Raw genomic sequence first — 266,829 nt, 5'->3', positions numbered from 1 at the left:
CCTGCTGGAGCCGAGGCCGAGAGGTTCATTTTTTACCATAAACATGTCTCCTCCCGACCACCACCGGGCCCCTCCCTCCCGGCATTCCAGAGCAGCGGTCGGGGGGTGCCGGGCGGCAGGAGCCCAGGGCCGAACCCGGGAGAAAAACCGCAAGCGGCGGCCCGGAGTCTGCGGTGCACCTGCGCTGGGCCTGGGAGCAGGTGCGAGCGGGGGTGGGGGTGTCCCTGGGGGCTGGCTGGCCCCCAGGCACACTCTCACTCACACTCACACACACTCACACATACACACACTCACACGGCCTTCCGCCCCTCCTTGCCTCGGGTCCCCGAGAGAGGTCCAGGTAAGTGGGCTCAGCCAGGTTGCTGGATGTGACAGGTGAGTGGGGAGGAGGGTTCCCCGCTAGACACAGACTCATCTCTGGGGTGGGGACGCCCGGGGCTCCCCGCTGGGCCCTGCCTGGCTGTCACGGAGGAGCCACTGAGCCAGGCACCCAGGAGGAGGGAGGAGGGCAGGCCCGGGCGTGGACTCCGCCGTGGTTCCCTGTGGCGGTGTGACCGCAGGCAAGTCGCTCCACCTCTCCAGCTGGCGAAGGGCAGGGGGCACAACCTCCTTCTCCGGGTACCTGCGGGAGAGCCGGAACGGGCAGGGCCAGGGGCTCAGCCCACCTGCAGCGGCACCTGAAGCACCTTCTTTGGGGTCTGCGGGCCGAGCCCCTGACCCAGAGCAGGCAGGACCCACCAGGGCCTCCAGGCCCTGGAGACTCGGGCGCCTGGGCTCGGGGCAGCACGGGAGCGCACGCTGGCACACTCACACGCGTGCACACTCACCACCGTCCCCGTCACGGGTGCACACCCAGCTCTCACTCGCAAGCACACCCTTCCCACGCTCTCCCAGGGCAAGGGCCCGTGAACCGTGGCGGTTGGGGAGGGTCCTTGTGGGGGGCCCCCTGTCCATCGTAGCAGAGGCCAGGACGCCCCTGGGCCTCAGGCCCTGGGTAGGGTCAGCCGTGCCTTGTCCCGAGGCAGGGAGGGCGGGCTGGGCTGGGGCACCCTTCCTCACTCGCAGGGAACCCTGCTTTCGTGCTGAGGTCCTGGGGGCCTGCTGTCCTCAGTGGCTCTGCAGGGACCTCTGACCCCGGTGCCAGGGACGGGGAACCCAGCCGGCATCAGAGCTGGTTGCTGCCCCTCTGCCCCGTGCCCCATGGTGGGTGCGTGGGTGGGCAGGGGCCCAGCGGGGCCCAGGGGCAGGGTGCTGGCCCAACGGGGCATCATCCGCTGGCTGGCGACCGTCCTGAGGGCGGGGAAGGAGGCCATTGTCCAGTCCCCACACCCGAGGTCTCTGGCCATGGGCCCTGGCAGTCACTCAGCACCTGCAGTGGCCGGTTTTTCCTCCCCCGGCCACCACGCCCCTGGTGGAGAGGCTGGAACCCTGGGCCTCAGCAATCCCACCCCCCGATGCGCACCCAAAGGAGCTCCGACGGCCTCACACTGGCACCGACAAGAGCCATACAGAAACGTCCCCCAGGCCCAGGCATTAATACACAAATTAAAAACTCCGTGCATCCACACTGTGGTTGCCACGGCCACGGACGGAGTTGTGTGCCCATGCACCGACAGCATGGACACACCGGCAGCCTGAGCAGGCCGCCAGGAGGAAGAAGCCGGCTGCAGACACCACCGAGAATGCCTCCCTTATTTAGGTGAATCGCCCAGATGCGGCCGACCTGCGGAGGTGGGTGGGGAGGGGCTGCCCGCGGCCTCAGGGCGTCTGCTGAGGTGAGGAAGATGCTTTAGGACCAGAGACGGGGGACCCTGGCGCCTGGTCCACGTGAACACGGTTCGCTCCACGGCAGGTGCGTCTTCACCTGCATTTTGGAAAGGGGGGGCACCGCTCACCCCTCCCCAGAAGGTCAGACAGGAAGTCGTGAGATGAAGGACAGCTTTGGGGGCCAGGGCCCCGGGCTGGGGGGACAACTCCCACTCAGTCCGGATGCTGCCCTCTCCCCAAGGTCCCTGGGGGCCACTCTGTGTGGGGCACACGGGGTCTGTCCAGCAGCTGGCCCTGGACCTGAGGGACAGGGTCCAGCGGCTGTGGCCCTAACCTGCCAGGGGTGGGGGCTGGTAGCAGAGGCCCCCTCCCCAACTGAGAACAGCTGGCCTGGTGTCCTCCCTGTGAGCCAGTGACAGGAATGGGTGCGACCAGAAAGGGCCGCCCCCCCCCCTCCGTGTCTGGACAGGGAGTCTGGGCTTGGGAGGCCCCGCCCAGGCCCCGCCCACCCGCGCAGCAGGGTGGGGCATTTCCAGTCCCGGACTGCTGGTCCCCCGCTAGACGCTCGTTTACAAAGTGACACTCTGTCCCGTCCCTCAGGCAAAAGCTCTACAGGACCCCCTGGCCATTGTCCCCAGGCCAGCCCACCCTTACCACCAGCCTTGTTTGACCTCCGGAAAGGTCAGAGGTCGAGGCCCCAGAGGTTCCCGGCTGACACGGTGACACACGCGCTCTCACAGGCACCGCCCACTCCCTTTCTTTGCTCGGGGAGCAGGGCTGGAGGCGGTCGGGGCTGCAGCCAGGGTCGGGCCAGCCGCCCAGAGACCGCACCACCGCCGAGCAGGGGGCGGGGCCTTCCTGGAGGACGGGGTGGGGGTGCGGGGTGGGGGTGCGGGGTGAGGGGCTGGGCGGGCAGGGCTCGGAGCTGCAGGGCTCGGCCCCTCCCGACGGCAGGCAGCGGGGAGGCGGGAGTGGGGCCGAGGGACCGGGAAGGACCGCAATCGGTGCTGTCTGTTCCCCAGAGAGGAGGCCGGTGTTGTCGGCTCGGGAGGAGGGACCCAGCCACGGGGCCCCCAGGTCCTGGCACCCAGGGGTGGGGTGGGGGCGTCCCTTAGCATCTCAGTCTCCTCAGGGCAGTGGCCCTGTAGTTCCCGGGGTACCCGGGGACCTAGGGCTGAGGGCCTCTGAGCCCTTCCGGAAGATTCCTTTTCGGCTGCCGGAGGCCTCTCTGTGGCTCTCCCTGGAGACCCAGCGGGGTGGGGCGTGGGGCGGCAGCTCCAGGCCCCTGACAAATGCTTTGTTCAGAGCTCCAGCTAATCTTTAGAATGACAAGGTTTAAAATTTAATTAGCAAGGCCTGTTATGCAAAGTCTGCTCATTAAACTAAGTGTCCCATTAGTTACAATGAGGTGGGGGCGGGCGGGGTGCCGAGGGCGGCTGCGGCCCAGACGCGGGTCCGCAGGAAGGTTTATGGCGGCCTTGGCTCCGCAGGCTGGGCCGTAACTCAGGGGGCGGAGCTGTCCCCCAGTCCTTCAGGTGACACCGGGCATGGGAGGAGGGAGGAGCCGGCCGGTGGCCGGGTGGCTGTCAGGGGCTGAAATATGCAGGCGCGGAACCCACCAGGCGGGGAGATGATGTCACCCCCAGGGCTGGGCGGGTGCCGGTGGGTGCTGCCTGCAGGTGTGCGAGGCCCCGGGTCCTCCTGCCCTGGGCACCCTCCCCCCGCCCCCACTCCCTGCCCATCCATTTCCCCCAGCCAATGGGCGTGGCTCATTTCTCGGTACAAAAGCATAGTATGCTCCTGGTGGGAAATTTGGAAAACGCAGACCCCCTCCTCACACGGGAAGGCCCCCATGGAAGCCTTCTGGGTGCCCGTAGTCGCGGGCCTCTGACCGGGGTGCAGGTGCATCGTGCACCCCGCTGCTCTGGGACCCTGTCGTTCACTTCAGTGTCACACTGGCCGTTTCCTGGGTTGCCACATGTCCCTCCCGAGATGCCTTAGCTGGGGTCTGGCTGGACAGTGCGCCCCTCCTATGGATTTTGTGGGCTCTGGGGGTGTCTGTGCCTGCTCCCAGCTTCAGGGGGGGCTGCTCCCTGGGCTGTCAGGACCACTGGGGCATCGCTTGCCCTGCCTCCCTGCCCCACCCCCCACGCTGGGCCCAGGGCCCTCCACCCTTTCCTGGGCCATCTCCCCAACCACAGGAAACATCAGGGGCTGCCCCCACCCCGCTCCCTGGAGCCTGTCCTACACCACGGCCACTCTTGTCCCCTCTCCATCCCCTCTGTCTCTGTGGGCTCTGAGCCCAGCGTGGGGGTCTGAGGTCACCTTTGTGGCCCCCACTCCACCCCTAGCGCCCTCCTCCCAGCTCTGGGGTCTCTCAAACTTTGACCACGGAGCTCCCGCTCAGCAAGGTGCCTGGCGTTCAGCGCTCATCTTTAAAATTGGGTGTTTTCCCTGGCTGGCGTAGCTCAGTGGATTGAGCGTGGGCTGCAAACCAAAGCGTCGCAGGTTCAATTCCCAGCCAGGGCACATGCCTGGGTTGCAGGCCACGGCCCCCAGCAACCGCACATTGATGTTTCTCTCTCTCTCTCTTTCTCCCTCCCTTCCCTCTCTAAAAATAAATAAATAAATCTTTAAAAAAAACACAAAAAAAATAAAGTTGGGTTTTTTTCGAGGTGGTGCACCTGGAGAGCTGGAGAGAAATGACGTCGGTGCTGTGGCTGGGGCCCCAGCAAGACCTGCAGGTCCGAGGCTCAAGGCTCGTGGGCCGGGGTTCCCAAGGCTGCCGAGGGGGCTTAGAAGGGGGCCACCCCGGCCAGGTGGCCCAGTTAACTGGAGCATCGCCCCGTAAATCAGGAGGTTATGAATTCCATCCCTGGCCAGGGCACACACCTGGGTCTCACGTGCGATCCCCGGACCTGATGCTCAGGGGAGGCAGCCAGTTGGTGTTTCTGTCTCGCTCCCCCTTCTTCTCTCTCTAAAGCCAACGAGCCCAGTGGCGTGTGAACATGAGGAAGACAGGACCCTCGACAGAGTCCTGGCTGTGAAGACGGACAGAGCCGGGGGAGAACCCCGCTTTCCTCTGCTGTGTGGTCCTCCTCCAGGCCCCGGGGCCCCCCAACTTCCACCACCCTCGTCCTGGGGGCCCGTGGCAGCCTTTTCCACTGTTGGTCTTGGTCGCTCCTCTGGCCCGGTGCGGTGTGGGGGCGTGCGTCCCCACCCCTGCATCTGGCCTTTCGGGGAGTCCATCTGGCCCTTTGTGCATGGGCCAAAGGGGCGGGTGCGAGGCGCTCCGAGAGGGTCTAGGAGGGCAGGGCCCCCCATCCCCAAGAGGCCTGGCCAGACCCGCCTCCTGTCACTGTCTTTTGACAAAACCTCTGAGGAATTTGTCAGCGAAACTGTCTCCTCCTGAGTGTCCCCCGTCACCAGCCATGAGAGGGGTTAATGGGCCCAGGTTCAGGGGGGCGGCTGTGGGGGGCGGTGCTGGAGCTGAGCCAGCCAGAGGGGGCCCTGCTGTCCCTTGCTTCCTGTTCCCATGGGGACAGCATGTCCCCAGCACCCGGGCAGCCACAGTAAAATTCTGACAGTCTGAGTCCTCCACCAGCCTGGGCCTGGTGTCGGGACCACTCTGAGGTCCGCCCAGCAGTCGGGGGGCCGGAGGGTAGGAGCAGGGGGACAGCAGTGACAGAGGGCAGGTCCAGCACAGAACTGCGGGAAGCCCCCTGCAGCGCCCCTCCCAGGCCCACTCGGACCGGGGCCTCGTGGCAGGAGGGGTGGGAGTGGGTCTGCGCCTCAGCTCTAAGGTTCGGGGCGCTCGCCGCGTTGGGGGGCCCCGTCTTCGTGAAAAGACTTGCGTGGTCGGTGCTCAGCCAGCGTGGGTTCCAGCAGCGCGGTGTTTAACTAGAGCAACGGAAGCTCTCGGGGCTCCCGGCCGCTTGGTGAAGCCACGGCCTGGAGACAAGGGGGGGGCTTCTGTGTCTGCCCGTGGGCGTCTCCCGCGCCCTCTGGGACGGAGAATGACACGCACACACCCGAGTGGGGCTTGTGGTTTCTCAGGCCCGAGGACGGGGCTGATGAAACAACACATGAAGGTTGTTAGTGGGGGTTCAGTATTTGACGAAACCTAATTCAGTTGTAAAAGGTCTCTAACGTTCTTTTTAGAATTTTCTGAGCTCCCTAACAGAATCGCATTTGCACATTAAACTTGACACTGAGCAAATGAGCGCTGGCCCGTGCGGCTGGTTAGGGTGGAGGGTCGTCCAGCCAAAACGCTGCGGGGGCGGACCCCCGTTGGGGTGTGTCCCGACCCGGTCAGTCCGCGGTTCTCCCTCACATTTGTGTCGATTTCTGTCTCTCCCTTCCTCTCTCTCTAAACCCAATGAAATAAGTCCTAAAAAAAAAACAACAACTAGAGATTTGAATTAATTGAGGAGCTGAGAAACCAAAGTAATTATGCTGAATAATCTTTCCTCTGAAAAAAAAATTTCAAGAGTACAGAATATTGATATTCATCAAATTAAATTTGCATGGTCCAATCTTTTTTAAAGATTTTATTCATTTATTTTTAGACAGAAGGGAAGGGAGGGAGGAAGAGGGAGAGAAACGTCAATGTGTGGTTGCCTCTCATGCACCCCCCCACTGGGACCTACCCCTGTAATCCAGGCGTGTGTCCTGACTGGGAATCGAACTAGCGACCCTTTGGTTTGCAGGCTGGTACTTAGTTCACTGAGCCACACCAGCCAGGGCTTGTTGTCTCCAAGTGTCCCCTGGGTATGAGACGACAGACCCCCTCCTACCCCACCCCTCCTTTCCTGTTGTGGGTGGAATTGTGTCCCCCAAAAGATGCTCAAGCCCTCACCCCCAGACCTGTGACTGGGGCCCTGTTTGGAAACAAGGCCTTTGCAGGTATAGTCAGTTAAGATGAGGCCAGACTGGGCCTGGGTGGGCCTGGCCCCACCACATACTGTCCTTATGGGAAGAAGGAAATTTGGACCCAGAGACCAGGGCAACACCGGGGGTGACAAAGGCTTCTGTGGCCTGGGCCACCAGGGACGGCAGCCTGGAACAGGTTTCCCCTGACACTAGCGCCACCAAAATCCTGACTCCCAGCTGTGGCCTCCAGAACCAGCAGACAGTGGGGGGCAGGGCCCCGGCACTAATCCCCCTGGGCGGGGGCGGGGGCGGGGGGGCGGAGTCTCAGCTTCCTCGCCCGAGGCCAGCCCACCAGCAGGCCCACCCAGGCCCTGGGCTTGGGCACTTGAGTCCTTGCTTTGTGCCAGTCCTGAATGAGCCAGCCCGCAGGCCTGAGGCAGCTGCAGGGGGACCGGTGCATCCTCCAGGGGACCCATGGGCCCTCGGCCCTCCTGGCTGTGATGCCCGCCTCGCCCACCCCAGCCGGCCTGGCCTTGTTACCAGGCTGTCCTGGGTAGCAGATTCCGCAGCTCCGGTCCCCCTGCCGCCCTGAGCACTCTACCCAGCCTGTCCCTGACTCTGCCACCAGGTTCTGTCGGCTGAGAGGTAGGAGCAAGCCTCCAGCCACCCCCTTCTGTCCCCGAAGGCCACGGCGACCCTGTCCCTGGCTCTCCCAAAGCCTCCAATATTAGAACGGATTTGTGTCCCCGATAAATAATGCAAAGTTAAATGACATCCGCTCGGGTTAAATGTTCATATTCCTACTCCTCGTCTCCACAGAGAAATTCTATTTACGTGGCTCTGCGCACGGCCCGGCCAGCTGCCAGACGCCCCTGAGGAGGTTGCTCCTCCAGGGGGGCCATCGGTGGGTGGGGGCGGCCCGCCCACCGGGGGGAAAAGGTAAAAGGCCGGAGTTCAAATTATTTATCTCCCTAATAACCTCACAGACACGTATGCATTAGTGGTCCAGGCGTCGTGCTGGGGCGAGCGGTGACATATGAGGGGGTGGGCGGGGGAGGCGTGGGGTCTTCCCGGTGGTGACCCCACCACAGGGGCCGAGCAAGGGCTCCTCGCCTTACAAATGTCTGCAGAGCTGGGGGCCCGCCGGCTCCAGGGAGGGGCGGGGTTCGCGTGACCCCTCGGGTGCAGCGAGCTGACCCCATACGCCCTTCACACAAACACAGGCATGTCCCCAGGGCCCGGGGCTGGCTTTGGCAGACTTTTCCGTGGCCTGGGCTGCAGTCGGCACTTAGAAACACTGGGTGCACCATATTGCCCAGCTGGGGGCCTCGCAGGGACGAGGGGTGTGGTCCTGGGCTGCTTCAGGGGTGCCGGGGTCCAGACGGAATGAGCTGGAATCCCAGTCAGGATGGGGAGGGCCCCAGGTGGGCGAGCTGGCCAAGGGGGACCCCTCGGGAGCACCCCTGGGCAAGAAGCGGTCAGACCCACCGCAAGACACCCTCAGAGGCCCCCAACCAGGACCAGGCGAGAGGCCCTGTCCTTTGACAACCTTACAAAGACAGCTGCGCCCCCGCCCCCCGCTGTGCCCTGCCTGCAGCTGCTTGCTGGGCCCCGCTGGCTCTGTGGACGGTGTCTCTGGGCCAGGGCCGTGATCTCAGCTGTTTTCTAGGCTCCCCAGCGCCCCCCACTTCCCGAGGGGTCAGGGAGGGGCAGAGGGTAGCAGCTTCCCCGCCCTGCATCTTGGCACCACACCCACTTATTCTCGAACCAGGTCCAGCACCTCGGGCGACCTCCCTGCTATGGGGGGGGGGGGGTGCCCCGGGGAGAGCTCCAGACCCTGGCTGGTCAGGCAGCGTGGCCCCCAGTCCCCTGCCTCCATCACCTCGTATTTATGGCCACTTAATCTGTGTGCGGCCGGCCTCCGATATATCTCCAAGTATTGATCAGCTTTAGGCTGATAGAAGTTCAAGCTCACGGGGTCCCGCTCTTTGACCCTCAAATAGGGCATGAATCTCAATCGAATAGACTGATATTCGCACGCGGCTCCTCCCGGGCCGCGGGCGCGGGGGGATCGATGCGGCGCACTAATGACACAGGATTTATAGAACACCTGCCATTTTAATATCAGGGTAGATGGTATATTGCCGAGGGGACGCAGGGGGTCCCGGGGAATATTTCTCAGAGAGCCTTTTCAGCTGGAAATGATGTGCGTGGGATTTTATGAAGTCAAATTTATAGACCTCATTTAGGCTTATAATTTAAAACTCCTTATGAGAAAGACATCGAGGAGAGTGCTCGGGGCCGTGAGGCAGGGCCGGACTAGTGGGTGGTCCTGAGCGGGAGGGAGAGAGGCCGCTGGTGTGGGGGGGGCGGGTTGAGGGGAGCCTGGGGAGGAGGGTGCGGAGCCCAGGGGGGCCAGTCTGCAGGGCCCGAGCAGCCAGCAGGCAGCCGGCGGAGCCAGGGCAGGGGCTCCCCCGTTGTCTCCACCCCGGGGGACGGAAGGGATACCCCCAGGAGGGGAGCCTTGGGGTACAGGTGTGGTGTGCTGGCACCTCCAGACCAGGCCAGGCTCCTGCGAGCATGCGCACTCACTCACTCGTGCCTGTGTGTGCACAGGAGCACACACCCACCTCACGGCTGCCTCCCCTTGACCTTGGGCTTCACGGTGACTCCTCTGGTCTCCCTGCTGAGGAAGGCTCTTTACCCTGCGCCCCCATCCTCGGGTGACTGGCGAAGGGCAAAGGGACCCCCTGAGGGTCGTCATAACACACGAACTCTCAAGGATATACTGCTGGGTGGGTGGGGGTGGGTGGGGTGACCCCCGGCTGGGTAGAAATGGGCTCGTCACGGGGTCTGAGTCCGAGGCAAGAGGAGCACGTCTCCCAGACGGACGGCAGACAGGAGCCAGGCTCCCAGGCCCTGGGGGGGCCCCGGGAGGGACCGGGGGGATGGGGGGCACGGGCCAGGAGGCCAGGCCCAGGGCCTCAGAGGGTCTCTGGGGGGACACTGGCAGGTCACCTCCACCGGTCTGGTCCGAGTGTCTGTTGGAGGGGCTGGCGCTGCCTGTGGTTGCTCGCCTGCCCCTGAGGTGGAGTGGACCCCTTCCCCTCGGGCCTCAGTTTCCCCAGATGTAACTGGAGAGGGTCCACGCCCGACCCCAGGAGACTCTTGGATTCCGGGCCCTGGCCTCTGTGCCTGGAGGCCTCCCCAGGGCTCAGATCCAGGTCTGACCTCACACGGTCCCTGCGGGGAGCCACGCCCCAACAAGCAAGGCCACGGCTGGCCCCGGGGGGGCGGTGCAGGCCCCCGGGGGGCCTGGCCTTGGGGAGCCGGCATTTCCTGAGGGGGGATTAAGGCCGGACGGGGCAGGATTAGCTTTTCTCCAAGGAGGTATTGTCTTCCCCAGACAGGAGGCCTTAGGAGGACCCACCGGTCTGGGCTTCCTCTCTGAGCTGGGGAGATCATTGTCGGGGTGAACCGGAGGGCAGCCCACAGGCATGAGGCTCGGGGAGCCCCGGCCCGTGTCCAGCCCAGCCCCCATCCGGGACCGCCTCCCCCCGCTGCCGAGGCTCACAAGCTGCGACCACCCAAATCCTGGCCTCCCTCGAGGATGGCCCGGGAGGCCTCCGGGGGCTGGAGGGCAGGCAGTCCCGCTCCCCACTCCCGGAGCTCCCTGCGCCGTGCCGCCCGCGGCAGGTGCAGGAGGGGCGTGGGCTACATTTTCAACTTTATTAAAGGAGGGAGTCGAGCGTGGGAATGCCGCCTTCTCTCCGTGGTCAGCCCCGCGCCCGCAGGCGGTAAATCTGCAGGCCTGTGATTTGTGACTCCGCACCGCCGATAAATTAAACCTTTCCTGATGAAAGGGCTGGTGCTCCCGGCTCTGCTCCAGGTCACTCTGCGGGTCCCGAGTGAGTGGCTGAGGAGGAGGCGTGGGCTGGGCTCCCGCCGCCTTTGCTTAGCCAGAGCCAAGTGGGCGGCCTGGGCTGGGGGTGCCGAGGGGCCGAGGGGCCTTGTTGTGGCAGAGCCTGGCCCGTGTGGTGTGGACATTGGCTCCAGCTTCTAGAACTCTGTTTATTTTTTATTGTATTTATTTATTCTTAGAGAGAGGGGAAAGGAGGGAGAAAGAGAGGGAGAGAAACATCAGTGTGTGGTTGTATCTTGCGTGCCCCCCGACTGGGGACCTGGCCCACAACCCAGGCAGGTGCCCTGACTGGGAATCGAACCTGCAACCCTTTGGTTCACAGCCCTGAGCTCAATCCACTGAGCCACACCAGCCAGGGCAGCTTGTAGAACGTTGAGCGCAGCGTGAGGCCTGCTTGGTTAGTAAACTGCGTCTCTGAGTCAGAGGACCGAGGTCTGCGTTTTGGAGGGACTTGCTCCCAGCCAGATGGCGGACCCACCCCCCCACTGGTTTCCACCACCCACAGACGCGCTGGCTCCTGGTCTAGAGTGTCTAGAAGTCTCTGCAGGAATGAAGAGCGAAGCCGGACGGCAGGGCCGGAGCCCCCGAAGGTGTGGTCGGGCGCTGACAGCGGCCCTGGGATCGTGGTGGGAAGTGACCTTCTGGGTGGCCTTTCCCTAGGGGCCGCCGGAGGGGTGGGGGAGCAGAGGCTTCTGGGCTCTGGGCCGGCTCCCCTCCCACGGCCTCTCTGGGGGCTCTGAGCCTTGGATCTGCCCCCGGAGTGAGGACACGGCCACCCATGGGGCAGGCACGGTGCCTCGGGCGTTGTGAGCGCTCAGCAGTGAACCCAGGGGGGTCCGTGGTGGTGCCTTGCAGCTGAGGTGCCATCGAGCGGGACGACATTGCCACACAAGCAGGTCACAGACCGTCCAGGCTTTTCCACCGGGCGCCAGGCCCCTCGCGCCGTCGGCTGCAGACGGCGGCACAGACCGGAAGGAGAGAGGCCCTGCGGCCTTGGTCAAGAGTGGATCCCAGCGGCGGGAGCCCTGGCCAAGCCCACAGAGCTGGGGCCCGTGTCCACAGAGCAGCCAGGCCAGCTGGGTGTCGGGTGTCCCCAGGCTGGCTGGGGCCACATTCCTGCCCCGCAGGGGCTTAGGCGCTGGCACCCGAGACAAAAGCGCTAACCCGGGCTCCTTGGACCTGAGTCCCAGCCATTATGCTGATGAATCCGGTGGCTGGGGAGGAAGCACTCAGGCCTTTTTGGCTGATTGCGTTTGGAGAGCGCTCCCCTCGCCCCCCGGAAGTCCCATCTATTTATTGTATTTACTTTTCCGCTGCTGCGGGGAGGTGGGGGGCCGTCCCTGCTCGGGGGGGCCGTGGGGGCGGTGAGGGGGAGGCCGCGGCCTTGCAGAACTGAGGCTGCTCTGAAAGCCCGGAATTCTCACGCGGTGTAAACAAGCCTGCCCGTGTCCCCCTGTCTGTGCTAGGCTCCCGGAGGGCACAGAGGCCGGAAGTGGCCTGGGCCAGGGTCAGGAGGCCCAGTAGGTTCCGAGTCCTGGGGATGCAGGGACCCCCTCCTGGGGCTGCCCCAGCAAGGGAGAGTCCGTCCTCAGGCCCCCGGACCCCAGGCCCCCGGGCGTGGCTGCCTCTCTGGAGAGACTGGGTGAGCCCGACCAGGGTGGGCAGGCTGGACTGCTGCGGCCCGGCTGCCCAGGGCAGGTTCCCGGACTCTAGGTGACCGGGAGCTCTCCCTGGCTTCTCTCAGCCTCTGCCGCCATCTGTCACCTCTCTCCCTGGGGCCCAGGGGCCTGCCACTCCGTGCCCACCCCGCCCCCGTCCGTCCACACCCATCCCCTGGGAATCAGCTCCTCTCTGAATCCCATGCCTCAGGGCCTTTGCACCTGCTGTGTCCTCTGCCTGGCACACGCTCCTCCGGCCACCCCACCGGATATCTGGGTACCCGTGCCACTCCCTGGACCCCTTCACCGGACTCAGCCCCTCGGAACCCCGGAAGCACAGCTCCTGGCGTCCTTGGCTGGCGCGGTCACACCCCTCCGGCCTCTGCTCCGTCTTCACATGGCTTCTCCTCAATGTCCGTGCCTCAAACCCCCCTCTGCCTTCTTCTACAAGGACACCAGTGGTGCCCGGGTTGAGGGCCGCCCTAGTCCAGGGTGGTCCCATCCGGAGACCCTTAGCTCACCACCTCTGTCTGCGGACACCCGCGGTCACCGGCCAGCAGCGTGCCCGAGCCAGCCTCCCTGCCTCCCGGGCCCCCAGGGGCCCCTCCGGGAGACCGGCCAGTCTCAGAGGGCTGTGAAGGGAGGGGGGTCCCAGGGGAAGCAGGCTCAGGGCTGGACTCAGAACGATGCCCCCCGGCAGCCAGGGGCCCCGGACTCGGGGGCCTCATCAAACTGACTCTCCAAGCCGACAGCAGGGTCTCCCTGTCCCGCCAAGGGCAGCATTTCAGTCTCAGTGAGACGTTGGCAGGTGCCCACAGGGGGCCCGTGCCCAGGGCCGGGGAGCCACCAGGTGAGGCGAACTCCCAAGCTACCTTCACACTCACCAGGCGTCGGGCCATGGGGAACGGCGGCTTTGCCCCATCGGGGATGAACCCAGCCAGCCCGGGCCTCCTGTCCGGGCCACTGTGGGGGGCACAGGCAGCCCTGTCTATGGCAGCAGCCCGGGGACCCCAGCTCTGGCCACCCCCCGGCAATCACGTGCCGGCCCCAGGCGAAGGAAGCTGCCATTCACCCCCCCACCTTGGGAGGGCGCCGCACGCGCAGGCAGGGCCACTCCTGACTTAGGCCCATCCCAGTTCCCACACTATGAGTGTGTGGTCCCTCAGGCCACCTGGTCACCGTGGAGCAGGGCTGCACGGTGCCCCTCGAGTAGATGTCCCCCGAGCTGGTGTCCAGGTAGGTGTCAGGGTCTTCCCTCCAGGGCTCCCAGCCATGTCCATGGTGTGGGGGGGTTCCCATCTCCACCCCGGGAACCCTCACTGTGCACACGGCTTCCTGCCTCTGATGCTGTCACCACCGCCACCAGTCGAGCTCATGACCCTGGACACCGCAGAGGGTCTGTGCAGCGGGGACATCAGCCCCGTTCCCAGAGGAGGGGACGGAGCCTCCGGGCAGTGAGGCGGCCTGCCCCGGCCCACAGACAGCTCTGGGAACTGATGGGGGCCAGGGGCGGGCAGGCCGGGGGCGGGCAGGCCCAAGGCCGAGTCCAGCCCGCATCAAGGTTCATCTCCCGCACCCACCGGCAGAGCGGAGACCCCAGGGTTGCCAGCTCCCCCCAGGCACCCCCCCCAGCCTCCCCAGAATGGGCTCGAGCTGGGGCAGAGCTCAGGCTCCAGGGCTGGGCCAGGGGACCCAATTCCAGAGTGTCCCCTGGGCACCACCAGGTACAGGACTAGGGAACCTGCCCATAGCCAGAGCTCACCCCCCGGCGACCCGGCCGCCCCTGGCACCCGCCCCACGCCTGCCCAGCCAGCACGGTAGGGGCAGGTGCGGGTGCTGGGTGGGGGCAGGAGGGCCATGCCCCGGCGGGTGTGGGTGACACTGCCAGGGGCCCCTGCTGCCAGCCCGAGGGGCCCGGAGGCCTCCTCGTCGGCCAGGGACGGAAGAAGGGCCCTTCTTCTGGCTCCCGAGCGGCGTTGGGTTTCACAGGACGGAAACCCGACTCCCGGAGGCCTCCACCTGAGAAGGGCACACGCTTTGTTTGCTCCTGGGGGGTGAATTCCAGCCTCGGCCTGGGCACCGCGCGGCTCTGTCGACTTCACTTGGCTTTTGTCTGGGTGGCCCCGAGAGGGGATTACCCCGGGGTACGGTTACCATTCCCAAGGCTCCTCCTGCTAATGAGTTCAGGGGCCGGTGCGAGGTGAGCGCCGGGCCTGTTCTCACGTCGTCCTGGTAACGCCCGAGCCTGCGGGGCTGCTCCGGGCTCCTGGAGCCTCCGGGCACCCGCCCTGAGCCAGGTGGGCCACAGGGGGGCGGTGGCCCTGTGCCTGCGGGGCGGACGGTCCAGCGGAGAGGAGGGGAGAGCCACACGCACCAGGAAGGTGTGACAAAGGCTTTAAGCAGAAGCGAGGAAGGAGCGGCGTCACCCACTGCAGACCCGGCGTGGGCCTGCGGGGCCGGGCCGGGGCACGAGGGAGGCGGGTGTCCCAGGGAGAGGACGGACAGTGAGCACTGAGGGTCCGAGGCGGGGGAACTGGCTGTGTCGCAGGAGCAGGAGGGGAGTTCGCACACATGGGGGGCCCCCAGGGAGCTGGGAGCCCCCGGGCGAGGCCAGAGACCGTGGTAACAAGATGGGCTCCTCGGAGGTGGGGGGACGGCAGGCCGGGTGGGCTCCACCTCACTGAAGAGGAGACGGAGGGTCAGGGAGGCCCAGAGCCAGGCCCCGGTGAGGGGCTGACGGGCTGACAGGGTCACACCCCGGCCTGGGGGTTTCAACCTGTTTTCCTGAGCAGGCAGGCCCCGCCCCCACAGCCCCCCCTCTCCTGGGGCGAGGAGGGGAGGGGGTCCCTGACCTGCAGGTGTCCCCATCACAGCTGGGCTCCCGGCCTCATACACACACCCTCCCAGAGGCAGGGAGTCCCCTGGGGCGCCGAGGGGCTCAGCCCAGCCACAGCAGCGCCCCCCAGGGCTGGGCGGCCCCTGCCGCCCCCTGGCCGCCACCCTGGCCGGGTGGCACCGGCCCCACCGCGTGTCACCTCAGGCTCCGCCGGGGGCCCAACCCGGGGATTTTGCAAACAGGTTCACCAAATTGTCAATTAAGTGAAAATTGATGCGGGGCCGTCCATCACGGGCCGCCGGGCCGCCGGGGCGGCCATCGATCGGGCCCCGGGGAGCGATTGAGGCCAAGTGCCGCCCGGGGGCCGCGGCGAGCGGGCGGCCTCGGCGATCCATCATCCCCACAGCCGCGGCGGCCACGGGGCCGAGCTGCCCGGGGGGCGCGGGGGTGGCACGGGGCCCTCGGCCCACCCTGGAGGCGCCCTGCTCCCAGCAGCCCCCACTGCCCGCCCCCACCTCCGACCCCTTCGTTGTCACCTTTCCAGCCCTCTCTCTCTGGCCACCCCTCCCCCACCGGCACCCTAACCACCACCCCGCCCTCGGCGTGGGGCTGGGACCCAGCTCCTCAGGTGCACCCAGCTGAGCTCCGGCCACCCCCCAGCCCCCACCCCCGGCTGCAGGGTAGGGGCAAAGTCCGGCGAGGCCCCCCCAGCAGGTGGGGCTTCCCCCGTGGGACACAGAGACCCCCACCCCCCCAGGGTTCCCTGCACACTCCGGGGAAGAGGGCAGACCCCCGGGACGCCTGGCTTTCTGGGATTCCTTTATAATGCAACGTTAGGTTGTCATTTTTAAATGATTTTTAGAAGATTTTTGTTTTATTAGCCCTTGCTGGCGTAGCTCAGTGGATTGAGCTCGGGCTGCGAACCAAAGTGTCGCAGGTTTGATTCCCAGTCAGAGCACATGCCTGGGTTGCAGGCCACGGCCCCCAGCAACCGCACATTGATGTTTCTCTCTCTCTCTCTCTCTCTATCTCCTTCCCTTCCCTTCCCTCTCTAAAAATAAATAAAATCTTTTAAAAAAAGATTTTTGTTTTATTTATTTTTTCGATGAGCAGGAGAGGGAGAGAAACACCGATCAGTTGCCCCTGGGGACCTGGCCAGCACCCCAGGCATGTGCCCTGACCGGGAATCGAACTCATGACCTGCTTGGCACAACAACGCTCAGCCCCCTGAGCCCCATGGGTCAGGGCCCAGTTGTCATCCTTACGTTAGGAGGAAGTGCACCCTCCCGTCCCGCCTGCAAACAGCCAGTCCCCAGGCCGCCGAGGGAGCCGCACCGCCCTGTCTGCCAGACCCTCCCAGCGGGACCTCGGGGGCGGAGCAGCCAGGGCTGGGACCCCCCGCCTGTCATCCGCACCTGGGCCTGCGCACCCTGCCCCAAAAGCCAGTGGTGCCCCCTGGTGGAGGGGCCCCTCTGTGCACCGAGTTGTCCCTGCTGGTCATTGGAGCACGGGATGGGGACAGCCCCCAACCCCTCATCCTGAGCTTCAGGGCGGGAACTGGCAGAGGCTGACCCCACCCAGAGCCCCCTCCTCTCCTTGCCGCCTGCCCCCCCCCCGCCCAGCTCGGGGCTTCCAGCTGCACATGAGGGACGTTCCGTGTGCACTTGGGACACAGCAAGCTGCGTGGGTCGAGGGACTTCCCAGTGTTGATCTCCACTGACCTCCGAGGTGTGCTTCTGGGGACCACTTCATAGCCAGGCAGCCCTGCCCCGCCACCGTGCCCCAGGAACTGCCACCCAGAGGCGGGCAGGGCAGCGCCCGGGCCCCACGGAGCTGAGGCCGCAGCCCAGCCTGAGCAGAAGCGTCTACACAAAGGCACGTGGCAGCGTGACTTATTCTCTTACTCATGTATTCACCTAGGAACACCTAGTGAGAGCCCTGGCCAGGCGGCTCCGTGGGCTGGGCGACACCCTGCAAAGCGAAAGGTCGCCGGTTCGATGCCTGCTCAGGGCACATGCCTGGGTCTCGGGTTCGGTCCCCAGTCAGGGCGTGCACAAGAGGCAGCTGGCCGACGGCTCTCTCGCACGCCGATGCACACGTATTCACACACTGTGCATCTGCCGTCTCCCCGCCTTTTTTGATGAGGAGTTAAGGCCTCGGAGCTGGGACCAGCGCGGGCCCAGGGCTGGCCCAGCTCGAGGCAGCCATTGGGGTCAGTCCCTGCTGACCCTGGCCGCCTGCCGCGGCTCCTCCCAAGCTGAACCCGACCCCGGCTGGGGGACTTCTCCCCCCGGCCCGCCGCCCCCTGCCACGGCCCCGTGTAAGGGCACTGAACAGGGCTCTGCCGCCCTCCGCGCGCCCACCCCGTGTCCCCAGAACAAACGAGCGTCTTCCTGGATTCCCCATAAATCTCCCGCTCCTGACAACCAGAGGAGGACAAGGGCCGGGGGAGGGGAGGGAGCGGGGTCCCCTGCTAATTCTTTCCAACTGCTGTTTATTGAAATGAGGCACCAGGGACAAACCCGCGCTGGATCGATAATGGCCTGTCTAATACAATCAGCGCCGGCCACCAGCCTCTCGCCCCGCCCGCTGGCCCCTCCGTTCAGGTGCCGGCCGGGCCCCGGGCCCGGGGACCTGCCCCACCCAGGAGGCAGCCAGTCCGTCGTCGGTGGACCCCAGTGTGGCTGCTCTCTCCCAGCGCCCGCCCTCCTCCTGGCTGCCAGGTCCCAGCCGGCCTGGGGCACGGAGCACACTGCTCCCCCCACCCCCGCTGCACCTGGCCCCCCGGGCTGAGGCCTCGTACCGGGTGGGCTGCAGTGTTTCCCGACCTGACCCCCGCCAGCATAGCCCACCCAGGCAGCCCCTGGCCCCTGCTGGCTCTGAGTAACTGCCCCCCACCCCCAGCCGCCGCCCAGGGCCTCTGTGACCTGTGTCTGGGGGTCTCTGACACGAGCCCCTCGGGCAGACCCTCGCTCCTGGAGGAGGGCTGGCAGGGGTCTCAGGCCATTGCTCGCAGTCGGCTCACCAGGAGATCTGCCCACGCTGGCGCCCTGGAGGCTGGCCACACTGGGAAGCCCCCCAGGGGAGCAGGCGGGCTGGGGGCCCCGCTCTGGGGGCGGGGGACACGGGATGGGGCTTCCGTCTCCACCAAGCAGACCTGACGGACACTCTGAGTGGCCCCAGGCGTCGACTGCCCGTCCCCCCCACCGCTCGCGTCCAGGCCACACGAGGCCTTAGCAGAGGGTCTAGCGAAGGACACAGTCACCCAGACCCGCCATGGCTTCGTGGGGTGGCGGCGTCTTCCCCCACATGGAGACCCAAGGAGCAACACGAGAGAGAGAGAGAGACCCCGGGGTCTCTCGGAAAGATCTGGGGGACGTGGAGCCAGCCAGGCGCAGACTGGAGCCCCCAGCGCCCCAGCCCCAGCCCCAGCCCACCCTCTCTCGGCGCCGCCCCGGGAGCACCGTGATGGATGGCTTCTGCGAAGCTGAGAATTAGTCTGGAGAGCGGCTCCCGGCTCCACCCCCCGCCCCCCAGGTGAGGAGTGTTAGGGTGGGGGAGGGGCGGAGTCACAGGGGCAGCAGCAAGGTGACAGACGGCCGAGAAGTTGCTCAGGAGGACTCTCCAACTGTCAGGAAAGAGGCCCCGGTGCCAGGCAGCCGGTGTCACCGACTAGAGACCGACCCCATCCCCGGGCGCTGGAGCCCCGGGCGAGGGTCCTCACCCTCCACAATGCTGCGCTGCCCCCGGTGCCGCTCCGTGTCTGACCCTCTGACGACCCCCCTCGGGCCTCAGTTTCCCCATCTGCAGCGGAGGGGGTGGGGCGGCCCCTGGGCCCTAGCGTGCCGAGACCAGCGGGCGGGTAGTGCGCCCCAGGAGGGGAAGCGTGTGCGGTTTCTGCTGGCCCTCCCTGGAGATGGAGTTGGGGTGTGGCCCTGGACTTTGCTTTGCTTTTGAAAGCCACCCCCCCACTCGGGACAAGCTGGCAGGGAAACATAAGGAGCGGGGCTGGCGGGGCCGCCGCGGGTGGCAGGCTGGGCGCCGGCCCTCTCCGCCGAGTGGGCCGCCAGACACAGTGCTTGAGCCTCCCGCAAACGGGGCACCTGGGTGGCACCCCTCGGCCCAGCATCGGGGGGCCTTTCCCGGGGCTCCAGAGCGGTGGGTGCGGGGGCGGCGCAGCAGAGATCGAGAGGAAACCAAAAGCAAATTATTTTCGGGATTATAGCTCCAGAGCCCTGGCAAGATAGTGCCCATTTTTCACAGCAGACAAAAGCATTTTCCCAGGGATCAATTTTGCCTGTAGAAGTCGCCTTCTTTCAACCCACAATCCATCATATTTCCCCATTTGCAATTTCTCGGTGTCTGAGTGTTTTAAGTTTCGTATGAATTATTTTACAAAGCTTCCTCTCCTCCTGCGGGAGGGCCGGATGACGACGTCGTCACGCCGCAGGCCGAGGGCTGGCGGTGTCAGCCCGAGGGGCCCCGAGGATGGGGTACAGGGGCCGCCCATCCTGGTCAGGGGGTCCCCGTCCTCCCTGCCCTTCCTGGTGAGCCCCTGACCCACGTGGCCGGCATCTGTCAGAGACCCGAGGTGGCCGTGGGCCTGGCCAGCCGGCGGGGAGCTGGTGGGCCCGGCCCGCGGGGCCGCCCGCCCCTGGGTGTGGGGGAGGCGGCTCGGGGAAAGTTTTGAAGAGATTTATTCTGATTTGCTGCTGAGGGAGGGTCATCCTTCAAGGAGCAGCGTGTGTGAAAATTTCCCGGCCTGTTGATTGGTCTGTCACAGTGATTTGTGGCTCTTTCCCCGGGTAACGGGGGGCACCCGGGCCCGTGAAAGGCGGCCGGACAGATTGCTACGCAGACCGGCGGGGGGTGGGCCGCGGCGGCCAGCAAGATTTATTGACCTCGGCCTGAGGAGGTCTCTCCAGCGCTTTTAATCTGGCCTCTCAGCCTGTCGCCCGCGCTGATTACGGCCGGACCCCGCGCCGGGGCCCCCGGGGACAGGGGCGTGGGGGCCCCCCGGCGGCATCTGGCCCGGTTCCCGGGGGCGTCCCTTCCCCAAGGACGACAAGAGGGCTCCATCCTCTGCTGCCCGACCTGCCGTCGGCCGGGGCTGCTGCTTTTGGGAAAGAAAACTTTATTGAGATACGATCCACACGCCAGAAAATTCACTCATTGCGAGTGCCGGATGCGGCCATCAGTGGGCTCGCGGGCACCGCAGGACCACACAGGCGGGCCCGGGGTGTCCTCCACCCCACGGAGACCCCGAGACCGGTGGTGGCTTCCCCCAGACCTGAAGGTACCCTTCCCTGTGGCCCAGCCATCGGGCACCTTGACATTGACACGAGGTGCTGCAAACTCACGCCCACGCCGACACCTGCACGCAGGTGCACGGCGGCAGCTGCTCCTCCTCGCCGGCCCTCGGAAGCACGGAGACGCCCGCCCTTCAGCGGCGCCGGAGGAAGGAGCCGTGGCCCACCGGACGGTGCAATGGGACTCGGCGCCAAGCAGACCGGAGCCGTCCAGCCGTGAGCAGACCGGGAGGGAGCTCCCGTGTTGCTAGTCCCTGAAGGGAGTCCGTCGGGAAGGGAAGGGCCGCGTGCGTGCAAAGGAGGGAGCACGGCAGGGAGCCCCTCACCTCACACCCTGAGCACGGCCTCCGTCAGAGGGCAGGAGCAGCAGGGGCTGGCGCGGGCGGGGCGCAGAGGGAGCCTGCCCCTCGTGCCCGGACAGCAGGGTGTAAACCGGCGCGGCCACGGTGGAGGCCAGGGTGGAGGGTCCTCAGAAAACCCAGGAGGGAGCTACCTCTGGCCCCACAGCCCCGCTTCCCGGCATTGATCTAGAGGAGATGAAATCAGGGTCCTGAGGCACCCCGAGCTCCCTGCGGCGTCTTTCTTGGTCGTCAGGACCCGCAGACGGCCCAAGCGACCGGCAGCGGGCGAGCGCCAGACCGGCCCACTCCGCCCGGCTCCCACCCCGGCCGGTGTCCGCAGCGGGACACCCTGCAGCCGCCGGGGACAGAAGGGGGTCTGCCGTCCGCAGCGGCGGCTGGGCCTCGGGGGGCTGTACGCTCAGGGAACTCGGTCGGGCGGGAACGGCAAATTCCACATGATCTCGCTTGCCTGCAGGGATCCAAAGAACGGGACCCGCAGAACCAGAGAACAGGTTGTCGGGGCGGGGGCTTGAGGGACGACATGGGCCGAGGGGGTCCAAGGGCACAGACCTCCGTTCCAGGACGGACAGGCCCGGGGGGGGGGGCGCGTGCCCTCAGTGACTGCAGTTCACGGTGCATTGGGAAGTTCAAGGGCACAGACTTCCGTTCCAGGACAGACAGGCACGGGACCGCAGTGTCCACAGTTCACGCGCATTGGGAAGCCGCTGAGAGAGCAGTAGGTCTTAAAGGCCTTCTGGTGAGAAGAAAAGAGGTGACCAGGAGGGTGAGGGACATCGCAGGAGTTCCCGTGGTGACCGTTCACCACACGTACCCACCTCCCGTCACCGTGTACGTCTTGGATGGGACAGCTGGAGTGCGGGTTGTACCTCCAAGGAGCCGGGTGAGGCCACAGGCTGTAGGGTCCCAACTGCAGGTGCTCCGGAAAGGGCCGACTGCGGGGACAGGGAGGGGTCCTGGGCGGCCGGGGCGCAGGGGCAGGGGGCAGGGGACGAGCAGGTGGGGCTCAGGGGGCTTCAGGGCAGTGACGCCGCTCGGTAGGGTGCTGTCGCAGGGGACACGGGACGGCGGTGTGTGTCCAGATCCATGGGACGCACAGCGCCACGGGTGATGATGATGACGGCATGACATCACCCCAGGTGGCGGACCGGCACGTGTCCGGTGGGTCCATCAGCTGGAGCGACCGGGCGGTTTCCACCCCCGGCCGTCGCTGGTTTGCTTTCTGTCTCCGGCTTGGCCTGTTCCGGACGGTCCACATCCGTGGGGTCGGCCGCTGTGTGGCCATTGGCGTGCGCTCGTTCCACGGACAGGACACTTCCGGGCCTGCCACACTGTGGCGCGTGTCCCCGTGCCGCCTCTGTGCGGGCCGTGGACGGACCAAGTAGTTCTCCCACCCTCCGCGGACGGGGACTCGGGCACGCGGGCACTCCCACCTCTGCCTGTCGTGAACGGTGCTGTCACTTGCGTCACCCACGTGTGGTGGCTGTGTTACTGCTCCCCGGGGACACTCAGGAGTGGAGGTCACGGCCACACGGCGGGTCCGAGTGTGATCGCGTGGGAACTGCCCGGTTGTTGGAGGCAGCAATTTAACTGTCCCCGACGCGCTCCTTGTCCCACATCCATCGTCAAGTGCAGAACCGTGTCCAGAAGCAGCACAGACACCCGGCCCGGCGCCCCCGGGCGCAGGCGGACCCGCGGGCTGGTGCGTCGCCTGCCCTTTGCCCGGGCCGTGTTCCTTGTTCGCCAGGACGGTCCACCTGCTCAGAGGGGTGCCCGCCTTTCTCCCAGGCTTCACCCTGAGCACAAGGGGCCCCGAATTGTCGGAACCCCCCCACATGTCATTTCACACGACCGGCTAACATTCCAGCGCGGGAGGCCCCCACCCCGAGCTCCGGAGACTCGGGGAGTGGCTTGCTGGGCACGTGAGCCGAGGCCCCCCGGGAGGCACTGTCCACTCCCGACAGCTGCCTGCCAGTCCCTTCTCGGGGCCAGGGTCCCGCCTTGGCCCTGGGTGGCTCAGGGGCCCAGTGGGGGAGACCAAGGCAGGCCCTCGGGGCCCGACATGTGACTCAAACGTGTCACCCCCCCAACCCCGTCCCTGTGAGCAACCTCGACCCCCAGGGCCCTCCTCCCTCTGGGGTTCTGTGGGGCCCTGGAGGGGTCCACAGGCACCATTGAGCCCCCAGCCACCCCCCACCCAGGCCTGGGGGGAAGGGCAGGAGGGAGGGGCCGCCGCAGCCTCCCCTATGGTCCAGCTTCTCGATCCGGCCCCGGCGCGGCCTCCACGGTGCCCCCCAAAGATGGAAGCTCAGGCTCCTGCCCCGGTGCGTGTGGGGTGTGGGCATGTGCCACAGCCCGGGCCACAGTGACCCACAGCCCTCCCCCGGCTCTCGTTCCGGCCCCTCCCCAGGTGAGCAAACTGCGGGCGAGTGGCTGAGTGACCTGCTCGGTCTCAGAGTTAGTTGGCAGGCGGCAGAGCTGGTACCGGCCTGGTGCCCCTTCCCTGCGGTGTCTCACGGCCGTCCCTCTGCCGGCTGCCGAGGGGCCCTTCAGAGAGGGCGTGCCGGTGGCCGTGGCCCGAGTCCTGTCACACCCTGAGCCCTGGTCCCCCGCAGACTGGGGCCTGGCCCTCATCACAGAGCCCCCGGCCCAGCCCGGGTGGAGCCCTGACCCCGCGGGAGGAAGGCACCGAGCGGGGTCCCGTCCTGACCAGAGGGCCCAGCGGGGCCACCCTCGGGGGAGGGGGCGGGGAAGGATGGCAGGGGTGTGTCGGCAGAGCCAGGTGTGACCCAGGGTGGTCAGAGTGGGTGCTCAGGGGCCCCCTGGGGTCGGCCCCGCCAGCCTGCCCTCAGGTGTGTGTGTGATCACGGCCCCTGTGCCGAGGCATCTCGGGGACAGGCCCCTGCACAGCCCCATCAGGGGCTCCGCTCAGGGCAGCTGCGGGGCGTGGGGTGCCTGCTGGCCGCGCCTCCCCTCGCCCAGGGTTTCTGGGCCCAAGCAGTGGGCTCGCCTGTGGCTTCGCTACGTCCAGGGGGCGGGTCTCCCCACCCCAGCTCCGGCCACGTGCCCCGGGGGCTTGGGCTGATTGCAGGATTTGGGGACCTTTGCACTGGGGTCTTGGGGAAACGGGGGAGCCACAGGACATCCCCCCCTGTCACCTTCATGAAGACTGAATTCCCCGTTCTCCAGAAGGCCGGGCAACAGCCTCTGGCGTTTAAAAACCAACCCGAACCCCAGCTCAGGCCAGCGGCCGGACAGAGACGCTGAAGGGAAGTGACACGGACCGAGGCTCCTTGTCCCCTGAAGGACACTTCCCGGGGCTCCGCGGCGTGAGGGGCAGCCTGCAATCCATTCTGAGCGCGACTTGGAAATTAAATTCCCCTCAGCCACGGAGAGCCTGGCTCCAATCAGCCCCGAGTGCGTCCCCCATCCCCCGTCCCCGCGGCCCCTCCCACCCGCCGCATCTTTTAAGCATGCAAATGGGGACGCCCCGCCGGCCGGCCCGCCAGCCGATTGATTCCACCGTTTCATCAGGGAAATGAAATGAAAATGGGGCCGCGGCCGCCGGGCTGCCCCGCTCAATTTGCCCTTCCACTGCTTGGGGATTCTCCGGACACAGCCCCCTGAGGCCCCGCCTGGCTCCTGACCCTGCTGCTGACCCACAGGTGTGGGGGGGGGGTTGTTGAGCCCGTCAGCAGATGGCCCTGACCTTGAGAACTTCCAGAGGGCGCACAGGCGGGGTTCGCCTGCCACAGAACCCCCAGATGGGTCGGATCCCACCGTGGTCCCTGGCGGGGAAGGGGGTCACTAAAGTGCGGGCCGTGGGCCCCCCGATCGGGCTGCCAGAGAGAACAAGAGGAATTCTGGTCTCAGGACACATGGAAGATGGGAATGGGGTGGGGATTGCTGGGGGCCCACCCTCCCCTCTCTCGGGGTTACCCACCCACGGGCCCACTCACTCATTCTGGACATGGCCAGGGTGCTGCCCTGACCCGGGCCTGGCGCTGGACCCTGAAGACAGAAGGTACCCCCAACCCCCTAAGCTGCTCAGATGACCGCTTCCCACGAAGGGCCCTTGGGAGAGGGGGGGGTCTTCAGGACCCACCGAGATGGCTCAGAGGTGGGGGGTTTCAGGCTGACGGGCCGGGGGTGAAGCACTTGCCAGCAAAGCCACGTGGGCCTCAGGCCTCGTGGCAGAGACAAGTGGGGACCGGTAGCCGTGTGTCCCGTGGGGTCATGGCCCCGCCTCTCCCTTCACGGACCCGCATTCCGGAGGCAGCTGCCCCGGTGGGTGGGTGGTGGTGACAGGGAATGCCGGGGTATGCCTGGGAGAAGGGTGTCGTGAGGCGACCCCAAGGGCCTCTGAAGACAAGGTCGGCCTTTCCAGAGCCACTCGGTGCCCTGTCCTCCCTCGGGCTGCCCGGGGCCTGCGCAGAGCCCCCCACGTGACCAGGGGCAGAGCGGGGAGGAGGGGAGGAGGTGCCCACCGGGAGGGAGGTCTCCTCAGCGCCCACGCGCACCCCGGCTTTGCGCCTGCCCCTCCCTCCCGGCACCCCCAGGGCCAGCTCCTCTGTGCCCCTCAGGGATCAGTGCCCGGGTCACCTCCGGCCCGGTGGCCAACGGGGTCTGCAGTGGCCTGCGCCTCTCCTGGCTGTGTGTCCACCTTGCCATCTGCCCCCCCCCCCCCCCCCCCCCCCCGGCGCCAGCTCCGCAGTGAGGGGCCCAGGTCTCCGCAGTGAGCGCGGCCGGCTCCCTGGCTCCGCCCCGGGCCGCCACCGGCCTCCGGGTGGGAACGTCCCCGACCCTCCCAACAGCCCCGGGGGCCTGGTTCCATCACCACCCTATGTTGGGGGCAGACCTGGACCCCCGCCCCGCTCGCCGCCCTGGGGACAGGTGGAGGCGTCCGCCCCCAGAAGGAAACCAGGGGCCTCCCGTGAGCGGGCGGGCAGCATCCTGGAGACCTGCTCTCGCTGGCCCGGCGTCCGGGGTCTCACGGGGGTCCCCCGTGTCCCCACACCAGCGCGGGACGCAGAGCTCTGATGTTAATTATGATGCGTGACTCTCGCCGTAATTAAACGGATGCATTCCCAACAACCAAGCCCACACCGCGTAATGTACTGGATCAGCCAGACTTCCCGTGCATGTTGGCGGGCGGAACTGGCAAGTTCTCGGTGTGATACACTTAATTCCGAAATAAATCATTGTTTGGAGAGACGCGGGCTCACCCCCCCTTCACCCAGGGGAGCAGGCACGCTGGGGGCAGGCCTGGAATCGGGCGGGGGGGCCGGGGGCCTGGCTGCAGTGGCCGGCTCTTCCGGGGAGCCCCTCCTTCCTGGGGTGGGGGGCGGCCGGTGCGCTGGGGCGGGGGCGGGGCGCTGGGTCGGGGCGGGGTCGGGGCGCTGGGCCAGGGCGGGGCCGGGGCGGGGGCGGGGCGGTGCTGGAGGCAGGCGTCTCCTCACACTGCGCCGCTCCCCCCACCCCCCACCGTGGGCCCTGGCCCCGGCCCCGGGGGCGAGGTGCTCGCTGCTGCCCCGGAAGGACCAGAAGGCACAGGGTCAGCCCTCAGCAGCCCCAGCTTCCCTTCCCGTGTCACGGGGACCCAGCATGTTCTCCCTGATGGCCTCGCTGTCATTCCCCTGGGACAGGCCCCCCTCACCCCCGGTGGCAGCCAGAGAGAGGTTCTCGAACTCTGGTGTCTCAGTGAAGAGCAGGTGTTCCTGGGGGCTGGGGGCGAGGGGGCACGCGGGGGCAGACAGCACCGGCTCCGGGGACAGCTGGGTGCGAGGTCCCCTGTCCCAGCCTCGTCTGGGCTGCGAGCCCCCTGCAGCAGCCCAGCCCTGGCGGCCCGGCGAGGCAGCTGCCTGGCCCAGGACACCCTGCCCTCCACATCTTTTGGGGTGCCCAGGTCCCCTCTGAGCTCCGAGAGGACGAGGCGCCCGCTGGACCCTGCACAGTGTCAGCGACAGGGGTGGAAGCTGGCGGTCCCCAGAGCCCAACGCTCCAGCCTCAGCCCTCACAGGGGGACCCTGGGACAGGAGGGCCCCTGCGTGGCCTCCCCTTGCCTGCCTGCCCGCCCACCCGGGGCTCTGGTTACCGTGGGCGCAGCCATCTGCCACCCGCGGGGCTGGGCCTCCTGCATAATTCAGGGGCCTTGGAGGGGCTCCAGCTCGCGGTGTGGGTGAGCTCTCGTGGCCCGATCGGGTGTCGCGGCATCGGACACAGGAGGAAGAGGACGCGTGTCCTTTTGCCCCGCCTGGGCTGAGGTGACCGGCCGGGCAGGGAGTGGTGTGGGTGGTCTCCTCCACGGCCAGGGGTCCTGTCCGCCCAAGCCGCAGTCATGTGGTCTGGCTGTTTGCAGGGCGGGGGTCTCGGATGCCAGCCCCCCCACCTGCCGTGCGGCCTTGATTCCGTCACCGCACCCTCGGCCCTCAGGCCAGCTTCCTCTCCAGCATCAAGGACCCAGGGCAGCGCCTGCTGCCCCAGGTTGGAGGGTCGTGAGGAGGAGGACCCCAGCAAGGGCTGTCCCCAGGGGCCAGCAGCCGGCGATCAGCTGGAGGCTGGAGTCCTGGAGGCCTGGGCTGGCCCCACGGCCCCACTTACCCCTCCCCCGGAGCTGTGCCCTCGCACTCGGGGAGGCTGGAGAGGCAGCTGTGCCTCTCACGTCTGATGCTGGGACAACGTCTCGGGCCCCGGTCCCAGCTCCCAGCACCCACAACCACCCCATGCGGCCACACAGCCCCCCAGTGGGACCCCTGCTGCAGCCAGGCCTGTGCCTCGGAGCCTGGGGGTCCTGGAAGCCCAGGCCGCAAGGGGATCAGGAAACACGAGAGCCTGGGGGCAGGGAGGGGCTCACCAAGGGCCCAGCGACCCTCCCAGGCCCCTGGGACTTTGACCTTGTCCTTCTGAGGGCCACAGGGGCCCCGCCCTCCAGGCACCTCTCCTGTCGAGTGGGCACCTGCAGGGCCGGTAACCCGAGCCGGCCCTCTACAGCTTTTTCAAGAAAAGGGGGATCTGCCCCTTGAATAATTGATGGCGGGCGTGAACAATGAGCCCGGGGAACATCTGGCAGGTGGCGGGCTCCCGCCCTGCTGGGCGGCGGCGGCGGCATCAGGTTAAGCCGACTCCCCGCTGTCGGGCGGGACTGCCGGGCCGGCTCCCAGCAGCTTGGACAGGCACACGCACCCGGGCAGAGTCACCGGTCCACGTGCGTGCTCCCGCACACGTGCGAGCCTGCACGGGCACCCCCACACCACACGTGCACGCACACACCACGCAAACTCCCTTCCCTGAGGTCCAACCTGATTCTCGGACCTCAGGGACCTCTTCCAGCCCTTCCTTGTCCCACCCTGGGGGTAGGGAAGGGACCGAAGGTGTGTCGGGGGCTGCGCCTCCTGCCCGAGCAGCGGCTGGCAGGTCTGGTGACCAGGCCCAGTGGGCAGACACTGTGAGAACGGGCCTGGTGACTGCAGGCTGCGTGCGGGGTGGCACCTCGGGGCGGTGGCGAGGGGCAGGGGAGGCAGCCAGACCCTGGGGGTTTCCGGAGGACTCCGCCCAGCCGTCGGAGCCCAACCTGGGGGCGCTGTGCTTCAGTGGCACACGGCAGGTCCCTTCACCCCCCGAAGGGTGCTCTCGGGACAGAATGAGCTGGACCCCTCCCCCTCCCCCCATTTCACGCTGCTCCGCCCTCACAGCTGGGCCTCATCCCCTCTTTATGGCTGAGGAGACAGAGGCTAGGAGGCGAGGCGCCTGCCCAGGCCCTCCCAGCTGCACCCCAGGGCCCCCTAGCTGCACCCCACCTCCCCACTCCTACCCTCTGCCATCCCCACCTGCGGCTGCCACATGCAGGGCAGAACTGCTGTCTCCACGCTCACCCTGCCGCCTAGACCCTCTGGGGGGTTCTTGCCAGCTCTGCCCAGCTTCCCACCGGGTGATGGTGTGGGCCGATGGGGAGGGGAATCCCTGGCTCCGGAACCTTCTGGGGCTCAGCACCAGCTCCAGGGGTGATGTCTGTGGAGAGGAAGTGGGAGAGGCCCCCAGCACCAGGCAGCACCCCGCTTTGAGTTGGAAGAGGGAGAGGGCCTGCCCCGCCAGCCCGGGGGGTGCCCTGACTAGGTGGCTGAGGAGTGGACGGGCCAGCCAGGCGGGGGCCTCGGGGGTCTCGGCCTCAGGACGCTGGAGTCCTGCCTAGAGCGGCGCCCCTGCCTTCCCTGTCAGGGGGTCTCACAGGGAGAGCGGAGCTGGACTCCCTGTCCAGGGCCCTGCCTCAGCCTCCCCCTCCTAACCTGGGCCGGTGGCCCTGCCGCCCCCGGGAGACCCTGGGGACACAGGAGTCCTCCAGACCAGGGTGGGGAGCAAGGCCAGGGCCCCCCAGCCCATCGGAGAGGAAGGCAGGACCCTCCCGGCGACTTGGGCAGAGGGTGCTGGTGCCTGAGTGTCTCCAGGAGGCCCCCCGTGTCCACACCCGCACGGGGAGGGGGGGGGCCCTGGGCAGCTGGGCAGCAGGTCCGACATAGGTGCCGACTGCCGCCCATTCCCCGGCCCACCCGAGGGCAGCTCCCCCGGGCCCTGCGTCCTGGGTGCGACAGCCCCGCCCCCAGCCCTGCCCAGTGGCCGAACCCAGCAGGAGCCCCTCCCCGCTGGCCGTCTCCACCCTTGGCGCCCCGGTCAGCCCCCGAGGTCACTGAGGGCAGAGGCCACCCGGGACGCGTGGGGACATGAATCCTGTTGGAGGTTTCTCGGTTTGACAGCCTGGAGACGGACTTGTAAATGGCCACAGCAGAGGCGAGAGGTGGGGTGTCACTTTATGAGGGACACCCTCCCGCCCTCTGGGGAGCCTCTGGCCGTGACCCGTGATGCCGGGCCGCCCGGGGGACGGTCCCTCCAGCTTCTGGAATAGTGATCCTGGCCCTCAGGCATTGATCTCCCCGAGTTTTTAAAGGAAATTTTATTTGTTTGGGGTTTCTAGTCATTAGGTTAAAACCGGTAAAATAGAGCAAAATCAATACCTGCGGGACGCAGCACACGCAGCCAGTCCGGGTTACGATGGAAGGCGGACGGAGTAAATTGCAGCCGGAATTCGGGCTGGGGGGAGGGCCGGGCCCCGGGCGGCCGGGGGGTGTCTGGGAGGAGGCTCCGACCCCAAGGGGAGCCTCGGAGCCCAGAGCCCTCAGGCCTCCCTATGCCCTGGGGCCGCCCTGAGCCCTGCAGCCCTCTGCTCGGTTGGGGCCTCCTCAACCCCAACACCAGGCACAGAGACCTCAGGGGGTACGGAGCCGGGTCAGCCGGGGGACTCTCAGGGCGTTCGAGCTTGGCCGGCCTCACAGACGGCGCCCACAGCACCAGCCTGGGTCCGCCTCTGCGAGTGGGCGGAGAGCCCGCGTTGGACGTCGGGAGAGGCCCTGCTCTGTGTCCGTCTCCCCGGCTTTCTTCTGGGCACCAGCCTGTGCCAGGGCTTTGACCCACTCGGTCACCCACCCTCCCACCCATGGGGGGCCCCGGCCGATGGGCTGCGAGCCCAGCGAGGTGGGCACTGAGCAGGGCTGCGTGGGCGCTGGACTGGGACGGGCGAGGGCGGGGTTGAGCTTCAGAGAGCACTGTGGCTGCAGGTTGCTGTCCCCAGAAAGCTCCAGAAACCTCCCCGTGCCGCAGCTGGGTGGGGGTGAGAGTTCTCGAACTGCCGGTGGCGTGGGAGCCAGAGACGGCAGCAAGGGGCTGTGTCAGGGCGGGGCAGGTCCCAGCAGGGAGGAGAGCCAGCTCAGTCATCTGCCCAGAAACTTTCTAGAAGCTTCTTGTCACCAGGAGCCAACATGAACTGGCCGAAACCCCGAACCTCTGGTTTCTAAGCTCAGCTCCTCAGGGTGCGGGCGGCGGCAGGCAGGCAGGCGGGCGGGCGGGCGCTGGGCACCTTGACAGTCACCCCCTCCCCCTCGGAGGGCTCAGGTCAGAGCTTTTAGGGTCCTCGCAGGGGGTGCAGCCGTCACCAAGACCATTTAAGCACGCTTCACCGCCTCCAAAGGGGCCCCGGGGACGCTGACGGGCTGCAACCTGGACGGGCCTGGAGGTCATGAAGCTCCGCGTCCTGGGGACCCCTGCCCCACCCACCGCCGTCCTGAACATTCGGGCTCGAGGGGACCCCAGGCTGTCACCGCTGCTGAGGGGTGCCATCCTGCGGCCGGTGAGTGAGGGCTTCCTCAGGCGGACACCTCCCCCCTCCAGGGGAGCCCCGCCAGGCACTCTGAGGTTGGGGGGGGTCCCAGCAGGGGCCGTTCAAAGCATTACAGGACTGTCCAGGCCACCCCCCTACCCTGCTACCAGCTCAGGACAGCTGGGCAGGGGGGAAGCGGGTTCCCTGTGCCCTCCCCCCGGCCCCCCACCCAGAGGCCCACTGCCCAGAACACCTGTCCCTGTGCGGCTGGGGCACTCACAGAGGCCTGAGCCCCAGCAGCAGCCTGTGGGGCCTCTAGAAACCGCTGCAGCGCCTGGCCAGGCCCATCTTCCCCAGGGAGAGAGCTGGCAGAGGGCAGCCCCGAGCTCAGTGGGAGCCGTGGGCGGATGAAACCTCAGTGCGCGGGGGCGTGGGACGGAGGGTGGGAGCGGAGGGAGCGTGGGGGGAGTGGGCAGAGGTGGGGGAACGGCAGCCATGGGGCCCCAGCCACCAGGGCAGGGGGAGCAACCCCCCCCCAGTCCCAGAAACTTGTGGTTTTTGAGCGTTTGTCTCCATCCCCCAGAATTTGGGAGTTCAGGCAACAGAGGTGCTTGGCCCTCCAGGTCCACAGAAAATTAAATCAATTACGGAGTCTAATGAAGAACCGCAGGTTTTAATTAAACTGGGCTTAATTAAAGGGTGAGCGCGGCTCTGTCGATGCCCTGATCAGGCCCTGGGGAGGCGGGGCATCCGAGGGGACCATGTCGTCTCTGGCGCAAGGGGATCGATGGGTCCCACACTTGAGGGCTGGTGGCAGGTGTGGGGTGTCCCTGGGCAGCGGGGCGCTGCATCCATGTTCCAGCCCCAAAGCCCGGGCCCCTCGGAGGGCCAACGACCTCCAGCCCAGCCGGGTGGGCCCTGCAGGCGGCCCAGCCACCTGACAGAGCGGCCCAGGGCCCAGGGCCGGGGACACAGCAGGCTGGGGCCAGGGCCTCCCTGCTTGCTTTCCTGGGGCGGCCGGGGGCCCTGCCCCCAGGGGTGTTATCGGCACCTGAGCCACAGCGGCAGCCTCTGAGTGCTCAGCGTGGCTCTGCATCCAGCCAGGTCCCCACCCAGAGCTCCCCGCAGAGCCCTGGCTGGAGAGGGAGGACCCTCCACCTGCTCACCTCCCCCCCCAATGCTGCCCGGGTTCCTCGAGCCCCCTCGCTCTGACCCCCGGTCTGAGTGGCTGGCGGGTGCACAGGCCTGGCCTCGTCCAGGCGGCAGTGTCTCTGCAGATGCCGTCTGTGGTGGACAGGCCCTCACTCCCCCGCTGCCCAGCCCTGGGCGCTCAGGGGAGTGGAGGGGTGTATGAAGGGGGCAGGATGGGGTGGCTGCCTGGCTTTCAGTGTGTCAGCAGACAGGCCTGCGGTGGCTTTGGGGGTGCCGAGAGCACAGGGGTGCATGAGGGAGGCTTTGTGTGGGAGCCTGGGGAGGCACCGGCGGGGCCTGACATGGGTGGTGGATGGACCGACCTGCGTGCAAGTCCACAGGACGTCACTTGTGGGAGCTTCTGCAAGGCTCAGGTAGACACAGTGGGACCCGGGGCTGGCCTGGGCACGGCGGGCCAGTTGCAAGGGCCCACGTTGGCAGCAAGGACAGCAGCTAGAATCGGCGGACACGGCCGGCGGGGCCCTCCCACACCCCCCTGCCCCGGCTCCTGAGCCAGGCTGAAACCCGAGGACAGCAGGACCCATGTGCTCTTTCCCACGAACTGCCACACGGCTCGGGCAGACCCAGCGGGAACGGTGGCCTCAGGGGGCCCCAGAGCAGCAAGCTGCCCCCGACCCCTGCACCCTGGGCTGGGCAAGACCACCCAGCAGGCTGGACCATCCCTACTCACTGAGTTTACTGCCCCAGCGGGAGCGCCCGAGAGGGGCCCGCCTCCCTCCCCAGCTGTGGGGATCCCTTCAGGAGCCGCCCTTGGGTCCCGCAAGCCTCGGTGACTCCTGCAGCTGGATCTCGCTACACCCCCCGCCCCGTTCTGAGGCTTACGGGTGACCCTTGCCCCCCGCCTAGGCCCCCAGGATAAGGAATGTGTGTCCAGGTGACGTCGTGCGCCGGAAGCGTCCTACCTGGGTGCCCAGAACCAAACTGCGTGATAAAAATACTTCGCTGCGATGGCCTGATCTATATTTACTTCATAACTGCAGAATTAATAAGACGCCGGCTTTAAGGGAACCATGACAACCACATGCAGAAAGGCTTGCCCCGGCAAACAGATGAATTCATCAACAGCCCTGAAGTGTTCGTATCAACAGTCGCGGGCAGGGCTGGCCACACCGCGTGCAGGCCAGGGCCCCCGCGGCACACCCAGCCCCCAGGGTGACAGGCCCCAGCTGTCACTGGGCCTAACATGAGGCGGGCGAGTGCCCTGGCGAGTCGAAAGGAGCCCTTGCGGACGGAGCTCAGTCCCCCCTGGGAACAGTGTCTACAGATAAATGGCCGTGGGGGTGGGAGGGGTTGCACGTGGGAGCCACCCTACATCCCTCCAGCTCTCATGCCATAGGGGGCGGGGGGGGGGGGGCGAAGGGGCTCTGGCCCTGCCTTCCAGGGCAGACGCTGTTCGTGGAAGGAGATGTTTCCTTGTTCATGCAATCGTCCTTCGTCCCCTGGATGTCCACTGGCCACCAAGAACGTGGGGTGCAGCAGCAAGTGAGGCAGCTGGGCAGGGGGTCCAGGGGAGCCTCCAGACCCATGAGCAGGTGACCCTGCCACACGCGCTCAGCAGTGGCTGACGGTGCCCCGCAGACTCCCCCTGAGCACCCAAGGGAGAGCCGGCCGGGTGCCCCCAACCCCGGGGCCTCCAGTGTTTGCCGCCCGGCCCTTCAGCCCACTGTGCCCAGGGCCCGAGCAGCCCGCCCACCAAGGGACCACCGCACCCCCCAGGTGTGTGCCTCCTGCATGGAGTCAGCTGCAGGGGCCGTGTGCGGAGGTGGCGGTCAGAGCTCTGCCTGGCTGTGGTCCTGAGGGTGCGGGTCCCGTGGCCCCCGAGCCTGCATCTCCTCCCCTAAAGGGTGTGGGGCAGCCCTGTGGCCAGATTCCCAAGAGCAAACCCAATGAACGGGTGCCCCCCAGGGGCTGGGAGGGGGAGGGAGGGAAGGACAGGCGGAGCTCGGGGGACTTCGGGGCAGCGACACTGCCCTGCAGGGTGCTGTGCTGGTGGGACATCAGACCTGTGTCCAAACCCACAGAACGTGCAGCACCAGGAGTGACCCTCGTGTCAGCTGCGGATGTGCCAACACTGGTGCACCGACTGTAATACACGGGCCCCACTGGTGGGGGACGTTGATGACGGGGGAGGTTATGGGGGGGAGGGGCTCAACGGGAACGCTCTGTTCCCGTCAGTCACCTGGGAGCTCCAGCTGCTCCAAAGGAGCGTGCGCGTGGGTTTAAGGCAAATCCTCCTCCTGCCATCGCTGCAAACAGACATTGCTTTCTTCACACCCTCTCCTCGGGAGAGGCCTCCCCCAGTCCCCGAGGGCCCGCCCCAGCCCTAATGGGGGAGTCAGTCTTTCCCAGGCCTCTCTGGTCTGCGGTGAGGCCCCTCACGCCTGGAAGAGTCCTTCACCATGTTCGTCTCAACCCCAGGGAGCTGGGTGGGCTGGCTGGGAACAAGGTGGGCAGAATGGGGGGTGCCTGGGGTGGGGCAGACCCCAAAACCCCTGGGGAGAGGACAGTGTGAGCCGCTCAACAGGGGGAAGACGCCTGTCGGTACCTGCCCCGATCGCCCACGGGGAGGCCCTGGGGCCCACAGTGGCCCGCAGTGGTGGGTGGTCTGGAGTCTCCATAATGGAGTGGGGGCACCCCTGCCGGGCTGACAGCGGGTCCTTAGGGCCCAGCAGCCCAGCCGGGCCGAGGGCTCCGTCAGCACCCAGCAGCCTGTGGGCCGGCGGTGCCCACCTCCCTTTACAGGCTGTCAATTAGCTGGCTCCCCGATGTGCCCACCCTGGCAAGGGAGGCCTCCATCAGTGTCTGCTGGCCCCCGACCCCACCCTGTGTCCTCAGCAGCTGCCCGTTGCCCGCCTTACCCACCCTAGGTCCCCGTCCACAAGCGGGTTCTCACTCAACTCGACCTCCCACGCTCTTACCTGCCAAGTGGGGCCTCCTACCTCTCCCTCTACCTGTCTCTGCTCTCCCTGTGTCTGTCTCTGATTCTCTATCTCTGTCTCTCTGCTGTTGATTGAAGGATGAACCTTATGCTGCCTGTGGTGGGGGGAGGGGGTCACACCTCCCCGCCAGGAGTTCCTGCAAGAAAACCTGCCGCCCCTCCGCACCCACCCGATGATACCCTGTCTCAGGAGGAAGGACGCGGGCGCCCCCTGCAGGCCGCCGGCGCGGGGTGGGGTGGGGTCTTAGCTGCGGAGGAGGTCCGGCCTCCCCCACCGCAGCCCCCTACCTCCCGGAGCGCTCTCCAGGGGCCCGAAGAGCCTGCGGGGAAAGGGCGCGGTCGCCCCCTGGCGCCGGCGGACGGAGCTGCTCGAGGCCCCGCCCCCGCCCCATGACACTCCTCCCACGCCCTGCGCACACTCGCCAGGGTGCCCAAACCCACGGGGGCAAGCAGACACGGGCCAGCAGGGACAGAGCCTGCACGGTGAGCTGCTGCGGGTGTCCGGGAGTGGGCCAGTGAGGGGATGCGCAGCCATCCCCGTGGTGTTGACCACGCCCCCCAATACCTCTGTGACCCCCACTTCTCAGCTCCGGGGGTCCCCGTGTACAAGGGAGTGCAAGTCCCTTTTGGACTCAGCGCTCTCCTCGCCCCTAATAACGGAGCACCCCAGGTGCTCCGAGGAAGGATTTGAACCTGTTGATTTGCTCCCGGAGCAGCTGCGTCGCGACCCGCAGCGGCGCACCCCCGAGTCTTGCCGACGTCCCTGGGCCTGGGTCCATTTCAGCTTAGCTGGCCCCAGGAGGAAACTGAGGCACAGAGAGACGAAGCGACCTGCCCGGGGGCCCCGGAGAGAGAGGGGAGCCCAGGCGCCCGGGTTGCTGAGCCGCCCCGCTCCACGCGGTCTCAGGGAGACGTTGCGGGCCCCAGGTCAGGGGGACCCCAGCTGCGGCGCGCATGCCGGCCCGGGGCGCCACCTGTCGGCAGCCGCGCACACAGTCAGGCCGGGCGGGGGCGCGGAGCCCAGGCGCCGCGCGGGACCCCTGCCGGTCCCCACGTGGAGCGTGGGTCTCGGCGGCCACCTCGGCCCTCAGCGGGATCCTCCTGTGTCGTGGCGCGGTCGCCCACGGCAGTGGTGTTCGGTTGGCGCCGGGGAGCGCTTCCGCCACCCTGCGCAGGCGCTGAGATAGGCACCTGCTCCCGTAAAATGCACACCTGTTGGTGCTGGGGAGCGGGAGGATGCAAGGCGGTATCTTTTGTCCTCCGCGGCATGTGAATGGATGACGGCCTGCGGTCCACGCGTCCTTTGGTCCATGGAGTGGGCGGCCGGGACTGAGCCGGAGGGCGGTGATGGTGAGAGGGCCCGCCTGAGGATGCGGCTCTGGGCGGCCTCCAGGGCAGGCTCCACCCAGCACCTGAGGCCTGGACCTGCAGACCCCGGAGCCCCCGAGAGCGCTAAAGAGCCCCTGAGAGCCACAGCGGGGCCGCTCAGGACCCCGGTCAGGGGGAGGAGTCCGTCCATCCTCCAGGATGTCATCACAGCATGTCCTGAGGGCTGTGTTCTGGGCGCCTCAGTGGCCAGAGCGTGCCCATGCGCACCCCTGAGGTCAGCATGATGCTGCACCTTTCAGCACGTGCAGCAGAAACCCAGCATTCTTTCTGGGCCACCGGCCCTGGGCACCACCCTGGTAAAGGGACACCCTTCAGATCTGTGGTGGCTTTTTTGATATGCACACCCTCGATGGCCTGGGCCATTTCACTGGTGATCTTAAAGTGAACACGAGGATTGGAACCTGTTGGTTTGCATGTTTTTTTGCAGGGGGGGTCTGGATCAAGTAAACAGCCATTTTTAGAGGTCCCCTCGGGCCGTTTCTAAGTGCACGGCTCAATGGTGTCAGGGACATTCACACTGCTGTGCAGGACCTTCCCCCTCCCGCACTGGGACCGTCCCCATTAAACCCTCACACCCGCCCCTCCCCCGGTCCTGGCCAGCACCAGCCCTGCCTCTGTCTCTGCGAGGCTGGCTCCCCCGGGGGCCTCCCGGGAGTGGGGCCCTGCAGGCCTGACGCTGTCCCGTCTGCTCTGTCTCCTGAGCATGATGCTCTCAGGTTCACGTCCTTCATTTCGTGTCGTTAACCTGGTGCCTCTGCACTAACACGCCGGGCTGTTCTTCCGCTGGGTGGGTGGCGGTGCACTTGCCGGCGGAGGCCGTGCTGCCCCCGAGCGTGAAGTCCCAGGAAGACCCCCCCCCCTCCGGCTGTCACGGACCGTCACCCTCTGCGTTCAGCGCCTGCCCAGGCAGTCTCGGGCCTTTCCTCCCAGAGACGCCCTGAGCCCCCAGAAGGAGCGTGACTCCACCACAGACGGCAGTGGGCGTCCATGCGGCCCACCCCTCGCCGGCGATGCGGGCCAGGGGGAGGGCTCCCCTCCCCCAAGGCCTGGGTGCTCTCTGTGGCTTGTTCCGGAGATGACAGGAGGCACGATTCTGAGGGCCGGCTCTCAGGAGACGGTGTCGGTCCCAGGGAAAGCAGGTGGGACCTGGGGTGGCAGACGCTCAGGAAGGGAGCCCCCAGCCCGCCACTGTGCCCCCAGCGACACAGAGCAGCCGGGAGCTTGCCGCATCCAGACTCAGGAGGCCGAAAAAGTAAGCCCATGTCACCCCCCCCATCCGGGGGGGCATGACCTGCGTACGCACACGGTGTGGTTTATAAGAGTGAACCCCCCCCCCCCACCGGCGTGGCTCAGTCAGTTGGGCGTCGTTCCGCAGAGCGAGGGGGTCCCGGTTTGATTTCCTGTTATGGCACCGGCTTGGGTTGCAGGCTGGGTCCCTGGTCGGGGCGCATATGAGAGACAACCAATCCATTTTCTCCTTCACATCAATGTTCTCTCCTTCTCTTCTTCCTTCCTTCCCTTCCCCTCTCTCTAAAACTAAATTAATAAAATCTTTAAGCGAAAACCGGCTTTAAAGCGAAAACTGGCACCAAGGCACGTGTCCAGTCGGAGAGGGAGGACGAGGGGGCAGAGCGCCGGTCGCCGGGTGGGCGGGGCCCTCCGCGGCAGGACGTGCGGAGGAGGTTTGCCGGCGGGGAAACGCGCATCCTGGGAGTCAGCGCGGATCCCGCGTGCAGCGTGGTGCCTGTCCGACGCACAGAACAAAGCACTTCCCCCCAGCTGCCTGGCCATTCAGAGTCCCAGGGCCGAGCTGGCCTGTCCTCCCGGGCCAGCTGCAGGACGCAGGGGACGCAAGAGAGGCTGACTGAGTGCTGACCGCTGCCAGGATGTGGGGACGCAGGGAAGAGGGGCCTGTAAACAGCAGGCCCTCGTGCGGGTCTCGGGGCACAGGTGACCCGCCCCAGTCTGGGGGGTCCCTGCGGACGGGCTGTCTTCAGCCGGTGTGCGGCGCGGGTCAGACAGGAAGCACGGTGTCCGGATCCCCACCTCGGGGACCTCCTGTCCCACGGGCCCAGGTGCTGGGTGTGGGTTCATCCCTGACCTGTCAGCCTGTCACGCCCATGCCCCCCCCCCAAAAAAAGACAAAATGCAGCTTAAGTCAAAACTCTTTTTTAAAGATTTATTTATTTATTTATTTTTAGAGAGGGAAGGAAGGGAAAAAGAGAGAGAAACATCAATGTGCGGTTGCTGGGGGCCATGGCCTGCAACCCAGGCCTGCAACCCAGGCATGTACCCTGACTGGAAATCGAACCTGCGACACTTTGGTTCCCAGCCCGAGCTCAATCCACTGAGCTACGCCAGCCAGGAGTCAAAACTCTCTTTTAATCAAGAATCCAAGGCAGGTGCCCCAGCTGCTGTGGCTCGGTGGGTTGAGCGTTGGCCCGCAAACCAAGGGGCGGCCGGTTCAGTCCCCGGGAGGGCACAGGCCTGGGTTGCGGACTGTGTCCCCGGTGGGGGGAGTGAAAGGGGCAACCACACACTGATGCGTCTCCCCCTCTCTCTATCCCTCCTTTCCCCTCTCTCTACAAGTGAATAAAATAAAATCTTACATTTGAAAAATAAAGAATCCCAGGTAGGACCTGGCGGGCTCAGAGGGGAGATGTCGGTGGCATTGGAAGGTCCCAGGCACGTTTCAGTTCTCGTTTTTCTGGAAAAGGTGGGGGGGGGGGCTGGAGCTGACGTGGGCCCCCTCTGGAGCCCGGCAGACTGCAGCGAGGTGTGTTCTGGACGGTGACTTCCGAGCTGGTTCATGCAGGCGACACCCCCGAGGGCCACCTTGTTCCCACGGGGGGGTCCGAGCTGCGGTCCTGGCTGATAGGGGCCACCTCCGTGAGAGGGGCGGGAAGCCTCGCCCACAGGAAAGACGTGGCCCCCGACCTCCGACCTCCAACCTCCAAGGTCCTGCCCCACGCTCGCCGGAGGAGGCGGGGCGGGGGTGGGGCACCCCAGCTCCCTGTGGGGTGCGCCCTCGTGGCCATCCATCACTCCCCGCCGGCAGATCATTCCGAGATGATTAAATTATCGGATGCAATCACGGTCTGAAGCAAGTTAATTGAGAGAATGTATTTGGGCCTGACAGTTTTATGCATGTATGATTAAGTATTACACGGCTGGTTTTTGATTTCGCATAATTTGACCCTAAATCCTGCTGCTGGGGGCCCATCAACCATCGACAAACCGAAATAAACCTCTTTTCAGCTGCATCGGTGTGTAGTGCGTCTCTGGGTGCAGTGTCTTCCGGATTTGTTTCTGGTGCTGTTGTCGAAGTGACAAGTACGTGTGTTAAAGTAACATCGTGAGCCGATGCGTTTACCCCTTAAATCTCCTGCGCGGTGAACAACATCATTAAAAGTTTTTACTGCTACACGCGGCCCATCCGTGCGTGTCTGTCTCCAAGCGCGCACGCGGTGAAAATACACCCGGCTGGCCGGGTTCCCAGGAGGCAGACGGGTCGCCCACGCCGTGGGATGATGGCTTGGCCAGGATCCTCCCTCCTGTCACCACAGCTCTGCTCAGTCACCGGGGGATGAATTGTGTCTTCTGTAGAAGTCGCACCCGGGGACACAGACATGGGCCGTGGAAGGGGCCGAACCCAGGTGAGTGGCAGCCCTGAACTCGAGTCTTTCATGGCCCGGTCAGGGCCTGGACCCGGCTTTAGGAGGGGCTGTGTCCATTAAACAGCAGGGCCTGCTGCCCGGGAGGAGGCCAGAGCCACCAAGAAGCTTGTCACTGAGCAGGGCTGGGGCCAGGTGTTGTCCAGCTCACAGAGAAGGCTGAAATGAGGGCAAGTCTATAAACTGTGAGCTTTGACCCAGCCACGTCCGACAGTCCCCGGCACCACTCACAAAGCCGGAAGGCGTGGGTCTGCTTCCCCCGCAGCCGCATCCTGCCCTGTGCCCAGGCCGCCCACCGGGGCACAGGCTGGGCCTCGCCGGGGTCACGCCATGGGTGTCACCGGCGATGCCAGGCTGAGGCCCCGTGGTCTCCAACGGCCTCCCTCCCTTTTCAAAGCCCAGTGCCAGGCAGGCCCTTCGGTCAACCCTCCCGTCCAGTAGCACTGAGCCCTGCTGGGGGCAGGGACCAGGGGCCAGGAGTCGTTTCAGACTCGGCTCCAGAAGGGTGGGGGGTGGGGGGCAGCGGGGCATCCTCCCTGCCCCGCAGGGCCTTGCTGGGAGACAGTGACAAGCTCCAGCCAGTCTCGGACTTGGTAAGATGGGGGAGAGCCAGTGGCTGGGGAGAGGTGGAGGGGAGAGAAGCGGGTGGGGTGGGAGGCCACCCTCCCTCGCTCTGCCGCCTCACAGGTGCAGCGGCCCAGGGAATGGAGGACCACGCCCCCGGCTCGAGAGGGGCGGGGCCAGAGCCAAACCAGGCAGGGGGTGGTTACGAGAATTTGAGACTGCATATTGTTCTGCTCAAACCATCTGGGCATGTAATGGCCACCCCGAATTCAGAATCAGGGTCCCTGGGGCGGGGACCCAGCAGGACAGGCAGTGCCTCGAGGCTCTGCCCTGTGGGGTGCTGGGGCTCTGCCTCTCGCAGGTCCGACTCTGGCCCCAACACCCACAGGGGGCTCCAGCTCCTGGCGCTCCCCACCACGGCCTGCCCCACCTGCCCTCCTACATGCCCCACATATCCCAACAGGGCCCCCAAATGCTCCCCACGCACCTTCCACGTGGCCCCCCGTGTGCCCAGCAGTGCCCCTCCATGGCCTCTTACTTGTGCCCCCCACGACCCCCACGTGCTCCCTAACTTCCTGCCACGTGACAACCCACTTGGTCCTTACCAGCCCCCCCTACTGACCCCACAGGGTTCCCCCTTCATATGCCCTTCGTGTGACACCTCACATGCCCCTCTCCTTCATGCCCTCCACACCCCCCCTTTCAGCACGGCGTGCACGCGCACATCGCCCTGCCGCGCAAGGCGACGGGTGCAGCGGAAGAGCGTCCGGGAGGCCGAGGTGGCTGCCACACAACTACCTGTGACCCCACCTGAGAGATTACAGGCGTCCCTGGGGCCTCAGTCCGTGACTAAAGCAAACCCAAAGCCAAAGGGAGTAACATTTCTGGACTTTCAGGTCACTGCAGGGCCATTTATAAGGCGGCGTCTCTGCGCCAGGGAGCAGAGGGATGGACGGGGGGCGGGGGGCGGGGCCGCTGGGCTCCGTGAGGATAAATGCCCCGTGAAGTCCGGTCAACAAACTCTCCCGAAAGGCCAGAGTCAAGGTTTCCGGATCTGCAGGCCATTGCGTGTCTGGGGGTGTCTCAGCTCAGCCACTGCAGCTTAAAAGCAGCCACCAGCAACTGGGAGCGCTGGGGTTTGGCCCAGGCACCCTAGTTTGCCCTGGACTCTACGCCACACTCCCTCCTCCTGGGGCACCCCACCGCCGCTGGCCCTGCCTGCACTGTCCCAGCAGGTTGGCGCCAGGCTGCTACCAGCTGCTCTGAGGCTCAGCAGGGGAGGCCCGGGCTGACCTGGGGGAGGGGACCTTCGGGACAACGGAGAGCAGAGGGGACCCCCCCCCCCCAACCAGCACCTGGGCAAGCCTGTGACCAAACACAGCATGTGTCCAGGGCTGCCACGGAGCTGGCCTGAGGACACAGCCTGTCCCCAGGTCTCCTGATGGACGTTGGTCAGCCGCAGGGGGGCGTCATCCAGCGCTTGGGCAGAGCATGCGGTCTGAAGTTATGTTTTGTGAAGCCTCCGGAGCTGTTTAAAACGTGCACACGTGGGCTGCATGACGAGGCGGAAGTGGCATCTTTGCGTGGGAAGAAGCCTGAGCTGGTGGCAGAGACGCCGGGTGAAGAAGGGCTTGCAGCTTCGGGGGTGGAGGAAGGGTAGGATGGAGCTGGAACCCTCCCAGCAGGGGTAGGAGGAGCCAGGGGCGGCCAGGGTGGCACCTGACTGGGGGCCACCTCCCAGAGATGGGGATACTGGACCCAGGTTTGAAGGTTAAGTAGGAGTTCGGCAGGTGGAGCAGCGACTGAGGACCAGCACAGGAGAGTCTGCAGGGCAAGTCACGGGCCGGAACAGCGGTTTCCAACCACTTGCATCTCGTGGAACACATAAACCATACCCTAAAATTCTGCAGCCCACCAAAATAAAAGAGTATCTTTTGCAGATCTAACCCAAAAGTAGGTACAATTTGATGCATTCACCTATGTTGGCTTTTTTGTTTCTTTTTACAATCTAAGGGAAAAGAGGTCAGTGCCCTTGACTAAATCGTCAGGTATTGCATGTTTAAAAATCCTTGCCATGCACGGCTCGAAAATCCCTGCGCTAGAGCAATGGGGCTTCTTCACAGAGCTGAGCGGGGAGCCTGCCTGTGACGTCCCAAGGGCAGAGGGCTGGGAAAGCCACCACAGCCAGGTGGCCGCGAGCGGGGGGCCAGTGCAGAGACCCCGCCTGCAGAGAAGATGCCTTTTAAGACACAGTTCTTAAAGATCCCCCTTCTCTCGCATCCTCTCCCATTACTGCTTCACAGCTGCTCTGGACACTTTGAAAAACTCCTCCGGCTTCAGGCTTTCCATCCCCGTCCATCTCCATCTGACCCCACCAGACCCTCCTCCCCAGCAGGGTGGGAGCTGCAGGGCCAGTTCCACATAGACCTTCCCCAGGGCAGGGACTGGGTGTGAGCGGGCTGGGGTCAGGGCTCAGCCAGGTGACATGCAGGCCCTTAGCCCCTGCGGTCGGGGACAGACAGCCGCTTGCACATGGGTGGAACTTGCACAATCTCGAACTTGACAGAATTTAGGCGAGTGGAACTTACTAGCTGCATGCAAGGGGAAGCGTCTCTCTATCCTGACACCTCTGTGGGACTAAAATATTTAAAGCCCTCTGCATAAAAATCATCATTCGGGAGGAGGGCACCCAGAGCTTGTGGGTGTCCGCCTGCCGCCCCCTCCAGACCACTCCCAGACTCCGGCCCTCTGCCCCCACCCCGACGCCCAGCAGCAGCGCTCCGAGGGGCAGTCTCGTGGGGCCGTGGTCTTGGGCCCGCCCCCTCCAGGTGTCAGCAAAGTAGCGTCACTTCCTCCTAGGACACCCGAGCGCGCGCCTGAGTACTGCCAACCGCTTCGAACGCAGCGGCGCGTGCGCGGAGGAGCTGCTCGGAATCCGCACGCGCAAACCGTCTATCTGCGCCCGCGCAGAACTGGCCTAGGCGCCTGGGGTGTACGATGGGCGGTGACGTTAATGTAAACGTCATAGAGCGAGCGCCGCGCACTCACGCACGCCGAAGGGAAACGTCGAGTTCCGGGTGTTCAGGTCGACCCCAAATTGGGGGAAGGGTGGTGCTCTCGGTATCGGAGTGGGCGGAGGGGCGTGAGGAAAGTCCTACGGTGGCCGCAGAGGACGGCGCTACGGCTCCCACGCTGGGCCAAACGCCGCCGGCCATCGGCCGCCAGAGCCCCTGGCCCTTCGGGGCAGGTGGGGACCGGTGAGGCACCGAGCTTCGTAGCCACCGCGCCGTCGGCACAATGCGGCTGCCCTACTCCTGGAGCCCCGAGGGACAGGGGGGCCGCAGGCCGGGACGCCGGCGCGGAGAGGGCACCCGGTGAGCTGGAGGGCGGGAGTTGCCCCGGGCGTCTGCAGGGCGGCGGGCGGGGGCTTCCCGGGGATCCCTGCGGGTGGGTTCTGCTCTTGTGGTCACCAGTTCCCCCAGAGGCAAGCGGGCAGAGCCGCCTTGTGCCAGGACGCATTGATCCGGGACTCGGTGCCACTTGCGCAGCCGAGCGCCTTGGTGACCTGGGGCCTGGGGCGGGCGGCGAGATGGAGCCTCCCTGGCTCGGGACCGCGCGTCTCGGCCTAGTCCACCTGCCCCGACCTCTGCGCTCGTGGCGCGGGTGCCTGGCGCCCCAGAAGGTGCTTGCCCCCGGGGCAGGTGGCGATCGGAGGTTGGCCGCGTCCCGCAGCGTGCAGGGAGTGAGGGGCAGCTGTCGAGCGACCCTCTGGCGAGGGCACCGACTGCCCGCATGCCATTGGATGAGACCAAGGTGAAGTCTGGATGGAGCAGCTCTGAGCTCAGGCAAGCTGCTCTCAGGCCGGATTATTGGCCAAACCTTGCGGGAAGGCTGGGCCTGGGGGCAGAGGAGAGGTGGACGTTTGGTCTCCCACTCCCCCGCCTCCGGCCGGATCAGCGCTTGGGAGGCCATTGCTCTCCCTGGCGGCCGGAGAGGGAGCTTGGAGAAAAGTCCCCCCTTCTGAAGGGAGGCAGACCCCGGGGCAGTGTTTCACGGTAACCCGCAGCCAACTTGGCGGCTTCCAGTGGACACGTCCTGGTCTAACGGCTCCGGGTTCTCTTCCACAGCCCTAGGCAAGCTTTCCACGGCAGTTACCCGGTAAAGCTAGAGCGCCCCTTGCTGCTTCTCCCCCCGCGGCCCAGTCTGCAGGCCCCTGTGCTCTTCCAGGACACGGGACACCCCCGCCTGCCAGGCATGGTGGATGTTTAGTAGTGGCGCCTGCCTCCCGCCGCACCCCTGAGAGGAGCGCTGCGGGCATCCCGTTTTGCAGAGCTGCCTAGTTCCTGGCACCTGGGTGTCTGGTTGCTGAAGTGCACTGCTCCGCATGCGCCCTTTGCCCCCCCCCCCCATCCTGGTCCCGCGGTGGGATGCCGCTGAGAGACTTCCGTTCACTCAGGAGAAGGGGCCTGAGGCGGCCAGGCAGGCTGGGGCACCCAGACCATCGACGGAGCCTGTGGGAGGGCGAGTTAGCCATGGCCCTGGTGGTCTGCCTGCTTTCCAGCACTGCCTGCCTCCGGGGGGACCCCCAACTGCCATCCTGGCCCTTCCTCCCCCCATCACGGACAGATTAGCTCTTTTGGGTTCCATGTGATTGTGGGTCCCTTTGGAGTTTGCGGCAGAACTGGCATCCCAGGCTTGGTTCCACTGCTGTGAGGGCTGGAGTGCCTGGGCGGGGACGTGCCAGGGATGCATCCTCGCCGCCCCTCAAGCTCACTCGCTTCTCTGTCGCTCTCCCGCAGGCCCACGCCTCCCCCGGGGCTCAGTGGCGGGCTCCCGGGCCTAGGTGCCATGACGCTGACTGCCCACGGACGCCGCCTCTGCCGCGAGGCTAGCGCCGCCGCCCAGGCCCCAATGCCGGTCATGCCCATCCCGCGGCGGGTGCGCTCCTTCCACGGCCCGCACACCACCTGCCTGCACGCGGCCTGCGGGCCCGCACGCACCTCCCGCCTGGCGCGCACCAAGTACAACAACTTCGACGTGTACGTGCGGGCGCGCTGGCTGTACGGCTTCATCCGCTTCCTGCTCTACTTCAGCTGCAGCCTCTTCACGGCGGCGCTGTGGGGCGCGCTGGCCGCCCTCTTCTGCCTGCAGTACGTGGGCGTGCGCGTCCTGCTGCGCTTCCAGCTCAAGCTGTCGGTGCTGCTGCTGCTGCTGGGCCGCCGGCGCGTGGACTTCCGCCTGCTCAACGAGCTGCTGGTCTACGGCATCCACGTGACCATGCTGCTGGTCGGGGGCCTGGGCTGGTGCTTCATGGTCTTCGTGGACATGTGAGCGCCCTGCGGCCTGCTCCGGGCTTGGTTCCCGGGGCCTGTGGGGTCGACGCCTGCGGCGGGGGTCTCTTCTTGAAGGGGGTCGGTCGGGGCCCTGTCCGCCACGCTTCATCCTGCAGACAGGTCTCTGCCCAGGCGAGGAGCAGGCTGAGACTTCTGTGAGGGGGGCGCCGCGCCCTCCCACCCACCCGGTTTCCCCCCTGCATCTGCTGTGTGCGCCCAGGTGCAGCGACATCCTGGCCACCTCCCTGTGCTTCCAGCCTGCACTTTTCCAGGCCGTGCTGTGTCCCTGGCCGTTCGCCAGGACACTGGCGCGGTGTGCGGCCCAGGGGCAGACCTGGAGGGGTCCTCCCTGCCGTGCGCCCCGTCCCCGCCCCCACCCCCGCCCCAGGGGAGCGGCAGGCTCCATTCGCCACACTGCCACCGAGCCGCTCACTCCGCCCTGGGCCGCCCTGGTCCTGGCACAGCCCACAGGCCCCCATCCGCCCGGCACCCCGAGACGTCAGGGGCTGTGAGTCCCAGGCCGGTCCTCAGGGTCACTTCGGTGTGTGCAGGCGCAGTCTGCCAGGCACCATGGCCTCTGTGGGTCCAGCCCAGGGCGGGCTGTCTTCCTCCTGGGCGGGGCTGAATGGGGGTTTCTGGGAAGGCAGCGCAGTGCTTCCTGGCTTTGGGGGTGCTTTTGGTCTCTGTTTCCTGGGAGGGACACCCAGAGGTCAAAGGTGGTGGCGGCGCTCTGAGCGTGCTCCACGAGACCTGGGCAGACCCTGCGTGTCAGAGCACCTCCCAGAGTCCAGGCTGCGGCCCGGGGCCGGGTTTCCAAGCTTGGGGCTCAGCTGCCCCGCTGCTCCGCCTTGGCAGCTGTTGGCGTGAAAAGCAGAATGAACGTGGCCAGGGAAGACGAGCAAAGGGCTGGTGGTCCAGGCCGGGGCGGGGGGGGGGGGGCGCCTTGGTCTCAGAGAACGCACTGCAGAGGCCCCGGCATCGTGTCCACACCCCTCGCTCTGGCCTTCTGCATTCAGGGGGACAGGGTGGCCGCGTGTTCTGGCGGCACTGTGGGCCTCCTTGGCAAGGGAGTGGCGCTCCGAGTAATGTGCTGGGACAGCAACAGACACGGGCCCAGGATGTAGGGACGAGGCTGCCACAACACGAGACACACCCATGCTCCCTGGGCGTGGGCGGTGGCCCCTTCAACCCTGCCGGGCCAGCCAGGCCAGTGGCCCCAGGGGACCTCCAGAACTGTTAGGTGCCGCTGGAAGAAAACCCAAATCAGGGAGAGAGAGCGGGAGCAGAAAACCCTCGGCTGTGACCGTGCCACAGTCCGGAGGAAGCTGTCGACGATGGTCGGCTCCTGGGGGCGGCCCGAGCTGCGTGCCCGAGACCAGGACGGTGGCGAGGGCCGGCCCGCGGGGACCCCGCTTCTCTGCGCTGCGGAGGGTCTTGCACTAGGCCGTGCTGGTTCCTGAAAGCTTTGTTTGTGTTCATGGGCTCACGCCGCTCAGATCCCACCGCAGCCCCCCCGGCCTGGGCGGGCGCATGTCCACGCCCCGGGGATGGCGGAGGGGTCTGGCCGTGCGCCCGCCCGAGTGTCTGCGGGGCAGTACCGGGGCTGACACGCCCGGCGTGCAGCTGCCGCGGGCCGAGTGCCTGTGAATTCTTTAGGAAATGAGCCACCTGCATTAAACTTATTTTTTTAACGCGTTGATGGCGTGATTTCTTGGAGCTCAATGGTGTATTCCTTTTTTTTTTCCTCCCCTAAAATATTAACAACCAAGACCAAGTAAAATTGGGCACATTTTGAAGCAGTTATCGCAATGCTGGGACAGAGGTGGGCTGCAGACGGGTTCCATGGTGGGAGCCTGCCCCGTGGGTGGGGGGGTCGCGAGGGCTGACTTCCAGCAACAGGTGGCATGTGGGGCCCCTGGGTAAGGGGTGGGGGCGCCCTCCCGGACTGGGGAGCGGAAAGGCCACAGCACCTGGACCAGGAGTGGGCAGCCCCCACTAGGGACAGTGCACGTGGGCCGGAAAGAGGCAGAGACCCGATGGAACAGGGGACACGTGAAGGGTTCCCTGCTCCTGGGCGGGGGACCCCGCGGGGATGGGGGACGGCCTCGGAGCAGCCCAGCGGCCAGGGAGCACCCTCAGGAGGGAGACGGCTGTTGCCAGCAGCCTGGCTGTTGTTGCCGCGCTCACGGGGAGCTGAACGTGTCAGAGGAAAACCCGGGCTGGTTTTGGGGCACAGCGTCCGATGGCAGAGTTGGCGACGTCCTCACCTCAGCATCCTTGGCACCTGAAGCAGCAGAGGCGGCGAGCAGAGCTCCAAGGGATGCTGCTTCCCAGGCCTGCCTCACCCAGGACCTGGGCGGGCGCAGGCCGTGCCCGAGCGACAGCCCTCGCCATGCCTGCTCCCCCTGGGGGTGGCGGGGGCCCGGCCACTGCCGTCCCGGCTTGGTCCTCTGGCTGCACCTTGGGCCTCCCACCCAGCTTTGCCTTGTTTTCAGGGGCTTGGGGCGGGAGTCACCAGGCCCACAGGGTCCCTGAGCTCGGGGCCCAGGCTGCTGTGGCCAAGCAGCTAAGGTCTGAGGGTGCGGCCACACGTGGCCCAAGGTCACCTTACTGGCTGGGACCTGGCAGCTGGATTATAACTGTTCTGTGTGTGGCAAGGCACTCTGTCCTGTTGGCTGACTTAACCTGAGGTCCCCTGTGCAACAGTCACCATTTTTAAAGATGACATGCAGAGTGGCCAATCGGGGAAGGCAGGACCTGTGCAGAACCCGGTCCTCCCCCCCCCCCCACAGTGCTCTAGGTACCGGTTAGGGATCCGCCCCGGGTGGGGCTGGGGCCCTTGGGGGGCCGCCCCAGCAGCCGCCGCAGCAGCACCTGGCATAGAGCTGGGCCTCTGCCCAGAGGGGGCGTCCCCGCACGGCTCCCTGGGACGTGGGCCTCAGCTGAAAATGCCGTGGAGCAGACTTGCTTCTCACTATGGAAATGACCTATGTGGCCAGAGGCTTCTGGAGGGCCCCCCTGCCCCTCCCCTGGGGCCAGGAGCTGAGCCAGGACAAACCGAAACCGGCCCGAGGAGTGGGAGACACTCGGCAAGGGCCAGGGGGGGCTCGGGCCGGTCTAGGAGACGGGGTTCGTCCCTGGGTGGGGGAGGGGGGGCCAGTCTGCCACTGAGGCAGAGAGGTGATCAGGAGAGCTGGCCCAGGTCCGGCCCAAGGGACGAGGGGGGGCGAGGAGGGCCGCCCCGCCCAGCGCACAGGGGGCGCACAGGTGGGTGAGGACAGACAGGCCCGGAAGCCAGGGGAGCACAGCTGGGAGAGGGAGGAGGGAGCATCCCGAGGTCCTGCAGTTGGCAGTGCCACCTGGCGGCAGTGGCTGCTGCTGATTTGGGGTCGGGACCTGGAGGGCGGAGGGTGGGCAGGCGTGGACCAAACTCTGCACAGGGACCTCGGAGGAGGACGCCGGCCACGGCTGCTCTCAGGAGGGTGGGCAGGGCAGCCACGGGCACCAGCTGCCAGCGCGGGGCCCGGAGGCCTGGGAAGGAGATGGTGGCACCCGGGGGAGGGCGGCCGCTGGGCAGGAGGACAGTGCCTGGAGGGCGGCGGTCTCCAGGAGGGGGCGTCAGGCCCCGGCTGGTGTGGCTCAGGGGTTGGGCGCTGGCCCACAGACCGGAGGGTCACAGGTTCGGTTCTCAGTTGGGGCGCTTGCCTGGACTGCAGCCCAGGTCCCCAGTGGGGGGCGCAAGAGATGCTGCCGATGGATGTTCTCTTGCGCACCGCTGTTTCTCCCCCTCTTTCTCCCTCCCCCCATCTCTGAAAGATAAGGAAAACTTTTTTTTTAAGAGAAATTTTTTAAGATTTTATTTATTTATTCTTAGAAAGGGAAGGGAGGAAGAGAGAGAGAGAGAGAGAGAGAGATCCATGTGCAGTTGCTGGGGGTTATGGCCTGCAACCCAGGCGTGTACCCTGACTGGGAATCGAGCCTGCGATGCTTTGGTTCGCAGCCTGAGCTCAACCCACTGAGCTATGCCAGCCAGGAGGAAAACCTTTAAAAAAAGAGGAAAAAAGGGGGGGGAGGTCGGTGGTCAGGGCCAAGGGCAGAGAAGGGGGGAGTGCTTCTCCCTGAACAAAGGTCAGAGGCGCTGAGTGGGGGCTGCCTGCGGACAGGTGTTGGGGCGCACCTGGCAGAAACCGCCAGACCCGGCGATGGAAACGAGCAGATGGGGGCAGTGGAGATGAGGGTTTGGAGTCTCTGGAAACCACAGGCTTATTTGAGAAAGTCTGGGTGCTGTCCAGGCTCCTGGCAGCCCCTGCGTCCCCCCACCTCCCTGCCCCCCTGGGTGGTGGCAGCTGGCTGCACAGCCCGAGGGAAGGGTACCACCCCCCACCCCGCAGGATGGTCGGGGCCAGAGTGTGACCCCGTGTTCCCGTGGAGGACAGGGCCGCCCGCTGGGCCCGCCTACGGGTATTGATGTTCCCTGACCTTGAAAGGTCCCTGTCGCTTGCAGCCTGGGATTGGACCAGGGGGAGTGGATGGCAGGCTGCTGATGCTGACGGGGCACTTTCTGGGGAGCAGGGAGGCGTGTGCTGCCTTCCCTCCGCAGAGGCCTCCTCTTGGTTTCTCCGTTGGGGGGGGTGTTCTGGAAGGCCCCCCACCCCAGCCCTCCCTACCCCCAGCCCCTCCAGGAAGGGGCTTCCCGGCGGACCCAGGAGCTGGCTATGCACCGGGCTCGGGCAGCAGCCGCTGTCCAGGCCCCCGGCGAGCTCCTGACGGCTCCCCAAGGGCGAGCCCGCCTCACCAGCATCCTTGCCTGGGAGGGGACAGGGACATGCAGGGACACACGGTGCCGCTGATTCAGCAGCTCCCGGCCGTGCCCCTCCCCCAGCCCCCGCCGGGCAGCGCGCCCGGGCAGGCTGGCAGCTGTGTCACCCGGGGCCTCTGGCAGGTTGCTGAGGCTCTCGGTGTGTGGCCCACACGGAGCCAGGGGGTGGCGGGCCGAGGCTGGGACGTGCTGCAGCGAGGCCCCACGGGAGGGTGTGTGTGTCCCCTGGAAGAACGAGTGTCCTACCTGCCCCCCCGACCACCACCACCACTGGGGCCCCAGTCTCCTAGAAGCCCAGGTCCCGGGCAGAGGTCCTCCACCCAGGCTCACCCAACCCTGGTTTTTGCTGCTCAGCAGGGACCAGCCAGCGGATGTGAGTGGCCCGGCTGGGGGGCGGGGCGGGGGGGCGGGGCATGAGCCAGAAGCCCTGGGGCCCAGGATGGGTTGAGTTGGCTCCTCACTGCAGTGGGAAGCTCGCCGTGAGAGGCAGCCCAGTGGGTGGACACAGGGCGGGAAGGGGCCGGAGCCCTCGTGAGTGGGAGCTGGGGCCCCTCCCCAGCGGCCCCCCTACAGAGGGGGCCACGGGCGCGGGACAGACACCTGGAGAAGGGGAGGGAAGTGCGGGCCCGGAGCCCAGGAGGGTGGGGTGAGGAGGGCAACGTGCACCCCACCCAACAGAGCATCCGTGGTCGCCTGGAGACGGCCCCGGCCAGGGGCCCTGGAGCCGCGCCCACAGCCGCATGCCCACTGGCTGCCCGCTGGCCGCACCCCTTCCCGCAGGCAGCACCCCACTCTGCTTTCCGGGCACATTAACTAGTCCTGGCCAAGATGCCGGAGGAATGTTTATACAGAAATCAGCCCAGCCTGGCAGTGATGTCACGGGGTCAGGAGGGGCCAGGTGGCTTTGGGGGAGGGGTGTCCCCTGTGTCATGAGGGGCTGGACTCCGCACTGGGTGAAGCAGGTGATGAAACCTGGGAGCCCAAAATAGGGGGCGGGCTGCAGGCCCCTCCTCCCAGGGGACCCAGAAGTGGGCTCTCCAGGGGGGGCCATCTGCTCACGCCAGCAGGGAGTGGTGACCTCTGCCCTCACTGGGGTCAGGGGATGAGACGGACAGCCTGGGCCCCACAGCCAGGCACAGCCAGGGGTGTGGGGTGGCATAGCCTGTCCTCCTGGGGAGCCCCCACATACAGCCTGGGGTTCAGTCACTACCCACCCCTTGTTTCTATGTCCCCACTGGTAGGAACTTTTTTTAAGATTTTATTTATTTTTAGAGAGAGGGGAAATGAGGGAAGGAGAGAGGGAGAGAAACATTAATGTGTGGTTGCCCCTCACACACCCACTCCTGGGGACCTGGCCCGCAGCCCAGGCGTGTGCCCCGACTGGGAATCGAACTGGCTGCCCTTCGGTTCGCAAGCCCATGCTCAATCCACGGAGCCACACCAGCCGGGGGTAGGAATGTTTTTGCCATTCCAACCACCCGATGCTTCAGAGGAGGGTCCAGGTGACAGAGCGTGTGGCCCTCCAGCTCCTTCCAGCGGCACCTGCGGGTGCCCTTGCTCCTCCCCTGCGTGGCAGCCTTGGCTTCCTGCACCGACCGCCCCCGCTCCGGCCCTGGGGCCCCAGGGCCCTGCACCGCCCTGCTCCTGTGCCTCCCACAAGACCCCGGGCTGGGGGCTCCTCTCAGACCTGGGACGCTGCCCGCTGTCCACCTGAGCTGTGTGCTTTTCAGAACTGAGGGGGCCCTGGCCAAGTAGCTCAGTTGGTTAGAGCACCCTCCGCGATCCACAGAGGCTGTGGGTTCAGCCCCAGGTCAGGGCACCTACAAGAATCGGCCAGCGAGTGCCTGAGTGAGTGGGGCAGCGAATAAATCGATGTTTCTCTCCCCTCCGTACCCAAGACCAATGCAAACCGAAAAGACCCTCGAGGTCTGCCGCACGCTGCCACCGCCCAGGGCGAGGGCAGCCCCGCCACGGCGTGAGGCTGGTGTGAGCGTGAGCTTCATTCTCTGCAGCAGCCCCGCGGCAGACGGAGCGGTGACGTGAATTATCTGCACGTTTTCACATCGCCCTGTGATACCCCGTTTTCCCGGCTCCCCCCAAGCGTAACAGGAACACTTTTCCTCCGAGACGTCACATCGGGGGCTGACTCCGCCCGAGCTGGCCGCCCACCTGCGTCCTACACAGGCGCCCCGGGGGCGCCGCCCCAGTGGGGGTGGCTCCACGGGACCCACCACCACCCCCTCTCGCCGTGCGCCTGGGGTGTGCACACGTGCGTGCATGTGTGTGCATGCCTGTGTGTGCACATGTCTTCCTCAGGTTCCAGTCCCAGCCTCAAGCACTTGGAGTCGGGAAGAGTAGGGTAGTGGGTCCTGGCTCCTCACCCTCGGGGCTCAGCGCTCCCTGGGGTGCTCTTGGCCAGAGCGGAGGGGCCGGATCGCCCCAGGTAAACAGCCTGTGGGCCAAGCAGAGAGGCAAGGGCCCCGCCCCCTTTTCCTCGCCTGCCTCTGGGTCAGCCTCTGAGTGGACTCACATGAAGAAGGGCCTTGTTCCAGCTGCCCTGCTGCGTGGGTGTCTGCTTCTCTCCACGCCTAGCCCTTCCTGTGAGATAAGGGAGAGGAAGTCGAGGGCCAGCTGGACTTGCAGCCCAGAGTGGACAGGGCTCTGGAGAGCTCCGCCCGAGGCCAGCGATCCCCCAGGTGGGGGTGGGAGGCCCGGGCTGAGGCTGCGTGCCCTGAGCCAGGGCAGAATGGCGCTCAGTGGCCCAAACCCACTCCCCAGTTTTGACCTCAGGGACACGTCCCGCAGGGCCAGCCTGTAGGAGGGGCCAGCCTTCCTCCCGGAGCACTGGGCGGGCGGGCAGTTGCAGAATGAATGGATGAGTAACCGGGGAGTGAATGCGTTTGCCTGGTCTCCATCCATCCTGGCTGAGCCCGGGGGCCTGGGGACAACAGACTCAGACTTCCAGTCTGGGGGCTGCGAGTCCAAGGTCCTGGTGCCCGCGGATCTGGTGTCTGGTGAGGGTGGCTTCTCGCTGTGTCCTCAGTGGGAGGTGGGAGGGGCCGGGGCTCTCTGGAGCCTCATGATAGGGTCACTGATCCCATTCACGGGGGCTCCACCGACACGACCTCCTCACCTCCCAAAGGCCCCACCTCCTCGCCCTTCACCGTGGGGGCCAGGACTTAGCACATGAATTTGGGGGATACACACTCAGACAGCAGCAGGTCCCTGGCGCCCCCGGGGCCTGTCACTCGGCCGGCCCTCTCTGTGCTCACTTTCTGAGTGGCCCTGGGAGCTGGGTCTCACGGGCAGGACCTCTCCCTCCGGAAGGGGCCCCGGCGGTGAGTTACCCGGGAAAGGTGGCCCCACCGTTGGGGACCTGGGCCACCGAAGTCCCTCCGCTTGTCTCGTCTGGCTGCCTCCAGCTGCTGTTGCTGGCACTGCTCGCGAGCCCTGTCCCATCTCGTCCCCGGGAAGCGTGTGCCCAGCTGTCACCCGCGTCCAGCAGAAGCACCAACTGCCCCCGAGCTGGGTGCCCACCCTGGCACGGCCCGGGGGGGCGGGGCGGGGTGCCGCTGCAGCCTCCCGACCCTCCGCCTCTGCGAGAGGCGGCGGCGGCAGCTGCTCGCACAGCTGCGCAGAGCGCGAGAGGGAAATTTAGGACAGAAAGGGGAGAGGGCTGGCAGCTCCGACTCGCACGGAAGAGGCGAGCGCACTGTCCTGATTCCCGCACTCGGACCAAAATACTCACCCAGTTTCCTTCTGCGCATGCGGGGTCCAAACTCGTCCGCCGGGCGCGCACAGCTGTCCCCCGGCCCCTGCGGCAGCCCCCCGCTGGCCCGGCGCACAGCCAACCCCTCGGGCCGCACTCACCCACGGGCCGGGCTGAGGCCGGGAAGGGTGGGAACGTGAAACACCTGTCGGGACAGGTACCCCCGCACCACGCGGGACCTCGGAGGTGGAGCCAGGCCCCAGCCTGCCCGGCGGATGCACCGGAGGAGGGTTTGGGGGCGGGCCGGGACCAGGTGAGCAAACCTCCGTCTCCAGGGCAGCCTTCAGCAACTCATACCCACTGGAGAGGGCTCTGCCCTCCGTGCGGCTGCTGGGTGGGGCCGGTCCGTGAGCCGGGGGTGGTGGGGGCTCTCCCCCAGCTGGAGCCAGCCCTGCGCCTCGGGCTCTCCTGCGGTGGAGGTGGGCCCAGTGCTGGAAGAGCTGAGTCCCTGTCTGCGCGCCGCTGCAGGTGACCTGGCGCCGACCTCTCTGGGGGGTGGAGGGGTCTCTGCTCTCTGAGCCCATGTGTGTCCCTAAGTCACAGCCCTGCGCAGAGGGGCCCAGGGGGAGTGCGCAGGGACACGGTCCTGCCCTGGCCCGTAGGGGGCAGTAATGAGAAGGGAACGTGCTCTCCCAGGGCTCTGGAGGCGAGGGGTGCAGTGGGGAGCAGTTGCACACCCAGCTGCCCGACCGTCCATCAGCGGTGAGTCAGAGGCCGGGGGAGCTCTCCCGTGGGGCCAGAAGAGGGGCAGCTCTGTGGGTGGGAAACAGAGGCCCCGCCCACCCTCGGGAGCCAGGTGCGCTTCCTAGGCAGGAGCAGCCTGGCAGGCTGGGGGTGTGGGGGGAGGAGGCGGGCTCCCCCATCGGCACAGGTGGCCCTGGGCCCTCAGCACCCCACCTCCATGTCCAGTCCAAGCCCTGCCACCCCCTCCCTGGACCCCCAGCGGGTCTAACAGGAACCTTCTTCTCCATCCAGCAACCGGGATCCCTGCTGCAGTCACCCAGGAAGTGGGCCGGGCCGGGCTGGGAGCAGCCGGGAGCTGCCGTTCCTGACGCATCGCTGAGGCGGAGCTGTCAGGCTGGGGACAGACTGGGTCTGGAGTGTGAGGGAGGCGGTGAGGAGAAGCCCGAGGCGGCTGGCCGGCTGCTGGGGGCAGGGAGCTTCCAGGACCAGCTGCCACCTGGTGCGGTGCAGAGGAGGTGGCAGGATGGGGCCCCGGTGCAGGGAAGGGGCTCTGTGTGGCCGTGTCGAGTTTGAAACGGCCATCAGCCACCCAGGTGGACGCACAGGTGGAGGCAGCAGCTGGCTAAGTGAGATCTGACAGGCCCGGCCCTTCTCCCCTTCTCTGGGATGAGCCTCGGAGGGGGAGGCGAGCCTCTCCCCAGAATGGACACCGGCCGCACGCAGACCCGGCCAACGGCATCCGGGCGAGGGTCCGTGCACCCCTGGGGTCAACACACAGAGCCCTGGCGACACAGCCACAGGGCGGGAACCTCTGAGCCACAGGGCACCCAGGAGGACGAGGGTGGAGCGGGCAGAGTTTGGGTGGGTGGCCGGGAGGGTCTCGGTAGACAGGTGTGGACCCTTTCTCCAGCCCCCTCCTCTGTGGAAGCCTTTCTCGGACAGGATGGGTGCCCACTGAGCACCCAGAGGACCACAGCAGCGGCCCCCGGCAAGGTCCCAAAGGTTTCTGCCATCCCGGGAAGGACAGACAGGCGACCAGGCCAAGGCGGAGCCCCCAGTGCACTGAGCCCCCACCCAGACACCCTGCCTTGGCGGCTCATGGACGTGCACACTTATCCCCTGTGACTTCCCCGTTCCCCCCCGCCAGACGCTCTCTGGATGAAGAGGGTAAATCAAGCCGCCTCGGGCCAAGAAAGCTCAGGGCCCTTGTTAGCAGCCGGGGCTGCAGTGCTATCAGACCCCCGTGGGGGCGCGGGCTGTGGCCAACGACAAGCATATCAGCCAGCAGCAGGCTGACGGTCACCGCGCCTAACCGGTCCCAGGTCGGAGGAAGGGAAGGAGGTTCCCGGCCCCACCCTTCCTGGGTTCAAGTCTTCCCCGCTGCACGCCCAGGAGCCCTGAGCGAGAGCCCAAGCTCGCTGCAGGTCCTCCCCCAGCTGCGTCCGTCCGTCTGTCCGTCCGTCCCGTTCCCGTAACAGGAATAAAAAGATCCCCGCGAAAACCGCGTTAGGGAACGCGCACGGAACACGCAGGAGAGGCCGGGAGCTGCGCGTCAGCGTGCGCAGGGGTGGCGCATGCGCACACGGCCCCCCAGAAGCTGCACCCACCCCATCGTCCTTTGGGGAACAGGTTTCTGGTTACCGGTGGTCTTCTCAGTACTTGAGTATTCTCCAAACGTCCTTCAGTAGGGAAGAAGGAATTTCATTCCGCTTCAGAAAATAAAAGTGAGGACAACCACCACCGTGTACGAGTACATGGGCCGGCTCCCCAAGTGCGCAGGCTCCCCCGCGGCCACCGTCCTGCCCCGCCCTGTCCTCGCCCGCCCCTCCGCACCTCCAGACCCTGCACAGGCCGCCTGCACAGTGGCCCGGCCCTGGCCGGGGGCCTCAGGGAGCGGACGGCTTCTTGTGGCCTGACCCGCAGTCTGGAAGCAGGGAGCCACACCTGTCCCTGCTCACACGTGCTGTCTGCAGAAGCTGACTTCCCAGGGGCGTGGGCACTGCCGAGGTGACAAACTGGACGAGAGAGCGTCCGGTGTCCTGGGCTGCTGAGCGGCCGGGCCCACGCGCGGCCCTCTCCCACCCGGCCCCAGGGCCTCCGCTGCCCCCCCCACCCCCCGCAGAGCGGGCCGAGGAGTGGATGGCCTGTCTGTCTCGCCTTGCACCTGCTTGGCCAGGAACACACACCAAGCTACCCGGTGGTGTCTCCAGCGAGAGACTGCCCGGAGGGCTTGGAAGTGGCCGTGGAAGCTGCGGCCATGTTTAGGTGGAAGTGGGGTTCCGGGAGCGTGCCCATAGAGTCCTTGAGCGGGTGGGGATCCATTTACGACCAAGGTCGAGGACCTAGGATGAGCCAGGGGACGGGAATACTTGGACCAAGCTTCTGACAATTGTCTTAGGAATGACCTTGGCTAGCTGTCCTGCAGGGCTTTAGCCTCTGGCCCCCACAGGGCACAGAATGCAGCCTGGGAGGGTGGGCGGGCCTCTTGCTCTTCGCTTAACCCCTCCCTTCCCAGCGACTCCATGCTGGGCATCACTGTCCCCGTGCCAACCCCATTTTCCTGCAAGTGTGGGGGTGAGGGAGCCCGCTGCCTCAGCCCCAGGGGACCACTGAAGCCAGTCCTGACCCCAGGCCCTAGGGTAGGGCGGAGGCGACTGAGCGGGAAGGAGGGGTGAGAGGGTGGCGTTTGTGGGCCCCTTCGGGGGTGCGGACGGTTTTATTTCTGCGCACTTGTTTCAAAATGGCCCGTCTGTTCAGTCATGAGCCAGTGCGGCCGGAGCACACCGGGCCTGAGAGCAGACCCCGCGGCGCCCCCGCAGTTCGCAGTTCTCTGCCCCGCGCAGGAGACGCCGGCGCCCGGTGGTTCGCCCGAGGGCGCTCCCGCATTCCCGTTTTCCTGGCCGCCCTGGTGTCAGCCTCGGCGGAGGCCGGGCACCCCTTCCGGCCGGCCGCCCCACTTGGCGGCGCATCCTGAAGGCCGCTCGGTGCAAACGCGGCCGCTGCAGGGAGGGGCGCTCCAGGGCCGGGAGTGGGGTGGGGGGGAGTGGCTCCGGGGCTTCCTGGGTCCGTGCGGGGGGTCGGATGGCCAGAGAGAGTGAGTAGGCGCTGCTGTCCTAATCTGCCCGGCTGCCCGGCCCTCTGCCCTTCCGCATCCGGCCCCGGCCCAGTGCCCGGCGCAGGGTCGGACGCCCGGAGCTCGAGAAGGCTGCGCGCAGAGGGCGGGGGTGGCGGGGAGCTGCCGCCTCTCACCGAGTCCGGGACCCCTGCGTCCGGAATCCCCCGGCTCAGCCTGCCCACCCCCTCTCCAGCATTTCCGTCTCCCTCCTCGGGACACCCCTCCCAGAAGGAGCCCACCTGGCGGTGAGTGCGCGCGCGCGCGCGCGCGGCCGGCGCGCTGTCCCTTTAACCGGCCCGCCGCGCCTCCCCCGCGCGCCCCGCCCCGCGGTGCGGCCGGTGCTGGGCGAGGCCGGAGAAAGTCCATGTGAGCGGAGCGCGCGGACGCCGGAACACTTCCTGCCGCCGGCCGCCGCTGCCGCAGGCTGGACCGGGCCGGGCGCCCGCAGGTACGCCCAACTTGGTGCAGCCGCCAGGGTCGCCGCCGCACTTCCCCAAACTCCGCGGCGCCGGCCGCGCGCGCTGCCGCAGTGCCCGCCGCCGGCCCGCAGCCCAAGTTCGCGCAGCGCGCCTGCCCGGCCGAGGTGGCCGCGGGGCCCGGGGCCTGGGGAGGCGCCCCGAGCCGAGCCGCACCCCCGTCCCGCTGATCGAGGACCACGGGCAGCGCGCTTCGGGCAAACCCCAGCCCTGGGCGTCTCCCGCCGGGGTGGTCGGGACACTGGTTCCCGCTTGCCCCCTCTCGCCTCCCCTCCCCCCCCCGCGACTAGGTGGACCGAGCCCATCCCCTGGGGGTCCCGAGGCCAGGACGCGTTTGGCCCCGGGCCAGGGCTGGGGGGATGCCCCCCCTCCCCCGCAGGGTCCGAGGCCGACCCCGGGGCTGCGCACCAGTCGGGTCTTGCGCCTCTCCTTCCGGGTCCTGTGGGCTCCTTCGCGGGTATCGCCGCCCCTGTTCACTCGTCGTGCGGACCCCAGTCTGGGCAGGGAAGATGTGGGGCTCCCCCCCAGCCTGCGGAGAACCTGGGCGCCGGCTGAGCTGCACCGGGAGGGGCTCGCACCTGCCATCCGCAGCTGGGTCGCTGCCTGAGGAGGTTTCGCGGCCAGGCCCCCTCTTCAGGAAGCTCTGCGGTGAGCTCAGAGCTTGCCGCTCGCACCTCGTGGCCAGGGCGCGGACCCTAAGCCGGCACACTGGTGTGGGACTCGTGAGGTCAGAGGTCACCTCCAGGTTCTGTTCTGAGCTGCTCGGAAGTTTTGTCTCGGGCTGGGGCTGACCAGCTCTCTCCTGCTGCCCTGCAAACCCGTGGCTTTGCAGTGGGTCAGTGCCCGGGAGCCGACCCTTCCCAGAGCCGCCAAGTCCTCCCCCCACCCTACCCGTTACCGTCTGCATCCTGGGGCGTGAGATCTGAAGTGTTTCTGCCCACATGGGCACTTGGCGCCTCTTTTCCAGTGGTATTTCTGGGACTCACTGGGACCCAGCCGTGCCTCCCCGGGTGCACTGTGGCTGAGTCCATCCTGTGTGCGGCTGGGAAGGGGGCGGGCCCCGGGGGGGCTGGGGCTGGCAGGGAGGCAGGGGCAGCATGCTTCCTGCCCTCCCCTGCCCCCATCCTGAGCACCCTGGAGCTCACCCTGTGCCCCACCCCTCGGCGTGCCCCCTTGGGCTTCCTGCGCCCGCCTCTCTGTCTGGTGTGCAGCGGTCTGCCGCCAGCCCTCCCTCCCCACCCCCTTCCGTTGGCCCAGAGGACCCCAGAGGGACTGTAGGGCCTGCGTGTGCGCCGGGCGCCGGTCAGAGTCACCGGGACTCACTCGGGAGAGGCCGCTTCCCACGTTGGCTCCATTTCGCAGATGAGGAAACGGGGGTTGGCAGCCCACACGCTCCCCTAGTCCAGCAGACCGCCTTCCCCCTTCCCGCGGCCCACCGAGCCGCTCTCGGGTGCCCCCTGGCCGGTTGGCGTTTCCCTGGGAGACGCTCCACTGTGGGTTGGCGCCTGAGCCGGGGCAGTAGAAGGTGAGGCCCGAGGGGCGGGCCCCTGCTGTCTCCTCGCGTCGGCTGGGAGGATCCTGGAAGGTGAACAAGGTGTCCCTGTCACCGTTCGGCGGCCAGAGATCTGTTGTCCGTGGTCACACCCAGGGAGGGCACGGCGCTGGACATGGTGGCCGGTGCCAAGCTGACCACCGTGCTGCTCCGTCCGCCCTGGCCCGGGGGCCGGCCGGTCAGTCTCCCGCAGGGTGTGTGGAGAGGGGCAGCACGCAGCGGTGGCTGGGGCTGAAACGCCGGTAGCGAGGCTGCCGTGGTGGCGCGGGGGCGGGGGGGGGACTTCGTACAGAATCCTTCGGACCTTTCCCTGTTCTTCAACCAAACCGCGAGCGAGCGTTGTTCACACGGGAGGGGCGAGACAACGGCCTCCGCAGCCTGGCCCCTCCGGGAGCTTTGCCTCTGGGGTCCTGCTCGCCGGGGCTGCGTCACGGGCCGGGGTGGGCCCAGGGCCCCTGCTGGGGCAGAGGCAAGCACTGTGGCGTCCACCCCTCCGAGGACATTCCCGGGCCTTCTCTGCACCTCCCCTGAGGCCCGTGCTCCCTGGAGTGCAGGGCGGGGGTGGGTGGGCGGGGGTGGGTGTTGTCTGGCGCCCAGCACTCAGCCCCTGCAGCCGGGCCTCCGCCACCCCTGCCCGCAAGTCCCGTGCAGTGTCCCAGCAGCCCCCCCGCTCCCCGAATACTGCCCCTTGGGCTGTGGGGGTCGGAAGAACAGCCCTGGAGGGGGGGCCGTCTGGGGAGGGTCAGCACAGCCCCCCAAACCCCTCAGATCAGGGCCCCTTGCCCGCACTCCCTGGCCCGTTTCTCGTGAGAACCAGGGGCTTTGCAGCGGCGATGGGCAGCGGCGGCAGCATTAGCTGGCCCGGCCCGGCTCGTTCCTGTGGCCAGTGTCCCCAGGGGCTGGCCTCCAGGCCTGGTCTTCGAGGGGGAGCAGAACCCCGTGATGCCGTTGTGTGTGTGTGTGTGTTGGGGGGCGTGTCTCAGGGCAGGAACAGGCCCCCCCCCCCACCAACCCAGAGCTGCTCCTGCTGGCCCGCCTTGTGGAGTCTGGCGGGCTGTGGGCCTGGTGGGGGTTGGTGAGGGGCCGCAGGACCCGGTCAGCGCTGGCCGGCTGGGGCCTCTCGCGCCCCGGCCTGGCTGTCCTCTCTCAGCACCTCGTTCCAGCGGGACACGCCTCTCTGGGCATCCCCTTGGACCTCCAGGAGGCGAGCAGTCTGGCCCTCGGCAGGTGTGCAGCCCCCACCCCCGCCCCACCTGGTTTTGTCTCCCCTTCCACGTTCCGGGGTCCTGGGGAGCCGTCGAGGGTGTGCCCGGAGGCTGTGCTGCCCCCGCTGGGGGAAGCCCCAGGCACTGCTCACCCCCGAGCAGGGGGCCCCTGTCCAGGGGGCCTGTGTCGCTGTCAGCCGGTCCTCGCTCTCCCCATCCTGGCCCTGGATGCGGTCACTCACAAACATGCTGGGGCCTGCCCCAGGTCCCCTCGCTGTCCCCTGTGGCTGGTGGCCCGCTGGGAGCTGAGCTTCCTTCTTGCAGGCCTAGCCTTCGTCTTTAATGTTCAGGCTTGGGAACTCAGTGGGAGCCCTGTGGGGGAGGGTCCCCGCATGGTGGGACGGGGTAGACGCACAGGGGTCTGCCTGGAAGTGTCTGGACATGACCCTCGGAGCATGGCTCCCTGGCGGCCCGCGGCTGGCATCCTCAGGTTGGAGGTGGCGCCCACGAGGGCAGGAAGAGTGGCCACCTGTCCCTCCATAGGACCGGGAGCACGCCAGGCAGAACCGACCGAGAGGGCATCTGGGCTCTCCAGGCACTGCCCCTCCCCCAGCCGCCGCTGGCTGGGCTCAGGTGGGGAGCTCAGCCATCTCTCCCAGGTCACAGCTGGCCCGAGGCTGTGTGAGCTTGGGTGGGTGACCGGCCCTCTCTGAGCCCTGCCCTGTGCGCCTTGATGCTGCTGGGTAGAGGGTGATGGGGAGCAGGCCTAGGCCGGGGCTTCTGTGTAGGATGGGTTTGGCCTGCGGGCCCCCTCCGGATGGCCCCTACCAGGAAGGGGGCAGGAGCCAGGGAGGGGCACAGGCACCTTTAAGGGGCGGCCGCTTCTCTGTGTCCGGGGAGGACGGAAGCATACTTTTCTCGGAGATGGCTTCTCTGGCCCCGTGGGTCTCTCTGAAGGAATCCTGCCCCTCCCCCGTGGCCCTGGGCCCTGGCATCCAGGAGGGCACATGGCCATGGATGGGCCGGGAGCTCCTGGGCCCCGCCCAGGCCTTTCCAGTGCCTGGAAAGCAGGCAGGGCTGGGGGCGGGGACCAAAGGGGCCTGAAAGTGTCCATATATAGTCACTGGGGTGAGCACTGAGCCTGGCTGTGTCCACGCCCAGCCACTGGGTCCCTCCGGGCAGCCTGGACCTGAGGGGGTGCCACTGGGGGAAGCTGGATCTGGGGTGAAGGGTCAGATAGCAGCAGGCATGGGCTTGGTGCTCCCAGAGTGTTTGTTGATTGAAAATAAAAATCTAGGCTCTTGGTAGTCGAGGCTGAGTGTACATCTGGAGTCAATGCCTTTGGGAGCTGGAGGCAGTCACACCGTCCAGAGCCGTCTGGGGCCCTCCTTGAGGGTGCCTGCCTGGCTACAGGCCCAGCCCTTGCCCCACAAAATGCCCCCCCCCCCATTATGGCGGCACCTCTAGATGTCGCCGGCCCACTCCTGCGGTTATGAGGGGCATTCCGCCCCATAGCTGGTGTTTTCTGGAATCTGCCAGGGGGGAGGAGGACGGGATGGGGGCACTGCTGGGTGTTTGGAGGAAGCCCCCGCCCCATGCCCCCACAAGAGCAGAAAAAGTGGTTCTGGGTGGTTCTTGCACCCTGGCCCTGGGCTGCGTCTGTGCCCAGTGGCGCCCTCATCTGTCCCTGTGCCAGGAGGGGAGAAGGGACGGCCTTTGCCTCACCGGACTTGGGTGCTGTTAGAACTTGGCCACGTTAACATGGTTTTGCTCATTTAACTCGCTTCCATGGTGCTGCGAAGGCCTTTGTTACATTCCGTAAGTTGATACTTTTTGTTGTTGTCAGCAGTTTCTTCTTCCTTTTTTTTTTTTTTGGATATAAAGCCATTAGGGTGAGAGAAGATTAAAAAGATACATTACAATTAAAATGTTAATGAAATCTGCATCATACAACTTTTGAAACCCTTCAGGCATTAATCTTGCCTGTGTCGTGTCCATTAACTTCGGCCGTTCTTATTCCACACTGACCCCTGCTGAGGGATCCGTGCTATAATTGGATTTTTTTTTTTTTAATAAAAAAGGAAAAAAAGCTTTTAAGAAAATAGAGGTTGAGTGGTGGCCCGGCTCCTAAACGTAGCGAAATGAGAGGGAAGCCCGTGGCTTTTTCTGCCCCAGCTCTGCTGCGGGCGGGGGGGGCAGGGGGCCCCAAGTCGTGGGCCCGCCCCTCCCAGCTCCTGCCGCCTCCTTGGCTTTCCCAGGGGCACCCGCGGCTCTGTCCACGTGGGCTCTGCCTGCCCCCCCCCCCGCCCCCGTGGTCCCTGGGTCATCTGCCAGGGGCATCTCTCAGGCTGTCGGAGGTGCCGCCGTCGGGATGAGCGGGCCTGTCCTTGGGAGAGGGTGCTGAGACGGGTGAGGGGTGACGGGACCCCCAGCTTGAAGACGGGTTCTCAGGACGCTGTGTTGCCCACGTGTCCCACGGGTGTCTGGCTCTGTGGGCACTGGGGTCTCCTGTGTGAGGCTGGGCTGGGGGGAGGGGGAGCCCCTCGCACCCACTGCCGGGGCCGCAGGGACCCCAGCACGGCGGGCAGTAGGTGCCCCGTGAACTTCTCCGCACAGACTCGCCCTTGGCGGCGGCCAGAGCCCTGGGTGGCCCTGAGCATCGCCCCTGCTGGGAAGGGTCCCCTGGCCCCGGCCCCGGGGAGGCTGGGGCAGGCCGTGGGGGGGGGGGGCACGGGGTGGCCTGGGGCGTTGGGCCCGGAGCTGCAGTCACAGCCCTGGCGCTGGGAACCTGGTCAGGTGGTTGGCAGCGGGGCTGCAACAGATTTCACGGCTGTGTGTTTTTGCAACACCTTTCTATAAAGGGAAACATAATTTAAAATATGATTACTTAGTGTTGTAACAGCCGCCTCAGCTCCACGCTAGGCTGAGATCATTATCAGGGGCTGATATTAACTCGCAGAGAATATTATGCAAATTGCCTGCTGGAAACCCTCTCCCAGGAAGCCAGGGGGGCGCAGGGCGGGCTGAGCTGCTGCTGCCGTGTTGCCGAGACCCGGGCCACCCAGCCAGCCGGCCGGCCCTGCAGGTGCTCAGCCCACACCCTCCCTGCACACCAGCCTCACCCCTTGCCTGAGGGGCTTCGGAGGGACTTGGGGGGGGCACGCGATGACGGAGAGGAGACCCCGGAGCAGGGGCAGAGCTGGGTGCTCCAGGTGCGCGTCCTCCGCGTGTCCTCTGGGCCCGCCACCGGGTCACGTTGCGTGTGGTACGGGGACCCGGCAGGTGCGTGTGGGCCTCGCCGGCCGCTCTAGCGGTAACGCTGGAGACTCGGGAGCTCCCGGCGCTTGCCCGGCAGCCCCTGAGGAAGACGCCGAGGTCACAGACTGGCTTCCACGTGCCTTCACACCCGGCTCTGCAGCATCCTGGGGCTGGGGCAGCTCCGGGGGCGGGGCCGGGGGCCGGGGGTGGGCTGCTGCTCCTCTCGTTGTTACCCAGAGCCGTGCACCCTGCACCCCCAGCTGGCTCTGATGGGGGGGGGTGCTGCAGCCCCCTCGCCCCCAGTCCCACCATCCCGAGGACGGGAGACAGCGAGTTTGGGGTGAAAGGTCCCCGGCCCCACAGCAGGGTTCGTGGCTCTCGGGGGCGGTGTCTGTCTGGCAGCCGCAGAAGCCAGGTGTGTCCTCAGGCCCGCCACACCCCAGTGCCGGCTGCTGGCATCCTCCGTGTCCCACACCCGCCCCTCCCGTTGAAGTTACTGGGACTGGCCAGGTTGGTGACCAGGGGCCTGGTTCCAGGTGCTGCCCCCGTCCTGGGCAGATGGAGGGGCCCTGCTTTTGGGGGCAGCGTGGACAGGAGGCGACCCGGCTCTGGGGCCTGCTGGGCCTGGACGGGACCTTGACCGTTCGCAGGGTCCCGTCGGGACTGGCCACACCGTCCCCCGGTGGGCGGCCGCGGCCTGCAGGGCCAGGGTGTGGAGTGAGTGCTGTCCTGAGATTTGAGCCCCTCCCTCACTGAGCTGCTGGGGGACGCCGGGCGAACACCACAGCCTCCGTGGGCCTCAGTTTCCCCGTGTGTGCAGTGGGGGAGCCCACGGGGAGCTCTGATGCAGAAGAAGTGGACACGGGGTGCATCCCAGGGTTGTCCCCAGGGGGCCCCTCCAGAAAGGTCACCTCGTGGGATCCATGTGAGCACGCAGCTGGAGGGCCAGGAGGGACCCACCTGCTCCTCCGCCGTGGCCCAGCCCCCTTCTCCCTTTCCTGCCGAGCTCACCCCCTTCCGTGTGTCCCCCGCTTTGCAACCACTGGTCCAGGGGCGGCTGTGGGGTCTGCCAGCCCCGGGAGGGCAGCGATGTGCCCCTCCCCGTGGGAGGGGACGGGGCCACTGAGCATGCTGTGGGGCAGGGTCCGGGCCGGGGCTGGAGAGGAGCGGAACCCTGGGGCCGCGGACGACAGGTGTCGCCCTCTCAGTACTGGAGGCCACGGGTCCGAAGCTGGGGTGTGGGCCAGGCTGGTTCCTGCTGGGGCTCTGGGGGGCGCCCCCTGGCCAGCAGACATGGTCACTCCCGGCTCTGCGTCCAGTGTCACAGGGCCATCCACATGCCCAGGGTCCCCTCTTCCTGTAAGAACAGCTGTCCCCAGAGGTGGGGTCCACCCTCCCCCCAGGGGGGTCTTGTTGTGGGGTCCCTAAATAACCACACCGGAAAGATGCTGTTTCCAGACAAGGTCACGGTCAGTGTTCCAGGTGGACTTGAGTGCTGGCGGGGCCTGTTCTGCCCAGCGTGGCCGGGGACACGGGGGATCCCCTGCATTCCTGGACGGGGGCTGTCCGGGAAGCGAGGGTCGGCCTCGCTGAGACGGCTGCGTGTCCGCCCTGCGCTGGCCGTCGAGGGCAGGCCGCCGGACACACGGCCGGACGGCGCCGGGCGGGGCGAGCAGGGCCGGCGGCCCAGAGGCCTGGGGGGGGGCTCTGCTTTCGGGAGCAGAGCTGGGGTGCAGGGCAGGAAACGGGGCCAGCGACGGAGGAGGCTCTCCCTGAGACGGTGTCTGCGGTTATGTAAGTTCGGGGACAGAATTCGTGTTAATCGTCGTAACCCAGTTTGGCCGGCCCGTCCGTGTCACGGGGTGGGGGGGTTCTGGGGGGGGGGAAGCCGCGGGGGGCGGGCGCCGTGGGGGCCCCGGGCCGGGCCTGGCTGCACGCTGACCCGGGCGGCACCGAGGACTCCCCGGCCACGGCCCTGGGGCCCCTCGACCTGCGACAGGTGACGTGGTGGGATGTGGGGAGCACGGCAAACCGGGCAGAGGGAGGAGGGAGCAGAGCGCCGTCCAGCGGGAAGACGGGGGTGCCCGGCGCGGGCCGCGGCGTCCGGGTAGCGGTGGGGGTGCGGGGAGCTGTGCCGTTCTCGGGGTCCAGACGAGCCCAGACCTGGGGGAGCCCTGGGTGTCGGGAGGCCGGGCAGGGGTGGGCTTCTCCCGAGGGGGAGCAGGGCCGGCTTCTGCTGCCTGGGCCCAGGGGCCCGTGGGGGGTCCCGGCCACGTTCACAGCCCGGCTTCTGAAGGTGCTGAGACGTCTGGCCCGGGTTGGGATGGACCCCGGGGCAGGTGTTCCCCGGGATGAGGCGCCCCTCCTTGGGGGGGGTCACGGTGATGGTCCCCTCCAGCCCCAAGTCCCCGCAGGCGGCCTCCTAGACAGGCGGGCTCAGCCGTTACTGTCTCTGGGGTTGGGCCCAACAGCCAGTCGGGCTCAGGTCTTATGTCTCTCACGCAGCTTCAGTCTGGAACATTCTGTGGGGCTTCCCCTGGCTCCTGTGACCTTGACCCCAGAGTCCAGGGCAGCTTTGTAGAAGGCCCCGGTGCGGTCTCTGGTTGTCCTGCTCAGATTCTGTGTGCGGTCGCTCCACGAGAGTTTTCGTCTGATGCTGTGTCTCCTAAACACCCCCCCCCACCAGTGGGCCCGTGGTCACGGCATGGGTGGGGGGTGGGGGGCGGGGAGAGAGCGGCGGGCCACCCGGGGCCTGGCGGGTGTGGAAGGGGTTGTTGGTCTCTGGCCTGGGAGCGGTGAGCGGTGAGTGACGAGGCACCTGAACAGTGGTGTGGGGTCGCTCAGAGCCACGGCTCCGGGAGAGGCGGGTCTTCTCCCGGCCGGTCCGCGGCCGCGCCCTCGGGGCCCGGAGCCCGGAAGCTCTGAGCCGGGTGCTGGGCTGCGCTGCCCTCGCCCCTCCTCCTGTGGGCTCTGGGGCCGTGTGCCGAGCATGAAGCCGGCGGTGAGGAGGTGACCCCCAGCCCGGTGTCCCCTCCTGCGGGTGATGAGTTGGAGGAGGGGGTGTCAGTGGACAGGTGGCCCTCCTGCTGGTTCCTCGTGCTCCTCCCCGGGCCCGGGGCTGCTCCGGGCCTCCTGGTTCTTGGTGGACGTTGTCCGGCTCTGAGCGGGTCCGTCCGGAGCCAGCAGGTGCTGTCCCACAGAGCCCCGGGTCAAGGTCGGGGGGCAGGGTGGGGGCTGTGTGTGTCCCGGGGCTGCTGGTGGCAGTGGGACAGTCCCAGTCCGGAAGGTCTGAAGGCAGAAGCCCGCACTCTGCTGGTGCTGCGGCCCCAGTCCCTGGTCAGGGTGTCCGGGCCCCGCTCCCTCCCTAGGCTCATGGGTTCGGTCCCTGCTGGCCCTCCTGGGCCTGGGCCTGGTCTCGGGCATTCCTAGGCTCGTGGTCACGTCGAGTCAGGGACAGGGCCTCCTCCTCTCAGCAGGACACCAGTTGTTGGATTTAGCAAAATCGAGTATGACCTCATGTTAATTTGCAGAGACCCCAGAGACCCCATCTGCAGAGACCCCAGTTTCACGTAAGGTCACCTTCTGAGGTGCCAGGTGGACATGACTTTTGGGGGGCCCCAGTCAACCCAGCACAGGAGTGGAGGACAGATCGCTCACCTGCCCTGCCCCGTCTTCTCCGCGTCCCCTTCTCCATCTCCCGCCCCCAGGCTTGGAAGGAATGGTGGCAGCCCCGTCTCACCAGGGAGACGTCCTGTCCCATGTCCCCCGACCTCCTGGCTGGGCCCCTTCCCCTTTGGGGGCCGGGGGAGGGTGTGAAGCTTCCAGCGCGGTGCCCCAGGGGCTGCTGCCCACTGGGGGTTCTCCGTCAGGGTGGGGACGCCAGTCTGACCCCGCGGGTTCGAGTCACCATGCGGGTCTGATGGAACAGGATCCGTGGCGACACCGAGCACACCGCCCCTCCCCTCGCTCGGGAGGGAGGAGGCCCCCCGCGGGGCTGAGATGAGCAAAGTCACCTCGGCGGCCGGTGGGCGAGGCCGTCTCGGAGGAGGAGGGAGGCAAACACTGGGGGGCAGGATCGCCGGGAGAGGGGGGCCCCGAGTGGGTGCTCGGGGTACAGAGAACAGGGCCATGGCAGGACCCTGGGTGCTGCGGGCAGCTCCACCCGCTGGCCTGGCCGTGGGGCCCGAGGGGCCGGGAGTGGGGCTGGGGGGCCGGCAGGGAAGGCGCTGCCTGGTGGCGGGCGGGGGCCTCGCCTGGGCTCCGTGGTCTGTTCTGTTCGGCGACTCTGAGGGCTGCACCTGGCGCTTGACAGGTCAGGGTGCCCCAAGGTCGAGTTGGCACTGGGCTGAGATTCCCCAGGGAGTCAGCCGGCCTCCTGGGCACCCGTGTCCGGGAGGACACCCTGCCACTGGCCGGAGGCTGCCCTCGCTCGTCAACCCCTGCAGCCCTTTGAAGAGGAGTCCCCAACCCCCTACCCCTGCTGGGCGGTCACAGTCTGGCTTCACGCTGAGCCAGGCCCCAGGGGCTCCAGGGAGTGTCTGCTGCCCCCCCTCCATGGGAGGGAGACAACCCAGAGGGGCTGGGTCGCAGAACAGGTGGCTTTGTTGGGGTTCCACGGTGCTGGCCCAGGTGGGCAAAGGCAGCCGTGGCTACCAGCTGCTCCCCTGGCACTGCCCGCTTACCTGGGCCAGGTGCATCCAGGTAGACAGAGCTCTGGGACCGGCAGGAAGGGCAGTGCCCCCGGGTCTCGGGGGAGGGGATGTGGGGGTGTGGGCAGCACAGCAGCCGGAGCAGCTGCCCCTCCTGGGGCCCCCAGGCATCCCTCGGGGTTTCGGTTCCCCCTCTCCGGGTCCTCGCTGCGCTTTCGTAATAATTACCACGGAACGGAGACGGCACGGAGCAGGCCTGCTGCACGCCCGGCAGCTGTGATTACAGCGCTGTCACTGACTTCCGAGAAGCCTCACGAGAGGGCTCGCTGGAGCCCGCAGCGGGGGCGGCAGCCCTGGGCCGCCTTCCGGACGGCCGGGACGCCGGGCTGGGGGAGCGGCACCACCGGAGCGCCCGGTGCAGTGCCGGTGGGCGGAGGTGCCGACGCTGGAGCCGGAGCTGGCCTCGGCCAGGGAGGAGTGAGCCATGCAGGTGGTTGGTTAACTAGGTCAAGTTCGCACGCTGACCCCTGTCCCTCTCCTCCTCCTCTGCTCGAGCCCCTGGGGAGTGGCGGCCTGTGTCCCTGCTTGTCCCTGCTCGGCCCTTTCCCTCCGGGTCTGCCGCCGAGGAGGCCCTGGCAGGCCCCACGGCGGCGGCCGCCTCAGTTCCAGGACCTGTCTGCCGTCCTCCCCGGGAACGCTTTCTGGTGTCCCTGGCCGGCTCCGGCGGGGGGGTTGTGACCACAGTGAGCACACCGTTTCTTCCCCCTGAAGTTATACTTGAGATCCCTGACCGGGGGCTGTGGCCTCGTAGCTCCACGCCCCTGCCACCTCCGTGCACCCGGGCAGTCGTGGAAGGGGGGGTCGCCGTCCCCACACCTCCTGGAGGGAACGTGGCGGGGGGTGCTGGCTCCCCCCCGCCCCGCTGCCCCCAGGCCTGCCCACCGCTCACACTGGTCCTGCAGTGTGAGGAGAGCTGAGGGCAACCTGGGGTGCGGCCCCTCCGCGTGCTGCCCCTGAGGTCGAGCCCGGACCGAGGGAGTGTCACCTGGCCAGAAGCCGGGGTGACGCCCGGGCAGACCCTGCGGGGCGCGGCCGCCCAGCAGCTGTGGGTCAGGGAGCGGGCAGCGGGCTTCCTGCTGTCGTTCCCCCCCCCCCCCCCCCCCCCCCCCCCCCCGTGCTCTGCGCCCCTGGCCCGGGACGGGCGCTCAGCCCCGCGTGTGTCGTTCCCAGGTGCCGTGCCCTGAACCCGGAGAGGGCGCGCTCTGCTTTAAAAAGCCGTGATCGAAGTCAAATTAACGTGTTTACCCTCTGTGTTCCCACGGGAGCCGTCAGGCCGTCGGAGAGGGGCCACGGTGACGGTGGCACCTGGCTCTCCGGGCTGCGGGGACCGGGGATCCTCAGCCGGGCTGGCCCCCAGCTGTCCCCACTTCCCTGCTGCTCCCAGGGCCTTGGGGGGTGGCGGGGTCTGGAGGGCCCCCCCACTCTGGCCCCAGGACTGGGACTGGCGGTCTCCCGCCCCTCCCCTGCCCGTGTGCCCGGGTCAGCGTGCGGCCCCCCAGCACTTTGCCGTGAGTCCTGCCTGCTGGGGACAAGGGGGCCTCGTGTCTACGGTCACCACCCGGGCGCCAGGCCCCGGGCCAGCCGGTGGGCCGGCCTCTCCCACCCCGAGCCCCACCCGGGGCCTGTGTTTCTCGGGTGGCGTTCCTCCCGGGCCCGGTTAGCCTTGGGGCAGACAGAATCAGTGCGGCAGAACTTGGGGGCTTCGGGCCATCGAAACGAGACCGGGGACTCTTTGGGGACCCCGCAGCGTGTGTCTGCTCTTCTTGTGGAAACCGTTCTGGGGCTCAGGGGACCGAGGTTTGGGGGCTGAGGGCAGCGAGGGTCCTGGGGCGCCCCGGCTGCTGCCTGCGAGTGGGGGGTGTGGCTGGGCCCCGGGCCTGCAGACGCCCCCCACCCCTTCCAGCACTGTCCTTGAGAACAAGTGGATGGGTTGCTGAGATGGGGTCCTGAACATGTCGTGATGAAAAGCTATCCATGGGGGGATGTTATTTACCTGACGAGCTCCTGGGAACCCCCCCCCCCCGCCGTGGGACGGAGTGCAGCCGGGGGTCTGACTCCGTCCCTTGGCTATCTGGTGGCCACCCCCCTGCCTTCGCTGCCGGGTGAGCGGGCATGTACCTCTCGTGCTCTCAGCCCGGCAGCCTGCAGGGAGGGGCACAGCCCCGGGCACGGGGCTCTGTCTGCTTGGATGCAGCCAGCACACCTGGGAGGCCAGGGTGAAGGTCAGGTCCAGGTCGAGGTGTGTCCCCCGCCCCAGGCCTCCCCGCTCCCCAGGGTGACTTCCAGTTGCTGGAAGTGGGTTGGTTGTTTTCGGATCCCGTGAGAACGGGTGGGGTGGGGCCCCCTTTGTTGGGTGCTGCGGCTGGCAGGTGCGCAGGTGCGTCCAGGGGCAGGTGTTGCTGTGGGAGGTCCCGGGGTGGGGGGGCGTTCCGTGGGGATGTGCCCACACTCTGTGGCGAATCTGTTGCGCCGGGCCCCGGGTCGTCTCTTCAGGGCTCTCCCGAGCACCCCGCACCGGGAAGGGTGGATGTGGGTGCTGGGTGTGCAGCCTCGGGGGAGCTGTGTGCCGTTGGCCGCCTGCAGGGCCTCCTGGGTGTCACTTGCGTCTCCCCAGCGACCCGTGTCCTGCCCGCCTTTCCTCGGGCTTGCGCCTCTGGGCAGTCCCCTCTGAGTGTTCCGTTTCCTGGCGGGCTGCTAGAATTCTCCATCCTTGCTGGCCACGCGTGCGTCCGTCTCGTTCCCGGGGCCTCGAGCGCTCCCGCCCTCAGCGCCCCTCCCCGTGAGCAGGGGACTCCCCAAGTCTCCGCATGACGGGACCGCCCCCTGGCAGCGGCTCCTCCTTGGCTGTGGTGCCGGTCCGCGCTGCCGGAGGATCTCCCGCCGAAGGTCACGTTTCTCTTCTGCTCTTGAAGCTGGACTCGTGTGCCCTTCACGCGTGGGTCTGGTAAAGTGTGACTTAGAGTGTACGCTGTGGTAGAACCCACCACGGGACACTGACCTTCCCCACCCCGTCTCAGGGCGCACACGGCTCGGCGGCAGCAGGGACAGTCCCGCTGCTGTGCAGCGGCCGCCACCACCGTCCTCTCCAGGACCGTCCCTCTTCCCACAGGGACACTGGGTCCCCATGGAACCCCACTCCCACCCCTGCCCCTCCCCCAGCCCCAGCCCCGCCCCTCCCCCAGCCCTGGCCCCACCGCAGGCTCCCTGTCTCTGTGGCTCCACCCCCCACAGGGACCGCGTGTGAGCGGGACCATGAATCCACATCCTCCTGTGCACGGCACCCTCGGGGCCTGTCCGGGTTGCACCAGGTGTCAGGGCTTTCCTCCCTGTCTCCCTGACCTCCCACCGAGGGGAGGGGACAGTGGTCAGAGCGTCTCAGGAACTGGGTGGAGGGTTTCAGTGCTTGAGGGAGGAGTGCGGGACTGGCCGTCCGTTGGCTGCGGCGTTGCCCAACTCCCACGGGGCAGGAAGCCGCGCCCTCGGGGCTGCCTTGGCTCCTGGGTGGCCGACGGCAGCATCTCTCTGGGGCCCCCGTCTGAGAGCTCACTGGTCCCCCACCCCCGTCTGAGACAGAGTCACACGGGACAGCAGATCAAACGGGGATGCGATGACCCTGGCGGCCTGCTGGACCGCGGCCACAGCGAGACGCAGGAGGGACACAGGCACCCCTTGCTGTGTTGGTGTGTGTCTGTTTTTTTTTTTATCCCGACCCGAGGACACTCTCTCATTGCTTTTAGAGGGAGAGGAAGGGGGAGAGAGAAACGTCGGTGTGAGAAGGAAGCACCGACGGGCCGCCCCCCCCCGCACGTGCCCAGACCCGGGGTGCAGCCCCCCACCCTGCGGAGACGGGGCGACGCTCCGGCCCACCGAGCCGCTCCGGCCAGGGCTGGGCAGGCTTCTGGTCGTTGTCCTTAGTGGGATCCTTCTCGGATCGTAAAGAGTCTCCAGAGGACGTTTTAAGAAGCAGGCTCCGTTGTGTGCTGTTTGATTCCCTGTCCCAGCCGGAGGGGCCCTGGGCTGTGGGCACAGGGGACGGGGGTGGGGGGGCCTCTCGAGGAAGCGCAGGTCGTTGTCAGCAGCCTCCACGGCCCCTGGGGTCGTGTCCAGGGGCCGCCACGCAGTGGGCCAGGCTCTCGGCTGCACGGCCCGCGGTCGGTGTTGGCGCAGAAGAGGCCAGGGTCCCATGGTCAGCTGCGCCCTGAGGGCCGGCGGAAGGCTCCGGGTGCTTGCCGAAGCTTGTCCACGTGGGCGGCTGGAGATGAACTGAGAAGGAAGCGGGAGGGCCCCCCCGGGTTCCAGGACCCGGCCCACAGTCAGGTCTTGCCGACCGGTGCTCCCCGTCGCTGCTGGCAGTGCGGACCTCGGCTGGCAGCCTGTGACCCCGTCCGTGGACCTCAAGGCCTCTGGAGACCTGGCCCCTTCTCTGGGGGGTGGCAGTTGTCCGAGGGCCGGGGCACGAGTCCCTCTGAGTGGATGGCCCCCTCTCTGCCCCCCAGGGAGCAGCAGCCCCCTGCCAGTGAGCGGATGGGTTTGGTTGTTTCGCACGGAAGCTGACAGGGCCAGTCCAGAGGGCTGCGTGGGTGTCACCCAGAACCGCTGTGGGAGGACATGATCGCCGTGTCCCCAGAGTGAGGACCGGCACTGGTCTGGGGCCCCCGCACAGGACCGTGTGACAGTTGAGGTCCCCTGAGTCACACCAGGTCCAGGCTCAACTGGGGGAGGCTGGCTCCGGGCTCCGGCCCGCCACGGAGTCAGAACTGAGGACGGGGGCAGGTGAGCGCTGCTGGAGATCACAGGCCGGGGAGGAGTGTCCGTGGGAGGGGGAGGGGGGACGGCAGGCCCTCCGAGAACCCCAGACAGCGGGCGGGGCAGTCCGGCCTCCTGGGCCGTCTGTCTGTCCTCGGTGCCGGGATCGGAGGAGATGTGGACGGCTGATAAGCAGGACAGTGAGTGGTTTTGGCCCAGCCGGCCGCTGCTCGGAGGGACAGCAGGGTATTTAAAGTAATCTTAGACGTCAGTGGTGCCCTTGTAGGGAGTTTAGCTGCTTCGGGCGTGAGGACCGTCAAGGAGAAGAAAAAGCCCAGGAGGTGACAGTCGGTGCAAAGCGGGACAGTCACTCAGGGAGACTTGGGGCCTGCGGTGGGGGGGCCCAGGGAACCTGTAGGACCCCACCCGCCTGCCTGCGGACCACCAGGCTGGCTGGGCGGGACAGACCCTAGACTCCAGTTCCAGAGAACCACCTTTTAAATTACCATATCAATAAGCCCATTAACACCGGGCTGATTGTAGGCCCCGGGTGGGTCCGTGGGATGGAGGGAGGGGCGTCCTTGATGGAGCAAGGTCACAGGTTCGGTCCCCGGTCAGGGATCACAGAAGAACCAACCCTGAACACACAGGCCAGCGGGGCAACACACGGGCATTGCTGCCTCCCTTCCGCGCTCTCTCCAGAATCAGTCGATAACCATTGTTTAGCAATCAAATTCCGCCCAGACGACAGCCGTCCGGGGCTTCTGTTCGGGCACTGGAAGCCGAGGGGAAAGAGGCCTCTCTCTGTGGCCCCTCCCCGCCAGCCCCCGGCTTCCGGTGCCGCCGCCACTCGGGGGTTTTCTGGCCCCTGTCGCCTGGAACGGCCACTTCCCACCGGGAAACAAAAGGCCTCTCTTCCCGTGGTCGCGGAGACACCCTCCTGTACACGCCGTTCGTTGGCCCTTGAACAGCCGGGGCAGGGGGCTCGGGGCGCTGACCCGTGTGCTGTCGAAAATTCACGTGCAGCCTGTGGGGTCCCCCAAACTCCACTCCCAACAGCCCACGGTTGACCGGAAGCCTTACCAACGGCGTAAACTGCCGATTAACCCGTGTTTTGTCCATCGTCTGGATTTCACCCTGTATTCTCGCCGTAAAGTGAGCTGGAGGAACGAGGGTTGCTAAGAAAAATCATGCCCTGGTGGGTGTGGCTCCGTGGAGTGAGCGCTGGCCAGTGGACCCAAAGGTCGCTGGTTCAGTTCCCGGTCAGGGCACGTGCCTGGGTGGCAGGCCGGGTCCCCAGCTGGGCGTGAGGCAACCGATCGCTTTATCTCTTGCACATCAGTGTCTGTCTCCCTCCTGTCCTCTCTCTAAAAGTAAAGAAATATTTAAAGAAAAAAGGAAAACGCAGCATTATATCTGCACATAATTAGTTTAAAACACCTGTGGGCAGGTGCCAGGCACCGTCCACACCCGTGCTGCTTCAGGGTCACGGCGCTATGGTCTGAAGTCACCCCACTCGGCCACCACCCACGGGACCTCGTGCGGCCCCTGCTTGGTCAGCCACGCCTCTCTAACTTGCGCGGCTGCCTTCTGTCCACCGGGGATCTGGGAGACCTGCTGGGCCCACGCAGACGTCTCAGCCCGCCGGGCAGACCCAGAGCGCAGCCGACAGGGTCCCTGCGTCCTGGGAGCCGCACCCAGATGCACCACAGGCCCCTGACCCTTCCGCAGAGCTGCAGGAGGGTGGTCACATGGCCCGTGATGGGCGCTGCTCAAAGCCAAAGAATTCGTTTTAAAGCTCTGCTCGTTGGTCAGTGGCTTTTTAAAAATATATTAGGATTTTCTCTTTTTTTAAAATATTTAATTATTTTAGAGAGGGAAGGGAGGGAGAGAGAGAGAGAGAGAAAAACATCAATGTGCGGTTGCTGGGGGCTGTGGCCTGCAACCCACACATGTGCCCTGACTGGGAATCGAACCTGCGATGCTTTGGTTCAACCTTAGCCCACGCTCAATCCACTGAGCTACGCCAGCCGGGTTGATCCGTGGTTTGATGCTTATACTTCAACTGGTCTAGTTATCTAAACATTCTCAACAAACTGACATAATTTAGCATTAGTGTGAGGAGTCACAGCAAACAGGGATTTGGGGCTTTTCAAGTTGACACACTGTAGAGCCACACGGTTGCTTTATGGTTTTTTATTTTTATTTTTTTGTACTTTTAAAAAGTTATATTTCTTTTGATTATGCTACTACAGTTGTACTGATTTCCCCCCCTTTACCCCCCTTCACCCAGTACCCCCACTCGCCTCAGGCAATGCCCCACCCACGTTCATTTCCGTGGGTCAGGTATAAATCCTGTGGCTGCTCCGTTAGTTCCCCAGCTGTTCTCCACGTCCCCAGGGCTTCCTAATCCCCTCACCTCTCACCCCGCCCCCTGCGACCCCTCCCATCTCTTTAATTTAACCTTTGGCATTTTAATTCTGATGTGTCTTGGAGGGGCCTCTTTACATCCATATTGTTTGGGACTCTGTGCTTCCCGGACTTGCACGTCATTTCCTTCAGCAAGTTAGGGAAGTTTTCTCTCATTATTTTTTCAGATAGATTTCCAATTTCTTGCTCTTTCTCTTCTCCTTCTGGGACCCTATGAAGCGAATTTTGGAACACTTAAAGCTGTCCCACAGACTGCTTATGCCACTGTCCTCAGTTTTGGGGATTCTTTTTTCTTCTTGTTCTGCGTGGTGGCTGTTTTTGCTTCCTTCTGTTCCAGTCATTGATTTGATTCTTGGCTTCACCGTCCACTGATGTTTCCCTGTAAATTGTTCTTTATTTCAGTTAGTGCGTCCTTCGTTTCTGACTGGATCGTTTTTATGCTGCTGAGGTCCTCACTGAGTTCCTTGAGCATCCTGATCACCAGGGTTTTGAACTCTGCATCTGATGGGTTGTTTATCTCCATTTCACTTAGCTCTTTTTCTGTAGCTTTGCTCTGTTCTGTCATTTGGGCCGTGTTTCTTTGTCTCCTTATTTTGCCAGCCTCCCTGTGTCTCTTTCTGTGCATTAGGTAAAGTTGCTGTGACTCCCTGTCTTGGTGGTGTGGCCTGATGCAGTGGGTGTCCTGTGGGGTCCAGTGGCACAGCCTCCCTGTCACCCAAGCTGGGTCCTCAAGGTGCACCCTTCGTGTGGCCTGAGCACACCCTCCTCCTGCAGTTGAGCCTTGGTTGCTGTTGGCAGGTCAGTGGGAGGGATGTACCCAGGCCAGTCAGCTGCAAGGACTAGCTGTGACCACTGACCACCACCCTCCGCCCTCCGGGGAGGACCAGCTGTGCAGGGCAGGTGGTGGAGCTCAGATGTGGTCTGTAGCTGTCCACTGGATGCACTGGCCCTGGGGTTTCCCAGGTGGTACCAGCCAAGATCAGCGCCCCCCACTACCACCCCGTGTTTGCCTGGGGCCCCCTGCCTGAGCTGTAAGGCAATCTGAGATGCCTGCTCCTTGTGCTGGGCTTGGAGATTCCCAGGGGAATCCAAGCTGTGAATCTGGGCTGCCTGCTGCCATGCTGGGCCTGGGGCTCAGTGAGGCCAGCTGTGCTGATTTTCGAGGATTTAGGAAGTCGTGTATCAGGAGCCAGGTCCATCCATTCATATGGAAAAATAGCTTGGGTGGGTCTGTGAGTTGGGTGGAGCCAGTCCCTGGGGATCTCCAAAGGCGGGTCACACAGTGTTATTTAGCCAGGTCGTTGGAAGCTTAGACACAGCACTGGTCTGCCAGCCAGCTCTGTGTGGGGAGCACTCAGGAAAGGGACAACGGCCTCTGCTGACCTTGATGCCAGGCACCTCGGCCTCCCCCCGCATGCCACGGGCGCCCCTCAAGCTGCCATCTCGGCGCTGGAGACCCGAGGAGGCAGTCTGTGTAGGTGAGTCCGTGTGTGGGTTCCTGAAGGGGAACTGCTTGGGGCTCCAGCAGCCTCCTCCACCGACTCAGTCCCTGCTGGTTTTGCAGCCAGAAGTTGTGGGGACTTCTCTTCTTGGCCCTGGAACCCGGGGCTGGGGGGCCTGGTGTGGGGCTGGGACTCCTTGCTCCCGAGACACCCCGCCTGAATTTCTATCCACCACACGTGGGTGTGGGACCAGCCGCTCTGCGTCTGCGGCCCTCCTAGGTATCTGCATGGGTGTGGGTTTCCCTAATTCCATAGTTGTCAGACTTCTGTTCAGCCCGATTTCTGGCGGATCTGACCGGTGGTGCTTCTACATTTTATTTTACTTTTATTTTTGTTTTCTAAGTAAAGGAAAGGAACTATATTTTAGCTGTGACTTTGCTCTGGTTGTGCAGAGAGGGGCCGGGCTGTGTCTGCGTCTGCTGCCATCTTGATTGGAAGTGAGCGCTTTATGGGTTTTTTTTTTTAAAGCATCATGTTTTAAAATGATTCTGGATTCACGCGAAGTTGTGAAGAGTGCAGAGCCAGGGAATCCAGTGGTGGATCCCTACGGGGAGTATTTTCTGACGGTAAAAGGGAGTGGTGCCTTTCAGGGTATCTGATATCTGACGTCAGGTCTCCTGGAAGGGGCAGTGAAAGACCCTAATCTTGAGGGTGTACCTAAGCCATTTACATTTAATGGGATTATTGCTCTGTCAGGACTGAAGTCCAGTTTGTGCTTTTTTATTCTGTTTGTTCTTTTGTTGCTGTTTACTTGTTTCTCTTTTCCTGCCTTCTTACGGGTCACTTGAACATTTTTCAAAATTTCCTTTTGAAGTGCTGTACTTGTTTTTAAGTAAAGGTTTTTTCGAGCGGTAACTCATACATTGTACAGCCCGCCTTTGCCGTGTGTAAGTCGGTGGTTTTCGGCTCCATAGAGTCCTGCAGCCCCCAGCCACCCCATCGGCCTCACCCCATTTCTCTACCCCCACCCCCACCCCCGCCCCAGGTAGCCCCGGGCCTACTTTGCATCTACAAATGGGCTGCTCTGGACACTTCGTATAAATGGATTCACGTAGCATGTGGCCTTCAGCGTCCGGCTTTTTCGCTTAGCGTGCTGTTTTATTTGAGGCTCGTCCGCGAGTGGCGAGATTCGGCACCTCATTCTTTTTGAAGTCTGAGCGACGGGGTGTGGATAGAGGGGGGTTTGCTTATCCGCCGACCGCTGGTGGACACGGTGGGCGTTTGGCGGTCTCCGCTTTCAGGCTCCTGTGAACAGTGCTGCTGTGGACATTCCGTGCGTGAGTTCCTGCGTGGACGGATGTCTGCGTTGGGTCTTGGGTACACGCGCCTAGGAGTGGAATTGCGCCGGGTCCCGTGGAAGGTCTGTGTTTAACCTGTTGAGGAACCGCCAGCCTGTTTTCTAAAAGCGGCTGCACCGCGCCGGCTCCCACACCTTCTTCATCCGCCGCTTCCAGGAGCGGGCGCGGGTGCGAAGGGCCCTTCCCTTGTGGTTTGGTTGGATTTGCACGGCCCTGCGGGTCGTTTGTGCATCTCTGTGGGGAAAATGTCCCTCCGGGCACCTCGGCCCTTGTAAAGCAGGTCGGTTGTCCGGCTGTGCAGCTGTGCAGCTGTGACGTCAGAGCTCGGGGCGTGCCCTGGACTCGGGTCCCTGGTCGGGAATGTGTTGGCGCGCAGGCGCTCCTCTCCATGCCCCGCCCTCCTCCTGCCGGGGGGCGGGGCCGTCTGCGCGCTGAGCGCTCCCACGAGGAGGGGGGGCTCCCCGGTCTCCCCGCTGTGGTCGCTTGGTCTCGTGTCGTTCAGCTGAGACTCCGTCACGGAACCCGAGGCCACGAAGACCTGCCCGACGTTTTCTGCGGAGTTCTGGCTCTCACACTGAAGTCTCGCGCGTACTTAAGTTGGGCGTCTGGTGTGACGTCGGGGTCCAGCTCGTCTTCGGCACGCGGGTGCTCCCTCGGCGCGGCGCCGCGTTTGGAGAAGAGCGCTCTGTTCCCATCGGATGGTTATGGGACCTGGTTGAAAATGAGCCGCCTGCAGACACGGGGTTCACTTCTGGGCCCCGCCCACCTCTGTGCCACCGACCCCGGTCTGGCCTGGTCCCCGGACCGCACTGTCCTGGCTTCCGCAGCGGACGAAATCGGGAGGGGAGTGAGTCTCCAACTCCGGCCTTTGTGCAGAGTTCGGGCTGCTCTGGGCCCCGGGCGAGCGTTCCCGCAGGAATTCTGGGGTCGGCGTGTCCGTTTCCGCCGAGATGTCAGCTGGGACTGTGATGAGGACTGAATTGCATCTGCGGGTGCATTTGGGGGTGTTCCCGTCCCGACCTGGGTGTCTCTCCGTTTACTGAGATCTTTAGTTTCTTTCAACGAAGTTTTGCCTATCCAAAGTATAAGTTTTACACGACTTTTGTTGAATGCGTTCCTAAGTATTTTCCATTTTTTGATTGGAAATTGTTTACTAGGTTTCACCTTCAGGTTGTCCATCGTGAGTGAATGGAAATACATTTGGTTTTGCTCTGTGGGCTTATGTCTTGAGAACTTGTTTATCCCTGGTGGTTTTTGGTCGATTCTGTAGGGTTTTCTTTATAAAGGTAGCAGTAAAGAGAGTTTTACTTCTTCCTTTTCGGTGACATGTCTTTTGTTCCATTTCCTTGCCCCGTTGCCCTGCCGGGACCCCGGGGGCAGGTTGAGCGTGCCTTGTGGCCGGCCTTGGCAGGGGGGAGTGCCCTCACCCAGTGGCTCGGAGGCGGAGGCCAGCTGTGGCCTCTCCCAGGTGCCCCGAGCCGGTGGCCGGGTTGGGGGTTCTCCCTGCACTTCGTCTGCTGAGCGTTTCTGTGTAGTTTACGTGCTACGCGCTCGTAGGTGGCAGGTGTTGGTTAGGATTACCTGACAGGGTTTAAAGCAGCGTGCTCGACGAGTGGAAGCCTAGCAAAGTTAATTTTTTTAATCTTCACCGGAGGACATGTTTGTTTATTTTTTGGGGGGGAGAAACAATGATGTGAGAGGGAAACATCAGTCGGTTGCCTCCCGCATGCTCCGGGACCCAGGGTCGAACCCACAACCCTTTGGTGTGTGGGACAGCGCTCCAACCCACTGGACCACCCAGCCGGGACTAACAGTTAATTTTGATGTCAGTGTGTCTGAGTTGTTCAATGTAGCGGACTGTGTCATTTTATAGTTTTCCCCGACCTCGGGCACCGTGGAGGAGAGAAGCGGGCTTCTCTGCCCGGCGAGCCGAGCAGAGCGAGGGATCGGGCGGCCTGTCATCCCGAGAAGAGCACGCCGATGCTGGGGACGGAGCCGGCCGGCTCGTGAGTTGGGGGAGACGCCAGGCTGTGTCTTTGACCCCAGTGATCGAGGCGGCCAGATGCGTCCCGGACACCCCCTCAACTGCGGGAATTTGGGGTGCCCTATGGAAAAGCCTTTCAAGCCAGCAGCACCCCCCCCCCCACAGATGCTCGCTTAAATTATTAGAAGTTCCACCTCTGTCCTGGGAATTCCGGAAATACTCGGTTTATAAAATGGCTTATTTTCTCTTGGCCTCTGAGGATGTGGCTCTTTGAGAACTTCCGTGAGTCCTGCAGCCCTTTAGGGGCAGGAACATGGAACCTGCCGCTGGCTGGGTGTGACGGCGGCCCAGGCGCGCCCTGATCCTGCGCTGTGGCCCCTGTGGGAAGTGAGCGCTCCCCTTTGGAAGTGAGCGTGGGGCAGCTCTCACCTCCTGGGCCTCTGAGAGGCACCCGCTTTGCAGGGGACGTGAGCTGTTTCTTTGACGCACCGATGACCCAGCTGGGGGTTGGGCTGCCCCTCCTCCACCCCACTCACCGGTTCCCAGGTCTCCGGGCTCCAGACCCAGCCCGGTGGTTCGGGTCCTCACCGCGGAGCCGAGACGTGGCCCAGCCACGAGTTCCACAGGACACAGAAGGACTGACGGACCGGGCTGACAGCCAGAAACAGACTCAGTCCTGGGGGGAAATCAACCACAAAAACAGAAAAAGGCGGTCTGCCGAGGGGAGGGCTGCGCCCCTCGGGCTCTTGGGGAGCGAGCCTTGGCGGGTGGGGGTGAGCCCTGAAGCCGGAGCTGCCTCTGGGAGGGCGTCTGCGGGCACCGGCGGTGCCGTGCGGACACGTTATAAGAAGCCCGACCCCGGATGAGTATAGAGTGAGCGTGTGTCAGGGGCGGACCGGAGGTGGGGCAGCAGCTGGGAGGACACACACCGAGGCCGGACCTAACCGGCCGCTGCCCACAGGGCAAACCCCGCCGTCTTTGGGGCTGTCCCTTCTACGAAGAGAGGTCTTTGCCTTCCTCCTGGACAGAAGGAGTGCGTTTGCAGGGAGCTGGACGGAGCGGGGGGTGTGAGTCGGGGCGGCCCTCCGGGCAGCGGCTGGCCCCAGCGATCCTGTGGGCGGCGGTCAGGCCATGCTTCCCCACGATGCTCAGGGGACAAGAGGGCACATTTGCTTCAGTCCCAGGCGTGCGGTGACTCTCTGACAGTCCCCCGCCACCTGTATCTCACGAGCCCACTCCCCCCCGTCCAGCCGCCCTCGTGTTCGGAGCCTGGCAGGGCAGCACCTCGGACCGGCCCTTGGCCGGCCTGGCGGTGCCGGGGCTGGCGTGGCCTGGGCTCGCCCTGACCCTCTGCTGCACCCATCGTGCTCACCCCCCACCCCCCACTCCCCGCTGTCTCCCTGCTGCTCTGCTGACCTCAGAGTGAGGGAAGGGGCTGGCCCGTGCCCTGGGTCCCTGGGCAGCGGACCCCTGGGCAGCGGACCCCTGGCCTGGGCAGCTGGCTGGTGGGAACGAGCAGGGGAGGGCTGGGCTCCCAGGGGCCCGAGGGCTGGCGAGGACGGTGCTGGGGCCTCTGAGGGTCTTCGGGGATCGGTGCCCACCCAGCTGGTCGCTGGTGCCTTTCATGCGGGAGCACCGTGGCTGTCCATCTGTCTGTCCTCTGTCCTGCCGACACCTGTGAGGCGTGGTGAGCACACATGGGCCTGGGCCAGATCCTTGGGGACCCACTGAAGGCCTTGCGCCCCCTCACCTCAGCCAGCCAGCTGGTGCTGGGGGTCCTGGTCCTTTCTAGCGAGGGTCCCGGGCGGACCTGCTGTGCCATCCCCTCCTTGGGCCTGGGTTTCCAGAGTCTGTGTCTGCAGCCCCTGCCTCTGGGCTTGGAGGGGAGCAGCGGCCAGGCTGCGCGCTGCAGCCTGGTGCCTCTGGCACCCCCCGCCCCCACTTCAGCGCCGGGGAGGCAGAGGCGTGGCCTCTGGGGGCAGAGAGGGGTCCCCCGCAGCTGTACCTGCCTGCCTTGTGGAGAGAACCGCCCCCGCCACGTGTGGCTGACACCCCAGGCCATAAAGTCGGGTGTGTGTCTCTGGTCTTTGTTTTTCGTATCAGTAATTGTCCTTTATGGCCTCTGGTCCCCAGCAAGCTCGGGACACCCTCCCTGCCTTGACGCAGGCGCCTCCGCCGCCCGGGCTGCGGGGAGACTGGTGTTGTGGCGAGGAGCCTCACGCTGCGGCGCGGGCACATTTGTGTGTAGCTTTTATCCGGCCCCCAGGATTCCTGCTGCATTATCCGTGTTTCCTTTAATTTGTGGGATTTCTAGTAAATGGGCTTAAAAATAGGTCTGGGCACGGTGCCAGGCAGATGCGGGCAGCCAGCAGGCTTCTCTGCGTCTCCCTGAGGCAGAGCGGTAACCCCGTGTCCCTCGGCCGGCTGGGCCTCCTGCGTCCCCGAGGCGGCCCCGCCCCTGCGCCCCAGGGGGAGCCGAGGGAGGTGGCGGCGTGCAGCCACGCTCTGACACCTGGGCCGGACGTCAGGCCGGTCCGGCCGGCGCTGGGGCCCAGGGTCAATTGGTGCCGGGTTTGGGGTCTGTGCTAGGGGCTGGGTGGTGCGGCTGTGAGGCCAGGTGAGTGGAGGGCGGGTCACTGGCTGTGGATCGCACTGCCCACCTGCCCCCCGGGGGTGGTGCACCGGGCGGTGCTCTGCCTCAGTGCCCCCCCCCACCCCTGCTGGTGTCCCAGCTCCAGCTGGGTCCACAGGGGCCCTGAGGTCTGTGTCAATGTCACCTTGGGGTCCCCGTGGGCAGGGAGATGGAGACAGTGCCTGCCCGGGGTTGACCCACACGCAGGATGGGGGCCCGGGAGCCGGCCCCTGTGTGGGGTGGGTGGCTGGGTATCCCAGATGGGGAAGGAGCCCCTTGGGAGAAGGCAAGATGGGGTGGCCGGCCCCAGGGGGAGGGGTGGCCATGTCCCTAAGGTGCTGAGGTTGTCCCTTCTGCCCCACACTTGACTCTTGCCGAGGGCCACCGTGGCGTGGCCTGGGACCCCACTGCCCCACAGCCACCTGGCCGAGCCCGGGGTGGGGGCCGGCGCGCTGCGGCCCCGTCTCGGCCTCCACGCCCCCGCCCCCCGGCTGATGTAGTGTTTGTGTGTCGGCCTGATTTACATTAGAGTTTTAAGCATAATTAGAAATGCAGGGGAGCTTTGTGTGTTACCTCGACTATTTATGGCAGGGTATGCAGATGAGGGGAGCGATGAATATTAACGAGGGAGTGTGTGCAGAGCGGCTGTCAATAACGAGCCGAGTGACCCAACAGGCCCCTGGCTCACCCCCCACCGCCCCTCCACCGGGGCCCTGGGGTGCGCTTCCGGGGCCCCCTCAGGCCCACCCCAGGGGAGGGGGGCCCCAAGGGGAGTCAGCTCCCTGTGGCCGGCTCGGCCTGGGCAGCCTCTGCTGACATCACCTGCACCCCCGGCGCACCCCCCGACGGAGCGTGGGGTTGAGGGGGACCCTGCCTCAGCGATAAAGGAGGCAGGGGGGGGGGGGGGGGGGCCCGTCTGCACGCAGAGCCGAGCCGGCTTTTTAAGTTATTAAACTGTGCCCCAGGGAGACACTCCTCAAGCTTTCGTTATTTAAATTACAAATAATACGGGTGAGGGATTGTCGGGCTCTGCTCAAAACACCGCCTCGGTCTCGGGAAACCTTCCGGAACCCTTCCGTGGCTCGTGCGTGGACTCGGTGGGTCTCAGGGCTGGAGGCAGGGACCCTGGGGGGTGGGGGGGCCCGGGCGGGGGGTGGGCTCTGGCTGGGCCTTCAGCCCCTCCCTGCGCCTTCTCCGAGCGACCACGCCACCCCCACCCACGCTCGAGTCAAAACATTTGAGAGTGGAGGGCGGCAGGTGGCTGTGCCCAGCGGGCAGCGTCTCCCTCCGGACACGGGCTCGGCCTGCCCACAGAGACCCCCAGACGGGACCCTCCCTGGTCAGAGCTCACGGCGGAGGCCGCGGGCTGTGGGACAGGGGCCTGCTGTCCCATCTGATGGGGCGCCCACCAGCTTGTGCCCAGCCCCGTGGTTCCGTGGCTGGGGGGTCAGATGGCGCCTGGCTGTTGGTGGCTTGCTGGCTGCCCCAGGCCCTCGGGGCTGAGGCTGGGGGTGTCCCATGGGGCTGTCTCCCCGGTGTCTCTGAGGAGCAGCCCTGGGGTGGCGGGGGCGGCGGGGGAGGCCCCGGGAAGCACATTTCTGAATCTGCAGACTTGGGCATGCTGCCTTCGCCGCCGGGGAGGAAAGCGTCCAGGCAAACACTCGTTGGGGCAGTCGACGCCGGCCCTCAGCTGGGAGGCCGTGCAGGCTGTGGTCTGGGCGGAGGCTGCCCAGGTGCCTGACCGGACGCCGGGGCCTCTCACCTCTGCCTCTCAGGCTGGGGCACGGTGAGCCAGGGCAGGGTCTCAGGGGTGGGGCCCCAGGCCAGGATGGGGGAGCCCCGAAGTTTCAGAGGCTGGTGCCCAGGGGACTCCGGAGCAGCCAAGTTCAGAGGCCGGGGCGGGATGCTTATCTCTCTGCAGCAGAGTCCTGGCGGCCGGGGCCGGTCCGGGCCTCTGTGGCCCTCGAGTCCCGCAGTGCCCGTCCTTGCTCTCTGCACGAGGCGGGAGCCTGTCCCGGACGCTGGGTGTCGAAGGCAGGGAGCCAGGGCGGGGGGTGATGGGTGCAGGCCTCGTCCCTGAGACCTCGGCAGGAAGCTGGGGGCCTCTCAGTGCCTCGGTCTCCTTGTCTGCACCCGCCTGCAGGGGTGGGTGGGCTTTTGGGAGACAGGCACAGAGCCGGTGGGGTCCCTGGTTGTTGAGGACCCGTGGGAAGGGGCTCCTGCCAGCCGCATCCCACTCCAGAGCGCTGCTCCTGCCCACCCGGCGCTCGCTGGGCGGCTGGCCGGCCGGCGGGCCCTCCATTAGCCATGAGGACGGTGGTGGCCCAGCTCTGCTTTGTGGTGCATGAAAAGTTTAATGCGAACCTGAGGCCCGAACCAGGTAGTGCCTCACCCGGCCCCCAGGGGCCTGGCACGCCTGAGCTGGGCAGGGGCAGCCTCTGTGCAAATGGGCACCGTGACGCCCGGAGGGTCCACCCCCCGCTGCCCCCCTCTGCCGTGCATTAGCGGGCGGGCGGGTGACGGGGTGCTCGCAAGCTTCCCTCCTGCAGGCTGTTAGCTGGAGCCTGTGCTGGGATGGAACAGCAAGGCAATTGCTCTGCAGGCCGCTGTCCAAAGTGAGTCCCCCGCCCTCCCCGCCACCGCCGCCAACAGTCTTCACGCAGCAGCCGCCGTGTGTCCGATGCCCGTGTGCTCACGTGTGTCCATGCTGACTCACAGGGTCGCTGCCGCCTCCCTGCTGGACGGACACCGTCCTGGGGGTGTGCCTACGGGGGCCTCGCCCCCCACCCTCGGGAGCTCCTTGGCTTCTGGGCGGCGTCCCTGCAGCCAGCCTGGCCTGTGCTGGGGCAGCAGGGCCTGGCCACCAGGCAGGGGCCGCCCCGGGGCCAGGGCACCTGACGGGGGGGGTGGGGGGTGGCAGGGGCGGTGGGTGGCGAGGGGCCCTCCGCTCTCTCCAGCCAGACCGCTCCCCGCTGCACCTGGCTCCCTCCTTCCCCTGCTGCGGGGGATTTTAACGGCCGTGCGCTCGCCCAGGTCCAGGCCTTTATTAGATTGGTCAAATTAAGTCCTGCAGAATCATTTTATTTGATTTAATTTATCCCGCCTCCCTTGCCCACGCCGGTGGTGATCCCACAGAAGTCGGACGCTGCGTTCCCGTGCCCTGCCGTGCCCTGCCGTGCCGCCGCCGCCACAGGAAGTGGTTGAGCATCAGGGGGCGCAGGGAGTGGGTGGGAGGCAGCAGCGGGCCGTCCGGCGGGGCTTCTGGGACTCTGGCCCCGGCTGACCTCTGGGCCCTGCGTGTCTGCGTGTCTGCTGCTCCTGGGGCTGGCGCCCTGTCCCCTTCCTGCAGGGGCTGGGGGGGCTCTGGCCGACCACCCCGGTGCCTGGGGACAGTTCAGGTGCCCGGCTGCTGCCCAGAGGGAAGGTCCTCGGGGAAGAGACCTCCTGGCCACCCGCATTTTCTCCTTCGGGGGTGGGGGTGGGGGTTCTTGGAGCACAGTTGGGGGTGCTGGACTCCGGCTTTGCGTTGTCCGCGGGGGGTCCCCTTCTGAAAGGGCCTTCCCAGGGGGTGGGCTCCAGGGTACAGGGGCTGTGAGGGCGGCCACGGGGGAGCAAGTCGGGGGCCCTGCCTGGCTCTTCCAGGCATGTCGGGGCTCATGCAAGAGGGACACAGAACGGGGTGTTGCTTGGGAAATGAAGTGGGGGGGACTCGGAGGCACAGGGGGACAAGGTGGCCCCGGGTGGGTGGGCGGGGCCCCCCCAGGCAGGGAAAGGTGAGGAGGTGCCCCCCTTCCTGTCAAGCGGCCCCAGCGCCCCCGCCCGCCCGGCCCCAGCCCCCTCTCCCCACTGGCTTCCGCACAAGGGTCGGCCCCTGGCACGGCCCGCTCTTGCGGGCCCCGGGCGCGTAAACCAAGCCTTTATTTTATTCTTTTCTCCTAAAGTTCAGCTTTGTTCCCGCCCCAGCCAGGGCTTCTAAGAAAGCAACCTAAAACCGCTCCCATGGGCCTGGCCGCGGGGCGCCAGCCTCGCCCGCGCAGGTGGCGTGAGGACACGGCGGCGACAGTGCCAGTTGTCCTCGCTCCCCAGGGGCCCGGGCGGCCTCGTCACCTTCCCGGGGAATAATGGTCCCTTCTCTGGGCGAGTGGTCTGGCCCCGGCCCCGGGGTGCGGGCCCCTGAAACGCAGGGCCCAGGCAGGCCCGTGTGTGTGTGTGTGTGTGTGTGTGTGTGTGTGGTGACAGAGACACCGGCCTGGACCCTTGCCCTCCTGTCCAGGTCAGGGCAGGTGACAGCTCACCAGGTGGGGCGTGTGCCTGCCCCAGCCTCGGGCTTTACCAGTGTCGTCTCCCTGGACACCCCCTGCCCCCCCATCTCCGCCCAAGGCTGCACCTGACCCCCGGCTGACAGATGAGCACCCCGGGCCCTGTGTCATTTACTTGGGGCCACGGGGCGTGGGTGTGACATGGCTGGGGCCGGGTCTGGCATGTAGGGGTGGCACCCAGTGGGACCCGATGTTGGAAGGAGCAGGTGCCCAGGGCTTTGTGCTGCCCCCACTCTGCATGTAGCACCCCACCACCCGGCCTGCCCAGCCCCGGGCCGCTGGGACCCCAGGGGAGCCAGCGCAGAGCGCACCTTTGCTGACCTCTGCACACCCCAGCCGGGCTGGGTGCCCCCTCCTCGTTATGACTCAAGACACCCCGGCCTGGCTCCGGTGACCCCGCTGCATTAGCTGGGAGGCCCCGGCCGTGAGCACTGTGGGTCTGAGGGGGCCATTTGGCGGCCCCTCCCCCCGGTGCTGGGAGTTGCGGGCAGCGCAGCTGCGTCCACTCACTCTCTGCAGCCCCACCCCGCATTAGGCTGACCGCTTGCTGGGCCTTGCGCAGACACCCAGTCTCGCTGAGCTCACGGGGGCCCTGGGGAGCCCCCAGGTGGTGCGCGTGCAGCCGGGGCCTAAAGGTTGGGGCTTCTGTGCCGGGGAGGGAGGGCTCCTGTGGGAGCTGGTCGGCTGGGTCCTGCCCCTGCCCTGTGAGTCCTGCCCTCAGGCCGGGATTGCCCCTGCTCCCCCATCCCTATCATAGGTCTGTCGTCCCTCAGTCTCGGGGTGTCCCTCTTGGGGTGTTTCCTGATGTGGCCCTGGCTGGCCGGCTGGGCCTGTGGGACAGCCCCCCAGTGCCCCGGTCTTTGTCTCGTGTGACCCGCCAGCTGTCAGGAGCCCCACGTAGGGGACTCAGAGCCACCCACCCCGCCGCCCACCCCCAGGAGCCTCTGCGGGCTGCTGCTTCTGAGATTCCCCTCACCTGGATTTCCCCCGCCCCATTCACCTGCCCTGTGTCTGAGCCTGCAGCGTGTGGATGGGGGGACACCAGGTGTGTGGGGGGGGGGTGGGAGGGGGGCTGCTCCCTGCCCCCTGGCTTCCTCCCTGCCCCAGCCACTGAGGTGAATGCTCGGGTGATGGCAGGGGTGTGTCACTGTGGGGGACCAGACCTCGGCCACCTCCAGGCTTGACCTTGTCCCTTCTTGCGGGCTGCATATGCTCTTCCTAGGGTCACAGCGGGTGGCAGGTGGGGAAACAGGCTGGGCGGGACAGTGGTTTGCCCCCGGGGCGGCACCATCCGGCAGTGGGAGCTGCAGCCTAGAAGGAGGCGCCCCTGCTCCCGGGCAACACGGCCCCGGCCACCACCACGCAGAGTGAGCGCCCCACCTCTCTGCAGGGAAAGGCTCAGGGAGGCCAGGCCCTGTGGGCCCTCAGGGCAGCCCCGCCCACTCTGTTCCCCCAGCGGGGGGGGGGGGGGAACATGGGGTCTTTGCTGCCGTCTCCACTGGGGCAGGTTCCTCGGGGGCTGGGCTGCTCCTCTGGCGGCTCATGGTTGACGCATGAAGTTGCTCTTCTTTAAACTCTGATCCGGCGGGGGTTGGGGCTCAGGGGGACCACCCTGGGCTGGTGGGCTGTGAGTGTGGGGCTTTGCTAGCTGGGCCTGCGGCTCGGGGACCCCAAGGAGAAGCAGAAATGGGAGTTGGGGCCCCTCGGGGTGCCAGCCTTGGCCTCTGCATCCACCTGGGCCCCCACTTCTGCAGTGCCCACCTCAGTCTCTTCTCCCCTTCTACCCCCCCCCACCCCCTCCTTGGCCCGGCGTCTGTCCCGTCCGCCCCACCCCTGGCCCCCCGGCCCCCTCGCCCGCCCGCCCGCGGCCCTGCCAGCTCCGCAGACTGTTTGGAATAGTTTAAATGCTTTGACACCCGGGCTGTGCTGGATGGCAGGCGGCAGTTTACTGGGCAATTCATATGCAAAACTGCACTATAAATTTCCAGGCTGGCTCGGCCGCCCGGCTCCGCGCGGAGCGGCTCTCCGCGTACAGTACAGTATTTCTGCCATCTTTGTTTGCATTGCAGTGAGTCATCAAAAGTCTGTCTTGTACCAACACCCGGAGCCGCGCATTCCTCTGGCACCGGCGCTCCGCTGTTTTCAGAGCCGGGGCCGGGAGCTGGCATTTGCCTCGGCTCCCGAATCAAAGGCAGCTATTCATCCGCGGGAGCTGCCTGCATGTCCGTCTGCATCCGGCCCCTTCATTTAGATGCTGCGCGCTGCCCGGGGGAGCCGCCGGGCCGGTGCAGCTGAGCCGCGGCCGCCCAGCCCAGCGCCGAGACTCGCTGCCCCCCTCCCCCTCCCCCTCCCGCTCCTCCTCCTCCTCCTCCTCCTGCTGCTCTCCGGGCTCCTCGCGCCCTCCCCGCCCCAAGGGCTCCCGCTCCGTTTGCTGCATTCCCGGAGCAGCTGGCGGCTGCGGGCGGCCGGCGAGCGGGCGAGCCTGCCCCTGCCAGGCTGAGCGGGCAGTGCGTGCGGGGCCACCGGCGGCGGCCGCCAAAGGTAGGTCTCCCCCTCTGGCCAGTGCCACCCCGCCGGGCTGGCAACTTCTCCGCAGCGGCAGCAGCAGCAGGGGCACTGCGGGCCCTCCCCCGGCGGCGCCCACCTGCCGAACTCCGGCGCGGTCCCCGGCGCTCCGCCCTCGCGCTGCCCCCCTCCGTGGGTCGCCTCGCGCCTCTGCGGCCGGCACTTTCCTCCCGCGGGACAGAGCGGCCCTTTGTGCGGCTCCCAGGGCTGTGCGGAGTTAAGCCGGCCCCCCTTCCCGGAATCGGGCACGGGATCAACAGTGCCAGAGCCCGTCCGCGGCCCCGGGGCGCCCGGCGGCGTCGCCAGCCCTGGCCGGTCCCTGCTCCCCGTCCCCCTGTAGTCACCTGAGCTCGGAAGGAGCCGGAGGGATCGGCCCGAGATGGGAGCTGGGGTGGGGTGGGGGGGGCTGCGCCAGGCTCCCTGCCGGCCCTGCAGCCGGGTCCCTAACAGCGGCCACTCGCTTGGGGAGCTCCGCTGGCCCTGGAGGTCCCCTCTGCAGGACAGGGAGGGGGGCAGAGGTGGTGGAGCCTGAGCCTCAAGAGTTCTCCCATTTCACTAACTCCTCGGGCACCCCCCTCTGCACTCCCCCCCACCCGCCGCACCGCCCGGACCCTGCACTGCTTCTCTGAGAAAACAAGAAGAAAAGCAAACTAGAAACCCGGAGCCTGGGAAAAGACCCCGTGCGGCACCCTGCGGGTGGGGCTGGCCAGCACCCTGGGGGTGCCATGCCCCTCACTCTGGGTCTCGGCCCCTCCCTGGGGAAAGGCAGCGAGGGGCTTCCCTGCTGCTGTGAACTTTTTCTGGGGAGAAGAGTTGTGGGAGCCGGCCTGAGCCTGCCCGCCCCCCTCCCCGCTGCTGGGGGTGGGTGGCCCCGTTCCCGTCCTCCTGTCCCCACTGCGGTGCAGGCCTCTCTCTCTCTCTGTCTCCTGCTGAGATCAGTGTCTCGGGCCGGCCTGAGGCTCCGGCTGCCCCCTGAGGGAGTGGGGTGCTCTGGGGGCTGCCCAGGGGTGGTGCTGGGCCTGTTCTGGCTGAGCGTGCGGCTCTGGGCTTCTGGTGTCTGGTCCAGCTCCGAGCGTCGGCTCTGCCTGGATCGTGTGTGAGCGAGGTCGCCCTGAGTCCCGGGGACCGTCCTGGCCGGTGGGGTCTGGGGGGCGCTGACAGGGATCGCGCCGGGGCGGAGCATGTTGTAGGAGGACGCACGGGCCTGGCCCTTCGGGGCGGAGGGGGGTGCGGGGTGTCCAGGAAGCTGACCGCGGTGTCCCCCGCCTTCTCTCCCCCCAGATGTGCCCGCTCGGGCCCCTCCCGCGCTGAGAGCCCGAGGCGCCACCCGCCCGCCCGCCATGTCTCAGATGCTGCACATTGAGATCCCCAACTTCGGGAACACCGTGCTGGGCTGCCTCAACGAGCAGCGCCTGCTGGGCCTCTATTGCGATGTGTCCATCGTGGTCAAGGGCCAGGCCTTCAAGGCCCACCGGGCCGTGCTGGCCGCCAGCAGCCTGTACTTCCGCGACCTGTTCAGCGGCAACAGCAAGAGCGCCTTCGAGCTGCCGGGCACCGTGCCGCCCGCCTGCTTCCAGCAGATCCTGTCCTTCTGCTACACGGGCCGGCTGACCATGGCGGCCAGCGAGCAGCTCGTGGTCATGTACACGGCCGGCTTCCTGCAGATCCAGCACATCGTGGAGCGCGGCACGGACCTCCTGTTCAAGGTGAGCTCGCCCCACTGTGACTCGCAGACGGCCGTGATGGAGGACGCCAGCTCCGAGCCCCAGAGCCCCTGCACCCAGCTGCAGCCGGCCGCGCCCGGGCCCCCCTACGTCGTGTCCCCGTCCGTGCCCATCCCGCTGCTGACCCGCGTGAAGCACGAAGCCGCCGAGCCGCCGCCGCCGGCCGCCGGCCCGGGCCTGGCGCCCAAGCGCCCGCTGGAGTCCGGGCCCCGGGATGGTGCCGCGGTGGCGGCGGGCACCGCTGCTGTGGCGTCCGGCGCGGCTCCTCTCAAGCTGCCCCGGGTCTCCTACTACGGGGTGCCCAGCCTGGCCACCCTCATCCCCAGCATCCAGCAGGTGCCCTACTCCCAGGGGGAGCGGACCAGCCCGGGGGCCAGCAGCCTGCCCACCACCGACAGCCCCACCTCCTACCACAACGAGGAAGACGATGACGACGAGGCCTACGACACCATGGTGGAGGAGCAGTACGGCCAGATGTACGTCAAGGCCACCGGCAGCTACGCAGGTAACGTGCTGCAGCCGCCCGCCCGCCAGCAGGTGTGGACGGTCTCCAGGCCCTGTGAAGGCACGAGACACGCCCGACCCCTTCCCGGTGGGGCTCCGAGCCTTGCTGGGACTTCAGGCGGATGGGGTCCAGGGCATCTCGGGAGGCTGCAGCAACAGAGGGCCCCCAACCCAGGCTGCACAAGCTAGGAGGAGCTGGGACCTGAGGCAGACCTGGTCCTAGGTCGGTCCTGCGGGGCCTCTGCTAAGGACTTTCAACTTGATCCTGGGTGAGAGGAGAGGCCAGGGGAAGGAGTGTAGCTGAGTAAAACCCGCTGGAAGCTAGCGTAGCACGGGGGAGTGGGTCCTGGCTCCCCTTGAACAGAGGGAGGGACGGAGGAAGGGACGGAGGGCCCCAGTGCACCAGGTACCTGCTGGAGGGGTCACAGGCTGTTGTGTGACCCACGCCGGTGTCACTCACCTGCCCAAGGCCTCGGCGTCCCCGTCTGAGGGGCCTGGCTCCGAAAGCACCCGGCAGACCTGCCGGCCTCTGCCCCTTTCCACCCACCCAGTAAGTCCAGAGATTGCCCTGCGCCCGTCCTGTTTGCTGCTGCCTCCCCGGACCCAGCACCAGGGGACAGGCCAGAGAGTGCCCACCGAAGCGAACGAGCTATCCGCAGGTTGAGGGGGGCTCCCTCGCTCGGGACTTGGAGACGGCTCGGGGGTTGCTGGGGAGAAGGTCCCGTAGTTGGGGCCCCGGATCAGGTGTCCCCCTGCCTTCCGTGTTCCCTGCAAACTGGCTGGGTGCCCGGGCCGGCTGCCTGCCCTGATTTGCACGCGGGACCCATGTCCGGTGGACTGGATCCGGACACATGTGCCAGCGGCGGGTGACGTCCCCGCGCTGGGGCCCCGAGGGGCAGCCGGGGACTCTCTGCTCCCCGTCCCCCACCAGGTGCTTGCGCCCCAGTGGGGCAGCTGCTGCCACCTCTGCTCCTGCTCCCTCGCCAGCACCTCGCCTTCCCGGCCGGGGCTCCTGCGTGAATCCCGGGAGGCGGAACAGAGGGAGCCAGGCCCTGGGGACGGCTGGGTCCCCAGGGGCTGCCCAGGACCGGAAGGCGGGCCTCCGTCCCCGGTGTGGCCAGCCCGGCTCCCTCTAAGGGGCTCTGGGGTGGCTTTTTCCTAGAAGGCGTTATTTCCTTTAAATGTGTCTTGTCAGATCTGCGGGAACCCTGGCCCTGGCTCCCCCGTTCAGCAGCAGAGGGCAGGAAGGCCCTGGTGGATCCACCGCTAGGGCACCTGCTAGGAGGCCCGTGGGGCTCAGGCTTGGCGGGGCCTCCCGGGGTCTGTGGTGTGTTGACAGCCACGGGGAGGCGGGGCGGGGCCCGTGGAGCCCCATCCTGGGCGGCCCCCCTTCCCTTGGGAGGCAGGCTGCACGGGCCCGGGGCAGACCCCCCAGTCCCTGAGGATTCCCTGTCCTCCTCGTGCTGCCAGGGGAGTGGGGCGGGGCTCTGTTGGGGAGTGAGGGCGGAACCTGTCAAGGGCCCAGGGCAGGGGCTGCTCACAGGTGGCCTGTGGCAGGGCACGTCTCCTGGGGTCCTCCCTGCACAGCGGCCAGTGTGGCCTTGGGCCGTCGTGTGTTCGGGGAAGTGAGAGACTCCGGGAGCTGGCGGCCCTGCCCCTCCGGCTGGATGAGCCTGGGCAGTGGTGGCCCACCTGTGCCCTAGGGGCTTCTGAGGCGCCAGTGGGGTGGTAGCCACAGAAGGGCCAGTGTGGGGGGGATTGGGAGGCCGAGGCACCCCCCAGCCTTGAGGCACCTTCTTGCCAGCACCCCCACCCTGGAACTCAGGCAGAGGTGTGAGTCCCACACGGCCGGGGGCGCGGGCCTAGTCCGAGGCTGCCTGCACACAGGGGCTTGCTCAGGTCTCGGGGGACAGGGGGCGGCCTAGGTCTCCCTGGGATGTTGGAGGGAGGACGGGGGTGGGGCTGGCCCGCCCCCAGCCGGCCCGGGATGCTCCGGCCTGGGCTTTCTCCTCAGCGAGCCCATAAGTGGGGCAGGGAGGGGGTGTGTGATTTCTTGGTTAAAATCTAGGTTATTGGCAGTGACGTTGCTGGCATCACTGGGCGCCGGGCATGCTGGGAATAGGGGGAGGGGCCGTGGGGGCGAGCGGGCAGGGAAGGGACTGTCCCCGAAGGCTGGCTGCCCCGCGGGGGCTGGCCCCGAATCCCAGGCTCCCTCTGGGCCTTGGGCCGGCCGGGCCCGGGACGCCCTTGCACCCGCCTCCGGTGGCCAGGCAGCCCGGGGCCCCTGACGGGGGTTGGGCAGGACTGTCTCTGGGCTGGTGGAATCTAGAACATTCTGAGGACACTCAGGAGTCCCTTCTCCTTTCTGGCCTCAGTTTCCCTCCCTGCCAAGAGCGAGGCTGGCCCGAGTGACCTTCAGGGGTCTCTGACCAGCACCGCTGCAGGAGGCATGGACGCCGTGACCCCTTCCGCACCCTCCCCCTCGTGGGGAGCAGTTGGCAGCGCCTTTGGGCCCGGCCGGCTGTTTTGAAGTCAAGGAATTCGGTGTCACAGATAACGAGGCTGGTCTTTGACCCCGCGGCCCAGACCTGTCTCCAGCCTGGGCCTGGCTGGGGTGTCTGCGCTGCCCCCTCGCCCCGCCCCCACGTCCCGGGCTGTCGTCGTCTGTCAGAGCAGACGCCACGGTGCTGTGCCCGGGCCCCACACAAGGACGGACAGTGGGTCGTCGCCGATCTGGCGGCGTCAGGCAGGATGTCAGGCCCTGACCGGGGTGGGGGTGTTGGTGGGGACTCCCCGCTCCATCTCACGGCATCCCCCCCACTCCGCGGGGCTCAGCTTGGGGCTCAGGGCAGCCGCTCTCCAGCCCCTGGGGGCGTGAGAGCTGCGGGTCAGGGCAGTGGGGTCCTGGGGGGCAGCGCTGGTTCTGCGGTGGGTGGGCACAGAGGGCGGGCACCCCGGTGCAATACGGGGTCTGTCCCTGCGGTCTCCGTGGTCCCCGGGCACGTCTGCAGCCACAGACTGCAGGTCGTGGTGGCCGAGGAGGGTGTGGCCCCTGCCTCACACCGGGGGGCCCTGGACAAGCATTTGACCGTGGCCGGGTGGCCCCCGTAACCCGAGCTGACCCTTGGCCCCTTGGAGGCGAGGCAGCAAGAGGGGAGGTGAGCCTGACAGTCACGGTGGGATGGATGCGGTGCCGACCCGGGTCCCCTCCCCTGCTCTGTGCGGGCGGTGGCGGGGGGGGTTTCCTATGTCTGACCCCCTTTCTCACCGCCCCCGCCCCCCGCCCTGAGCCAACCTTCCCTCCGTCCCTGGGCTGCAGTCGGGCCCCCCACCCCGGCTTGGCCGGGCAGATATTTGATCCGGAGGCCGATGCCACGCGCTGCGGAAGCCTGAGACCAACACGCGCCTCCCTCTGCAGGCGCGAGCACGCGCCGCCGCCTTAGCCCTTCCCCGGCGGGGTCCCCCGGGGTGCTGCGCTGTGCTGGCGCCAGGATGCTCCTGGGGGCCCGTGAGCTGGGGCCCTTGTGCGGTCTTGCTCCCTCGCAGGGGACAGTCAGCTCCCTGGGTCTGCCCCGTGTCCCCTGCGAGCCACTCTGCAGGCGGGGGGCTCAGGGGCGTGTCTGTCACTGAGCTCCGGGGTCAGCTCCATGGCATGGGCCTGGGGACGTGGGTGGTGCTGAGCCCTGGGGAACGTTTAGCCTCGGCCCGGCCGTCCCCGCGTCCTGACACAGGGCACAGTGACAGCACGGCTGTCCCTGGTCCGCCCCGGGCTCCTGGGCGCCGCTGCAGCAGCTGGCAAGGGCGTGTGTGAGCCCTGCCCGGGCCAGGCCCCGTGGGCCACCTCACAGGGCAGCGCCGCCACCGTCCCATCTGATGGCTTCAGCTGAGCCTCCGGGGCAGGGCCTGGCGCGCAGCCGTGGTCGCTCCAGCAGGGCCGCCTGCCTGCTCAGAACTCAGAGGGCTGTCCCTTGGGGTCCCACAGAGAAGGAATCAGAAGGTTTCGATCTCGAATCAGCCCCACCACCACCACCGCCCACACTGCCTCCTGGCCTGGGCCAGGGGGTTGCACTGCTAGAGCCCAGCCCGGCCTGGGGGGGGGCCCTGGAGCAGGGGCGTTGGTCCCTGTCCCGGTGTGGGTAGGACCCAAGTTGCGGGGGGGGGCGGCAGGATAGGGCCCAGGATGGGGATGTAGCTTCCCTTTTTTTTTAAAGATTCTATTTATTTATTTTTAGAGAGGGAAGGGAGGGAGAAACAGAGAGAGACACATCAATGTGCAGTTGCTGGGGGTCATGGCCTGCAACCCAGGCATGTGCCCTGACTGGGAATCGAACCTGTGACACTTTGGTTCGTAGCCCGCACTCAGTTCACTGGGCTGCGCCAGCCAGGGCGTAACTTCCTTTTTAGAACGACAGCCCAGCAGCACTGGTGGGCGAAGGAGGTGCCGGTCCCGGGGCAGCCAGTCCCAGGAGGCACCCCGAGGGCCGGCAGGGGTGGCCTCCCCAGGTCCCCGTCCTCTGCTGCTGCTGACACAGTGCGGGTGCCAGCAGAGCGCCTGTGCGGTGTCACGTTCCAGCCCCACGGGCCCCAGCACCCCGCGAGTTCGCACAGCAGGTTCCTGGGGCGCAGCCCCGACGAGAAGGGGGGTGTCAGCTGTGCCCGGTGCACCTTGGGGTGAGGCACCGTTGGCTCCGTCAGAGGGGGCCAGTTCCACAGCAACCCCCCCCCCGGGTGCCCGTGCCCCCAGCCCATCCCCCCTCCCGCCCAGGCAGCTGGGAGGTGGCAGACATGCAGGTGGCTTTGGTGGGGGGGGCTGTTGTCACTGCCCCCCAAGTGCCCCACGGTGTGGGACTGCCATGACCACCCGTGTGCAGGGGACGTGGTCACACGAGAGGTGTGTGTGTAACTCTTGGCGGCCACACGGGTCGCTAGCTCTCTGTCCTTTTTAGCCACGGAAGAGGCTTGAGTTTTACTAAGTGCCCCTTGCTCGTCCACGCCAGTGGTTCTGTGGGTCCCCTCCTGACCTTCACGCAGGTGGTGAATGGCGCCCGTGGGTGCTCGGCCCTTGAACCGCCCTTGTCTGCCCGGGCGCAGCCTGCTTGGCCACCGTGTACCATGTGCGGCTCTGCTGCGTTGCCGGGTTCGGCGCGTGGGTAACGTTTTCTGGAGGAGCCCTGCCTCCGAGCGCAGGACAGCAGATTACTGCGGTTTTCTTCAACCGCCTTCGTCTGGTTGTGGTGTCAGAACAGGGCTGAGCTTTACTTCTTTTTTTTAAAAATAACTTTTTAAAAGAGTTAATTTATTTTTTTATTTATTTATTTTTAGAGAGGGAAGGTGGGGAGAAAGAGAGAGAGAAACACCAATGTGCAGTTGCTGGGGGCTGTGCCTTCAGCCTGCAGAACTCAGAGCTCTCAGCCTGCAACCCAGGCATGTGCCCTGACTGGGAATCGAACCTGCGACACTTTGATGCGCAGCCCAAACTCAATCCACTGAGCTACACCAGCCAGGATCTTTGCACCATTTTGAGTCGCTTTTAAACCTGACGTGCAGGGAACTCGACTCTCTCGGCTGCCCTGTCTCCAAGTCCGTGGTCACCCGTGTGGACAGCTGTGCGGTCACCCCCCAGTCAAGACGCAGACGGTGTCCTCAGCTCGAACACCACCATCGGCCCCTCAGCAGCCGCTTCTTCCGCCTCCAGCTGCCTCCTGCCCTTCCCTGGCCTGGTTTCTGTCCCCTGAACGGAGTCACAGAGTGTGTGGCCTTTGGAGTCGGAAGGCATTGGAGACCCGTTCCTGTGGGCGGTGTGAGAATTCGTGGTTTGTCCTTCCTGTCACTGAGTAGAACCCCCCTGTAGGGCTGTGCCACTGCTTATGCGCCAGTTAGAGATTATTTGGGTTGTTTGTAGCTTTTCGGACCTACAGATTGATCGGCGGCCAGCACCTGACTGTGCGCAGGTTCGGCACGGGCTGCGGTTCTCATCCCCCGGGTGCGTTAACCTGGGAGTGAGATCACAGGCCATGGGGTGAGCGCATATTTAACCGCCTCAGAACCAGCCACGCACGAGTGTTCCAGTTGCCCCGAGTTCGTGCCGACACTTGGTTTTGTCTCTTTATTTTTAGGCCATTCCCCTGGCGATTCTGGCTTCCCGTCATATCGAATGACGGGCGTCTTCCGTGTGTGTGTGTGTACACGTGTGTGTGTGTGGCCACCGTGCACCTGCTCCGGTCGGTGGCCTCTTCCAGCCCTTGCCCTTCCTTACCGGGCGGTGTGAGTGATGCGTGTCCTCACCTGTCCTGGATTCTTCGTGCGTTCCAGGTCATGTGACTCGTAGACCTCTCCTCCCAGACCGGCGTTGTCTGCAGTCTCTTCACCGTGTCCTTTATGGGCATTTAAAGACTTTGAGGGCGTTAAATGACCGGTGGTTTCTCTTGCACGTCACACTTTGGTGTCGTATTCGGGTCCCACCTAACGGGGTGACGGGTGTTCCTGTCCTCTTCCAGGGGGTTTGTGGCTGAGGTCGCACTCGGTCTGCGGCTCATTCTGAGTTAGTTTTTGTGTGCGTTGTAAGGTGTGGGTCAGGGATCTGGTTTTGTTTTTTTTTTTAAGATTTTACTTATTTTTAGAGAGAAAGGAAGGGAGGGAGAAAGAGAGAGAGACACCCGTGTGTGGTTGCCTGTCTCACTTGCCCTGGCTGGTGTGACTCACCATCGGGTCATCGGGCGCCCGCCGCCCACACTGCCCGAGCTCTCATGGTGGCGTCACCTTGAACGTCCTTAACGAGCGATGACCTTGAGCGCCTCTTTGAGGTCATAGCGTTGGGACAGCTCCTTGCGAAGGGGCCATTTCAGTCTGTTGTTCCGCTTTTCCTAGGGACATGTCAGTCTTAACAACTTCTCTTTCTTTTTAAAAAAGATGCTATTTATTTATTTTTAGAAGGGGGGGAGGGAGGGAGAAAGAGAGAGAGAGAAACACCCACGTGCAAGAGACACATTGATGGGTTGCCTCTCTCTCGTGCCCAGCCAGGGACCCGGCCCACAACACCCAGGCGTGTGCCTGACTGGGAATCGAACCTGCGATGTCCCAGTTCACAGGCCGGCGCTCAGCCCACTGAGCCACACCAGCCAGGGCTTTGCTTACAACTTTCATGAGTTCTCCACTCTCTGATCAGGCCTCTCGTCAGATACCTGTCATCATTATCTCCCCCCACTCTGCAGCCCTCATTTTCCTAATGTAACTTTGATGTAGTCAAGTTTATTGATTTTTTTTTTCTCTTTATCCATAGCGATTTTTACATTTTGTTTAAGGAAATTGCTCTTTGCCTCAAGGTCATGGTGATGTTTCTCTGTATATTTTTTTAATTAAATTTATCAGGGTGACACTTCCTCTATGTATTCTTTTAAAAAAAGAAAAACACTTCGAGCCCCTGGCTGGTGTGGCTCAATGGATTGCACACCGCCAGTTTGATTCCCAGTCAGGGCACAGGCCTGGTTATGGGCCGGGTCCCCAGTAGAGGGCGCACGAGAGGCAAACACACATGGTTGTTCCTCTCCCACTTTCTCCTTCCCTTCCCTGCTCTCTCAAAATAAAGAAATAAGATCTTTTTAAACAGTTTATTTGAAAAATCATATTAAAAAACACTTTGACTTGCAATCCTTTGAGGTTTTTGGAAAAACTTTGCATTAAGTGCAGAGAATCCCGGGTGCCGCCCGCTCCCTCCCCGGCAGGAACTTGCCACGTTCACTTTATCACTTTATTGTTTCTTTCCTTTAATGTGTTTACGTTTTTCCTGAGCCGCTCCAGAGCGCGCTGAGTGCCCCTGTGCCCCAAGCACTGGGCGTTTCTCACGAGCAAGGACGCCGCCTTGCACGACCCCCCATGCGGAGTCCCTCACTCAGGGCGCCCGGGTTCAGCTCCGGGCCGCCCGCACAGCCCACTCTCACACCCTCCCCTCGCCGCCGCGGCGGTGTCCGCCATAGCAGTGTGTGCTTCAGGCCCAGTGTCGCCTCCGGAGTCCCTAGTTGCCCTCTGGGCCGTCCTCTCCGGTCCCTTTCTTCCAGAACAGCCTCCCTGCCTCCCTCCCGAGTGACGCCATTCTCCCTGTAGAGCACACGGCTCAGTGGTTCGGGAGGATGTCCCCCCCGTGTGTGTGGCCCGTCCGCGCCTGTCTCCCGCTCGGACGCAGGTGGTGCCTTCGGCCGGGAGCCCGCAGGCGCGACGCCGTGGGCCTCTCAGCGTCGGATCCGGAGGCACATGACACCCGCTTGGCTCCGCCTCGGCGGTGCTGCCTTTGATCCTTCGGGCGGGTGGCCGCCCGGCGGGCAGGGTTACTGGTTTCCCTTCGCGGGAGGAGGCTGCGCCACCCTCCCCGCCGGCTAGTACTGACCCGCGTGCCCCCATCCGTGTTGACTTGTTGGCAGTCTTCTTCTTCATCCTCACCTGAGGATCCATTTTTATGGATTTAACTTTATTTGTTCTTTTAAGATTTTATTTATTTGTTTTTAGAGAGGGAAGGGAGGGGGGGAGAGAGAGAGAGAGAAACATCAATGTGCGGTTGCTGGGGGCCGTGGCCTGCAACCCAGGCATGTACCCTGGCTGGGAATCGAACCTGCGACACTTTGGTTCGCAGCCCGAGCTCAATCCACTGAGCTACGCCAGCCAGGGCTGTTTTTTTGTTTTGTTTTTTTTTAAGATTTTATTTATTTATTTTTAGAAATGGGGAAGGGAAAGAGAAAGGGAAGGAAAGAAAGAAACATCCATGTGTGGCTACCTCTCTAGCACCACCCACTGGGGACAGCCCCCCCCCTCAGCCCAGGCATGTGCCCTGACTGGGAATCATAACAGGTGACCCTTGGGTTCGCAGGCCCGCGCTCAATCCACTGAGCCACACCAGCCAGGGTCTGATTGCATTTTATATTTTAATTTAAATTTAACTTAATTTTTAAATCAAAGGTTTAAAATTTTTTTATTTATGATTGGAGAGAGAGAGAGAGAAACTGAGTTGTTGTCCCTCTCGCTGACGCACTCATTGTTGCATCTCGAACGTGCCCTGACCGGGGATCGAACCCTCAATCTCGGCACATCAGGATGCCGCTCTAACCGAATGAGCTAGCCAGCCGGGGCCAATTTTATTTTATTTTTGATTCCAGAGAGAGAGGAAAGGGTGGGGTGTGGGGGAGAAAGAGAGAGAATGAGAGAGAGAAACATCAACATAAGAGAAACATCAGTTGGTTGCCCTCCAACTAGGGACCAAACCCACAACCCAAGCATGTGCCCTGACTGGGAATCAAACCCATGACTTTCTGGTTTACAGGACAATGCTCCAACCAACTGAGCCACCTGGCAGAGCTATTTGTTGGCAGTTCTCCGTGGGGTGACACCTCCCCACATCCCTTGCTTCTTTGTTTCACTCCTTCACGTAGCTCTGTTATTTACTTAGTGTCAGTGTAGGGGCTCCTATTCTAACATGCGTCCCCCGGCCCTGAGGTCAGCTGCTTTCCCTTCTCCTGGGGAGCGCTGCTCAGGAGCCAGGGTCCCGGCACGGCATTTGCTTACTGCTGCTGTGTCGTTGCTCGGCAGTCAGAGCTAAGAGTTCGTGTGTTCAGTGATTGTGAGCTCACGCCCTGACTGGCGTGGCTCAGGGAGCTGGGCATCCTCCCACAAAGCAAGAGGTCAATGTTTCGAGTCCCGGTCAGTGCATGTGCCTGGGTTGCAGGCTCAGTCCCCTGCTCTGCCTGGCGGGCTCTGGCCCCCCCAGCTGCCCAGCCTGGGTCACTGTCTGCATTTGCTTGCACAGGCCTCTCAGAACCGACTTGTGTCGGATGCCACACGGTCCTGCCAGGATCACGCCGCCGGGCACTTCCTCGCGAGTGGGCCTGGGCAGGGCTGGCATCTCGGCAAGAGTGGGCACGTCCCTCCTCCCTCCTCCCTTTGTTCAGGTCTTTCTCGGCTCTTCTGAGGAATGCTGTGCAGTTCTCTGCCCGTCCTTTGTGACGTTTATCTCTAAAAACTCATCTCTTCCTTTGATCTGCACGGTATTTACATTTCTTTTTTCATTAGATGATTAAGAAACAAATTGGATATATAAAAGAGAGACCTGGCCGCTAGATAAACTCCCTTACTTATGCTAATAGTTTGCCTGCGTGCTCTTGAGGACTGGCTCGGGAACAGTCTTGTCCTCCGGCGACAGTGACGATTTTTATTTATTTCTGGCATGAACGTCCTTCCTTTCCTGGCTGGCTGTGCGGAGGACCAGGCCCCGCCCACGGTTCCCGCGCCCAGCCTCGGGCGGGAGAGGTGCTCCCTGTTCCGGCCCCGAGCGGGGTGTGTGCTTGAGGCTTCTTTCGTGATGCACTTTATCGCATTAAGAAAATCCCCTTTGTGCCCTGGCTGGCGCAGCTCAGTGGATTGAGCGTGGGCTGTGAACCAAAGTGTCGCAGGTTCGGTTCCCAGTCAGGGCACATACCTGGGTTGCAGGCCACGGCCCCCAGCAACTGCACATTGATGTTTCTCTCTCTCTCTCTCCCCCCCCCTTCCCTCTCTAAAAATAAATAAATAAAATCTTTAAAAAAAAAAAAAAGGAAATTCCCTTTGTCCCCAGGTTAAGAGGTTTTTTTTTTTTCCCATATGTATGTAAGTGTTGAATTTTGGCAAAAATTTCTTCTCTAAATATTGAAATGGTCATAAAGTTTTCTTTTTCTACTTTTCTTTTTTTAAGCCCTCACCCGAGGATACACACGTACTGATTGTTAGAGAAAGAGGAATGGTTGAGGGGCGGGGGGAGAAACATCGGTGTGAGAAAGAAATGTTGATTGGGTGCCTCCGGTACACGCCCCGACGGGGATCGAACCTGTGACCTTTAGGTGCCAAGGAGGACGCTCCAACCAGTGGAGGCACCCGGCCAGGGTGGCCTTTTCTACTCTTAATGCTCTGAATGGCACTGATTGTTTTTCGAACCAAACCCCTTGCGTCCCTGGCGTAGGTTCAGGGTCAGCCGAGGGGCACTTGTCGTCTCCTTTTTAAGAGACCTCTGGATTCAACTTCCTCCTGTTTGTTTGTGTTTTCTTGCCCTTTTTCGGTGCCCGTCCTGAGGTGTGTAGCCCTCAGGGGGAGGGGCCTGGGCAGAAAAGGCAGGAGGAAGGTCAAGGGTCTGGCAGCAGCAGCGGCCAGACCCGGGTCGCCCCGAGCTCCAGCCTCAGTACCGGAAGCACCACACAGTACAGGTGCTGGGGGACTCCCCAAACCTGCCTCAGAGGATGCAGGAGCTCAGGCCCGGGCCCAGGGTGGCTGTGGGAGCCCGGTGTGTGAGAGCCCAGAGGCAGGGAGGGGCCCGGCCGCGTGGGAGGAGCCAGTCCCCTTGCATAGTCCTTAGGATTTTTGCCACCGTCTCAGCAGCGGTGGGTGCCCTCTGGTTTCCCTGTAAGGAAGTGTCTCCCGGTTGCTGTCCAGGCTCTCTGGCCTCGTCAAGTGAAGGGACACTTATTTCACTTTTTTGTTGGAGGGTCTGCAGGAGGCCCTTGGCCGGGCGGGTCAGTTGACCGGGGTGGGGGGAGTGACCAGTCCACACCTCTCTCTCGCATCGATGTCCCTCTCTTTCTCTGTCTCCCCTCTTCTCTCTGTAAAATCAATGAACACGTTTTAAAAATATACTCAGTGGATTGAGCGTGGGCTGGGAACCAAAGTGTCCCAGGTGCGATTCCCAGCCAGGGTACATGCCTGGGTTGCAGGCCATAACCCCCAGCAACCGCACATTGATGTTTCTCTCTCTCCCTCTATCTCTATCTCCCTCCCTTCCCTCTCTAAAAATAAATAAATAAATATTTAAAAAAATATAAAGAAATACAGGGTCTGGAGGAGTTTGTGTGAGACCATGCTGTTTCCTCCTTAAATGTGTGACGTGAGCCCAGGGGAGGTCCGCCCCTCTCGGCAGGCCCGGGTCCCGCGTCCTCCTCAGGTCGGTTTCGGCGCACAGTGGCTCTGCAGAAGCATCGGCTCCGTCTTGTTTTCCGGTTTATTGGCCTGAGTTTCTTCCCAGCATCCCTGGAGGGAGCGGGACACTGAGACGTGGGACGGGCAGCCCCGAGCTCAGCGTGCTGTTTGCATTTGTAAAGAGCTGGTTTAAAAAAAAAAAAAAAAAAAAAAGGCTAAACCAGCCCTGCCTGGTGTGGCTCAGTGGATTGAGTGCCGGCCTGCAAACTAAAGGGTCACCAGTTCGATTCCCAGTCAGGGCACACAACTAGGTTGTGGGCCAGGTCCCCAGTAGGGGGCGCATGAGAGGCAACCACTCACTGACGTTTCGCTCTCTTTCTCCCTTCCTTCCCCTCTCTCTAAAAATAAATAAATAAAATCTTTTAAAAATTTTTCTCTCCTAAAAAAAAAAAACCTGGCAAAACCAGACATGGACACACAACAGAAGCTGATGCGGCCCTCACGGCGGAAGAGCTGACCTGGGCAGACCCCGTCGTGTTCTTAGCATCGGGGGCTTGCGCCCTGTCCCCTTCTTTCTTCACTGAGACGTGCCTGAGATTTTCTGTTGTTGTAGTCTTTTCAGAGAAACTGACGCATGGGTTTTTTTCTTTCTTTTTTTAATCCTCACCTGAGGATATATTTATTGATTTTTTTTTTTTTTTAGGAGATGGGGGGCGCGGGGAGAGAGAGAGGGAGTGGGAAACATGGATGTGAGAAACATCCATTGGTGGCCTCCCATATGCCCTGGCTGGGGATCGAACTCACAACCTTCTGGTGTACGCGATGCTGCTCCAACCCCGCGAGCTGCCCGGCCGGGCCTGCTTTTCTCTGTATGTGTTTAATCTCACTTGACCTCTTCCTTTGAGTGTCACGGGCTCTTCTTTTCCTGGGCTTTGAGGCCTCTAGACCCTGGATCTCTTGGCCATTCACAGCGTCTGCGCAGGGGGGGCGGTCCGCTTCCCCTGCGGCGCAGCCCGTGCTGCCCGCGAGAGTCCGTGTGCGTCTGCTCTCGCTGTCGGTCGGCCCGCGGGACGTTCCCGAGTGGGAGTTTGTCCGTCCTCCTCAGTCTGCCACTGGTCCTGAGGTCCCCGCTGGGGGTGTGGTCCTTGCAGGCTGTTCCGTCTTCCGGAGGGGTCGGTCCCCTGGCCACCGCCGTGAGATGCCTGCCTGCGGGGACACCGGACAGCTCCGCGCCGCGGAGTCTGCGAGCTCTCCACCGGTGGGCCCCGCCCCCCGGGCGGGGACTGGGTGCGCCTCTTCCCGCCTCCACTCCCAGCTTTCTCGGTCCCTCGTTCAAGGCTGGCTCTTGTTTTTCTTCTTTCTTTTTTTTAACCCAGCCTTCGCAGACGTCCATCTTCCGGTGGAGCGTCCGGTCCGGTTCGTTTGGTCACCGGTGTTCTGGGTTTCCCCTCCCCCCCCCCCCCAGGTGGCTCCCGGTTGTTCCTCTGCTCCTGCCGCGCCTCCGTTTTGTCCTGGCTGCTTCCCGTCACGTCCCCAGCTCGTGGACTGCGCCCAGAGGGCTGGGGATGCGGCGCGCACCCCAACTCGCATCGTCCCTGCGTGGGAGCCCCCGCCCAACCCCGGGCCGCGTTTCTGTGACGCAGTAACCCCTCCTCTCGTCTGCTCCCGCCCCCACTCTGCAGTCGCCACCGTCCCGCTGCCCTCGTCCGCTCTCCCTGCCCCGCTGTCCCCACTGCTGTCCCCGCTGCTGCCCCTGTGGGTGTTCGGCTCTCCCAGCCCTTCCGCTGCTCTCCTAAACCCCGGTGTCGATTGCTCTGCACATGGGTCCCCCTCGCGCTCTGCACCCCTCCCCCGCACCTTCCTCTCCTGACCCTCGTCACCGGCGTGGTGTCTGGTCAGTTCTGCGTCCCTGGTCACCATGCACTCCTCTCTCCCCCTGGGGCTTCCGTTCCCCACACTCCAGGGACTTTTATTCTGTTTTCTGATTTTCCACTTTTTTTCTCTGTCATGTGACTTTCTTGCTCACGAATCTTCCCCCGCCCTGTGAATCCTATTTCCAGGACTTTTGTGGAGCTGGTGCCTGGGGGCAGTGGTGGGGCGGTTGCCTGGAGCCCAGCTGGGGTCTTCTGTATGCCGGTTGTTGTCGCTTGGTTCTGGGCCCTTGTGTTCCTGGAAACTTGCACCGGGCGCTGGGCTTCCTGTGCGAACATTTGGGAGCTCTGAGCAGGCTCCTCTGAGGGCTGGGGCCCCGGCCTCCTGGTGGCCCTGCTCCCGGGCACGGCCCTTCCCGTGTCTCAGCTGGGGCTCTCCAGGGCGCCTCCTCCTGGGCAGGCCCCACACCCAGCGTTCGTCCGTCTGGTTCCAGACGTGATTGCATTTCGTCTCTTGGAGGCTTTTCCTGAAGCTCCTGCCTGTGGTCGACTGATGCGTCGAAGCGAAGTTGGGAGGTGGCGCCTGAAACCAGTTCTGGGGCCACGACCCCTGGGGCCCTGCTGTCCAGGCAGCTGCTGGAGCTGTCCTGGGGGGGGTTGCCCCCACCGTGGGCGGCGCCGGGGCCTCACGAGCTGAGTGCGTTAGCTGTGCCACGGCCGGCGGAGTGTTAAAGCTGTGCAGCGGAACGTCGCTCTGGGGGTCCCCCTCGGGGGCTCCACAGGGCACCTGCGCCCCGGGGTTGCCCCCTCGGGCAGGGTGGGCACTCACGTGGTTTTACACGGACGTGTTTGCCGGGCATACAGAGCCCCACTGGGTGTTCCTGGTGGCCAGGGTCGGGTGGGTGGGGGGCTGCCCACGTGTCCCGAGAACAGCCCTGGACGAGCATGCAGGACCCACGGGAGGACGCGGAGCTGAAGGGGGCGGCCAGATGGGCACGGAGAGCAGGGGCTGGGGTCGCCAGGGGAGGGTTGGGAGGCCAGTGAGGGCACCAGCGGGGTCCCCCAGGGCCAGACCAGGGTGCAGGAGACACGCACAGCAGAGCTCACTGGGCTAGGTGGGGGCCAGGACAGTGGGCTGGGTGCTGGTGGCACCAGCTGGGGCGGGGACAGGCTCAGCTGGGTGGGGCCATGCCCAGGGCGGGGTTCAGGTGCTCTGAGCTCTCTCCGAGGGGCGGTTAGCCGGCCCCTGTGTCCCGCAGGGTAGGGCGGCCCAGCCTCCGGCCCTCTGCGTGCTGTCCAGGGTCTGATCCAGCCTGCGTGGTCCCCAGCAGGTGCACCTGCACCTTCCAAGCTCAGACACCCCGGGCACCTGCCGTGTTCCATTCCCACCTTCATTCTCCTTTCTGCCGGGCGTCCCCTGCCAGACTCTCGCACTTCCTGCCCGACAGACCGCATTTCACTGGCTCTAAATGCATCTTGTCCCGCGTTTTAGCGTCCGTGAACTGGGGTGCGCCTCACGTCGGCGGTGCGTCCCTCGAACACTGATGGTGCTTCTGCTCTCTGACCCCATCGTGACCCCAGCTGTCCTCTAGGGTGCGGGGGCAGTTGTGATAGCACAGACAACGTCCTTCACGGGGCGGCCCCTTTGCGAGCCGCCGTCTGGTGGGCGCCCAGCTGGCGGCCTGAGCGTTCACGACACAGGACGTCTCCGTCACCCCCGGGCCCCCCGTGCTGTCCCATGGCCGCCCGCCTGCACCGCGGGAAGGCACTGCAAGCACCTGTCCTCGGTGCCTGTCGTGGAGTCTTTCGGAGAACGCCACGCCGAGCGGTCGCCCCGCTTTCAACCGCTGGAGGCCGGCTCTTTCCTGTGGCAGGATCAGTCGGGGTTTGTCCAACGTGCGTGTCAGTAACGGGTTCCTTCCTACACGGAGCTGTGAGCCCCTCCTCTGGGCGGCCCCCCCGTGTGTGTCCCCCGATGCGGGACACCAGGGCCGCTCCCCGTTTGAGGCCCTTGCGGTCGGAGTGAGGCAGACGTCCTTGTGCGGGGAGCTGTGGGGACAGTCCTCGTTCCCCATTTCTCCGGGGTGAACACCTGCGAGTGGGGTTGCCTGGCCATGGGCTCAGTGTGGGTGTAACTTCCTGGGATACCAACAGCCGTTTCCCAGCGTGCCCGTGTGCCTCTGTGTTCACCGGCCGGGCCAATCAATGGTCTCCTTGCTCCATGTCCTTGTCTGCACTTGCTATGCTCAGGTTTCAGGCTTAGCCAATCTTGTGCGTGTGAAGTGGCGTCTCTCTGCGGCTTGATCTCGCCTTGTTCTGGTGGCCGACGAGGTGGAGCGCTTTCCGTGTGATCGTGTGTCATCTGGACCTTCTCTGTGAGGCGTCCGTCCAGATCTTTGGCCCAGTTTTGAAACCGGGTTGCTCATCTTCTTCCTGTGGGGTGTTGAGAGCAACAGCCTGTGTCTTTGCCATGCAAGCCCTGTACCAGACCCGTGACCGGCAAACCTTCCCCCCGGCCCACCGCCAGCTTGGTTTTTCGCCTTCCCCAGACCGGAGGTTTCCGTTTTGATACAGTCCAGGTTATCCGTGAATTGTTTTACTGTGAAAAGGCACCATGGGCTGTGCCTTTGGGGTCATGTCCAAGCTCTGAGCGGAACCCAAGATCACGAAGATTTTCTCTTCTCGGGAAAGTGTTACAGTTGCACACTGTACATGGGGTCTGTGACTCCTTTCTGTTCATTCTTCAGTCCGCAGGCCGGCGCTCACCCCAGCCGGGCGGGCCCCTCTCTGCTGGTTTTTGAGGGAGATGCGTGGGCCAGGCGGAGGGGTCTTCGTGTGCGTTCTGCCTGTGCACGGCCAGCGACCCGGCACTGTTTATCGGACCGGTTGTCACCCCTCCGCTGAGTGACGTGTGCACCCCTGTCACCGCTCAGCCGAGCGTGTCTGCGTGGGTCTCCTCCTGGGCCACGAACGGTGTGCCCGGTCGCCTGTTCTCACGGTCAGCCTTCTCACTGGACAGCGTGAGTCAGCGCTGCCCTTGCCGTCCGGCTCTAAGTTGTCCTTCTCCGTGTTGTTGGACACTAGGGGTCATTCTCTTCCTCTGCCATCTTCCCGGAAGGCTCAGACTCCTGTGGGGTAGGCGTCACCGTCTCTGCCCCTTCCCGGCCTCCACGCACCCTGGGGGGCTCCCGAGAGGAAGGGCTGCTCCTGCCGCCTCGGAGCTGTCACCCGGGAGGTTCCCCAGGGACACACCGTGTGTGCGTCTGGGGACGGGAGCAGGGTCCTCTTGGGGCCTCTGGCCGGACAGCGCCCTGGGGCCGGGGCCGGGCTGCGCTGCAGGGGGAGGAGGAGGTCGGTGACTCACTCCGGGGAGTCGGGACCCACGGGAGGCCGAGGAAGTTCAGTGGCCGAGGCCAGCGTGGCCCTCCCGACCTGCGGCACCTGTTCTTCCTTCCGTTCGTCCTTAAATGTTTCTTTGTTATTGTCGTCCACCACCCATGACAGCCACCGTCCCCACCCCGGCTTGGGGCGCACACGGCTCAGTGGCAGCAGGGACAGTCACACGCTGTGCAGCCACCACCACCCCTGTCCTCTCCAGGACGGTCCGTCGTCCCACACGGACGCTTGGTCCCCAGGAACCCCACTCCCACCCCTGCCCCAGCCCACCGTGGGCTCCTTTTCTCTGTGGGTCCGCCTCCCTCCTGCAGGGGCCGAGTGTGAGCAGGACCTCACAGGAGTGTCCTGCTGTGTCTGGCCCATCTGACAGCACCATCCTCAGGCCCTTCTTTGCTGGCTGGGTTCATACAGGGTCACAGGGTCACAGGGTCACCGGGGCAGGAGCAGCAGGACCTGAGGCACTCGGGGACCCGTCTGGGTCCCCCTTCGGAGCCCCTGGGGGGCCCACCCACGTGTCCTGTGACCACACGTGTGTTTCCTTCGGCCGGTGGGACCCGCTTGCCCTCCCTTGCGCCTGCAGCCCCCCCCCACCCTGTGTCGCCGGCAGGGGCCCCCCCCCCAGCACACCAGCGCACTGACTGCCTCTCGTGTGCTTCTCCCCACGCTCCCCGGGCCACACGCCTGGGGCCCACAGCTGGACACCGGGTGGCTGCCGGTGCAGGTCCATGTCCGGGGTCATGAAGGTTGCAGCCCTGCCTCGGCGGCCGGACCCAGGGTGACAGGAGGACACTGGGTGGGTCCCCGCGCTCTGGGGACCTCGATGTCCCCACATGCAGAGTCTCCACAGGTGGCCACACACCCACCCGCCCAGGGCTTCCCGCCACTGTGCCCCCCGGGCACACGTATTCCGGGTCCCCAGAACCAAGTTGCAGCTGGGGGCCCTGCCCCGTCCCCAGAAGGAGGGGGCCGGGCAGGCACCAGGGCGCAGGAAGGAATTCGGGGCACCTTCCCAGAGGCGCCCCCTCGGGTTTGGGTATTTTTAGCCGGCACGGTGCTGGCACGTGCCCAGCGGAACAGCGAGTGCGTCTCCTGTTCTGGATCTGGCCGTCTCTGGCTCTCAGGGAGCCGGGCTGGGGCTGGGGGGGGGGGCGGGGTGTGAGGGGCACAGACACCTGGCGCCGTGTGGAGCAGGGAGCGCTCCATGGGGGCTGCCGGCAGGGCCGGGTGGGGATTCTGTTCTGAAGTGTCACCGGGGCTTTTTCCCGGCCCCGCCCTGATTCCTCCCGGTGCTGATTCGGGGTGGGAAGGTTCTCCGCTGCTCCCTGCTCACCCGCCTTCCCCACTGTGGCCCCCCAGCATGTCTGGTGGGAAATGCCTCCCCACCACGGGGCCCCTTCTGACTCCCAGACCTGTGCAGCTGGGGGTCTGCTAACTGGGGGAAAGAGCCTCCTTCCCTCTGAGATGCGGCTGCAGCTGGGCTGAAGGTACAGTGGGTGGCCCTCCACCCGAGGGGGCAGGTGGGCGCCTCCCTGCAGAGGGGCTGAGCCAAGGGCACGGGTGGGGGGGTGGCCTGGGGTCCCTGGGTGGTGAGGGTGCGGGGCAACTCTGGACCTGGGTGTGGCTGGGCCCGCTCCACCAGGGCTGGCTTGCTCGGGGCTCCCTGACCCTGCCCAGCCCTGCCGGCCGCCCCGGAGTGGTCCAGTAGGAGCATCCACAGAGGCGGCATCTGCCTGCGCGGTGGTGCCACTGGCAGACACAGCGCTGCCTCTCAGCCAGGTGCAGGGGGCGGGGCCTCAGGGAGGAGCCCCCCCACAGCGGGCTGCCGTGCACCCACAGGGAGGCCCTGCCCTGAGCCCTCAGTCCCGCCTGACCTGCGGGCCTCTGCTTGGTGGACACCTCCCGGGAGCCCCTGGGGCCTCGGTGGGCAGCCCTCACCTGTTTTCCTCCGCACACGTGTTTATGCTGGTCCTCCCTGCAGAGGGCAGGGCTGGCCAGGGGAGCAAGCCCCCCCCCCCCCCAGGCCTGGGTGGCCAGGACGGGAGTTCCTGTACTCCGTTCCCGCCCGTGGCTGCTCTCGGGGAGCCTGACCGACCCGTTCTGTGCCCGCAGTGCCGGAGAAGCCGGAGCCGGTGCCGCTGGAGAGCCGCTCCTGCGTCCTCATCCGCCGCGACCTCGTGGCCCTGCCGGCCAGCCTCATCAGCCAGATCGGGTACCGCTGCCACCCCAAGCTCTACTCGGAGGGGGACCCCGGCGAGAAGCTGGAGCTGGTGGCAGGTGAGCCGCTCCGCCGGCCGCGGTGTGCCCAGACGCCTCCCGGTCATTTTTTCCTGCGGATCTGTGAACAATGTGTACTCACCACCAATCAGTCAAAAAAAAAAAAAAAAAAAAGATAGAACGTCTATTTCCTCTAATTTCCTTTTAGAAGAATGTGTCATTAAGAGGAGTTATTCAATTGAATTCATTTAGCATTCTAATTGAATCCCCTGGGCTGGTCCCGCTCCTGATTGGCGGGGGCAGCCGCCTCGGTTGTGTGCCCGTTCGGGTGTCAGATGAGACCGAGCCGCACACAGTTTACTGGCCCCGCCCCCTGCCCCTGACTCCCCAAGTGCCCCGGGGCCCCGTCCGCAGGGGGACGACCAGGGGTTCGGAGTGGCAGCTCTCGGAGGCGGGCTCGTCTGAAAAATTCACAACGTGACTGAGTCAGAAGCCCTTGAGGGTCAGTGTCTTTGCCAGAAACATTGATCCTCCTCAGTGGGAGGGAGCCGTTAGGAGGAGATTGTGAGGCTGTTCCGGGGGCTGGTGGATGTGGGTGGCCCTGTCCCCCTCACTGGTGGGCATGGAGCTCTTTCCAGGGGTCTCGCCCCTCCTTCCAGGGGGTCCCAAACATGGGCTGGCCGGGAGCAGGGTGTCGCCCTCCTCCTCGGGGCTCCCCCGTTTCCTCTGCCAGCTGCCAGGTCCCCCCTGACCCCTACCTGTTGGTGGGCGGGGTCGGCAGAGGGGAGGACTGGCCGGCTCCCAGCCGGTTCGTTGTTGGGCCCCCTGGGTCCAGTCCCCTGGGTGGGTCTCCCCACCACAAGAGGGGCCGAGGGCGACCTGCTCTGCTGTTGAGTTTGAGGGTCTGCAGACAGCAGGTGGGTGGACACGAGGCTCTCGGGGACGCCCAGCCTGTTGTGGCTGGGGACTGCTGGGGAGCACTCACCGGGCACCTGCAGACGGTCTTCACGCAGGACTGGCCTTGGGCTTCTCTGACCGGCTGCTGCCGGCTCCCCTGGACACCTGGCTCGTGGGGGGACCCCGTGACGCCAGGGAAGGGGCCCCGAGTCCCCGAGCCTGGGCAGAGCAGGGTCTCGTGTGGCCCTTTGCCCTGTCCCCCAGGCGGAGCCCTGCCCTGTCCCCCTCCCCGACAGGGAGGCCACGGCCCTTTGTTCCCAGCCTGGTGGGGTGCCCGGGGCTGGCAGGTCCCTCACCCAGAGGAGGGGCCTGCTGGGCAGCCGCGCCGGGCCTAGCTTCACTGGGTGTCTGGTGGCCTCACTGGGTGTCTGGTGGCCGCAGGCTCCGGCGTCTACATCACGCGCGGCCAGCTGATGAACTGCCACCTGTGCGCGGGGGTGAAGCACAAGGTGCTGCTCCGCAGGCTCCTCGCCACCTTCTTCGACAGGTAGGCCCCGCGGCCGCCCGGGAGCCTCCGGCGTCTGCTTGAGCCCCAGCCGTCTGCTCCTCAAGGCCCTCACCTTTCTGACCTCACGCCCCGGGGCGGGTCTGGGGGAGGGCAGAGCCCTGGGGCATTTCTGGGAGGGCTTGGGGACCCCCCAACAAGGTGAAGAAACACCCTCCGCCATTCAGGTGAGGGGCTTTCCTCACTCCGTCCACCAGGGGGCGTGGGGTTTGCTCTCCCGCTGCCCCCAGCCCTGGGGATAAGCCCGAGGCCACACGCAGGCTTTCGGCTCCTCCGTCCAGCGCTCGGGCAGGGGAGCCCGTTCCCTCGGTCACCTGTGGTCGCCTGTGGCCAAGTCCTCAACCTGCATCCCTCCCGCCCCCGCCAGGAACACGCTGGCCAACAGCTGTGGCACCGGCATCCGGTCGTCCACCAGCGACCCGAGCCGCAAGCCGCTGGACAGCCGAGTCCTCAACGCTGTGAAACGTAAGGGGTCTGGGGGGGGGGTCTTGGGGTGGGGGAGGTGGCCTGTCCCCAGTGCCAGGAGGGGCTTTGGGTCAGGGTGGGGGGGAGAAAGAGCAGGTCTTGAGGTGGGAACATTCTTGGTAGGTTTCCAAGCGTGATGAATTCAGCTGCGAAACTATTTTAATACGTGAAATAGATCTAATTTTCCTTTTTGAACAAAACCCTTTATTTACATGTGGAAGTTATTTTGAGCCTTTGCCATCTGCTCGGCAGCTTCGGCCTCCCACTCCTGGGCGCCCCGGGGGCGGAGCCCGGCCACCGCGGTGGCAGACGCCACCCCGCCCCACACCCCCGTCTCGGGAGACGCAAGGGGTGCCCAGCACGGGCCACGCTGCCCAAGTGCAGCGTGCCCAAGCCCTCCTGTAGCCGTGGGCCCACCACATGCTCAAAAACATAACCTCGTTGGAGAGCACAGGGGGTCCTTTGCAGTTGGGAAAGTGTGGGGTGCCCACTGGGCCACCTGGAAGATAAGGCAGAGGGGACAGGGAGGCCCAGAGAGGCTAAGGGGCCTCAGCCAGCCAGTGGTCAGGCGCTGGAGCCACAGCCCTGCCCTTGGCCCTCTGAGGGTCTCGCTCCCCGAACATTCTGAGCAGAGACTGTCCCAGAGCCCAGAGTGGGTGGGGGGGTGTGGCCTGCAGGGCCTCGAGGTGAAAGGGCGGCCACTAGTCTTTAAGCTGAGGCCAGTGGGGAGCAGGACCCATCCCCCGCCCCGAACAGCCCGGGGGGGCCCCTCAGGAGGTGGAGGGTGGGCAGCCTGGAGTCCCGGGGGCACAGCCCCTCTCACGCGCCCCCGCACCTGTCCCCATCCCCCCCTCCCCGCAGTGTACTGCCAGAACTTCGCGCCCAGCTTCAAGGAGAGCGAGATGAACGTGATCGCGGCGGACATGTGCACCAACGCCCGCCGTGTCCGGAAGCGCTGGCTGCCCAAGATCAAGTCCATGCTGCCCGAGGGCGTGGAGATGTACCGCACGGTCATGGGCTCCTCGGCCGCCAGCGTGCCCCTCGACCCCGAGTTCCCGCCCGCCGCGGCGCAGGTGTTCGACCAGCGCCTGTACGCGGCCGAGCGGCGGGCGGACGCGGCCGCCATCGTGGCCCTGAGAACTGACGCCGTGAATGTCGACCTGGGCGCCCCCGCCAACCCCGCCTTCGAAGCCGGCGAGGAGGCGGAGGGGGCCGGCTCCGTGATCCAGGAGGTGGCGGCGCCCGAGCCGCTGCCCGCCGCCGGCCAGAGCCCCCCGCAGCCCTTCGAGCCGGGCAGCGGCAGCGCCAGCCGGCCCCAGACGCCTGCAGCCCGGAGACCCGAGGGCTCCTACGCCGGGACCTTGTAGAGGGGCCGCGCACGCGCCGGGACCGGTACTAGCTGCTTGCATGCGTTACTAATACAGACCAATGTGATCAAGCCACTTACCTACTGAACTGCTGTTGCCTGAAAAAAATGTGATTTTTATTCTGCTTGTATTTAAAATTTACGAAGGAAACTTGCATTCGTGACACTGTAAACAGTTAGGCCCCTGGCTGCCGAGTTGCGAGAAAGGCCCCCCCGGGCCCCCTTTCCCTGCACGAGGTCAGCCTCCAAGTGTAGCTTCCCCCCTTCTCGGGGAGGGCGGGCGAGGCCGCCAGGCCCTGGGGCCCGGCCCTGCCCGAGCCGCTCCCTTCCCGCCCCTCTTCCGGGACGAAGCCAGGGGCCGGTGGCGTGGGGACCCCCGTCCTTACCTGTGAGGAACCCGCCTGCCCCACTGGGGCCACAGCCAGGGCTGGGCCCCCAGGGGCCAAACTCCTTGTTTTTCCTTCTTCCCGAGACCCAGGATCGGGCCTGCCGGGTCTGCGTGCGAGTGGGGTGTGTGAGTGTGCGAGCGTGTGGGGGGGGCTGTGCGTGGGGAGCAGCGTGGCAGACGGCGATGGGTCTTGCCGTCCCTGTGAGCGGGGAGCGGGGCCCTGGCTGTGCCCGCCCTCCGGCCCCCGCCGCCCCTCGGTGCACCTGGGCCCCCCGGCTCCCGCCCGCTGCCCACGGTCCTGCGGATGGGGCCGCCCCCCGGGTACCCCGCCCCCCGCCTTGTCGGGATTGTGTTTGTTCGTTCATTTGTTTCCGTTTGAATTCAGATCCGTTTCATACATGGTGTGGAAACTTTCAGACCCAAAAGAGCAAAAAATTAGGGAGGACTGGGTGTGCTTGCCCCCAGCCTGCCACGGCTCGGGGCAGGCCATCTGTCTACCACGTCTCCCCCTCCCAGGCCGGGCTTTACTCGCCTCCTGTTGGGGGCAGGGGGTCCCCAGAAGCGCAGAGTGAGCGGTGAGGTGGAGGCCACTCGGGGGCCAGCCTGGCAGGTGGGGGTCCTGCCTGGTGCGGGCAAGGGGCCAGGCTGGGTTGGCGTGGGGCCCCCCTCCTGTGCTCTGACTCAAGGTGTGCCCCACTCCAAGGCCGCAGGGGTGAGGGCGGTGGGCACAGGCCTGCGCTGGGGCGGTTGCCGGGGCGCCCAGGGCGGAGGTGCGGGGGTTCTGGGAGGCCCAGGGCCCGGGGCGGGCAGTGAGGAAGGGCCTGCAGAAGTTGTTGGTCTGTTTGAGGTTGAAATGTTCCTTTTGAAGTTTAGCTGCTGGTTTTGGGGTGGTGGTGGGGGGACATGGGTTGTCGGAAGTACTCCTGTAGCCACTTGCCCTGGGTGCTGTGTCCGTGTCCAGGGCCACCTGCCTCCCCAGTCCCAGGCAGCCCCGGAAGTGGCCATAGATACGGCCCACCCCCCTTCCCAGACTGGAAGGGGTTGGAACAGCGCCGGGCTCTGGCCCTCCGCCTGTGGGTGCACACAGGGCTGGGCAGGCGAGGCTCAGCCCCACTCAGGACCCACAAAGCTGAGCCTCACCAGCTGCAGGGCCACGTGGGGGGGCAGCTGCACACGGCCCCCTGGCCCCCTCCGGCCAGGGCGGATGTGGGCCTGACCTCCAGAAAGACCTGACAGTTTCAGGAAGGAGGTGGGGGGAGGGGCCCAGGGTGGGCACCCGGGAGCCCATCGCAGCCCCTCTCCCGCTTGGCCCTGCCTGAGTGCAGGGCAGTTCCGCGCCACGGCTCGGGCTGGGGCCACAAGCTGGCCCAGAGGCTGGCCTCCGCCTCTTCCTCCCTGTCGGGGACCCGGCCCGCCTGCCCGCTAGGGACCAGAACTGAGCCCTCCTGGAACTGGGAGGAGCCTATACCCCCCCACGGGCACCCTCAGGTGGCCTCAGGGCAGGGGAGGTGATGGTGGGTGAGGTTGACCCCCCACCCATCTCCCATCTGGAGTTTCCTTGGTCTGCCCCCCCCCCCCACCACCCAAATTTGCACTTTAATTTGACCATCCCTGGGGACCCTCGGGAGACGGGCCCACCCGTCCCGGCTGCGGACCGAAGGGCTCGCTCTGTCTCCCTCTCTCCTCCGCTCCAAAGGGGGCGCAGCCGCCCACCCGCGGCCAGGAGGGAGAGGGGCGCCGCTGGCCCGGCGGGGGCGGGGGCGGCGGCCGCACAGAGAAGGCCTGACCACAGCGCAGGCCAGCACAATGTCCCGTGACCTCCGCCCCTTCGTCGTTTGCAACCGCCGTCTGTTTCGTTGTTCTGGGGAAGGAAGGCAAAGCCCTAGGGGAAACTTTAATCATTAAATGTGAATGGGTTCCGAGCTCTCCCGGGCCCCCGGCGGGCCGGGCCGAGCGTTTTGCACTAAAGTGTCCCGCGCGGTGGACGCGGGTCCGGAGCGTTTGCGGGCGGGTGTGGCTGATGATTGTACGTGCCGGGGCGTCCCTCCGAGGCCCCGACGTTCCGCGGGGCGGGCGGCGGCGGCCTGGCTCGGGGGCCTTCCAGAGTGCCTTAGCATCTTTTGATCATTTTTTCCCAAGGAAAACCGATTACGAACACCGGACCCCCCCCCCACCCCCTCTGTTTACAAGACGACTAACCCCTGTCCCGTCAGCCTGACCCCGACCCCCAGACCCTGTAGCTGGAGAGACGAGCCACTCAGTATTTATGAGATGTGTGCACCTTTATCCCTGAGCTTGACTACTAGCAATATGCATATACTACATAGAGTCCTATATAGAGCTAAGTTGCAGCGGCGCCGCGTCGAGGGGCGGAGCGAAGGGACTGAAGGCGTGGCTCCGGCCGCCGCCCCGCCCTCCTGCGGGAGGCGGCTGGGATGGAGTGCAAAAGGTCCCGGGGAAGGGACCCTCGAAGTGACAGATACTGTGAGCTGGGGCGGGGCCCGCCCGCCTGGCCGGCGTGCCTGGGTACTTGAATTCTGTCTTGTTTTCTGCACTGTGTCTGGCCTCGCCCAGAGTTCTCTGTGGTCACTTAACTTTGCATTGGATTCGATTTGTCTCGCCTTGCCCTGACCGTGGACGCAGCTGTGGACCAGAGGCAAGGGGGAGAGGCCGCGGGCGGGAGCCTGCAGCCCCTTCCCGGGCTGTCCGGTGTGGGTGGGAGCCCCGCCTAGTTCTCCTCCAGGGTTGTCTGTCCGGTCTGTGTCTGTGTTCGCAGCCGGGAGGAGGGCGGCGGCGGCGGCGGGAGACTGTGCAGGGACCCGGGTGTGCGCGGCCCGGGGCGGCCAACCCCGGCCGGTCCCTGCTCAGATCCTCCTAGACGGGTTATTTGCGGGGAAGCATCTTGCTGCAGGAGAAAAAGGCCAGTGAGCCATGAACCAACGGAAAACTCCGAGAAAGCCCGTTTGCCTCTGCCGGCAGTAACCCGCCCGCAGAGGCGCGGGCCCTCGCTGCCTGCCTGGGGCTTTAACTGCTGTTTCAGACACCGCTGCCGCCGCCACCCGTCATCGCGCCGGCCGGCCAGAGCCCTGGGACCGGCAGGGCTCCGGACAAGGTGTTTTCTAACATGGCGACATGTTGGTTGTTTTGTTTGTTTGTTGTGTTTCTTTGAAAAAAAAAACGAAAAGGAAAATTATGCAGAAATCTAACGCTCTCAGATTGGACAGCCTGCTCGAATTCTGATCGGTCGCTTCGTTGTTAGCGTTTTGCACATGACTGTAATTTTTATGTCAACAGAAGCCAAAACTCGCAATACTATTTTTAGCAGACACACACACACACACACAAAACTAAATATAAAAATGTATAAATATTTTTGACTTGAACATTTGGCCGACACTGGGCGCAAACAGACCACCCGTCCCCTGGACAGGGTGTTTGGGGAGAGGACCTCTCCGAGGAGACGGTGGTGGTGAGGTCGGAGGGAGGGCGGGCAGCACTGTAGCTCATGACTGTTAAAAACAAATAAAGAAGTACGTAAACCGTTCCTGGGCTGTAGAAAGGTTGGTTTCCCATGCCACTGCGTTTGATTTCAGCCACGGAAGATGCTAGCTTTTTTTTTGTTTGTTTCTTTTTTCTTTTCTTCCTTTCTTTCTTTTTTCTTTTTTTAAGGAGGAGGAAACCTTTGTTCTCGCTGCGTCTCAGTCTCGGGGCTGCTCTGCAGCGGAGCCCAGACTGTTGCGGCGCCGGCCACTCGGCCTCCAGACTCGTCTGCCTCCGGCGACCGCGGGCTGGGGCTCCCGGCGCTGGTGCAGAGCCGCCTCGGGAGGTGGGAATCCGTTACAGACAGACAAAAGAACAGACTGTTCGTTGTAAAGCGCTTTGTAAAGTTCACATTTACAGAACAATAAAGTCAGTTCAAACCGGAGTCGCCTGTGCTTTTATTGGTTGGACCGTAGGTTGCCGGGGAAAAGCCAGGGCGGGGTGGGGGCAGGTGGGGCTGCTGGGGGTAGGGCAGCCAGTTCCGGGACACCCTCAGGACCACCTGCAGGCTCGCCGCCCACCGTCCACACCTGGTCCATTTACCCTCCCTCTCACACTGCCTTACAAGGGAAGGGGGCTGCTGGGTAGGATGTCCTGGGGGGCGTGGGCCTGGGCAAGACCCTCTCCTTTTTTATTACGGTCTGCAAACTGGGAAAGCTCCCTCTGGCTCACCTGCCTGCCCCCTGCCAGGTGTGCAGAAGAAGCCTTCCTCACCTGTCCCAACCTCCTGCTGTACCAGGCCTGCCCCCCCCCCCCCCCGGATGGTGGGGGAATTGCAAGTGGGAGGAGCGAATTGCCTGGCCTGCTGGGACCCCCTTGCCAGGCGGGGGTCCCTTCTCCCAACTGCCCCTGGAGGTGTCCCTCCCAGACCAGCAGAGCCTGGGGTTTTCGGATTCCAGCCTGGCAGCCCTCTCCACCTTTCCTCACCTGCTGGAGCCCCAAGGGCCTTCCCGAGCTTTCCCCGGGCCCCAGGCAGGTGAGGCTTTGTATCAATGTGTGTGGGGATGTGGTCGCTGGCCCTCGAATTTGCTTCCCATGTGTGGACACCGACAGGCAGGGTCCTCACTGCCTTTTGTCCTGTGAGGGTCCCATCCGCAGCAGCCACCTCTGACCTTACGAAAGCGCCCTGGTCTCCCCTGCTCGGGTTTTGCTCATAGCCCCGGCTCTGCTCAAGCTGGGACTTGACTTGCCTGCCTGTTTATTGGGCAGGGGTCCCCGGAAGGGGGCGACCCGGGGGCTGTGGTCAGCACGCAGCAGGTGCAAAGCCTAAAATGGATGGATGCGGTTTCCAAAGGGCCCTAGGCACTGGGGATCCCTGTGGCAGTGGGCATGCTGGTCTGGGGGCGCCCCAGCCCTCCACTCCTGCAGCGGCCACAGGACGCTGTCCCCCAGGAATGCCGAGAAGCCTGTCCCCACGCCCTGCCCCGCGCAGCCCAGCCCCGGACAGCGGGCACGCACCTGGCGTCCGCCTCCTGCTCTGGGTCTTGCTCCTGCCGCCCTCGCCCAGCTCCTCAGAGTCCTCTCAGCCACCTGAGAGCCCCTTCCCCTCGGGCCTCGACGCCGCTGGGCAGGGTGGGTTCCCAGACCACCCACCTGGGCCGGTGGAGACACCCAGCCCCTGGGCCATGGGCCCCCAGTCCGTCCGGAAGGCCCCCAGCAGGCAGGCAGGCCTGAGCCCTCTAAGAGGAGGACCCAAAGGCCCGTGGTGTGGCGGGGGGGGGTGGGGGGGGTGAGCGGAGGGGGAAGAAGACAGTCGGGGCTGGCACTCCAGAAGGGCTGCCCAGCCCCCTCCCCTGGTGGGGGGGAGCGGGCAGCCGCCAGCCTGCGTTCTGTGGCCGCCCACCCTCACAGCCTCCATAGAAACTGGCTGAGCTGTCAGAACTTCCCTCAGCGCCCTGGCCGCCCCACCCCCACCCCTCCGTCCTGCCCTGGGAGGAGGGTGCGGGGTCAGCAGGGCCCAAAGCCTCTGTCCTTCCGCACAAAAGGCGGGAGCTCCTGGGGTGGGGGCGGGTCCTTAGCTGCTGTCCCCGAGGGGGGAGGACGCCGGCTGGGGTGAGGGCCTGGGCGATCAGGGGCGGGGGGATGGGAGGCTCCCGCTGGTCAGTCCCAAGTCCGTGTCATTCCGGTCTATATGAGCCCACTCCCGCCAATCGGTGGAGTTTTCCCCGCCAGAATCCATCGGGAGAAGGCTGGTGTCCACGCCCCGGTGCCCACGGCGGTGCCGGATAAGCCTGTGTGGACACGTGTGTGCTCACGCCTCGGCAGGCCGGCTCCACAGAGAGACTCGGCCCTCAGGGGGCGGGGGCGGGGGCGGGGCATCTGCCCAAGCCAACCGAGTCAGCTGGCCTTGCACGAGGCTGAGGAAGCCGGACCGAGATTCATGGGGGGCGGGCCTGGGCCCCCCAGGGCTGGTGGGCAGGTGCCCAGGCGGTTGGGAGCCTCCCTTCTGTAGACCCTGGCTGAGGGAAGCCCCAAGCTCCTCCCTTTCTGACCTTGCCCCCTTGTAGGCAGCCAGTGGGGGGGCAGGTGTGTGGAGAGAGGATGGACCCCTGCGGCCCACCCAGAGCGGCTCCCTGACACTCCAGAGGCCTTGGCGTTTTCCCAGGGGGGCCCAAGTGCCAGCCTCCCTGGTCAGCTCTCTGGAGCCCCGCCCCTTCCCCTGCCCCTGGCCTTCCTGGAGCCCCCTCCCCTAACATCCCCCACACCGCAGCTCTGCTCCCCTAGAAGCCCCCCTAGAAGCCCCCCTTCCTGTGGGAGAGACAACCCGGCAAAGGGGGGTGCACCCCAAGCCGAACACTGGAACACCCGTCCGACTCTGCCTTTTCGTGCCTCAGTTTCCCCACATGTGCAGCAAGGGGGTGGGCTGTTATGATTCCCACCGGGTCGTGTGGGTCCGGGTGGGCCTGGCGCCCTGCGTGCTGACCACCTGAGGCCCCTGCAGGACTGGGACATCGCCGCCCGTGTGAGAGAGCACCCAGGGGGTGGCACTTGGACACCCGGGACACTCCCACGTGGCGAGGACAGCTCTGTGCCAGTCCACAGGCCCACACGCCTTGTGGGCCAGTCCCCCGGGGCACCCGCACTCCTGTGCCGGTGTAACAAGTCCCCGAGGGGGAGGGGGCTCGCTCGGACTGCCTGCGGCCACACCGCTTCGCCCGCTCTGCCAGGCTCCTGTTGGCCGGCTCCCGGGAGCTCGGAGGGGGTGTCCGCCCCTCTCGCCAACCCTGGGGTGTGGGGTGGTTCCAGCTTTCACCAAACTGGTGGCCAAAACCCACTCTCCGGTCCACTTTATAAAACCTCCAGCTGCAGACGTTCCTGCTCATTGAGTGAAGCGCCCTGCCCAGCCTTGCCTCATCTTTGACCTCTGACCTCTGACCCTAGGTGGCCGGTCCCGCTCCGAGTGGAGGCCTGCTGACGGCCCAGCGTGCTCATCCCCTATACAGTTTGAGTTTCCACGTCCACTCCCTGGCGGTCCCCTCACCCCGGGCAATGGACTGATGCCTGTGGGGTGTCCCCGCAGACTCGGCTCTGGCCTCCCCGGTCTGCTGAGCTGGGGGTCCCTTTGGAGAGAGGAGGGCCAGGACCCCGGGCCCCTCCTTGGGAGGTGTCCCCACGGGGTGCTGAGCACGGGCAGCGGCGCGGCTGTGGGGCTGGAGCGGGGCCGAGGCCTGGCCTGTGGCGGCAGGACGGCTGCTGCAGGGACCCATGTCAGTGTCACTGCAGGCTGAGTCACCAGCGGGGGCATGAGCCGTCTGCACACCCCAGGGTGGGCGAGCGAGACCAGCAGCCCAGCAGCGTGGGGCCGAGGGCCCCGAGTCAGAGGCCCCTCCCACCTCCATGTCTCGGAGTGGGGGGGGGGCCCAGGCCCGCCCCCGTCTCTAGGACCCAAGTCCTGAGCCGTGAGAGTGGAGCCCGGAACCCGAGAAGGGCCTGGGGCCTCAGCCGAGGGTCATCCTGAGGGCCATGGGGCCCGGGCAGGGTGGGGAGGCGGAGGTCGAGGGGAGGCGGGGGTCCAGCTTCACATCCTGAGGCACGTGAAGCTGGACCCCCCAACAGGAGGTACTGCAGGGGTGGGGGGCACTGAGAAAGGTCCCTCTGGGCTCAGCGCTGGGCTGCAGGGTGCGGGGGGCTGCAGGGGAGGGGAGCCGAGGTACCCGGCCTCTGTCTCCCTGCACAGGCCCTGGGCACTGAAACAGCTGCAGGGCCTCCCCCGCCCCCCTGCAGAGCCTCCAGAGAGCCCCTCCCTGGGCCAGGGCTTCTGCAGACCCAGGAGCTGACTCCAGGGCCTGGCTTCAGCCCGCAGTGGCACCTCCAAGCCAGGGCAGAGCAGATGGGCTGCCAGGGCGCCCTGCGGGGGCGGGGGTGGGGGGCGGTTGGTAGGGGCAGATGACATCACTGGGGCGGAACCCGAAGGCTCCCACAGACCTGCGGGAGCCGCCACCCCCCCACATGGGACGCAGAGGTGACAGGCCAGAGCACAGCGGCCCAGCTTCAGCGACTGGCGGGGAGGCCCGCGGCGCCCCCGGCTCCCGGCCCTCCGATTACACACTGGCGCTCCGAGCGCGTTCCTGGAACCCAGGCGGCCGCAGGACTCTCCGGAGTGGAAATCAATCCGATTAGAGAGCCGTCAGTTACCGCCAGGGCCCGGTGGGTCGCGCAGAAGCCAGCTCGGCAAAACGCCGGGAAACTTTCCCGGGAAATGCCTGCTGGGAAGGGGCCCCGGGCGGGGGCGGGGCTCGAGGGGGCGGGGCCGGGCCACCCACAGAGCGCCCCGGGCTGGGAGGTGTGGAGGGGACCCTGCGTGGCCTGGGCACGCACCCCTCTCCTCCCGGCCTCCGTTTTCTCCTTCGCAGGATGGGGCGGTGCTGACGCCGCCTCTCGGGGTTGGGGAGCCTGGAAGGGGTCAGTGCTTACAAAGCCGCGCGGGTGCCTGGTGCACACGGTCCGTGAGGGGCTGGGTGGGCTCTGCGCGGGCGGAACTCCGCAGGTGGCTCTGCACCGAGAACCCGGCCAAGGCTGGGGGTCCCGAGGCCACACTGGAGTACTGGGAGGCTAAGGGGGTGGGGTGGGGACCCTGGGCCTCCCACTAGCCCGTGCTCCTTGGTCTGGCCACTCAGAACCTCTGTCTCCTCTTCTACACCTGGAAGCTGGGAGGGAGGAGGGCAATCCCCACAGGCGTCAGGCACCTTGAGGGGTTAGCAGCAGCCTCCCCTCTGGACCCCGCCTCCCCTGGACCCCCAGCCTTCCCCTCCCAGGGAGGCTGGCCGGGGTCTGAGCCGCCCTCTCCCCTCTCCCTCCAGCAGAGCCTGGGCTGGGCCCTGGGGCGGGGGCAGGACCCCTGGGTGGGTCTGGCCCTGGGAGGAGAAGCCGAGCCACTGCCCCAGGGCTCTGCCTCGGGGGTCCAGGGTGGGAGCGGGTGGGGCCCACCGGCACCCGGATGAGTTCATGGGACGCCCCACCCTTGCCGAGTAAGAGGCGGCAGCAGGTCTGTGGGTGCTCTAGGCGCGGTCGGGGGGGTCACGGAAGGGCCCCTGCTGGAGGTGCCCAGAGCGAGCTCTGACGGGCGTCCGGACAGAGGCCCAGCCTGGACAAAGATGGGGCACCCAGGGCCAGCAGCGCTGGGTGCAGGCCGGAGTGGGGCTCAGGCCTGGCCAGACGGGAGTGAGTCCCTGTGCCTGGAGCACCCGCCCACGGGACGGGCCCCCTTGCTCCTTGGGGGACTCCAGGGCCCGCTCCGGGCCTGTGCCCCTCACCCCCGGGCCTCGGTTTCCTGCGCTGCTCTGAGGCACGTGCTCCCTGCAGCGGTGCTTAGGGAGTGGAGCAGATGGTGGGCACAGTAGCACTTTAAATTAAGGATTCCGAAAGCGCATTAAATTTAGATTTAATAAGACAGTTACTGTATGGGAATCGGGGGCCCACCGATTACTCTTCAAGTGTGAAGGTCCCATCCCTTTCCGAGTTAATCTCGAGAACTGTGTGAGTGTGCTCCGGGGTGGGGGTGGGGGTAAGGCTGGCCTCCCCCCCTCCCCTCGGCTCAGCCCCTGCGGTGGCCGGCCTCGACCCGTCACAGGGCCTTCCCTTCCGGGGGAGCCCGAACAGGCCTGGGGCCACCAGAAGCCACTCTTTTCCTGCCCATTTGGCAGGAAGGGAAACTGAGGCCCAGAGAGGGGAAGGGCCTGGGCTGGGGCACTGCGGTTGGGTGGTGCCAGGTGTAGATGGCGGATGAAGGGGTGGGGACAGTGGCAGGGAGGAGGCGGGGCCTGGGAGGGCAGCCTCCCGGGAGGGACACAAGGTTTGTGTCCAGGGATGGGAGATTTGCTGAGTGTGAGTCATTGGCCGGAGGGAGGTGGGCGGGGAGCATTCTGGGCCCCTCCCCCCCGCCACTCCTTTCCAGGCCCCGCCCCCTTCCCCACAGACCTGCCCAGATTCTGGGAGTGGGCCTGCCCCCCACACCCAGGCCCACCAGCCCGCCTCAGCCCCCAGCACCACACCCCCACTTCCCCTCAAACCGGGGGCTGGGAGCTGCCCAGTGAGGGGTGCTCGCCTGTGGCCACAGTGAAGCTGGTCCCCTTGTCACCCCCAAGACAGCAGGGGAGGCCCTGGGTCTCGAGACTGGAGGGACCCAGCTCCCACCTCCCCCAACGGATTAAGGCCGCTCGCTGCTCAGTGCCCGGAACTGGCAGCTGTGCTATCAACGATTGATCTGTTTGATGCGAAAAGCAGACGTTGTCACCTGCTTTGAGCCGGCCCAGTGGGCTCTGCGGGCAGCCTGGCCCGGAGGGGGCTGAGCCCCAGCCGCTGTCCTGCAGGCGCTCGGCAAGGGGGCTGGGGGGCTGGGGCCCTGGGTCCCCCGGGGCAGCAGCCTGGCCGCCTGAGACCGGAGCCAGGTCTCCAGGACAAGGGTTGGCACCTGTTTGCTCTGCGAAAGCCGCTGCTCTGCAGGGGCCTTGCCTGTACCCCTGCTTGTCACCTGCAGGAAAGGACCTGGGGTGAAGGAGGCAGAGAGCCCGAGGCCAGGGGTCCACCAAACAGGACCCCAGGCTCAGGGCCACTCCCTGGGGCAGCCTTCAGACTGGGGGGGGCAGTGGTCACAGCGACCGTCTTGATGGCTCGCCGTGGGTTTCCTGAACTTGTGCTGGGGACCCCGTCTTCTGCTGGTCACGAGCTCCGCCCGCCTGCCCCGTCCAGCCCTGGGCTGGGCACAGCGCCATGCCATGGCCACGGTCCAGACCACAGACGGGCCTCTGTTTCCTCATTTGTAGAGGTGGAGGCCGTGCCCACGTGGTGACGGTGGCAGCAGCCACCTCACCTGCTTTTCTCAGGGGACAGTGAGGACCCACAGACTCATGGGGGAGACAGGAGGGGGCACCCAGGAGAGCCCAGTGGGAATGGGGGGGCTGCGTAGGCTCGGCTCCAGCCCCCCGCACACCCCTGCCCCACCCCGCCCAGTACAAGTGCAGAGAGCCTGGGAAAGCTGGCAGGGCCTTGGGGGCCTCCGGTGGTGGGGGACCCTGCCCCCAGCTGGACGCACACACGGGGGCCCCTGGAACAGGAGGAGGTGAGGGTCAGCACGCACCGCCTCTGGGTTGTTGGGAGGATCTCGCGGAGCAGGGGCCCCTGGAGATCGGACATCGAGTCGGGGGTGGGAGGGGTGGGGGGTTGTGGGGGGTGGGGGGCTGCTGGCTGCTCCAGAGGGGGCCAGAGCACCGAGCACTTCGGACTCCACTCTGCCCCCGGCCAAGGCCAAGGCCGGTCTGCTCTCTAGAGCAGCTCCTCGTGATCAAACCTTAATTATTTTTCCTAAAGTAAAAAAAAAAAAAAAAAAGCCCTGGCTGGCATAGCTCAGTGGACTGAGCGCCGGCCTACGAACCAAAGTCTCACAGGTTTGATTCCCAGTCAGGGCGCATGCCTGGGGTGCAGGCCAGGTCTCCAGTAGGGGACACGTGAGAGGCAACCACACACTGATGTTTCTCTCCGTCTCTCTGTCCTTCCCTTCCCCTCTCTCTGAAATAAATAAATGAAATCTTTCATAATAATAGTAATGACCCCTGATAACAACAGCACTCTGTGTGCCCAGAGGGGAGCTGGTGCTCTAACCCAGCAAGGCCTCCCGGGGACCCAGAGGGCCTCTCTGCCGGTCGGGGGTCCCCCCACCCCCAGAATCCTCTGCCCTCCCCAGGGGCCACAGCCCTGGACCTCTGCACTCCCCCTTCAGGTAAGGGCTCCCCAGAGCCTCCAAACTGTGGGGTTCAGTCCCCACAGCCCTGGCCTGTCCGAAGGACCTGGGGCAGGGTGAGTCAGCCGGGAGACGCAGCCCCGGAAAGATCTAAGGAGCAGCGCCCGGCTCCACAGGGAGCAGAGCCGCTGGGCCACAGGGGGTCTGCGCAGGACGGGCCCTGCTGGCCTGGCGTGGCGATTAGGGGACTGAGGCCAGGGCGGTGGGGACGGCCAGGCCCCTGCCCACTCCATCCTCCGCCCCACACTGGAGCCGCCCCGCCCCTGCTGCGAGGCGGGGGGGGGGGGTGGGGGGGGGCTTCCACACACAGCAGCACCCGGGGCAGACAGGAGGCCAAGAAGGGTTTGCCTGAGCTCCTCCACAGGCAAGGGTGCCCGGCCCGGCCCAGCCTGGCGGCCCCCCTGGGAAAACAGGTGCACAAGGACCACTACCAGAGGGGTCTGAGGCCCGACCCCTGAGCATCCCCAGCGGTGGGAGAGGCAGAGAGGAGGGCGCCCCGACCAGGAGGGAGGGGAAAGAGCAGGGTGCCCCCTCTCCACTGTGGCGCCCCGTGGGCCGGCTGCTCCTGTCTGTTTAACGGCGGGCTTCCCCGGGAAGCTGTCGCCAGCAGTCTGCAAACATCACTTCCCGCTCCTCCGCCGCCTGCCAAGTGCCGCCACCAGCTTGGCTCGCAGGCCGCGCGCAAGCTGCCGGGCCTGGCACCCGGCTCCTCCGGGCCTCCCTCGGAGCTGGCTGGGAGGGCTGTCCCCAAGCGCCCCGGGCCTCGCAGCCCCAGCAGGTCCCAGCCTTCTCCCCTCGGCAGCCTCCGTAGCCTCAAAGGCCCCTGGGGACCCCACAACGGCTCGCAGACACCTTTGGGGGAGTCACAGAACTCTGGGGAGCTGGTGCATTTGGGAGAGTTTGGGACCCTAGGAGGGATGGCCTTGGGGACAGGTCACCACTTAGGGTCAGCACTGTGCCAGAGCCTAAGACACTGCACTCGGTCCCTGTCAGCCCTCGGGTCCTAGCCCCTGGGGGCTATTCAGGGTCACGAGTCCCTTCAGGAAGGGTGCCAACACCCTTGGACAGGTCCTTGTGGGTGTGAGGCCCCGGCTCGGTCACACCTGACCCTGGGGCACGGGGCAGGGCAGCCCGGGGTGGGGGGCAGAGCTCCATCTGCTCCCCCACAGCCTGGAGCACACCAGGCCCCCTCTCCCCACCCTCCCTGGACCCTCAGCTGGCAGAGGGGAGAGGTTCGGCCCCCCGAACCCCACCAGGAGCCCCCAGTCCCGGTGCCTGGAACCCCAGCCTCTGAGCTACTCCGAGGCTCCACCTTCCAGATTGGGCTGCACAGTTTAAAACGAACAATTGTGCCGTCTCGTGGCCTCGTAATTAAGTGTCTCTTCATCCCGATTATTGTCAGAGAGCGACTCGTTCTCCGGCAATAAAACCCAACCTGCTTCGGGCGGGGGCCTGAGAGAGGCTCCTCCAAGCCCTCCGCCTGCAGCCCGAGCCGGGGGGGGGGGGGGGGGGCGGGGGGTGAGGTGCCCAGCTGCCTGCTAGGGCTGGGAGACCCTCGTCCTCACTTTCTTTGCAGACCCCCTGCAGGCTGAGGGGTGGCCCTGGAGCTTCCTATCTGTATTTGGGGGCTGCCAGGCAGGGTGGGGGGCAGCCTGGACCCTGGGCTTAGGGCTCAGGGAGAAACTGTGGATGGTTCTCGAGTGCTGTGCCCCCCTCATGCACACACACACACGCACACACATGAACATGGGCCATCAGACCCCACGGCCGTCCTCCAGGGCTGGGGAAGAGCCCCAGCTGGGGGTCTTGGGCCCGATTTAGTATTTGTTCTTCCAGTAGGAGCCCAGTGGGCCTCCATTTCTGTACCCACAAAAAGGGGGTGACGACCTGCCCCCTGTGCTGTCTCCTGGGGGGAGGGGACAGAGCCCAGTGGTGGGTGGAACGGAGGATGGGGACGCCCAAGTCCAGCAGGGGTCAGAGCCCACCGGGGCCAAGGTCACCCGGCACCACACTGGGCAGGAACTCTTCCGGGTGGTGGGTTGTGTCCCCGAGGCCCCACCCCATGCCCACAGACAGAGCCCTGGGCGGAGGACAAGCCATTTTCCTTTGAGCATTTAAACAACTGGGGCCAAGCCCTGGCTGGCGTAGCTCAGTGGATTGAGCGCGGGCTGCGAACCAAAGCATCACGGGTTCGATTCCCAGTCAGGCCACATGCCTGGGTTGCAGGCCACGGCCCCCAGCAACCGCACATTGATGTTTCTTTCTCTCTCTCTTTCTCCCTCCCTTCCCTCTCTGAAAATAAATAAATAAAATCTTTAAAAAAAAAATCAGGGCCAAAACGTGCCCAACGGGGTTTTTTGCGAGGGAGGAGAAGCGGGAAATAATGAGCTAACCCAAGGAATTTGGTCCAATGTAACCTTCTAATGAGAATTGACTTTAAAATTATGGTTATTATCCCTATTTCCTTTCAGGAGCAGTAAGACACTTCCGAAGGTGAGGTATTGATGTCCAAGTTCTCGGGGCGCACACCAGCACGGCGAGCCACTAAGGAGGGGAGCGAGGACCTTGGCTCGGTGAGCAAGCACAGCCGTGGCCTCGGCCACTCGCCAGCACACGGGTCCCCGGCACCCAGGGCGGTGTCACCCGGGGGAGGGACGGGGGGGGGTGTGGGCTGCACAGACCCTCCTGTGACCGTGTGTTCGGCAGCTCAGTGGGCACAGGGGAGAGCCCAGTGGAGTGAGAGGTCGGTCTGGGGTGGGGCGGAGGTCAGGGCTGCCTGGAGCCCCATTCAAAGGTCAGAGGTGGCCTCTGTCAAGGCCTGGCTGGTGACCGGGGCTCTGGGAGTGTCGCTGTCCCAGAAGCTGGCACGGGGTGTGCTGGACAACGGGGGCTGATGGCTGCCCTGGGGGGGGGGCGCCTTTGCCCGGCTCCACCCCCGGACCCTGCTTGGCTAACCCTGTCCTGTGCTCGCCGTGGGCCCTGGACAGCGGCTGGAGTCCCTCCTCCCAGCAGCCCCACTTTGTGGGGGAGGACTTGGAAGTCCGGGCCTGGGGCTGGGCTCACGGACACGGCAGGAGGGTCCGGCATTTGCCCCAGTCCAGTCCGACCCTGGAGCCGACGCTCCTGCCTCCCCTGAGCCTCCGTCTCCCCACGTGGGTCCGGTGTCTCTCCGAGGTCCTCTCCTGCCCTGCCCTGCTTCTGGCAACCGCTCAGGCAGGGGACGGCGGTCCAACCACAGCTCCGAGGGCCTTGGAGGCGGGAGGCAGGGCCACACGGGACCTCCCCAGCCCCGGGTACCTCTTGCTGTCCCCAGAGCTCCCTCTGGGAGCCAGAGCTGGGGTGGCGGAGGAGACGGCTTTAAAAGCCGCCTCTGGGCAGCTGCAGGGATGCACAAGGCAGACACCCCGGCTGCCGGTGGCACCTCGGATCTTGCCGCCCATGGGGGGACCGGCTTGGAGGAGCTGAGGGGTCAGGCGAGGGCCCAAGGGACTCAAGGACAGAGAGGACAGCCCGGGGCTCACGGAGTGAGGGAGAGGGGACAGGCCCGTTCCTGTCCGGCTTCGGACAACTCCTGTGTGCCTGGGAGACAGGGGTGCCCCCTGCGGGCGCCAGCGGTCAGTGATGCTCTGGCGGCCCCTCTCCCCCCGGTCCTGGGTTGGAGGCCAGGGTCTGGATAAGGCCTTTCCTGAAACGCGACGCCGTTACACCATTTTTGTTGGGAACTTCACCGCCCTGCCTTCTCAGTGTGGCCCTCTGAGCCTCCCGGAAGCGGCTACGGACCAGTCATCACGGCGGGGGCAGGCTGGAGCTCCAGGCTCCTCTGTCCGTCTGTCTGTCCCCTCCAGCGCCCCCTCTGCATCCCAGCCAGCGCCAGGCGTGGGGTGGGCGCCTGAGCCTGGAGACGCTGACTCAAGCGGGGGGAACCACACGGGACTGGGTGGGCCTTTGCTGGTGCTGTCCCTTCCCCTTCAGCCTGGAGGTCAGCCTGCAGCCCCTCGTGAGGGTGAGTCCTCCTCCAGCCCCGCAGCCGGCTTCCTCCCGTCCAGGCCTCTGCTGCCCAGCTCGGCGGGCTCAGGGTCCCAGCTCTGCTCCTCCCCGCACCCGTGGGACCCCGCCCCCTCCGAGGGCCGGAGGGGAGGGCGCAGGGCGAGCGGCGCGGCGACCCCCATATCTCGCCATGGCCTCCCTCAACAAGACTCGGATGGATCTGAGACAGGGCTGTGCAGCCTCACGCCTATAACTTTAAATTAAAAAGCCGCGCGTGTTTATGGCTTCCCCCGGCAGCTCCGCGCGGCAGCCCCATAAAGACGATATTATGGTACAAGCCATTATGCGCCGAGCGACTGTATATACATTTCTAAATGGTTCGGCAAACAGCAGCCTACTTACGGGCAGGGAAGGGGAGCCGGTTCATTTGGGGTAACAAATGGCCCTTGATTTGATTTTAAATGCAATGACAGCCGAATTTATTTCTTATTTAATCACTTCCCTGCGCGGTGGAGAGCGGGCGATATTAAACCCCACGTGCGGGGCCGACTCCGGAGTCGGCGCGGGAGGCGGGGGAATGGGTTGTGTTTATGGGGTCGGGAGAGAGCGCGGCGCGCACGGCGCGGGCCCGGAATGGGGGTTTCTGTCATTTATACGGCAGCTCTCCATCACTGTTGCTCCCCGCTCCCAATTTCTCAGTAATAAAAGTCTAGGCAATGCGGTTCTCCCTGCGTTACGGACAAACCATCTTGATTCTCTATTAAATATTTGTATTAATCCCGAGGACTCGGAGGCGTTTGCTGGGGCAAAGCGGCCCGCGGGTCGGGATCCCTCCGCCTCTCCGCCCGCCGGCGCGTTTGCGGGGCGCTGCGCCCGCACTCCACCGGATGCTCGTTTGTGGAACTCCGGGAGGCCTGGGAGATGGCTCGGCGGCCCCGTTTTGTGTCCTATTTAATTAGGAATTACTAACTGGAATGCCTCGCCAGCGTGGGCTGCGACCCGTGGCTCTGGGGGGGGAGTGGGGTGAGGGGAGGGGGTGGCGGGGAGCAGAGAGGTCTCGGGGGCTCCAGGCAGCCCCCAGTGAGCGTCTGGGGTCCGAGTGACGACAGAGGCCACCAGCGCGTGAAGTGGGAGACGGTGTCGAGGGGCAGCTGCCACAGGGACCCTGGTCTTGCGGTGGAACAGCCGGAGCGAGGCCCCGTGGGGAGCGTGGGGCGGGGAGCACAGGGGAGCAGGTCCTCTGGCCGGCTCCTCTCCCTGGGTGGCCTGGGTGAGCCCGGCTCTCCTCGTGCCACGATGGGGACACGTGGCTGAGGGGGGACAGTTTCCTGATGGAAGTTCTCTTCCCAGCCACCACTGCGGACCCACCCCAGAGCCAAGAGGGTCAGCTCCCTGGGGGGAGGTAGGAGGGGGTGGTCCCAGCTGTGGACAAGTGCCACGCCCCCTCTTCCCCTCCCCATCCCCGGCTCATCTGCTTCCAGTGGGGCTCAGCCGGGTGGTGGGGACACTGCGTGTTGCTTCTGGGGCGTCTGCTCTCGGGTGGCTGCAGACAGCAGCCTCCCCAGCTCTCGGGCTGTCTGCAAGGGGTGGGGGCTGGTCCCAGGGGTTCAAATGGCTCTGGGGACATCGCGAGGCAGCCAGCCAATGGGCAGAGGCGTGTGTGGGTAGCTGTGCTGTGGTTCGGGGACGTTTGGCATCCCAAACAGCAGGGAATAGTGTTGGTGTTTCCTTCATTCCCCAGGCCCCCTTCCTGCCCAGGCCGCCTCGCTCCCTCACCTCCCAAGCCACCCCGAGAATGACAGCGTCGCCCCCCAGGGGCCGCTTGTCAGGCTGCACTGCGGGCTCTTCAGTCCCCACCCCCGAACCCTCCCTGCACAGGTGTGACCCAGGGACATCACTCTCAGGGCCCAGGGGAGGCTCGGCTCAGGGTCCAACTCTGCCAGCCAGGGCTGGGGCCTTGGACGAGCCCGCCCCAGGCCTCCGTGCCCACCTGCTGGCCTGGCTCCTGTGGGCCCACCCCAGAGCCCTGACCCCAGAGCCCTGACCCCAGGCCCTGGGAGGTCACCTAGGTGCCCCTCGACCAGGAGGTGCTGGAGGAGTAGTCTGGGGAGGCTTCCTGGAGGAGGAGCTCTGGAGAAGGCCCTGTGTCCAGAGCAGGACATATGAGGCCAGGCCGGGGGGCAAGGAGGTGGGCAGTGCAGGAGGGACAGGCGGGTTCCAGGCTTTGGAGCCAGCCCGACCACCCGGGGAGGGTGCCGCTCAGCTCCCCATGCAGGGGGACAACCACAGGACACTTCCAAAGGACAGCCTGTGGACAGCCACATGTCGGTGCTCAGCCCTGGACATTCAAAGTGACAAGTGTCCCCTGTGAGGTGGAGAAGGGGACAGGCCGGAGACCAGGGCCTGGCTGGACCTGGAGGATGGAGGAGTGACCGGGCACCACGGCCCAGACCACCCCGGGGAAGGCCGGTGGGGCCAGGCTCCTGCCCTCCGGGACTCACGGCATGCCGGTGTCCAGAGCCTGTGGGACCCGCCTTTGACATGTCCTGTGCTCACGGGCCAGCCTGGGGCCCTGGGGACCCCGGCGGGGGACCCGAGTGTCTGTGGGTGGGCAGCGCCTGAGAATTCAGCTGCTGCTGCTGCCAGAAGTGCCCTGGGAGGAGGGGGAGGGAACGGGCGGCCGTCTGGCTGGGCCCCAAGGGAACTCGGTGTTCCCTCCACCACCTCGGCGGGGACCGTCTGAATGCCCGGCCTGTGCCGGGCCTGTGCCGGGCCAGGGACCGCACCAGTGATGCCAGGCAGGGGGAGGGGAGGAGAGGGGCGGTGGGGGACGGGGTGCTGGGGGCTGCCCAGCTGCCACCTCAGCCCGAGTCCCGTGACCCCCCAGGGAGACCCCTCCCTGGCAGAGTCGGCTGAAGGAGGGGGGAACCCTCAGCAGCACACTGTGCCGCCCTGGAAATTCTGGACTTCCTGGGACAGAGGCGGGGGGTGGGGGGGAGAGACAATGGACATCGAGGACCCACCCAGCGCAGTAGCCACCCATCTCTGTGCTTCCCTGTCCCCACCTCTTGGTTAGCCTTGTCCCCCAGGGTGGGATGGGTGACCATGTGAGTGACAGGGGCCGGGGCAGCCGGGTGGGTGCCCTCTCCCGCCCGGCCGGGTTGACCCAGAGCCTGGGCACTTGGGGACAGGAGGGCCGAGGGGCCTGGGCACGCAGCCTGCCCCCGATACCTGATGGCCCTGCGACCGTGAGGGACTCTCTGCCATCGCCCAGAAACGGGGTGTCGGGGGAACGCCTGGCTCCTGTGAGCCGGCTGCCCTCTCAGCCCAGGGAGGAGGGGTCGCCTGGTGGGGCCACATGGGTCCCTGGAGGGGTTCCCGGCAGCCTGAGTGCCCCAAGCGAGCCAGGTCCCAGAGTCCAGAGGGGACAAGGCAGGGGCCTGAGGCCCTGGGGAGGGACAGCGGCGGGGAGGACAGCCCTGTGCGAGCCAAGGACGGCTGCGTGCGGACCAGCATTTTCCAAGGCGCATCTAGGGTCCGGGACAGCCCCCTCTGCTGGTGTCTGGAGGGGGTGCACCTCCTTGAAGGGCAGGCCGCCATCCTGGGGCCCCACAGGGTCTGAGGTTGTTGATGAAAGTGCGGCCGACGTGTTGTTGGGGGGTTTCGGCCTCAAAGAGCCAGGGAAACACGTGACTCCCTTCCAGAGGGGTAAAGGGGGACGAGCCCCAGCCTGGCCGGGGGAACCCGGAGAACAGGCTCAGCCTGCGGCCCAGGTCGGCAGGTCAGGGCGCGGCGTGCACCCTGGTGAGGCGTACAGGAAGGCCCCTCAGCCCTGCGGCCTCTGTCCCCCAGAGCCTCCTGTCCGGCTGTGAGAGGCACACCAGACGGGTCCCAGCAAAGGGACCATCGACGAAATCCCGTGTCCTCTGGACCGTCAAGGTCATCAAAAACAAGGACACGCTGAGACGCTGTCACAGAGGAGCCTAAAAGCTGTGATGACCAACCGTCCCCCGGGGTCCTGGGTCCTGGGACAGAGAAGGACATTAAGTAAAAACTGAGGACATCTGAGTGATACGGGGACTTTAGTTAATTAAAAATACATATTCCTGGGGGGTGGGGCCAGGTGACTCCGGGGTAAGGCGTGGCCTTGGTCGAGTCACAGCCTTATGACTGGACACCTGGACCGGGGCCTGTGTGGGTCCCTGCAGCCCCAGGCCGAGGTCCCCCACCCTCCCGGTGGCAGAGAGCCATTGCACCGGGCTCGGCCTCCGAGTCTGAGCCCCTGCGTTGTGCGGGACTGTTCGGGTGAACAGGAGAGCAACGCCTGTCCCGGAGGAGGGGGCTTCTGCCAGGGCACGGGGTCCTGCGGCCTCCGGGAGAGGGGGCGGGGCCAGGGTGGCGGTGGGAGGGGCGGGTGTGGGGGGGTCCGGAAGGGCGGGCGTGTTCGGAGGGCGGGTGGCCGGAACAACTGCATTTTAACCCGTCATAATGTGGAGAGTTTTGTTATGAAAAAACACCAGAAAGCCATTAATGTAAATCATAAAATATTCAGCAAGGAAGTCGCTTAAATGTCTCGCGTTCCCAGAAACGGTGCCGAGCGCTTCCTGCATCGGCCGCCCGGACGGCAGCTCCGCTGTGAGTCTGCAGGGCCATTAGCTCAGGCCTGGAGGCATTAGGTCATTGCCACCGCGGATGGCAGCCGCGCTCGGGGCGGGTGACGGGGCCAGGGGACAGCGGCACTCTCGGGCAGCGGCCACGGCCCCCTATCTTGTGTGGCTGCAGCGGCATGCACTTTTGGGGCTCCCATGTGGTGTCCCCCATGGTTCCCAGTCCCCCAGAGGACCCCTGTGCTGTCCCCAGGAGACAGCAGGCAATGGGGCCTCCCGGGTCTTCAGTCACTGTGTGAGCAGTCTCCGCGTGCCCGGCCCCCTGGGACACACCGTCCTGCTGCTGGCCTGTCTCTCACGGTCCCAACGGGCTTCTCCCGAGGGCCTCTGTCCCTCCCGTCCTGGCAGACTGAGGTCGTGTGGCCGGTGAGCGTCGAGGGGAGGGCTGGAGCCACCACACCTGCGGGGGTGTGGCTGCCCCTGAACAAACACCGGAAAACGCAAATGCGAAACCACTGGGCACAGGGGAAGGCAAGGGTGCACCCCGGACACTACGGCCAAACAGACGGAAAACAGCAGGGGTCGGCGAGGCCGCAGAGAAGCCGGAACCCTCCTGGGAGGATGGGGGGGGCGCAGGAGAACGGGGCAGCCCCTGGGGAAAGCAGCAGGGCGGTCCCTGAAAAATTGAACACAGAATGACCCCATGCCCCAGCAACCCCACGTCTGAGCACCCCCCCCCCCAAGGAACTGATGGTGGGTCTGGAAGGGACATTTGCACGGGCACGTCCGGCCCAACGCCAGCGTGGACACGGCCTGGGGCCCACCCACAGGGGAAGGATGATGGGAGTGTGGCCCGCCCCCGAGTCGGGGAGAGTCCTTCTGCCTCGGAAAGGAAGCCCTGGGCCGGCGGCGCAGCGCGGGGGGACTCGAAGACGCCGTGTGAGTGAAGCGCACCAGGCTCCGAGGGAGGTCCCACTCACACGCGGCCCCTGCCGGGGGCAGGCCCGCAGACACAGGGAGTCCAGGGTGGGAGTGGGGGTTCACGGGGACCGGGCGTCCGTGTGGGACGATGGACGGTCCTGGAGAGAACGGTGCTGGCGGAGGCTGCACAGCGGTGGGACTGTCCCTGCTGCCGCTGAGCCGTGTGCGCCCCGAGACCTGTTATACCGGTGAATTTCGCGTTATGTGTGTGGCACCCCAGGGTCAACACGAAAATGACAAGGAGGCGAGAGCGGTCACGAGTGCGGTGAGGAGGCGTGAGGGTGAGCCGGGAAGCCGCAGGCCGCCCGAGGTCGAAGGGACGTCGCAGGCCCGGATGGCGGGCGGGCGGGCAGGCGGGCGCCAGGGGCGAGGTTCAGCACCGCGGAGAGAGGCCGGGCCGCACCTGGCTGCGGGGGCCGGCCTCGCCAGGGCGTGTCCGGAGCCGCCCGGCGGTGTGTGGTGGAGCAGGCAGATGCGGGCTGAGGGCTGAGACTCGCCGGGCGCTGCGCCGCTGGCTCCGGAAGGGCGCTTTCCCGAGGCTGCGGACCCGGGGCCTTCCCACCCCACGTGGAGCAGGGGTGTTGTAAAAGGCCCCCAGGGGTCTGGGTCCCGTTTCCCTGCACTGACCCCACCCGCACCCCTGATCTTTCCGAAGCTCCTGCCCATCCCTGGGCCTCTTTAAAAACAAACAAACAAACAAACAAACAAACAAACAAAAACAAAAAAACCCTGGCTGGCGTAGCTCAGTGGATTGAGCACGGGCTGCCAACCAGAACGTCGCAGGTTCAATTCCCAGTCAGGGCACATGCCTGGGTTGCAGGCCATGGTCCCCAGCAACTGCACATTGATGTTTCTCTCTCTCTTTCTCCCTCCCTTCCCTCTCTAAAAATAAATAAATAGAATCTTTAAAAAAAACCCAAAACAAAAACTTTTTATTGAACTTGCTGGGGTGACATTGGTTAATAAAATGGCATAGGTACAGGTCTGTAATTCTCTAGGCCTTGTGATTCGGCTCACAACCGCTGGGCCTTCCTGGGAGCCAGGTGCCTATTTGGGCCCAAGGCGGGGGTGGGGTGGGGGGAGGTGGTACGGGGGAACCGCAGGCAGGCGGGATGGCCTGGGCTCTGCTGTGTTCTCCTGCCTGAGGCCCCTCACCCCACGTCTCACCTGGGTGGTGTGGGCCACCTCCTGGGAGACCCCATTGTTTTTGTCACAGGGAAGCCCCGGGGTGTGCCATCGGCATGGGGGGGGGGGGGCTCACGGTTGAGCCAGCTCTGCCCCCTATGGGCCCCCCTCACAGGGCGGATGCGTCCCTGTGACACATTGCTTCGCGTTCTGCAAATGTCGTTTCAGCCAGGAGCGCGCAACCTTCCAGAAACCGAGCCTCAGGCGGCCCCGGCCACTCAGGTCCAGGGAAGGTGAGGGAGGGACATCTGGTCCCAGGGAAAGTCCTCTGGCCCGAATCAGCAGTTGTCACCCAGGGTCATCGAGGCCTTCTGTGTGCCCCGCGCCGTCACCGGCGGGCACGCGCTCACCCACGCTGGCACGTGGTCCCTGCGGGGAGGGTCAGGGGCGGACCGGCTGAGTGCTCAGAAGCACCCAGCCCCAGAGGAGAGAGGGTGGTTAACCTCGGCTCGCTCTGCCGGCCACACCGTGGCGGCCAGCAGAGGGCACTGTGGGGCCCTGGACGCCCCAGTCCCACCCTGGAGATGGGGAGGGAGCAGGGACGCGGGGCTCCCTGGGAGCAGTTCCCGGGGACCACGCTGTGTGAATGCACACCCTTCCAGGGCGGGCCTGCGTCCCGGCCCCTCCAGGGCGAGTTCCTTCGTTCATTCCTTCACCCAAAACAACCCAAAGCTCGGCGGCTGCCCGCTCCCCATGAGCCCTGTCTTAGGGGCTGGAGTCCCGAAACCAGTGAGTTGTTGTAGAGGAGGGAGGGGCAGAGTGAGCACGGCGGGGGGCGGGGCAATAGGAGGCCCTGGGCTTTGACCCCGCCCCCCAGGCCTGCGTCCGGCCGCGGAGGCGCTGGTGCTGAATTGGAGAGACCGTGGTGGCCCAGTCCGCGGAGGGGCCCCCGGAGATGCAGCAGCTCAGAGTGGGCCTGCTTCAGCCCGGAGTGCCGAGGGCTGAGCGGGAGGGACTGGCACCCCCACCCCGTCCCTGCAGGGCGGCACTGGCTCCGGGGAACCGTGGGGCTCGCCAGAACAGTCGCCGCCATTCCATTATCTGGGGGCCTGGAAAATCTCTCTTCATGAAAGCAAACTTAAAAATGAAAGAATAAGTCTGTTCTTTTAAAAAGCAAATTGCGACACCGGAATATTCATGAGCTGTGACTTGGCGGGAAGTGGCGGCGGCGGCCGGGAGATTATCGTTTAGTTAAGTCAGCAGCAGAGGGATTTAGGGACCTGTCGCTGCAGGAATGGTTGTTAATTCTTTCCTGTTTGCGGGGCCTGAACGGCGCGTTTGATGTCATCATTCATTAACCTTGAGGCCACCTGCATGTCCCGGGTCCCCGCGGCCCCGGCTCCCCTCTCCCTGCCCGCACATGCGGACCGGAACTGACGACCTCCGCGGGAACACGGAGGGCGCGTGGGAGCCGGAGGGGGCTCGCCTGGTGAAGGCGCAGGGCCGACCGCACACCAGGAAATGCCCGAGACCTCTCAGCGCGAGGCCGAGTAAGGTCCCCCCAAAACTCAGGTGCACCTGGAACCTCAGAATGACTTTGGGTGGAAATCCGGTCTTTGCAGATGTAATGAGCTAAGGGCCTTCCTGGCGTAGGGCGGCCCCAGGCCAACGACTGGGGTCCTTTAAGAAGAGGAGAGGACAGGGGCACTAAAGAGACCGGGACACACGGGGACAAGGCCCAGGAGGATGGGGCAGCGATTGGAGCGAGGTGTCTCCAAGCCCAGGGACACTGAGCACGTCTGATGACTCCAGGAGCTGGGGGAGGCCTGGGTCAGACCCTCCACCGTCACAGCCTCCCAGGGGACCAGCCCTGCTGACTTCTGCGTCTCTGACACGTGGCGTCCGGAAGCAGGAGAGCAAATTCCTGTCACTCGATGTTCCCTTCTCCGTGAGGCTTTGTTCTGGCTTTCCCAGGACAGCCCTCCGTTTGGTGACAGTTGGAAGGTGGCCAAATGGCCAAATGACGGGGGAGTGGTGACTGGCTCTCGCTAGGTACGGGGTGTGACAAGGTCCTGCCCCTCCTCTCTCTGGGCCTGAGGTCTCCCACTGCAAGGTGTGAGGACAGAGCTGTGCTTTTCAAACCGGGTTCCTTAGTACACCCACAGGGGTGGTGGGGCCACTTCCTGTTGTTGGAGTGCCTCCGTACCCCTCACCTCCTCCCTCTTGATGCCTGGTGGGCTCCTAGGCATCCTTCATTGCCCCATCCCACGACCTTCCCCTTCCCTCTGGGTGCTGACGGAGCTGCTGTGTCCTCAGAGCTCGGCACACACGCACTCAGAGGCTCCCAGCTGCGGCCCGAGGTTCTTGGAGCCCGCTTTTTCCCTGTCACCTGCCGGTCCCAGTAGGACCGCAGCTCGCTCCTGTCCTCTTGTGGCCATCTTGAGGAACTGCTGGCAGCTGCTGTTGGAGGGTTTGGGACCTCGAAGGGGTGAGACACACTCCAGGCAAGGAGAAGAGGGCTGGTGCCCCCGGACCCGACTTGGAGTCTGTTTTGCTGGGAGACCCCCTCCAGTCTTCCAAGCCAGGAGCTGAGTGGGTTGGGGTGGGACGGTCACAGGAAGGGGGGTCGTCCCCTTGGCTGCCATCACCCAGGGCAGTTGGGAGCCGGGACTGGGGTGGGCCCTGCCAACTCTCCCGGATTCAGACCTGTGCATTCGAGTGCGTCCCAGCAATGTCCATTTGGGTGTCCACGTGCAGTAACCACGTGCAGGGTTGGGCTCAGCACGCCCCCCACCCCACCTTCTCCTCCTCTTTGAGGTGGTGGCACCGCTGTGTGGCTGTGTGCCCTGCCACCCAGGCTGGGAGTGTTCACGTCATTCCTGCTTTTGTTCTTACTTATCTCGCCCTGCACCCTGGGTCTCCTCTGTCCGTGTGACTATGTGACAACCCGTTGCAGAGGCTTTGCAACAGCACGGAGGCCTGAGAGCGGAGGTTCGGCACTTCTGCCCCCTGCAGGGGCCCCATTCCTGGGCAGCGTCCTGGTCTCCAGCCTGGGTCGTCGCCCTGTCTTCCGTGAGCAGCGGGCGTAGCTCCTGGCAGCAATTTGTGAGCGCTAGAGTGGACAAACGGAATTTTTGCACGCACCGGGATGATCGTAGGAGGACGTGAGCACAAACCGGAGTGAAGAGTAAACTCCCACAGGTGCCGGATGCCGGGACGGGCTCCCCATCTGGACTGGGAGCTCCTGAGGATGGGGCCTGTGTCTCGCCTCTGCTCAGTGAAGCTCCCCCCATCCACCCAAGGACATTTTTTCCATTGCTTTTAGAGAGAGAGAGAGGAAGGGAAAGAGAGAAACATAGATGCCAGAAAGAAGCATCGGTGGGTTGCCTCCTGCACACGACTGGACCGGATATCGTAGGCGCCGGACCGTGGATCGAACCAAAACCTAAGCATGTGCCCCGGCCAGTACTCACACCTGCAACTGTTCCCCTCAGAAGGAGGCTCCAACCCATTGAGCCACACTCGCCAGGGCTCAGTTCAGGCTTTTTTAATGAATACAATGAGTGCGCACAGGTCAGTCACGCGGTCTGGGTCTGGCCCTGACCCAAATTAGCACTGACCATTTGTCACCCCGCAGGAAGTGTGCATGCTGAGTCCCCGGGCAGCTCCCTTTCCCCAGGTGCCCACAGGCAGGCCCGAGTGAGTCAGAGGCTTTGCAACGGCGCGGAGGCCTGAGAGCGGAGGTTCGGGTCGGCGGGAGACCCCGCACTGCTAAAGAGTCCACAGGGGCTGCTGCGGGTCGGAGGCCGCAGTCAGAGAACTCTGCTCAAGAGCGGTGTCCCCGCCCCAAATAAAACAGCAGCAGCCAGATACACAATTTAAAATTTTCTGGAAGTCACCTCTTTAAAAAGTATCAAGAAACAGGTGAAACCAATTTCGATACATTTTACTTTACCCTATATACACAAGATATTGGGTCAGCATGTAATCTATGCTAAAAAATTGATTTTACGTTGTCCTGTCCTGCTAACTCTCGGAGATCCGTGTGTGCATTTTACACTTGGAGCCCAGTTCAGAACGGGTCGGCAAACTCAATGGTCCCGCGTGGCTAGTGGACCTGAGCTGCAATGCGCAGACAGGCAGGTGCCGCAAGAAGGGAGCGACAGGAGAACTACAACTCCCGGGAAGCTCCGGGCGCAGACTCTGACGCATTTCCGTCTGGGCCTCCTCGGAGAACCACATATCCCGGCATGCCCGGGCGCGCCCTGTGACGCACATCCGGCGCAGAGGCGCTAGCGCGCCCCCGGCGGCTCGGCGGCGGAGCTAGGCGACAGTTCAGGCCGCTGCGAGTGACAGGCGGCCGGCCGACGGAGCCGGGGCGGGGCGGCGGCGGCCCGCGAGCGAGCGCGCGGTCGGCCTGGCCCCGCCCCCGCCCCGCCCCGCCCGGCCTGGCCGGTGACCTTCAGGGCGGCGGGCGCAGGCCCGGGCGGCGGCGGCGGCGGCGGCGGCGGCGCGATGTTCGTGCAGGAGGAGAAGATCTTCGCGGGCAAGGTGCTGCGGCTGCACATCTGCGCGTCCGACGGCGCCGAGTGGCTGGAGGAGGCGACCGAGGACACGTCCGTGGAGCAGCTCAAGGAGCGCTGCCTCAAGCATGTAAGGCCCGCCGCCGCTCCAGGCCTCCGGGCCCCCACCCTCCGCCCGGGCCGGGGGAGCGCCTCCCGCCCCTTTTCTCAGGCACCCCGCTTCTCGACCCCCCAGACCCGGGCTCCGGGCTGAGTGTTTTCCGTTCCGCCCTGTCGCTGAACTTCTACAGCCCGGGAGGTCGGGGGAGGTTGGGAACCGGAGGCGGGGAGACGCGAAGTCGCCGCGCGGAGCTGGGCCTCCCGGTTTGCCAGCATTTGTGCCTAATTGCTGTTGGGGTGAGGTTCCGGGTTTTCCAGCAGCTCCCCCAAGGGCTGGGAGTTAGCGCCGCGGAAAGAGGGGACCCAGAGCGGGGAGGTCACTTGCCCTTCCCTGCAGAGCCGGCCCCTTGGAGCCGTTTCCTGCTGGCTGGCCTGCCTGCCGGGACTGGCTCGGCCGCCGGTGCCTGCCCCAAGGCTGGAATCACTTAAAATAGTGTGTGCTTTCCTGTGGCCTTCGCGTGGGTAGGTGCGCAGGTCCAAGGAGCAGGATCTCCGCGTGGAGAGACACTTCTTAAAGTCGATCCACCTGAAACACTCCTCGTCCTGTCAGCTCCTTAGGTCGCCCGTTTTTGGAGCTAGTCCTTGAAGGCTTTATCTCTGAACTTCTCGGCCCGGTAAGCTGGGGTGGCATCTGCCCGTGACTCCGGCTGCCTAGAGAAACTCTATACTTGGCTGGCTGTCAGTGTTTAGGTCGAAAGAGTCCTGAGCCGTTCAGGGTGGATCCCACGGGTGAAGAAGTCACATATCTGCACTTGTGTCAAGGTGCGTTGTGAAAATAATGCTAAGGGTCCTCTCCGAGGACGAACTTCAGCGATGGTGACTGCCCACCAGGTGGTCCCGAGTCATTTTCATGAGTGTGGTGCTGTGGGCAGGTCTGTAGCCCCCTGGGGCGGGAGCGGTGAGCAGTGTGCCTTGGCCTTCCTGTTCGTTCCCATCCGGGGCCGGGGGTGGGGGGCTCCGTGCTCACTCTCTCTCGAAGGGCAGGGACATTTTGGCCACTTTCTTGGCTTTGTTCTGACCCAGTCAGTATGGCTTCTCCCTGGGGACAACCACGGGACAGTGCTGGTGGGGAAGGCTGGGGACTCTCCCACCCGGGAAGGCAGCTCCTCAAGGGTGGGCTTGCAGCCACACATCCGGGGCCAGGCTCCTCGCGGGCCCCAGGGAAGCCGGGGGTCAGCGGAACGGGTGGAACGGGTGGGCAGTCAAGACTTGCGGGGACATCCCCCCCCCCCCCTGGCCAGGGCAGGCTCGGGGAGTCTGGGGGCAACTCACAGTGGTAGGGATTTACGTGACTGTTCCGGTGTTAGTTTAGAAGGGGAACAGGAAATGAGAAGCCTTTCATGGATCCACAGATGCTTGCGCTTGGCGTTAATTTGGCAGCTCAGCGCGATGCTGATTACTTTGTTTCTCATATTGAGTGTTCCAGCCAGTGTTCAGATGTATCATTTGGGAATTTTCGGGCGTTATCCTACTTTAGATGGAGATTGTGCTCCACTCTGCGGCCTCCCCGGTGTGGAGGGTCTGGCCCCAGGGGTGTCTCGCATCCGGAGAGCTGGCTTACGGCGGGGGCCTGAGAGCTGAGCTGTCAGGATGCATTCCCGCCTGTGCCCGCCTGTCAGAGGCCTCGGGTGGCAGAGGGAGGCCTGCGTCGTGCGCTGGAACGTCCCCCTGGAAGCCAGTGCCCCAGTGTCCTGCTGCGGCGGCATTGTGGCCGGCGGGTCTGAGCTCCCGTTCTTCCAGGCCCCCCATCACTCTGAAAAGAGGTAACGCGGTTGTTGCCACCCCCCTCTCTGGTTTTACACAGGTGGGGGTCACCGTGGTGGTCTCCAGCCCCCCTCAGGTGGGCGTGCAGGAAGGGACACAGGGGCCCGTCTTGTGTGAGGTTGATAGGAGTTGAATGATTTTGAGAAAACAGCGCTGGGGTGTGCCGGGGTGTTTCCGTGTCTTGCGGCCCTCCGTAGCATAGCAGTCCCTGGCGTGGCGCCTGCTGGTGTGGCTGGGGGCATTCCTCAGGTCACGTGAAGGTGTATCTTCAGGTGACAGGCTACATCCGGTGTCAGAGGAATCCCGACTCTGTTCTGGGGAGGAGGCTGGTCCGTGTGCGTGCGAGCCCTGCTGCCTGGCCGTGGGCTCTGTGGGGCACTTCGGGGCTGTACCCCGGTTTGCTTGAGCTTCTGCTGAGAACAGAGAGGCCCAGCGAAACCCCGGCCGCCGCGAGGGTGACTCCCACGCGGGTTTGCGCACACCGGTGGCGTGCTGCAGGGTGCGGGTGTTTTCCGGAGCCAGTGTGAGGGTTGTCCTGGAAAACCTGCTTCGTAGACTGTGTCCTGCACTTGTCAGACCAACCGGCCGGCACGCTTGTAACTGGAAGAAGCACGCCCAGTATTTCTGGGAGCAGCGCCACCGTCGAATTCTAGGGGAGAGGCGGGTGGTTCTCTGCGCTGTCGAGACGGTGGAAGTGTGTCCTGCCGCAGGCTGACCACCCCCAGCCCCAGCCCATCTCGCCCGTCTTGTGGGCACACGTGACGGCCCCCGCAGCCCCCACGACCCCTCTCCCTGCCTCGGCCTCAGACGGCTGCACATTCCCGCCTCTCCTGAAATGCCGGGGCTGAGGGGCGAGGTGCGTGCCGAGGTTTCCTTTTCTTCTGGGGAGAGTCGTGTGCGCTGCTGTCTCTGAGCCTCCGCTGTGGTCAAGGAAGGTCACTTCCTGTGTGGTCTGTCTGGCTCAGCACAGGCAGGTCACCGGGACCCCGGGGCGGGGGCACATCCTGAATGTGGCCGCAGCTGCCCTCCGGCCTGGACAGCACTCCCACTCTCGGCTGCGAGGCCGGCAGGTGCTCAGAGTGCCCAGGGACTGGAGCCTGGCCGCTGCCGCTTCCAGGTGCTCGTGCTCCGCCCTCCGACGGGGGGGGGCGACGGGGCGAGGAGGCGTGCCCTCTGCGTTCGGAGCCCAGGCTGCAGGTGCATCTGTGGGTCTCACCTGAGGCGTTTAGGTGCCCCCACCCGGCTCAGCCCGGGTCTGGCTCAGGCGGGTCGGTGGGCAGATCGCTGGCCGAGGGGACCAGGGTGGTGGCACTTCCTTTGACTTCTGTCATCCGCCAGAACGCTTTGATCTCCTTTATGCCTTACTTCTTAGTCAGTGAGAAAAGCCATGGTCTTCCTGGTGTGGCCTGGGCTGCCAGGTTCTCTGTCGCTACTGCTACGGCTTTGTCTTTTCTGTCTTGAAATACTCAGTTCTCTCCCCAGTGCGCTCATGGGAGCTTAGAAGACCCCAAGAGTGTAACCCATCACAAATTAATACACGCCGCGTCGGAGAGGGTGCTCAGCGACACCAAGACCGTCTTGGAGGAGAACATCCAAGACCACGGTGAGAGCCTCCCAGGGGCGGCGGGGGAGTGGGCGGGGCCCAGGGTCAGGGCTTCGGCAGTGCGAGTGCGAGTTTGCGTGGGGCCTGAGCGAGAGACCGGGTCTCCTCCCCCCTTCACTGAACCGCACGCAGCGTGCGCGATGGAGTGGCCGCGAGGGCCGGCAGAAACTGAGATGCACAGGCAGCGTCCAGCTCAGGAGACAAACGTGAACTTTATTCTCAGTTCTGTTTCAAAGCGAACTGCAGGTCCTTCGGGCCTGCTTTGGGCTGCGGGGGGGCTGCGGGGGTGGTGGTGGGGGCTGTGGGGAGCGTGGCGGCAGCGGTGGTCTCAGATGCTCCGGGAAGGCGCCCTTCCTGCACACGTCCCTCCCAGTTTTCTGTCCGGGGCGTTTGGGGCGGGAACTCGGTTTTCCGTATCTCATTCAGAGGATGATTTTCATTCTGGGTGCTCTAATTAATCTGTTTAGAAAATGCCAGAAGTGGCGGAACCAGGGGTGAGCTGACCCCCACTGCGGACTGCGGCTAGCCACCCCCCACCCCCCAGACTCCCACATGGCCGTCGGGAGGGGGCAGATTGCCCAGCTCCCCCAGGTTTCTGTACAGTCTTCAGGGCTGGGCTGTGTGTGCCTTCTGGGTCGCCGCCCCCTCCGGTGACCCCTCACCGGTTCTGGCCACATCCGGAGTCTGCGTGCGAGCCGGGGCACACGGACGTGGGGGCTGCGGGAGGAGGGGCTGCTGCAGATGCCCCGTGTGGGAGGTGCTCCTGGGGCCCTGGTTCTCTGGCCGTGGCTCGTCCAGCCATTTGTGGACATAAAACAATAATCAGGTTTTTAAAATTTTGTTTTTTAAGATTTTATTTACTTATTTTTAGAGGGAGGGAAACATCAATGTGTGGTTGCTTCTCACGCATCCGCCTCTGGGGACCTGGTGTGCAACCCAGGCGGGTGCCCTGACTGGGAATCGAACTGGCGACCTTTTGGTTTGCAGGCCAGCACTCAGTCCGCTGAGCTCCACCAGGCAGGGAGAACAATACGCAGTTTGATGGTTTTTTTTCTTTTTCCAGATGTCTTATTGTTGGTTAAAAAGCGAGCTCCGTCTCCGCTCCCCAAGATGGCTGACGTCTCAGCGGAGGAAAAGGTGAGTTTCCGGGTCTGGAGCTGGAGGTCTTTGCTCGTAAAAGCCGCCCTTCGAAGCCCTGCGGGGGCGGGGACGAGCGCCCGGGGTCCCTCGGCGGCCCCGGGAGACCCGGCTCTGTGCTCAGGCCCTGGGTGGAGAGGAGGAGTGTGAGGCACTGTCGTGGCGGGGCCTGTGCGTTGTGCCCTGACACGCTCGCTGCCTGTGCCCCCGAACCCGTGCAGACAGACAACTCAGGGCGTTGCTGCCGCTGACGCCCCACAAAACAAGGAGCAGGCACATGGGGGGGCAGCGAAGGGCACACTCACCCCTCACCTCGGGGGGCCGGGGTGCGGGTCCGCTTGCACTGGGGGAACCCCTGGGGCGCCTGGCCGCCCGTCTGGTCTGCATCTTACGGGGCAGAATCGGGGCCTCTGGGATTCCCGCTCCCCCACGACGCCTCGCCAGAGCCTGGGGTCGGCGCTCCCGCCCCGGCTGCCCCGAGAGCTGGGTGCAGGAGGCCGCGTGCCCACAGGTGCTCCGTCTGCAGGCCCACTTCCGGCCCCACAGTGGGTCCCAGGCTGCGCCCGGGGCCAAGTGTGCTGTTCTAAAGAGGCAGCCACACTGATTTTCCGGCTGTTCCTCTCGCATCTTCACACGCGAGACTTCTTCCCCAGGCTCTGAGGTGCCGGGCAGAGCGTTCACCCAAGAGAGCAGGCCCCCCCCCACTGGGCCGGGCGGGGAGCGCGAGGCGCTGCCTCAGTCTCTCCTGGGGCCCGTGGCGAGGGCTGCCCTGCTTATCTGCCGCCCCAGCTGGCCCGGCCCAGGCTGCTCAGCCCATCTCGGGAGCACAGACCCGGGCCTGCCCCTGCCTGCGCCTGAGTCGGCCCCGGAGCTGCCCCACGGGGCCTCCAGGTTGGACGGGTGCGCTCGACCTCTGCCAGGCCGTCTGCCCCTGCAGCCCCCTTTCCCCTGCAGGCGCTTGCGGGATGCACGCCGTGAGATGTTGATGCCGGCCTTCATGAAGTGTGGGTTTTAAGTGAGAGCAGTACGTGTATTCAAAAAGCCAAGTAACACCATAAATCTTTCAGTAAAAATGGGTAGCTGCCTCTCCCCACCTGCGCAGGCACCCTGAAGGCAGGCGACCCGCAGACCCCTTTTCACGGCTCCGTGGACAGCTCTCTCCCGGGGTCTGAGCGGCACTCTCACTCCTTGGTGGGTGCTGACGGCTTCTGGGCGGTCTGGGCACAGCCCCGCCCCCGGCCCCACCCCCAGCCCCGCCCCCGGCCCGTGTTAGGTGGTGATGCTGGCGGAAGAGGAGCTCAGAGTCCCATCGGTGTTACTGTGTGAGTCTTGTTTTCCGCTCCAAGTAAAGCGCGCCATGGTTATCCTTTTTTACACAGCTTCCTTTTTCCTTATCGCCTCATCATTGTGTTTGGTTTCTACGGGCTTATCACTGATGTTTTTCAAAATCTTCACCAGAATTAGTAAATCCCTCTGGAAACAGGGTCCCAGGCACGAAGCCCTGCCAGGTCCCATGTCCTGGGGTCGACCCCGTACCCCCCTCCCAGGTCCGCCTGCTCCAGTCGCCTGCAGGCCCGAGCAGGCCCGGGTCCGAGCCTCTGGTTCCTCCGGGTCTGTGTGCGTGTCCTGTTGCCACCGGACAGTGCCACAGGCTGACTGGCTGAACAGCAGGCCCCCAGGCCACTGGGCCTGCAGTCCGGGTCGCTCACCGGCCGTCGCTCGGGGTCCCAGGAGCGGAGGCCTGGGCTCGGCAGGTCTGCGTGCTCCCCGGAGGCCCTGGGAGAGGGTCCGCTCACGCTTTTCCAGGGGACGGCAAAACTTGCTTCTTGCAGCTGAGGGGCTCATTTCTTTCTTTTTTAAAAATGATTTTGTTTTCAGAGAGAGGGGAAGGGAGGGAGAAAGAGAGGGAGAGAAAGGAAACATCAATGTGTGGTTGCCTCTTGCGCGCCCCCATCCGGGGACCTGGCCTGCAGCCCAGGCACGTGCCCTGACTGGGAATCCAACTGGCGACTTTGCAGTTTGCAGGGTGACACTCAGTGCACGGAGCCGCACCAGCTGGGCTGTAAGGTGCCGATGTCTTGCGGGCTGTCCGCTGGGGCTGCCCTCAGCTCCTGGGAGCGCCATGTGCCCCGCCACCCGCCCCCGCATGTGCTCACAGCCAGCAACAGGATTTCTCCTGTGTGGGTCCCTCTGGCCAGAACGGCCACCCTGATTGGGTCAGGGCCACCGAGGGCCACCTTTCCTTAAAGTGGGTCGAGCCGTACGGTGTGACCTGCCCCCTGAGTGAACGCAGGCGCTTGCAGCCCAGGGACTGTGCGGGCAGGACTGCAGACAGACCGGGGGCCCGCCGGGTGCGCCCGTGTCCGAGAAGGTGGGCGGTGTGGAGGCCCCGACGTCCGGTCCCTCTGGGCTGAGAGAGCGCTGGCGGCTGCCCCGCGTGACCGAGGCCTTGGTGCAGCTCTGCCAGGTTCGGGGGGGGGCGGGCAGGTGGGTGGGCAGCTGTGACCGGCGTCCCCCGCAGGCCCTCCCTGCGAGTCCCTGGAGCTCTGCAGTGTCCTGGCTGCCTGGCTGGCGACGCAGGAGCCTCGTGTGGCTGAGCTCTGGAGGTGTTCTGGCCTTTCTCCTCCTCCTGGAGCGCCAGCCCACAGGTGTCAGGGCCGACTTCGCCTTCCCGCTCCCGCGCCTCTCTCTCGGGGCTGTGGGTTTGTGTGTCCCCCCACGGGGCTCTCCCCTCAGGGCGCCTTGCGGTGCCCAGCGCGCCCCTGCCCCTGCCTCTGCCGCGGGCGCGCGTCTCCTGGCCGCGGGATGCTCTTGTCCTCCCTGCACCTGCCTCGCTCCCGCTGCTTCTTCGCCGTACTGTGTTGTCCCAGGGTCTCCCTCCCGCCCTGGCCTTTCCCGCACCTCTGCTCCCGGGCTGCCCCACCCCACAGGGAGCCCTGCAGGGCTCAGGGGTCCTCCCTGCCTGGCAGGCGGGGCCGCTGGCGGCTTCGCCGTGGGACAGAGACCTGGCACTTGTGCTGCCCACCCCACGCTGGAAGCCACGCACGCAGGGCCCGGCCTCGTCCTTGAGGGTCAGGACGGCGCCTCTGCCTGCCGCGCTGGGGCCTCCTGGCCCCGGTGCTCCGGGGGCTTCCTCCTGGGTCCTGCTGGCTGAGCAGGTTGCTACAAGGGGCACCATCCCGGCCCCCACTCCCCCCCAACCTGGCGGGATTCCCTGCTCTGGCCTGGTAGTTCCGGGGGTGGGGTGGGGAGGGTCCGCTCCCTCCCAAAATCGGTGCCTTCACTTGGGTTTGTTTCCTGTCCCGGCCTTTTGTGCTGGTCAGTTTTCTGCCATCTTCATTCCTTTACCGACACGTGGGGGTGGGGGACAGGGGGCGTCAGATGGAGCAGAAGGCGGGGTGTGCTTCCGGCCTGCCTGGCGTGACCGCTCGCCTGAGTCCCTCTGAGGTCGGCCCGGCCTTGCCCTGGCCCGGCGGCCGCTTCCCGGGCGCTCCTCCTGTGGCCGCGAGGGGTGCTGTCCGCACTGTCCCCTGTCCTGCGCTGTCACAGTCTGCTCACGGAGGCAGGGGTCGTGTCCCGAGCAGCCTGTCTTCTGCGCCTGGGGGTGTGCACAGAACCCTCTGGAACTGCCCCCGACCCTTCCCCGGTTGGAGCGCTGCCCGTCCGACTCTCGGACTCTCGCCGCTTGCCGCCCTCCTGTTCGTCTCTCACTCTGGTCCCGTTTCTGCGCAGAAAAAACAGGAGCAGAAAGCCCCAGACAGAGACGCCATCGTGCGGGCCACCGCCAGCCTGCCCTCCTGCAACATGGACCGGGCCGTGGCCCAGACCAGCATGAGAGACGTGAGTGCAGCAGGGCGCAGCCCCGAGTCCTCGAGGGAGCAGGGGAGCTGGGGGGGAGGGAGGCGGGAATCCGAGTACTCCCTGCAGCTTCCCTGTGGACCTGCGTTTCTCTCGCAGCGAGGGGTTGTGACGGATGCCTGAGGGCAGGGCGGGCGGGAGGGGTGCACTGGGGAAACGTCAGCGTTGGTCCGAGCTCGGCAGAAACCCCGGCTGACGTCTGCAGGGCTCCTTGTTGCTCGGTCACTTCACTTTGGATGGCTGCAGGGGAAGGGGTGGAGTGTTCCCAGGGCTGCCTGGGACTCGCCGGCCCTCGGGGGCGCCTGCTGGGCAGGACAGGGCCACCCCCACGTCGTCGGTCCCCGTCCCGGCTAAGGACTGCCACGAGCCCTGCTCCCAGGGAGCAGCAGCCTCTGCAGGGTCTCTTCCAGAGTGTTCAGTGTTGGCTGGGCACTGAGCCCAGGCACCGTGCGCGTGTCCGCCCCCATGTGGGGTCTCTCACACGATGGCTGAGGCTGGTTGCGGCACAGGGGGCACAGCTGACTCCCACTCCCGCCCACGGCGCAGGGCCGGGCGGGGGCCGTGCCCACTCCACCCGCAGCCCCTCGTCTCTGGTCGAGAGGCTGGACGCCTCAGCAGACGCTGCTCAGGCTGTGCTTTGTGGCCAGGGAGGGGGAGAGGCTGTATCTGCAGCCCGAGGGCAGCCTGTCCTCAGCTCTTGGCTTTCTCAGCCGGGCGAGGGGCGTCACCAGCGTGCTCTGTGTCGCCAGCCGTGAGGCCCCGTGCACAGCCCTGTGCACCAGCCCGTTCCCTGCCCCGCCCAGAGCCCCCTGGAGACGTGCTCCTGGGCCCTCCCACCCTCTGCCTCCTCGGTGGGCCAGAGGCTCCCGCGTGAGGAGCAGCGCAGTCTGACTCGCTGCCCCGGGGAGTGGCGTGGGGTGTGGCCGCGGGTCCCACTGCCCCCGGCGGGCACTTGGTGAGGTGAGGCCCTCTTCACCACCCCCCCCCCCCCCGCAGTTCCAGACGGAGCTCCGGAAAATCCTGCTGTCCCTCATCGAGGTGGCTCAGAAGCTGCTGGCGCTGAGCCCCGGCGCCGTGGAGCTGTTCACCAAGGCCAACGGTACGTGCAGGCCCGCGGGCGCCTGCCCCCACAGCCCCGAGGGTTTCTGCTTCCCGTGGACAGGGGCCCGCGGCTGCTCGCTCCGCCGCTCCTGTTGGGGCGGGTGCAGGCGGCTGTGCCGCCGTCCTCTGAGTCTCGGCAGAGTCGCCGCACGTGCCTGGTGCTCGGACGAGGCCCTGGAGCTCCCCGGGGCCTGAGGAAGCGCCCCCGCGGGCAGCCCTGCCAGGGCCCCTCAGCGGCCACGTGTCTCCCCGCAGCGATGCTGGACGAGGACGAGGACGAGCGGGTGGACGAGACGGCTCTGCGGCAGCTCACGGAGATGGGCTTCCCCGAGAGCAGGGCCGCGAAGGCGCTCCGGCTGAACCAGTACGTCGGGGCTGCCCCGCCCTCGGCGCGGGCACCGGGGCTCAGTCTCAAGGGTCTGCCCTGCAGGTGACACCCCTGCCTCCCGCACTCCCTGAGCAGGTGACACCCCTCGGTCCCGCACTCCCTGAGCAAGTGACACCCCTCGGTCCCACACTCCCTGAGCAGGTGATACCCCTCCGTCCCGCACCCCCCGAGCAGGTGACACCCCTCCCTCCCGCACCCCCCGAGCAGGTGACACCCCTCCGTCCCGCACCCCCCGAGCAGGTGACACCCCTCCCTCCCGCACCCCCTGAGCAGGTGACACCCCTCCGTCCCGCACCCCCTGAGCAGGTGACACCCCTCGGTCCTGCACTCCCAGAGCAGGTGGCACCCCTCGGTCCTGCACCCCCTGACCGAGGCGCTTCCAGTGCGTGAGCTGTTTTCAGGAGGCCCCTTCAGCTCAAATCCCGGCGGCAGCGGCACCGGGCATCTCGGGGTGCGGGGGGCTGCAGCCACTCGCTCCCATTGTCCCTGGGGCCAGTGTCAGACGGGACTCGGGGTGAGGCCCCCCCCGCTCCAGCAGGGGCACGGCCCTCTGCAGGTGTGTGGCTGCGGTCACTGGTCTCCGTCCTCGCTCGGACCTGAGATGACCTGCTGGCCAGAGGCTGGGCAGTGGCCACAGTCTTCTTTGCTTTGCTCCCGAACCTCACTGCTGGGTTCCCTTTGCTTCCGAAGCGGGTTTTGGTGTTCCGGCCACGCCCTGGGGCAGCTCGGGGCAAGGGCCGGAGGGTCGCATGTACCCGTGTGGAGAGTCTCCGGGCAGGGGGCTCGAGCTGGGGAAGCCCCCACGACCGCAGTGGCGTTTCCTGGGGTGCGAAGGGAGGCACGGGCCCTCGGGGGCACCCCGGAGAGTCGGACGGCCTCCTGCTGTCTTCCAGCATGTCGGTGCCCCAGGCCATGGAGTGGCTGATCGAGCACGCGGACGACCCCACCATCGACACGCCCCTCCCCGGCCAGGCCTCGCTGCGCAACGCGGGGGCCGAAGCTCCGGCCGAGGCTGCCGCCGGCTCCAGCGAGGGCGACGAAGAGGCCAGGGATGAGCTCACCGAAATCTTCAAGAAGATCCGCAGGAAAAGGGCGTTTCGGGCCGACAGCCGGGTATGTGTGAGTGGCCTGGGTCCCGCCGGGTGGACCCGCCGCTGGTCCGTGTGAGGCTGTATTGCCTGAGCCAGGCCACTGACCTCGGGCTGAGCCGGCCGGCCCTGGAGAGCGACAGGGCTGGGTGAGGCCTGGGGCTGACTCGGGTCCCCGGGGTCCAGTTCCAAGTTCTCACCCGAGTGCAGGGGGCCGTGTTTCCCTCTGAACAGTCAGCCCGCTCGCCTGCCACCTGCCGAGGAGCTCAGGGCTGGCCTGGTCGTGGTGCAAGCACCTGTGAGCCATGGGGGCTCCTGGGGGCGCCACCTGGAGGCCGGCTGCTGCACTGCGTGGGGTTGCCTTGGGGGCTGGGCAGTCATGGGGCCTTCAGGAGGAGGGACCTACGGCCTCCCGCACCTCTGGGCGCACGTGGCCGGCTCTTGCTGTCACTGCGTTTGTGACGCTTCGCTCTCCTGCTTCCTGCTCTGCCCCTTCATGAGGCTTTCGTGCTCCCTGGACGCTGTCCCCACTCGAGGCCCGTTCCCCGAGCTGGCAGTGCGCCAGCTTTGGTCCTGACGTCCCGGCGCTGCCGGTGCAGCTTGGTTCTCCCGTGGCCTGTGTTTCCGTGGGAATCCCACATGGCCCGCTCGTTCAGCACCCTCCCCGGTGACTCACAGCTGGTCCTGCAGGTTGGGCAGGACCTGAGACCAGGGGCCCCTCCCTGTAGTTCATGCGCACAGGCTGCTGGGTGGGCCCCGGTGTGGTCGGAGCCCCGCCCCGGGTGCCCCCCCCACACCCCCGCAGAGGCACCTGCTGTGTCCAGCTTCTCTCTTGTTGTGCTCTCGGGCTGGGGCGCCTGGCGCCTCGGCTGCCACCGCATCCCGGTGCTCGGCGTTAAGGGGCCCGTGGCTTCCCCGTAGGCCGTCATTTCCCTGATGGAGATGGGCTTCGAGGAGAAGGAGGTGATGGACGCCCTGCGAGTGAGCAACAACCAGCAGAGCGCCGCCGTGAGTACCGGCCGGCTGTCCCGGCGGCGTGTCCCTCGCCGCCTGGGGGCGGGCGGGCGGCCGTCCCACGGTCCCGCGTGCGGGGGACTCTCACAGGCGGGCGGCCGTCCCACGGTCCCGCGTGCGGGGGACTCTCACAGGCGGGCGGCCGTCCCACGGTCCCGCGTGCGGGGGACTCTCACAGGCGGGCGGCCGTCCCACGGTCCCGCGTGCGGGGGACTCTCACAGGCGGGTGGCCGTCGCAGCGGGGCTGCAGCGCAGAGACAACCGGGCGGTGCTTCCTGCCCTGGCAGCCTGCTCCAGCCCCTGGGTGTGGGCAGCGGTGCTTCCGGTTCAGGCCCCCCCAGTCAGAGCCGCGCCTCGCCCGATGCTGATGACCGTCCAGAGGCACCGACGGCCGCCTGTCGCTCTTGCCTTGCAGTGCGAGTGGCTGCTGGGGGACCGCAAGCCCTCCCCTGAGGAGCTGGACACAGGCATCGACCCCGACAGCCCCCTCTTTCAAGCCATCCTGGACAACCCCGTCGTGCAGCTGGGCCTCACCAACCCGAAAACCCTGCTAGGTAAGTGTGTCTCCTTCGTGTGTGCCAGGGTGGGGGGGGGGGGGCGGGCCACCCAGAGCACGCAGGTGTTCCGAGGGAGAGACACCAAGGCCGCACACCCAGGGCTGTCCCTGCGTGCACGGCGGCCTCCTCCGTGTGGCTCCTGCCCGTGTGGCGGTGGGGCCCCACACTCTCCTGTGCGATGATGGCCCCGGGCGTGCCGGGGAGCCAGAGCTGGCGGGCGAGGCGGGCCCAGGAGAGCCGCCTGCGCGTGAGTGGGGCGTGCCGGGGGGCCGGGAGGGACTTCCTCGTCGTTCTTTTGTCCGTGAAGTATAAGATACATGCAAAAACACGTAACAGGTACACAATTTCAACTTAAAAAAATAATAAAACCAATAAGTATGCATACACACCTACCATTCAGCTTTTTTAAACTGATTTTTTCCAACAGTATTTAAAAAGGCAGGAGCCCGGAAATGTGTCTGGGCACCCCGACCACCCACCTCCCACCGCGGCGCCCAGACGCCCAGAGTTCCCACCCCTCCACTGCCTGGGCTGGGCCACGCCTGCCCGCGCCTCCCCAGGCAGCCCGCGCGTACCCCCTGCCTCTGTGTGCGCAGGGCCACGTGTGGGCGGGCTCCTGCAATGTGCTCTCCTGCAGTGCCAGGAGGCGGTCACCGAGCCTCCGCACCGAGGTCACCCCGTTCTGTCCCCTTGCACACGTGCTGCTCTGGCCGCGCTCTCACACGCCCCCAGGGCACACAGGAGGGCCCCTGTGGGCAGGTGCCTGGGGCCGGGCTGCGGAGGCCGGTGGGCGCGCTCAGCGCCCGTGTTCAGGGAGGGGCTGCGGTGCTCGGAGCCCCGTTGCGCCCCAGGCAGCGCCCCGGCACACGGGCGAGGGCTCCTGCTGTGTGGCACGCCCCGGTGTCGGGGTGCCAGGCCGCCTCCCTGTCTTTGAGGCCGAGCCCTTCGGGGGGGTCGGCCTGCCAGCCCCCGGCTGGTCTCCCGGCCCCTTTCTCTGTCAGGTGGACGCGCTTGTTCACCCAGTGTGTCCTCACGTGCCGGACAGCGACTCTGCCCGCTCCTCGGGCCGCGAGGGCTGTGACCCTCCTCTGGCTCCCTCACCCCCCGGCGGTGGGCCGTCGTCCGTGTCTGACGCGCTTGACTGTGCCTGCGTCTCGTTCGCGGCGCGAGTCTTCACGTGGGAACCCTGCCGGCGCGGGTCGGGAAGGCGTGTGTGCGGCCGGGCAGGCTTCCCTCTCCGTGCTCGAAGCCCGAGTTCCCGGGACACGCCTCCCGGGCTTCACCCCACGCTTCGTGCCGGGGCCCGGGCCCCTTCTGCCCGGAGCGCCCCCCCACGGGGCGCCCTGTCCTTGCAGACCCGCCGCCGGGCTGCCTCAGGCCTCTCCTGCGGGGCCGCGTGCGGGTGCTTCCCCACGGAGACTGCGGCCCGCTGTCGGCCCGTCTAGGCTTCTTGAAGGTGCATTTGGTCAGAGTAAGGAAGTTCCCTCTCCCCTCCAGCCTGACACCGAGTTCTGGCTGCCGGACGCGCGCCTGTGTCCTGCCCTTCCTTGCCTGTGCCGACTCCCCCGTGGGCTCGCCTGCTGGGGCCCAGGGCCCCCGCGGCAGCGCATCTGGCCTCCCGGGGGAGGGCTGCCACCTCCTGGGGTGCTGCCTGCGGGTCTGGCCGCCCCGCCCGGGCCCACGCACCCCCGGGCCTCCCAGAGAGGACGGCCTGTCTGCGCCCCGGCCCCACCTGGCGCCTCCATGCCCCACGCCTCCCTCCGGCGCCTGTTCAGGCGCGTCTCGTGTTTTTTTAAGTGACCATTATCCTTTTACTTACGTAGAAGGTTTTATTCATTCTGAGAGAGGGGAAGAGGGGGAAAGAGGAGGGAAACATCCATGTGTGGTTGCCTTTCACACGGCCCCCACTGGGGACCTGGCCTGCAACCCAGGCATGTGCCCAGACTGGGCATTGAACCAGCGACCCTTTAGTTCGTAGGCCGGCGCTCAGTCCACTGAGCCACACCAGCCACATTCATTCTAGATGGCGTGAAACGCTCATCATAGGTAGTTGGGAAATGCAGGAAGAAGGAAGCAGCAAGGAGGTGTCGCCTCTCCCCCCATCGGCAGGCCTGTCGCTGCTCGTGAGCCCTGCCCTCTCGCGTCACACTGGGAGCCCACCCTCCCGTCCTCCCCACGTCGGCGCGAGGGTTCCTGGTGGGCGCGGGCGCTGCGCTCTGCAGCGAAGCCACACGTGGCGCCGCACAGGCTGCTCCCCTGTCTGTAGCCGCGGGAGGGGCCCTTCGTTCCGCTGCCGTGGGACCTGGGGCCGCAGCCCGGCTCTCTGTCCCTGCTCTGGGAGCAGCTCGCGCCCCAGGGTGAGCGGCCAGACGTCAGGTGACCAGGCTGCAGCGTGGAGCAGCTGAAGTTCTGACGACACCCCGCAGCGCGCTGTCCCCCTGACACACACGGCGTGTCCTGCTGCCCTCGTCCTAGCAAGCTGGACGCGTTTGTGCTGACCACGTGCACTTCTCTGCCACGCGTGCCCCTGCGTGTCTCGTCTGTGTGTCCACGGCGACACCAGTGTCAGAGCTCTGTCAGCAGCTCCCTCCCCCGTGTGAGGACTGTCCGTCTGCCCCTGCTGGTGGCCGCAGGCCTGTCCTTTGCCCCTTGGTTCTGCGTGGCGCTGTCGGACATGCACAGAGTGAGAGAGAGACGCAGGGGAAAGCCCTCCCTCGGGTGGGGGTCCACCTGTGTGGTTTCACACGGAACCCCTTTCCCGCCTTCCTGTTCCCCTTCCCCGTTCCGGGGCGGTCTGGCTGCTTGCCGGGCGGAAGCGGGGCTGGCTCCCGGCCCGTCTCGGGAACGGCCCGCCTTGGCTCGTGGCGTCCGCAGTGTGGCCACACTGTGTGTCCGTTCCCCCGCGTGCCGGGCCGTCTTTCTGGGCTCCCTTCCGGCCCCCCTGCCTGGTTGCAGAGGGTTTCAGTCAGCAGGACCCCGCTGCCTGTGTTCAGGCCTCGAAGCTTCTCCGCCCCCGCAGCCCCCCGTAGCTGGGACCTCCTCGAGGTCGTGCTCTCCGTGGAGCCCGGGAACAGGGCCACCTGCCCGGGGCAGGGGAGGGTGGGCGGGGTCACGGTGACCGCGAGGCCCCCTGCCCGCCAGCCAGGGCCGCCTGGGCTGCTGGGGCTTCTGCTGGAATGCACCCGGGGTTTTGGGGAAAACAACTTTGCAAGACCGTTGGAAAATCAGAGTTGTCACTGTAAAGTTACGATCTTAAGATCGAACACCCCGCGTTTCCCCGTGGGGCAGCGGCGTGTTCACGCAGCTGGCCGCCCTGTCGGGGTTGGAGGCGGGTCCTGAGTGAGTCACCGCCCGGACGGGTGTTGAGGCTCCTGACAGCTGGTGGCAAACCGCCTTCCAGAAGCGGCGTGCCGGGGGACACACACGGGTGTGTCGCTCACTGGGGAGCTGGGGACGCTGTCCTCGACCTAGAGCTGATTTGATGAGCAGATCAGACATCGTGGGTCATGGTCAGCAGGGGTCTCCGTGCGACCTGGCCTGCCTGGTCCTGCCTCTGCATTGAGAAGCTGTGGCAAGTTCCTTCAGTGCACACACGTGCGTGTGCACGAACGAGCATACACATGTCCACGCTGTGTATGTGCGTCATGTTTCCATGTGGGTGTGTGCCTGTGTGTGGGTGCACACACGTATGTACACCCACGCACACATGCGAGTGGGTGAGCACACAAGTCTGTGCGTGTGTGCGTGTGTTCCCATGTGGGTGTGTGCCTGTATGCGTGCGAGTGCATGTGTGTGCATGCTGGGTGCCTACACCATGCACATGAGAACATGTATGTGCGAGTGTGAGCATGCCTTTGTGTGTGCGTGCCCGCGCATGTGTGGGGGGCGTGGCCACCCGTCAGCCTGGCTCTGCTCTCCCGGCAGCGTTCGAAGACATGCTCGAGAACCCACTGAACAGCACCCAGTGGATGAACGACCCGGAGACGGGGCCGGTCATGCTGCAGATCTCCAGAATCTTCCAGACCATGAACCGCACGTAGGCCGTGCCAGCACTCCCGCTGCCCCTGTGGCCCTCCAGGGGGTCGGTCTCACATGCACCTGCCTGATTCTCATCCAGCTGTGGGGACAGCGTGCGGGCTCCGCTGGACTGAGGAGGGGACAGGCCAGGGCTGGAGGGGATCCTGCCCGGACCCCGCCCCGATTGTCCTGCTTCCATCTTGCGGCTCAGACACTTCTGTGCGCACCCGCGGGTGCCGTCCGCCTCCGACAGTGTTTACAGACGGTGGTTCTCGGGGGCTGTCCCCCGGCGGGCCCTCCGGGCTCTCCCAGCGCTGCCTGAGTGGAGCCCCGGGAGCTGCTCGCCAAGCCACTGGCTGTCGGCAGACGGCGCGTTCCAGTCCACAGTGTTCGCGTCCAGCTCTCGGGGCGAGTGGGGGACTCGCAGGTGACCCTCCTCCCATGAATAAACGCTCCTTTCCCACCTTCTTGGTGGCGTGGTGGTTACTCTGACGCCCGTGCAGTGGCGCGTCTGCGGCCTCAGTCAAGTGAGCGTGCACACCACGCCCTGGGGCGCTCGCCGGCCGCACCGCCCGGACACCGTGTCGGCCAGACCCCGAGTTCTCGCTGGCGTGGAGGGAGGGAGGGAGGGAGCAGCGGTCACCCGAGCAGGCGCCCTCACCCACCCCGAGTCTCCTGTGGTGCGGCTGGAGCACTGCCAGACCGCTGCCCCGCCTCCAGGTGCTTAAAAAAAACACTACCCGTAATTTAGAATGAGAAAGAAGGTTAACCACCCCCCACACTTTTTTTTTTTAATTCTCATTATTTACTGCCGAAAGGAGTTGGTTGTCAGACGTTTTTTAAGCGTCTCTTTGGACGCGGCCCCACCAGCCTGACCTGCAGCCGAGCTCAGTGCTCGCCCACCTGGGTCGGGGGAGGTGTCGGAGGAGGAAGACGCTCCTTCCCACCGAGTGAGGTCGTTGCACTGTTCTTGAGACCCAGACTTAAGACTCGGGGACAGAAGGCTGAGACCCACGTCCTCCCAGCCTCACAAAGACAAATGCCCCCAAGCTGCGGTGCCAAGGGCTCTGCACGCTGCTGCCTGCACATGTCTGTCTCCTCCTCTTCTTCGGGGACTGTCCTTCCGGGGGGCACCCTCTGTCCAGGGGGCACAGTCCTTGCAGGGGGCACTGCTCCCAGCAAAGCCACTGGTGGGCTTGGGGCTCTGCCCTGCGACGTCCCTGAGAGCAGAGCCACGCGGGGCGGGGCCTGAGGGCCTCTGGGGTTTTCAGACTCCGGGGAGACGCAAGGCTGGCGGGGACACGGGTCTGGCCTGGCCCCCCAGCGAGACAGGCACGTGGGCGCCAAGGTCAGCGCTTCTCTGGCAACTGGACGCCGTCAGAGCAGCCGGGACTGTGGGCCGTGGTTGGAGAAATTCTGTGCCTGTCACACACCCGGCCAGCCCCACTTTGGACTGATGCGCAGCGGCCCCGGCAGCCCCCACCTCCGGGCTGTGGCCGCCCGGCTTCTCCTTCCTGTGCCCAGACCAGGGACTCGGGAGCTGCCAGTTGGCACTTGGACCTGGAACCGCTCTCTGTCACTGCTCCCTGTCACCTCCACGTTGCCATCTGCCATCCTCTCAAAGAGGCCACGGGAGACGCAGGGTTTGGGGCCTGGCGGCTGTTGGAATGTCCCCCAGAGTGGCCATCCCTGCACACTGTCCCCACGGGAACTGAGGGGCTATGTTAAGTCAGGCGGGCCCCGAGGAAGTCGGGGTGTCTACTCCGGTCAACAAAGGCACAGCCCCCAGCTGCCCGGGCACATCTGCAGAATTTATCCTTTTCAAGAGCATTTGGCCTCCAGAATTCAGGGCTCAGTGAGCGGTTCTGCCCAAGTCCCTGTGTCCCAGGGGCAGCTGGGTGTGAGTTACTTGGGGACCATCTGGCCAGAGTTGAGTGTTCCCGAAGGTGCCGGCCCTAACCACGGGGCCGGGAGACCCCAGCGTGGAGTTTGGGGTGACGGGGACTGGACGCACAAGCCGACGTCCACACGGGGCCCCCCATCACTCCACAGGGCTGGACCCCAGGCCGGCTTGGGGCTCTGGCAGCAGTGTCCAGTTGCTCCGTTGCGCAGTTGCTGGCCGCCCGACGGTGCGGGGCCGGAAGCCTGCAGCATGAGGACGGGGCAGGCTGGGGGCCCGGCAGGGGGAAGGAGCCCACACTTGTCTCGGAGAGCAGCTCGGGGGAAACCACAGGGAAGTCCCGGGCTCACCCGCCCCCAGGAGCCTGCAGGAACGAGAGGGACAGCAGGGACTAGCCGGGACCGAGGTGGCCCGGGTCATGGTGGACGGGCTAGTCTGGAAGGTGGTCTGTCGCGTGGGGAGGAACGGGCACGGTCCCTCTATCCTGGGAGGGCGTGCGTGGTGGGTGCTCCACTCGGCAGGCTCTGAGTCCTGGGTGGGCGGGACGGGGAGCGGGGCCAGGCCTGGGGTCTGGCTCCAGGCCCTCACATCCGGTGATGCTCTCGGCTCCCGGAAGGCTGATCTAACATTCAGGTTCACACACAGAAGCCAGCCCCAGGGACAGCAGGTGCGAGCAGGTGGGTCAGGGATCGGAGCCCCGGACAGTCATCGTGTGTGTCCCACGTCGTCTGTGCTGAGGTCCCTCACACAGTGTAGGCAACGGTCAGGGTTGCATTGGGTCCCTCCACAAAGATGCCGGAGTCCAAAAGCCCAGGACCTCAGGATGTGACAGCCCTCAGAGATGGGGCTTTCACAGAGGTTCCGGCGGGCCCCGATCCCACACGCCCGGGAAGGAGGCAGCCAGGCGGACACAGACCCAGGGCCAAGGCCGGTGCAGACCCGGGCAGAGAATGGAGTGATGCACCACAAGCCAAGGGAGACCAGGACCGCGACAGCTCAGAAGCCGGGCGGGGTCTACAGCCATGTCCCTCAGCCTCGGGAGGGACCTCGGGACACCTGATGGAGAGGGCATTTGCGGTTTAACAGGCACCACCATCCCTGGGGGCTCGCCGTCCTGCCTCTGGCCTCCCTCCATAGTCTCAGGGCACAGGCGGCCCGGGAAGGTGTGCGGCTGATGCCACAGCCGGGGCCATCAGGAGCAGGCGGGTGTGTTCACAAGTCTACCCTCCAGGTGCCTCGTCCTGGCGGCATGTGACATCCCGGAGCCTCCCATCCCCCTCCCGTTAAAGGAATAGGGGGGCAGCCAGCCTCTGGTGACTCCAGCGGGCCTTCCCATTGCCCACCCGGAAACACGAGAAACAGCTCATTCATAAATCCCCAAGAGGTGTGTCACTGGCACCTTTACAATGGTACAAAATGAAGCTTGCAGCCTTAACATGCACCCTCTCCCCCAGGGTGCTGGCTGGGCTGGCTCTGTAAGGGGCCCCCGCTCCCAGGAAGGGTGAGGAGGTGGCAGGTGCCAGCCGGGCACAGGGGCGGCCTTCAGGCAGGCCCACAAGCAAGGGTCCCAGGGGTGCTCCGGTGTCCTCAAGTCCCATGCCCTCCAAGGGGCTGACACCATCCCCAGGGGGCGAAAATCCCTTCTCCCTGGGGGAGGGGGGCAAAAAATGCAAAGAAGTACAGTGGTCCTCCACAGTCCAGCCTACCCAGCGAGTCTCCCCTCGGGTTCAACTTCTCTTCCCACAGGGAAATGAAATTCTAATTAATTAGTTATTCTTCCTGGGGCAGTGGTGATGAGGGAGAGGCTGGGAGAGAGCCCCTCCCAGCGGGCCTGGGAGCACTCAGGGCCAGACATCAGGGCGCCATGGTGTTTGGGGGTGGGCCAGGCCGAGGTAGGAACGGCCGGCCCCCCTGCATGCAATCGGAGTGGCAGTTTCCACTGGAGATGCCCACTGGTTTCTCCCAGGAGTTGGTTAGCTGCGGGACCCTCAGGTCCACGGTGACTTGGAGGACGGAGCCCCTGCTGGCCAGGCCACCCCAGGCCAGGTCTGCACCCCGTTCTCCTGCTGCGTCCAGGGCTCGCCCTGTAGTGCTGGTGTGCCGCAAAGCTGGTGAGCGCCCCCCTGCGCCCACCCACAGTGAGCACCTGATCCCACTCCGACTACTCAGAGGTGACGAGCATTAGACAGGTCCAGCAGTGAAGCTCCCGGACCATGACCCACAGGGGCCTCAGCCCTGGGACTGGGAGGGAGGAGCACATGGAAGGATGGCCAAGGAACAGGATGGGCTGGGCCAGCGAAGAGGGGGCAGGACCGAGTCCCTGGGGAAGCTTTACCAATGGCGGATAAAACTCGCTCATCGGGGCCAAGCCCCGGGCTCCTCCAGCCCGGGGGCTCTTCTCTGGGCAGCAGAGCTGCTGAGGGCTGGCCAGGCTGAGGCTGGACTTGGAGCTGGGGCTGCATAGTTGGGTCCCTGGTTTGCTTTGTTCTTTTAATAGTATATATATATATATATATATATATATATATATATATAAAATGTTTATGCAAGAGTCACAATAAAGAGCATGGATATTCAATGCTTTTTTTTTTAAGATTTTATTTATTTATTTTTAGAGAGGGAAGGGAGGGAGAGAGAGAGAGAGAGAGAAACATCAATGTGTGGTTGCTGGGGGTTATGGCCTGCAACCCAGGCATGTACGCTGGCTGGGAATCGAACCTGGGACACTTCGGTTCCCAGCCTGCGCTCAATCCACTGAGCTATGCCAGCCAGGGCTAATAGGTTATATATTTTTAGAGCAGTTCTGGGTTTACAGAAAATTGAGCACAGAGTTCCCACGGATTCCTCCCCTTCCTCCGGGTCCCGGTGTGGCTTCCCGTGTCACTCACAGAAGAGGTCAAAGGTCCTACTGTGCCAGAACTGCCCCCTCCTCCCCACCAGCGCCTCTTCATCTTGGGTTCCTAACTCAGTGACTTCCCTATTTCCTGCGTATTAGCCACCCCTGTCTCAGGGTTCTGGGTCTGCTGTACCTTGTGCCCACTGCCCCCCAGATATGCCCCTGCTGCCTCCTGTGCTGCGCAGCCGGCATCGGGCTGTGCCCCCGCCTGGCTCTGCAGGGCAGGAGCCTGGGGGTTTGTGTTTCACTCTCTGCTGTGAGCCAGTGAGGCTCATGATGTGTACATCACTTTGTAACCCAGAGTCTTCTTCCCTGGTTAGGGTAGCTCCGTGAAGGGGACACAGGTAGCACCTTAAAACCCCCTGGAGGCTGGGTGCCAGGCTGGCTGTCACTTCCAGGACACCTTACTCAGAGGAAACTGTTTCTTCCTGCTTTCCTCTGGGCCGCAGGTGGCAAACACAAGGCCCCTGGGCCGAACCCAGCCCTCCACCTTGTTTTATCCAGCACAGCACCTTGTTTCTACCGGGCGGCAGCGCTGAGCTCTCTCTTAACTGTTAAGGAGTAGCTACATTTATTTAGTTACATACAGTCCTAAAATTACACTTAGCCCTTTGAAGGCAATCGCAAGGCAAGGCTGATGAAAATGAGTTTGAAAATGAGTTTGACATCCCTGCTCTAGGCCTTGGATTTTTGGACCCTGGTGGAGGGCACAGGAGCCAGGAGCCCTTTCTGTTTGGCTGTGAGGTCCTCCGATAAACACCACGCACACCCGAGGTTTGACGGTGTTACAGTTCCTAGCTGAACACAGACCCTCCGATGCCGACTCTGTCAGGAAGAAGCCAGCCCCTTCCAGGGGTTACCTCTGAGGCTCAAACCTACGGCTCCGCTTGGGAGGACAATGCAGCGTGTCTCGGCCCACCTTTCCTGGTCTGTGCCCTGGAGGCCGTGGTTAGTGACCGCTTGGGGCGCTCCCAAGCGCAGCATGCTCCAGATCGGCCCAGGGGATCCCCCAGGCTCTAAGCGCTGAAGGGGGACAGGCGACAAAGTGCTCCGAGGGGTGTTTCCCCGGCTGCCCGCGCGGCTGGGTAAGGGGCGGGGAGGGATTCTGGAAGCTGCTCTGGGGAGGGGTCCCCGGGCTCTTAGCCCCGCCGTGGGAGGGGCCGTCCCCTAGCTGTCAGCGCGGCTGTCCCGGAGGGGGAAACCCCGGGAACCCCGCGGCGGCTCTGGGGTGGAGGGTCGCCGTCGTGCTGTGCTGTGGCTGGGCCCGCAACATCCCCTAGGGACGTAGGGGCCTCCGCGACAGGCTCGGCTCCGTCGAGCAGAGACTGGGGCCTGTGGTCCTAGTGACAGGGAGGAGGATGCGCCGCCCAGACAAAGGGCTGCTGCGGGACCCCCCGGGCCTGTCCGCCCGCGCCGCCGGCGCCGCGCGACCCCGCGCCCGGCACCCGCTGAAAGGGGCGGAGTCTCGGACAGCGCCCACTGCGCCTGCGGAAAGGGGCGGGGCGGGCGCGTGCCAGAGGCGGGGCCTCGGACAGCGCCCACTGCGCCTGCGGAAGGGGGCGGGGCGAGCGCGGGCCGAGGGCGGGGCGGCGGCCCACGCCCACTGCGCCTGCGCCGGACCTGGGCGGTGCGCGCGCTCCCGCCGGTTGGCCGTCTCTTCAGCGGTCTCCTCCGCCGCAGCCGCCGCCGCCGCCGCCACCGCCGCCGCCCCCGAGTTCGCGCACGCGCCCCTCACCCGGCCCGCGGCCCGGCCCGCACCCCCGCCCGTCGCCTCCCGGGCTCCCGGGCGACCCCGGCTCGGCCCCGCAGCATGCAGCAGCAGCAGCACCCGCGGCGGCGGAGGCGGCGGCGGCTCTGAGGAGAGGCGGGCGGGCCGGCCGGCCGGCCTGCGGGCCCCACGCGGGGCGGTCGCGCCCGTGAGTCCGGCCCGGCCCCACGCGGCCCGCGCGGCGCCTTTGTTGCCGGCGCCGCCGCCGCAGCGCCGGGAGCGTGCGGAGGGCGAAGGCGGGCGGGCGGGCGGGCGGCCGCGCGGCCGGGGACGGCTGACAGAGGATGGAGGCCGCGCCCGACGGCGCCGCGGACGTCGTGCCGCTGGACCGCTACGACCCGGCGCGCGCCAAGATCGCCGCCAACCTGCAGTGGCTCTGCGCCAAGGCGTACGGCCGAGGTGGGCGCGGCGCGGGGCGGCGCGGGCGGGCGGGGGCCGCCTTTGTGCGGGGTCGGCCCGGCGCGTCGCTGCGCGGCGGTGGGGTCGGCGGGTCGGGGCCCCGCGGTTCTCGGGCGCTCGCGCCGCCTCGGCCGTGCGGCTCCCGAGCGAGAAGGGGCTGCTGCTGGGTCGGGTGTCCTCAGAGCCCTGCGCTGGGTCCGCCCGGCCCGGGCGAGCTCTGGCCCGGCTGGGAGCCCCGGGCCCCTCGGCCTCCTCGGTTCCTCCGTGGTCGATGCTGCTGCGTCCGGCCCGGCGAGGCCCGCGGTTGCTCGGCCCCAGGCTTCTCTGGTTCCTCCCAGGCGCTTTGTGTCAGGCACAAGCCGAGTTCTTCTCCGCCACCCCGTCCCTTTTAACGGGAAGCGTTTTCTAAAGCGGCCTTCCCCGGGGGAAGACACCCCTGCCTGCAGCCCGAGTGAGGGGGCGCAGTACCCTCTTCGGCAGCGTGGGGGTGACCAGTTTCGGAGACTTGCGGAGCAGGCGGTTCCCTGCGGCCTCTGGCCGGCCGGGGTGGCCTGTGCCACCGCCGGACTCCCGCGTGGGGACGCGCAGGCCCCCCGGCGGCGCCGCGCTCGTCCTGGGCCTTGGGTCTGGAGTTCTGGTGGCCACCGAGGTTCCCCTGATGCTGCCGCTCTGGGTTTGCAGCTGGTCGTAGCCCCGTGCGCTGCCACGTGCGTGGCTGAGGGAGAAAGGTGGAGTCCGTCCACCTTTACAGAGCGTGAAACTTCATAGAACCAGGCGTGACAAGTGCCGTCTTACACCAGCGAGTAACACTAGCAGCCTGGGGACACGGGCCTCCCGCTGTGACCTTGACCCCAGCTGGGGCCTGCCCGGCCTCTCCTCTCAGCACTGGTGTCGGGTGCCGGCCGCGCTTTACCTTTCTTTATAATTCGTGGTGAGCCTGTGTCTGGTGGGGCGGCGGTTGTGTGCCTTGTAGCGAGTTTCCTGAGGTCTCTGCATCTGCAGGACGCGGTACGGTGGTCCTTCCTTCCTCGCCTCACGCCCACCCCTCCCCGCTGTCCTGCTCCTGCACAGGGTTTCCCGGCAGACCGCCTCGTCCTGCTCTGGTCCTGCTCCGGCTGTTCTGTGCTCCAGGCCCCGTGCGCTCCGGCCCGGCTGCTGGGGCACCCGCGCCAGGTCCCCTCCTGTGTGTGGAGGCTTTGCTCATGGGGACGCTGGGCTCTGGGGATGGTGTGCTGTGGGCAGTCTTGGGCCGGGGGTAGAGGACGTGTTGCCAACCCTGACCTGGAGGCCAGACGTGGCGGTGCGTCTTCGCAGAAGTGGCCCAGGTGGCCCGCGTTCCCTTTCCCGTCCTGCTGCCGCAGGTCGGACACTCACGGCGGCACGTAAATCCATCTTTGAGTTCAGACTGTCCAGCCCTTTAAGTCAGAGGGGCGCCGTCGTGCTTCAGGATGTGACATGTGTGCACACGGTACGAGGCCGCTCCGATCGGCCCCAGCTTCTTCAGGCTGGGGCCGTCCTGCTGGGCTGTGGCGTCCGGAGTGGGGTCGGTCTGCGACCTGGAAGTAAATGTGAGCCTTTCTCGGTGTTGGCGTGAGGCTCGTCTCTTTCCTTTCCAGCCCTGATCGCCCTGTGATACCTGTTGACACAGCTGACAAGTAATTCAAAAGCTGATATTAAAATAGACTTTTCGGCGTTGACGTTATTAAAGGCGAGTATTTATAGAACAGCGTGAGCGGGAGCCGGAGGAGGCTGTGCCGCGTGCGGATGGAAGGCAGGGTTGTGCGGCGCCGGTCATCGCCACCCTCTGCTGCGGGGGGCCGTCGTACACTGACTTTAGGAGATCTGGCCTCCGTTCGTTTGCTTCTCCACTCTGTACCTTGCTTCTGGAAGGGGAGCAGATGTACGTTTTTTTCCTACTTGAGAATCTCTCTTTATTATTTGTTTTTTAAAGATTTTATTTATTTCTTCTTAGTGAGAAGGGAAGGGAAGGAGAGAGAGGAACATTAGTGTGGTTGCCTCTCGTGTGCGCCTACTGGGGACCTGGCCTGAAACCCAGGCACGTGCCCTGACTGGGAATCGAACTGGGGACCCTTTGGTTCTCAGGCTGGCACTCAATCCACTGCGTCATACCAGCCAGAGCATAGAGAATCTCTCTTTAAATTTACAGATTTGGGAGATCCCCACTTGGACGGCCAAGGGTGACTCTCCTCAGCTGGAGTGGTTCCGTCTGTGTTGTTGGCATGGGGGTCACGCCCAGGAGGGAGGTTAGGCGCGCCCCAGAGCGGGGCCTGGTCCTGCAGGAGAAGGGGTGGGGAGGACTTTGGTAGGAGAATGGAGGTTTGTTTACCCCTCAACTCTTTCCACCCGGGGGCCAATCGCTGCTTCTGTTTCTGGATGTGTCCATGTGCCTCCCCAGCTTGGCTTTCAGTGAGTCAGACCCGGCCCCTCCAGTCCGCACACCTTGGCCATAAGTCAGTTTTGGGGGGTGTGGTGGTGAAAGCGGCTTCACTGTTTTACTTGTTAGGCGACTGTCAAGCAGTTCAGGGAGACCAAACGGTCTTTCCAGTTGTGCAGGAATGGGAGGCGTGTGGCCGCTCGGGGCCAGGCGCTCCGAGGCTGCCTTCTCCCCAGGGTTGCCTTTCGGGGCTCTGGGCGTCCCCAGGGCCTCCGTCCCTGCCTCAGTGAAGCTCACTATGGCCGGGCCTGGGGCGCAGAGGGCTCTGCAGAGTCTCCTCCCACCTGCTCCCCCGGGGCCCCAGCTGGGGACTCCGGCAGTCTCCCGCCAGGCAGTCTCCCGCGCTGTGCTCAGGCTCTGCCCCCAGGCTCTGCCCCTTCGTTCTGGGGGAGCCCTTGTTTCACTGACAGCGTTTATTTGTTCAGGAATAATGCATTGGACGTGTTGGAACTTACTCATTGAAAAGCGTGTATAGGAAGGAGTAGAACCTGCTTAGCCAAAGTATTTTGTGATTGTTTTTGGGTGGAAGTTGTAACAAATTGGTAGGAAACCTAAAGGGGTGACTGGAAGCGTTGCGTGCTTTATCGGGTAGAGCGCTGGACTGGGCTCCTGCGTTCCTGGTGTTTGATTTCCTTCCACGACCTTAGGAAACTTAAAAATATCTAGGTCTTGGTCTGGGGTTTTGAGTAATAGCTTTTGTTATCGCTCAAGGACAGTGTTGAAAACAACCTCGGGAAAGTGCTAGAAGGCACTCGGCTGTTTGCAAGCATGTTGCTATGTGCACAGTGGTGGGGAGTTCACCCCGAGGAGTCCTGGAGACCAGCTGAGACTCAGCATAACTCACCTTGGAGCTGGGCTGCCCTGACCGGCCCAGACCTCAGGGGCCACCGAGGTCAGCCTTCTCATGTTGCCTGCAGCACACTGGCGTGGAGAGGCCGCGGGGCTCTGAGCCCACTGCAAGTGAGGGGGGCACCTTCCTGCGCCTGCTGCCTGGTCGCAGCCGTTAACCTCGGACTTGGAAGCCGGTGGGGCGAGGAGCCCCCGGGCGGACGGCTGGGCCCCGGCCCTTGGTCAGGGCGTCTCTGGTTGAGCTGCAGCTCCTTCGCGCGGACCACAAGATGGCTCAGAGTCTGCTTGCTTAGTTGGTGTCAGGAGCAAAATCCCTTCCTTGTAAGCTCCAGGTCACCGCCTTGCTTTGTGGTGACGTGTGGCTTAAAGGACTGGCAGGCTGGAGTGCCTGTGCGGGCCCCAGAGCTAGGGATGAAAGCGGCTGCTGGCCTGGTCCCTGGGCCCACGGGACACAGCCGTCGGGAGTGTCGGGGGCAGGCCGTCGTCCAGAGCATGTTGTCACTTTCCGCACATCGCGATTGCTCAGATTACCGGTTCATGCGTTTAGATTGTGTTTTTTAATAGTCTTTTGTTCTCAGCGAGGGATGTGGGCCCTGCTGAGGACTGCTTGGGGTCCTGAGGTCAGGGGTTACGGCCGTCCTGCTAAGTCTGGCCTGCAGGACGGGCAGTGCTCGCCCACCACCCTGTTGTGCGGCGGCCGGGAGACGCCTCGGACGGGGGTAGGGGACGTGTTGCCGGCCCCGACCCGGAGGCCAGGCGTGGCGGTGCGTCTTCGCAGAGGTGGACCAGGGGGCCTGCGTTCCCTTTCCCGTCCTGCTGCCGCAGGTCGGACACTCACGGTGGAACGTAAATCCATCTTTGAGTTCAGACTGCCCGGTCCGTTAAATTTGAGGGACGCTGTTGTGCTTCAGGATGTGACATTTGAGCAAATATTCTTCCGAAAAGCACTTAATACTCTCCTCTCTCTCTATTATGTTTATCCTGGTAGCTCAGGGGCCTCTCCTGCTGTCGGTACTGTTGTGGCCGTGACCTGTGTACCAGTGTTCTTTTTTCACTTCCTGATCAAACTGTTAAGATGCTCAGACTCCTGTCATTTTTCATCAAATCCGAAGGCAGTAATAGTCATGTAGCTGTCATGTGCGCAGTTGTGCTTTGCTCTGTAGGAAACACAAGAGGAGGGTCAGCGATGCCATCCCCGTGGTTGCTTAAAATTCACACGAACTGTTGACATGTACAAAGGACAGTGAAATGAGGCGAAGCCTAAGAATTGGCAGCCTGACGTCCACCCAGGAGCTCAGGTGGATGAATGGGGACACACCACGGGGAGCCCCCAGGGCAGTGATTGCCGTGGGAGGGTGCATGGGCAGCTCACTGAGGGGCAGGCTTACAGAGACGGTCAGGGTTGTGCGCCCCCAGGAGCAGAGGGGAGGGCGTCGGGCCGGCTTCTGTGCACAAGTGTCTGTGGGCCCTGAGCGATGAGCCTTGCTGTGACAGAGGGTTGTGGACTGAAATAGAAGGTGATTAGTTCGGAAACTAGTCTGGGCCAGATTGTTTACAGTTTTCCAGGCAGGCTGGGGCTTTCTTTCGTGATGTGTGCCTGGGAAAGTCGTCATGTAGCGGGCGGGCGGTGCAGTGAGAGAGAGCCGAGCAAGGTTCTTCTGCCAGCGTGGAGTGTCCGGGGGCCTCTTCTCCACACGGGCTGCGCGCGGCGGGGCTTAGGAACAGCAGGCATGGCCTCCTCAGCCTGGAAGCCGCGAGGCCAGGGTCCCGGTGCCGGCAGGTCTGGTGCCTGGTGAGGGCGGCTTCCCGGTTCCTGGAGGTGGTCTTCTCGTTAAGTCCTCAGCGGGTGGTGGGAGGGGCCGGGGCTCTCTGCAGCCTCATTACAGGGGCACTGATCCCATCCATGGGGGTCTACCCTCACGACCTCCTCACCTCCCAAAGGCCCCACCTCCTCGCCCTTCACCTTGGGGGTCAGGATTTAGCACATGAATTTGGGGGACATGTTCATTGAGTCCATAGTGGAGCTAATGTCATTGGGCTTGAAGTGCCACGGCCTTGCCTAGTTCGTGTGCAGCGGGAAGGGGCAGGGTGGGTTTAGTCAGCAGACGTTAGGACAGCCGAGTCCCTGGGATGGGGGTGACGACGGTGGGGGCGGGAGGGGCAAGCGGGAGGAAGACTCCGTGTGGCCTCGTGGGAATGTGTCTTGTCTTCACTCCACAGCGTGTGTCCGCTTCTGTGGCCGTGTCGGTCCGTGCGGAAACACCAGCTCTGAGTTCCGTGTCTGCGCCTCCCTCTCCTGTGCTCTCGCCCCTCCCCGGTCTTCCTGTTCACGCTAACCGGCCCACTCAGTGTCCCGCAGACACTGTCCTCGCCTCTTCACACTCAGTGTGCCGTGCACTGCGGGGTCCCCAGCAGCTGCTGAGGGCTCCTAATGCCGGGCACGCTGTGCACGCTGACCTGCGCCGGTGCGGGTGCTATGGCGGAACATGGGAGGGAGGGAGAGGAGCTCCCCGAGGGGATCTAGAATGTTCCATGAGGCTTAGGTGGGGGAGAACCTGGTGAGGGAAGGGGACACCCAGGAGCCAGGACAGGGAGGGGCGGTGGGGGTTCGGGACCTTCGTGCTGAGGTTAGGCTGGTGTTGCGTCTAGGTGGGGTGGAGCGCGTAGCCGGCTGGGCAGAGCTGGATGGGAACTGGGGACCGGAGAAGATACCTCAGGCCGGGCCTTGGAGGGCCTTGGACGGCGGGTGGTTAAGTTGGGGGTTTGGTTTTGTGTGAACGGGGAGCAGTTGGAGGACTCTGAGGAGGGAAGCGCTCTGTTACACCTAGGCTTTCAGAGAAGTCTCTGCAGGGCAGGTAATGCCCGGAGCTGGAGACAGAGTGAGGACTTTCATTCTGGACCTTTGACTGAGGTCTGCGCACATCTTAAGGGTATAGTGGGGTGAGTTTAAACAGACGTGCCCCCCTGTGAGCAGGGCCACAGTCAAGGTGGAGTCCTGCCATCACTGCCAAGGGCTCCTTGAGCCCCTCAGTCAGCCCCACCCAGAGCGTCACTGGGTACGCCCGTCACAGGGTACACCCGTCACAGGCTGGTCCTGCTGGAGCTGCGTACGCCTGCGGTCAGATGGCGGGTAGTCTTCGTCTGGCCTCCGTCCTGCACGGGACGTGTGGAGATTCACTCACTCTTTTGCTCAGGAGCGGCGGGAGTCTCCAGTGCTGGGCGCCTGCATTTACTCTCTCACTTGATGACGGGTGCGTGGATGTTCCCAGTTTTCCTCTGGTGCAGATAAAGCCTTCCGTGTGCCTCGGGTGAATACCCGGGCGTGGGCCGGCGGGGTCGGGCGAGTGTGTAGCTGCCCGGTTGCTGGCCGAAGTGGCTGTCATTCTTCGTTTCCTCCAGCAGAGAGTGACAGTCCCGTCGCTCTGCATCCCCGCCCGCGCGGCAGCGTCCGTCTGTGCTCCTGGCCGCGCAGAGTGGACGCCCCGTGGCTCTGGCGCGTGTTTCCTGGGGACTCACCATGCTAGTGCTCTGTAACTGTGCTCCTTGGCCATTTGGATCTTTTTTCTATGAAACGTCTTTTCTTTTCAGGTTTTTGACCAATTTTTATTTATTATTTTTTAATCTTCACCCAAAGATACGTTTATTGATTTTAGAGAGAGAAAGAAACGTTGATGTGAGAGGGAAACACTGACTGGTTGCCTCCCATATGCTCCCTGACTGGGGATTGAACCTACAACCTAGGTATGTGTCCTGGCCCGGAATTGAACCCACAACCTTTTGGTGTGTGGGACAATGCTTCAACCAACTGTGCCACCCTAAAGGGACCCAGTTTTTTTTTTTTTACAAATATATTAAACTGTCCTGGTTGGGTCGCTCAGTTGGTCGGAGTGTCATTCCAATATGCCAGGTTGAGGGTTTGATCCCCAGTCAGGGCACATACAAGGATCAACCAATGAATGAATGAATGCATCAGTAAGTGTAACAACAGTCTGAGGTTTTTTTGTCTCTCTCCTCCTTTCCCTACCTCTCTCTCTAAAACCAATAAATAAAAAATAACAAAATATCAAGCTTCTATTTTGAGATAACTGTATGTTAACATGCAGTTTTAACAGATCAGGTAGGTCCTGGGCGCCCTTTATCTGGTTTCCCCAGCGGTAACTTCTGTAACCGGGATGTTGACATTGTATTAATATAATCTGGATACAGAATATTTTCTTTCCACCAGGACCTCTTGTTTCCCTGTTACACCCACCCTTGCCTCCCTTCCTTCTGCCTGCTTTGGTTTTATTTTGCTCTTCCCCCCCTAGTTTCTTGGGGTAGCAACTAAGATTACTGACTTGAGACCGTTCCCCTTTCTAGCCGAAGCATTCAGCGCTGTAAGTTTCCCACGGAGCACTGCCTTAGCTGCAGTTCGCGTGCGTTGGTACGTTGTGTCTTCATTTTCTCTCCGCTCTGCTTATTTCCCTTTCTTTGATGCTTCCTCTTGACCCGTGAATTACTTAGAAGTGTAATTTCCAATGTTGAGATTTTCCTGTTTTGTCTTTTTGATATTTTTGGTCAGATTCCATTATGGTAAGATAACTAATCTGGGTGAGTGCTGTTCTTTTAATAGCCTGGGGCAGGTCTATTCTGGGGGCGGTTCCCTGGCACTTGAAGAGCTGTGTGTTCTGTGGTCGGGTGGAGGGCTGTGCGCGAGCTCGTCAGGCTCCGCCGGTGGTGCTGTTCTCCTGTCTCCCCTTGTTGCAGTTTTGCCCGCTGCTCCCGGGGGTGTTGCAGTCCCTAACTGTGCGTGCACACGCGCCTGTTCCGTTTCCCTCCCGGCTCTGTCCGGTTTCCTCCGTCCTGAGGTGTTGTCAGTTGGTACCTACACTCTCGGGAGCAGGAAGTTCCTGGTGGGTTGAGGCCTTCACGGTCAGGCAGTGGCCCCCCGGGTCTCCAGTAATTGATTTCTGTTCTGTTTCATCAGATACTAACGTAGCCATCCCTGCCTCGCAGAACAGACAGCAGTGCCTGCCCCTGTAGCCCTCTCTGCCCTTCTACTCTCGGCCGACCTGAGGTGCTGATTTTGAAGTGAGCTTCTTGCGAACGGCAGAGCTGTGGGGTGCGTTTTTGTCCGCTCTGCCCGTCTCCGTCTTTTACTTGGTGGATCTAGGGTTTGTGCATTTAATGTAACTGCTGCTACTTGAGGGTTTCAGTTTGACATTTTGTTATGTGTCTCCTTTGTGTGATATTTTCTCTGTTATTTATTGTTGTTATTGGTTTTAGGGTTCCGTCTTGATTTATTTATGCTGTTTTTGGGTGTGTCTCCTACAGTTTTCTCCGTGGTTGCTCCGGTGTTAAAGTACACATGTCTGACTTGCAGCCGTTGACTAGTATCGTTTTACCGTCTCTAGGGAGGCGTGGAAACTTTTCTCCACTGCGCCTTGCTCTTCCTACTGTCTTAACCCCGCCGTCTTGAGTGTCCCAGGGTATCGCCGTCGCCTGTCGTCAGGCGTGCGCAGAAGGCTTGCCGTCTCTTTCCGCTCTTCTGCCTTCCGCCCTGCTCGTCCAGGAGACTTCTCTTGTCCTGCTCTTCATATCTGGAGAACTTGCTTTAGCCATTCTCCCAAGGTGTGGGGGCAGACGTCCCCAGTTCCTCTTTGCCTGTACTGAAGGAGGGTCTCACCGGATGTGGGCCCTGGGGTTGGCGGTCCTTTCCCTTCAGCACCTGGGAAGGTGAGCCCCTTGCCTCTGGCCTCCGTGGTTCCGAGGGGAGACCCCCCCCGCGACAGCCGTCACGCCACTCGGGCTGCTTCAGAGTATTTTGTCCTCGGTCTTTAGACGTTGGGTTATGATGTGCCTTGATGTGGGTTCATTTGGGTTTGTTCTCATTGGGTTTACTTAGTTTCTTGAACTCTGGGGGGTTCCGCCGCCACAAATGGGGAGTTTCCAGCCACCATCCCCTCCGATGCTGTGTACCCTCACTGTCTCCTTGGGGACTCCAGCGACACTCGCCCACGGGCCCCTGGGGCTAGTTCATTTTACTTTTCCAGGGTGCGTTCTGTCTGTTGTTCACGTGGGGTAGACTCTGTCTGTCTGTCCTTGAGTTCCAGGGGCCAGGAAGTGCAGGTCTGGGTCTCCCTCTGTTGGCGGGGGGCCGTGAGGCTCCCTGCTGTGCTGCTGCTCCAGCCGCGGGGGTCCCACACCGGGGCGCCTCCTTTCCCCCCTCTCAGAGTTCTCCTGTGCTGGCCTTTTCTGCCCAAGACCTGTAGCTGTGCTTGGTGCAGAGGGTCCTAGACAGGCAGGGCCGCGCCCCCCCCCCCCCATGCCCCGCCCAGAGGCCCCTCCGGCGGCGGTAGAGGTTTCCTCTTTGTCTTAGGGTCCCGTCGGTGTCCCCGTGCCGTGCTCCGCTGTGCAGACCCCCCTTTCCATCTGGCCGGCCTCCGTGCACTTGTCAGCGTGGAGAGCTCTGGCCCGCCGTCCGTTGAGACACGCTTCTGCTCCACGCTTTCTTGCTTGCCGGTCTCCAGTCAGGTCTCCAGCCATGCTCGCGAGGCCCTCTCAGCCTCCCCCCCCCCCCCCCACTGTGTCTGCCCCGTGTCCGCCCTGCCTCCCCGCGGTGCGGGCCTGCGGTCCGGTCCAGCACTGCACTTTTCTGGTCTAGGGTTCCTGCCGGCTTCTTTGCTAATTGGCCAGTCTTTTCTTCTTTCCTTTTAAAAAAATAATTTCTGGTTTTGTGCCAAAAATTTTTGAACCTGTCTTTTTTTCCTCCCGCTGTTGTAGGCATACTCGCTGAACATCCGTGGCTGGGACCTCCAGCCAGCGGTCCCGGGGGCCTGTGACTCGTCCCTGGTTTGCGAGGTTTGCTCACAAAGTGTGGGCACAGCGTTCTTCAGGTCGGCTCTGTGGGGTTCGCTGGGCTTCTGGAGCCTGTGAGGTGGTGGCTCTCCCCAGTTGTGGGGAGACACGGCCTTGTTTCCTCGGGTGCCCTCTCCGTGCCAGTCTGGGTGGTGACGCTTGCACGCAGTCTCCCAGCGCGCACGGCCCCTCCCCGGTGGGCTCCGCACTTCGGGCCGCCCCTTCCTGTGACCCAGCTGCAGGTCGTGCTCTCCTCTGTCCTCCTCCGCTTTCGAGCCCAGCACTGAGCTTGCTGCGGGTGCTGTGTTTTAGTTCTGGAACTTTGGTTCCTGTTAAACTGGTTTTATTTCTCTGCCAAGGACTTCTGTCTTCCCACTGAATTCAAGAGTGCTTACCTTGACCTCCTGGAGCGTGGTGACGATGGACGACGCTTCAGGGTCTGCGATGAGCAGCCTGACACCTGGGTCCGCTCAGGGTTGGCCTCTGTCCATTGTCTTTCTCCTGAGAACTGGCCACATTTTCCTGGCTCTTTGTATGTTGAGTAGTTACGGGTTGTGTCCTGGACATTTTGCGTGACACGGTGGCGCAGTTTTCTGGGTCCGGCTAGAATTGTTCGGGTGGCGGAGACTGGGGGTTTGTTCGGCAGATCGGTGCCGTGATCCCGTTGGGTTTGGACCGCGGCCTGTTTTGCCGTCTGTGGGCGGGGCTCCCAGGTCAGTCCGGTTTTGTTTCTGTGGGTCTGTCTCACGTGCGCACAGCTCAGGAGGGGCCCCGGCGTTGTGCCCGTTTGTACATGGAAGGAGGGTCCCCTTTCCTGAATTCCCCCCATGCTTTGTGGCTCGTCCCCCTCCCCACCCTCTGGCTAGAAGGTAGGGCTGCTCTGGGTTTTAGCTGCCCTGCTGCCACCCTGCAGTTCTGCATGCCCGGGGCCCCGTTGGGGCGCTGCGGTGACAGAGACAGGAAAAGGACGGGCGCTCCTTGTGCTCCCCACGCCACCTAGGCCCTGCTCCTGGTGCCTCTGGGCAGTAGATGAGTTTCTCTTGGCATTTTGGCTGCCCGCTGTCACTGCGGTTCTGTGACATGGCTGGCTGGCAGAGAAGAGGGCAGTAAAGCCCAGGCTCCCTCCGCTCTCCAGCCTGCAGGTCCCGGTTCCTGGTCCTTGGGCCAGAAAGATGCGGTCTCTCCCGTTTTGGCCGGGTGTGTGCTGCGGTGCTGAGTCGGGCTGCCCCGGGGTTCAGGTCAGGATAGGAGAGGGACCATTTGGGCACCTTAGTGTGGTGGCTTCTCCCAAGTTCTGCCTCTCCTCCCCAGGTTGCCTGCTCGAGTTTAGGTGTAGAATCCCCAGGTGGCAGCTTTTGGTCTTTCGCAGAGTTTCAGTTGTGCTCAGTGGGGGCGTGGGGGGCTGGGAGGGACTGTCCCCGCCCTGGCGGCACCACGGGTCTGTGAGTCTGTTTCTGCCTCGTGCTGGCTTCTGTTCAGGATGCCTTGTCACGCCGCTCACCTGCTCGCTTCTCATCTGCACTGACCACACACAGCGTTTGGAAGATCGTGGGCATCACCCAAGGCCCAAGGCGTGACTCCCTCCAGGAGGAAGTCACGTCTGCTTCCCGACACCAGCGGTCGGCGGGCGCCCTGCCCCGGTTCGTGGCCTGGGCTGCTCTGAGCCTATCCACAGCGCTTTCGAGGGCTGTTCTGTGTCAGGTTTACGGCTGCTGTCAAGGTGCAGCCTCCGAGGTTCCCAGCCAGAGGCTGCCAGCGTCCCTTGCTCTCTTTGCCAGGCCCTGGAGTCCAGATTTGTTCTTGCAACTTGAGAGGTGCCCGGAGTGCAGCTTACCCCCTTCCTGCCCACTGGGATGGGCAGATGCTACTGGGGGAGACTAGACTGCACCCCAGGGGAGAATGCTGTCGGGACGCTGGGCTCTCTGGGTTGTGGTCTCTTCCCCTGGACTTGGCCCAGTGACCGAGCCTTCACAGGTATGTCACACTCGTGCCGCCCCTGTAGCCAGCGTCTGCGTCGGGAGGGTCGATGCACGCTGTGTGGCGCACCGTCCCCGGAAGAACGGGCGCCCGTCCCTCTGCGGAGCAGGCACCTTCCTCGCCTGGTACAGCGCACACTGGCCGTGCTCCCTGGTGCTTGTGTTGGAAGCCTGGGGTGTCGGTGCGTGGGGATGCGTGTCCATGGAGGAGGACCAGAGTCGGTGCCTCCCTGGAGTCTTTGAGGTGTGAGTGGGGACAGTCCGTCCTCCGCTGGAGAGAGCTGGCCGCGGGGTCTGCGCTCAGCCGTTCCCTGTCCTCGCCTTCCCTCTAGGCCACCTTGCCCCTGGGGGAGTCTGGCCCGAGGCCCTGTCCTTGGGGAGAGCAGGTCCCCGAGTCGCACTTGGGGCCTTGTAACGGAGGTGGGGAGTGCTGAGGGTTGGTCGGTCTGCCGACCCCCCAGGTCGGCTGTCATGGCGCCGTGAGGTCCCCCCCGACTGCAGTGGGCCGGCCCTGCCGTCTGCCTCGGCGGCAAGGGGGCCCGTGAGTGCGCGCTGGGCCCTCTTCCGCTCCGTCTCAGGGTTCCCTCTGTCCTGGGACTGCTCTTTCCTCTGGATTTCTCAGGGTTTTAGATGAGGGTTTTGGTCATTTTTTAAATTTTAATTTCAGTCTTTTAAAAAACATTTCTATTTATTGGAGTGACATTGGTTAATAAAGTCAGAGGTTTCAGGTATACAGTTCTACATCATCTGAATGTTGTATTGTGTGTTCGTCATCCCAAGTCAAGTAGTTTTTTTGTTCATTTAAAAATCTTGCCGTTGCTGCCCTGGCAGGTGTGGCTCGGTCGGTTGGAGTGTCGTTCTGGAAGTGGAAGATTGTGGGCTGGTCCCCGGTCAGGGTGTGTATGGGAGACAGGCTGATCAGTGTGTCTGTCTGTCTGTCTCTCTCAAATCAGAGGGCGTGTCCTCAGGTGAGGATAAAAAAATTTGTCTTTCTGCCTCCGAGCATGGTTGTAAAGACTGCCACCGTCTTTGTGAGCTAACCCTGACTCTCGGGCCCTCCCGAGAGGGGCTGGGGTCTGCCGCCGCCTCTCCCCCAGTGGTTGTAGGCTTCCTCTGTGGCGTGGCGCGGCGTGGGGCCCTGGACGCTCTGCCTCTCCGTGGAAGCCTCTGTTAGTTGAGCCCGCGTGTCCTGACGGCTCACGGTCGGTGTGCACGCTGCAGGGTTGGTCTGGTCCTCAGAGCCGCGTGGGCCGTTCTGGTCCGTCCACAGGACACCAGTGTGAGGCCTCGTCCCTGGTTTAGTGCTCAAAGCTGTTGCTGTGCTGATTCCAGTTCGTGTCCCACGTGGGCCACGCGGGCCATCGGGTACAGTGTGCGCAGGCTCAGGACCCCTTACCCAGCCTCTCTTCTCCGTGACAGCCCACCCCCAGGAGTGCCCAGGGCTCTCCTTTCTTGGTCTTCTGGCTGGACACCCAGCCTGTGCGCTTCCTGCCCAGCCCCAGGGAGCCCGTGGGCGCCTCCTCCCCGCCACTCCTGGGATCGGGTTTTGTCACCAGTGCCAGCCTGGTGTAGGGGGAAGGGCAGTGGGCCCTGCCGGCTGCCTCGTCTTCCGTCTTCCCGGCACCCCACGGCAGGGTTCGGAGTCCAGGATCAGAAGGTCCCCTGTGTTATGGTTATTTTCGTGCTTGTTAGGGAAACGAGCCACCATAGGAGCCCCTGTCGTGGTGATTCTCCACTTGGAGACCCCCACAGGACATTCGGACAGCTGGTCGGGGAGGGATGGATGGTCCCAGGTGACTGAGACGTGTTCTCCCACCGTGTCGTTGCTGCTGCACAGCTTTGTCCCTCAGACTGAGTTGGAGCTGGTTACAGTGTCAGGCCTCGGGCCGGAGGCCGCCATGGCTGCACCTGCTGGGTCCTTGCCCTGCCCCGGGTGCCGCGATGTGGTCTGGGTGGGACAGACGGCACCGGGCAGAGTGCTTCCTTGTCATGTCATTGTCATCCCATGGGCAGCACTGCCGGCCAGCACGGCAGCCAGCAATGTCGCTGAGCTCCAGGCCCTGCGTTGGCTCCCCGACCTCACATCTGCCTGCATGTAGCCCTCCTCCAGCCCCAGGAGACGGCCCTCTCCGTGTCCGGCCTTCCCACGTGGGTGGGGCTGCGCTTCCCAGGGGCTGCGAGGAGGCAGCGGTCCAACATGGCCCGCATGCACAGGTCCTGCTCCGAGCCCACCCACCGCCCTGCCCTCTGGAGACCTCGTGCCCCGACGCCCTGCTCCCTGGCCAGCTGCCGTCCTTTTCCATTTCCTCCTGTGGCTGGAACCTCTGCTCCTGCATCCCGCCCTCCCGCAGGCTCCTGCATTGCTACTGAGACCTCCAGTGCCCCAGCCAGTGCGCTTGCTCTGCCTGTTGACTTTTGGAGAATGACAGACCGGTGTCACTGCAGACTACTGTCCCTCGGACCACCTTGCCTTAGGCAGCATGTCCGTCTGTCTCGGGGCCCCTGTCCTGGCCGGCAGTCCTGCGCTAGGGCGCGTCAGAGCCTCCCTCGCAGCCTCCTGCTTCCCAGGCGGCGTCTGACGGGAGTCCCTCAGCTCGTAGCCGCTGCCACACACTCACCTGCCTCTTCGGTGTCCTTCTTCCTCCCTGCCCTGCCGCCACGGCCAGGGAGTCAGGGCTCCTCCTGGCGTTACAGTCTTGTCCTCCTCCATTGTGTCCTGGGACACCAGCGGGTAATCTCTCGTGGTCTTCCAGCTTCTCCGACCCCTGACCCCCCTGGGCTGGTCCCATCTCTTGTTAGGGGTTCTGGGAGTGCCTTATCCTGCCTTGGCCACAGGCACCCGCAGGTCCTCCTCTGTGGGCACGCAGTTGGTGCCTCGCCGAGGGCCTGCGGGACCAGTCAGCGAGTGACACAGCCAGTGGTTGCTCCGTGCAGCACTGAGCTGTGCCATCCCCTGGGAGTCTCCCACCAGGGTCGTCCTCATGTCCTCTGCCTGCTTCCTTCGCCACCCCGCAGTGCGGGCACAGTGGCTCATCTGGGCCACCGCCGCCCCACGTTGTGTGGAAATTGGCGACATTTCAGTTGTCTGAAAGGTCATCTCGTCCCCTGACTCCATGGTTGGCCCACGGCAGGTGCACACTGCCGTTTGCTGAACAGTGAAAAGCCCTGGCAGCCCGCTTCTTGGTCTGCGGGGAGATGGGAACCAAGCCCCTGGAAAGCTTGGGGCGGTTGCACCGGGGCTCCTCTTAAACGAGCTCCGGAGCTGGGCAGAGAGAGCCCTCACGGGGGCCGGGGAGGACGTGGCCGCCGGCACCAGACGGGAGGCTGGGTGCCCTCCGTGCAGGGCGTGCGTTCCGGAGGGTGGGGCGGTCCTGGCCAGCGCTTGTCTTCAGTGGGCACGTCGTTTCCCCTTCCCTCCCATCTCTGTCCTCCCCTCTCTCCTCCAAGGACGTGTTTGTTGATTGTAGAGAGAGGAAGGGGGGGAGGAAGAGGAGGAGAGAAATATCAGTGGGAGAGAGAAACGTGGATTGGTTGCCTTTCATACAAGCCCTGACCGGGAATCGAACCCAGAACTTTTCAGGTTGCGGACAGTCGTCCAGCCCACCGAGCCACATTGGTCAGGGCGGACCCTCGTATCCCAATTCTGAAATTGATTGAGGCATTCACGTGACTCACGTTCACATAGTTATTTTCACTATAGTTTAAAGTTGTTTACGTTAATCCACGTATGTTGATACATTTGAAAGTTCCAGTAGAGGGGCCGCCGTGTGGAAGGCATTTTGACTCGGTTGACCGTTGAAGGAAGAGAAACCCGTTTCAGAGCCACGGCTGCTGTTCCCTGCAGCCTTCCCAGGTCTGTGCCCAGGTGGCCTGCGTCTTTCTGCACCTGTGGCCAGCCCTCCACTCGTGTCTGTGGCCGCCCCCTCCTCCACAGCTGTGACCTCCAGTGCAGGGAGCTTTGTCTCCTGGTCTTGCAGGTGTCCGCCCTCCTAGAGGGGAGCCCATTAGTTGTCCTGCTCAGAGGAGGGGACTGGAACGAGGGGAGGTGGGGGCATGCAGGTGACTGTGGCGTGGAGGGAAGCTGTCATTTTGTGGACACGTCAGAGGGGAAGTCTGCTGGAGTTGCCAGTGGGTTGGCAGGAAGGGAAGCGGGATGATGTTGAAGCCTTTTGTCTGAGCAGCTGACCTTAACCTGAAGTGCAGGAGGGGAACGCAGGCCTGGGAGGCGAGGGAGTTCACTCAGAGGCGGATCAGGCTCCAGGGCCGCCAGACCTCTGGGAGGCAGAGGGGCAAAGGGGCTCAGGGAAGCAGCTGCGGTCAGGGCGTGCACTGGAGCCACGGGACTGATGGAGGCCGTCTGGACGGTAGGGCAGGAAGCACCCCTCCGGTACTTGAAGGAATGAGGGAGGGCCAGCGGAGGGCCAGAGGTGGGGCAGGCGGTGAGCGGGGGAGGAACAGGTGGATGGGGAGGGACAGGTCCTGACGCGGGCGCGGGGGCCTGGCTGACCCTTGTGTCATCCTTCCCCAGCGTCTGGCATGACATTCTGACAGTGTAACAAGGTTGCGGGACTTCCTGGCTCTTCGTCTTCTCCTGACTCCCATCCTGTCCAGAGCCAGGTCCTGTGTCCTCCTAGGCTGCCATCTGTTCCCGGGGCCGCCTCCTTCCCTCCCGTAGCACCGCCCCTTCACACTCCCGGCTGTGTCCCCGGCCCTCCGTATCATTGGTGCGCTCTGCTCTGTTTCAGAAGTCCCACTGGGGTCCGGCTGGGCCCCGCTGGGGTCCACATGTGCCCACTAAGTCAGGGGTGTGTCCTGCAGCCTGGCAAGGCCGTGGGGTGCTTCCTGAGGGCGCGGCACGGGCGCTCGTGCGCTGTCGGCACAAGAATGCAAGAGTGGAGTGCTGGAAAACGGGGAGGCCGCCCCGCGTCAGAGGGCGCACGAGAGTGAGGAGAGTGAGGGTGCGGAGAAGATCGGGGCCCCCTTTCCCTGGCCTCGGTGCGGGGCGAGGGCTGCGGGCACCCTGGGCACGTCTGCAGCGGGCTGCGTGTGCCGGCGTCGGTGTCACGGGTTCCTCCCCTGGTGTTCTTGGGGCACGTGTCCCAGTACCCCTGCGGAGGCCGGAACCCAGGGAGTCCACACCCCCGCGTTGCCCTCTGTGCACGCGCCCGTGCCAGAGTCCAGCTGGGCCCGGCGGGGGGCTCACAGCGGCCAACAGTAAAGCAGAGCAGCCGTGCCTGGACCGCACTGGCAGCGCTGCGGATGCCACCTCCCTCCTCTCTCAGGGTGTCTCACCGTCCTGTGCCCGCCGCCTCCCGTAAAGGGCGTGCTGTGGGCTCTCCTTGGCCTGTCCACGTCACGGCGCCGCTGCTGCTGTGCTTCGGGGCCGTTGTGAAGTGGAAGTCGGGGGGACTGGAACACAAGCGCTGAGACACCCTGACAGGCAATCTGACAACCGAGGTGACTGCTGGGTGACCAAGGGGCGGGTAGTGTGCCCAGCATGGAGATGCTGGACGAAGTGTCCACGCCCGAAGTCTCCACGCTGGGGAGACGGGGGCAGCGCCACATTTCACCCCACTCCGCAGAACGACACGTTTGGTTTAAAGCTTATGGATTGTTTATTTCTGGAATTTTCACTTAATGTTTTTGGTTTAGTGGGCCACTGAAGCCACAGTAACGGGGCCCTGCTGTGCCAGGCTTCCTGACCTCTTCCGGAGGCGAGACTGCTCCGGGACACATCTGCGGGGGAGGGCCCGGGGCATGGGAAAGGTCCTCATGGAAGGGGATCAGCCTAGCTCTGTTGACATTGGTGCTTCCCAATGTATTTGCCTCCAGTGTCGCACTTTGGGGGACAGCAACTGACACCTCGCACAGCCAGTGTGAGGGACACTGTTAGGGGACTGCCCACCATGCAGGAAGTGGAGGCCCCCACTGTACCCAAGGGGCCCGTGTATTTGTGTGGGAGGCGGCTTGAAGGCTGTGGATCGCACTGTGGTTCACAGCTGGTTTCTGCCTGTTGTGACCTTGGGCACATTGCTTACTTTGTGCCTCATTTCCTCGTTTGTAACACAGGGACAAAAGTTTCAATTTGGTAGCATTGTGGTGACGCTTAAGTTACAAGGCTTATGTGGAGTTCAGTGTCCCCGGTCACAGATGGAGGCCAGAGGCTGGTCGCCACCGCTCTGCCTCGTGACAGCAGCAGCAGGCTTGGCGCTCCCTTCTGCAGGGACTGCGGCGCCTGGCCTCCTTGTCACCTCCAGTGCCATCAGAGGGGGATGCACTCGGCTCCCTTGCCACAGCTGCTTCTAGGTGTGACCAGGTCGGGCTGCGTCTTGGTTTTCCTGTGGCCCCACTTGCCCCTCAGGGCCCACACCTGCTGCCTGCTGTCCTGTGTCAGGGTCGCTGACCTTGAGGTCACGGCAGTGACGTCACTAAGTGACGTGTATTGCCCACGTTCCCGGGGTGCTGTGAACAGCTCGTTTGCCAGTAGAGAAGATGGGAGATTAGGGACCAGCTGGTGCCTTTAAACGCTGTGAGTTGCCTGTTGTCATCAATGGCTCCTCTGTCCTCTGGGTGTTTTGAGTGTGTCTGTCACGTTCACGTGGCCATCTCTTCCTTGGCCCAGATAACATCCCTGAGGACCTCAGGGACCCCTTCTACATCGACCAGTACGAGCAGGAGCACATCAAGCCGCCTGTCATCAAGCTTCTGCTGTCCAGCGAGTTGTACTGCCGAGTCTGCAGCCTCATCCTGAAAGGGGACCAGGCAGCCGCCTTGCAGGGACACCAGTCTGTCATCCAGGCCCTGTCCCGGAAAGGGATTTACGTGATGGAGAGCGATGACACCCCTGTGACGGACCCTGACCTCAGCCACGCACCCATAAAGATGGTGAGTGGCCCCACGCACTGCCCCCTCACTGCCCTCTCCCTACCCAGTGTGTCGTGGTGTTTGTTGGGGGCAGGTGACGGCTTCTGGTGCTGTGAGCCCTCGTGTGGCATGCCAGCCCGCCATGTGACCAGCTGTCCCTCTGCAGCTCAGCCGCATGGACGAGGCAGAGTTATCCCGAGACTTCAAGCGTATGAGGCGCACACGAGTGCCCAGCAGGTGGCCAGGATCTGCACGTGTGGCGGCCTCCTGTGCCGTGCGTGGCGAAGAGCACCTGCTGTCCTGGGCAGTCGGGGCGAGCAGCCTGCCTGCCGCTGTCTCCTGGGGAGTGTGCTGAGCGCTGCCGCCGCTCAGGCACTCGGAGGCAGAGCTTCCTGCAGACGCTGGGCGATATGATTGTTGGGCCCATTCTGTTCTGTTGTTTCCTGTGTATCTTATAGGTATTTTTGTGCCGAAATAAATAGTTGCCTTTTTCTCCCCAAGGCACCTCCTCCCACCTGTCTCTGAAAGCCATGCCACTGATGTGACTTGTGCAGACCATTCATGGTCTGAGCCTATCTGGTGCCCCCCGCATTGCTTTCATTTAGGCCATTCCCTTGCATTGTAGGGCCTGCGGTCTTTGTTTTGTTTTGTTCTTTACTCTTGGACCTTGTGACTGCCGTGTTGTGGGTCAGGAGGGTGTTGCTCAGGCTCTGGGGCGAAAAGGCAGGAAGGCAGTGCACACCTCCACCGTGCAGTGCGCCCGTGGCGCCCAGGGTGGTCCTGTGATTGGATACATCTCTCCACCCTCTGTGCCTTACCCACAGCCCCGAAGTGAGGCCCCTCCAGCCCCTTGGGGTTGTCAGGGAGACGAGGCAGGAGGACAAAGCTCCCCGACCCTGCAGGGCACCGAGCCAGCCAGCCCTGGGGGGGGGGGTGCACAGATAAGGCCTCGCTGTCTCCTCGCTGTCATGGAGAAGGGAGGAAACGCTGGTGGCAGGGTTTTGAATCTGAGCAGGGTCCCTCGAACCTGGCGGGGGAGGTGCGCGGCGACTCAGGCTGTCGCCCCCTCTTGCAGAGTGCCCACATGGCGATGGTGGACGCCCTCATGATGGCCTACACCGTGGAGATGATCAGCATCGAGAAGGTGGTGGCCAGCGTCAAACGCTTCTCGACGTTCAGCGCCTCGAAGGAGCTCCCCTACGACCTCGAGGACGCCATGGTGTTCTGGGTCAACAAGGTGAGCGCAGCTGTGCACGGGTCCCCGTGGGCCGTGCTGAGGCCCAGGCCCGAGCAGGGGCCGGCGGAGCTGACGGGCCGCATCCAGAAACGCCTGCTGTGGTCAGGACAGAGGAGGACAGACCGGGACTCCTCCTGAGCGGGGGTGGGGGTGGGGGGTGTACAGGGCACGGCGTGCTCTCAGCCAGGAATGCCGGTGTGTTTGTGGTCCAGATGAACTCGTGCCTGTTTTTCTTGCGCACCTATTTGCTTTAAAGGGGTCCTGCATTTAGACAGCATTTTGGTTAAAAGAAAAATGTCTCCTGAAACGCTTTTTTTGTTTTGTGCTTAGAAGCTTACAGTGTAATCTTTTATACAATGTATGTAAAGAATAATTATTTTTTAAAATATTTTATTTATTTATTTTTAGAGAGGGAAGGGAGAGAGAAAGAGAGAGAGAGAGAAACATCAGTGTGTGGTCGCCTCTCAAGCTCCCCCCACTGGGGACCTGACCTGCAACCCAGGCATGTGCCCTGACTGGGAGTCCAGCTGGTGACCTGTGGTCTGCAGGCCGACAGCCCTCAGCCCACTGAGCCACACCAGCCACAGCCTGATTCCTCGGCTCTAGCTGCTCTGACGCGTGTGAAAGGGTGTCTGAGGGTGGTTCGGATTTGTGTTCCCCTGGCGGCTGGTGACAGGGAGCTCCTTCCCATGTGCCTATTGGCCATTGTGATTTTTTGAGGAATGTCCGTTCAGCTCCTTGCCTGTTTTAAAGTTAGTTTTTTCGTTGTTGTAAGAGGTCTTTTGTGTACTCGAACACTAGGTCAGTGAGCTCCGCCTCTCTCTCTCCTCCTTCGGGGCCCTCTCCCACCCCCCCCCCCCCGCCCTGGCTGTGGGACGTCACACGCTGGCCACTGAGTTGCGTGGCTCTCACCAGTGTTGTCGCCCCTCACGATGCCGCATCCAAAGTCACGTGTGTCAGCGCCCCCACCAGTCGGAGCAGGAAACCCACCCACATTTCACCATGAGAGACGTGAACCCACGGTGAAGTCGTGGTGCAGAGAATAGCCGTGCGCCCACCACCCAGGCCGCGCAGTTAGCGTGCTGTGGACTTGGCTTGTGGCTGCCCATCTCGCCTGAGTCAGCTATTGCAGCATTTATCTGTATCGATTTCCTTCTCTCTTTTTCTTTCAAACACAATTTTCTCCCTTCCCATCTGTGTTCTTCTTTAATGACGGCAGACTCGGTCTGTGCCTTTTCCTCAGATCCCAGCCTTGACCCCGCCCCTCCCTGTCCGCATCAGCCAGTGCTGCTCTCCACGGCAGCGTTCTGTCCTTGCAGTTTCGATTTTGTCTTTGACTTAATGACTCCGGGGGAGAGCACTTTAATTTCTGCCAAGTCGCATTGGCTGTGTAAGGAGTGTACCGTGAACGTGGGGTTCGGGTTTATTTAGTGTTCTTTCCGCGTGGTCGGGAGCGTGTGAGCCAGGGTCAGGCTCTCCAGCAGCCCCCTTGTCAGCGGCCTCTGTCGACGGTGACGGACGGTGCTGCGTGCACACCGTGGGTGTGAGGTGACAGCCGTGCGGGGTGCCCCGGGGCTGGTGCGTCTGCTGTGCAGCATTCGTGCGCCACGTGGAGTCCCAGACTTCCGCGCGTGCGTCCCCGTCCGGGTGCCCAGCCTCTCGGAGTCGGAGTCAGAACGAGGGAGCGGGGCCCTGGGCCGTGGTGCAGACGCCCTTGTTGGCAAGAAGCTGCCTTTTCAGCGTGTTCCTCTGCTCCTTTAGGTGAATCTTAAGATGAGAGAGATCACCGAGAAGGAAGTGAAGCTGAAACAGCAGCTGCTGGAGAGCCCGGCCCATCAGAAGGTAAGGCCGTTGGACTGCTCGGCGCTGCCCTCCTCCCTGTTCGTGACACCGGTCTTTTCCCACAAGATGGGGGCGGGTCTCCTGCGCCCCGGCAGGCTGGCTCTGTGGTGCCTTGGTGGCAGTGGGCATGCAGCCTGCACCCCCTCTCCCTGGCAGGGGCGTCTGTATATAACCGGGGGTGGAGGGGATGTTGGGGGCTCTGGGGGTTCTGGAAGTTGGCTTCTGCAAATCGGCAAGTGAGGAGGTTCCTACTGCCAACAGCATCTTGCACACCTGTACACCGCCTGGGCGGGCCTGGGAGGCTGGCACTGTACCCTAAAACCCTCTGTGGGGTTCAGGCGGGGCCACATGGTGCATCTGAGGAAGTGATGCAGATAGTGTTGATGCATCCCGGTCACTTCTGTCCGTCCTTCCCCCGGCACTGGTTTCTTTCCCGAGCACGTGTGCGACCGAATCCTTATCCCTTGAATGCGTGTGTGATGTGGTCCAGCCATGTCTGCGGTCTGCCGGCGTCCCCTCGGGGCTGTGGGGACACGTGGGCACCACACGCGCGCCTGCTCTTGCTCCTCCTGTTTCCAGACGAGACAGAGGACGTGCTGCCCCTCCCCCGAGGTGCGGCTGGCGTCTGTCCCGTTTGGTGTGCAGCCCGACCTCCCACGGAGGCTAGTGGGCTAGTGTTGTGGAGGTGCCCGTGACTTGCCCCTTTGGATCGTGGGCACTGACTTCCTCATGTCCACCCTGCGTCCACGTGTGTGTGATGTCCATCCACACGTGGGCCTGGCCTGCTGACACTCCTCTCCTGCCTTCTTCCTCCCTGCCTCCCGGGAAGTCTCCCTCCAAGTGGTACTGGAAGCTGGTGCCCGTAAGTGGACCCCGCGCGCGCCGCCGCCATCAGCCCCATCCTGTGCAGTCGCCTGCTTCCATTCCCAGCCGCTCGCACCGCACCGTTTCTTTTGTTTGGTCGTCCTCCTGGTGTCGTGGTTGTCCGTGGTGTAGTGTGAGCGGCAGCCTGGCCAGGGCCGAGCGGCCGCACTTCGTAGCTAATGGGGTGCTTAGAGCTCTGAGTCGCACTTCACAGGGCGTGAGGTGTGGTTCTGCCCATGTCCAAGGTAGTGTCACAGCCAGTGTTTCACGTTCCTGCTCGTGGACACAGAGTCACTCTGCGGTGGACGTGAGTGTAAGGGCACGGTCGTTCTTTTTTCTGAGAAGGACCGATGAGACAGACTCCGAGTGACCCTTCGTCCTGTCCATTCTGAGGGACTGTCCCTAAGGTGGCATGCCGTGTCTCCATGCGTGACAGCTGGTGACAGGTGATCGCTGGTGAAAGGCCCTCCCCAGGCAGGGGTTTCCCGAGTCCCAGGAACAGAGGTGTGCCTTCCTGTAACCGGGAAGTGCGAGGGCGGCTCGCTCCGCGGTCCCAGCCTGGAGGGAAAGGTGTGCATCTGCGGGGGGTCTGGAGCCCCCCTCCCCTTGCAGACTCCGTCCCCTGCCTTGTCCTTCCTTTCCCCATCCAGGCGGCTTAGCCTCAGGTGGTGTCACGCAGGCGGTCCCCTGGAGACAAGCTGGGGGCGGGCCCTGTGAGCGGTGCTGTGGGCTGCTGGGTCGCCGCTGGTTCCGCTCTCTTTGGAGCATAGTGATAACCAAGCAGAGAGAAAGCCCTTAATGAACGTCCGTGGTCTTCCAGGTTGAGATCTGGAAGCTGAAGCGCTCAGTGTTACAGCAGTCACGTGCTGTAGCGAGGGGCCAGCCCGAATTTCAGTGGCGCTGCAGGAGGGGGGTGTCCGATGAGAGTGAGGGGGCCTGGGCGGCGTGACCGGGGCCGGCGCCCTTCCAGTGTTCTTCCAGCAGTGGCTCTCTGTGACCTCTGGACCTCGCGTCCAGCAGACAGGCTGACGGGGACGTGGAGGGAGGCCCCCCCAGCCCCTCCGCGGCCCCGAGGGTTAGCAGACCTGACGGGAAGGCAGCTGGCCCCGCAGGCGTTCCCCGACTTTGAGTTTGCTCCATCCATTTTCCGTCGAGAAACCATTTGCTTCACTGCATGTTGTGGTCGGTCACCCTGTGTGCTGTCTGTCCGTCTGTGTGGGAGCTGGCCTGGCGCATGCCCCAGCGTCTGCATGCTGGAGCCGGGACCTGCCCGCGTCATGGCCTGTGCCGCGGCCCGAGAGGCAAGCTACAGTCTGTGGCGACACAGGCCTGGTGACACGAATGAAGCCTCGGTCGTTTCAAAAGAATGTCACAGAGCTTTTCTGCTCGGGGTCAGCTTTGATGACTCTGCCCTGTGTGCTTCCTGAGGCACCGACTCGAAATTCCAGATGGTGAGAGGCCTTCTCTCTGGGTTGGCCTCCGCGCAGCTGCGCGCTCCGTGCCCTCAGGGCAGGCTGCTGGTTTCTCCCTCCAGTTCGTCTGATGTGTGTCCCTCCTCCGGGGAGTGTGGCTGCGGAACACGCCATGTTATAAAGCTGCCTGGGGAACGTTAACGCAGAGAACCGGACAGCAGGACGTGTGGGGCGGGTGCCCGTGGCCCCCCGCCGTCCCCCGCCAGTGGCATGGTCTGTGTGCCTCACCTGCCCCTGGGTGACGGGGGGCCAGGTAGCCCGACTCGGCACACACCCCTCTAAGGGCGAGGCCCGGCCCCCACAGAGCACCCGTCCTGCATGGCACCCTGCACGTTGTGCTCGGTCTGCTGCCACGCTGTTGCCGCCCTGTTGGCCAAGGATGCGAAAGTGTGTCTCATCAGGTCTCGGAAAGTCCTCGAACTGGATACTAATGCCATTTTGTATTTTTTAAAATGGCCTGACGAGGTGAATGCTGCTAACCCTGAGAAAAGGCATTCAGAGGCTTCCGAGCATGAGGTGTTCATACTTGCCTCTCATCCGTGTGCAGCATGTGGTGCGGGCACAGTGGCCGCGTCTGCTGCCTCCCCCGGTCTGTGCTGCGACACTCCGAGGGGCGGGGGCCCTGCCGTCGTGAGTGGGGGCTCCCGTCACCCAGTGTAGCCAGGAGCACAGTGCCCGGCCTTGACACGCGCGCCCCGGGCGGAGGTGTAAAGTGTGCAGCCCGGGCAGTCTGAGCACTCTCCTACGATGGCCTCATGCCAGCATTGTCCAGCGGGCGTTACGCGGCCTCTCGGTGTAACAGGCTCCTGTGACGTGGGCGGTAGCGGAGGCACCTCATGTGTAGAGACTGTCTTCCTTTTGTCAACCGCAGGTGCGCTACCGCCGGGAGCACCTGTCCACGAGGCAGCCGCCCTACTTCCCGTTGCTGGAGGACCTGATGCGGGACGGCAGTGACGGGGCCGCTCTCCTGGCCGTGGTGCACTACTACTGCCCGGGGCACATGAAGCTGGACGGTGAGTGCGGGCCCCCGAGCACACCTGGAGGCTCATGGGCCAGATGCGGGACCGCCCAGGAGCACCACACCTCCCAGCCCCCAGTGCCAGCGGGGGATGGTGTGTGCACGACCCGGTCCGGGTGATGTGTTCACACCTGACGGTGACAGCGCAGGGCTGTGAGCGTAGTAGTAGTTGTGACTCCACTTCGGCCTCAAGCGTGGCGTGGTGCTGTCAGCCCTGCCACGGGGGTCTGAAACAGGTGGCACTTCAAACAGGTGTGGGGTAGAAAACAAGTAAAGCTCGCATCTGTCCTCGGGCCGTGACGAGTGACCCTCGGGCTTGTCAGTGATGCCAGGTGTCCCTGCAGGGTGCCCCCGGCCTGACAGTGGGAGGGAGAGCGAGTTGACGCTGTGGATGGCGCCATGAGGAGGTCTGTAAGGGCCATGGGGACCAGAGCGCGAGCTCTGGTTTGCTGAGCACGCTTCTCTTTGAGGCAGGAAGCGCAAGGCTGAGGGAATGGCCGGAACACAGCCCCACAGGCAACATGTCCGTGGTAGAGTCTAGTGCCGGGGGTGGGGTGAGCTGGTGACGGTCCTGCTCCTGCTTCAAGTACGGAAGTGCTGGGTAGTGTGGTCTGTAGGCAGAATCGTTTTTAAAGCACATAGCCGAACTTGAGAGAAGGGGAGAGTCCGGGTGCCAGGAGACGTCTTAGGGTGAAGACCCCTGAGTGGGCACCTGGCCGCCCTGGGCCTGTCGTGCCTGTCTGGCCGTGGGGGGCTGTGGGTGGATGGGAGGTGTGGGCAGGACCCTGGAAGGGGCTGGGAAAAGCTCCTCTGCCAGCCAGGAAGGGACTAGGGAGCTTGTTGGGTGCTCGGGGCCTGGGCAGGGGTGGGCTTCCTCAGCGTGGCCGTGACTGAGGCCCCAGGGGAACCTTAGCCCATTGCGGCGCCCGGCAGCTTCCCCACAACGCGGCGAGGCCGGAAACCAGGGTTGGAAGATGCAGCCTTTCTCCCCAGCCCTCTGGCACCTTCAGTCTCAGACGCCAGAGACAGTGTCTCTCAGGTCACCCGGGAGCCGTGGTGGAGTTGGCTGGTCTGAGCCCCGAGGGCAGGGTTGCCGTCTGCTGCTCACCGGCGCATTCCAGCCGTCAGAAGTCGTGCTGGGGACAGCTTGGTGGCCGACTGCGAGTAGACGAGCGAGCGGTGCCCCTCCCTGCCAGGCCTGAGAGGCGCAGCTCCCAGTGGCAGGGAGGGCGCACTGCTGGCCTCAGCCTCGGGGCGTCTTCTGGAAAAGAAAGAATTTTTTAAATTAATGAACAATGTTGATTTCCGTGCATTAGCGAAGAACACGGACGTGACCCCAAGGAAGGTTGGGGCGGTGTCCAGCTGCAGCTCCGCTCAGGGGGCCGGGATCCCTCTGTGCTCGGAACACGGGGCGCTCGGAGCAGGGAGCACAGGCAGCGGGCCTGAGCAGCCGGCCAGCCCCGGGTCGGCGCAGTTGAGGCGTTACGTGGACTGAGCCGAGGAAAGGCGGGGGACCTGCCCGGAGCCCGGATGCGAGGTGAATGGACTCGGGAGAAGACCATGTCCGTGCAGACTGGCTGTTGACCAGCCCTCAACCTGTCACGGAGCCCCGTGCCGTAGAGCTGCCCTGGGGAGCAGGCCAGAGCTCTGCAGGAGGGTGACCCCCTGACCCCGGGAGTGGAGTGTGGAGCAGAGCATACTGGAAGAGGACGGGCCATGGCACCTGCCAGTACAGATTGGAAACCCATGGAAGGGCCTAGAAGACAGGAACCGACAGCGGAACGCCTCCTCCATGATTGCCTCGGGAGGCCTAGCACACAATGGTCCGCTGGAAGTGCTGCCCCTGTGTGACGGACTCGCGTGTCCTGCAGGCGGCTTGATCCGGCCCCTCGGAGGCTCCTGGCCCAGATTGCCTCGGATGTGGTTTTGCAAGAGGCAGGTTCTCAGCCAGGCGGGACGGGGCGGCAGACCTGATCTGTCCTCCTGCCCTGCACGTGGGGTCAGCTCACAGGAATGTCATGGTCATTGAGCTCTTAGTGATGCTTCGGGCTCAGTTCAACGAAAAAGACAAGACCCCCTGGAAGAGATGATAAACTTGGGTGAAACGCCAAGAATCAGTATCAAGATTAGTCTCCCGGCTGGTTCCTAATTGATTGCCGGTCTAGTAGATACTTTTCTTTTTTTGAAAAGTTGACATGGTAATTTAAAAACTAGTGAGGGAGAGTAAAGGCTAAAGGGACAAAGCTGATCTTTGTCGCATTTTATTTTGAGACGAGTTTAAATTTCCAGAGGCGCGCAGGAGGAGTGCCTGCGCGCCTTCACCCCAATGTCCCGGGCGGCACATTCGGTCCCGTTGGTGTCCTCTTCGTCAGCCTCTGGCCCCTGAGGGGACTTGGGAGGGCACAGGCATCCCCGTCGCAGCAGGGCTCAGGAGAGTCGGCCGCAGCGCGGCGCTTACCGCGTCTGCTTCCGGTCTTGTCGGCTGGTCCACCATGTCCTGCCCCGGTCACTCCCCATTCCGGCCCCCCACGGCTGCTGTCGCTCTGTGGGCCCCTGGGTGGGGTCTGGAGCCGGTCCCCAGCCCTTCTTTGTTTTTCTTTCTTTTTCAAGAATTTTTTAGAGAGAAGGGAGGGAGAAAGAGGGAGAGAAACATCAATGTGTGGTCGCCCCTTGTACGTCCCTTACTGGGGACCTGGCCCGCAGCCCGGGCATGTGCCCTGACTGGGAATGGAACCGGTGACTGTTTGATTTGCAGACTGGAGCTCAATCCACTGAGCACCACCCAGGGCTGTCTTTCTTGATGTGGATGTTTTCAGAGACTCCAGGTCGTTGGGTTTGTTGAACGTCCCTTGTGGGTTTGGGCAGTGTTTCCGGCAGAGGAGATGCAGGGCGTGCAGTTGTAGTGAGAATGCCAGAGTGACGCGTCTTCCCATCGCATCTGGTCGGGACCTGATGTCAGCGTGACCCGTGCCACTGACACCGGCTTTGGTCAGTCGGTTCAGCCAGCGTGGGATGGGTTTCTCCACTCTGACACCATTCCATTTTTGCTTGGCAGTTAACCAGTAGTTCTGGGGGGAGGCTCTGACACCATCAACATCCACTTGCCTTTTCCGTCCATTATCCTCCCACAGGGGTGTGCTGTCTCCTCTCTCCGTGGGCTTGCTCATTCATGTGTTCTTTTGTGTCGGGGTGGCCTCATGGGTTACAGTCCAGCGTGCTCATAAGAACGTGGGGTACTTGCCGTACAAAGGCCACGCTCTGTTTAACTTGACGTCAGCTAAACCGTGTGATTTGGGCTCAGGAGTAGTTGCACGGCTCTCTGTGGGGGGCCCACAGGTGATAGGGAGGGGGCTGGCCAGTTCGGAATGCTTGTGACGTCGGCGTTGGGGTGGACCACTTCAGTTACAAAACAGCACACACGATCGGAAAGACGCTTGTCTGTAGCCATGTTGAAATCGAGTGTGGTGACACAGGGGCACCGGACAGGCGTGATAAACTGTGCCTGTGAAGCAGCGCTGGACAGAGGGCCATCGCGAGGTCCTTCTGTCACCACGGTGCAGGAGGAGCGCCTCCTGCTCGGTGCTCGGTGAGAGAGAGGCAGACCACCCGGGGGCACGGGGAGGACAGGCTTTTCACGAAGAGGGGCCCGCCGAGTCCACAGCAGGCACCGGGGCGCCTTGCACACCCGCCCAGTGGAGGCGGGGCTGGGGAGTGCCAGGCTCCGGAGTCGGGGTGGGTGAGCCTGCTGTGGGGACAGCTCCCCTTCTCGGGGCGTGCAGGTGCAGACGGCGCACACGAGATGGGTGTTCACGGCATTTTCCCGGTAGTGAAAATTGTACACTCCCGAGTAGCTGTTGAAACGAACGAAGTCCGCCCACGCCAGGGCAGATCTGTTTGGAAACACACCGCCGGGTGTGGGGAACAAACAGGCTGCAAACTGAGAGGCGTACTGTCATCGAGAGTGGAACTTCGGGAACGCCACGGCGGCAGTAGAGGCTGCTTACGGACGGGTCATTCACGGACCCCGCGAGTGAGTGGGGTGGACACACGGGCCGCCTGGGAGGAGCCACACCCCCCGCGGGGAGCGCTGGCCGGGGAGCTGGGCTCCCACAGCGTCTGTGTTACTACTGAAGGAGAACAGGGTCTGGATCGGATGCGGTGCGATGGTGATGCTCCTTCCACCTGGGTGCAGGGTCCCTGGGGGGCTGAGCTGTGTGCTTGTAATATTTCACGGTCACGATTTTTGAAAAAATTTTATTTTATTTTTAGAAGGGAAAGGAGGGAGAGAAATATCAATGTGTGGTTGCCTTTCATGTGCCCCGACTGGTGACCCTTTGGTTCGCAGGCCGACCCTCATCCACTGAGCCACTCCGGCCAAGGCTCATGATCGTAACTTTAAATAAAAGAAACACCTCTCAGCAGTAGGGATGTACACGGTTACTCAGCCTACACCCAGTTTGCCCGAGGGCCCCTAGAGCTGGGGTGTCGTCTAGGACGGAAGTCCCGGGGTCAGGCTGCCTCCAGTCCCACTTGCGCCTGCTTCCAAACCCTCGAGATTGACTTCTTAGGGGGTGTCACCTATCTGCCCGTCTACTTATTTACAGGCAGAATGAACTTACGCATCAACCCGGCTCCTTCTAATTTAGTCTTGAGTGGTCTTGTCCAGGAGTCTCCCACTCACACTCCAGGGCCGAATGAGGGGGGCGTTTTAATGGCCCTCGAGACCCCTGTGCTGGGACCTGCTGCCTGAGGGTCTGGCGCCTTGCAGAGCGGCCAGGAACGGAGAACCGGCCGCCCCGGGTGCTGTCCCGTGGCGGGGGGGGCCTGCTCCGCACAGCCTCCTGGATTTCGGGACCGGGTGTGTCCCCGCGTCACCTCATTTTCGCACCCCCACCAGCGGTTAAGCGTTAACCAGCTTTATCACACTCCTTTCGGAACCGAATGGCGGTGGCTGTTGCCCATTTTGGAAGCCCAGTTTCAAAATCTCAAGTAATTTTTGTTACATTTTTTCGATGTTAACAGTTTAAATGAGAGCCTAGAGATTTCTCAGGTCTTTTTGTTGAGTGTTTTCTTCCTGTAGTTGTTGTTACTTGTGATACTCATTGTGGTGTTTAAATTTCTTAGTGTTGTAACCTGTCACCACTGCCTGCCCGGAAAATGTTTCTCAGTTTGGAATTTCCTGTATATGCACACACTTACGAATCCGAAAACCTTTATAATAAATTGCAGTGTTCTTTTTCTCTGTTAGATATATGCTTGAAGGAGGTAACGTCCATGGCTGACAGTCTGTATAACATTCGGCTTCTGAGAGAGTTCTCGAATGAATACCTTAACAAATGTTTTTACCTCACTTTAGAAGACATGCTGTATGCTCCCTTAGTGTTGAAGGTAAGAATGAATTATTAAATAACACATGTTTTTAAAACCACACGTGAGTAAGCTGCTCATCATGATCTCGGTTTTGTGGTGTTTTCTTGCAGCCGAACGTTATGGTTTTTATAGCCGAACTCTTCTGGTGGTTCGAGAACGTCAGACCAGATTTTGTCCAACCCAGGGATGTTCAGGAGCTGAAAGATGGTGAGTGACAGCTGCTTGCTGCTGAGAGAGCCCCGCACGCGGAAGGCAGCCCTGACCGCCTCCTAGGTTTTTGCGCAGCAGTGGTGTCTGAGTCCGAGTGGCCTCTTGCGGGAGCGCAGGCCTCGCCCTGTCTTTGCTGCCTTTCTAGTGCCCTCCCACGTGGTGCTCAGCCCGTGCAGCTCGGGCCCGTCCTTGTCCCGTCCTTGTCCCAGACCAGAGCCGAGGGCCGCAGGAGGCCGATGTGCTTCCTCGGCGGGAGGTGCGGCTGTGCCGCGTCTGCTGGCTGTCTCCACCTGCAGGCTCTCACGTTTGCCCTGCCCGCGAGGCAGAACACACCCGTGTTCAGCAGAGTACAATAACCTGCCCGTCTTGGGAATCTGTGAGGGCGGGCTCCCCACCCCCCAAACTGGAACTGTGTTCTGGAGCACGGGCCCCCCGTAGTCCAGGTTTCCCCCACCAGGCGAGTGTCTAGGAACCCACCTGGATCAGTGTGCCAGCTGGTGTTGTTGTGAGAGGCTGCTGAAAAAAAAATCAGTGAAAATTTTTTGAAGACAACGTATTCGCCCATTTCTTTCTTTTTTTTTTAAGATTTTAATTTATTTATTTTTAGAGAGGGAAGGGAGGGAGAAAGAGAGAGAGAAACATCAATGTGCGGTTGCTGGGGGCCGTGGCCTGCAATCCAGGCATGTACCCTGGCTGGGAATTGAACCTGCGACACTTGGTTCTCAGCCCGAGCTCAATCCACTGAGCTACACCAGCCAGGCCATTTCATGATGGGTGATGTACAGGTGCACCTGCCCACACCATGCTGAGTGCTCAGCAGTTTTTGACCAAAAATGGCATAACCCCCATGCCCCACCGTCCCTATTCACCCGATCTCACCCTGGGCAACTATTTTATTTTTGCCTGCCTTAAAAAAGTCCTCAAGGGGAAACATTTTGCCGATGTGAAAGAGTGAAACAGGAAACTGCAGAAGCACTGAAAGGCATCAAAATAGACAAGTTCAAAAACTGTTTTGAGCCTTGGCTGGTGTGGCTCAGTGGATTGAGCACCAGCCTGCGAACCAAAAGGTCATTGGTTCGATTCCCAGTCAGGGCACATGCGTGGGTTGCTGGCCAAGTCAGGTCACCAGTAGAGGGCATGTGAGAGGAAGCCACACAGTTAAAAAAAAACAAACAAGAAACTGTTTTGAGCAGTGGGAAAAAGTCTCAGTAGGTGTATTGCCTCAAATGGAGGGTACTTTGAAGGCGACTGAAGTTTAAATATGTGAGAATAAATACACAATTTTTTTCTGCGTTTTGTATTGTTTTAATCGTTGTCCACGTACAGTTTTCTCTCTTTTACTCCCAATCCAGCCCACCCGCCCATCCCTCCCCACTTCCCTCCCATTACCACCTTCCCCCTAGTTTTTGTCCATGTGTCCTCTAAATTGTTCTTGTGAACCCTTCCCATTCTCCCCTGAAATTCCCTCTTCTCTCCCCTGTGGGCACTGTCAGCCTGTCCTCTATTTCAGTGTCTTTGGTTATATTTTATTGTTTGTTTGTTTTGTTGTTTAGGTTCCTGTTAAAGGTGAGATCATATGGTATTTGTCTCTCACTGCCTGGCTTGTTTCGCTTAGCATAATGCTTTCCAGTCCCATCCAAGCTGTTGCAAAGGGTAGGAAGGAGCTCCTTTCTTTCCACTGCATAGAATTCCATTGTGTAAATGTACCATAGTTTTTTGATCCATTCATTTACTCATGGGCATCTAGGTTGCTTCCAGCACTTGGCTATTGTAAATTGTGCTGCTATGAACATCGGGGTGCGTAGGTTCTTTTGGATTGGTGTTTCAGGGTTCTTAGGATATAGTCCCAGCAGTGGAATTGCTGGGTCAAAAGGCAGTTCCATTTTTAGTTTTCTGAGGAAATTCCATACTGTTTTCCATAGTGGTTATATCAGCCTGCAGTCCCACCATCAGTACACTAGGGTCCTCTTTTCTCCACAACTTCTCCAACACTTGTTGTTTGTTGCTTTGTTTATGATGGCCATTCTGACCAGTGTGAAGTGGTATCTCATTGTGGTTTTAATTTGCATCTCTTTGATGACTAGTGATGCTGAACATCGTTTCATGTGTCTTTAAATCCTCTGTATGTCCTCCTTGGAGAGGTGTCTGTTCAAGTCCTTTGCCCATTTTTTAATTGGGTTGCTTGTCTTCTTAGAGTGGAGTCGTGTAAGTTCTTTATATATTTTGGAGATTAAACCCTTGTCTGAGGTGTCATTGGCAAATATGTTTTCCCATACAGTTGGTTCTCTTTTTATTTTGATACTGTTTTCTTTAGCTGTGCAGAAACTTTTTATTTTGATGAGGTCCCATTTATTTATTCTTTCCTTTATGTCCCTTGTTCTAGGGGACATGTCAGTAAAAAAGTTTCTGCGTGAAATATCTGAGATTTTCCTACCTATGTTCTCCTCTAGGATTTTAATGGTATCACGGTTTATATTTAAGTCTTTTATCCACTTTGAATTTATTTTTGTATAATGTGTAAGTTGGTGCTCTAATTTCATTTTTTTGCATGTAGCTGTCCAGTTCTCCCAACACCATTTGTTGAAGAGGCTATTTTTACTCCATTTTATGTTGCTGCCCCCTTTGTCAAATATTGACCATAGAGACTTGGGTTTATTTCTGGGCTCTCTGTTCAGTTCCATTGGTCCATGTGCCTGTTTTTATGCCAGTGCCAGGCTGTTCTGATTACAGTGGCCTTGTAGTATAGTTTAGTGTCAGGCATTGTGATCCCTCCTACTCTACTCTTCTTTCTCAAAATTGCAGCAGCTATTTGGGGTCGTTTATGGTTCCATATAAATTTTTGAAGTGTTTGTTCTATGTCTGTGAAATAAGCCATTGGCACTTTAATAGATATAGCATTGAAGGTGTAAATTGCTTTGGGTAGCGTGGACATTTTGATGATATTAATTCTTCCAATCCATGAACACGGTCTATATTTCCATTTGTTTGTGTCTTCCTTGGTTTCTTTCCTCAGTGTTATGTAGTTTTCTGAGTACAGGTCTTTTACCTCTTTGGTTAGGTTTATTCCTAGGTATTTTATTTTTCTTCTTGCTATTTCAAATGGGATTTTTTTTTCTTGATTTCTGCTTCTGAAGTACACAATTTTTTATAAGTGAATTTTAGGTCCCCCCTCATATAAAGCTTCCAGGAGGTGATATGGGAAAGTGTGTTCTCATCCTCCTGATTTCTTATATCACAACATTAGCCACAAAGGAAAACATGATTCAGCTGTATTAAAATAAGACCTTTTTTTTTCATTAAAAGATTATAAAAACAATAAAAATAAATAAACTAGCTGTCCAAGGGGAGAAGATATGTGGCCACTGCCAGTGGTAACTGGCACCCAGAATACGTAGAAAGCTCGGTCACGGCAGTGAGCAAAAGAAGAACCTGCAGAAAAACGAGCAGAAGACTTGACCTTGGCCGGGCACTTCAGGAAAGCGGGACTCCGTGTGCCCACTTGCGCGTGGAGCGATGCTCGCCTTGGTGGTCCCAACTAAAGCCATCGCGACCCCGCCACACTGCGGGGGGCAGCCGAGCAGAGCCGGGTTTGGGCCGCGCCGAGGGCACGTCTCTCCGCCCGTCCCCAGCTTGGGCACCTCGGCGTCTCCCCTCGCTGGGGGCCAGCAGCCTGTGCTGCCTCCCGGTTCAGCCCCCTCCCGGCGCCGACAAGGGCCCACCCACCTCCGCTGTGGGCCCCCCTGCTTTCTCAGGAGCCCCTGGCTGCCTTTCTCCTGGGCACGCGACGCACCCAGCAGCCAGTTGTCCAGCAGGGGCGGGGTGCAGAGTGCTGTGGGGTGTGCGCTGCGTAGAAGGTGTGTGCGCAGGTAGAAGGGAGCAAAGGCACGAGTGGAGCTGCACATGTCTTACTGGTGACTGCTTCTTGCCTGCTGGGTCTCAGAACACGGGGCCCCTGCCTCCTTGGCCTTCAGGATGCACAGCAGTTGGTCACTCTTCCCACGCAGCGTGGGCTGTGTGACGAGTCTCTGCACACGGCTCACTAGGCCCCTGCTGCACCTATGTCTTGGGCAGACCCCCAGATTGCCCCTCCCCTGACTCGGCCTCCCTTGGCTGCTGCCTGGCCCTGCTGGCTCCCCTGGATGGCCTCTTCCTCCCTGTCAAGCCCAGCCCATGCTGGGGGCTGGCGGAGGCCGGAGGGTGGGGCAGGCTCTGCAGGGCCACGTGCCATCTTGCCGGAGGCCTCGGCAGGTCTCCGAGCACAGGGCGGGGGTGTGCTGTGTTGCTGGTTCCTCACCGGGAGGAGTGCCCTCATGTGCAGATGCTCAGAGCTCCAGGGAGTCTGGGAATTCAGGTCTTGAAGACACAGAAGTCCCTGTCCCATGTGTCAGGATCCTCGTGACAGCCTCCCCACAGCCGGCTTTCCCAGCAGCCGGCTTTCCGGACCGCCAGTCCCAGGGCTGCCGCTGAGTGCAGCTCTGTGATGTGGGCCTCGTGTGGTTCTTGGCTGCCTCTTGCCATCTCCTCACTCTCCAGCAGGCTCAGGCCAGCCACCCACATTCCCGTCACCTCAGCCTCTGCATCCCCCCTGCTGGCCACTGCCTGGGGGCCGCCCCACGTGCCGGAGCCATCTGGGCTCCAGTTGCCATGTTGCTAGGGCCTTGTCGCCAGCTGTCCAGGGATGATCCGACCCCCACGTCCAGCTCCTGCCTCCCTGGACTGGTCCTGGAACCACTGTCTCGGGCCAGCACTGGGGGAGCCACCTTGGAGACAGGGCTCCTGGTCAGCTCCAGAGCTGACGTGGCTGCTGGGTGGCGGGTATCCTGTTCCAATTTGTATCGTGTCTTTACATTTCAATACAGTGTTCATTAGTAGTCATTGCTACAGGGTGTGTTTGTTAAACTCGAAACCAGTTTTTTTGGAGAAGTTTGGTTTCAAGTAAAAGCAGAATTATTTTGGGTGCTTATAAAAGTTACGGGGTGTTTTGAGGTGATTCTTGTTAATGTAAGTAACTGTAAATAATAAGCATATTTCTGTACAATTTCTCCTTCTGCAGTGAAAACCGTGTCGCACCAAAAAAGCAGTCGGCCCCCTGTTCCTATCTCCAACGCCACCAAGCGCAGCTTCCTGGGCAGCCCCGCGGCGGCGAGCCCGGCCGAGCTGCCGCCCCCTACCCCGCTGCCAGCCGATGGCTACCACCGGCACCACCTGCACCCCGAGGAGCCCGAACATCTGTGAGTGTCTCTGCTCTTGGAGTTGAGTGACCGTCCTGCTGCTCGTTCCCGTCACCGGGAGACGGCGTGCCGCACACCCGTTCTGTCAGACCGCCCCAGGCGCCAGGGTGCCCCCCGTTGCAGTGCGGGTGGTCCACCCCGAGTTTGAAGTTACTGGCATTCTTTTGGTTCTTTCTTTTTAATAACTGATCTTTCCCAAAGAATCAGTGAATTTCTCACAGACAGGGTAAACTCGTGATGGCCTTTGTAGTTTCTTTTGCATTTGCTTTTGAACTTGAAGATGGCTAAACCAGTGGTTTCTCTCTGCTCTTTCTCCTAAATGTAGGGGGAAAGGGGCTTCTGCGTTTAGCCCGTCTCACCCTCTGCTGCCCCTGAGGCAGAAACAGCAGAAGACGGTGCAGGGAGAGGACGCGCCCGGTAAGCCCGCCCTCCCCTCCTCACGGCAGCCTCCTGTCTGGACGGGGGTCCTCAAGGGTCAACGCCTGCTGCGCGCGGTGGTCTCAGCGCTGTGGCAGAACAGGTGTCATCGGTGTTGACGTGCCTTGGAATTTGTTGTCTTTATGGTGGAAACACCATTGAAATCCAGTCAATTGTGTCAAGCGTGCAGAAAGTTGCTGTGTTGCACTAAGCACGGACTGAGATGTATTGATGCTCAAAGCTCTGATTGTTGTGTTTCACGGTTCACACTGATCACTGTCGAGGCACACGCCGTGTGCCCTTGACACTGTTGAGTTGCGTTGTTGCCGTGAGAAACATTCCGGTGAGAATTGGCTCTTGGGCTGAAAGAGTTTTAAATGGCACAGAATTGGTTACTTACCGCGGCGCACCCTGACCGCTTCCTCCGCCCTGCAGATCAGCGGCACCGGTCCAATTCCTTGACTCGCGTGGACGGGCAGCCACGGGGAGCAGCAGTAGCGTGGCCAGAAAAAAAAAACAGGTGAACTGTCAGCCCACTCTCAAATTAATTTCTATGCGAAACATTCCATAGACTAGCAGCAGCCTCCTGCCGTGGCCCGGGACCCCAGGCACCGGGATGTCTCCTGCGGCCCCTGCTGCCCTTGAGGGAGGGCGTCGTGCGGGTGGGGGCGCAGCGGGTGGAGTCGGGGCTGGTGTGCGGGCCGGCAGGCAGCGCCGGGATGGGCAGGAGTGGGGGCCGGTGCCGCTCCTCTCGGCGCTGACTTCCACTGCAGGAGATGTGGTCCCTTTTCACGCACTGGGTTTCCTGTTGCAGCGTTCAGTCAACTTGAAGTTGATTTAAAAGTATTTAAAGTATTAAAGTATTTTCACTTCAATTTCCAGTATGATAATGGTTAATAATGATAACTCGGATAAGTCGCAGCTCTTTGGGGTCCTCAGCAGTTTAAGGGAGTGAAGGGGCCCTGGTCTGCCCTCCGTTACGGTCCGTGCCCTCTTCACAACTGATGTTGGAGTCGCCTCTGGTGTGACAGCGGCGGGTCCAATGGGCTTCTCCCCTGCCTTGCAGGCCCGTGTCTCAGCCAGCGCCCTTTGCTCTCCATCACGCCGCGAGTGGCGATGTGGACCCCGGCTCTGGCGACAGCGTCAGCTTGGCCCGTTCCATCAGCAAGGATAGTTTGGCGTCCAACATCATCACCCTGACCCCCCAGAACCAGCCACATCCCTGCACCCTGAGGGCCAATGGGAGGAGCCTCCTGAACAATGTCGACATGGAGGACGAGGACGAAGAGCTCGTAGCCATCATTAGGACGGACGGGGCTCCCCACGGCGGTGACCTGGGCCCGGTGTCAGGTGCCAGGTCTCCCCAGAGACTGGCAGGCACCTCAGAAAGTAAACCTGACAGTTTCTTCTTGGAGCCGTTGATGCCGGCTGTGCTCCGGCCGGCCAAGGAGAAGCAGGTGGTCGCCAAGGAGGACGAGTGTGGGGAAGGGCGGCCGAGAAGCTGCACGGCCAGGAGGCCTGGTGAGGGCCACCCGCCTCTGGGGCGGAGGAAGGCGCCCGGCACGCACGCCAGTCGTGACTTGAACAGGACTTTCACCCCCATCTCCTCCTCGGAACTGTGCACCGAGGCGGGGCCGCAGGCTGGGGAGGCCCGTGGCGGGCCCCTGCCTGGGGGCAGTTTTGACCCGCCGTCCCAAGGGCAGTCTGCCGACGGCTTCTTTCTGCACGTGGCCAGAGCCGACGAGGATGTGGAGGGCAGGCTGTCCGTGGGCCGTGCGAGAAGCCCCCGCGCCCCTGACCCAGAGCCGTGGACCGTCCTGAGGCAGGACTCCGACTCGGACGTGGCGGACCTGGAGGAGGCCGAGCACGACTTCCTGGGCGAGGACCGCGCCGTGCTGCTGGCGAAGTGCATGGGCGAGGAGGAGTCGGCCAAGCTGCAGGAGGACATGCAGGTGAAGGAGCACGAGGACAAGGACGACGCCAGTGGCCGCTCCAGCCCCTGCCTGAGCACCGTCTCCCAGGTCAGCAGCGTCTCCATGGCGAGCGGGAGCGTGAGGATGACCAGCTTTGCGGAACGGAAGCTGCAGAGGCTCAACAGCTGCGAGACCAAGTCGAGCACCAGCAGCTCCCAGAAGACCACGCCCGACGCCTCGGAGAGCTGCCCCGCCCCGCTCACCACGTGGAAGCAGAGGAGGGAGCAGAGCCCGGGCAGGCAGGGCAGAGACCACGCCAGCCTGCTGGCCTCCGAGCTGGTGCAGCTTCACATGCAGCTGGAGGAGAAGCGCAGGGCCATCGAGGCCCAGAAGAAGAAGATGGAGGCGCTGTCTGCCCGGCAGCGCCTGAAGCTGGGAAAGGCGGCCTTCCTGCACGTGGTCAAGAAGGGCAAGAGCGAGGCCGCTACCCAGCCACTGAAGCCAGAGCTCGTGGCTCGGGAGTGCGCACAGCACGACGGGGAGGACTACGACACGGCCGTGTCCAGAACAGAGGTGTTTCTTGTGAGGGACCTGGGCAGGGACAGTCTCGGCGAGGGTCAGGGTGTGGACAGAGAGAGCTTGGCTTTCCTCCCGCAGCTCAGCCTGAAGGACCCTGCCGCCCTGCCGGAGCTGGAGAAGGGCAAAGTGCTGCCTGCCGCCCTCCTGGAGGACTCCGGGGACGTGGCCGACGTGGGCGAGTGCGACCTCTCCATCGAGAAGCTCAACGAGACGATCAGCACGCTGCAGCAGGCCATCCTGAAGATCTCCCAGCAGCAGGAGCAGCTGCTCCTGAAGTCCCCTGCGGCACCCGCCCCAGGTTCCAGAAACAACACCCAGGACCCAAAGGTCCAGGCGTCCATCCACTTTGTGGAGCCGCTCTCTCCCACCGCAGTGACGGGCCACCGCAAACCTCCCCGCCTCGGCCAGGGCCGGAATTCCCGGCTGGGGAGACCAGCCGAGCTGAAGGTTGCGAAAGACAGGCAGCAGGGTTCCCGCAGCAAGACGCCGACGCCCAGCGTGGAGGCCCTCCCTCACGGACGGCCTTTTCCGCCTCGGGCGCCCTCGGACCCGGGCTGGGATGGCGCCGCAGACCCTGGGGGTGACCCTCACGAGAAGGGCTTCTTCGACAGCTACCGGCTCCACGATGAAAGCAACCAGCGGGCGTTTGTCCTGTCCTCGCCCAAAGACGCGAACATTCTGTCGGAACAGATGAGCCTCAAAGAAGGTCTGGACTTTGGCGCGAAGGAGGCGGGGCTCAGCGTCCCCGCTGTCTCAGGAAAGGAGGACGGTTCCGTGGACGGGGCCCCGAGGAGCAAGGCCAGCCTCATCGAGGTGGACCTGTCCGACCTGAAGGCCCCCGATGAGGACGGACAGACGGAGGGCCGAGAGAGCACGGTGGACCTCAGCGTTGAGGGCGACCAGAAACCGGGGGTCGGCTTCTTCTTCAAGGTAAATTGCGGGCAGCGCCGTGTGTACTGGTGGTCGGGTGCCATCAAGCTGTCCTAGTCCCGGGGGTGCTGTGCAGGACTTCGTTCAGAGCAGGGCCGCAGACCTGTCTGTGCAGGGTCGGGGAGTAAAGGTGCAGTTCCCGGCCCTGGTCTGTCCCCAGGACTCAGCTCCGCCCACAGCCAGGCAGCCAGCGCCTCCGGCTGAGAGTGCCTGCAGAACCCGTCTGTGGGCCCGGGACGCAGACTCCGCGCAGTGTTCACATTGCGGGGGGGGGGGGGGGGGAGGGGGGGCAGTTTTCTCTGGGTAGTGCTCCAGTTGCTTGGAAAGAGAAGCAGTCTCCGCTTCCAGGCCCCGCCCCCTTCCTCCTTCCAGAGACGGGTGAGCTAAGGCCTGCCGCGCCAGGACGCAGTCTGACGGCCGTGGAGCCGGGAAGGCGCTCGTGCTTCCCTCCACGCCTGGCCCGTCGCTTCCTTCGGAAGCAGAGGGAGAGCGGCTGTGAGGACCCCTTTTGCACGCTGACAGTGTGCCTGCCTCCTGCCTGGCGTGCAGGCGGACACGCCTTGGTTGTTTGACGTATCTTAGCAGAGGGCACTCGCTCCACTCGGTGCAGGGCCGTGAAGTGGACGGCTGGGGGTGGTGCCGACTGTGGAAGCGCACGTGTGGTGGGAAGGCAGGCTGGGTTCCACGGGGGCCTTTGGGAGCCGGCAGCGTCACGGATGCTCCCTGAATGGGTGGCGTCTTTCCCATCTGTAGCTTAGCCTCACGGAGACAGGCTGAGCCTTCGGTCAGAAAGAGGAAACAGGCTCTGGCCTGCACGTGGGGGGCTGGGGGCTTTCTCCGCCTGTGTCGCAGACCGCTGCGGGGGTGCGGTGGTGTGCAGGCGCTCCGAGGTCGGGCCCGCACCAGTGCACGGTGTCTGGTTTGCAGGATGAACAGAAGGCGGAGGATGAACTCGCCAAGAAGCGGGCGGCCTTCCTCTTGAAGCAGCAGCGCAAGGCCGAGGAGGCCCGTGTGCGGAAGCAGCAGCTGGAGGCGGAAGTTGAGCTCAAGAGGGACGAGGCCCGGTAACCTGGCTCCGTGGGGCGGGGATGGGCTCATCGCGTCCGTGTCAGAACAAGTTCATGTCATGTCCTCCTCGTCCCCCTTGGGCCCGTGCACTTCCTGGGTGTCCTCCCTGAGTCTCCACCCCAGCCGCGGCAGCCCTGTGCGTGCAGCCCGTCGTGGGGCAGCCCGGGGCATGCTGCTGGGCGTGGCGGCGGCTGTGCGGCGGGGCTGGGCTCTGTAACCAGGACTGTCTCGTCGCGTTCCCAGGCGGAAAGCCGAGGAGGACCGGGTACGGAAGGAGGAGGAGAAGGCGCGGCGCGAGCTCATCAAGCAGGAGTACCTGCGGAGGAAGCAGCAGCAGATTCTGGAGGAGCAAGGGCTGGGCAACTCCAAGGCAAAGCCGAGAAAGCCCCGGCCCAAGTCCGTGCACCGGGAAGAGCCTCGCGGCGACTCGGGGACCAAGTGCCCCTTGACTCGTAAGCAGGCCCTGTGGTTTGGGGGGCGGCGTGGGTGCCCGTGGACACTTCAGTGGCTTCCCAAGGGCGGGAGATGGGGCTGCACAGTTCCGGGTGTCACTCAGGCGGCGGCTGGTGCCTGGTTCTTCCTGGTGCCCAAGCACGGTGGGGGACGGACCCGTGTCTCACGAGAGCACGTCTGTCCCTGGCAGCTGACAACCTGAGCCGGGCCCAGTCGGGCTCCAGCCTGTCCTTGGCCTCCGCAGCGACGACCGAGCCCGAGAGCGTTCATTCGGGGGGCACGCCTGCCCAGCGGTAAGGACGCAGTGTGGGAGGTGGCGCGGGGCCCCAGGGTGTGGGCCCACAGGTCGGGCACGCCCTGCAGCATTCGCTCCGTCACGTTCTCCGCCCTCCCAGCCCTCCCAGCCCGGTGGCATCTGCCTTCTCACCCTGAGCTGAAAAGATCTGCTCTGCCCGAGACGCTGGGCGCGTGTTTCTGTGGGCGGGGCGTCCTCACCTAACGAGGCTGTGGAGCCAGCACTCTCCTCCGCTCCACAGCCCACACTCCCAACAGTCCCAGCTGTCGGGTGGTGTCCCTGAGAGCCGTGAGAACCACGTTTCCACAGTCACACTCCCTGCCAGTCACGGTCCCCGGCGGGCCCACGTGCGCCCAGGCGTTCTGCAGCTTCTTTTTCTTTCTGACCTTGATTCTTCCTACACGCGCGGACCAGTTACTTGGTGACGCCCCCTCAGTGCAGCTCCCCGCCTGCCGGTTCAGGCAGCGGGTTGTGAGCAGGACGGCCCAGAGGGGAGGGTGTGTCCTGTCGGCGGCCGTGTTTAAGGCAGGGTTTCCCTGGCCCTTCCTGGAAGAGTCCTCTCGGATGGACGAGTGATTTGGGTGGGGGTGTTGGTGCCTTCTCTAGTAGCAGGGTCCCGCACCCCACCTGTCCTTTATTATGTGTGCACCCTGTGGTCACGGCCACAGTGTCCCGCCTCTTCACTTGTCTGGTGGCCTCTCGTCGCCTGGGCTTTGTGGAGGATACCCCTCAGGGACTCTGTTCCGGATGGACTTGCATACTGATGGTCAGCCACTTGGGCTGGACTCCAGCTCCGGCCCTGCCCGCCTCCCTCGCGTGGGCAGCTTGGGTCAGCCATGCCACCAGGTGCACTGCTGTGACCAGGGCAGACAGCTCCGCAGGACACTGCTCAGGCCTGCCTGGACGCGGACTGAGAGTCACTGAGACCCGCCCAAGGCTTGGGCTCAGCTGCCTCTGCCCCTCCCCACTTCCCAGTGGCTGGGCCCTGTGTGGCCACAGCAAGACGGCCCAGTGCCCTGCCAGAGGCTGCATGGATGTGACCTTCTCAGTGGAGGCGGTCTCTCCTCCAGCCTGTCCACTTCCATCGCGCCGGCGCCTGAGGTTTTGCACTGTGCCCAGAGCTGTGTTTATGGGCTGGGGCGTGGCCAGCGTGCCTGTCCCTCTTAGTGCCCATCCCTCCTCCCTGCTGATGGTCCTTATTGCCTGAGGTGTGGCTGGCCCAGTTCAGGGTAGATTCCACAGGCCAGTGGCCAGCTATGTTGAGAGGTGCGTGCTCGTGACCTCCCTGTCCTCCCCCTGTCCCTTCCTCAGAGTTGAGTCGCTGGAGGCCTTGCCCACACTGAGCCGCAACCCCAGCAGGAGCACAGACAGAGACTGGGAGACAGCGTCCGCAGCATCCTCCCTCGCCTCGGTGGCCGAGTACACAGGTGACGGCCTCGCTCCCCAGATAGGTCGTGGGCGCCCACCCGAGTCTGGGGGCGGATCATGGGCATGCGTCTGAGCCTCCGAAGCAGGCACTGCCTGGCTCTCGGCTGCCTTGGGGGCAGGTGACGCGCCTGCCCATCCGCACGGCCCCGTGGCTGAGTCATGTGTCCTGGGCTTCGGAGCCTTAGACTTCAAAAATTGTTCTGTCATTCTTGAAGCAAAGAAACTGAAAATAGGAAGGGGCTGAATCACGAACAATCTAGTCTTCTCCTTAGTTTATTTAAAATTTGTAACTCAGAATTCTTTCAAATACGCGTGAAGTGGGTCTCCCGCTTTTAAGGAGCACGGACCTCCCTAGCTCAGCCTAGCCGTTGCCTGGTCCTAGGAAACTGCTGGTTTTCTTGGTGCGCGTATGCCTCCGGGCATTAATCCTGCACTTTCTGGCCCGGCTCCCGCAGGCCCCAAGCTCTTCAAGGAGCCCAGCAGCAAATCCAACAAGCCCATCATCCACAACGCCGTGTCCCACTGCTGCCTGGCTGGGAAGGTGAACGAGCCGCACAAGAACTCCATATTAGAGGCAAGTATCGGAGGGACCGCGCGGGGGAGCGTGTGTCCGAGGAAGGGCGTTTGTGAGTCCAGGTTCGTTCTTACAGCAGACACCCTCGTTACTCACACGCGTCGGTCCGTCGCTGTGTGCGGGTTTGGATGCACGTGAGAACACGTGCTCGCCTCAGAGTCGTGCCGCAGCTCGTCGGGTGGCTCCAGGGACGAGGAGGGGCTGCACCCAGGGCGGAGCTGGGGGCCTGGGTGCCCGTGAGGAGCCTTAGGCCCCGAGTGGGGACGAGAGGGGGAGGGGTGAGGTGGGAAGTGGGCAGTGTTATGTTCGCGGTGTGGGAACCAGTGGACTCGGTGTGGTGGCTGAGGGCAGTGTGGCCGCAGAGAGAGGAGATGGGCCGGAGTGGACTGGAAATTGCTGTGCTCCTGAGGACAGCCACGCGGGTCAGGGTGGGGCCGGGAGGGACTGGCAGGAGCGGGTGAGGGGGTCCCGAGGGCCGAAGGAGAGGGAGGGGTGTCGCAGCGGCTCCAGCTCAGCCTCGGGGCCCGGAGAAGGGAAGGTCTAGGGGAGCGCTAGCTGGTTCTGTCCTGCTGCGTTGAGTGTCCCCCGCTGAGGCCACACTGGTCACACCTCTGTAAGAGCGGTGTCAGGCCTGGGCCCTCGGGGGAGAGGTGCTGCGGGCCTGAGCAGGTGGGAGGCTCTGGAAGGCCTTTGGAATAGACTAGGCATCAAGATTAGACTTGCTGTGCCCACAGCCTGACAGGAGCTCGGTCTCGGGTGCACAGTGATGTCCCCGCTGTGGAGAGCAGGGGACTCCTCTTCATTCAGTGTCGTTGCACCGGACTGGGCGCTGGCACCCTGCTGGGACAGAGCCAGTGGCCTGGGCGGTGGAGCTGGTGTGCTGCGGTCCCTGACCGCGTCCACAGAGGGCGCACGGGAAGGGTGTTCAGCTCAGTCCTGACGCTGCAGCGTGAAAAGTGGCCACAGACAGCGTGCGAAAGACGGGCGCGGTGAGCGTGCTGCCTTTGGCCCTCGGGCTGCTGGGTAGAGAGTGACACACCGCCCGGGGAAGGCTGCAGGGGAGCAGGGCAGGGCCCCGAGGGCGGCCGCGGGGCCAGCTGGTCAGAAAATGACGTGCGTTGGGGCAGAGACCTGGAGGGGGTGGGAGTGCCGTGCAAGTGGGGAAGGACGCTCCAGGCAGCTGGAGGAGCCCCTGGGGGCCCGGAGCTGGGGATCAGAGGTCACAGGGCAGCTCCTGTGGGGCCTCTGTCAGCGGAGGGACCCCCGCTCTGCTATGAGAAGGCATGGACGGACCCCTCCTGCCTGGCCACACTGCTGCTGGCCGAGAATAGCCGAGGGGGGCGGAGGGTGGGTAAGGGGAGCCAGAGGAGAGGGCGGCTGCCAGAGTGGGCCGTGGGGTCTGGAGCCAGAGGGGCTGTTCCTGTGCATCTGATCTTATTCTGTTTAATCACAACTTGTATGCAGTTAAAATGGATATTATGTATATAGTTTTGCATTCTGGTGTTTACACTTAATGTTTAAAATATATGTTTCATTATTTATTATTTAAAATAATACATGTATTACATATATGTTGACAAAAACAGTATACATTTGCGAAAAAGAACTGTTTCCTAAAACAACACTAGCGAGGAGGCTGGCATTGTTTCACAGTGTCACAGACCCTCCTGGCTCCTGGCTTTGTGGGGGCAGCTGGGTCTTCTCCACTCCCACATCCAGGCCGAGGGCGGAGCCAGACAAACCGGCAGCACGCCAGGGCCTGGGCCTCGGGGACCCCGGCCCGGGTCTCAGGGATCCTGGACCTCCCTTTAGAAGTGCTGGGGTAGAGAGTCCTACCAGGTATTTCCCAGTAGGAGGAGGACTTGTTTTGATAGTTATTAACACAAAAACGTTTCGAAGTTCAGAGCTCAGTACAGCAGACACCGGCACAGGTCCTTCTGTGGCAGGCTGCCAGCACGTCACTCGAAGTCCCCCGTGGGAGTACAGCTCGGTGGCACCAGCCCATGCACAGCGCGGTGGGCGGGCGTCCCCAGAGGGAGCCCGTGCCCGTCACACTCCTGCGGTGCCTCCCCAGCCCCGGCCCGCGCCCGCGCGCCCCTCCCGCCCCCGGTCTTTGTGGACGTGTCGCGGGAAGGGAGTCTCCGCGGCAGCCTCGTGTGCCCACCCCCTCCAGGGGCTTTCGGCTTGTGTCTGCTTCTTGGCCGTGACCGGTCTGCAGCTCTGGGCGCCGTGTGTGCGGTCCTGTGGGCACCGGTGTCGGTCTCGAGGGCCGCCGCGCCCGCGCCCGGGGTGACGGACGGGCGCAGCAGCGTGCGAGGCCCTGTCTCTCCGGCCTCCCGGCGCCGCTGCCCGTCTGGTGCAGCTGCCCGGTGCGGGGTGGGGTCTCGCTGCGGTGGTTTCATTTCCCTGGTGGTTAGTGATGTCGGGCCTCTTTCCTTGTGAGTGTTCACTTACTTTGCAAAGCGCGTGCAAGTGAAACCTCAGTGACATCAGACGCTCCCACGTGGGCGCCCCGGCGCGTCCCGGCGGGTGGGGCGGCCGCCGGCGCCGCTCTGAGCCCTCCTGTGTCTCCCCGCCCGGTGCAGGAGCTGGAGAAGTGCGACGCCAACCACTACATCATCCTGTTCCGCGACGCCGGCTGCCAGTTCCGGGCGCTCTACTGCTACTACCCCGACACGGAGGAGATCTACAAGCTCACGGGCACGGGCCCGAAGAGCATCACCAAGAAGATGATCGACAAGCTGTACAAGTACAGCTCGGACCGGAAGCAGTTCAACCTGATCCCCGCCAAGACCATGTCCGTCAGCGTGGACGCGCTCACCATCCACAACCACCTGTGGCAGCCCAAGCGGCCCGCCGTGCCAAAGAAGTCCCAGACACGCAAGTGACGCGCCGCGCGCGGGCCGAGGTGCCGTGGGCCCGTGCTCGCTTCCGCCATTCCGCCGCGAAGGGCGAGGAGCCACAGACCTTTTTGGAAGGGGCTCCTGAGCGGCCGTGGGACACCACCCTCCCTCCTCCCGCGCAGGACGCCGGGCGGGGCTGGCACGGAGGGACGCGCGCCGGGTCCCGCCACTGCTGTGGTCACTGCTGTCCCCAGGCTGCCTGGCAAGGGGCGTGCGTGGGGCAGGGTTCCTTTTACTTGAAGTTCTTCGGTGTAAACTGACAGTGACTGACTCGGCTTCCTGGCCTCTCGCCTCGCCCCCTATGCACACGGCTCGGCCCCTCGCGCCCTCGTGAGGGGGGAGGACGGAGACGGGCTCCCGTCGGCCAGGGTGCGCGAGCGTCTCCAGGAAAGGAACTCATACGGGGGTCTCGTTCACTTGGGAAATGTATGATATTTATTGATTGTGTCTACTGCCAACGTTTATACCCGATCCTGAGATTTCTGAAAATGATTTTTGTTCTTTGCTGCTCAGAAAAAGTTTACTGACAATAGCAGTTCACGAAAGCACTGGAGTCCGCAGGCCCGTCTCTGCCGCGTCCCGGTCACAGCGCAGAGAGGGCTGCCCGGCAGCGGGGGCGCCGCGTGGGCGTCTGCCTCCCGGGACGGGCGAGCCGTGCGGACCAGGCGTCGTGCGCCGCGGCCGGGCAGCGCTCCGGCGGTGTGTCCGCTCCAATACAGACAGACTTGGGTCACGTAGAACACTCTTCACTCAGCATGTTTCTCTTCAGAGGTGACTCACTCGAGTGGCAGTTCTCTCAGTGCTCCTGTTGTCCTGACTCGTCCGTCCCGGCTCCTGCTTCTGGCGGGGTGGCGAGCCCTGGAGGCGCGTGGTCACCAGCCGCAGACCGAGAACCATCCAGCGGTCACTGGCGGTTCTCCCGGAGCTCCCCGTGAGCGGGATGCTGTGCGCGCTCTCCGGGCCGCACGGTCTCGCGTTTCTCCAGAGCAGGTGTTCCCTCGGCGCCGGCGCGGTCCCACCCCGGCACCTGCACGGCAGCCAGCCGCTCCGACTGCTGGAAGGTTCTGGAGCCATTCATGTTCGTTTTGCACATACTTTCTTGGGAGTGTTACTTGAATCTGTCTCGCACTGCAGAACAAGACGGAAGGCTAGTGGGAAGGACGTCAGGCGAGTGTGAATGTCTCCTAGTTTTAGGTAGAGAGGGGCCCGGACCCTAGGAGGGACAAGGCTCCCCGGTGTACCCCGGCTCTGACGGGACGGCTGGTCGCAGTCCTGCATGTACGGTGTCAGCCCCGGCCCTGTCCCGTGCCCGCGGGGGTGCTGTGGCCAGGGGGCTGAGTGGCCCGTGGCCCCCGTCACGTGCCCTACACGGGCGTGCGTCGTCCCCCCGTCTGTCTGATGTTCTATGGTATTTATTTTAAGAGAGCACTAAACTGTAATAAAGCACCTGATTTGCTTTCTATCCAGCGTGTGTGTGTGTGTGTGTGTGTGTGTGTGTGAGGTGGTCACAGCTCGTTTCCCCGGTCAGCGTCTGCAGCTACTTGCTTTAGGGGAGTTTCAAAATGACACCGCCTCTTCCTCTGTGGAGCCAAGTGGGCGACAGTGTCTTTCTCCTGGGACACAGCCCTGCCGACTTTCCTGCAGACAGACCCAGGGCGTGTCCAGGGGCAGCCCGGGGTGGGCGGGCCTCCCCGAGGGGCCCTGGACCCACTGCGGGGAGGCCGGGCCCGAGGCGCCTCTCTCCGTGGAGCTGTGGGCATGCTGGCGGCACCCTCCCGCCCACTCCTGGTCTCCCCAGTGGGACTGGTCAGCACGTGGAACCTTCCGGCAAACTCGGACACAGCGGCCGCCCCTCGGTGTCCCAGGCGTCTGGGCCTCTGTCCCTGGGGAGAGTTCTGGACACGCCTCCAGGTCGCCCACAGGTCTGTGCGCCGCAGCAGGTTCGTACGCTGTGAGGGCAGGGCTCGCCCCACCTCCCCGAACCCCGGAGCGAGACGGGCTGCGCGGCAGCCGTCGTGGTGGCCGCTGCGGGGACGGCCGTGCTCCGGCGCCCCGGCAGGAGGTGCTGGAGGGCCCAGTCCCTGCTGCCTCTGCCTCTTCCGGGAGGGGCCTGCGTCCAGCTTTCCAGCCGCCGACCAGGGGGAGAGACTGTCCCGCCTGCAAGAGGGTGGGTCTTCTGGGGCCTGCTGGACCCTGGCAGCGGTGGCGCTAGAGCGGCCCTCGGTGGAGGCGGGGCTGCCGGGACGGGCATCTCCCCCAGAGCGGAGGGCACCCCGTGCCCCGGCCGGGCCTGCAGCGTGCGCTGGGCGGGGCCAGAATGGCCTCTGCTGCGGGGGCGGGGGCCACAGAGCACGGCGTGGGGCCTGCTGGGTCTGCGGCTCAGGAGGCTGAACCACATCCCTTCCAGGTAGGGGCCCCTGCAGCGCCACGGACAGGGACGGCCACCCTCGAGGCCCGGGGCTCCAGGCCAGGCCTAATGGTGTCCTTCGCAGCTTAGCATTCCGTGACGGGAGCAAGGCGGAAGAGAGCAGCAACACTGGGCTCGGGTGGGGGCGCCGCAGGGCCTGGCCCGGCCTCTGGTGGGCAGACTCAGGCTGGGGGGCCCACCCTGAGGTGTTCCCGGCTACCCTCGAGCTCCTTCTGACCTCACTGGGGAGGAAGGCGGCTCTGGCCCGCCGCCGCTCTGGAGGCCAGGAATGCCAGGAGGTGCTCCCCGAGCCCCAAGTAAGTCGGCTGAGGTCCTGGACTCGGAACCACTCAGCCCGCTGCCCTGGACCTCGGACGCAGCGTGCTCTCTGCCCTGCAGGACTGTCGAGACGTCCGCCCAGCAAGATACGAGCAGCCTCTGAGACCCCTGACTCAAACTGCAGCCCCCGAAAGGAAAGGCACCTTTGAGACCATCAGGGTGTGCGCCAGGATAAAGGTGAGGTTGAAGAGTGGGGGTGCCTGCGTCTGTGGTTCTGTGGGGGCCGAATCTCAGGCCCCAACAGCACCCATGTTCGTCCCCCCACGGTGGGGGCCCCATTCTCCATCCTCTTGTGGCTCTGTCTTCTGACCAGTGTTCTCAGGCCTGGGCGTGGGCACAGGCGTGGGTGGCTTGGCCGGCACCTTGCCCCCACCTGCTGTTCACGGCCTCGTCCGTCCCTCCTTGCTCTCTGCCCACCGTGTCTGGTTTCCGCCAGCGTTTTAGGGGTACTGTAGCCTGTCCTCTCCCAGGATCTCAGTTGTACTTGTTTTTGAGATTTTGGGGTGTTTGTGGTTTCCATTCAGACTCACGAAAGTTGAGAGTGCTTTGTGGAGCATGTGGATGCCTTACCGCCAGGTCTCGGGGGGCCACAGACACCCTATCCCCACTTGCACACCAGCGGAAGTCGCCCAGCACGGTGCGGGGTCTGCTGCGTGGGCGAACAGCCTTCCATTAGATTGGGAATGAGGGAAACAGGTTTGCCACCGATTTTGTGTTGAAAACTTCGGCCACGAAACGCTGGGGTTGCCTTCCCCTGGCTGCGCCGGGTGCTGGCGGGGTCTGGTGTTCGCTCCCTCCCCCTTCCCAGGACCTCCCGTCTCCTCACGGGGCGCGTGGTGTGAGGGTGCCACCCGTCCTGGCTCCAGGGGAGCCTGCGTCCCGCCGCCCCAGCCCGCCCACTGCAGCCTCGGGTCCACCAACTCCCCGGGGCAGCGTCTTCCCAGTGTGGGGTCCAGGGGTCTGCAGCACCCGATGGAGCCATGTCCAGTAACCGGGCAGGGTCCCCACCCCTACCGGTGTGCCCTTCCCCCAGGGAGCTGGGGCAGGGGTGCCAGGAGAGCTGTCAGGCTCCCTGTGCGGGTGACAGGCCACAGGGGACCCCAGCAGCCACTGACACCCCGCTGGGCTGGCCCTGGTCCTCAGCGGCCACCCTCACCCACATCTGCAGCCCACCACTCCATGAAGAGCTCTGGGGTTTCCCAGCCCCTTCCTGACACCCCACCCCAGGGCCACCGTTCCAGGGCTGCTTGTCCACACTGCCAGCACGGGAAGTCCCAGGCTGCCCCAGGGAGGAGGGCAGGTCCCTGGGTCACATCTCCCCTCGGTCCGGGCTCGGCCCATTTACTGCTCAAGCAGTCCCCGGCCACCCCCGCCCTGGAGGTGCACTGGGCCTTCCGCTGTGGCCGCTTGGGGTGCCGTGTGAGCAAGGCTGCAGCCCTGGTGCGGGTGAGGCGCACTCCTCCCCCCGCTGGGTGGCCCTGTCCCCAGTGACCCCGCAGCCTGGGGTCCCCATGCCCACCCCCAGGGCTCCCCTGGCCTCCAGGGCTGGGCAACTTGCTGGGGAGCCCCCTCCCCCACGCCCCCACCCCGGTTCCCTGCCACCAGGACCACAGAGGCCTTGCCTCCTGCTCCGGGTGGGGCCAGGCTGGTGGCCTTCCCTGGGGCCCGGGCCTTTGTGGGGAGGCGTCTCAGCAGGTGGTCTAACTCTTGAAATCGCGGCGGCTGGGAGGGGAGCCCCAGGCCTGGTGCAGGAGGCCACCGAGGGGACGCTTCACAACCGTCCTCACACTTGCAGAAAGCATCCGTTTAATAGAAGGTGCTGCACTGACCGTGCAAAAACCTGTCCATCACGAGGGCGCCACCGCGGCACCGGGGTGACTGCCGCCCAGAGCCCCTCCCTCGATGAGGGAGCTCCGGTCCCAAAGACAGCGCCAGCAGCCCAGCAGCTGGCTTGTGCTTCAGATCGGGTGTTAAAAGGGCATCAAACAGGCCTCGGAAAGCACTGTTCTCCGCCCGGTGCCCAGGGCCGCCGCGGCTGGGGAAGCTCAGTGTGAAACGCAGGAAAAGGCCCAAGTCATGGCTGCGGGGGCCCCGATGCATCCGAGCCCCTCAGGGGGGTCTCCCAGCGGGCCACCTCCCTTCTCTCGAGTCCTCGGGCTCCTGGCCAAGCAGCGGGGCCCTCCTGTGCTTCTGGTTTTCCTCTGGGCTGGGCTCCCTGCTGGCCTGCTGCCCGGTGCCGGAGCCCCTGCTGGCAGGGAAGCCCCTCACGGCCCGACTGTAGCCCAGACCTTGGCAGTCCTGTGCCCGAGGCCAGCTGGGACCCACGGAGCAGGGAACACAGGAGTGTGGGCGAGCCCCACGGCCTAGACGTGAAACTTGGGCTGGGCGTGCGTGGCACGGTGCGGCGTGGCTCTCCCGTCCAGTGAGCTGGGTGTGTCTCCAGCCCCGGCTTCCGTGCCCACACCCAGCCGCCTGGTCACAGGCTGTGGTACGTTTGTGGAGAGACACGGATCGTGGAGATTCGTAAAAACAGGTTTAAAAAGGCCTCCCGCTGCAGCCTCCTGCTACAGCCTCCCCCTTGCGCGTGCAACGTCTCCTCTCCCGGTCACGTCTGGGAGCAGCCGCCGGCGGCAGCGGGCTGGGGGCAGGTCCCTGCGTGCTCATGCATCGCGCCGCAGGCCGGCCGGCCGGGCGGCCCCGGGGGGCGGCTCACAGCTGCGTCTCGCCGCGCGTCTCGGGGTTGCAGGAGGACAGCTTGTGGCTGCAGCTGCTCTTGCGGCTCGGGGAGCTGCTGGCCACGTGGGCCAGAGGGTCACAGCGGATGAGATACCTGCGGGCGGGGCGGGGGACCCCGGGTGTCAGTGCCACCCCCGGGCAGGGAAGCCAGCGTGGGTGGCTGCACGCTCGGTGTTGGGGCGCAGGGCGGTATCCATGCTGCCCGGGACGGGGCACTCACACGATGTCGTGGGGCTCCAGCCTGGTGTCGGGCGGGGGGTTGACGAGGACGTAGGACAGGGTGTTCTGGTGGTCGTTCATCTCATCTGCAAAGGAGGCGGGCCCCAGCCGGCAGTCAGGGGGCCACTCAGCCCGGCCCACCTCCTCTCTCCCCGGCCCGGGGAGCCAGGAGCTCTGGTCAGCTGCGGAAGCTTCCCCCCCCCTTTCTCTTTCTGGTCGTCCTGCCTGAGCCCCTTGAGCTGGCGACTCCCTGACGGACACCTGTCCCTGGCACCGGGGTGCCAGCCTGCAGAGGGGGGTCCGCCCTGAGGGGCAGGGGCACCGGCTCCAGCCCACACGCCCGGGAGCTTGCTTAACCCGAGCACCCAGCGTCTCACGGCTGTGGCTGCCCTGAGCACGGGCACCGAGCGCACCGCACACGCCTGCCACGGGCATAAACCGGTGGGCCCCGCACACACCTGCGTACAGCCGCAGCACACCTGCCCGTGCCACCTGCACAGATCTGTGGACGCCCGCGACACCCGCAGTCAGCTACACACCCACACACAACTACTGCCTGCACTAATGGTGGACACTGAGCACGCTGCACACGGATGCACACACCTGCACACAGCTGCCCACCTGCCGCCTGCACCTGCCTGTGGACGCCTGTACACTGGCAGACACAACCCACCACACCTACCACAGGCACGGACCCGTGGGCAGCAGCGCACACCTGCCAGAGGCAACACACGCCTGTATACATATGCACTCACACTCGCCCCAGCCCTCAGGCCTGCCCCACCCCCAGGGCCCCGTGCGCCTGGCCCGGGCAGGCCAGCCCCCGCTCCGCTCGCTTAGCCACCTGCTTGGACTCGTGTCCCGTTTCCCAAAATCTACTCCTGTGACTGTCAGCTCAGAGGGGCTCTTTGGCGCATGCAGGGGACAGCCCAGTGTGCAGCTCCCTGGGCTGCTGAGGTGTGGGACCCGCGGGGGTAAGAACAGGTTCTGGAGAAACAGCGGTCACCTCACGGCTCTCTCCCCGGCCACCATGCCGCCAGCGGCCTGGATCCTCTGGCGGGGAGACAAAGGCTCGAGGCCTCCGTCTGCCCATCTAAGGAAGGGCACCTCCTGACCCAGGACGGCCACCACGGGGACGGCCCTCCAGAGAGGTCCTGCCCTGGGTGCCTCTGCCCAGCTCCCCCTGGTGGGAGTGGAGAGGCCGGGGCCGCTGGCGAGGGGACAGAGCTCAGCAGGCCCGGGCAGCTGCCGTGAGCCAGTGGGGCGGGGGCTGCAGCTCCACCGGACTGGGGCGTTCCAGCCAAATGGGTCCCACGGTGACCCGATGCCACAGCAGCAGGTGGGGCCCAGCGTGCTTTGGGGACAGGGGACAGGTGGGTGGGGCACAGGTGGGCCTGGGCTGTCTCCCGGCTCCGGGCCCTTTGGTGGGAGCTGCGGCTGCTGGCTCGTGCTGGAGGCTGTGTGGGGAGGCCCCTCCTGGCCCCGCGCACCCCACATGCATCTCCCAGGGGGGTGGGCAGTGCACAGACGGGCATTTGGAATGTGCAGCAGCTGGGGACAAGGCGGGGTGCGGGGCAGCAGCTCTTGGGGGCCCTGCACCTCGGACCACAGCCATCAGCTCCAGCCACGCTGATGGGTGATATGAACAGAGAGGCTGGGGTCCAGGCGGGGCCCTCCGCTGAGAGCCCGCTCGCTTGCTCACTCACACCGGCCTCGCTGGGTCTCCACCCCACCCCCCACCCCAGGTCTGCTTCTCCCTGGGCAGCCAGGCCCTGGCATCCTGGCTGTGGAAGACTGGGCGGAGCTGGGCTCGGCTGTGCTTGCGGGGGGGGGCGCAGGGCTGCAAGGTAGGGCCATGGGAGTGGGGGCTGCAGTGCCGGGGTGGGTGTGCTCACTCAGGGGGACGGGCCCGCTGTGCCCAGGGTGGTGTCGGGGGGCTGGCCAGGCCTCGGCCTGCCCTCACCCTCACACCGACCCAAGTTCTAGGCCTCCTTGGGGGACACCGACCCCGGGCGTCCACCCCGTTCTCTCGCACCTCCCCAGCTTCCTGCTCTATGAGTGGGGGTCGGTGTGGCACACCCTCCCCGCCCCTCGGAGGGGCTGTCAGGAGCGGTCGGGGCTGGGGGCTCTGCAGGGCAGACGGGCGTCATGACGACACCCTCGGGGGGCTCCCTGCAGCCCTCTCTAACAGGGTCACCCCCAAGTCACGCCTCCCCTCTGGTGTTGCACTTTGGCCCAGGCACCCCCCGGCGTCTACACAAGGTGGGGTGCTCAGCAAACACCACCCACTGTGTCCTGGTGACCCTGTGGGGGCGGCACCCTCGCCAGGAGCCTCAGCGGGGAGCAGGAAGGGGGCGACAGCGCCACGGTTCGTGGAAGCTGCCAGACACCGGCCAGGGCTGGCCGTGGGTCTTCCAGGGACAGGTGTCGAGGAAGGAAGAGCACAGAGCGAGGGTGGGGGGTCAGATGCCGACGCCAGTCCTGCAGCCCCTGGACCCGTGGAGGCGCCGTGCCTGGGCCCAGCCTGCCCCACAGTTCCCCCGAGCTCATGCTCCCTGGGCCCAGGAGGCCTGTCAGCTCCCGGTCACCCCGGGGCCACACGGAGTCTCCCCCAGGGAAGGAAGGGGTCTCGGCAGCAAGGCCTGTGGCCTGGACTCTGCCGGGCTCTCAGGGCAGGACGTTGGCCGCCCACCTGGCCGGGGCGGCCCAGGGAGTCTCTGGGCGGAGTAGACCCGTTCCCAGGCCCCGCCACGCGGGAGGACCCTGGCGTGGGACCACCATCCAGATACTTCCCGAGGGAGGCCTGGGGTGGGGGCTCAGGGTCCTTGGGTCTCCAGGGGGCAGCTGCAGGCTGGGGTGCCCTGCCTGCGCGGTCAGGGTAGCCGTGGTGCAGGGCTTAGCAAGCAGGAGAGGAAGCGAGGGGTGGCCCGGGAGCTGCCACAGGACCAGCGCCAGCCACGGACCCCCGGGCCAGCCCGTCACCAGCAGCCGCTGCGGAGGAGGGGCAGCCAGGTCCCTGCCGCAGGATCTGGAAGCACCGAGGCCCTGCCTGCAGGGACCCTCTGCAGTGTCCTGTCCGCCGGCCCGGCCGGGGTGGGGTGCGCACAGGGCTGCCTGTGGCCGGAGCAGAATTACCTTGCAAATATCCCAGGTTAACCCGATTCATGACATCACTGGCTGTTAAATTTGCTACATCCTCTACGGAACACACAGGAAGAGGGACAGACAGAAACAGAGAGAGAGAGAGGTCAGCAAGCAGCACGCGGCCAGCGCAGCGGGGCGGGGGCAGCCAGCTGCAGCGGGGCGCGGGACCCTGGTGGCCGGCGCCGGCCACCTGGGAAGCGGGTCTACACTGAGCGTCCGTTCCTTCTTTCCCAGCTCCAGGGTGGTGGTTGGGGGGGTCTCGAGGACTCCGGGGGTCAGTGGGCTGGAATCTCCACCTGCCCGCGCTCGCCGTGGGACTGGGAACACTGGACACCAGCTGGGAGCTTCAGCGTCAGTTCCCCTGGAAGGGGTGACCGCACCCACCCAGGCAGGGACACTGGAGGGGGCAAAGGTGAATTGTGCAGCTGGGGTGCGATGGGGACAGGGCTGGGCTGGCCCTCATGTGTCACCTGTCCCCCAAACCCTGAGTCCCACGTGGGCTCGGGGCTGCACAGCCAGTGGATAGTCTGGCCTGAGAGACCCCGGGGCCAGCTGATGTCACTGGGAAGGGGGCTCACGGGCTCCGACCCAGGGGACAGACGGCAGGAAGCACGTGGAGGGAGGGGACAGAGCCAGGCCCGAGTGATCACAGAGGCCCCGAGAGGAACCCAGCGCAGGCCAGAGCCTCAGCACAGCCCAGGGTGTGGGCGCAGCGGCGGCGGCGGCAGCAGCAGCAGGGAGCCGGGCCCTTGGACCCCGGGTCAGAGGCAGCGTCCAGAGGGAGGGAGCGCTGACCCACGAGAGCCAGCCCGGCCACCCAGGCCTGTTCTCGGTGAAGCTCACAAACTTCTCCCCCGAGCAAGCAAGAGAGAGAGAAGGGGCAGCCTGGGCCTGCCAACGCCTGATGGACGGTCCCCCTGATGCAGGAGTGGGGTGGCTGTACTGGGGCAATGGGGGCGGGGGGGGGCAGACCAGGGCTTCCCTGAGGCCTGCGGCAGGGTCTCTGTGCTGTTCCCCGTCCCCCCCACTGGGGGGAGCACTGACTGCGGGGCGGGCTGGCGAGGGAGGCTCCCGGGCTCTCCCCGCCCTTCCCTGTTCTCCACGGGCACACGGCGGCCCCCTGGCTCCCGATGACCGGTGGGTCTGGCTCGAGGTGGCCCCTCCGTCCCCAACCAAAACCTGTGCTCATCGCAGTTTCCAGGGAGCCCACCCTGGCCCTCCCCACCCCACAGCCTCCTCCCCCTGCACCCCAGGCTCCGCCAGCTGCAGACAGAGAAACCGAGGCCCCAGAGTGGGGGCTGAGCCCTCCGTTAGGGGCTCGGCACTGGCCCAGCAGGCCCCGCGTGCTCCCACGCTGGAGGACTCCGAGCAGCCGTGGCCGGTGTGTGTGCAGGCAGACAGACGCACAGCTGGGGGGCGGGGGCCGTGGGCCGTGGCGGGCGGCCGTCCGTCCGTCCTTACCGTAGCCGGTGGTGGGCAGCCCAGGTGCTTCATGCGGTTCTTGACCAGCTCCGACAGCTCCTGCCGCTCGGAGCGCTGGCACAGGCTGAGCCGCTGCTGGCTGATCCACTCGGCCGCCGCCTTCCCGTGTGCTTGGGGCTTTGCGGCTCAGCTTGTGGGCCCACTGCAGGCTCTTGCGCCGCAGCAGGGGGTGCTCGGCCGGGTCGCCGCCAACCGAGTGCCGGCCGTGCATGCTGCCGCCGCCGCCGCTGCTGGTCCCTGCCCGCGCGCCCCAGGGCCCCTTCACTTCCCGCGTGTCCTCACAGGCGTCCGCGCTCACCGAGATCTGGGACTGGCCGGGGCGGGGGGGGGGGGGGGGTGGTGAGGGACGGAGGGCAGAGGCCGAGGGGACCGGGTGGGGGTGCAGCTGGGGAGCCGTTGGCGGAGGTGGGGAGGAGGACAGTCCCAGCCTCCTGAGGGGGGCCCCGAGCCCAGGGACACAAGTGTCCTCCTTCTCCATCCAGAGGGGGCCGGGCCCAGCCCCCTCCTGAGCCCCTGACGCCCAGCCAGGGGCCCGGCTGCAAGCCTGTCCACCGTGTGCTGGGGGGTGAGGGCAGCTCCCTCGCCTCCGGGCCCTGCATGTCCCGATTTTGCCATGGAGGGTCATGCCTCTCTGTGCCTCAGTTTCCCCACTTTGTGGGGCAGAAGGAGCCAGGGTGGGAAACATGGTGGGCTGGGAAGCCCAGGGCCTGTGCCTGGCTCCGTGAGCATGTGGGGCTCTGGGGGGGATGTGGGGAACCCCCCCCCCCACTCAGCACCTTAAGAAGCAGGGGGTTGGGGACATGGAGGCCGGGCCAGAGTGGTGGGGGAGGGCAGGAACCCGCCCTGATGGGGCCACAGCAGGACCTGCGGATGGCCCGTGTGGTTGGGGAGCCTGGGGGTCCCCACCCCCCGGGCCTCAGTGGCCCCATCCGTACAGAGGCCGATGCCACGAGCCTCTGAGCTGCTCCGTGGCCAGCACACGCCGGTGCCACCCAGGGTCTGCACCCCTCCCAGGCTTGGGGTGGGGGGTCTGGGCTCAGGCGGGCCTCTGCAGACACCTTGGTGTTAAGCGTATGGGGCGGGGGCGGCTCACCTGGACCCGGAGGTCGTGCGGCTGCAAAGGGAACCAGGGGCAGCTTGGGTGCCTGGGGTGCCTCTCCCTGCCCCCCAGTGCTGCCCGAGGCCCTTGTGGGATCAGCGGGCCTGGCCGCCGCTGCTGTTCTGGGAGGCCCAGGGGCCCCACCAGACGCCCCACGTGGACCGGGCCCCAAAACTACCAACAGGGATGGTCCCACAACCCAGAGGAGTGGGGGGCGGCCTGCCCATCCTCGAACCTCTGAGGTGGCGAAGACGTGGCTCTGGGTCCGGTAGATGCCGATGGGGATCTCGGCGCTGGAGGAGCACAGCTTCTGGAAGAGGCGGCCGTAGGTGCCGATCCACAGGTCGTTCTCGGTGATCTTCATCTGAAAGGGTTGGGCGCCCTGAGCGGGGCCGGCGGCAGGCAGGCAGGCAGGGGGCGCCCCGGGCCGAGCCGGGACGGTGACCGGAAGCCTCGCACAGCAGCCCGCACGCCCGCCCCGCCGCTCACTCACAGCACACAGGTAGCCGGAGCCCGGCGTGGTGTCCAGCCCCAGCAGCAGCCTGGTGATGGAGATCATGTAGTCCTTCACGAAGGACTGCGGGAGGGAGGTGCCGGAGTGAGGCCAGCTGTGCCCTCCTGGAGCCACGCCGGCCAGGCGCCCTGGGCCTCCCGAGCTGGCACACGGACGCCTCCCCCGTCCAGCCACCCCCCTCCTCGCCCCCCGCCTGGCCCAGGGAACAACTCGGCCAGCAGATGGCGCTCAGGGGCCTTGCCTGGCCTCGCTCCCCAACTCCCCTCGTGGCTTAGGTCAGAAGGGACCCGGGCATGTCTTCTGGGAGGAGGACCGGGGACATTTAGAGGTGAGTCCCCGTGGAGCTCGGGGCGGGACGGGGCCCAGAGCCACCCAGGGTTGGCCAGCCTTCCCAGGGGGAACCCACACCAGCTGGGTCCGGGCGGGCACCCCCCGCCCCCCGCGGACCTGGTACAGCAGCGTGTCCAACATGCTGATGCTGAAGACGCGGCCGGCGGCAAAGGGCAGGCGGAACATGAAGGCCAGGTTGGAGCCGTTCTCACGCTCCCTCTGCGGGAGAGGGGGGCTCAGCCGGGCGGCACACACGTGTGTGGCAACCATGGGGTGTGCACGTGTGCACATGAGCCCACGCACAGCGGAGTGAGCACGGGCCCGAGCACCCAACCGCGTTGTCCCCGCCGGCGCACTGCGGCCCGGCTGAGGCGCGGGGCTCTGCTGAGAATGGGGCCCAGGGGCGCGGCCCCGGCAGCCAGCCGCACGGGGCCTGTGCTCGGTGGGACCCTCTGCTGGGCCGCCCTGCCGTTCTGAGTGGCCTTAGTGAGTCTGTCCCGGACGGGTGTTCACGAGCGGGGTGTGTGCGGCGGGACGGTGGAGGTGCCCACGAGCAGGGCCAGTGCAGACAGGGCACCCCCGGTGAGCTCCGTGAGCACTGAATCCGTGGAGGTGTTACCCACAGTGTCCGTCGGGGGGGGCCTGCTCTGTGGCAACGTGCCTGCTCCCTGGTAGTCACAAGGGGCACCTCGAGCGCAGCCTTCGCCCTAACACGTGGCCCCCTGCCCCTCGAAGTGGAATTGCCACCGCTGCTGGCCCTGAGCAGGGGCTGGGGTGGGGGGCAGCGAACGTGCCAAGATCACACCTCCAGAGCTGGGGCCTGTGTCCCTGGTGGCTGGTCCCCGAGCCCCTGGGCCCCACCCAGACCCACTGGAGCCCTGTCACTGGTCTCTGAAGCCCCCCGCTGGAGGAGGGCAGGTGCCGGTTTCCGCAGCTCCTCGGCCCAGCCCCCCAGGCCCTGAACCTGACAGCTCGGACCGGGCGGGAGGGCGTGCTCACCTTCTCCAGTTTGGAGAGAGCCAGAGAGTAGCTGTCCTTGGCACGGAACTGCATGAACCGCATGTTGGAAGGGTGGGTGGAGCTCCGTGGTGATGCTGAGGCTGGGGAAGAGCCTGGGGGGCAGTCACGGGCGGGGTCAGGGGGTCCCGGGCCGCAGCTGTGGGCGGGGGGCGGGGCAGCACCCCCGGCCTGCCCGGGGCGCCCACCGGAACATGGTCTGCACGTTGACGATGGTCTTGGCGTCAGCCATGTAGTCCTCCTTGGCGCTCATGGTGCTTTCCTTGTCCACCACCACCAGGTGTCCGCGTAGATGATGCCGCACTGCAGCAGGCTGTCCAGGCTGGCGGGAGAGCCGCGTGGCCCGGGGGGCCTGGAGCCAGCCCCTCCCCCCAGCCTCCCCACGCCCACGCCTGGGGAGCAGGAGGCGAGGGCAGGGCCCCCCCAGTCAGAAGCGGGCGGCCGCCGGGCACCAGCCTTACTTGTCCACGGAGCCCTCCATGTAGTAGACCATGGGGAAGCAGCAGATGGCCTCCAGGAAGTGGGGGTCGGGCCTGCGGGGCAGCGGGGCCTGTGGGCGGCCGTCCTGGGGGCGCGGGGCTGGGCAGGGCAGGGGCCCCAGGGACAGGGGCACGTCAGACCCGGGGGGCGCCTTTAGAGGCAGAGGTCTGTTCTTCGTTTCCCTCGGGGGAAACTGAGGCCCAGGAGGGAAATGGGGGTCTGGCTGCTGTGCCTCGGGGGGTGCCCCGGGTGCTCCCAGTCTCGGGGTCACAGGGACACGAGAGGCCAGGAGGGAGGAGGATGGACAGAGGGGGCGGGGCGCCCCCAGGGCCCGGCCGGCGCCTCACTTGTTGTCCAGCAGCAGGACGATGGGGTTGAGCTCCCTGCGGGACCGGTAGTAGGCCCGCAGCGGCACGATGAAGTTGTACAGCCCGTTCCCCGCCGTCTCGGCTGAGACGATGATGAGCTTGTTCTTGAAGCCGTAGGCCTTGGCATCCTCGAAGCTGTTGTGCTTGCAGCCCTGCCGGGGAGGCACCGGCGCTCACGGCGGCGCTGCGGCCGGCCGGGCCCCCGGCCCCCAGACTCCAGCGGACGGAGCCCGCGACTCCGGCGTCAGCCCCTCGCCCCACAGGAGCCTCCCACGCCATCGGACCCCCGTCCTCCCCTGCGCGTGCCGCTCTGCGTCAGTCAGCCCCCCACGGCCCACGGCCACGTCAGGGAGGGGGGCAGGGAGGTGTCCGTGTGCACTCGAGGTCTCAGCAGACGCGGAAGTGAATGCGTGCGTGGGGTGCGTGTGCATCCACGTTTTCTAGCTCGGTCCAGTGAGAGGTCCAGACACAGAGACCCCCCCCCACCCAGTGTCATTTCCACTCGAGGGAGAGGGGGCTCCTCGGAGGAGAGGCTGGTTCAGTCCTCGTGACCCCCGCCGGGCAGGGGCTCCCCACAGCAGGCTGTCCCAGGTGAGCACAGGTAAGCACAGACACAGCCCCCCCTCCGCTGGGGGGCAGTCTGGAGGAGCAGCGAGTCACCCAGCCCCCCGCCTGTCCCCGCAGTGACCCGCACCCTGCAAAGGCAGAGCCGGGGCTTTCTGCGGCGGAGGGGCCTGGCGGAGCCCCGGGGTCGTGTGGCCGTGTGGCCTCCAGAAGGACACGCGTCACCTCGGGCATCCCCGCCCCCAGTGCACACGCCGTCTTCTCCCGTGAACACGTCCGCAAACCCGCCTGTGCTTTGAAAAACGCCAAGAGTCCCGAGGGAGGGCGAGGAGGCCCTGGATTCAGGGGGACAGCCACACACAGGGTGCCGTGGGGACAGCGTCACCGTGCAGGACCGTGAGGGCCACTAGGACAACAGCCCACCTGGAGAACAGCCCACAGGTCAGACACCTGTGTCCCCACTTCAGTGAGCGGCCTGGGACGAGAGGGACATCTGGGGGAAAGAGGCCTCTCACGTGGACACAGGCCAGGGGGACAGGAGAGCAGCTGGCCGGACAGCCGGGCTGCCAGTCAGCGTGTGGGTCAGGGACGGCCGTCCTCGTCACTGCTCCCTGGCAGAGCGCGGTCACCGGAGCCGGCCGGTGGCCAGTGACTCACCTTGTCCAGCCGCAGGCAGCAGAAGGGGGCCTTCACGGGCAGCAGGTGGCACAGCGTGGGGGAGCTGCCGATGTAGGGTGAGTTGGGGGGGTAGCCCTTCACGTACCTGGGGCAGGACAGGGAGCCTCAGAGCGGCCGGCGCCCCCCGGTCCCCCAGGCCACCAGCTCCACTGCGCCCTCTCGCCCAGCGGGAGTGACCACACGGGGCGCCAGGCCCCAGCTCTGTCCCCAACCCCAGGAGGGTCTGTGCCCACACACTCCACCCCAGCAGCAAAGGCCAGGAGCAGAGACGGGCTGCGGCAAGGGAGGGACACTCAGGCTGGCAGCGGGCCATGGCCTGGTCTGTGCTGCCTGAGGCCAAGTGGCCAAGAGGTGCTGAGGAGAGACGGGCAGCAGGAAGGACAGTGAGAAGACGTGGTCCCCAACCCCGGGCAGGATGACAGCTCAGGATGGGCCAGTGGCCCCCCGGGCCTGGAAGGCACGTCACTGCGGGTTCCCTCCCTGTGACCTCTGCAGGCCAGGCTGAAGGCAGCCACCCCGGGGGCCGTGGTGTCTGGGTACAGGGGTCCCCAGAAGCTTCCATCTGCCAGAAAGGGTCCCCCTTGACGCTGTTTGGAAGCCCTGAGTCAGAGCGCGGGCCGCCACCCATGGGAGCCCGGGGACTCGGCCCGCTGGCCCTGCCTCTCCCAGGGCACCCTGCACTCCCCCCCAGGTCCGCTCCACCCCCCACGGGCCGCACTCACTCCACCGCGGACAGCCCCTCGTCCTCCGAGGGCGTCATCTCGTCCTCCGACTGGTCGCTCAGCAGGTCGCAGGGCAGCAGGGCCGAGCTGTCCGCCGCCAGCTCCAGGACCGGCGCGATGCTGGGCCGCCGGCTGCCCGAGCCGTTCTCCGTGGGCAGCGCCAGCTTGCTGCCCTCGCTGCCCTGGGCCGGCGGGCACTCTGTGTTCTGGAGGTCTATGGCCACCGTCCCTGGAATAGAGGGGGGACCCAGCTGGCACCCCCTCCCCGGGGCTCTCCGTGGGGGAGCGCTTTCCACGGGAGGTAGACACGGCACATGCTCTCCAGACCAGGGTCCTGTCCAGCTGCACCGCCCCAGGGGGGTCTGACACCTGAGCCTCAGTTTCCCCAGATGGCCCTGACGCAGGGTGGCCTCATCCCTGCAGGCACTTGGACACCGATGCAGACCAAGAGCCCGCAGGAGGCAGGGTGGCCCCCCCTGGACAGACGAGCAGGCTGAGACTGAGGCCCGAGCCCCGGCAGAGCTGGGCCCCAGGCAGGGTCGTCTGCCCTTCCCACCCGGCCCAGAGCAGGGTTGGCTCCGGGGAGCACGGGCCCCGGCCAGGGCCTCACCCACGGAGGCAATGATGCTGTGCACTGGCAAGTGGGAGGAGCCCCGGCCCCGGCCCGGCCCCGTGAGGCGCCGCCGCCGCCGCCGCGTCTCCTCCTGCTTGAAGGTTAAGGCCGAGTTCTCCTCCTTGGTGATGTTGATGTAGAAGCAGGTGTCGGAGGCCGCCAGCGTGTGCCGCGGCCCGGGGTTCAGCAGGATGCTCTTGTTGTCCTCCCGCTTCAGCCCGATGAGGCACACGCCGTACCTGGGGGAGGGGCGTGGCTCGACGGGGCCCCACCCACACTGCGGAGAGGGCGTGGCTTGGTGGCCCCCACCCACAGTTGGGAGAGCGTGGCTTGACAGGCCCCACCAACACCGCGGTGAGGGCGTGGCTCAGATGGGCCCGCCCACCGCATGGGGAGGGCATGGCTCGGCAGGGCCCCGCCCAGGAACGCATGCTCTGCGGGACCAGGTCTTAGGAGCCAGGGTTTGAGGGCCATTTGGGGGGAGACCCTTGGCAGACCCCTCCCTTCGGGTGTGGGACGCCCCCCTGCACACTTGACCCGATGACCCGAGGTCAGAAAGGGGAAGCCACGTGGCAGGGCAAACTGGGGCTGATGAGGACTCTGACGTCCAACCCCGAGGCCCCGCCCCGACCTGGGCCGAGTGCGGGTGGCCGAGCCCACGCCCCCGAGGGCGCCTACTTCTTGTGCGCGTGGAAAGCGGCGTAGGTGAAGCTCTTGCCCTGGTACTCGCGGAAGAACTTGCTGTCGCCCATGCGCACGTGGTACACCTCGTTGCCCGAGCAGCGCCCGTACATGCGTTGCCACTGCTCCGGGGACTCCTGGCCTTCCCTGGGCGGGCAGGGACGTCACCACTGTGGCTGCCCCTCCGCCCCGGTCAGCTGCTGACGGGGCAGGGGGAGGCCAGCAAGGCCAGCTCGACCCTGACCCCTCCCTTCTGTCTGAGCCTCAGGGGTGGTCTGAGGGGTCACTTGGCCAGTTTTCAAAAGCCATAAACACCAGGGTCTGATTTTTAGGGGCCACTACTTGGCCGCTCAGAGTCCCCAAAACCCACTTCCTGGCTGGGACGAACATCTAATCTGGGTCCACAAACGTGGTCCCCCCACCCCAGCATCCAGCTCCCCGGACGGGACCCTTGCCTGCTGCACGCACCCCTCTCCAACACCGGTCTCCTGGTCCCCGCCCCCCCCCAGTCCCAGTCCCCCCAGAGAGGTGCAGGGCGGGCGGACACTCACTGGCCACGGGACGTGTGCACCAGCAGCGTGATGAGGGTGGACGTGGCCGGGCAGATGCAGTTCAGGGCCAGCAGGGCGTACTTGCACTCCTCCTCACACACCACATGGTCTGCGGGCGGGACGGCAGGACTGCCCCCAGGGCACACAAACCCCCGCCCCCTCTGCTCACCTTGCCCACCTGTCCCCCAGGTGCCCAGCTCCGCGGGTGCACCTGCCCTCACTGACCGCCAGCCCCCAGGGGTAGGGCCAGCATCTCCAACAGCTGGATCTGTGTGGGGCCCCCTCCGCACGCCACCCTGGCCGTGTCTGTTCGCGCACCTGGCCCGTGCTGCGGCCCCCCAGCGCGGCAGGAGCGCCCCCACCTGTGCGCGCACCTGGCCCCAATCCTCCGTACCTGCGAACTTGACGTGAAACTTGTTCTCAGGCTTGAGGATCTGCACGTAGAGGGGGCAGTTGGGGGCAAAGTCCTTCACGGCCCAGGCTCGCAGGATGGTCTGGTGGTCCTGGGGGCGGGGAGGGCGTGGTCAGTCAGCGCTGGGGCCCAGCAGCGTGGGCTCCGGGCGGGCCGGCGCACTCACCGCCGCCGTGCGGTCCACCTCATTGCGGCTGCTGAGGATGAAGCAGGCCTCCCCGTTGTCCATCCTGCAAAGCACGGAGCTGAGTGCCACCGGGGCCCGGCCCCATGCCCGCCCTGGCTGTCGGGGGCTCTGGGCAGAGGTCGCTGTGCGGGGGCTTGTCCCCTGTGTCCCCACCAACCTGGCAGGGCCGCGGCACGGCAGGAAGGGGACACTTCCTGGCAGAGATGCTGGTCCCCGACCGCCAGCCTGTCCCTCCCGGGATGGGCTGCCCAAGGACGGGGGACCTGTGACCAGCTCCACTGCCCGCCCTCCCGCCCGAGGACCCCTGGCTGTAGAAGGGGTGTGGCAGCCCCTTCCCCGAGTGCCCAGGACAGGGGGGTCAGAGACCTGGCCCCCCTCGCTGCATCGCCCTGGAGCCCGCCCGTCCCCGGCGTGTCCCTGCCCTGGCAGCCCCTGCCTCCCTCCACCCCTTGGGGCTAGAGCCGGGCGGTGGGTCACAGCGAGGCTGTGTCCCCGGCCACCGCCACCTGCAGGCAGGGGGCTTGACTCCTGTCCCAGTTTTACAGGTGAAACGGCAGGGACCAGGCTTCAGGGGGTGGGCGGGTGAGGGCGCCAGGGCAGCCCAGGCTGCACCCCGGAGACACATCCGTCTCTGGGAGCGAAACTGCGACGGGGGCTCCCGGGTGTCCCAGAACGTGCGCAGGCACATTCTGGAAAGTTCCACTCGAGAACTCAGTCTTCTCACCTCAAGTCACCCTGCCAGCCTGTCTTGCAAAGAAACCCGCCCACGTGCCTGTCTCCCCCACAGGCACAGCGCTGCCGCCCCCCACCCCTTTCCACTCTGAGCCGCTCCCGGAACCCGAGGGAGACTGGCCCTGACGGGGCGGGGGGGGGGGGCTGGGGCGGGCAGGGGGCCGCACAGCGGCAGGGAGCGGGCGGGGGGGGGGGGCTCACTTGGCTCGCATGAGGTCCTGGTCCTTGAGCGCGGAGCCCTGGAGGTAGATGACCCGCTGGGACCACAGGGGTATCTGCAGGACCCTGCGGACCTGGATGTCCATCTCGGTAGGGCACAGGATGACCACGTAATAGTCCTGCGGGAGGGGGGCGGGGGCCATGAGCCCACCCCTGCCCGCACTGGGGACCCCCTGGCGTGGGGCCCGCCCGGCAGGGGGGGCTGTGAGGGCCCCACCTGCAGCCGGGGGTGGGCGTAGAACTCGTTCAGGAAGTCCATGAGCAGGTCGATCTTGAGGGAGCTGACGCACAGGATCACGTGCTTCTCCGTCTGGGCCCGGTGGCGGCTGTAGTTGCCCCCCGACTTCTGCCGCTCCATCCACAGGTACACCAGCTCCTCGAACTGCGGGCGGGAGCGGGTGAGGGCCGGGTGGCCTGGGCCCGGGGCCCCGGTGAGGCCCCTGGGGCCCGCCGCGGGGTGGTGGGGACGTCAGAGAGGGGCCCTGTCCCTGTGGGAGCAGCGGGCGGGAGACCCCCCGACGGCGCAGGGTGGGGCGGGCGGCCAGGGGCTGGAGAGGACACGGGGGGAGGAGGGCGGCTGGCGGAGGCCTGAGCAGGACCGAGGGGGCGGGCCACGCAGAGGCAGGCAGCGGCGGCTGCAGTTGGCACGGGGGGTAGCGACGTTCTCAGCCAGAGTGAGAACCTAGGCCCAGGGGTGGAAGGGACACTTTCAGGACTTAGTTACAAGCACGTGGGCTACTTGGGGCTGCAGGTCTGGGGACGCTGCCCACCTGGCCCACACCCCCTGGTGTGAGCTTCGGGGGGGGGGGGTTGGGAGTCATTTTAGGCTGGAAGAGGGCAGGCGTGGGGAAGAGTGTGCGTGCATGTGTGTGCGGCAGAGCTGGGCGCTGGCCACCCTGGGGCGTATCTGTGGTCTCCCTGACCCCACGTCTGCAATGGGAGGGGCCCTGTGAGGGGGTGGCCCCAGGCCGGAGGGCGGTGAGGAGGACAGGAGGACGGGGCACAGGGCTTCCGGGGGAGGGAGGGGTGGCGAGGCGGCCTCAAGGGCGCTCCGAGGCTCCAGTGTCGCCTCTGGAGCACGCAGACCTTCCTGTCGAGAAAGCGGCCGTGCTCTGGACACGGGGGAAGTGGGAGGACGGGGCGGCCGGGGCTAGGGGCTCCCCCGGGACGAGCTCAGGGTCAGCAGAGGACCCCCGTCTTCCATGTCCTGGGAGTTGACCAGCTGGCCGCTCTCCAGGGCTCCTGTTTGCATGCCTAAGCACAGGTCGGGGCGAGGCCAGGTCCCTGCCCCCGCTCCCCAGGGCTCAGCCTGCAGATTGGCCTTAGGGACAGGTGACAGGGAAGCAGCGCCGGCAGCTGCGCCCCCAGTGGTCCCGAGTGCCGCTGCTCCTGCCCCCCAGCCCCCGGGGGGAAGCTCCTGAGCTCTGCACTCGGCCGGGTCCCCGGCCCCGCTCAGGGTGCCGATGGACCTGCCGGGCAGGGGCAGCGTCCCCCTCCCCTGCTCCTGGCCCCACAGGCCTCCGCCCGCCACCCCTCTCGCCAGGATGGGACAGGGAGGGGGCTCGCCTGCAGCGGGAGCACCACGAGGGCCACGCAGATCATGATCACCACGAGCAGCTGGGACGGCCAGATCTTGGGCGTCACGTCGCCGTAGCCCACGGTGGAGAAGGTGACGATGCAGAAGTAGAAGGACGTGAGCAGGGACAGGTTCTCGCCCGCGCGCTCCAGGTGCTGGATGCCGCAGGTCCTGCAAGCGCGGGCGGTCAGGGGCTGCGTGCGGCCCGGCCGCGGCCACCTCGGGGCCCCCCGGGCCGGAGCTCTGCCCGCCCACGGGACCGCACATCACCCAGAGACTCGGCAGATGTCACCGGGCCACCCAGGACACGGGGCTGAGCCTGGGGCCCCGGTCCCCGACAGCCCCACCCCCGAGTCAGCTGGGCTGGCGCCTCCCGCCGGAGCCGAGGCCCCGTGTGACTCCCCAGGGGTGTGGACACCGGGCTGCCTGGGCTCGGCGCGCGCCCGGGGGTCCGTGGAAGAGCCTGGCCCCCAGGCCGGCAGCCCCGCAGGCCACCCCAGCGCTCAAGGCCTTGCCCTCACTCAGGAGGTCCGCCCCCACGTGGCTCAAGCTGGACAGTACTTCCCACGCTCAACCCCGAGTCCCGACCATACACCGGGAGGTGCGGACGGCAGGGCCCAGGGGCCACAGCACAGGCCACGGGGCAGCACACGGCAGCGCTCGGGGACCCCCGCCCTGGTGGGGGCGTGCTATGACCTGGCCGCTGGGAGGGGAGGGGGGGCGAATCCACCCTGTGGACGCCCCGTCTGGCTCTGCTGAGGTCTACATGTGTCGGGGGCATGGGGAGCGAGGAAGGGGAGGCAGGAAGTGCGGGGCCTTCCAGGACCGTGGGGCCGGCCCCTTGACCTTGCTGGGGGATGGGAGCGGTGACCAGCACCTGGCGGAGCCCTGGCAGGAGCAGGAGCAGATGTGAGGGGGCGGCTCCCCCACCCCTGGACTCCGGCTGCTCCCAGACTCGCTTGCAGCTGAGCCTCAAGCCCAGGGGCCCCCGGCCACGAGGGCCCCTGACCCACAGGGCCAGGCCAGGCCAGGACGCCACTCCCCAGGTGCTGTCCAGGAGGCCAGGGTGGGGTCTCCCTGGCCCCAGAGGAGCCGGGGGCTCCAAGCTGCCTTCGTGACCCCTTGGTCGGTCCTGGGGCCCGGCTGTGCCTGAGGAGGGGGCCCCCTGGGGTGGCGGCCTCACCCCGTGAAGAGCAGGCAGAGCAGGGTGCAGAAGAGGATCAGGACCTGGTTGAACATGGCCGACTGCGTCCGCAGCATGGCGCGGTGGAAGTCGTTCTGTGGGGCCGGGCGGGGCGGCGGCAAGGCTGGGACCCGCCCCGGGGCTGGGGCGGGGGGGCGGGGAGTGAGGACTGGGGCCCAGGGGTGGACAGTCCCCCCACAGGCCAGAGGCCAGCGCGGAGCGCCGCACTGCCCTGCACAGGGAGCGAGCGGGAGGGGGCGCTGGGGCCCTGGGGGCGGGGCAGGGCGGGGCACGCAGTCCCCACTGCCGGCTGACATCCCTACCACAGGCACCTGCTCGGGCGCTCCGCAGAGGGTCTGCCGGGGCCCCGGTCTGTGGGGGCCCAGGACACATGGCCCTGGTTCGTGCCCCCCCCACCCGGCACCTCCCCCCATCCTTTCGGGGTCGGGAAGGGCGGGTCTCTTCAGGGCGGCAGAGGCGCTGTGTCTGGGGGCGGCAGGGGGGGGCAGGGGCGGGGCTCACGATCATGTTCTCCAGCGCGTGCTTGGCCAGCCAGCAGTTGAGGAACACGGGGATGAACAGGTTGCGCAGCGGCGCCCAGAAGATCTGCGGGGGAGACGGGTCAGGGGCGGGGGCCCGGGGCGGCCCGCTCCCCGGCCGACGGCTCACCCACCGTGATGATGAAGGGCAGCGTGGTGATCATCTCCAGGACGAAGGACACTTGGAAGATCTGATCCCAGATGTTGCCCTAGGAGCCCAGCGGCCCGGGTGGGGAGGGAGACCGGCTGGAGGTCAGGGGCGGGACCGGGGGTCAGGGGCAGGTGGGGTCCGAGGGCCGGACGGGTGGGCGGCTCGGGGAGGGCTGCACGGGTGGGCACTCACTTTGTAGCTGAGGTAAATGAGCAGCATGGTCTCCAGGAAGCTGATTATAGCCACGATGACCTGCGGGGCGGGCAGGGGCCTTAGAGGGCGCAGGGGGAGGGCAAGGGGCAGGCAGGGCCCCCCCACTCACCTGGATCTCCCAGAGGGCCAGCTTCCTCTCCACCCACAGGATCGGCGCCCTGGGGAGAGAGGGGGTGAGCCCAGGCTCCGGACAGGGGCCTCCGGGGAGGCGCCCCAGCTGCCTGGGGGGGGGGGGGGGGGGGGGGCTGCGGGCTCTGAGCCCCTGGGCGGCCCCTGTGGCCTCTCTCTCTGGCGCTGGGGACGGAGCTCCCACACGAGTCGCTGAGGGGCGGGGCTGACCTCAGTTCCCCTGAGGGGCGGGGCTACCACGAGGTCAAGTGACGTGGGAGGGGCAGGAGGCTGAGGGGGCGCCAGAATGATGGGGAGACCAGCACCACCGGGGCGTGGCCGAGCCCCGGAGACGCGTCCGGTCCTCTGGATCGGGGTCCCCAGTTGCTCGGGGCTACGCTTCCAGCGGACTCGGCGGGGCACCGCTGTCCTGGCTCTCCGGTAGGTTCCCCGAATCTCCGGCCCCCGTCCCCTCCTGCCGGCCTCTCAGAGGGGGGCTGGGCCGGCTCACGGTGACCAGACCATCCCCTCAGCTGCCCGTGGACTCGGGGTGCCCTGCAGGGACACCCCATGCCGCCTGCCGCCGCTGGCCCAGTCGGCTCTCAGCGTGTCCTCAGGGAACCCAGGGGCTCACAGGCTGAGGCGGGGCGCCTGGCCTGGACCTCGGTCCCTCCCACTCCCACGCCCAGCCCTGGGCCCCGCGGAGAGCCGGCCGGGACCCTGGACTCACCAGTTGATCTCGGAGGACGACTCATTGAAGGTATACTTCTGCTTCGGGCAGCCCCAGCTGAGGAGACAGAGCCGGCCTGGCCGCCGCCCCTCCCGCACCGCCCTGGAGGGACCCTGCCCAGGGCTGCCCAGGGAGGGTCAGGGCGCCCCCTCTCCACCCAGGGCCACTGCCGTGAATCTTGGAAGGGAGTCCCAGGCAGCTGGAGGGTCTGCCACGGGGTGGGCTGGTGAAACGAGGAGGACGTGCCCCCCCGGGAGGTGAGAGGTGCCCCGGAGAGAACTGGGGTTCCCCCTGCTCTCCCGGCAGCCTGCTGGGCAGACGGACAGACCACTGGGGGCGGAGGTGCTGGAGCCAGGAGGGCCACCCTCAGCCCCTCCCGAGGATGAGCCTCCCCACCCAGGTGCCTGCTCGGGGGCGGGGGCGGACATGCTGGCCCTGCCCCAGCTCCGACCAACACTGGGCGCTGACCCAGGGGACCGAACTCTCCCAGGGCCCACGGTGACAGGCAGCTCCCCCCTTTCTGCCAATGAGCTGCTTCCTCTGAGCCATGCTGTGGCCATTGTGGATGGCCACCCACCCACCATCCATCCACCATCCACCCACCATCCATCCACCCACCATCCATCCACCCACCATCCACCCACCCGACTGCATGCACCAGCCCCTCACCCCCCACCACCACTGCCAGGTGCCATGCGATGACGACAGGCCCCCGTAGGGATGTGGGCCCAGGCACCCAGGAGCCTCTGGGAGTTGGGGAAGTGGGATACACCCAGGAGAGCGGGGTGAGTCAGTCCAAGCCCCCCAGTTTTCCTCCCAAACCACCTTGGCAGGACCTGCCCTCCCCCCACACCAGGATGAAGACCCTGGTTCTCCGGGGGGAGTGAAAGGCCTCCTTCCCGGCTCCACCCCAGGAGCCCAGCAGCCTGGCCCCACCCCCCAGGGAAGGGCGCACCCCGAGGAGCCGGCCGGAGAGGCGGCCCCCAGGTGGCAGCGATGACCAGGCCACATGCCCCGACCTCGGGGCCTCAGCACGCGGGCTCCCCCCTCGAGGAGGGCAGCGAGAGCGTCAGACATGAGAGTGAAGGCTCTCGGCGTGACCTCCGGACAAGCAGGGACCTGACTCTCAGGAGGGCCAGGCGCGAACCATCGCCCAGAGGGGAGGAGTCCCAGCCCCGGGGAGCAGGACACTGGGGGAGGGGAGCTCAGGAAGCTCCGGAGGGGACAGGAATCGCACAGGGTCCTCCTGGAACCCGGTGCCCGAGCCCCAGGGTGTCCGGAGAGCCCGGGGACGGAGCGGCGGCCTTCACAGACGTCACCGAAGACGGGCCGGCCGTGCGCGGGCCCAGCTCAGGGCCTGGAACTGCAGGGGCCACGAGCGAGCAGGGCGCACAGGGAGGCCCGCCCGCCACCAGGGCAGAAACGTGCCCCCCGCCAGGACCCGCGTGGAAACACGTGTTCCTCAACAGCAGCCGTGGCGGCCGGAGGACCAGGCGGCACGAGGGAAGGGGGCCCGAGCGGCACCTTCTACTGCGGGTGGGTGCAGGCGGCTGCTCCGCCCCCCTGCCCCGGGAGTCAGACAGCAGGTGCCCCGGGGAGACCTGGGGGAGGGGCTGAGGGCCCAGAGTGCCCAGGGGAGCCCGGCAGGAGGGCAGGGCCCGGCCTCCAGCCTCGCTGTCAGCACCGGGCACAGGGAGCGGCCACTGTCCATGGACAAGGGCACCCTTTGTCCCGTGCAGAGCCGCTGGCCAGTGGGCACTGGAGGGCCAAGTCCAGGACGTCGTGGCTCCCTGGGGGTGGGCACTGGGACAGGAGTCCCGAGGGGGGAGGACCCTCCGAGGCCATGGGCAGAGGGCGCCCCAGGGCATGAGCAGGGGCCGACGTGACGGTGGCAGGGCCCCACGGGTCACCCACCATCCGATGCCCAGCGCCGGGTCGTCCAGCAGGACGCGCACGATGTACAGCAGGCAGGTGAGCAGCTTCAGGGAGAAGTTGAACAGCCGGATCCTCAGGCCTGGGGGGGCCGAGGGGGGGCATCAGGACTGCTGGGCTGCTGGGGGTCTCCAGCCAACAGCTCCCTCCTTGGGCAGGTGGTGTGGGGGTGTGGGGGGCACACCCAGGGGCTGGGATTCAGGGGGCATGACCTCCACGCCCCACCCCACCCTCAAGGAAGGGTTTGACTACCCAGGATCTGGCTGGGGAGGCGGTGGACGGAGACTGCGGGGGGGGGGGGGGGGGGGGCCCGCACGGAGAGGCCAGGGAGTCCCTGGGGTGAGGGCGGGAGGCAGGCAGGGCCACAGGAGGAGGCCAAGCCGGTGGCCTGATGGCCACGGCCCACCAGTCTCCAGCAGGCCCCACGGGGTCCGGCCCTACCTCCTGCGGGTGGAAGGCGGTGTGGATCCGAGGGGCGGGGCCACTGGCCACACCCCGCAGCCCGAGTGCAGCAGGCCCGGCCCCCAGGGCAGACCCCTCCCCGCAGGCCCTGCCCACTCACTGGATCTTTGGTTTTTGATGAAGAACAGCTTGAGCCGCTCCTTGAAGGTGTTCTCGTTGACGTAGAACTCCACCTGGACCCTGGGGAGGGGGAGAGGGGTGTGGGCGCGCAGTCCCGCAGGTCGGCCCGGGGGCCAGCCTGCAGCGCGGAGCCCAACTGGCCTCCCCCGGCCGTGGGAGCCCAGGAGACAAAGACGGACAGACCGCAGCAGCGTCAGGGCCTCCACCTCGGACGTGAGGCCGTCAGGGTCCAGGGCACCCGTGTGCTCCCAGCAGCCCCGCCTGCAGGCCTTCCGAACACGCCGGGCACGCCTGGGTGCCCCCCGGGCTCCCCGAGGCCGGGACTCCTGGGCGCCCTGCCTCGGTGGCCACAGCCCCCCACCCCCAGGATTGAACGCACCCCATGTGGCCCTTGGCCGGGGGCTCCCAGCCCGCCCTGTCATCTCTATAGGGCGTCCCAGAAGCCGGTGGTCTGTCGCTTTGTCTGGTGGCCCCTGGTGGCCGGGGCTGGGGTCTTGCTGTCCCTGCAGGAGTGCTGGGGCCTCACTGCACCCCGGGGCCAACCCCAAGATACCCTGAACCCCACCAGCCTCCCAGTGACCTGGAGCCAGACCCCAGAGGCCCCAGCAGGAACCTGTCACAAGTGTGTGGGGGGCAGCTCAGCATGGGGGGCTGTCTGGTCCCCCGGGGTGTCAGGGGGTGATGAGCCCCTGCCCTGAGGAGGCCAGGGCCAGGGCCCCGAGTGGGTGTGGTGGTCTCACACTGTCTCCCTCCAGGGTTAGGGGAACACACACAAGCCCCCGAGGGGCCAGTGATTTGGGGTGCTGGGTGGGCGCCTTGCTCTGGGTTGGCCCTGGCCACACACCCCCACAGGTGGCTTCGTGCACCGTCTGTCACAGGCTGTGCCTGCCCCCATGGGGAGGTCGGTCTCAGGAATCCAAAAGGCCAGCCCATGGGTGTCACCACGGGCCAGACACCCCACGAGACAGAGGCACCGGCAACCTTGGGGTTCAGGCTGATGGGGGTCCGAAAGGCCTTGCCCCTGAGCCGCAGCTGACCCAGCACCGGGCCACTCAGGGGTGCCATGGGGGTGCGGCCAGCCGGCCAGCCCGTCCATCACACTCATGACGCGGGCACAGAGGGACTGAGCGCTCCGAGGGCGCAGCCACACTGCCCGGAGGGGCCTGGAGGCCGAGCCGGGGCCGCCGCTGAGTCCTCTGCCGGTCCAGGGCTCAGGAAGGGCCCAGGAGGACGTGGGGGTGGGGTGGGGCCCTTCCCCACGCTCGGGTCGCCCAGCCACACTCGGGGCTCCTGGGGCCGGGGCAGCAGGACGGGCCTCCCACAGACCAGCAGGGTCCAAACCCAGAGCCAGTGGCCAGGGCACCCCGCTGCACCCCTCTCTCCCTGACGCCCTCCCCTCCCCCAGCTCCCCTCTGAACCCCTGACTCCCACCCTCCTCTGTGGGTGCCGCCAGAGGCCGGGCTGGGAGGGCCCTGAGGGGTCTCGGGGAGTTCCGTCGGAAGCTCTGTCTCTGGAGTCACGGCCGGGACAGGCCGGTCTGGGTGGACGCCCCTCAGCCGAGCCCCTGGTGCTCCTCACGGGCCCCCCTGGCCCCCAGCACACTGTCCGGGCCCACCAGAGAGGGCCCGCCATCGGCCCCTGCCTCTCCATTCAGGCATGGCCCCCATGGGCCCTTACGTGGCCCCGCTGGGCCCCTCCTGCCTGTGCCGTCACCCCCACCCCGGCGGGGGGTCGTCTGCTCCTCCACCCCCAACGGGGCCCGGAGCTGGGGGACGGAGGCAAAGACCAGGAGGCTGACTCGGCCAGCGCCCCCCACCTCTGCCGGACCCTCCCAGCCCCTTCCCCAGGGGCCCCTGGCCCCCCACTACACCCTTGTGCCCCACCTGTGCCTCACAGCAGCACCCCCGCTACCCACCCACGTCCCTGCCAGGCCGGGTTCGCTCCCAGGCCCCCCAGCCCCTCCCGGCGCCCAGCACTGGAACCCCGAGTTCCCCCAAGCAGGGCGAGGGCTGGCCAACCCTTGGCCCCTCACCCAGGGGCCGAGGACCCCCGTCCGGGTGGCGCCCAGGTCTCAGCAGCAGCGCCGGCCCGCGGAGGGAGGCGCGCCCCATGCGGGAGGAGAGAAGGGAGAGGCCGCGGGTGCGGATGGGGCCAGGCAGTGGAGCCCGCAGGGCCAGCGACCGAGCCTCCTCCTGTCACTGTTCCAGGAGCTGTGGCAGCCTGCCCCCTGCAGCACGGGTCACAGACTGCCCTCCCCCGGAAGCCGCTCTGAGGCCGCGGGCATCACACGGGCCAGTCCTGGCTGGTGCCACAGAGAAGCCCCCTCGGGAGCTGCCAGACCCCGGGACCTGGCCCTGCCGCCCAGACTGGCCTGGCCCAGGGTGGGCTCTTGGCTCCGCAGGCTCGGCCCCGGGTCATAAGGCCAGACGCTGCCTGTCCCTCGCCTGCCTGGCTGCTTGGTAGCCCCTCCTCGCCTGGGGACAGGCAGTGACAGGGACAGACCTTCCCCATGTGCTGGGGGGTGGGAGGGGTCGGGCAGCGGGTGCTGTGACTCCGGAGAAGTGAAAAGGTTCCCCTCTCCTCCCCTGTGAGGCCCGGCTCACGGCCCGGTTCCGGGTGGAGGGTTGACTGAGAGACCACGGGAGCCCTTGGCGAGCGGCCCGCACCCCTCCACGCAGAGGGTGCCGGTGACCAGGGCCGCCCTGAGCCCATGTCCCGACGCCGGCCTGCACCCGTTGTCCCCGTCGCCCGGAAAGAGTCATAAACCCACGGGTGAGGCTGCAGAACACACCCAACGACGCCCCCCATGGGCTGTGGGCAGAGGAGTGACCCTTTGTGGGGACCCTCCCCCCTCGGCGGTCCAGCTGTGACTTGAGGCCCCGTGGGGAGCCGGTGACCGAGCTCACAGGAAGTTGCTCTTGGGAGCCGCGGAGCCGGGGCCCGGAGAAACCATGTGGTGACGGTGATGGTGACGGTGACCAGGCCCTGGCGCTGGACCGGGAGCTGCCTGCAAACCGGCCGGGGCCCCGGCGAGGGCGGGGCTAAGCGGGCTCCTTCCCAGGTGTCTGCTCGCTCTCCCTCTTTCACTCACTCACTCGTGCGTTCCTTCAGCAGGAGGCTGGGGGTGTGGGGGGGCGCGGGCTGGGCACACCGGAGGGGCCGCCGCCGCCTGCCGCCCACTGCGGGGCCAGGAAGGTCAAGAGCAGGTGTGCCACTGGCAGGCCTGGTGTCCGGCCGGAGGCCGCAGGGAGCCTGGCCTCATATGGCCCCTGGCCCGGTCCCAGCACAGTCCTCAGCCCTGGCTTCTCCTGCCCTCTGAGCGAGCAGCTCTCGGGCCGGTGAGGATGAGCCGGGGGCCGGGCAGACGGGGAGCTACCTCCCCCAGCCCTGCCACAGGCGGGGCCCCTCAGAGGGCTCCAGCCAGCCCATCCCTACGAGCACGGAGCAGACCCACCAAGGCCGGAGCCCGGCCAGCTCACCCGTGGGGCCTGGGTTTCCAGAATGTTCAGGGGCCCAGGCATCAGCCCTGCCCCAGGCCCGGACAGCTGGAGTCCAAGCAGGCCTGCCGCCCGCCTGTGTCCAGCGTCCTGCCCACACCGGGGAGACTGAGGAGGCCCCCTTCTGTGCCCACCCCCCACCAGGACAGGACCTGCGGCTCTCCGACCCGCGGGCCGGGGCAGGCCACCCAGGGACCGTCAGCACAGGGACTCCTGGCAGGGGCTACAGCACAGAAGGCCCGTGCCGGCGGTTAGCTCCAAACGCAGGCCGGGCACCGGGCATGTGGGGAGGGTGGGCCGGCAGGCCACGGCAGCGCGCACTCACATGGGGCCGAGGTCAGACTGCCTCCCTCCCCGGGCCTGTTGCCGCGGCGGGGCCTCTGGCAGGTGCCGGGAGCTCCGCCCACCAGGCCGTGGGGCCAGCGGCCAGCAGGCAAGAGGTGGCAGGGCCCAGGCCCAGCCGCCAACCCAGGCCAGCTATGCTGAGACCGGGCAGCGCCTGTGACCAGCCCAGCTGGGCGCGGACAGACTTGTGGCACAACCTGACCGCCTTGCACAGCCCCGGGTCCTGCAGGTGGGTTGGCAGGGCCGGGGCTGGGGGCCCAGAGGATGGGGGGCTGTGGGGTGGGGGGCACTGGGGCCAGTGGGGGGCACGAAGGCTGCCTCGCCCCACCACACTCAGCCCAAGCCTGCAGGCTTTCCTGTGAGGGGCTGGTGGGGGTGTCAGCAGAGACCCCTGCTCTGGACCCTCCTTGTTCTCCGTGTCCCCCCAGAACCCCCCCCCAGTGGGGGGGGGGTCTGGGCCTATCTCGAAGGGTAGGGGAGTGGAAGGGGTGTAGCGAGGCTGTCCCCCAGCCCTGGCCCACGGCCACAGCGTAGCCCCCCCAGCCACTCGGCTCCAGGGTAGCCCCCCCACCCCCACACCACAAACCACCGCCCCGCCGGGCGGTCCCAGTGATCGCTAAACTCGGGGACCTGGCTGCTCCGACAGGCTCCGGTCCCCCAGGCTGACGCCCACCCTATGTGTGACCTGGCGCCAAAACCAGGGAAACCCGGGGAGTGGGGCAGCGTGGGGCCGCCCCGCCCCCACTCAAGGGTCCGGACCCGCATGGCCAGCCGGGGAGGGTGGAGGCTGGGGTCCCAGCAGTCCTCCGCTGCCTGTCCCCACATAGGCCCCAGGGTGCGGTCCCCGTCCCCACCCACAGCCACCACTATCGGGGGGCCCGGCGCACCTGCCTCGGGTGCACCCCATCTCCGACTCCCGGGCTGCTCCCCGGGGACCACCTGCCTGAGTCCCCAGCCCTCAGAGCCAGTGACTTCCGTAGGGGTGCTGGTGGGCCGCACCCTGCCCTCGCCAGCTGCAGGGGGCCCAGTGGGGGCCCCCCCAGGGCCGGCGTGGGCTAAAGCCACCCTCCTCCCAGAGGGCTGGCGGGAGGACACTTGTCTGTCCCCGCTTCGGACCCCTCCCCTGCAGGACACTTACTGAGACAAGGAAGAGTCCAGGCTGAAATCTTCCACAGGAAGCCTGGAGGCGGACACCGAGTGGGCGGGTCAACGTGGAAGACGGCCGGAGGGACAGAGGGCCCCACCCCTGGGCCAGGCGGGGGCCCAGACAAGCAGGGTCCGGGCGGCAGGGGGCGCCCACATGCGCAGCCCGGAGAGAAGCAGCAGCACGCCAGGGCCCAGCGCATGCACCCCTGCCGGGCCGACGGGGTCACGGACGCCGAGACGACCCACCTCCACCGGGTGAGCAGGTGCGAGCAGGCACCGGTCAGCAGGTCTGGCCGTGCTCGCTGTCCCTGCTCCACCCCCGCCCCCTCAGCCTGCCCGGGCACCGAGGGACCCCAGCGACCGGGAAAGGGCACCGTGTGCCCCACTCTGCACCCAGGGAGCTGAGGGCAGCCAGGGTGGTCCCCAAAAGGACCCCTGGCTGGATGAGATGGCAGGGCTCCTCTCCTGGAGCCCGCTGACTCCCCCACTCCCTTGCCCCGAGGAACAGGCCGAGGCTGGGAGCCGCCCCCAGTGGGGCCTGGGGGGGGCTGGTGGGAGCCCGGGGTGGGGGCTGGGCAGGGTCTGCGCCTCCGGAGGACTCCAGGGCCCCCTGTGCACCCTCAAAGCTACCACCCCCCAGAAGCGGAGACCAAGGCTACAGAGGACCGCTGCCTTCCTGAGGGGGCTGCAGCAGAGAGGAGGGGCCAGCCTGCCGGGAGGGGTCACAGGCGCACGCCCACCACAGAGACCACAGAGCCCCCAAATCCTGGTGCCTGGGTAGGTGAGGTCTTAGGGGATGCAGTGCGGGGCTCCGTGCAGGGCAGGGAGCCTGGGCCACCGCCCGGGGTCCCTGGGAGCTCCTGGCGGATTCTGTGTGTCTGTCCGGCTCAAGTTCTGTCTCCCTGGCCCAGGCGCTGCCCTGGCTCCGGGTCGGGGCGACAGCTGCTCCAAGGGGTGGCAGGCGCCTGGCAGAGCCGCAGCCCGCGGCAGCGGGACCAGGAGCTCACCCAGGGCCGGTGGGGGGTGCTGGCGGGGGAGGAGACTCGGGAAGTGGAGCGTGTCCAGGCGAGGGTTGCAGGAAGGGAGGGGGGTGAGGTGGTCCCAGCGCCATCCCCTGAATGCAGGACACCGGGCAGGTGGGCTCGGGGGGTCTGTCTGCCGCTGCTGAACTCTCACAGGCCTGAGGTCATGGCTCACACGTGACGCCGAACACGAGGGTCCTGGAGAGGCCCGCGGCCCCACACACGCACAAGCGCACGAGGTCCCCGTTACCGAGTCTGGGTCCTGCCTCTGGGGCTCGTCCCCGGCTGTGCCTCTTGGGACCCCAAACTCACCCCCCCACCGACCACGACCCCGATGCTCAGACCCCAGCTCCGCACCCCAGCTCTTTCTGCACCCCCTTCTTCTCTCCCAGGCCGCCACCTTGCCTTCCCGCCTCCCCCAGGTGTCCCCGCCCACAGTCTACGAGGGAGCCCCTCCCTCGGGGCCGAGCCCAGGCCTGGGAGGGCTGCCGAGAAACCAGCTCTTCCTCTCCAGCCTCACGGCCCCGCCCCCCACCCCCAGTCCTTCCTTCCTTCCAGGTCAGTGCGCCTGGCACTGGGCCCCGGCAGGTGTGAGGTTGTGTGCAAGGCCACCAGCTCCAGGTTGTTGGGGACATGAGGGGGCCCGGCCCAGCCCTAACCCACCCAGGTGCTCAGTACATGGCCGGCTGCCCCGAATGATGGGCTTCCTTACCCGTACCCCAGGCCGCACTTTCTAACCAGGGCCCCTTCCGCACCCCACACTGTGGGGCCAGGGGCACAGGAAAAAGGAGGGGCCATGCACTCCCAGCCCGGGGAGTCCAGGCTGGGAGGTGAGGAGACTGACACTGCCCCCCACCCCCCCACATTCAGGAGGCAGGGCGTGCGGCCTTGGGGCTCGGGCAGGGCATCTCCCCAGGGCTCCGTCCCTCCGCTCACTGCCCCCTCAGCAGTACTGAGGCCTGGGGGCTCTGGGCTGCCCTGGGGACCTTGGGCCCAGTGAGCCATGACTCTGGCTGGCTCCGGAAGGCGGCCGGGCCTGCGGGACAGGGGCAGCTGCAGGAGCTGTGGCTGCCAGCTCCTGTGACAGAGGGCACCCACCTCCCTACTTGGGTGGCGCTGGAAGCCCCATCAGACCCGTGTTCCTAAAGCGCAAACCCTGCAAGTCCCCCTCTGCCCTCTGCTCAGGAACCCCCTGTGGCTCCCAACTGCCCTGTCTACAAGTGGCCTCCAACCCCTGGGGAGAGCAGGCTGCGGGGCCCCAGGTGGCAGGAGGCTGTGGACAGCTCTCGCCCCTCCGCTCTGCGAGAGGAGGCTGACCAGGGGCTGTGGGAGGGCTGAGCGAGTGAGGCTGCCCGGGCAAAGGGCCAGCACAGGGACAAGGGCATGGGAGAGGGCTTCCTGGAGGAGGTGGCACCGAAGCTGCAGCTCCCACACTGCACTGCGGGCTCCGATGCAGCCGGGGCAGCACCTGCCATCCCTGCGGGAGCGGACCGTGCAGGAAGCCGAGCCCTTAAGGGGCTAGGCTGGCTGTAACCAGAGCCTCCGGAGGCCCTGCCCAGAAGGCCCAGGGAGAAGATGGAGAGGAGTCTGGCCCCCGAGGCCTATTAGAGGCACTTACTGTCCAGCCTCGGTCTCCTGGGCCAATGGGAACACGCCGGGCACCAGCTTTCCCCGGGGGGCTCGGAGGAGCAGGAAGCCGGGTGTGAGGGTGGCCAGGTGGGAGGGGCAGGGGAGAGGCTCCCCGGGCACCCTGGGTCCGGCCATCTGCCTGGCCGAGAACCTGCTCAAGAGCCTGCCAGGCACAGGTGTCCGGGCCCACGCCAGGGCAGCCCCGGTCCTGGGCTCCGGGCACAGGGGAGGCGCCGGCTGCCCCGAGTGCCGCGGCTGAGCCCCAGCACCCTCATCTGCGCCCTGGGGGTGCTGGTCCTGCCCGCCCGCCTGCACTCACAGAGGGGCCCGGAGTGGGTCGCCCAGCCCGGCCCAGCGAGCTCTCCCCAAAGGGACCCGGCTCCCATGGGGGGCTGAGCCCTGGCCCAGCTCCAATCTGCGGGGCAGCCTTCCGCCAGCCCCCTGGCCCCCCTCTGAGTGGGGACACAGATTCCGGCCCTGCCTCTTCCAATCCAAGCAGCTTCCGTGGGGCCACTGTGAGTGTGGTCTCCAGGGGGACCCGCTCCCGCTGGGGTCTCGGAGCCACCGGGACCAGTCCCCCGATTCCCCCTTCCCTTCTCCCCTCCCGGCTTACTGCCCAGCCCACCACGCTAGCCCCTAAGAGCAGGAGAGAGGGAGACCCACAGGGTCCCCAAGGCAGGCTGGAGACACACTGGGGGGTCTGGGAGCTTAAGTGGGGGGTCCAGGGGAAACTCGGCCGACCGCCCCCGCCCGTTCCCGAGGCTGCAGGCGACGTGCGGTCCAGCGGAGCGCGTGCGGGACGGAAGCGCCAGGATGCAAAAGCCCCTCCCAGCGGCGGTTGTGGTGGCGCGCGGGGTCCCCGGCCCGCGCCCCTACCTCTGGCTCACGTCGCTGCCCACGGAGCTCCCGCCACCGGCCGGCAGCAGCGGGCTGAGCCCGTGCGGCTCCTCAGGGGCTGAGACCCCGGACGGGGGGACGCCCCCGGGGCCCGCCTTGCCCTCGGATGGCGAGCGCGGCAGCTTGGCCCGCGCCATCCTGCGGGAGCGCACGGCGGCGGCGGCGGCGGCAGCGGCGGCAGGAGGCGGGAGCTACCATCGCAGCACCACCCCGCGCCCTCCCCGCGCCGCTGCCGCAGTGGAACTGCCCGGGGTGGGGGGGCGGCTGGGAAGCTGGGGGGAGGCGCCCCCTCTACGGCGCGCGGGCGGCCGGGGGAGACCTGGAAGACCCAGGCTCAATACCCCGCCCACCCCAGGAGGCCGGGTGCGCCAAGGACGCCCCTGGGGGAGGGGGTCTCGGAGCCCCGCGGCTGTCAGGGGCCGCCCGGTAACGGAAGTAGCAGCAATAATCACGACACTCAGGGCGCTGGAGGGGAGGAGGGAGAGTGGTGTGGTGACAGCTGGTGGCTCTTAGCCACTCACCTCTGCAGGCAGGACAGCCAGAGAGGGGACAGAATCCTTGGGGCTGGGCCACCTGCCCAACTTCCAGCCGCCTGTGGGTCCTGGGGACCCAGGTGGCGCCCAGGAAGGCTGCCCAGAGCCCTGCTCACCGACCAGGCTGGGTGGGTCCCCCCCTCCTACCCAGTGGGACACTGCCATCCGTGGGTCCTCCACCCCACAGACACTCGGGGTCCCACCTTCCCCCATTTTCTACCCTCAAAGCCGCCAGGGAGCCCACGGGGTCAGCCACTTCTCTGTGTCCATACAGAGCCCCGGGCTCAGTGGCAGCACGAGGTGCCAGCCTCGGACCCCGCTTTGTGGATTCGGGGCGCCCTGGGGGACCAGCCCTGCCCAGCTCACTGCACCCAAACTCCAGCCCACGGCGCGGGCTTCTGTTTGTTTTGTAAAGTGGGGAAACCGAGGCCCTGCTGCCCGAGAGGAGTGGCTGCCCCAGGAGCCGGAGACAGGGAGGGGAGGAAGGAGGACCCCGGCTGAGGGAGCCTCGGCTCTCGGCCGCCTGGTTCCTTCCATTTCCCGGACGAGCCCGAGGTCGGGGGGGAGGCGAGGGGATTCGCCCAGGTAGCCGTCAGCAGGTGTGAGCCGCCGGCAGGCGTGAGCACCCGGAGGACCAGGCTCCGGGCGTGCCTGCCCCGCAGCCCAGCTGGCCGGAGGGACCGCCTCACCCGACCGCCAGAGCGGAGGCTTCAGCTGCCCATTCCTTCGCCCGACTTGTGACCCTGCCCGCCCCCCCTCTGCGCACTGGGGCTTGTGCAGGGTTCGTGGGAGGAGGGCGGCCCCCTGCCCAGCCCCGCCCAGACGTGGCTGAGTGAGGAACGTGGTCGTGGATGCTGCCGGTGGCCTCGGCAAACGCTGACCCATGCACCTCCCTGACCGGGGCTCACGTCCGTACCTGCCCTAGAGGGACGAAGTGTCGGCACTGGACGGGCCCCTGCCTGCCCCTGGGCAAAGGGGGCGGAGCAGGAGTTGGCCACTCCTTGCCCTTCTGGTGGGACGACTCGGCGTGGCGGCTGTGAAGACAGAGAGCCGGACACGCCCCGTGGCAAGTGCAGAGCACGGGGCCAGCAGGGCCGCCAGCGCGGGCTGCACCCTGCACCCTGCACCGCCCGGTGGGGGGAGGGGCGCTGCCAGCCACCTGCGCCGCTGTCCACACCCAGGAAAAGGGCTGGGCGGGAGGGATGCCCACCGTGCAGCCGGGAGGTGGGGGGAGCTGCGAGAGGCTCCCGGATGCGGGGTTCCTGGGACCCAGGCTGCACCAGGAGGGCATGGACCTGGAACTGCAGCTAGCCTGGGGCTCCCGGGCACGACGCCCTGAGCACGTGAGAGCACAGGGGCCCGAGGGTCCCCCCCAATCCTCAGGAAGACCCAGCGTCCGGCCCGCCCACCACGACGATGGTGTCTCTCCCGACCCTGGCTGGAGAGAGTGCTGTCCGTCCCCGGGTGCCGATGGCGACCGAAGTCCACGGTCATAGTCCGGTGACAAAGTAGGACATCCCACGTTTCGTGGGGAGGGGTCTCACAAACGCTGTGGGTGACACACATGCGGAGGGGGCACCGGGCGCCTGCCAGCGGGGGCTGCGTGGGGCGGGGCGGTTCAGGTGGCCGCGGCACCGCTCAGACTCCATGGGTTTGGAAATTGAGCTTTGCTTTTGTCACAGAAAGTCAGGTGTTCCCCGGGCGGGGAGGAGAGGCAGCCCCCCAGGGGGGACGGAGGCCAGGGCGTCTGGCCGTGGGCCACCGCGAGGCCTGTCCCACAGGCCCCCGGGCCTGGCCCCCGAGGTGACACAGCACTCCTCACATGGTGACCTGCAGCTCCAAGGCCGCGCTCAGGGCGGGGCACCAGAAAGCACATCGCCTGCTCCTGGGCACTTAACCCTCCTGTCCATGCTGCCTGCTCCCTGAGCGCGGCGGCCCCGAGGGGCGGGGCGGCGGGGGGGGGGGCGGGGTCAGTGTCTGCTGAGTCTGTGCTGAGTGGGACTGTCAACCCCCCCCACTGAGGAGGAGGGGAGGGCTGGAGGGGCGGAGAGGGGCCAGGGTGAGGATTTGGGTAGGCAGTGACGCCCTAAAATTGAGATGCGGACAGGGAGGGGGCGGGGGCGAATGGGGTGGGAGACATTCTCCAAGTGCCGGGCCGACAGTGACAGTGACAGTGGGTACAGAGGGACAGGACTCAGCCTCGGAAAGGAAGGAAGTCCGGACACCGGCTGCCACACGGACGGGCCTGGAGGACGCCGTGCTGAGTGAGGCGACACAGGAGGACATGGATTCATGGTGCCGCTCACACGCGGTCCCTGTGGGGGGCGGGCCCGCAGAGGCAGGGAGCCCACGGTGGGGCCCGGGCTGGGGGAAGGGGAGGGGCAGGGCTGGGGGCGGGGATAGGGCAGGGGCAGGGGTGGGAGTGGGGGTCTCGTGGGGACTGAGCGTCTGTGTGGGAAGACAGACAGTCCTGCAGAGGACAGTGGCGGCAGCTGCACAGCGGTGTGACAGTCCCTGCTGCCGCTGAGCCGTGTGCGGCCCGAGACCGGGTGGAGAGGGTCAGTGTCACGTGTACTTTGCACAGTAAAGCGGTTGGGAAGAAAGGGAACCCAGCGTCCAGCAGGAAGGGCCGGCTCCCGCTGGCCTGAGCAGCGACAGCGACAACGGAGGACCAGAGGGACGACGAAGAGAACTCCGTGGGTGAGCTTCCCGTGGCTACGCTAACACGGCGCCACGAGCTCCGTGGCTCGCACACACGGACGCCCCACCTCCCATCCTGGAGGAGGGCCCCCGAAGGCTGAGTGTGGGCGGGGCTTCTTCTGGGGCCCCGCGGAGGCCGGTTCCCGCCCTTCCGGCTTCCGGGGGGCGCCGCAAGGCATGGCGGGGCCTCGCTCCGGTCGGCCTCCCGGTCTGAGGACCCCCGGGGCTCCAGCGGGGGGCCGCCCCAATGACCCGGGGTCACATCCCATCTGAAGACTCTTCGTCGTCACATCTGCAAGTCCAGAGGTCGGGTTCAAGTCGTGGGCGTTTTCGGGGGACCCAGTGAACTGGGGAGCCCCGCGGGTCGGTGCAGGAGGCCCGGGACGGGGGAGGGGCCCAGGAAGAAGACGCGGTGGCTGGCTCCGGCTGTGGCTCCCCTCCCAGAAAACTGGGCGTCGGGGAGAAGGCGCGGGCCGCGGGCTGCCTGTCGGCGGGGCGATGCTGCAGCGCGCGCCAGTCCCCAGGGGCGGGGCCGGCAGCCCCGGCAGAGGCAGGGGGCTCACACTCACGCAGGGGACGGGGGGACGAGCGCGGGACAGGCGGATGTCCGAGAGCGTGGGGCTCCGCGAGGATGCTCCGTGGGCGGGACTGGTGTTCACAGGTGATGGGTCCCCATGGGGCGACCGGGGGGGAGCGTAACTGCTCGGTGGAGGGCTTGTCCGTGGCCGAGACCCCAGCGGCCCCGCTGGCCGTCTCTCACGGAGGGACAAGCAGGCCGTGAGGAACACGGGGCCGGGTGGCACTTCAAACGCGCTCTTGCCCACATCATCCAGGCTCCGCCCTCCGGGCCCTCAGGCCCAGTTGCGAGGACAACTGGGGGCAGAGGGACATGTGAACCCCCCACGAGCAGGCACGTAGGCTCGCGGAGGCGGCGGGACCCTCTGCGGGGCAGGAGGCCTGCGCCTGCGCGTCTCTGCTGCGTAACGCACAGGCCCCCAACTTCGCAGCCGTGAGTGCTCGTGCGCGGCCTCCCGGTGCTGCAGGTCAGAGGCCGGCACAGCGGAGCTGGGTCTCTGGCTCCGGGTTTCCGGGGCCCAGGTCGGCGGCGGCATCGTGGGGCGAGCTCTCTCGCTGAGGCTCCGAGAGAGGTGGGCCCCGAGCTCACCGGCCGGTGGCAGGGTTCAGCTCCCAGTGGTTGGGGCCCAAGGTCCTCCCTTCCTGGAGGTCTGCTGAGTCCCTAAGGGCAGGCGGCCCCTCGGTCCTTAAGGCCGGTACCGGTGTGTCACCTCCCTGTGCCAGCCGGAGCCTCGGCTCTGCACCAAGGGCTCTGATTGGATGGAGCCCCGTGGGCAGTCTCCTCCGGGCAGGCTCAGAGTCCACTGGCTGGTCACCTTCACTGCACGGTGAAGTCCCTTCTGCTCTGGGTGCGAGTTTCTCGGCTTCGACAACAGACCTGTGTCGTCTCGCAGACCGGAGGCCGAGAGCTGAGGTCCAGGTGTGGGCAGCGCTGGCTGTCCCGGCCTCCCCTTGGCGTGGAGCTGAACCCCTTCCCCCTGCGCCTGTCCCAAGTTTCTTCCTCTTGAGAAGGACACCGGGCACACTGGCGGAGGGCCCCCTAGTGACCTCCGCCACTTCAGACCTGGAAAGAGCCTATTTCCAAGTTGGGCCACATTCGAGGTACAGGGGTTGGGGGGGGGGTCCAGCATACAAACTCCCGAGGGGTGCAGCCCAGCCCCGACGCCTGTGAGCACGTAATCCTGGGGGACACGTCATCCCCTTTGGTCCTGGGGCCACACCAGCCAGGAGCCGGCCCAGGGTAAAGGAGCGAGTGACGGCAGCTCCCCAGACACAGCATGATGCCCGGACTGAACAAGCCGGAAGGGCCCCCTGGGGGCCACGGGCGGGTCTCCCCCACGCCAGGTCTGTGCTGCGCCCCCTGGAACGCCCAGCCCTGGCCTCCCCACACCCAGGGCCCCCACTCACTCCCCGGCGGGCTCTCCAACCACCAGGCACCACCCGGGGCTCCCTAAGCTCTGGGCGGGGGCGGGGGGGGATCACCTCCTCCCCTCCCCAGTGCAGGGCATGTGTGTGGGGGCAGCTGGCCTGGCCACCAGCCCCAAATTCTTCTCTGACTTTTGCTTTCCCCTAAACAGCTGTGAGATTTCCTGGCAACTGCGCGTCCTGCAGTTGCCATGACAACCGACCACAACGAGCGGCTTGGACCACAGAGCCGTACTCTCCCACGGTCTGCAGGCCAGAAGTCTAGAATCGGCATCGCGGGGCTGAGGCCCCGGTGTGGCTGGGCTGGCTGCGCCTCGCCCCCACCCCTCCACCGCCCCCAGGCTCTGGGGAGGGCCCCTCCGGCCTCCGTCGGTTTCCGGGGCCTCTGTGCTAGGTGTTCCTCTGCCTCCCTCTCTGTTCTTCTTTTTTAAGTTGTGGTAAAACATCCGTGAGAAAATTTACCGCTTCAACCCTTCTTGCCTCCCTCCTAGAAGGACGCACGGGATGGCCTTCCGGGCACCGGGACACCCTCCGGTGTCAAAGTCCCTCACTGGACCCAGGCCCGTGCCGCTCAGTGGGTCCGGGGCTCGTCTTGCAAAGTGAAAGGTCACCGGTTCAATCCCGGTCCATGGGTTCGGGGCCCGGGCAGGGCGCAGACGAGAGGCAAGCGGTCCATGTTTCTCTCCCTCCCCTCCCCTCTCTCTAAACATGAATAAGTAAAAAATTTAAAACTCCTTCACCTGACCACCTCTGCGGAGTCTCTGCCACGTAAGGCCACATGCACGGGCTCCGCGGGTTAGGACGATGACAGCTTTGGGGGCTGTTACCGCCTGGCTGTCCTCAGCTCCCCCGGGGTGCCCCTCCTGCCCAGAGAACCCAGAGGGGGGGTGGGACAGGGTGTCGAGCCTCCCAGGCATTCCAACCGCCGCCGGGCCCCGGGGGGAGTCCTTGGCCACCCGTCCCTCCAAGAGGGCACGCAGGCCGGGGGTCCCTCTCTCTGCTCCCAGGCAGCCCCCCGTCTGGGACCTGGTGAGTCGCTGTGGAAGGGGCCCCCAGAACGATGGCAGAACAGGTGGGGTGCGCAGAGGCACAAGTGTCAGCACCCAGTCAGCCAGGCGGAGGGTCTGAGGCTCCCCGGGGAGGCGGGTGGGCGGGCCAGAGGACCCCCTGGCCCGTCAGCAGGGGCACTTGCTGAAGGGCCCCCTGATGCTGGAGGGTGGTAAGGAGGGAGGGGGGCCCCTCGGTCAAGGCTGTGATTGATGGTGGTCTTGCCACCACGCTGCACGCCTGAAACTAACACAGAGGGATACCGAATGTCAGCTGTAGTTGAACAATAAAAGTAAAAAAAGGAAGGGGAACCAGGACTCAAGCACCCCATGGGCTTGGGGTGCAGCCAGAAGGGACCCCTGGGTCTGGAAGGGACTGAGATGTGGGGGCCTGGCCAGGGCCCCTCCAGGCTGGGGGGCTGCGGAGAGGGGCTGGGGTTCCACACCTGTCCCCTTGGCCTGTCTGTCCCCTCAGCCGCCCCCCACATGACCTGCACCCGGCCTGGGCCTCTGCCTGTTCCAGACGCCCTTGGCCCCTCCTGTTCCCCCCCACCCCGACCCACAGGCCTTCCCGCACCGTCGCCGCCCTTGGGGGCTCACGGGCAGTGACCCCACTGGAGCTGTGTCCCTTGGCTGCCCAGTGGCCTCCTTCCTGGGCTGCCGTGGGGTCGAGGTCGCGAAGGCTGCAGGCAGGCCCCGCCCCTTCCCCCACTCTGCGTGCTCGGGCTGCAGGGGGCTGGCCGGGAAGGTTCCTGTGGCCGGGCGGGAGGGGGCCTGAGTTCCAGGATTTCAGTTTCAAGCACATTGGCTTGCTTTCTTGTTTTAAAAGATTTTATTTATTTATTTTTAGAGAGAAGGGAAGGGAGGGGAGGGAGAAAGAGAGGGAGAGAAACATCAGTGTGTGGTTGCCTCTCACGCGCCCCCAACTGGGGACCTGGACCACAACCCAGGCACGTGCCCTGACCGGGGATTGAACCCTCGACCTTTTGACCCATTGAGTCACACCAGTGAGGGCTGCAGCACACTTGCAGCCAACTCAGGGCCGGCCCAGAGGGCAGCCTGGCAGGAAGAGGACAGGCTGTATTATTCACGGACGGTCCCGGCCGGCGGAGGGGCCCACCGACAGGGGCAGTGCCCGCCCCGCAGGCTCAGGGTGCTCCCCACGACCCCACGCTGGGGTCTCCCCTAGCAGCCCGACATGGGGGCAGGCGCTGCACACGGGGACCCCCGCTTCTGGGGCCTCCCCACTACACGTGCGCCCCCTGGTGGGGATGTCGCACCCTGGGGCTGGTGTAACAGACTGCTGAGAACCGGGGCCTTTGAACGACAGGGGTTTATTTCCCCTCGGCTCTGAGGCCGGAGTTCAGAAGCCAAGGTGTTCCAGGGCCACGCTCCCTCTGGAGGCTCTGGGGGAGGGTCCTCACCACCACCCCCAGCTCCTGGGGGGCCCACGCGCCCCCGGCTCATGGCCACGTCACTCCAGTGTCTGCTGCCTTCACACAGCTTCTCCTGCATGGGGCCCACTCCCTTCTTACACGGACCCCGGCCCGTGGAAGGAGGGCGCACCCTCATCCAGGATCCCCTCACCACCAGAGCTTTCCCCTAAGAATACCCACAAAGACCCTATTTTTTAAATTTTTAAAATAATTTTATTATTATTTATTTACTTACTTATTTTTAGAGAGGGAAGGGAGGGAGAAAGAGAGAGAGAGAGAGAAACATCAGTGTGCAGTTGCTGGGGGCCGTAGCCTGCAACCCAGGCATGTGCCCTGACTGGGAATCGAACCTGCGACACTTTGGTTTTCAGCCCGCGCTCAATCCACTGAGCTACGCCAGCCAGGGCAAGACCCTATTTTTTAAAACACCACACCCCCCCTCCTGCTGAAGACCCCCCAGCTAGCTGTGCGACCCCGCAGGGGCCCCTCTCCTGGGGGGGGTCACCCTGTCAGCCAGGTGACAAGCCCGGTGTGAAGAGGAGGGGCGCCCCCGGCAGGCCCTCGGGCTGAAATTGGAGCAGGGCTCGGTCCCTGCCGCCCAGTGACAGTGTCCCCGACCCCAGCCCCATGGGCTGAACGCCTGGCCCCTCAAACCCACGCGGTGACCCCCGTGGTGGCGAGAGGGGGTGGGGCCTGAGGAGGGGCTCAGGGTTAGATGAGGTCATGAGGTGCGCCCCTCGACAGGATTCGTGTCCTTACTGGTGACCGGCGCTCTCTCTGCCCCCTCCCCGCCCCCACACACCCCACGCATGTGCCCTGTGAGGACGCAGCCAGAGAGCGTCTCAGACCTGGAGCGGGGCCCTCCCCAGCACCCGCCCGCCCAGGCTGCTGGTGCCCCGACCTCGGGGGGCCCTCTCCCGCACCCCCCAGGCCGTGGGCCTGCTCTCTCTCGGGGAGGCCCCGGACCGTGGGGCTGTGAGACGCGGCCGAACGCCGTCGCCTCCCCCCGGCGAGCCGAGGACACCACGGTCACGCATCAACGGCCCCTCCGGGGAGCAGGCCCACCTGTCGTTGTGAGCGCAAAGCTGCCAGTCATTTCCGTGACGCTGGAGGGCGCTGCCCGCCCCCTCACTGAGCGCGGGCTTGGCTTCACACTCACTGGGGAGGACTTCGCTTTGGCCTCAGGCACTCGAGTCCCCCGGGAGGCGGGCTCCGAGGCAGCGAGGGGCCTGTGACACACAGGCCCCGACTCCAGGGGGATGCCCACCCTGCCATCCCTGGGTCTGGGGTCCGGAGGGGGGCCGGACGTGGGCGGCGCTGGGACAGGGAGGACAAGCCCAGACAGGCCCTGAGGGGTCAGGCGTGGGCCTCGGGCTGGGTGGGAAGGAGGGGGCAGCCCCCAGCTCCCCACCAACCACTCCAGGGCTGGCAGCGCTCCCCAGCCCGGCTCAGCGACGCCATTTTCAACCATCCCAGGTGAGTGACCCCGAGTACAGGCTCTTCCTGGAAATGCCCCCCGCCCTCAAAGGCCATCCCATGAGAAGAGCCTGGCTCCATCCCCAGCCACCTGGGACCCGGGCAGCCGAGTCCACTTCTGCTCAGAGGTGGGGGCGGGCAGCCTCCCTCCAGTGGAGCCCCCGGCCTCTCCCGGCCCAGGCTCGGGGGCGGGGCCGGAGGTCAGGCGCAGGCCCCGCCCAAGCTGCCGCCTCCCACAGCGCTCCCGCCTGGCCGGGCAGGGGTCTGTCCTCCCGGCCCCACGCCCCGGGCACAGCGGGCCTGCCTGTCCTCCCGCTCCCTGGCTCGCTGTGTGGAACAACACTAGTGTTGCTCAACTCCAGAGGAACGCGCCAGAGGGGCTGGGGGACAGAGGCGGAGGGGGCCCGGGCGCTGCTGGGCTGCTGGCCGCCCTGTGCTCCCTGCAGCGGGGTGCCCCCCATGGAGCCCCCCAGTGCCTGCAGCCTCGGCCCCCGCTGCTGCTCTCGGCCGGCCCACCCCCTTGGCCTGGGAGGGAGCCAGAAAAGGGTATGGACGCAGACCCTGGCGTGGCCCCTACCTGTGGTTCTGGGACCTTCCAGACAGCCGGGCTGCGTGCAGGGCAGGAGGGCAGCAGGTCCCAGGATGCTAGCCCGGGGGCGCCAGCGGGCAGGCCCCCGCCCCCCACCAGGGGCTCGCCCACCCCGGCCTCCTGGTCATTGTTTCCTTGTGGGGGACAAGCCCGTGGGGTGGCTGCCGAGTCCTGCACCTCACGGCACAGAGCTCACCCCCGCGCCCCACGGCCCCTTCCCGAGCCGGAGGGGGTGGGGCTGAAGCCCCTGTCCCTGTCACAGACTAGGGGCCAGTGGAGACAAAGCCCCTCCCCTCCCCTCTGTCACTGCTGCCTCAGAGTCGCCCTTTTGGGAGGTGGGGGTTGTTATCCGCCCCCGCCCCGCCCCGCACAAGGTTCCGCAGCCTGGCTGGGGGCTGCCGCCCCTGAGCCGTGGAGGAGGCCCACGGACCCCCAAGCAGGTCCCTGGGGTTTCCAGGTGCACAGGAAAGTCAGTGCTGACCACAGGGGCCAGGGCCTCCTGAGCTGCTCCTGGGCGGCGGGGCAGCGAGCTGCCCACACAGAACACCCCGGACCCGGCCCTCTGCTGCCCTGGGAGGCTGTGCCCTGCTTCCCACTTGGCTCCCAGGAGAGGCCGAGCGGCCTCCCTCGCCCACGTGGGCCTGGTCCTCCCCCCAAGGCCACGGGTGTGAAGCTGTGGCAGCTGGAGGCTGTGGTGACTCACGGCTGTGGCTTTATTTCCCTGGAGAACAACAAGCCCACAGCCCTGCCCGCCCGCTCGCCACCCGCCGCTCGCCGCCCAAGGACCCAGGTCAGGGGCGGCGCCCCACCCTGCACGGAGCCTGCCCTGGGCTGTGAGCCGGGGTGCAGGGGGGCAGGGAGGGATTCGGGGCCCGAACCCGGGGAAGGCTGTGGGGGAGGGGTGGTGTGGGGGGAGGGGTGGGGCAGGGTCTGCCCTGTGCGGGAGGTGAGGGGCCGGCTGAGTCTCTGCCCCAGATGCCCCCGGGCGTGGGCTTCACCCACCCACACAGGCCCGGCCACCACAGCCCAGGCCCCCAGCCCGGGCGCTCCAGGGGCCCTGTGGGACTGTCCCAGGGCCCGTCCAAGCCCATGGGAGCTCCCCGAGCACCTCCTGAGTGGGCCCGGGACCCGCCGGGGGCGCAGGCAGGCCTCAGCCTCAAACTCTCCAGGCCCCTGCCCGCCCCAGACCCGAAGCCGCTGCCCTCCATCACCCCAGGGAGACGTCCTGGCCACCTCTGCCGCGCACAGGGGGGTCCTGACGGGCCGGGGTAGCCTGCCCCCGCCCTCCACTTTGGAAACCAGTGGTGGGGGCAGGGTCCAGCCATGCAGGATGGAGGGGGGAGGGAGCAGACCTGGAGGCTCTGGGGGTGCACAGCTCAGGCACCCAGGAGGCAGCCTCCGACAGCTGCCCCTCCCGCTGCTTCCCCCTGCCCCCAGGGCTAGGGTAGCAGCTCGGAGCCCGGCTGCAGCCCCCACGTGTGTGTCCTATGTATGGGGGTCAGGGCGCCCCCCAGGACCCCCATCCTGGTCTCCCGCACTACCCACCCCGTGAGACCTGGGGGAGCAGCCTGTGAGCACAGGGTTCGCGGCAGGGCTGGGCTGACCACCCTGGGTGGAGAAAGTTTAAGGAAAGAGACACATCCCCGTGCAGCGAGCGAAGGGGCGGCCCCTGCCCGGCCCCACGGCCCCTGTGAGGCTCCCCAGCCCCTGCCAGGCCCCGCGGCCCCCAGCGAAGCTCTGAAACCCCTTCCAGAACCCACAGTCCCCACCAGGCCCCAGAACCCTGCTGAGCCTGGGCCGGGGGAGGGGGAGCGGACACTAGTGGGTATGGGGTTTGCTCCTGGGGTGATGGAACGCTCTAGAACCAGGCAGTGCGCAACGTTGTGAATGTGCTAAAAGTCCCCTGTGGTACATTTCGTGTTTTGTGTCAATCACAGCCCCAGGCCACAGGGTGTGGGGCATGGAGGAGGGTTCGGCGCCAGCCCCCCTTTCCCCGGGGTCCGGGTGGTCCCGCCCAGGCAGACTCGGGACGCCCACTCCTGAGAACGAGGGCTGTGACACTCTGATGGCGTCAACCCGGTCACTGGTCTTTGTCAAGGCACCCCGAGCCCAGGGAGGCGGGGGAGGGGCGGGGGCAGAGGCGGCTGCCGTTCCGGGACCGACACCCAACACCGGAAGAGTCTCCGGGCCGCTGTTTCCAGGAATTGACCGGGTCGCAGCGTCCTAGTGGGACAGGCACCGAGGGGCTGGCGCTGCGGTGGGAAGATGCTGATCGCAGCGCTGGGCTCAGGGAAGCCCCAGCCCTGCCCGGCGTCCCAGGAGGGCAGGGGAGCCCGCAGCCACGTCCACCTGTCCCCACTCCGGGAGCCCAGCGAACTCTCCCCTGAGTCACATGTTCCCGGGTGGGTCTATTTATGGCTGCAGCGCTCAGCCTGACAAGACGAAACAACCTCGCGCTTAAAGAGCCCCTCGCGGGACCGAGCCCCTTGATCCCGAGCGGTGAGGACGCTGGCCTCCAGCCCCGCCCCCCCTCCCCGCTGAACGGGACTGCGCGTCCTGGGAGGTCCGCCAGGCTGCCTCGCGTGCACCGGCCGCACGGGCTGACCTTCCCCACTGACACGCTCTCCCGGGCGCACTGTCACGGGGCTCCCGACAGTCCTGACAGTCTGCACCCCTCCGCGCCCTGCGCCCCGTGCTCTCGCGGGACCGCCCCATTGTCAGGGAGACGAAGGGCTCGCCGGCCCAGCCCCCCAGCGCGCTGCTGCTGCCGCCGGGAAGGCGCTCCCCTCCGAACCCGCCAGCTCCAGCCCGGGAGGGAGTCCTTGGCGCTGCGCGTCCCTGGCAGGCGTCAACGCGCCTCCCCCGAGGCTGACAGCGGGAAGGTGCTTACCCGAGACAGCTATTTGGGGAAAAGGCAGAGGGAAGCAGCATTTCTCCCAGCCTCCCGCCAGCCCCCTCCGCCCGGGAATTATTCCCAAGGGCCGGTTCTGGGGTCCTTCACAGAAAGGCTCAAGTGCATTTGGCTTGCTTCTGCCCAGGAGAATTTGAGGCGAGGGAACGTTGTCATCCTCAATTAAATGACCATAATAGGAGCTCGAAGGACACGGTCGCTTCATTAATAATAAATGACCACCAGCCCTCCGCCACACTGGGAGTCTCGGCCGCTAGGGTGCCCCCAGCCCTGGTTTGTCCCCCAAAGAACAGGGCTGCGAGCGGGGCCGAAGGGTGGGAGCAGACCCGGGGAGACGCCTCGGCGCGGAGCACCCCGTTCCATCCCCCAGGCCCCCTCCTCCGCCCCCCCCCCCCGCCCCTGAAACTTCTCCGGTCCCAGCAGCCGGAAAGTTGGAGGAGGGCCCCGCCGCTTCAGCACCGCGGACAGCGCCGCGCGCACGGCGCAGACCCCGGCCCGCCCTACCTGTCGTCGTTCTGGAAGTACTGGTCGCCTAGCAGCAAGTCCCGGAAGCGGTACCGCGGCGGCAAGGGCAGCACCTCCGAGTCCAGGTCGCTCATCCTGAGGCTAGCGGTGTCCAGGAGCACGCCGTCCCCGCGGCCGCCGTCCCCAGCGCCGGGCTGCCTGCGGGCACACGCCAGCGCTCCCTCAGCTCCCGGCGCGCCTCTGGCGGGCCTGCTGCGCCCCACTGCCCCGCGCGCCCCTGCTAGACCTGCCCCGCCGCGCGGCGCGCCCGCCCTGCAGCCTCCCTGCCTGCCCTCCTGGCCCCAGACCCAGGCCCTCCCCCGCCCCCGCACAGACTCCCCTTCCTGCACGCAGACCCGGCCCCCTGCCCGGGCTGACCTGCCCCTGCCAGCGCCCACCACACCTGCTGGGCTCACTCCGAGGCACCTCCAGGGCACGGGTGAGTTTCGTCACCGCCCACTCAGGGGCGGGCAGGCGCCCACACCACCCCTGAGCCCCCACCAGGCCATGCGAGCCCTCCTAGAGCTGCCCCCCGCCTGCCGAGGCTACCCGCTCTGCCTCCCCCAGAGTCAGGGCACCCGCCTCCGCCCCACAGGCCCCCTCTCGGACCCTCCTCCGCGGCCTGCCTCTGGGAGGGGCCGGGAAGTGGGAGGCACTCCTCTGTGGCCTCCCGGGGCCGGGCAGCCTAAGTCAGACCAGAACCTGGGAGTGGGCGTCCGTGGGGGAGGGTGGAGCCCTCTGGGCCAATGTCGCCAGCCCCCAGAGCTGAGACCCGGCCGTGGTGGGGCTGAGGGCTGAGGGCTGGGGCCAGACCAGGTCCCAGGAGGGTCCTTCTGGTCTGCAGCCTCTCGGGGTCTGAGCCTCTTGTCTTCCTGGGCTGTTTTGCTTTCCCTGGCCCGTCCCCTCGCCAAAGTGAGTTTTGGCTACAGTTACCCACATGCAGTAGGGGGGACGGGGGCCAGCAGGGCCACCAAGCTCCCGGCTCTGGGCCTCCCGGTGCAGCAGCGCCCAAAGCCCCCTGGACTTCCGCACCAGGACCTCTGCCCACTGCCCCCATCTAGAGGCTTGCTGCGCGCCCCTCACAGCACGGCAGCTGCCGCACACCCCTACACTGGGGCCCAGGTGGGGACTCGGGGCAGACCCCAGGGCTCCCGGACCTTTGGCATCAGCTGACCGTCCGGGCGAGCCCAGCCCAGGCCACCGCCTTGGTGCCGCCCCCCACAGCCCTAGCTGGTGCCACGAGGAGACAGACCCCGTGGCGGGGAGCATGCCAGCTATGACTCTTCAGTGTGGGGGGCCCTGGAGGACCCTTCGCAGTCCCTCCAGGGGGCAGAACTAGTGGGGGGAGAGGGGGGTTCTCCACCTTGTCACCCTGTCAGGCCTGCCCCCCTAAGGTGGGGGACAGCGGGGGGACCAAGGAGCCATCTCAGCCTCCTGGCAGGCTGCTGACCACACGCTTAGTCTGGGCTGGAACGGTGCGGGCGGGCTGTGCCCAGGGGCCGCAGTGAGGGCCACTCACGCGGAGCAGGTGGGCCTCACTCTCTCTCGCAGGGGGGCACCTTGCAACCCTCCTCTCTCTGCTCAGGCCGGGAGGGGCAGGCACGTTCGCTGAGCCCCCACCGAGGGCCCGTCCCTGCCCCCCCCCACGTGATGGCACCCCCATCCCACAGCCCCCAGGAGAGGCCCAACGACCGTCCCTGCCCACAGCTGTTTCCCGGGTCACAGGTCCAGCCCCAAGGAGCTGGCAGCGTTTGAAAAATAACATTTCCCTAATTGCATCAGCGTGGCTGGTGTTTTTCCTCGGTCACAAGCTGGCTGGGCCGCGGGGAGCCTCACAGCCGGGGGTGGGGGCCGTGTTTTCCTGGCTTGGCCCCTTTCCTGCTGAAAACCCCTTTCCAAGGCCCCTGGCCCGGCCCCTGGGGAAGACCATCACCCCCACCCCACTTGGAGCCTCTGCGGGCTTTCTCCTGGCCTCCAGGCCCCGACTTGGAAGGGCTGGTGGCAGACCTCAGAGGCCGGGTCCTCTGTGTGCTTGGGGGGGACACGGGGGGAGGGGCCTGGGAGCCGGAGGCCTGCAGCCCCCCTGGGATGTGGCCTGGGGAGGTGACCAGGGCACCGGCCCCTCCGCCCTCCCCCTCCCAGTGTGGCTGCGACACTGAACGCCGCAACCAGTGTGTGGGGGGGGAGCAGACACCCCACATGCGGAGGCACATCTGTGGACGCAGGACGACCCCGTCCACGGACCCCATGGACGTGGAACGCCCAGCACGACCCTGCTCTGCAGGGTCGCCAGCCCGGGGAGGCCTCACCGGGCGCCCAGCAGGCAGCTGGCCGTCCCCACCGCTCGGTGACCTCAGTTCGGGGGGCCGTGGGGGTGGTCGAAGACCACGTCTTACCCACAGGGCCACACGAGGAGACCGAGGGTGCGTCCCTTGTTACTGGGCCTGAGAAGGCCAGGGGACCGCCTGCGCCTCCCCGCCGAGTGTCACCTGTCCCTGGGCGGGCCTGGGGGAAGAGGGCCTGGTCCTCAGCCTGGCACGCAGCACCCGGAGAAAGGGACCCCCTCGCCCTCCAGGCTCGCTCCGGGATCCCAGGGCGGGTGCCGTTCAGGCTGATCATCCGGGGCCTCGGTGTGACAGGGGCTCGGCGCCTCTCCTGAGACGCACTGTTCAGCGGTCCACACTCCGGCCAGGCCTTCCGAGGAGCCTGGGAAGCCACAGCTGACAGGGAGACGGCGGGGGGGGTGCATCTGCGTGCACACATGTGTGGGCGTGCATGTGTGCATCATGCAGTGTGCCCTTGCACACGTGTGTGTGTGTGCACAGCTTATCCCGCGCCCCTGCCCAGGGTCCAGGTGAGTCCCGAAGACACGGCTGTGTCATGGGGGCGGGGCAGCCGGGCTCTGGGCTTGGCGCCCAGGAGAGCAGGGAGCCGCCGGGTGTCCCTCTGGCCACGACAGAGCGTGGCGTTTCCTTTGCACAGTGATTAAACAGCCGCGGTGGGGCCGGGGGGCGTCTCTGGGGAGTGGGTTTGGCACCCACCGCCGCCTCGGAGACGCAACAGGACCCAGGGGAGAGCTCCGAGGCCTCACCGAGCCGGGTTCAGACTGGAGTCGTCAAAACTGACACTTCTAGTACCTTCCTCCGCACACTGGGCAGGCCCAGAGGGCAGGCAGGAAGGGCTGGCCGTGGTGTGGACAGCTGGGATGGGAGCTTGTCACCTCCCTGGACCTTCCTTGAGCCCGAGGGCCTGACCCCACCCCTGCCCAAGGGAGCCCGCCTGAGAAGGACCCAGTGTGCCCGGGTCCCTCGGTGGCAGGTGGCAGGCTCATGTCCAGACCACAGGGCCCAGCCCTCAACCCCGGGGTGCCCGGGAGCACCCTGTCCTCTGGCTGCACCCTGTCCTCTGGCTGCAGTTGCCTGGCCAGACACAGGGTGTTCACTCAGAGGTGCCTGGTGACCAAACCCAGCCCAGAGCCTAGCTGCTGGGGGGGGGTGCCCACCCCAGAGCTGGGGCCGTGTTCTGGGGAGCCCCTCGAGAGCCTGCCGGGACAGAGCCTGAGCTGGGGACCCGGCGTTCTCTCCGCCACAGCGGGGCCTGGGGGCTGCTCTGGAGAAGGGAAGCTGTCCCGCACGCAGGGGTCCTGTCCCGTGACCCGAGGACCGCCATCTCCGCCTCAGACAGGCGCTTCGTCCCCAAGGTTGGGCGCTGCTGTGGAGGGAGAGGGCTTGGAGCAGGGCACAGCGCCATCTGCCTGGGGTCCAGGCCATGGCCACGGCGCCCAGATGGCCCCGAGAGGGCTCCCCGCCAGGCTGCTGTCCCCTCCAGGGCCCGGCCCGGGCCTGCCTGGAGCCGCTGCGGCCGGAGCGCCCACCGGGCGGCCAGGGGAGTGGGGCCCCACCTGGCTCGGCAGCCAGTTCGTTCGCGCTCCCCGGGCCGTGCCGCCCCCACAACACACAGGGTTGGGGGGATCCATGCGGCCACACCCACTCCCCCCGGTGCAGTCAGTGCAGATGCTGCCCAGAGCCGGGCCTGGCTTCCTGCCCGGTGTGAGCGTGACTCCGTGCCAGATTCGAGCCCTGTCCCCTGTGAGCATGACAGACAGCTGGGGCCTGTGGGCAGGGGGGCCGACAGGAGGGTCGAGCGCCTGCCGGCATGGACAGCCCCCCCAGGGCTCGCCCACGGCCACAGACGCCAGGCAGGTCCCAGCTGCGGCTCCTTCCCCACCGGCTCCTGGAGCCTCTGCAGGCCTGGAGGCGATGCCACAGCCGCCCATCCGGGACGGAGGCAGCCGGCTGAGAGCCCAGCGCCAGCAAGGTCCCCAGCATGGAGCCCCTGGCTGTCCCACTGTCGTCATGCATGACAGTATCAATGGCCAGCAAGGGCCGGTGCAGGGCAAGCCTGCGGGAGGCTGCCGTCATGGGGCGGGGGGGTCACCATGGCCTGCTGCCCAGGGCCTCACTGCCCCACATGGGACAAGGTGGCTGCAAGGAACCCCAGTGGGAGGTCCAGACCACGGAGCAGCCCCCTCGGGGAAGGCCTGTCGAGGTCCCCACTCCCACCTGTGTCCTCCAGCCTCTAGCACGAGCCCCGCCTCCGGGGGCGGGGCCAGGCCCGGCCCACTCTCAGTCTTGGTAGGAGGAAGAGGTTGGGGGTGAACAGGCGTGCCCCGTGCACAGTCTCAGCCAGGACGGTTCCCAGGGCACCGTACCCATGCCCGTGTCAGCAGGTGCTGCTCCCAGGCCGCACCCACCTCGGGGCTCCGCCAGAGGCCACGCGCACTGCTCCCCGCCCCAGCGCCAGG

General features: G+C 65.4%; 5 protein-coding genes across 7 annotated transcripts; 4 read left to right on the top strand and 1 right to left on the bottom strand.

Moving 5' to 3' along the window:
- Positions 1 to 43,556: 43,556 nt before the first annotated feature.
- TMEM250 (transmembrane protein 250) lies at positions 43,557 to 46,850 on the top strand. Its single transcript, XM_036022422.1, has 2 exons — positions 43,557 to 44,018; positions 45,444 to 46,850. The coding sequence occupies exons 1-2, from the start codon at positions 43,942 to 43,944 to the stop codon at positions 45,973 to 45,975; spliced, it is 609 nt and encodes a 202-aa protein (XP_035878315.1). The 5' UTR covers positions 43,557 to 43,941; the 3' UTR covers positions 45,976 to 46,850.
- Positions 46,851 to 58,750: 11,900 nt separating this feature from the next.
- NACC2 (NACC family member 2) lies at positions 58,751 to 117,516 on the top strand. 2 transcript variants are annotated; one of them, XM_036022421.1, is made up of 6 exons: positions 58,751 to 58,812; positions 92,322 to 93,269; positions 112,567 to 112,731; positions 114,010 to 114,115; positions 114,501 to 114,598; positions 115,460 to 117,516. In XM_036022421.1, the coding sequence occupies exons 2-6, from the start codon at positions 92,381 to 92,383 to the stop codon at positions 115,963 to 115,965; spliced, it is 1,764 nt and encodes a 587-aa protein (XP_035878314.1). In that variant the 5' UTR covers positions 58,751 to 58,812; positions 92,322 to 92,380; the 3' UTR covers positions 115,966 to 117,516. The 2 variants fall into 2 exon arrangements, with proteins under 2 accessions (XP_035878314.1, XP_028371472.1); XM_028515671.2 differs by lacking the exon at positions 58,751 to 58,812 and adding an exon at positions 90,439 to 91,016.
- Positions 117,517 to 143,303: 25,787 nt separating this feature from the next.
- On the top strand, positions 143,304 to 160,505 carry UBAC1 (UBA domain containing 1). Its single transcript, XM_028517596.2, has 10 exons — positions 143,304 to 143,481; positions 146,757 to 146,877; positions 147,941 to 148,014; positions 151,747 to 151,854; positions 152,869 to 152,971; positions 153,229 to 153,337; positions 154,255 to 154,474; positions 155,371 to 155,457; positions 155,879 to 156,017; positions 159,945 to 160,505. The coding sequence occupies exons 1-10, from the start codon at positions 143,344 to 143,346 to the stop codon at positions 160,058 to 160,060; spliced, it is 1,215 nt and encodes a 404-aa protein (XP_028373397.1). The 5' UTR covers positions 143,304 to 143,343; the 3' UTR covers positions 160,061 to 160,505.
- Positions 160,506 to 166,568: 6,063 nt separating this feature from the next.
- On the top strand, positions 166,569 to 214,312 carry CAMSAP1 (calmodulin regulated spectrin associated protein 1). Of its 2 annotated transcripts, XM_036022418.1 has the most exons (18): positions 166,569 to 167,000; positions 185,740 to 186,002; positions 187,057 to 187,218; positions 188,980 to 189,060; positions 189,890 to 189,922; positions 192,268 to 192,409; positions 197,663 to 197,802; positions 197,895 to 197,991; positions 203,048 to 203,225; positions 203,551 to 203,642; positions 204,078 to 204,162; positions 204,709 to 207,064; positions 207,992 to 208,128; positions 208,376 to 208,584; positions 208,776 to 208,878; positions 210,192 to 210,307; positions 210,764 to 210,882; positions 213,468 to 214,312. In XM_036022418.1, the coding sequence occupies exons 1-18, from the start codon at positions 166,886 to 166,888 to the stop codon at positions 213,768 to 213,770; spliced, it is 4,731 nt and encodes a 1,576-aa protein (XP_035878311.1). In that variant the 5' UTR covers positions 166,569 to 166,885; the 3' UTR covers positions 213,771 to 214,312. The 2 variants fall into 2 exon arrangements, with proteins under 2 accessions (XP_035878311.1, XP_035878312.1); XM_036022419.1 differs by lacking the exon at positions 189,890 to 189,922 and having other exon boundaries at positions 166,570 to 167,000.
- A 4,781-nt stretch (positions 214,313 to 219,093) lies between these two features.
- KCNT1 (potassium sodium-activated channel subfamily T member 1) lies at positions 219,094 to 262,305 on the bottom strand. The gene is given in 34 exon segments (XM_028524043.2): positions 219,094 to 219,361; positions 219,488 to 219,572; positions 224,092 to 224,115; positions 224,118 to 224,224; positions 224,226 to 224,422; positions 225,206 to 225,226; positions 225,447 to 225,575; positions 225,705 to 225,788; positions 226,173 to 226,274; positions 227,055 to 227,132; positions 227,134 to 227,167; positions 227,261 to 227,354; positions 227,357 to 227,394; positions 227,534 to 227,605; positions 227,900 to 228,072; positions 229,142 to 229,247; positions 229,885 to 230,113; positions 230,495 to 230,736; positions 231,176 to 231,325; positions 231,730 to 231,838; positions 232,124 to 232,232; positions 232,308 to 232,371; positions 233,262 to 233,398; positions 233,497 to 233,661; positions 234,846 to 235,026; positions 236,039 to 236,133; positions 236,561 to 236,644; positions 236,712 to 236,786; positions 236,921 to 236,980; positions 237,051 to 237,099; positions 237,780 to 237,836; positions 239,694 to 239,793; positions 240,274 to 240,353; positions 262,026 to 262,305. Coding segments are annotated over 34 exon segments (3,546 nt in total). The 5' UTR covers positions 262,121 to 262,305; the 3' UTR covers positions 219,094 to 219,240.
- Between the last annotated feature and the right edge of the window lie 4,524 nt (positions 262,306 to 266,829).

Source organism: Phyllostomus discolor, chromosome 3, assembly GCF_004126475.2.
Source record: "Phyllostomus discolor isolate MPI-MPIP mPhyDis1 chromosome 3, mPhyDis1.pri.v3, whole genome shotgun sequence".
NCBI classification, from domain to species: Eukaryota; Metazoa; Chordata; class Mammalia; order Chiroptera; family Phyllostomidae; genus Phyllostomus; species Phyllostomus discolor.
Note: the sequence above shows the minus strand (reverse complement) of the source record. Positions and strands in the feature narration are given on the sequence as shown.

Coding starts and splice junctions, on each gene's coding strand:
- TMEM250 (XM_036022422.1), top strand. CDS start 43,942: ATGCGGCTGCCCTACTCCTGGAGCCCCGAGGGACAGGGGGGCCGCAGG. Junction 44,019..45,443: donor CGGCGCGGAGAGGGCACCCG/GTGAGCTGGAGG, acceptor GCTCTCCCGCAG/GCCCACGCCTCCCCCGGGGC.
- NACC2 (XM_036022421.1), top strand. CDS start 92,381: ATGTCTCAGATGCTGCACATTGAGATCCCCAACTTCGGGAACACCGTG. Junction 93,270..112,566: donor GGCCACCGGCAGCTACGCAG/GTAACGTGCTGC, acceptor CTGTGCCCGCAG/TGCCGGAGAAGCCGGAGCCG. Junction 112,732..114,009: donor GAAGCTGGAGCTGGTGGCAG/GTGAGCCGCTCC, acceptor TGGTGGCCGCAG/GCTCCGGCGTCTACATCACG.
- UBAC1 (XM_028517596.2), top strand. CDS start 143,344: ATGTTCGTGCAGGAGGAGAAGATCTTCGCGGGCAAGGTGCTGCGGCTG. Junction 152,972..153,228: donor GCTGTTCACCAAGGCCAACG/GTACGTGCAGGC, acceptor GTCTCCCCGCAG/CGATGCTGGACGAGGACGAG. Junction 153,338..154,254: donor AAGGCGCTCCGGCTGAACCA/GTACGTCGGGGC, acceptor GCTGTCTTCCAG/CATGTCGGTGCCCCAGGCCA.
- CAMSAP1 (XM_036022418.1), top strand. CDS start 166,886: ATGGAGGCCGCGCCCGACGGCGCCGCGGACGTCGTGCCGCTGGACCGC. Junction 197,992..203,047: donor TGTTCAGGAGCTGAAAGATG/GTGAGTGACAGC, acceptor CTCCTTCTGCAG/TGAAAACCGTGTCGCACCAA. Junction 207,065..207,991: donor GGGTCGGCTTCTTCTTCAAG/GTAAATTGCGGG, acceptor TCTGGTTTGCAG/GATGAACAGAAGGCGGAGGA.